The sequence below is a fragment of the Canis lupus genome, chromosome X (genome assembly GCF_003254725.2).
Source record: "Canis lupus dingo isolate Sandy chromosome X, ASM325472v2, whole genome shotgun sequence".
In the NCBI taxonomy this organism is placed as follows: Eukaryota; Metazoa; Chordata; class Mammalia; order Carnivora; family Canidae; genus Canis; species Canis lupus.
The window spans coordinates 116,186,946-116,475,303 of record NC_064281.1 but is presented as its reverse complement, the minus strand read 5'-3'; the positions used below and the strand labels follow the sequence as shown (position 1 = coordinate 116,475,303).

The 288,358-nt window shown below is 36.6% G+C and overlaps 1 long non-coding RNA gene and 1 pseudogene across 4 annotated transcripts; one reads left to right on the top strand and one right to left on the bottom strand.

Annotated features, from left to right (window-relative positions):
* Nucleotides 1-102,552: 102,552 nt before the first annotated feature.
* Nucleotides 102,553-238,673, top strand: LOC112668459 (uncharacterized). Of its 4 annotated transcripts, none has more exons than XR_007409354.1 (16): nucleotides 102,553-102,815; nucleotides 108,351-108,400; nucleotides 168,040-168,165; nucleotides 168,876-169,023; nucleotides 180,718-180,808; nucleotides 182,041-182,228; nucleotides 187,890-187,937; nucleotides 188,060-188,104; nucleotides 189,653-189,932; nucleotides 190,781-199,701; nucleotides 202,844-203,017; nucleotides 204,843-204,944; nucleotides 212,811-212,904; nucleotides 215,900-217,242; nucleotides 221,265-221,308; nucleotides 237,851-238,673. It is a non-coding gene; the product is annotated as an uncharacterized LOC112668459 (long non-coding RNA). The 4 variants fall into 4 exon arrangements; XR_007409355.1 differs by lacking the exons at nucleotides 102,553-102,815; nucleotides 108,351-108,400 and adding exons at nucleotides 144,158-144,340; nucleotides 147,838-147,920; XR_007409353.1 differs by lacking the exons at nucleotides 102,553-102,815; nucleotides 108,351-108,400 and adding an exon at nucleotides 147,705-147,920.
* On the bottom strand, nucleotides 118,853-120,142 carry LOC112668458 (SWI/SNF-related matrix-associated actin-dependent regulator of chromatin subfamily E member 1-like; annotated as a pseudogene).
* Nucleotides 238,674-288,358: the final 49,685 nt, after the last annotated feature.

Below are 288,358 nucleotides of genomic sequence, written 5' to 3'. Positions count from 1 at the left end.
ATAGAAGCCAGTTTACTTGGATAACCATTCATGCTACATCTTGTAGTAGACAGAATCTTTGAAGGTCCTGGCCTGGTTTCTGGCCCTTCTGTTTTCTAAGATGACAAGAGCGTGACCTAACCCTGAGTTTGTGACAGGTTAGACTACACCCACAAGAAACTTGGTGTTTATGGATGAAGTTAATCCCATTCTGTTACTATTTTCCTGGTCTGTGGATTGTTTGTGAGTATTATCACCCATTAAGTCTGATATGACTTTGACTAGATCCTATCAGGCATTTAAAAACTATTTTTCAATATTAAGTTCTGGGGGCAGCCCGGGTGGCTCAGCGGTTTAGCGCCACCTTCAGCCCAGGGCATGATCCTGGACACCCGGGATCGAGTCCCACATCAGGCTCCCTGCATGGAGCCTGCTTCTCCCTCTGCCTGTGTCTCTGCCTCTCTCTCTCTCTCTCTCTGGGTCTCTCATGAGTAAATAAATGAAATCTTTAAAAAGAAAAAAAAGCCTTCGTTACCTTTAAAAAAATATTAAGTTCTGGGGATCTAATGTAGAACACAGTGACTGTGGTTAATGATACTGTACTATATACTTGAAATTTGCTAAAAGGGTAGATCTTAAGCATTCTCACCACACACACATAAAAACAGGTAACCGTGAGGTCATGGATGTGTTAATGAACTTGACTGTGGGTATCATTTCACAGTGTATATGTATATCAAAGCATCACCTAGTATACTTTAAATATATATAGTTTTGTCAATTATACCTCAATAAAGCTAGACAAAATAACTTTTGTTTTTATTTCTAAACTGCCTGTAATAGCCCCCACTATCCTGTACCTAAGTGCTTTTTTTTAAATGATGATAATGGTGACCACTATTATTTTTGAGGACTTACTATGTGCTAGACACTATGTAAGAACTTTATGTATATGATATTATTTAATCCTTGAGATGCATGCATGCTAGCATGAGTCAAGAATACAAGTTCTAGAATCAAACGGCATAGGTCAGCATCCTAGATCCATCACTTACAAACTGTGTGAACTCTGGCCTGAACAGTGTCCAAGCACTATAGATGGCACTGGAGTTACAAAGATGTATAAGACCTGATCATTGACTTTATGGAACTCATGAACTAGTAGAAGTGTTCAGTCTATTCCAGGGGCAAACTATGGGCCCATTCACCAAATCTTGCCCATTGCCTGTTTTTATGAATGAGGTTTTATTGGCACACAGTCATGCCCATTCATTTACATATTGTCTATGCTTGCTTTCATGCTACAGTGGCAGTGTTGAGTAGTTGTCACAGACAAGTATATTGTTTGCAAAGCCTGAAATATTCTTTATCTGGCCCCTTACAGAAAAAGTTTGTCAAACCCTGGTCTTGTGCAGTGGTTTTAGGTCATCATTTTAAATCCAGCACATACTGGTAAAGAGCACAGGCTTTGATGTCAGACAGACCTGAGTTCAAACATTAGCTCTGCAAGTTACTCAAGTGTGTGACCTTGAACAAGTTGCTCTAGATACTTTAATTTCCTCATCTGCAAGATGAAGAGAATAATAATAACTACCTCATTTGGACAATGTAAGGATGTAATGATGAAATAAGGTAGTGTATGTGAGGAGTTTAATACAATGTCTGGCACATAGTTCATTTATTTTATCTGCTATCATTGTGAGCTCCTTATTGGAACCTCATTGGTTTTGCTAGAGTAGGACACTGTGGGTGGGGAGTGATAGAGGATAAAGATGGAAAAGACGTAGTGGTGCAATCCTCAGTGTGGAGCAGATAACAGAAACCACTGACAGGCTGCAGAGTCTCCATGTAAACAAATGGATAATAGGGAGGCATTGAAGGCTGATAAATGGGGGAGGGGTATCAATAGCATGATAAAAATTGCTGCTTGGAGAAGATCTTATATATCTTCTTCTTTCTGTTCTCTTTTTCTTTCCTGCAGCGCTTACCACTTATCAGCATAACACAGTATAATTTATCATTTGCTATGCATTTTTATTATCTACTGCTGCTAGAAAATGAGGTTTACAGGGTCAGGGATCTTTGTTTTGATTACTAATGGATCACAAGCACCCAGGACAGTGCCTGACATACACAAGGTAGTCAATAACTATTGAATGCATTTGGCCAGCAATGTGTAGGAGGGATAAGATGCAGGGATACCACTTAGGAGATCAATGTCTTTAAGTGTGAGAGCATGGGTGCCAGTCTAGGGTACTGGCAATGATCATGGAGAGATAAGTATAATAATGTTGTTTTGTTTCGTTTCAAAAGATTTTTCAGGACTTAGTAAGTAAGGAATGAAGAGTCAAGGAAAACTTTGTCAAAGTAAAATATTTTTCTTCCAAAAAAAATTACACACACATGAAGCATTATACCTGGTTGGATCCTCAGAGCAGTTAACAGGTATCATTTGGCAACAACTCCTACTACTGTTGACAAAATGAATTACTCAGTGCGCTGTCTTGCTAACATGTAGGGATGAACTAGTTCTAGCCTCTTATCTTTATCTGAATTGCTGTGATTTATGTTACAACCTGGACAGTTTTACTACTCAGTATAATTTTGTGTATGTGTTGCAGTCTTGATGCCTTGCTTAATTTTGATATGAATCTCATTCCCTTTTCTCTAAAGACTTCAACATTCATAAATATACATTAAATTGGTAATGTGTAAAGCTGCTAAAGATGGCACTTAATTGCTTAAAATTTGCTGATGAAAATGCACTTTCTGAAGGGCTTTCTCCTTTAGGATCTTAGGGTGAGTGAAAGTGCTGTCTAGAATGGTCTATTTCTGCATCAGTAATTGCCTTGTGCCTTCCATAGCTCCAGTTTTCAATGGTAGATCAACAAGCCTGGCTGCTTCTTGTTATAGATGTGACTCAGACTCCCATTTTAGCTCATTTTTAGTGACCCCCTTTTATCTTCTTATTCCCCGAAAGAGACCAGTTCCATTCAATTCAGCACGTCACAGGTTCCTGAATGGACACACTTTTGTCATTTTGAAAATGCCATTGTATTTTTGTTTTGTTTTTAAAGGTTTTATTTATTTATTCATGAGACACACACACACAGAGAGAGAGAGAAAGGTAGAGACACAGGCAGAGGGAGAAGCAGGCTCCCTGCGGGGACCCCAATGCAGGACTCGATCCCAGGACTCCAGATCATGCCCTGGGCCGAAGGCAGGCGCTAAACCGCTGAGCCACCCAGGTGTCCCAAAGCCATTGCATTTTGAAGCCTCTCTCTGTTTTCTTTACCTTGCAAGAGGAGAAGGGACAAAAATGATTATGGTGCAAAACATAATACATTGTTTCTAAAACTTAAACTGAGAACCAAGGGGAAATCTGGAAAGAACAAGACAAGGAAGTAGAATGGCCAGAAGTCCTACAGTAAGGGAATGGAAGATAATTGTTGTTGAGGATTTTCAGACCAATATTCGACCAGTACCATAACGGCACCTACTAACCTTGCATTTACATTGATTTGGTGGAGGAAGGATTGCTTCCCTGATCTGGTGACTTTCAGGCTCTCCAACATAGCGTTACTTTTGAGGAGTGATACGGCAGAGTGGCCGAGTGTTTAGGCTCTGGAATCAGATAGTCCTGGATCAGATCTCAGCCCTGCCACTTGTATTGTGACCCTGAAAAAGTCCTATAACTTTCCAGGCCTCAATTTTTATATCTGTATGTTAAAGACCATACAAACTTCTCAAAGTTGCGGTGAAGATTAGAATAGATAATCCATGTAGATGACTTTGCAATTCATAAATCTATACATTGTAGTTATCATTACTACCATACAGATTTTCTGCTTCTGCCAAAACTGGAAAGCTAATTTTTTCTCTCCTCATATCAGTGGGTTTTAAGGAAGGCCCCTATCTCTGGCCATCTAGTTTCCTATGCTTTAGGAAAACATCTTTACCACTGAAGACCTATTTTTTAGATCCAGTTATACCCCACAGTTCCCTTCATCTTTTTAGCATTTAAGAATTATACCTTCATCTGATGCTCCAAATTAATTTTCGCTAGTAGTATTTATTCAGTATGACAGTATTGGTGCTATAAGTGATAACATTGCTTTTCTAGAACCTAGAACTAGAGCTGAATTGTAAGGCCCTTGAGGGCAGGAATCACATAATATTTCATTCTCCAGCCTAGATTCCTAGCATGGTACAAATTTATCCAGATGCTGTATAATATTTTTAAGTGATAGAATGGTTATATTGGTGAAGTATAAATTTAGCCTTACAAGTTGGACATTAGCTTATATATTCACAACATTTCAGGGTAACAAGTATGCTGTCAACAGGCCTGCACTGAAATCCAGGATCCTCCACTTCCAAGCTGTATGACCTCAGATAAGACATTTCACCTTTGTAAGCTTCGGTAAGGATTAAAAGAATTAAAACACTTAAAGTACTTAGCAAAATACCCAGAACATAGGAAAGACAAAGCAAATGATTAACAAGTACCAATACTTTGCTATCAATTAGCTAAAAAAATATTATTTCTCCTCTTCCTCAGACTCCTCCTTCTTCTTTACTACTGTTAACTATCATTATTATACTTTTATTGGCCATATCAATAGCTCCTATTCTGATAGCTTCCTCAGTCCTTCATATCCTCTGAACTTGATGTTTGAGTTCACCAAGGAGTCCTGGCACTAAATCTTCATTTTCCTTAGAGTCTACCCCACATTGTCCATCACGTTTTCCTTCCTGCTGAGCCTGGATCCCCAGGTCAACCTACTTTCTCTTTAGGACTCTCAATACTTAACAACATTTACCCTGCTAACCTTCAACCCTGGGCCAAGCTCATAATATGACCTCATTTCTTTCCACAAGTTCTCAAATATGGCTGGAGATAATCGCTACCACAGCAATCATGATTAGCTCAAAGATAGTAATTTATCACTATTTGAGAGACTATTTGATATGCAGCCTCAGTTGAATTTTTAGTGCCACCGGAGAAGGTTTTTCTTGATCATTCCCCTATTTTAGGAGCATCTATTTATTCAAATCCTTGCCAGTTTCCTCAGAATTCTTCCTCAACTCCTGAGAGTCTGTAGTGGGGCTTGAGGATTGCATTTCTAACAAGTTCCCAGATGTTGCTGATGCTGATACATCCTTTCTCAATTAAATTTCTCTACACAATACTAGACATACATTGTCTCCATTTGCCTGCTACTGTCAACTCCTTACCCTACTTTCAATCTTGTTTCCAAATTCATTAGTTCACAGAAATAACTATCTACGATGGCACTGATGATTCCTATGTTACTACACCCAATAAATATATTTGGATATTCATCTTCTTTGATACAATTTGATACTTGACATTCCATTCTTAAAATTTTCATGGGTTTAGTGACATAGTATTTTTCAAATTGTCTTCTTTCCACTTTGGCAATTTAGGATCTTGCCCATTCCTTCTACTTGCTCATTTCCTTTATGTACCCCTTCAGTCTTGGTAATGAGGCAGGTGTCCATTCTTATCACTCTTCTCTAACTAAATATTTTTCTGTGGTGATCTCATCTAGTATTGCTATTACTTATACAATACTGGTTCTCAAATCTATATTATTGGCCAATTGTTGATTCAGTCTCTGTCTGCTAGGTGTCTCACAAATTGCAGAAGTTCAACATGAACAAAATCTCATTTAATACTTAAGTTTGTTCTTTCTTTTGGTTAATGGGGCATTGGGAATTTGAGGATATTATAACTAGAGGACCTAGGAACACTAATAATCATACTCCCTAAGAGTAAAGATCATGACCAGGAAATGAAAACAAAGTTTTTGCCTCAAACTCAATGTATTTAAGTGTAAGTATGGTTGTGCCACCTAGAGGATTAATTCATTTTTTTTTCATTTATCCATTCTGCAAATATTTATTGAGCACTTTCCCTATGCCGAATATTGGGTTAAGTTCTAGGGATATAGTGCTGACCAAAAGATAGAGTGATCTGCCTTTTCTTTTTTTAAGATTTTACTTATTCAGCCATGAGATACACACACACACACACACACACACACATACACACACAGAGAGAGAGAGAGAGAGAGAGAGAGATAGGCAGAGGGAGAAGCAGGCTCCCTGTGGGGATCCCAATGTGGGACTCAATCCCAAGAACCCCGGGATCATGACATGCTCAACCACCCAGGTGCCTCAGAGTGATCTGCTTCTATGGAACTTAAGGTTTAATGCATAAGACAGACATAAAAATCTCCCTAATATACACTTGTAATAGGTATTATAAAGGAAATGGAGAGGATTGGGTGTGATAGAACAATGGAGGATAATGTTAGATTAGGGGATTAGTTTTGGGAGAACTTCTTTGACAAAGTGGCATTTAAATTGAATCCTGAAGAATGAATAGGAATTGTCCATGTGAACAGTTAGATAAGAGTGTTTTAAGCAAAAAGAACACCACCATGGACAGATGCTTAGAAGGAAAGAATTTAGCATGTATGAAGAGAAGAAAGGCCTCTTACCGGGAGCTAAGGAAGTCAGGATCCATGTCACATAGGGCCTTATAGGCCATGTAAGGAGTTTATATTTTATTCTAAATTTAGTAGAAAGCCGTGCTAATGACATGATCCAATTTATGTTTTAGAAGATCGTTTTGGCTGCATTGTAGAGAATGGATTTCTCTAAGGGGAGAAAGAGCAGGGAAACCAGTTAACAGGTTATTGAAATAGTACGGATTAGGAATGATGTTTTCTTGCCGTAGGGTTGTGGCAGTGAAGATGGAAAATATGGGTGGATTTGGGATTTTTAGAGGCAGAACTGCCAAAATTTTCTTGTGAATTGGATGGGTAAATTCCTTGCTTGAAAACTTGGTTGGAGAGTGATGTTACTTATTGAGATAGAGAACTTGGAGTGGATGTACATTTCAGAGCAGAGATCAAGTGATTAATTTTGGACACTCCATTGTCTATAAGTTAAAAAGCAAATTCCTGGCATGACATTTAAAGATCAGTTTACCTCTTTTCCTCTATCTCACTTTCATCTTGTGTCTTGCTTCCTTATATCTTCCTCATATCCTTGTATCTTTACCCTTTCCCCATCACCAAGACCTCAGAGGTCTCCAAACATGTAATGCTATTGCACATTTTTTTGGCTGACTTCTAAGTTTGCTCTGTGAAGCCTTCCTTGACAGATTTAGGAATAATTGATGATTTTGTGTTTGTGCTTCCAATATATTATGAAATTCACGTCTGTCATAATAAAAACAACACAAGAACATGAGGGAAATACTGTTTGTATCATTTTATAGATGATGGAAGAGAAGCAAAGCAAGGTAAAGAAAATCACTCATTACCACACAACTAGGAAGCAACAAACACGGATCTATATGATTCCAAAGCATATGCTTTTAACCACTGTGTTCACAACCTACCACATTATTGTACTTGCCATTCCAATGGTGTCAATTGGTCTTCTGTAGTGACTGTGCATTCCTTAAAGCCAAAGCCTGCATCTTACTTATCTCTGACAGTAACAGACATAAAGCAGATGGTCAATAATTAATTACTGAATATAAAAATAAAATAATGCTATTAGACACCATTCAATCTGGAAATGATCTAAAGAGATCACGTACTAAGGCATTTGATTGAAGTAGGATTGCATGTGGAAATCCAAGATAGATATTAGTAGTTGAGAAAAAAATTCCATTGCGGCAGTCCCCCTGTGTTATAGCTACTTGAACCCATGAAGTACTCCAGTGTGAGAAATATCTAAACTTTTTGTGCCTTACCTTCTTCTTATAATCCTGGAGTCATAACTTCAAAGAAGCCAGTGATTATTTATCAGGCAGTATCTTGAAAGGTCTTTCCTCCTATGGGATATTCCTTTTGTCATTGGAGTGAGACAAAGCTCCAAACTAAAGCTGACTCAGTGATCAAATCTTTACAAAGACCTTATAATTCAGACTTCCTGAGTCTTCTCCCTATTACATTGGCAACTTACATGACACGAATGGAGCAAGAAGAAAGCACTTTTGCAATATTTCACAAGATTAAAAATATTCGTATTTTGTGACATTGCAATTCTATTTCTAGAACTCTGTTATAACTAAATACTTGCATTTGCACACAAACATTGATACAAAAAGATACCTATTATAGCAGGAAGTTGAGGAACAGGAAAGTTAAGCAATTTTTCTAAGATACACAGCTCGGAAGTGGTAGACTTAAATTCAAACCAAGGCAGTTTGGGTCTTGGGACACATTCTTAACTGCTACATATACTACCACTCATAGCTCCATGCCATCAATGGGGAAGCTTATTTTTAAAATAAAATTTTATCTAGACTATGGACTACTATGCATCTATTAAAAATAATGAGGTACTCTTTAGGTCTTAACATTAAAAAGCTGTCCACAACATATTGTTCAATTAGAAAAAGCAGCAGAATTTTATAGGAAAAATCCATTTACATAAAGATCCATTCATGTAAAAATGATATACATGAACTCACATATGTACACATGAACAGACCCACATGTGTATACATGTATATGTTTACATCATATATGTATATATGCACACACACAGATAATATGTATGTAATAAGAGACAAAAATACTCAATCCATAAAAAATTCTGACCATTATTATCTAGATATATTCTCCATCCAGAGAACAAACACCAGCATGCCTCTAAAGTTCCTTTTTCTTTTTTTAAAGATTTTATTTTATTTATTCATGAGAGACACAGACAGAGGCAGAGACACAGACAGAGGGAGAAGCAGGCTCCCTACGGGAGCCCAGTGCAGGACTCGATCCCAGGACCCCGGGACCATGACCTGAGCTGAAGGCAGATGCTCAACCACTGAGCTAACCAGGCATCTTTAAAGTTCCCTTTTCTTCTGAAGGCAGTGCTGAGATCACCCTAAACCTAATTTCCAAACTAAAAACATTTATAATTTGTTTACTTGTAGGCTCTACATTTTAAATCATTTTTTTTTTTTACCAAAATCCTCTTGATTTCTCCATAAAAAAACATGGTTACCCAATGTGGGAGGCAGAATTCTAAAGGTGATAATCCTCTAAGATACTTGACCCCTTGTTATATAATCAAACATTAATTTAGGTTCTGCTGTGAAGTGATTTTACAGATAAAATTAAAGTCCCCCTGTCAGCTTACCTTATGACATCCAGGTCATCTGGGGGGGCCTGACCCAATCATGTCAGCCCTTTATTATTTTTTTCAATTTTAATTCAATTAGCCAACGTGTAGTACATCATTAGTCACAGATGTAAAGTTCAGTTATTCATCAGCCCTTTAAAAGCAGATGTCGGGGCATCCCTGGGTGGCTCAGCGGTTTAGTGCCTGCCTTTGGCCCGCGTGATCCTGGAGTCCCGGGATTGGGTCCTGCGCCGGGCTCCCTGCGTGGAGCCTGCTTCTCCCTCTGCCTGTGTCTCTGCCTCTCTCTGTGTGTTATAAAAAATTAAACCTTAAAAAAAATGCCCGTATGCATATATACCCCTCATTTTATTTATTTTTAGGGGTATCTCATTAATATACTAGGACAGAGACATTTGGTGCTCACCAAATAACTCATGATCTTCTTTACATTTCCCAGCCTCCCTTACAGTTAGATCTGGGTCATACGAATAGTGATTGTGAAGAGAAGTGACTTGTGTCTTCCATCCATCCTTCCCTTGCTCAGAGACCATATGTTTCAGATGAAGTAAATACCAGATAGTGGAAGGCCATCCAACCCATGTCAGGTTTGAGTGAATGAGACAAAAACCTTTATGGTGTTAAGCCTGTAAAATGTCAGTGATTATCTGTTGCAACAACTAAAGTTGGTTTTCCTTTCCAATACAAAACTTCTATTTATTTTTTTTCCCTCACATAATTCAGATGACGTTAGTTAACCTCAAGGTTTACCAGGTTGTACTAGCTTAACTCTATTAGTATACTCATTTTGTTCTTTGATATTTTACAGTATGTATGGTAATTTCCAAAAATGGCTTTTATTGATTTCTTCCCTACCCATCTATGCATTCATACAACTTCTCAATTCCAAAGTGGGAGTCTGTTTTCCTTCGAATTGAATGTGGACTGGCCTTACAGCTTACTTTGACTAGTAGAGTATAGTGGAGATAATGATATGCTTGTTTTAGTCCTAGCACTGCAGTGAATAGGTGCCTAATGCGCTGGTAAAGTCAATCACCATGTAAGAAGGTCTATTATTTTGAGCTCAAATGCTGAGAGGAATTCCAAGATCACTGCATGGAGAGATGTTTGACCATTTCCTAGCTGTCCCAATCACCCTAGCTGAGGCATCAGCTGAGGCATGACTGAAAAAGCCATCTTTGACACCTCAAACACAGCAGACTGCATGTGGAGCAGAAAAATAGCCCAGCTAATTCTGTAATTCTGCCTAGATTGAAGAATTGTGGGAAATAATAAATTGTGGCTACTTAATGCCAGAAAGTTTGGAGTACTTTGTTATTCAGAAATAGATACCCAAAGCCATGGGTAAATTCCAACCGTCAGATCTGTAAGAGACAAAGCTATGGTAAATCAAGATGAAAAGATTTGAGTATATACTCTACCTGAAAATAATTTTTTGAATTCTTTGGAAAGTCCATGTCTGCAAATTGTCAAAATCATCAGTCATTTTTCAAATCAATCAAGCTGATTTTGATACTATGAACACAAAATAATTCATTATTAATGTGTCATGTAGAAAGATCATTTGTGGAAGAATTAAACTATTTTAAAGATAGATGTCAATTACGCAAAGAGACAAGAGAAGGGCATGCAGCAAAAGTCATTCCTCTTATCGTAATAAGGCTGGAAAAGAGAAAATGTCTATTCTAATGATAGAAAAGAAAGATCCAATCTTCTCCAAGGGAAAATCTAATTCTTGTTGAAAATAGAATCTTTAAGACTGAAGATTTTACCACAAAATGTTTGTTTTCTTTTTCTTTTTTTCTTTTTTTATTCTTCCTACTGACTGCTTTTTTGGAAGGGGAGGGATCAGCTTTTACATAAAATAAGTCCACCTATTTCAAATTTATAATACTATATTTTCATCACTCAAGACATTTCCTTGTGCCTCTTTGCAGTCAATTATATTTCCTGCCCCTGGCCCCTGGTAAACAATGGTCTACTGTTTTACTACTATATTTTTGGCTTTTATCGAATTTCAAATAAATGGAACCAGACAATAGTCTTTTGTATTTAGCATCATCATTTATGTGATATTTTCAGATTAATTCATGTTACTCTGCATATTGGTAGTGTGTAAATTTTTATTGCTGGGTGATATTCCTTTTGATTTTAGCTTGATTGAGATATAATCAACGTATAACGTTATGTAAGTTTAAAGTATAAAACATAATGATTTTTTAAAAAACATAATGATTTAATACACATATATGTTGTTAAATGTTTTTTCACCATAAGCTTGGTCAATATACCTTTCACCAAACATACTTAACATTTTGTTGTTACTACAGTGAGAATATTAAAGCTCTAAATTCATAACGTCAAGTATAAAATGCAGTTTTGTTAACTATAGTCACCATACTGCACCTTAGATCCTTAGAACTTATAAGTTAAAGTTTATACCCTTTGACCAATTTTGACCCATTTCCCCACCCATCAGCCCCTGACAACCACCATTCCACTCTGTTTCTATGAGTTTGGTGTTTTCTAGGTTCTACATGTGAGATCATACAGTAGTTGTCTTTCTCTTTCTTTATTTCACATAGCACAATGCTCAATACCCTCAAGGTCCAACCATGTTGTCCCAAACAGTAATAGCATTTCCTTTTCATGGCTGAATAATATTCCATTATATAAATAACACATTTTCTTTATCCATTCATCCATTGATGGACACTTAGATTATTTCCATGCCTTAGATATCACGAATAATGCACTAGTTAACATGAGAGTACAGATATTTCTTTAAGAAAGTGATTTCATTTTCCTTGTATGTGTAACAGAAGTGGGGGTGCTGAATCATATGGTGATTTTATTTTTAATTTTTTGAGGAAGCTTCATACTTTTTTCCATAGTTGCTGTACCAGTTTATATTTCTACCAGCAGCACACCAGGGTCCCCTTATTTCTACATCCTCACTAGCATTTGTTAATTCTTGTGTTTTTGATAATAGCTATTCTAATAAGTGTGATGCGACATCTCATTGTGGTTTTTATTTGCATTTCTCTGATAATAAGTAATGTTTAACACCTTTTCCTGTACTTGATGGCTGTTTGTGTGTCTCCTTTGGATGAATGTCTATTCAGGTCCTTTGCTCATTTTTAAAATCACACTGGTTATCATCAGGAAAATGCAAATCAAAAGTACAATGAGATGTCATCTCATACCTGTCAAAATGGCTAAAATCAACAACACAAGAAACAACATGTGTTGGTTAGGATGTGGAGAAAAGGGAACCTTCTCTCACTCTTGGTGGGAATGCAAACTGGTATAGTCACTCTGGAAAACAGTATGGGGTTTCCTCATGAAGTTAAAAATAGGATGATGGTATGATCTAGGAATTGCACTACTAGGTATTTACTCAACACAAAAATACTAAATCAAAGTGATACATGCACCCTGATGTTTACCTGCAATAGCCAAATTATGGAAATAATCCAAGTGGGCATCTACTGATGAATGGATAATGAAGCGGTATGTACATACAGTGGCATATTACTTGGCAATAAAAAAGAATTAAATCTTGCCATTTGTAACAATACAGATGGAGCTAGAGAGTATTATGCTAAGTGGAATAAGTCAGAGAAAGACAAATACCTTATGATTTCACTCATATGTGGAATTTAAGAAACAAAACAAATGAGCAAAGTGTACCAAAAAAGGGAGAGAAAGGCAAACCAAGAACAGATTCATAACTCTAGAAAACAAGCTGATGGTCAACAGAGGGGAGGTGAGTGTGGGGTGGGGGATGGGTAAAATGAGTGATGGGGATTAAGGAGTGCACTTGTCCTGATGAGCACTGGATGATATATGGAAGTGTTGAATTACTAAATCGTACATCTGAAACTGATAGTACACCGTATGTCAACTAACTAGAATTAAAATAAACACTTAAAAATAATAAATTCTTTTAAGTTACAAACTTGGAATATAGTATGATAGTTTATTAAAATTCAAACATATACCTACCATATGATCTAGTCAATCTACTCCTCAACATTTACCAACAGCAATGTGTACTTAAGAACTTATACACAAATGTTCATGGCAGCTTTATTTGTAATGGTCAAAAAAATAAAAACAACCCAAATGTCCATCAACAAGTGACTGATAATCATACTGTGATACATATATATATATGTATATATATATTTTATTGTATATATATGTATATATATACAATAAAATACTGCTCAGAATTTAGGAGGAATTAACTATTTCATATGAGGAATAACATATGAATCTTAAATTATTCTCTCTGAAAGAAGCCAAATATAGAAGGGTACATATATGATTTAAGTTACGTATAGTTCTAGAAAATCAGACTAATCTGTATTCATGGGACACAGATCAGACATTGTCTGGGGATGCTGCGGACTGGGCATAGCAGCAGGGAGCAGTAAACCAAGGAGCACAAGAAAACCCTTGAGGGGCATGGATATATTGTAGTGACAGTTTCACAGGCGAATAAGTATGTCAAACTTACCAAATTGTGCATTTAAATATCCACGCCTTCTAGTTTGCCAATAATACTTAAATGAAGCTATTAAAAATTAATAAGTATGGTCATTTGAAAAAAAGATGAGGATATTTATAAACAACTTCATGCCAATAATTCTACCAGCCTAGATGAAATGAACAAAGTTTCTGAAAGAAAACTATAATACTATTGGCGCTCACTCAAGAAAAAAAAATATTTTTTTTCAAATCATCGTACCAGCTTTCTTTTTTTAAGATTTTTATTTATTCGGGCACTGAGGGGGGCACTTGACAGGATGAGCACTGGGTGTTATTCTGTATGTTGGCAAATTGAACACCAATAAAAAATAAATTTATTATTAAAAAAAGATTTTTATTTATTTATTCACGAGAGACACAGAGAGAGAGAGAGAGAGGCAGAGACATAGGAAGAGGGAGAAGCAGGCTCCATGCAGGGAGCCCAATGTGGGACTCGATCCTGGGACTCCAGGGTCACACCCTGGGCCGAAGGTGGCGCTAAACCACTGGGCCACCGGGGCTGCCCAAAATATAATATTTTTTAAATAAACTGAGTTTATAACTCAAAATCAACCACAGGAAGTGAGACTTATGGCAGTAACAATACGAGGAGGTGGAATAATCCTTTCTGCAGAAAACAAGCATAAAACCTAAAAAAAATTCCAAACTATTTTGAGACGCAGGAATTTGAACAAAGACAAACACACATTGAGAAGCATTTATTCTCGAAAACTCTAACAACATTGGGTGAAAATGGCATCAAAGCGGTTGTGAAGCTATGGACTTCTCTTCTTGGGTCACTCCCATCTCGGCAGCCTCCTCTCAGCTGTCAAAGCTGTAATTTAGTGATTTGAGAGTGATGGCACAAACAGCACCTTTGCAGCCAGTGGTGATGAACTCAAATTGCTTTGAGGGGCAGGGGAGAGATGCAGAAAATTGAAGGCTTCGCTGGCTTAAAGTGACAGGCTCATGTCAGAGCACAGAGGAAATGCCCATGGCCTTAGTAGCTCAGCCATGTTAAAATGATTCTGGGTGAATAGCAGACAAGGAAAACATTAAGGGGGGGTGATCCTGGAAATTACAGAGCCATAAAAGGGCTGAAATCAGCTTTCACACGCCCCTGGCTGACTGCTAAACCACATATGCACTGGGGAGACCCAGAAAAATTTTTTTTAAAAATGTAAGCCAAGGGAAACATGAGAATTGGATGCAACTTTGAATGCATTTCTGAAATGACACAGCTCAGTCTGCAAGAGGGTGGAAGCCTAATGGGCTCATCATATCCGAGCGCAAACTTTCCAACTCGAAGACTGATGACTACCCTATGCAGGCACAGGTGCAGTCCCTATGAAGCCAGACTAAAAATTATAAATAAGAATTTTAAAAAAAAACCTTAGCTGAGACATCAGGGGCTGCACAGGTGCAGGAGACAGTAGCTCAGGCAAGTTTTTAAAACAAAAACACAATTGATTTTTTTAAATTAAGAACAAATACAATAGAAGCCAGAAGTGCTATAATATATGATATAAAATAATCTGTTTTCAACCAAAAATTATTCAACATGCTAACAAAGAGAAAAGTGTGACCCAAACTCAGGAGAAAAACAGTCAATATAAACAAACTGCACCTAGATGTTGAATTTAGCAATAGACTCAAACAGCGATTATAAATACACTCAAAGAATTAATGGAAACATATTTAAATATTAAGATAATTAAGTGCTAACAAGTAGTAAAAAAAAATGAGAATCACAACAGAGGAATGAAAACTGTAAAAAAAAAGAGGGGGGAATTCTAGATTATAAAAGTACAATGACTTTGGGGTGCCTGAATGGCTCTGTTAAGTGTCCAACTCTTGATCTCAGCTGAGGTCTTGATCTCAGGGTCATGAGTTCAAGCCCTGCGTTAAGCTCCACACTGGGTGTAGAGACTACTTAAAAAAAGTACAATGACATAAATGGAAGATTCACTACTTGGGTTCAGTAGAAGATTTGAGATGACAGAATAAAGATTGTAAACTTGGGGGGGAGGAGCAAGATGGCGGAAGAGCAGGGTCTCCAAATCACCTGTCTCCACCAAACTACCTAGAAAACCTTCAAATTATCCTGAAAATCTATGAATTCGGCCTGAGATTTAAAGAGAGACCAGCTGGAATGCTACAGTGAGAAGAGTTCGCGCTTCTATCAAGGTAGGAAGACGGGGAAAAAGAAATAAAGGAACAAAGGCCTCCAAGGGGGAGGGGCCCGCGAGGAGCCGGGCTGAGGCCGGGGCGAGTGTCCCCAGGACAGGAGAGCCCCGTCCCGGAGGAGCAGGAGCTGCACCGACCTTCCCGGGGGAAAGGGGCTCGCAGGGAGTTGGAGCAGGAACCAGGAGGGCGAGGATGCCCTCGGGCTCCCGGGGACACTAACAGACACCTGCGCCCCGGGAGAGTGCGCCGAGCTCCCTAAGGGCTGCAGCGCGCACGGCGGGACCCGGCGGGACCCGGAGCAGCTCGGGGGGCTCGGGGGCGGCTCCGCGGAGGGGGCTGCGCGGCCCGGGAGCAGCTCGGAGGGGCTCGGGCAGAAGAAGAGGCTCCGTGCGGAGGGGGCTGCGCGGTTCCAGGAGCAGCTCGGAGGGGCTTGGGCGGCGGCTCCGCGGAGGGGGCTGCGCGGCCCGGGAGCGCGAATCCACCAGCGCAGGCTCCGGAGCACAGGGCGCCGGGACACAGCCCAGGATCCCGCCTCCCCCGGGACAGGCAGAGGCCGGGAGGGCCCAGGACAGCGAGGACGCTCCTGCCCCGAGCTGAGCAGATCAGCGGCCCCGCCCCGGAGCCTCCAGGCCCTGCAGACGGAGAGCTCCGGAGTTCCTGCGGGGGCTGAATCCAGGTTTCCAGAGCTGCACCGCCACTGGGGCTGTTCCTCCTGCGGCCTCACGGGGTAAACAACCCCCACTGAGCCCTGCACCAGGCGGGGGCACAGCAGCTCCCCCAACTGCTAACACCTGAGAATCAGCACACCAGGCCCCTCCCCCAGAACACCAGCTAGACGGACAACTTCCAGGAGAAGCCAAGGGACTTAAAGTACACAGAATCAGAAGATACTCCCCGGTGGTTCTTTTTTTGTTTGTTTGTTTTTGTTTTTGTTTTTGTTTTATTTTGCTTTTTGATTTGTATCCTTCCCCCACCCCCTTTTTTTCTCCTTTCTTTTTCTTTCTCTTTTTCTTCCCTTTTTTTTTTTTTCGTTTTTTTTTTCTTTTTCTTCCCTTTTTTTTCTCTTTCTCTTTTCTTTCCTTCTTTCTCTCCTCTCTTTTTCTCTTTTTCCCAATACAACTTGCTTTTGGCCACTCTGCACTGAGCAAAATGACTAGAAGGAAAACCTCACCTCAAAAGAAAGAATCAGAAACAGTCCTCTCTCCCACAGAGTTACAAAATCTGGATTACAATTCAATGTCAGAAAGCCAATTCAGAAGCACTATTATACAGCTACTGGTGGCTCTAGAAAAAAGTATAAAGGACTCAAGAGACTTCATGACTGCAGAATTTAGAGCTAATCAGGCAGAAATTAAAAATCAATTGAATGAGATGCAATCCAAACTAGAAGTCCTAACGACGAGGGTTAACGAGGTGGAAGAACGAGTGAGTGACCTAGAAGACAAGTTGATAGCAAAGAGGGAAACTGAGGAAAAAAGAGACAAACAATTAAAAGACCATGAAGATAGATTAAGGGAAATAAACGACAGCCTGAGAAAGAAAAACCTACGTTTAATTGGGGTTCCTGAGGGCGCCGAAAGGGACAGAGGGCCAGAATATGTATTTGAACAAATTCTAGCTGAAAACTTTCCTAATCTGGGAAGGGAAACAGGCATTCAGATCCAGGAAATAGAGAGATCCCCCCCTAAAATCAATAAAAACCGTTCAACACCTCGACATTTAATTGTGAAGCTTGCAAATTCCAAAGATAAAGAGAAGATCCTTAAAGCAGCAAGAGACAAGAAATCCCTGACTTTTATGGGGAGGAGTATTAGGGTAACAGCAGACCTCTCCACAGAGACCTGGCAGGCCAGAAAGGGCTGGCAGGATATATTCAGGGTCCTAAATGAGAAGAACATGCAACCAAGAATACTTTATCCAGCAAGGCTCTCATTCAAAATGGAAGGAGAGATAAAGAGCTTCCAAGACAGGCAGCAACTAAAAGAATATGTGACCTCCAAACCAGCTCTGCAAGAAATTTTAAGGGGGCCTCTTAAAATTCCCCTTTAAGAAGAAGTTCAGTGGAACAGTCCACAAATACAAAGACTGAATAGATATCATGATGACACTAAACTCATATCTCTCAATAGTAACTCTGAATGTGAACGGGCTTAATGACCCCATCAAAAGGCGCAGGGTTTCAGACTGGATAAAAAAGCAGGACCCATCTATTTGCTGTCTACAAGAGACTCATTTTAGACAGAAGGACACCTACAGCCTGAAAATAAAAGGTTGGAGAACCATTTACCATTCGAATGGTCCTCAAAAGAAAGCAGGGGTAGCCATCCTTATATCAGATAAACTAAAATTTACCCCAAAGACTGTAGTGAGAGATGAAGAGGGACACTATATCATACTTAAAGGATCTATTCAACAAGAGGACTTAACAATCCTCAATATATATGCTCCGAATGTGGGAGCTGCCAAATATATAAATCAATTATTAACCAAAGTGAAGAAATACTTAGATAATAATACACTTATACTTGGTGACTTCAATCTAGCTCTTTCTATACTCGATAGGTCTTCTAAGCAAAACATCTCCAAAGAAACGAAAGCTTTAAATGATACACTGGACCAGATGGATTTCACAGATATCTACAGAACTTTACATCCAAATTCAACTGAATACACATTCTTCTCAAGCGCACATGGAACTTTCTCCAGAATAGACCACATATTGGGTCACAAATCGGGTCTGAACCGATACCAAAAGATTGGGATTGTCCCCTGCATATTCTCGGACCATAATGCCTTGAAATTAGAACTAAATCACAACAAGAAGTTTGGAAGGACCTCAAACACATGGAGGTTAAGGACCATCCTGCTAAAAGATAAAAGGGTCAACCAAGAAATTAAGGAAGAATTAAAAAGATTCATGGAAACTAATGAGAATGAAGATACAACCGTTCAAAATCTTTGGGATGCAGCAAAAGCAGTCCTAAGGGGGAAATACATCGCAATACAAGCATCCATTCAAAAACTGGAAAGAACTCAAATACAAAAGCTAACCTTACACATAAAGGAGCTAGAGAAAAAACAGCAAATAGATCCTACACCCAAGAGAAGAAGGGAGTTAATAAAGATTCGAGCAGAACTCAACGAAATCGAGACCAGAAGAACTGTGGAACAGATCAACAGAACCAGGAGTTGGTTCTTTGAAAGAATTAATAAGATAAATAAACCATTAGCCAGCCTTATTAAAAAGAAGAGAGAGAAAATTCAAATTAATAAAATCATGAATGAGAAAGGAGAGATCACTACCAACACCAAGGAAATACAAAAGATTTTAAAAACATATTATGAACAGCTATACGCCAATAAATTAGGCAATCTAGAAGAAATGGACGCATTCCTGGAAAGCCACAAACTACCAAAACTGGAACAGGAAGAAATAGAAAACCTGAACAGGCCAATAACCAGGGAGGAAATTGAAGCAGTCATCAAAAACCTCCCAAGACACAAGAGTCCAGGGCCAGATGGCTTCCCAGGAGAATTTTATCAAACTTTTAAAGAAGAAATCATACCTATTCTCCTAAAGCTGTTTGGAAAGATAGAAAGAGATGGAGTACTTCCAAATTCGTTCTATGAAGCCAGCATCACCTTAATTCCAAAGCCAGACAAAGACCCCGCCAAAAAGGAGAATTACAGACCAATATCCCTGATGAACATGGATGCAAAAATTCTCAACAAGATACTGGCCAATAGGATCCAACAGTACATTAAGAAAATTATTCACCATGACCAAGTAGGATTTATCCCTGGGACACAAGGCTGGTTCAACACCCGTAAAACAATCAATGTGATTCATCATATCAGCAAGAGAAAAACCAAGAACCATATGATCCTCTCATTAGATGCAGAGAAAGCATTTGACAAAATACAGCATCCATTCCTGATCAAAACTCTTCAGAGTGTAGGGATAGAGGGAACATTCCTCGACATCTTAAAAGCCATCTATGAAAAGCCCACAGCAAATATCATTCTCAATGGGGAAGCACTGGGAGCCTTTCCCCTAAGATCAGGAACAAGACAGGGATGTCCACTCTCACCACTGCTATTCAACATAGTGCTGGAAGTCCTAGCCTCAGCAATCAGACAACAAAAAGACATTAAAGGCATTCAAATTGGCAAAGAAGAAGTCAAACTCTCCCTCTTCGCCGATGACATGATACTCTACATAGAAAACCCAAAAGTCTCCACCCCAAGATTGCTAGAACTCATACAGCAATTCGGTAGCGTGGCAGGATACAAAATCAATGCCCAGAAGTCAGTGGCATTTCTATACACTAACAATGAGACTGAAGAAAGAGAAATTAAGGAGTCAATCCCATTTACAATTGCACCCAAAAGCATAAGATACCTAGGAATAAACCTCACCAAAGATGTAAAGGATCTATACCCTCAAAACTATAGAACACTTCTGAAAGAAATTGAGGAAGACACAAAGAGATGGAAAAATATTCCATGCTCATGGATTGGCAGAATTAATATTGTGAAAATGTCAATGTTACCCAGGGCAATATACACGTTTAATGCAATCCCTATCAAAATACCATGGACTTTCTTCAGAGAGTTAGAACAAATTATTTTAAGATTTGTGTGGAATCAGAAAAGACCCCGAATAGCCAGGGGAATTTTAAAAAAGAAAACCATATCTGGGGGCATCACAATGCCAGATTTCAGGTTGTATTACAAAGCTGTGGTCATCAAGACAGTGTGGTACTGGCACAAAAACAGACACATAGATCAGTGGAACAGAATAGAGAATCCAGAAGTGGACCCTGAACTTTATGGGCAACTAATATTCGATAAAGGAGGAAAGACTATCCATTGGAAGAAAGACAGTCTCTTCAATAAATGGTGCTGGGAAAATTGGACATCCACATGCAGAAGAATGAAACTAGACCACTCTCTTTCACCATACACAAAGATAAACTCAAAATGGATGAAAGATCTAAATGTGAGACAAGATTCCATCAAAATCCTAGAGAAGAACACAGGCAACACCCTTTTTGAACTCGGCCATAGTAACTTCTTGCAAGATACATCCACGAAGGCAAAAGAAACAAAAGCAAAAATGAACTATTGGGACTTCATCAAGATAAGAAGCTTTTGCACAGCAAAGGATACAGTCAACAAAACTCAAAGACAACCTACAGAATGGGAGAAGATATTTGCAAATGACGTATCAGATAAAGGGCTAGTTTCCAAGATCTATAAAGAACTTATTAAACTCAACACCAAAGAAACAAACAATCCAATCATGAAATGGGCAAAAGACATGAACAGAAATCTCACAGAGGAAGACATAGACATGGCCAACACGCATATGAGAAAATGCTCTGCATCACTTGCCATCAGGGAAATACAAATCAAAACTACAATGAGATACCACCTCACACCAGTGAGAATGGGGAAAATTAACAAGGCAGGAAACAACAAATGTTGGAGAGGATGCGGAGAAAAGGGAACCCTCTTACACTGTTGGTGGGAATGTGAACTGGTGCAGCCACTCTGGAAAACTGTGTGGAGGTTCCTCAAACAGTTAAAAATATACCTGCCCTACGACCCAGCAATTGCACTGTTGGGGATTTACCCCAAAGATACAAATGCAATGAAACGCCGGGACACCTGCACCCCGATGTTTCTAGCAGCAATGGCCACGATAGCCAAACTGTGGAAGGAGCCTCGGTGTCCAACGAAAGATGAATGGATAAAGAAGATGTGGTTTATGTATACAATGGAATATTACTCAGCTATTAGAAATGACAAATACCCACCATTTGCTTCAACGTGGATGGAACTGGAGGGTATTATGCTGAGTGAAGTAAGTCAGTCGGAGAAGGACAAACATTATATGTTCTCATTCATTTGGGGAATATAAATAATAGTGAAAGGGAAAAGAAGGGAAGGGGGAAGAAATGTGTGGGAAATATCAGAAAGGGAGACAGAACGTAAAGACTGCTAACTCTGGGAAACGAGCTAGGGGTGGTAGAAGGGGAGGAGGGTGGGGGGTGGGAGTGAATGGGTGACGGGCACTGGGTGTTATTCTGTATGTTAGTAAATTGAACACCAATAAAAAAAAAAAAAAAAAAAAAAAAAAAAAAAAAAAAAAAGATTGTAAACTTAAGGATAAATCAAGAAAATTACCCCATCTTTAAAAGCTAAAGGAATAATAAACAGAGCTGCAGAGTTCTATGAGACAATGCAAACATGCCACCTATGTGTATGGGAGTCCCCCCTCCCCAAAGAAAAACAAGGACATAAAGATACTTGAAAAAAATAATAGACAAAAGTTCCTAAATTTACTTTTTAAAATAAATCAACTTAAGGATCCAAAAAGCTCAAAGAATCTTGTCTCACATTTAGATCTTTCATCCATTTTGAGTTTATCTTTGTGTATGGTGTAAGAGAGTGGTCTAGTTTCATTCTTCTGCATGTGGATGTCCAATTTTCCCAGCACCATTTATTGAAGAGACTGTCTTTCTTCCAATGGATAGTCTTTCCTCCTTCATCAAAATCCTAGAGAAGAACACAGGCAACACCCTTTTTGAACTCGGCCATAGTAACTTCTTGCAAGATACATCCATGAAGGCAAAAGAAACAAAAGCAAAAATGAACTATTGGGACTTCATCAAGATAAGAAGCTTTTGCACAGCAAAGGATACAGTCAACAAAACTCAAAGACAACCTACAGAATGGGAGAAGATATTTGCAAATGACATATCAGATAAAGGGCTAGTTTCCAAGATCTATAAAGAACTTATTAAACTCAACACCAAAGAAACAAACAATCCAATCATGAAATGGGCAAAAGACATGAACAGAAATCTCACAGAGGAAGACATAGACATGGCCAACACGCACATGAGAAAATGCTCTGCATCACTTGCCATCAGGGAAATACAAATCAAAACTACAATGAGATACCACCTCACACCAGCGAGAATGGGGCAAATTAGCAAGTCAGGAAACCACAAATGTTGGAGAGGATGCGGAGAAAAGGGAACCCTCTTACACTGTTGGTGAGAATGTGAACTGGTGCAGCCACTCTGGAAAACTGTGTGGAGGTTCCTCAAAGAGTTAAAAATAGACCTGCCCTACGACCCAGCAATTGCACTGTTAGGGATTTACCCCAAAGATACAGATGCAGTGAAACGCCGGGACATCTGCACCCCGATGTTTATAGCAGCAATGGCCACGATAGCCAAACTGTGGAAGGAGCCTCGGTGTCCATCGAAAGATGAATGGATGAAGAAGATGTGGTTTATGTATACAATGGAATATTACTCAGCTATTAGAAATGACAAATACCCACCATTTGCTTCGACGTAGATGGAACTGGAGGGTATTATGCTGAGTGAAGTAAGTCAGTCGGAGAAGGACAAACATTATATGGTCTCATTCATTTGGGGAATATAAATAATAGTGAAAGGGAATAGAAGGGAAGGGAGAAGAAATGTGTGGGAAATATCAGAAAGGGAGACAGAACGTAAAGACTCCTAACTCTGGGAAACGAACTAGGGGTGGTAGAAGGGGAGAAGGGCGGGGGGTGGGAGTGAATGGGTGACGGGCACTGGGGGTTATTCTGTATGCTAGTAAATTGAACACCAATAAAAAATAAATTAAAAACAAACAAACAAACAAAAAAAACCAAAAAGCTCAAGGAATCTCATATAGGGTACTCACAGAGAATCACACATAGATACAGCATAGTCAAACTCCTGAAAGACAAAGACAAATAGAAAATCAATATAATCCCTGTTATTCCCTTATTCCATAACAAAAATTTATACAAAAGAAATAATAGACTTAGATTTAAGAGCTAAAACTATAAATTTCCGGGCAGCCCCGGTGGCTCAGCGGTTTAGCGCTGCCGTCAGCCCAGGGCCTGATCCTGGAGACTCGGGATGGAGTCCCACGTCGGGCTCCCTGCATGGAGCCTGCTTCTCCCTCTGCCTGTGTCTCTGTGTCTCTCATGAATAAATAAATAAAGCCTTTAAAAAAATAAAACTATAAATTTCCTAGAAGAAACATAAAAGTAAAATGTGATTTTGAGTCATACAACAATTCTTAACAAATACTCCAAAAGTATAGATAATAAAAGAAAAAAGTTGAGAAATTGGACCTTAACAAAAGTAAACGTTTGCTCTTTAAAACACAGTGTTTTGAAAATTGAAAGACAAACCAAAGTCCATGGTAAAATATTTGTGAAACATATAAATGCGTATAAATTCAGTTGATGGACACTTGGGCTGTTTCCATAGTTTGGCTTTGCAGATAATGCTGGTATAGATACAAGTATCAGGGTGCATGTATCCCTCTGAATTAGTATTTTTGTATTCTTTGGGCAAATACCTAATAGTGCAATTGGAGAGTAATTCTAATTTTGACATTTTGAAGAACTTCCATACTGTTTTCCAGACTGGCTGCCCCAGTGTACATTCCCAACAGTGCAATAAAGTTCCCCTTTCTCTACAACCTCACCAACACCTGCTGTTTCTTGTATTATTGGTTTTAGCCATTTTGACAGATGTGAGGTGATATCTCTCTGTAGTTTTGATTTGCATTTCTCTGATGATCAGTGATGTTGAGCGTCTTTTCATGTGTCTGTTGGCCATCTGGATGTCTTCTTTGGAGAAATGTCTATTCATGTCTTCTTCCCATTTTTTAATTTGGATTATTCCTTTTTTGGGGTGTTGAGTTGTATAAGTTCTTTGTAGATTTTGGATACTAATCCTTTATCAGATAAGTCATTTGAAAATATCTCCTCCCATTCTGTAGGTTGCCTTTTAGTTTTGTTGATTGTTTCCTTTGCTGTGCAGAAGCTTTTTATCTTGGTGTACTCCCGATAGTTTATTTTTGCTTTTGTTTCCCTTGCCTCAGGAGACATATCTAGAAAGAAGTTGCTACTGCCAATGTCAAAGAAGTTATTACCTGTGTTCTGTGTTCTCTTCTAGGATTTTTACGGTTTCAAGTCTCACATTTATATCTTTCATCCATTTTGATATTTGTATACGATGCAAGAAAGTGATCCAGTTTCATTCTTTTGCATGAAGCTATCTTACTTACCCAACACCACTTGTTGAATAGCCTTTTTCTCATTGCATGTTTTTGCATCCTTTGTTGAAGATTAATTGACCATATAAGTGTGGGTTTATTTCTGGGCTCTCTATTCTATTCTATTGATCTATGTGTCTGTTTTTGTGCTAGTGCCACAGTGTCTTGAACACTACAGCCTTGTAATATAACTTGAAGTCCAGAATTGTGATGCCTTCAGTGTTGCTTTTCTTTATATAGGTTGCTTTGGCTTTTCAGGGTCTTTTGCGGTTCCATACAGATTTTAGAATTGTTTGTTCTAGCTCTGTGAAAAATGCTGGTTGTTTTTTGATAGGGATTGTATTAAATGTGTAGATTGCTTTGGGTAGTATAGTCATTTTTTTTAATTTTTTTTATTTATTTATGATAGTCACAGAGAGAGAGAGAGAGAGAGAGAGAGAGAGAGAGAGGCAAAGACATAGGCAGAGGGAGAAGCAGGCTCCATGCACCGGGAGCCCGACGTGGGATTCGATCCTGGGTCTCCAGGATCGCGCCCTGGGCCAAAGGCAGGCACTAAACCGCTGCGCCACCCAGGGATCCCAGTATAGTCATTTTAATAGTATTTATCCTTCCAATCCATGAACATGGAATGTCTTTCCATTTCTTTGTGTCATCTTTCACTTCTTTCATCAGCCTTTTATAGTTTTCAGAGTATAGGTCTTTCACCTCTTTGGTTAGGTTTATTCCCTGGTATCTTATTGTTTTTGGTGCAATTGTAAATGAGATCGATTCTTTAGTTTCTCTTTCTGCTGCTTCATTATTGGTGTATAGAAATACAATAGATTTTTGTACATTGATTTTGTATACTACAACTTTACTGAATCCACTTATCATTGATATGTGAATATTGAACCACCTTGCAACCCAGGAATAAATCCCACTTGACCATGCTGAATGATTTTCTTTAATGTATTTGTTGAATTTGTTTTGCTAGTATTTTATTGAGAATTTTTGCAACTATGTTCTTCAGGGATATTGACCTGTAGTTCTCTTTTTTTAGTGGTGTCTTTATCTGGTTTTGGTATCAGGGTAATGCTGGTCTCATAGAATGAAATTGTAAGTTTTCCTTCCTCTTCTATTCTTTGGAATAGTTTGAGAAGAATAGGTATTAACTCTTCTTTAAATGTTTGGTAAAATTTACCTGAGAAGATATCTGGCCCTGGACTTTTGTTTGTTGGGATTTTCTTTTTTTTTTTTTTTTTTTTTTTTTTTTTTTTTTTTGGGATTTTCTTTATTATTGATTCAATTTCATTGGTGGTGATTGGTCTTTTCAAATTTTCTATTTCTTCCTGTTTCACTTTTAATAATTTATGTTTCTAGGAATTTATCCACTTCTTCTAACTTGTCTAACTTGTTAATATATAATTTTTCATAACATTCTCTTATAATCTTTTGTATTTATGTGGTGTTGGTTGTTAATATTCTCAGTTGTATTTTTATTTATTTGGGGCTACCTCTTTTCTGTTTGATAAGTCTAGCTAGAGGTTTATCCGTTTTATTAATTTTTGCTAAGAACCAGGTCTTGGTTTCATTGATATGTTTTGTTGTTGTTTTTTACTTTTTTGTATTATTTATCTGTGCTCTAATCTTTATTATTTCTTCTGGTGGATTTAGGTTTCTTCATTTGTTGTTCTTTTTCTGGCTCCTTTAGCTGTAAGGTTATGCTGTGTATTTGAGATTTCTCTTGCTTCTCGAGGTAGGGCTGTATTGCTACATACTTCTCTCTTATGACTGCTTTTGCTACATCACAAGTTTTGGATCATTGTGTTTTCATTTTCATTTGTTTCCATGTATTTTTTAATTTCTTTTTTGATTTCCTGGTTGACCCATTCATTATTAAATATATGCTTTAACTTCCATGTAATTGTGGTCTTTCCAGATTTTTGTTGTAGTTGATTTCTAGTTTCATAGCATTGTGGTCAGAAAAGGTGCATGGTATGACTCGAATCTTTTTGTGTTTATTGAGGCCTGTTTTGTGACTGAATTTATAATCTGTTCTGGAGAATGCCCCATGTGCGTGTAAAAAATAATGTGTGTTCTTCTTCTTTAAGATGAAATGTTCTGAATGTATCTATTAAATCCTTCGGGTTCAGTGTCATTCAAAGCCATTGTTTCCTTGTTGGTTTTCTGCTTAGATCACCTGTCCATTGATGTAAGTGGGGTGTTATTGTATTATTACCAATGATTTTATTATTATCAATTCCTTTATGTTTTTTCTTAATTGTTTCATGTATTTGAGTACTCCTGTGTTGGGTGCACAAATATTTATAATTATTATATCTTCTTATCAGATTGATCCTTTATGATTATATAGTGCCCTTGTCTCTTGTTACAATCTTTGTTTTAAAGTGTAGTTTGCCCAATATAAGTATTGCTACTCTAGCATTCTTTTGACATCTATTTGTGTGATAAACATTTCTCTACCTCTTCGCTTTCAACCTGCAGGTGTCTTTAGGTCTAAAATGAGTCACTTGTAGGCAACATATAATTGGTTATTGTTTTTTAACCATTCTGACACCCTGTGTCCTTTGGACACAAATCAGGAAATTTCCTTCTATTTTTAATTTGATGAAAATTTTTTTACTGGAAAGAATGTGAAATACTTTTTTCAAATGTATGGTATATGTCTAAGATGATAGTTTTTCTTCTTGGATTTGTTAGTAGGTGAATTACATTGATTGATTTTAAAATGTTAAATCAGTCTTGCATTTCTAAAATAAACTCCCTCTGGTCATGATACTTTTATATACAGCTAGGTTCTATTTCTTTACATTGTACTTAGTTTTTTTGGCATGTAAGTTTATGAGGTATATTTATCTGAAATTTTTTCTTAAAATATCTTTATCTGGTTTTGGTATCAAGGTAATGCAGGCCTTCTGTAATGATTTTGGAGCTGTTTGGTTTTTTAAAAGAGCTTCTGTGGAATTTTAGGTAGAATTGGTATTTTTTTTCCTTAAGTGTTTAAGTTCACCAGTATAGTCATCCCACCTGGAGTTTGCATTATGAAAAGATTTTTAATACTAATTGAATTTATTCAATAGATATAGAGCTATTCTGATTATCTATGTCTTCTTAGGTGATTTTTGTTAATTTGAATCTTTCAAGGAATTTGATAATTTCATTTAAAGTGTCTAATTTCTTGTCATAAAGTTGTTTATAATATTCCTTATGTTTTTAATATTTGTGGAATCTGTACTTACATTACCTTTCTGACTCCTGATGTATGGTAATTTGTATCTTTCCCTTTTTTTTTCTGATCAGTCTGGCTAGAAGTTTGTTGAGGATGTTAATTTTCTCAAAACACTAGCCTTTTGTTTCATCGTTTTGTTTTCCTGTAATTTTTTGTTTTATAGTTATATCCACAATTATAATTTCCTTTCTTCTGATTACTTTGTATTTAATTTATTCTTTTTTTCACTCGAGTTTTGCCTAACCCCCAGTTTTGTTGATAAAATTGACATATAACATTGTATTAGTTTAAGGCATTTTTAGTTTCCTAATGTGGAATTTGAGGTGCTTGGTTTAAAACCCTCCTTCATTTCTACTATATGCATTTAGAACTATGAATTTCCCCCAACATATTGCTTTAGCAAAATGCCATGAATTCTGATGGACATTGTTTTCATTTTCATTCACTTAAAAGTATTTTTAAAATTTTCCCGTGACTTCTTTCTTCCAGAGATTATTTAGAAGTTTTTCATTTGTCTTCCAAATATCTGGAAAATTTTCCAGGTATCTTTATGTTATTGATTTGTAATTTAATTCTACTGTGGTCAGAGAACATACTGTGTGACTTGAATTCATTTAAATCTATTGAACCTTGTTTTATGGCCCTGAATGTGGGCTAGGTTGATGAATGTCTCTTGCGCACTTGCGAAGAATGTGAATTTTGCTGTTGTTGTGTTGGCTGTTCTCTAAATATCAATTAAGCCAGTTAGATGAACCTGTCATCCAAAGTTTCCATACTCCTATTTTTCTTTGTTTATTTTCTGTTTAACGATCTTTTTCTAATTTCCCAATGTGGAAGATTAAATCATTGTTTTTAAAACTGTCTTCTTTTCTTTGTTTTTTTAAAGATTTTATTTATTTATTCATGAGAGACACAGAAAGAGAGAGGCAGAGACACAGGCAGAGGGAAAAGCAGGCTCCATGCAGGGAGCCCGATGTGGGACTTGATCCCAGGACTTCAGGATCACGCCCTGGGCTGAAGGCAGATGCTCAACCACTGAACCACCCAGGTGTCCCAAAACTGTCTTCTTTTCTAACAAAGGCTTTACTGCTCTACATTTTCATATAAGCACTATTTTAGCTGCTTACTACAAATTCTGGCTTATTTTATTTTCCTTTTCTTTTAGTTCAAAATAATTTCTGATTTACTTTGTGATTTCTTATTTGAGCCATGGCTTATTTAGTGGTGCATTGTTTAATTTATACGTATTTGCTGATTTACTTGATTTCTTTCTGTTATTGTGTTCTAATGTAATTTTATTTTGGTCAGAAAACAATATAATTTCTTCCCTTTTTAAAAAAATGGAGTATCATATAATTGTCACAAAAGTTAATTAGGTTGATAACTTAATTTTTAATAATTTTTTATAATTGCTCATTTACTATCTTGCCTTTTTCTCTCAATTGTTAATAGAGGGATCTTATAATCTTCAGCTGTAACTGTGGTCTATTTCTCCCTTTAGTACTCAAGGTTTTTGCTTCATTTACTTTAAAGATATTTTAATCAATGTATACACATTTTGGGCTATTATATCCTGTTTTTAAAATTGACCTCTTTTTAAAAAAATTTTATTTTATTTTATTCACATTCAGTTTAGCAACATATAATACCCAGTGCTCATCTCATCGTGTGCCCTCCTTAATGCCCATCCCTCAGTTACCCTATCCCCCCACCTCCCCTTCTGCAACTCTTAGTTTCCCAGAGTTAAGAGTCTCTCATAGTTTGTCTTCCTCTCTTATTTTTCCCCCACTCAATTTCTCCCCATTCCCTTAAGGTCTCTTTCACTATTATATTCCACATGTGAGTGAAACCATATGATAATTGTCTTTCTCTGATTGACTTATTTCACTCAGCATAATAAAATTTACCCCTCCAGACAGCATATCAGTGGTTGCCTGTGATGTGGGGAGAGATATAAGGAAGGAGCTACAAAAAGGTAACAGGAAAACTTTTGGGGAGATAGATAAATCCATTTTCTTGAATGTGGTGAGATTTTTGTGATGTATACATTTTTCAAAAAATTTCAGATCATACACTTTAAATATGCACAATTATAACTGAATAAAACTATTTAAGAAAAACTAAAAAAAAAGCTGACCCCTTTATATTATCAAATAACTTTTTATCCTTGGTAATATTCCTGGATCTGAAATATACTTTATCTTATATTATTATAGTTTTCCCCAACTTTCTTTTGACTAGTGTTAGCATGTTATATTTTTCCTTTCATCCTACTTCTAATCTATATCTTTTTTATTTAATCAAGGGTTTTGTTAACAGCATATAATCAGATTTTGCTTTTATATCAAATACTAGATTGCATTTTATTTAGTGTTATGCTATTTAAATTTAATGTAATGGTTAATATGCTTTCTATTTGTTTTCTATGTGTCTCATCAACTTTTTGGCTCCCCTTTTACTTCGTTTTCTGTTTTGTTTTAGATTTAGTATTGGTATTTTCCTTATTGGCTGGTTACCTATATGTATACTTTTAAAGTGTTTACTTGAGGATTTGTAGTGTACAGTTTTAATCGAATTCTACCTTCAAATAACATATCACTTCTTATGTAAAGTCTTATAATAGCAGATATTCATTTCCCCACTTTTAGCCTTTGTGTTACTGTTGTCATACATTTTATTTCCTCATGTGTTATAATCTCACAATATATTGTTACTAAATTAACCATCAAAATACCATGTTAATGACTGATATTAACTATGTGAACAAGAAATGATAGAACGACATTTTGCAAAGGTCACTCTTTCTTTTGTATTATGGTTGGAAGAGAGAAAATGTGTAATGTATTGACAGAAAAGATTGAGTTTTCCCCAAAGGATAATCTAATTCCTGTTAAAAATAGAATTCTCAATAGTGAAGATTTTATAACAAAACCTTTCTTAATTGGTACAGCACAAAGAACACTGAAATGTTAGGATCATATTACAATATATCAATGGATCAATAGCCCCACATTTAAAAAGAAAATAATGAACAAACTGAAGCTATTCAGCCTGGGAGGAAATGAAATGCACTTTGCTTCTTCTTACAATGGGAATAATTTTGAGGGATGGTAACAAAAGAAGACGGGTCTAATTATTAGATTATCCCCATTTGTCCACATATCTCTTTAGGTCATTGGTTCATTTTCTTTTTGAAAGATTAAACTAAAGTATTCTCCATGGTTAAAGAGAAATACAATGAAGGCTTTTATACTATTATTATGCCATAAACAGATAATACTAGGAAAATAATTTCAGTAATGTAAAACAAATTATATCACTGTGGAGAGTAAGTTAAAGCAGTCAGTATATATATTTATTTGAGTATCAGGGTATGATGTAATTGTTTTCAAGATAATGCTATAATTACAACTTTGAGTAAATTTGTTTGTAACAGGTTTTTTTGCCTCTACTTGCATCAATAATTCTAATTAAACTTGTTATTAAGGATAATTTAGGCTAATATATTTTTACTCCAACTTAAAAATACAAATGTAAAATAAAGGTAAGTGAGGGAAGACACAGAGAAACAAAATGTGTATTTTGAAATACCAGGGCCAATTTTGTATCTTGAGTTTCTCTTGCAGATAATAATACTCTAAACTGGCTTAGCCCCAAAGCCAAAAGTATATCATTAATTAGAAATTGTTGCATCATTTATGATTCTCAGGTGTGAGTTTTAAGTGCTATTGTTTGTCTGAAGCTGTAAAAAAAGAAAATAATACACAGTGAGCTATAACCTAAATTTAAGGTACAATCATTTTTTAAAAGATTTATTTATTTATTTTAGGGGAGGGAGGCAGAGGGAGACAGAGAGAGAGAATCTCCTGCAGACTCCTTACTGAGTGAGGAGCCCAATGCAGGGCCTGATGCCATAACCTTGAGATCACAACCTGAGCTGAAATCAAGAGTCAGAGGCTTCACTGGCTGAGCTACCCAGGCACCCAAGTGCTACTACCACTTTTATAATCAGTTCTTACTGCAGAAACTCTTTCATATAACTTCCTGGGCCTTTGTTTTTATTCAATGGATTACTGTAATTATGTATGAAATAGAGAATTTTAAAGATTTTATTACTTTAGAGAGAGAGAGAGAGAGAACAAAGGTAGAGGCAAAGGAGGAGGGAGAGGAAGAGAGAGAATCTCAAGCAGACTTCCCACTGAGCATGGAGCCCAACATGGGACTTGATCTCATGATCCTGAGATCATGACCTGAGCCAAAACCAAGAGCTGGACACCTAACAGACTGAGCCACCCAGGTGCCCTGAAAGAAAGAATTTTAGAACCACGTTCTGTGACCCACTAAAATGAGAAGAGTGATTGTGTTTGTGTGAATTCAGCAGTCTGAGCCATAGTTTTCAAATTGGCTGGGGAAGGGCAAGAGAAGTTTCTTTAGAGCTCCTCTGATTATTCAGAGATCTGGTGCAAAACTAACAGACCAAAAAGATGTCTGCATCTACAACCCATTCCTAGTTTTTCTCTGAAGGATCCTGAAATCCCCAATGGTATTGAAGTGTTAGCTTTCATGATGCTAAAAAAAGTTATATAGAGTTAAGTCATGGCAATGATAGGTGTTTTAGATGCTACAATAATCAATTCCAGGCACATGGAAAGATTCAATAGAGTACATTGTGTTAAGAGTTTAAGGACCAAAAATATTGACTTCTGGAAGGACAGAGTGTGGAACACAACACTTTTTCTCCTTAACTAACAATAATTAAACTGGGGAAAATGCATTGGCCATAGCAATTCTTAGTAGATATATTGCCTAAGGCAAGGGACACAAAAGCAAAAATGAACTATTGGCATTTCATCAAAATGAACAGCTTCTGCACAGCATAGGGAATAATCAACAAGACTAAAAGGCAGCCTACAGAATGGGAGAAGATATTTGCAAATAACATATCAGATAAAGAGTTAGTATCCAAAGTATGAAGAACTTACAGAACTCAACACCCAAAAACCAAATAACCCAGTTAAAAAATGGGCAGAAGACATCAATAGACACTTTTCCAAAGAAGATATCCAGATGGTCAACAGACACATGAAAAGATGCTCAACATCACTCATCATGAGGGAAATACAAATCAAAACGACAATATCCCCTCACACCTGTCAGAGTGGCTGAAATTAACAACACAAGAAACAACAGATGTTGGTGAGGATGTGGAGAAAGGGGAGCCCTCTTACACTGTTGGTGGGAATGCAAACTGTTGCAACCACTCTGGGAAACAGTATGGAGGCTCCTCAAAAAGTTAAAAATATAACTACCCTACGATTCAGCAAATGATACCATAAAAGGGAGTGAAAAGGCAACCCACGAAATGGGAAACTATATTTGAAAATCAGATATTTGTTAAGGGACTGATATTTAGAGTATATACAAAACACTTATGATACCATAAAAAGAAGATAACTCAATTAAAATACAGACAAAAGATTTGAATGTACATTTCTCCAAAGAAGTTATACAAATTGCCAATTAGTACATAAAATATTTCAAGAAAATAGAATCAATCTATAGAGAAATTAAAATCAAAACCATAGTGAGACCATACAATGTTTGTCCTTCTCCGATTGACTCACTTCACTCGGCATAATACCCTCCAGTTCCATCCACGTTGAAGCAAATGGTGGGTATTTGTCATTTCTAATAGCTGAGTAATATTCCATGGCAAATTGAACTCCAATAAAAAATACAAAAAAAAAACACATCACAGTGAGATACCATCTTACACACAGTAGGATCATTATAATAAAAAAGAGAGACAATAATAGGTGTTGGTGGGGACATAGAAAAATTGAAACTTTTTTGTATATGGTGTCTTGTAGTCACCCAAGGAGTGCAACTGTAAATAATGAATGTCATTATGGAGGCATAAATTTTTAAATTTTATTTTAATTCCAGTATAGTTAACATACATTATTACATTAGTTTCAGGTGTACAATATACTGATTGAACAATTCTATATATTACTCAGTGCTCATAAAGAAGAGTGTAATCCCCTTTACCTATGTCATCCATCCCCTTACCCATCTCCTTTCCGGTAACCCTCTGTTTTCTATAATTAAGAGTCTGTTTTTTCATTTGTCTCCTTTTTTTCCTTTATTCACTAGTTTTGTTTCTTGAATTCTACCTATGAGTGAAATCATATAGTATTTGTCTTTCTCTGACTGACTTTTCTCTAGATCCATCCATGTTGTTACAAATGGCAAGATTTCATCCTTTTTATGGCTGAATGATATCCCATCACATATGTACACACCATATCATCTTTATCCATTCATATATCGATGGACACTTGGGCAGCTTCCATAATTTGGCTATTGTAAGTAATGCTGTTGCAAACACAAGGGTGCATATATCTTTTCAAATTAGTGGTTTTGTATTCTTTGGGTAAATATCCAGTAGTGTGATTATTGGAACATATGGTAGTTTCATTTTTAACTTTTAGAAACCTCCATACTGTTTCACATAATGGCTGCCCCAATTTGCATTCCTACCAACAGTACATGAGGGTTCCTTTTTCTCCACATTCTCATCAACACTTATTGTTTCTTGTTTTGTTGATTTTAGCCATTGTGACAGGTGTGAGGTGATCTTATTGTGGTTTTGATTTACCTTTCCCTGATAATGAATAATGTTGAGCATCTTTTTGTGTGTCTGGTACTCATCTGTATGTCTTCTTTAGAGAAATGTCTGTTCACATCTTCTGCTCATTTTTAAATTGGATTGTTGTTTTTTGATATTGAGTTGTATAAGTTCTTTTTTTAAAGATTTTATTTATTTATGAGAGAGAGAGAGAGAGTCAGAGACACAGGCAGAAGGAGAAGCAGGCTCCATGCAGGGAGCCCGATGCGGGACTCGATCCTGGGACTCCAGGATCATGCCCTGAGCCCAAGGCAGGTGCTAAACTGCTGAGCCACCCAGGGATGCCCATATAAGTTCTTAATATATTTTGGATACTAACCCTTTACCCAATATGTCACTTGCAAATATCTTCTCCTTTTCTGTTGATTGTCTTTTAGTTTTGTTGATTGTTTCTTTTGCTGTGCAGAAGTTTTTTATTTTGATATAGTCCCAATAATTTATTTTTGCTTTTATTTCCCTTGCCTCAAGAGACATATCCCGAAAAACATTGTTACAGCTGATGTCAGAGTAATTACTGCCTATTCTCTCTTCTAGAATTTTTGTGGTTTCAGGCCTATGAAGATACAAATTTAAACTGACATAGTAAGTACCATCTACACACAAACTTGGTACTTGCAGACTTCTCTATAGTCATTTTATTTTCCTTCTATTTTCTCTTTCTACTTTGGGTCTAAAAATTAATGATATGTATAACTTTAAGGAAGTTTACAGAAATATCTAATATGGCCAAAATATCCAATATAGGCTCAGTGAAGTCATCCTTGCTGTAGTTGGCTTTGAAGAGTGTCTTTCATAAACGTGTCGTCTTTAAAATTTGATGTGTGGAAGATATAAATTTGGGGAGATTATTGTGGGCCTGGTCCCCCAAAGCAGGGTCTAAGATGAGGATTCATCTGAAAATGATTTATCAGGAAATATTTTCTTGATAAACCAGGAGGAGAGTGGGGGATTGGAATCAGGAATGGAAGGAGGTCAAGCAAGGTTTCTGTATCAAGAAAAGCTCCTCTAAGGTTGACACTGGGTCAATCCTATAGAACAGCCCTAGAGATATAATGGATCATATCTTGGGAACTGTTCCACTCACAGATAAGGGAGTAGGGCTGTTTATACCTCTAAATCCATCTGTCATAGGCTAAAGTCTGCCTGTGAGGAATGGAAATTCCTAAGTTCTTCTTGCTCTTCTTTGAGCATGGTCAGAGATTCCAGCAGCCTAGGGACAGTCTTCCAACAAAGGTCCTATACCAGTAAAGGTGCCGACTTTTGGAAGTTAAAACATACCAGGAACCTATGTGCATGAGAATAGTAAAGGGATCTAAAAGAATGTGAGAAGAACAGTGGCAGAGTCAGAAAATTCCTGAATTTATTTTCAGGTTCAAAAAGGATGATAATAGGTGAAGTCATTGTCTCTGATCAAAAATTGTTCTCTGATAAATATTTATCCAATAGATATCAGGCCAGGCACAGCTATTTGTGCTGGGGATACAACAGCTGATAAGACAAAAATCTCTGTTCTGATAAGACACAGACACATGATCACAACTCTAAATGAGAGAGGCACCAGGGATGAATGTTAGTAATTAACTTAAGTTCCCACCCACTGTTTTGGGTCTTCAAATCTCACCATTTGTTTGCTTTATTCGTTTGTGTGGGAAACTGAAACAAATTTTTGGTGAGAAGTTTAAAGATGTTTCTTGGCGAACTTTCTTTTCTCAAGTGTGATTTACCCTAGGTGATTAAAAAAAAAAAGTACAGCAATCTCCCCAGCATATGTGGCCAGCTCCTTGTTGTGGCTTTCAGCTGTGAGTAAGCCCTAGGTCATAATGACTGTTCTTGGTTGCAAAGCTCAGGAGCACCAAGCAATAACTCTCATATACTTAAGGATGTCATTCCTCCTGTTATATCCTTTTTCTTCTGATGCACCAATGTTACCATTTCTACTGGATAATTTCTTTCTTTTTTTTTTTTAAAGGGTCATCTTTTTTTTTTTTTTTAATTTTTATTTATGATAGTCACAGAGAGAGAGAGAGAGAGGCAGAGACACAGGCAGAGGGAGAAGCAGGCTCCATGCACCGGGAGCCTGATGTGGGATTCGATCCCGGGTCTCCAGGATCGCGCCCTGGGCCAAAGGCAGGCGCCAAACCGCTGCGCCACCCAGGGATCCCCATCTACTGGATAATTTCTATTATAGCTAACACTTCAGGGCCTTTGAATTTATTATTCCTTGTAATGTCATTCCACTAATCTTTGCACTGTAGCATCATGGTAGAGTACATAGGCTTTTGAGTCAAAATAGTTACATTTGAATATTGTATCTACCCCCTAACTTTGTTAAGTATTAGTTTCTTCATGTAAAATGTGGATGATGATAATACTTACTTGGTAGGAATGTTATAAAATTAAATAAACTTACATGTGAAGTGCTTAGAAATACTTTTGACCCAAGTAAAAAATGTTAGTGATGATTAGCTCAAATGTCATCTCCCTAACCCTCATACTCTGCTTAAACAGCCACTCAGTCATTTTATTTTATTTATTTAAAAAAAAATTTAACGAGCTTTATTTATTTATGACAGACAGAGAGAGAGAGAGAGGCAGAGACACCGGCAGAGGGAGAAGCAGGCTCCATGCAGGGAGCCCAATGTGGGACTCGATCCCGGGCCTCCAGGATCACACCCCAGGCTGCAGGCGGCGCTAAACTGCTGCGCCACCAGGGCTGCCCCACTCAGTCATTTTAAATCACTAAACTCTACCTCTGAAACTAATAATACACTATATGGTAATTAATGGAATTTTAATTAAAAAACGTAAAAGTAAATTGCATTATCCTGCATATTTTAATCAAATTGTATATCAACTTCTATAAGTGCCTTGTTTATTGTCTCCTTACCATGACACTTACCATGACACTTACCATGACCAGCATGAGCACAAGTGCTTTGTCTACTCTAATCATTGCTCCATCCCCAGTGTCTAGAAGTGTCTTGAATATAGTAGATATGAAGCAAATATTTACTTAACTAGTAAATGACGTTAAATGAATCAATGGCACTTTTGAAAGATAAATGAACCCAGCGATGGTAAAAATGTTGCATAACCCTTTTATTAGAAACTTCCTCAATCTCTGTAGGTTGTTTATATTTACCTACTTTCCAAAAGAATGCGGTCATATAAGGAAGGACTCAGTTGCAGTGAAAATAAGGGAAAAGCAAACAAAGCTAAGACAATTTAATTGAGGGCTGCATTTGATTTTTAATACAGAAAAATGGCAGGATGAGGGGAAAAAGAGCAGCATTTTTTTTAGCATTGTGCTAGGAGCTGTAGTAGGTGCTCTGTATAAAGTATGCTGGGAAATTTTTCACAAAAAACCCTCCTAAGTAGATGATTATCTGTACTTTATAGATGAAGATACTGACACTTAGGCAAAAGAAGTATATTTTATAGCCATAAGTGATGAAAAAAGCAACCATGCCAAACTATGATAGATGGTAAACTTTCTCTGAGAAATTTGTCACATGAATGTTTATATATAAAGACATTGAACACCACATTGAGTAGTATCTTCCATCATAGTCTTACAGGACATTCTGAGATGTTTTTCAAATGATATTTTCTTATATAATGGTCTTTGATTAAAAAAAATGAGGGCAAAGCGATTGTGAATAACATAATCAAAGCATTTTAAAAGGGAAGTAAAGTACCATAGTTGAGGTATAGAGCTTTGTGATTATATAAGAATAGAGCTTACTGAATCTCAAGTAACAGAGCATTAATGATTGCCTCAAATATCAATTATCTCAGCTTCTTTTCCTTTTATATAAAAGTAACAATTCACTGTAGAGCACTAGGGATTAGAGAAATTTTTGAAGAAAAAAACCCACAAATCACCCACATTCCTGCTTCCTATAAATTGTGACTCTTAATGTTTTATGTTTTTGTTTCCAGACATTTTTATTTTCTAATTGCATTTCTCTGTATTGCATGTTTGTATGTTTATACACACTAAAATTGGCTTTCAGGATTTCTATTTATAGCTGAGTGGGAAACATAATACCCTGAACTGTCCTCCTATGGCAAAACAACTACAAATACTAAATAAAATAGTTTTTAAAAAATTTTTAAGTAGGCTCCATGCCCATTGTAGAGCACAATGCAGGGCTTGAACTCACAACGCTGATCAAGAACTAAGTTGAGATCAAGATTCGGACACTTAACTGACTGAGCCACCGAGGCACCCACTAGATAATATATTTTTTAAAAACGTATTTTATGAGGGCACCTGGATGGCTCAGTCAGTTAGGCATCTGCCTTTGGCTCAAGTCATGATCCTGGAGTCCTGGGATTGAGCCCCACATCAGGTTCCCTGCTCAGTGGGGAATCTGCTTCTCCCTCTGCCTCTGCCCCTTCCCCCCACTCATGCATTCTCTCTCTCTCTCTCTCTTTCTCAAATAAATAAATAAAATCTTTTAAAAATATATATATTTTAATATACATAATAAAATATGTATAATAAAATATATTTTTTATGTTGCATCACTGAACTCACTAAAAAATTAAGTAAAATCCTTAGAGGAGAGAAAGGGAATTAAATTGAGAATCCAGAAAGATAAATGAGCACTGAAACTAATTTTGCCTAGGGGGCATCTGTCAAACCCTATGATTTTGAGCTTGCCTTTGATGACTACTTGAGGCATGAGTGGGGTGACCATACATGCCAGTGTGCCTGGGGTAGTCCTCATTTATTCATGTTGCTATTGAATAATTATTAATAGCACTCTTTTTCACTCTTAAAAGTATCCTGGTTTGAGCAATAATTTATGTTGTCACCTTAGGCACGAGCGTCCTGATAGGAGATGCCTTTACAGACATGAAATCCTAAGACTGCCTCAGTGTAAGAGTAGAAGTGGAGAGGGCACAAAGCTATCCCTAAAATATGATAACAAACATTGTGGAAAGAAACAGACCCTTCTAAACACGTATCATTCAGAGACCATTTGTGGTAAGAGTAAACAGCCACACACTGCTCACTAACCTCTGAGTGTATCAGTATGACAAAGCCAATGTTCATCACGTTGAAACTGATTATTTTTAAAAAGTTGAATTAGCTTTAGTATTAGCCTTTTAAGAATATAAGAATGTATCACAAAATAAGGCTTCCTGTAGCTATAAATTGGTAGTGGAAAAGTTAATGCTTAAATCTGGAAAATATAAATACATGTAATATTTAAATCTTTAATGATGTGAGCTAGATACATTAATCTTCCGTATAAAATACAAATAAGTGTACTATGTGGCTGGAGCTTCATCCATTCTGATGTTCAGAACCACCGCAAGAGGTTCCACTCTCTGCCCACTTTTGTTGCCTGCCTTCTCCCCAGGAATAGTTTGGGAAAGGCTTTGGAGGTTGATGGAAAAACCTGAAGTATAACTACATGGCAGTAACAAATGGAAAGTAGATTAGAGTTCCTGCTGATGCTATTATTTTTCTTGTTTTTCCTGCATTCTGCTCTGAAAGGGGCTAATAAAATCATAGAACTTTGGATTTAGAAGGAGCTTTCCTTTGTATAATTTTCTTGAAGATTTAGAAATTAAGTCATTAGGCATAATCTTTGATATAGCTTTGATGTAGGTTTCTTTAACTTCAGAAAAGGAAAGGGGGACTAGGAAGATTTCAGGCCAAATATACAACCAAAACAGTTTCTAAAGAAGCAAGAATTTCATTTCCATGACTAGTTACAACTGACACCAGTAAATTTAACTCTAAAAAACTAGATTCCTGTGATTAAAAGTCTGACATTTATATCTAGATCATAGTAATAAAAGATTTAATAAGTAAATATAATTGAAAAAATGATTATTAAAAATTACAGTATCTTTTTTTTAGGGCAATGCCAATTATTTTAGGACCACTTTGAAATATTACAAAAATATATTGTAATTTAACAATTATAACATAGATGTATGCTACTAGAGACTACAAGTTGCATGTAGATTTACTTTCATAATTTTAACCATAGAATAATAAAAATAGACATTTTACTTTACCTTGATTTACGCTCATCCTGAGTTTTTAAAAAAGATTTTATTTATTTATTCATGAGAGACACAGAAAGAGAGAGAGAGAGGCAGAGACACAGGCAGAGGGAGAAGCAGACTTCATGTAGGGAGCCTGACTTGGGACTCGATCCCAGGACTCCAGGATCACGCCCTGGGCTGAAGGCAGCACTAAACCACTGAGCCATCCAGGCTGCCCTCATCCTGAGTTTTATATTTTATATATTTTTTGAAGATTTGACAGTTTTATTAACTGCCCTTTAAAAGTATTATTTAGGGAACCCTGGGTGGCTCAGCGGTTAAGCGTCTGCCTTCAGCTCAGGGCATGATCCTGGAGTCCTGGGATCGAGTCCCATATCAGGCTCCCTGCGTGGAGCCTGCTTCTCCCTCTGCCTGTATCTCTGCCTCTCTCTGTCTCTCTCTGTCTGTCTCTCATGAATAAATAAAATCTTTAAAAAATATTATTTATAATGGTTCCACTATATCTCACTTATTTCAATTATCTACTATCTTCATAGCACTTAGTTATTCTAATTTTTTATTCTCATTACTAATACTGAAGTAAACATCCCTATACATAAATCTTTGAATACATATGATGTTTTTCTTTTTAAGGTATAGTAGAAGTGCAATGTAGAATTTGGGACTATATTCGATAGGATTCACATGGGACCCAAAATGCCCAAATCCTGCCTTGCCAGTCTTCCATCTTCCCCATGGAGTATCCAAGAGTGCCATACACTGAGGGAACAATGACAAATAGAAAATCAAGATACTGCTTCAGAGCCTTCCTGATAAAATGGAATTTGAGCCACAGGCTCAAGTTCAAGGCTTATGCAGACCTTCCCTCTCCTAAGTCCAAATCCAAATGTCCCCATCAGCTAGCCACTTGGTCTGAATTGGTGGGCACAACAATTTATAATGATTTATAGCTACACCTGTCCATCTACTCCCATTCCTAACAACTAGCAGCCACTAAGCTGTTCTCCATTTCTATACTTTTGTTAATTTTAGAATATTATATAAATGGAATCATATAGCTTATAGCCTTTTAAGGTTGGCATCTTTCAGTTAGCAGAACCCCTCAAAGATCCATAGGTTTTTGCATGAACCAATAGTTTGTTCCTGTTTATTGCTGAGTAGTGTTCCATGGAGTGGAAGGACCATAATTTGCTTAACCAGTCATCTATTGAAGAATATTTTGGTTGTTTCCATGTTTTGACTATTACAAATGATGCTGCTGTGAACAATTTTGTACACATTTTTATGTGAACATGAATATTTATTTCCCTGGAGTAAATGCCCAAGAGTGCAATTGCTGAGTCATAGGATTACCTCATGTTTAGTTTTGTGAAACCCCATCAAACAGTTTCTGGAGTGACTGTGACATTTTACATTCCTATCATCAATGTATGAATGACCCAGTATCTCCACATCCTCACCAGTATTTGATATTGTCACTTTTTTTTTTAATTTTAGCCATTCTGATAGCCATCCTTTGATGTCATTTATTTTTATTGTGTGAAGTCTCCTCCATTTTGTGCCTGTCTTTCTTTTAGAGCATAGATATCTGTTATTTTATTAAGAACACTTTGTCTATTAAATATATTAAGATATTTCCTTTTTTGAGAATTTTTTTTTCTGCCAACTTGTTATTTTCCTTAAAACTTCTTTTGGCATGTTAAAGTGTTAAATTTTTAGGTAATCAAATTGGTCCTTTTCTTTGCAAATTCTTCCATTTCTTTTATATTTAAAAAGTTGTCCTCTACTGAGAGATTATTCACCTATATATTCGTTTTTAAGTTTTGTTTTTTACACTTGTCCTTTTGGTTCATCTAGAATTTATTTTGGTATATAGTTTAAAGATCTGTCATTTGCCACGTAAGGAATTATCTCAAAATTAATTGACTAGCTCCCCCTCATTTTTTTCTCATTGGATTATGCTGCTTTATCACCCACTCCATTTTTATTTAAACTTGATTTTGAGTCTATGAAATCTATGAAATTCCATCAATCTGTCAATTCTTGTACCAGTATCATTTAGCTAAGATTTTGTCAAGAACAAGATAGCAGTCAAATCAAGACCAGGTTCCTAGAGTTTAGATATTCTGTGTAAAATTCTGGACATGGAACCATTTGCTTTAGTAACCAAAAGTTGCCGTGGGGAAAGTATTTTTTTTTTGTTTTGAAAATGCAGGAGCCTGATTTATTCTTGTTATATAGGAGACTCTGATTGTGTTTCTTGAGAGGTTCTGCTTATGGGATTGTGCACCTTACATCAGATATCCAGGGAACTTGGATTCCTGGATCCAAGAATCCCCGATTCTTCTTCAGACTAACTGAAAATAGCCCAAAGTCATATGTGCTTCTAGGAATAGCATTGGATATCCAGTAATCACTCTCCATAGATCTGTAACTTAAGAGTGACCCTAATTTATACTTTCACGGTATTACAACATGTATAGGGGAGTCTTAAGGAAGTTAGTGATGTGAAGGAAGTACATTCAGGTCAGTGCATTATAAGCAATGGAATCTGTCTTAGGCTCCCAGAATTGCATGCTGGAAAGGATTTAAGATCTATTCCTAAGCAATAGTTGAAGGAATAACTCATCAGAGGGTAGAAAAAGGACGTTACTTCCTCCTGGTGGTATAATCAGGTTTCAGAGACTACTCCATGGATTTACAAGTATTTAGGCAGAACTTTTGTCATTTTTTTTCAGTTGTGTCACTCAGAAAATAAATCTTAGCTTGAGTGCCAGTTTCGATTTCTTTTCACAACTGCTAGGGTGTAAATGGGGGTGTTGGGGCTGCAAATAACATATAACCTGACTCAAAATTGGTTAATGAAGGGAATTTGTACACTCAGGTAACTGAAAAATTCAGAGAAACTGTGACCTTTAGATAGTATGATTTAGTGACCAAACAAGATCACCAAGGACCTGGTTTATTTCCTAAGGCCAGTTATTTTTGAGGTCACAGATGATTATGAGCAACACAATACTTCCTTGTTCAGGAGACAGAATGGATGTGTCTTGCCATTCCCAGTGATAATATTGTACTCAAATGTTAGGAAAATGCTAATTGGCTTAAGCTATTCAGAATTTACCTGCAGAGGTTGAAAGTAAGGTTAATCCTGAACAAATCATCTAGTAGAGAAAGTTGAGGCTACTGTTACCATGAGGGTGAGGAAATGGATGCTGGGCAGCAAACCAAAGCTGTCTGCTACACCCATGATTCAGCTCTTTAGAGGCAGTTTCTAAAAGAACCTCTGCAGGATGGTTTGCATTAATACCACTGGCTGTTCTAGTTGAGCCCTATAGATACTATGACTACTCCTGGACGTCAGTCAACAACAAAGACATATTTATTGATCCCGTACTACATGCCAAGCAATTTATTGTCATTTCACACGTCCTGGACAGCATAAAAGGAGTGCTTCTCATCACAGATCATACTGGATTTATTGAGGCAAAATTTGCAAAACTTGTGTAAAATCCACTCTGTATATATGAATCCTTTTGGATAGCTTGGAATTTGATCAGCATAGAGGCCGCTGGGTTGCTCCAGCTACACCTTCTCCTTAAGCCACAGTTGTTTCCTGAGTGGTGCTGCTTCAGTGCTACTGTCTCTAATCCTTATCTCCACCATGTGCAGATGCAGACTGGTCATGCTTGACTGTGATCGGGGTATAGGCAATGTGTCTAGAGGTACTGCTACTTCATTTCAGAATTGTACAAGTGTCCTAGACTTCAGGTGTGTTGGAGCAGCTTCTGATGGCAGTGGCCATAATGCATGAGATGGCATGGGCTCATGACTTCATATGCTTCCCAGTTTGACACACTAACCTACAGACATATGGGGAGGAGAGCATTGCTTTTAAGAAAAGGAAATAGTTTCCTTGTAATGTTTTGTGAGTTATGGCAAGTCAAATGAATGCCACCATTCCAATCTTTACTGCTGGGTTTTCTGGTAATGAGGTAGCATGGAGAATTGAGCAGGAATTTGCTTTTAGATTTTGAGTCAAGTCATATGGTGATAATGGAGGAATCTAGAAGAATCTAGAAGCTCTTCGGATTTTTGTTGATTGTGTTTGTGATTTATGTCTATGGCAGAGAGCAAGAATTACTGTCCATTGTTTCATGTTCAGGACTGTGACCTGTGGTATATATGCTAGCAGCTAAAAAGTAAATAGCATGTTAGTTTTCAGAGTAATTTCATACATTTTTATTTCATTTGGTCCCCATAAGAAACTCTTGACTTAAGCAGGAATACTCAATAATTCCATTTTATATATTCAGTGCCTCAGAGAGCTAGTTAGTCAAAGTCCCAAAATAAGCAAATAGTGAATCAGACACTTGAACCTTTGTCACTGCATTCCAGATCTTATGCTGTTTTCACTGTAGAAACCACACCTGCATTTTTTTATAAATGTATTTCTTATTGGAGTTCAATTTGCCAACATATAGAATAACACCCAGTGCTTATCCCATCAAGTGCCCCCCTCAGTGCCCATCACCCAGTCACCCCCACCCCCTGCCCATCTCCCCTTCCACCACCCCTAGTTCGTTTCCCAGAGTTAGGAGTCTCTCATGTTCTGTCTCCCTTTCTGATATTTCCTACCCATTTCTTCTCCCTTCCCTTCTATTCCCTTTCACTATTATTTATATTCCCCAAATGAATGAGACCATATAATGTTTGTCCTTCTCCGACTGACTTACTTCACTCAGCATAATACCCTCCAGTTCCATCCACGTTGAAGCCAATGGTGGATATTTGTCGTTTCTAATGGCTGAGGAATATTCCATTGTATACAGAGACCACAGCTTCTTTATCCATTCATCTTTCGATGGACACCGAGGCTCCTTCCACAGTTAGGCTATTGTGGACATTGCTGCTAGAAACTTCGGGGTGCAGGTGTCCCGGTGTTTCATCGCATCTGTATCTTTGCACCCCTGCATTTTTATAAAGAGACATGGGGCAGGAGATCAAGATCAATAGTTGGCTATCATCCTGAGTATTTCCCCAGTCAACTTTTGGAAGATTCTCTAGTGGAAGTGGGGATAGGGAATGAGTAGTGGTCTCATGCTATTAGGTATATTTTCAGTAACGGACATCAAAGATGAGATTAAGAAATGTTTTTAAGAAGTTCTTTTCAAAGGATATATGAAAATATTCCACATAGTATTTTAGGTTTAAGCTGCCATTACTTTCAGAGTAAAGTCTCTTCATTGTATTGTTGCCTACTTTTAATAAGCACTTTCTTTATATTGTGTCAAACCACTATTGTATCTCGGTTGGATCTCCTCAACTGGTCTCTGCGTCTAGTTTTTTGTTTTTGTTTTTTAACCTGTGACTATGTCTCTAAACTACAGCTAAAGTGATCTTCTTAAAATGAAAATTGGGTCCTGCCCGCCTCTTAAAATCCTCCAGTGGTTCTACATTATCTATGGGATGGAATCCAAACTTCATAGTAGGACATGTAAAGCCCACTGTAATCTTCCCACCTACTTTTCTAGTTACTTCCTTGTGCACCTCTCCTCCAGGCATTCTGAAACGAGGTCTCTTCTGCCAGTTTCATACATTATGATCTCATATGTGTTGAGGTTTGCGTGATGTCACCTCTGTCAGGACTACGCTTTCCTTTCCCTCTTTCCTATTGTCCTTGTCCCTTGGCAAGCTTCTTTCTTACTCATTCTAAAGTATTCAGAATAAGCGTTAGTTCCTCAGTGAAACCTTCTATTCCTTTCCTTGGAAGACAGATTTAGTTCCCACTTCCTTGGACCATGACCCCCATTAAAGCTTACACATATTTTTATTGTAAATTCATCTCATTGATTTGCTATTTGGTATTTCTGATGGTAGCCCCAACTAATCTTAAACTCTTCAAGGTTAGATATACTGGTTGATTATTTTTTTTCCAAGTTCTATGTATAAAGTCTTGCATATAATTGATGTTCAGTGTATTTGCTGGATGAATGAATGCCTAAGTGAATAAATGTTCACAGGTTGCCTTACCAAGGTGCATGTGCACATGTGATGATGAGGTCTTTCCTGATATGACAAGGAATATTTCATTATGCACAGACATTGTATCATATGTGGAATGTTGTGTGCGTTATTGTTACCCACCATGGTAAAAAAAGAGTAATTAATACTCATAAATGAGGGTAGGCATAAGAGAGTGTGGTACGCAAAGACAGCTGGGTCTCGTCATAGGTTTGCCAACGCAGGTTTGCTGAAAATACACTGGTTGAGCTTGGGCAAATTCCTTTCTCTCTCTGGGTTTCAGTTTTTCATCCGTAAAATAAGAATAGAGGAGGGAGGTAGATTAGAGACAGTCTCTCAGGGACCTTCATGCTCTGAAGGTATGTGATTCTAGGAAGCAGTATGAGTGGTTTACTGAAAATGATAAAACCATAAATACTGGTGAAGGTGCCTGAGCTGTATGATCAGCTTAGACCAGAAGTGCTCCTTTAGGATGTGGACTTTGCTAATCACATTTTGAACATCAGGAGACTTTTATTTCTCAGATGCAACGTTTATCTTACTAAAAATGCTATTGAGTTAATTCCCATCAAATCCTTGCAGCTTCACAGTTTTGAGAACCTTTCTGTATTTTAATCAGACTGGACATTTTAAGTGATGTGGAAAAAGTAGTTTCAGTAAAAAAAAAAAAACGTAAACAGATTTTCTTCAGTGTTTTCTTCCCTTTCATAGAGTTAACAGGCTCGTTGAACATTATTTTTAAAAAGATAAAGACGGGACCCCTGGGTGGCTCAGAGGTTGGGCGTATGCCTTAGGCTCAGGGCATTATCCCGGGGTTCTGGGATTGAGTCCCACATCGGGCTCCCTGCATGGAGCCTGCTTCTCCCTCTGCCTGTGTCTCTGCCTCTCATGAATAAATAAATAAAATATTTTTAAAAAAATAAAAAAAGATGAAAAAGAAATGATATGGATATGGTCCACTCAAGCCTTGGGAAAAATTAAGAAACCAAGTACCAAAATCAATCTTGTAATTTTAGTATGGGAACATAGAGTTGATGTCTATCAATGTGTTTGTCTGTCAATGATTTTAATATGTGGCTACTCATAATACATTTGGACATTAAAAAGTAATCTTTAAGACATTTGGAGTGAGTGAATTAGTTTGAATTTTCAAAATAAGCCCTTATTTTGAAATAAGGCTTATTTCTTTCAGCTAACTTACAATCTGGAAGTAGCTTTGGATCACTGGATAAATGTACCCTCAATGCTGTTACAAACTCACGCATGCTCACACTTCAGTAAGCTTCTTCCATCAATTTTGCTTTTAGATAGAAAATTTATCCAGTATTGCCAATTTTGGAAACATTAAAAGCCTAAGGGACCTAGAATTCCTTTATTAGGTAATTAATCAACAAAAAGGTATACATACAATCACTAAATGACATGTGCCAGAATGTTCATAGCAGTTCTATTCATAATAGCCCCAAACTGGAAGTGATCCAAATGTCCCTCAACATTAGAATGGATAAATATGTAGTCACACAATGGAATAGCAGACAGCATCGAGAATGAATGAACTACAGTTTTTCACAGCAATGTGGTGAAATCTCAAAACATAATTCTGGGCAAAAGAAGTCACCAAGGAGAAAATGCATACTATCTGATCGCATTTATATAAAGTACAAAAACAGCAGAAAATTATGTTATTAGGAATTCAGGAAGGCAGTGATCTTTGGAAGAGTGGCAACCACGGCAGGGCATGAAGGGAACTATTAGAATCCTCCCTCAAGTACATACCTTTATTTGTGTGATGGATGTTGAGTGTATTTGGCTAGTGAAAATTCATTGCATGCTTAGTATATGTGTAATTTTGTGTGTGAATATCCTTCACTTAAAAAGATTAAAAAATAATAATGACGGAAAAAACCTCAAAGGAAAAATAATTTGAATTAATGATATTTAAAAAGATCATACCTTGGAATAGTGCCCATGTGCCTTCCTGAGATTACAACTAATCTACCATAACGTGATCCTTATAACATAAAGTCCCTTTGGGATTCCTGGGTGGCTCAGCGGTTGAGCGTCTGCCTTCAGCTCAGGGCATGATCCTGGAGTTCTGGGTTCGAGTCCCATATCAGGCTCCCTGCATGGAACCTGCTTCTCCCTCTACCTGTGTCTCTGCCTCTGTGTGTGTGTGTGTGTGTGTGTGTGTGTCTCATGAATAAATAAATAAAATCTTTAAAAAAAATAAAGTCCCTTTGATACACATATAGAGTCAGGCTTATCTCTTTTAGAATTAATTTGGCATGTCTGCCTAATGTGTACTGGCTTACGTTTGGGGACTTACAGGGAATTCACTGGTGTTCTTTTAGTAGATCATTGGAAACCTTTCTCAGTTGTGTTAAAGATATCAGTGACAATGGAAAAGTTTTTGGGCAGAAGTTTTCCATCTTGGGCATAGCTACAAGGGACTTAATTCTCAAGCACTTCCTGCAGAGAACTTCATTATAGAGAGGGCAATTATACAAGGGCCTTCTGGTGGCCTGCAGCTTCTCGCCCCTAGGTCTTCCTCCATGTGAATCCTTGGACTCTGCCATTGCTGTCATAATATGTTCCCCAGGTTGCAGTGTGCTGGGGGCACAAATATATCCATGGCAGACATAAAACAGTGTTATTTCTGGCTCTCTCCTTAACCAATCTGTAGGAACTCCTCAAATTTGTCCTGTAGTGTGTAATCATACTCATAGGGGAGCGTGTCTCATGTACATTGATTATTTCCTTCAAATTCTCTGTGGCATTTGTCACTTTCCTCCTTTCCTCTGATGCTGAAGATGCCTGTGTTGGGCATGAATTTCTTGCCTATCCTTATCTCCATTATATCACTGGCCAGTCTGATTGGTGGCTCAGGGCGCTGTGTGTTATCTTCTAAAGGGCTCTACCCCAACCTGCACTACTTCTGTTTCCTAAACTGATACTAGCAAGAGGAGCACCTGCCATTTATTGAGTCCATGCTAATGTGGCAGGCTCTTTGAATGGATGATCTCATTTGATTTTTACAACTACCTTATGGTGGACTATTCATATCCATGTTTTATAGAGGAGAAAATCAAGACATAGAGGGATTATATGACTTGTCCCAATTCACACAACTTGTAGGTGAGGGAGCCCAGATATGAACCCACGTCTATCTCTTGGCAGAGCCTAAACTCAACCCTTAATAGGAATTGCCCTAAAATAGGTATTCCCACTGTCATATGAGAGCCGAGGGGTATGGTGTGCGTTGTGCTCAGAATTATTCCTTCACTGACTGGACCATTACCTCTGGGCAAGATCTATGCCCCTTGCCTGTCTTCCCTTGTAGTGTGACCTTTTCTAAGATGTGCCTCAGTCCTCCATGTAAAAAAGGCTCTTTGTCCAGATAGATTTGGTCCTAAGCTGGTTTCGGTATATTTTTACATTGCATGGTATTGTCACAAATTCTTTATTGTAAACTATTTCATTTTCCTTGACACTATCTTTAGCGTATCCCTGTAGCTAATGATACATTTTGCTTATTCTTTGACTTTTTAAGTATTATTGATTTATTTCCATGTTGTACTGTTTATTTTATAGAACATTTTTATCATTCTTACTCTTCAAGTGTGTTCTGTTATTTAATTTAGTCTCTCGGTAGACCCTGTTTTAAAAAAAGGGGTCATCTTAAAACCATTGTTTTTACTTAGAATTTCGTGTTTATTAGTTTTAGATACTTCTATTACTTTTAGTTTTTGAATCTTTGTTGCTTTCTGTTATAAGAGCCTATTTTGTCTCACAAATAGCACAGATTCTCTATCTTTTATGCTTAAGAGGATAGTAAATGGCCATGGAGATTGGGGTAGGATGGGAGTATGATGGAGGCTCATGTGTGTTTGTGCCCAATCCAGCCTGTTCCCCAAGCACGAGAGATAGAAGGCCAAATATTAGAGATTCAGCTCTATTAGCTAGCTTTGTCATGGTTCTTTTTTTTTTTTTTTTTTTTTAAGAAAATAGCGTTTTTGTTTGTTTGACTACTGGTCCAACAATAGCACCAGCAACTACCATTTACTAAGCATTGATACGCCCAGGCTTGGAGCTAGGCACTTTACATCCCCATCTTATTTAATCTCCCTATAAACCTACAAGTAGGCACTAGTAGTTAGACTTTGTTCATAAAGAAATTGAGACAGTAAATCATTTGTAGAGTCTGGATTTGAATCCAGATCTGCCTAATTCCAAAACCCTTGCTTTTTCTGGGAAGGCCTCCTGAACCATACCTAGGAAAAAACAGGATTCTCTCTGAGCAGGGGAGAAGGAGGATATCAAGGGGAAGAATTCATCTTGTTCTTCTTAACTGCAAAGGGAACCCTACCCACCCCAACCAGACATCTGATTTCAATGAGTGCGTAGAACCAAAGATCTTTCCCAGCTGAGCTGACACAAGGGTCTGGTTTTCATGGGGACAGAGCAGCCTCAGTATGAAGTGTTGTCACCTTGGCTTGCTTCCCTTCTTCCAGTTTGGCTCAGATCAGCTGCTTCTGGGTTTTCAAAAACCCCTGCAGGCATGCTTTCATCCTGACTGTTTTATCAAGGCAGTGTATCCCTTTGCCTCTCTGCTAATGAGCACCAGAAGTAGCTTTCCTCAGCAAATTCTGTTTCTTTCTGCAGACAGACCTGCTGAAGCCTTGAATCTTATCCTCTTCCTGTTTTCTCCCTTGGTTATTGAAAACAGTTTAAAATCCCTATAGGAGGAACACAATGGCAAACATTCAACATCACCTGCCATTCACCAACTAGGATAAAGTTTACTTTTGCAGCCATAGTAACCTTTGCTAGCTGCTGTACAACTCACTCTTGAAGTTCCTTGTACATTGAAAATAATTTACAAGAAACCACTTAAGATCACTTCTTAACTAGGCTGGCAATTCTCATCTGCCTAGCTAAGTGTGTTTTTTATAAAAACTTTATTTTTCCCTTCCAAAGTTTAAAAACATGTTTGGATGTAGCACAATGACAGCTTTTTCTTGCAGCTATGGGAAATTTCCCAAAAGATTTACAAAGTGTGTTTTGTACCTCTTTGTTTGCAAAAGTTAGATTTACTGCCCTAAGTAGATGCCTGAAAGAACTACTGATATTGAAAAAGGGGTATAAACATATTAGGTGATATTTTAAAAATGTCAATTTACTAGGGCAGTAAGAGAAGATCATTGGGAAGACCACGGTGCTGGGGATCCGAAAATCCTCTGTTCTAATAAAAAATAGTGAACTATTGGACATGTCACTTTACCTAAATATCAGTTTTAGTCATGTTTAAATGGAGGTGGGAGGCAGCGAGTCTAGACGGTCCTTTCATCCCTAAGAATCTTTTATTTATTTATTTATTTATTTATTTATTTATTTATTTATTTATTTATTTATTTTTAAAGATTTTATTTATTTATTCATGAAAGACACAGAGGGGAGAGAGAGGCAGAGACAGAGGCAGAGGGAGAAGCAGGCTCCATGCAGGGAGCCCGACATGGGACTCGATCCCAGGACCCCAGGATCACGCCCTGGGCCAAAGGCAGGCACTAAACCACTAAGCCACCCAAGGATTCCCCCCCCCCACCTTTTTTTAAGATTTTATTTATTTAGTCATGATAGACACACACAGAGAGAGGCAGAGACACAGGCCGAGGGAGAAGCAGGCTCCATGCAGGGAGTCTGACGTGGGACTCGATCGTGGGACTCCAGGATCACACCCTGGGCCGAAGGCAGGCACTTAAACCGCTGAGCCACCCGGGCTGCAGAATCTTTTATTTACATGTCATCTGGCAGAGGAGAACCCCAGCCTCAGCCATCAAATGACAAGAGCATAGCAGAGTGGATTAGGAGCTACAAGACAACAGCTTAATGTGATGGTTATTAATTTACTGTCACTCATCTCTGAATCCACACAGAGATTTGTTTGTTGTCCTTTAGGATCCTGGAGATGGACTTTGCAGAGGTTTCTTCCCTGTCGGCGGGCCTGTTGCTAGGCCGCACCAATAGAGGGCGCTGGAGAGACACTGCAGAGCTAGTGAAGGAGGACAGATCCTTCTTTGTGCTGTTTTCCCCTGGGATTAGTGTCACGATGCTGATAGCATTAACCTTAGTAGCTTTCGCTGTTCTGCAGTGACCTACTTCTGGCATGGTTCTTTGCCACCACAGCGACAGTCCTCACATGGAGGCCCATGCTCTACAGCCAGTTTCTACTCCAGCCAGTGATGGGCTGCCTCTGAGGTTCATCTGTAGCTTTTGGCCTCTGGCAAGTTTGTCCCCACTGGCATTCCGTGTGTCCCTGTGTAGTCACATCATTCCCTTTGAAGGTCTGAATCTTGTCTTGGGGAGGGCCCTAAGTTTCTAAGTTCCTGCCTTCTTCTATCTCCCTCAACTCTAGAGTCTTCTTTTACCCCCCCATAGTAGTTAGCCATGCCTAACTACTTAACAGTTATTTATATTTCACTTTCCTTAATGAAGGTACCAGTGTGGTTTCTATATTTGACATGGATGGACCCTGACTGATACATTTTGCACGCTCACACACACACACACACACACACACGTGGCATATGATAGAGGTCAAAATAAACTGACCAACAAAGAAGACTTTTGGAGAATGAGATAGAAAAGAAAATTTAAATGTCAGAAAAGGACATGAGAAATGTTACCTTCATATGTAGAATCTGCCCTGTTTACAATTGGGCCAGCTCTGTTGGCAAAGCGGACCTGACTGAGTCTGGAGGAAAGCTTAGGAAAATGAAAGTAATAAAAACACTTTTATTGAGTTCCAAAACATTGACTTCAAAACAATTAAATTAATAAAATAGTTTCACTATTTTTTGAACTCAATGAAAGTCTTTAAAAATTAAATTGTTTTTAACTCATGATTTGTTAACTCAATAAATGTGGTTTTCAATTTAATTGCTTTTGAAATTACTGGTTTTGAATGTAATAAAAGTTTTTAAAGATTTTTTTCCTTTTATTACCTTAGTTGTTTTAAAGGTGCTCAATCAAGCTTTTCTCTCCACTTAGACAACCCCGAAGACCAATTTGTGGAGTTTCAGTGCCCTACAGGGAAGCAGGTAGGCACCACATGTAAGACTAAGCCCACAAGGGTGTGAAATAGAGACTGGGAAACCAGATACCATCTAGAGACAGGTATTTCATGCGTCCACATACCCTTCTTTCTCCTCAGTTCTCACCTACACCCTTCCCACCCTCACTCTTGGCTGATGACATTATATTAAACTTCATTGGGAAACTGAAATAATCTAAGGCATTGCCTACAAAAATACTTACAATCTGCAGCTATTTCCTTGTTTTCTTTCTTCCCTTGCAACAGATAAAGATGACTTTCTCTTATCAAACACCAACTCCTCCACTCGTACTGTGGATCCCATTCTCACTTGCTTTCTCAAGGCTTTATTGCGTCAATTGTCAATACCTCCATTTTTACTTTATCATTTTTATCATATAAAGATTCTGATTTTTACAATAAAAATTTTAGCTATCATAAAAAAGAGACACTTTCTTGTCTCTATTTCCATCTATTGCATATTGAACCCATTACAATCATCTCCCTGCCCTAGTCATCTCTATGCCCCTACTACTCTCTTAAAACTGGTTTGGTCAAAAGTCACAAAAATATTCCTTGTCATCAAATCCCAAGGACACATGTCAATCCCATTTTATTCAATCTTTGAGCATCATTTGTCAGTGTTGAATACTCCCTACTTGAAACATTATCCACTATTCAGTTCTATAAAACCATCCTGTCCTGATCGTCTCACTGGTTGTGTAATCTTAGTCACATTGATGACAATTTCTCTTCTAAATATTGGAGTTCTTAAGGGTTCAGTCTGGAATTTATTTATTTATTTATTTATTTATTTATTTATTTATTTATTTCCTAAAGTTATTGCATCAATCACAGTAACTGAATTGTGACTCCTCAATGTCATATATTGAAGTCCCAACCATCAGTATATTTGGAGGTAGGCCTTTTAAGAGGTGATTAAAATAAAACAAGGCCATTAGGGTGGGTCTTAATCCAATCTGACTCTTGTTCCTATAAGAAGAGGAAATTTGGACACCGGGAAGCATTCATAGAGGAAAGACCATATGAGTCTACAGAGAGAAGGTAGTCATCTGTATGATAAAGAGAGAGGACTCAGAAGAACCCAAATCTACCAATACCTGATCTCAGACTTCTAGCCTCCAAAACTGTGAGAAAATAAATTTCTGTTGTTTAAGCCACTCAGTCTGTAGCATTTTGTTATGGCAGCCCAGGCACACTAATACAGTTGTCTTCATCCTCTTCTTTATGATGAAGATACATTGTCTGACCACCAGACTTCCATATCCAGCTGTTCTTGACATCTCCACTTAGCTATGTCACAGATACCTCAAACTTACCAGACTGTGGGCTTGGTGTGTGCCTTTGCTAATCAGTTTATCTCTACTCCCACCAACTTGGGGTACCCTTCTCAATAGACGACACCATCAAACATACATTCCTAGATTCCACACCACTCAAACTAATCCAATAACCCAATAGCTATATAGTGTATGTGTGTGTGTATCTGCCTGTGTATATATAAATTTACTTACATTTATATAATTTTATACATGAATTTATTTTATACATATATGTGTGTATATGTATATATGTGTATATATAGTGTGTATTATATATAGTATGTGAATACCTATATTCACATACTATATATATTTATGTGTATAAATATATAAAATTGTATAAATTTACTTACATTTATATATGAATTTATTTTATACATATATATGTGTGTGTGTGTGTATCTCCAGTATTTTGAATATTTTGAGAGCTTGAATATACATCTTTTTCTCTACTTCCATTGGCAACATCCTTATTCAAAAGTTATATGTTATTTATAATATTATAATAGCCCTTTACTTGGTTTCTCCCCTTCTTTTCTTGCAATCCATTCTCCATGCAGTAGGCAGAGCACTACATATTAAAGTTTATATCTGCTCCAAATTAATGTGTTAAAGCCTTACCCCCAAGGTGATAGTATTAGGAGGTGGGGTCTTTGGGAGGTGATTAGGTTATGAAGGCAGAGTTTTTATGAATGGGATTAGTGCCCTTATAAAAGAGGCCCTAGTGAACTCCCTTGTCCCTTCTGCCATGTGAGGACATCGTGAGAAGATGGCAGTCTAGAATCCTAAAGAAGTTTCTCACCAGACACCACATTTGCCAGCACCCTGATCTTGGACTTCCCAGACCCTAGAACTGTGAAAAATAAATGTTTGTTTATAAGATGCCCAGTTTATGATATTTTTGTTGTAGTAGCCTGAATGGAATAAATATACAATGTAATCCTTAGAAATGCAAATATGATCATGTTACTAAACTTCTCAAAATTCTCTATAGTCATTTTCTTTTGCTCTTGAAATAAAATTCCAATTTATTATCAGGGCCTACAATCCCTGCAAGCATAGGCCTTCACCTACATAACTCTTGCTCCATCTTTTACCAGTCTCCTCTTATCCACAAAGCTCTAGCTAAACGGATCTATTCTCCCTTTCTTGAATATGCCAAACTCTTCTCTGCTTCAAAACTCATGATGTGTCTTCTTCCTGGAATGCTCCCTTTTTCATTTTTTTTTTTTTTTGCTTGGGCTTGTTTCTTTTGTTACTTTAGGTCAGCTTAATTGTAACTTCCTCAGGGAAGCTATCCATAATTGTAATATCTAAACAGATTCCTCTCTGTTATTATTCTTTAAAATAAAGATAAATAAAAATTCTTATTTGTTTCCTTCATAGCCTGTATTCAACCCTGTAGTTATTTTATTTAATTGTGTGCATATTTGGTTATTGTCTGACATCCCAATTAGAATGTACACTCTATGAAGTCGGAGTCCATGTTTATATAATATACTTCTATGTCTCCAAAACCAAGAAAAATTCTCTGAACATAGTGGACACATAAAAATTGAATACTTTTCTTTTGTGCCCTGTTGACCATCGTCAATATTGTGAGCCATGATCCTTGAAGTTTCCTCAATTACTCTTAATGCTACCCAATGTCTTGGCTGTACTTTTTTCTCTGCTATGTATACTTTTCCCAGAGTCTAATTTGTATTATTACCAATATTTGGCCTCAGCCTGTTAATTCTGACCTGGACCCTTGGTGGCCTTCTTGCTGGATGATTATCTGTTGTTATGTTTGACCCTGAGCAATAAAATGAGCTCAATTCTCAATGAAATGTGCTGGAAATACTGACCGACCCTAGATCAGAATTCTACTTTTCTGGAATTTTGGGAGAAAAGACTCATGCTTATTTGGGATGCTCTTATTTTGCAACATCTTGCTTCTTTTGAGACTGGTAGGAGTTAGCCAAGGGGTCATACTGAGAAAGGGGAGTATGTGGTATTGACACAATAACTTCTGGTTACTTCCAAATATGAATAAAGCTACATAGGAACTTTAGCAACATTTTTAAATTGTCCTATACAAAGAATGTGTGAGATAGTGAATATTAACAAGAAAACAAAATGGGGTTAAAAAAATTCCGGATTCAGTTCTTACTATGACAATTACATTATCTGTATTTCCTTTTATAATCATCTGTCATCTAATTTGTCTAAATTTTTTTGTTACATGATCTAATTTGAGGTTAGTAGAGGGGATCAAAAGAATACTTACTGTACCTACTGCCTTGCTACTTCAGAAATGTTTACTAGTCCAATAATGATAATCAAAGAAATGCAAATAGAAATAACTAAGGTTCAATAATTTATTCATTTCATAAATGTTTATTGAATACCAATTACATATCAGATAAAAGGGATGTAATAGTGAATTAAACACTATTACTACCCTCAGGGAATTTATTTATTTATTTAATACAGTCGACTCTTTTTTTTAAAGATGTTATTATTTATTTGAGAGAGTGAGTGTGAGAGAGAAGGAGCAGGGGGAGGGGCAGAGAGAGAGGGAGAAGCAGACTCCCCACTGAGCAGGGAGCCAGACATGGGGCTCAATGTGGAGCTTGATGTAGGGCTCGATCCAGGGACTCCAGGATCATGACCTGAACTGAAGGCAGACACTTAACTGACTGAGCCACCTGGTGCCCCTACTCTCAGGGAATTTAGATTCTACTGGGAGATACAGGTTGGTATCACCACATACTTACTAAATTAACAAAAAAGTAAAACTCATGAAACCCTACAAAGAGACTATAATTAATGGAATACACAGAGTTTTCTGGTAGTTTAAAAATTGTTGCAATCTTTTCAGTGTGTAGTGTTTGGTAATATGCAATTCAAAAAGCATGGATGGAATTTAAGAAACAAAACAGATGAACATAGAGAAGAGGGGAAAAAAAGAGAGGCAAAACATAAGAGACACTTAACTATAGAGAACAAACTGAGGGTTGCTGAAGGGAAGGTAGGTGGGGGGATGGCCAAAATGGGTGATGGGCATGAAGGAAAGCACCTACTCCTTAATGGTGAGCATTGCAAGTTAGACGTAAGTGATGAATCACTAAATTCTACTCCTGAAACCAATATTACACCTCATGCTGACTAGAATTTATTTATTTATTATTTTTTTCACAAGACGATTCTAACTTTATTTTAAAAAATTTTTTTATTGGAGTTCAATTTGCCAACATATAGCATAACACCCAGTGCTCATCCCATCAAGTGCCCCCCTCAGTGCCCATCACCCAGTCACTCCAACCCCCCACCCACCTCCCCTTCCACCACCCCTTGTTCATTTCCCAGAGTTAGGAGTCTCTCATGTTTTGTCACCCTCACTGATATTTTCACTCATTTTCTCTCCTTTCCCTTTATTCCCTTTCACTAATTTTTATATTCCCCAAATGAATGAGACCACATAATGCTTGTCCTTTTCCGATTGACTTATTTCATTCAGCATAATACCCTCCAGGTCCATCCATGTCGAAGCAAATGGTGGGTATTTGTCGTTTCTAATGGCTGAGGAATATTCCATTGTGTACATCGACTACAGATTCTTTATCCATTCATCTTTCGATGGACACCGAGGCTCCTTCTACAGTTTGGCTATTGTGGACATTGCTGCTATAAACATCAGGGGGCAGGTGTCCCGGCGTTTCATTGCATCTGTATCTTTGGGGTAAATCCCCAGCAGTGACTAGAATTTAAATAAAAACTTGAAAGAAACAAACAAAAACCACCTCATGGATAATTATAGACATACTTTGATCCAGGAATCTCATTTTTGAAAACATAGCTCAAGAAAGTGACTCAAAAGGGAAAAAGGCCTCTTTTTACTCAAGTATTTATAACTGCAAAATCAGTAACAGATTGGAAATAACAGAAAATGGATATGTTTGGGAAATTGTTAAAATAGTGATAGTATAATATAATGTCTTAGTATACATATTCTAGGATTATATTCTATAATCTGTATATATATATAATACATACAAAAACTAGTTATATCATAGAACACATACAATCTCCTAAAACAGTCTTGTGAAACAGAGGCTATTTCTTTTGTATTATGAAGATATCACATTAGTTGATGAAAAAGGCTTACCAATATTAACAGAAAGAATAACTCTTCAATTAGATGTCAAAAAATTGGTAATTTTTAAGTGGTAGCAGTAGTGATGGCAAGGTGCAGATACAACAGATGTAAGAGAGATGGAATCAATGGAACTTGGCGACACCTTGGATTTGGTAGGGGGAGGAGCAAAAGTCAACAAGGATGGTCCCAATATTTGTGACTAATCAAATGGAAGGACAGTGGCATCTTTAATAGTGCTAGGCAAGTCAAGAGAAGATCTTACGTTAAGGCAAAAGATTGTTGGATGGAGGTAAAAGACTATGATGTCCTTTTGGAGTGTTTCTGAGGATGACTTTAAGACTTGAGATATTCACTAAGGAGTCCAATCTCTGAAATGTAGAGAAATGAAGATTGGAAGAACATTCACAAAAACGGGAAAAGAATGTCACACATATGGGTCAACCCTCAGAAAAGTGCATGAGGAGGAAAAATGGTACCTTTCAAAGGGAGTGGTTTTCTCCTTAACCATGCTACCAATTTTTTTGTTAACTTTCCTCTGACCAATAGAGATTAGGAAGCCAATCTCTGCTAATTAATTTCCATAACGCAAGTTTTAATGAAAGGAAATAAAACACTAAAGGAGGTCATGTAATTAGTAGATACTGTTAGCTTATAAATTTTATACTTATCGGAACACGGACATTTGTTGCTGGGCTCCTTGGCTGGCATTAATCTCATTTTGTATCTCTGGACTGTTGCCATGGCTTGGTTTTAACAGAGCCAGAATATCTGCTCTTAGGTTTGTCTCTGATAAAAGGATGAAAGCAGTGATAATTATGCAAGGAACTACTTTGTCACTACTTCTATGGTTTGACTTAAGATGCTCTAGACATTGACATAAGTAGGCCACAGTGTTTTATTGACCTCAATTAACAAGAAAGCAACATTTCTTTTATTTGTGCCATTAATATGGGCAAGGGATAAGAAAAGTGCAATAAATTTCTAATTTAAATTTGGAATCCAGTAAAGGGAGAAAGTTTGACTTGTGTGTGTTTGCAGTTCTGTGAGTCATGGCCAATTTTTTAAACATAAGCCATCTGCCAGCATAATACTTTTAATGATACGTTTACTTGAAATTCTTTCCGCATGCTCCCCTGAGTTTCTGTGCTCAAACAAATCAGAAAGAATATTTGGCTCAGGCATCTGGGGCTTCTGTGATCTACTGTCTCCATTGATTTCAGGTGACAATAACTTTCATCACTCAATGTGTCTCCTCAGGGGCTAATATTCCATTTATCTTATCTTTTTTCTAAAGATCTTTGATATTATTTAACAGCGGTACGTAAGCTTTGTTGGCTGATGTATTTGGATTTTGCTGGAAAGTTGCATGTTGCACAGGAGCTAATAAGTGACCGTCTGATGTTTTGCATCTTATCACCTGTAATATTTTTTGGCCAATCTAAATAGGATCAAAACTGATTTTCACAGAAGGGTTTACAGAGCTTTACCTACTAGGCTATTTCTAAGAGTCACTTAGTGATTTCCCTTTGCTGTCATTTTTGTTTATTTTTCTGTCTGGATTTATTTTTCCTTTATTACTTTTGGAACCAAAACATCTACAATATGTTTCCAGTTCTTTGTTTTGTTCTTACCAGTTTTTTATTTATAAACCGCACTTTGCCTCCAGTACTGAGTGAATTATATACCTGTTGTATTTTCCTTTTTAAATTTTCAGTGTATTCAATCTGTAATATCATTCTCACTCATTGCTTCTTTCCAAACTCCTTTGAAGTTCCAGAACGTTATTTCAATAGAGGCTCATTTACTTATTCAATAAATATTCATCAAGGACCTACACTTTACTAGATTCAACATTAGGCACTGGAGACATAGGGATGACTGAGGCACACTCTGTCCTCAGGGGAGCAGCAAAATATAGTGATTAGGGGCAGAAACCTCCAGGTCATACTTGTGTTTCAGTCTGAACTGTGACAGTTCATTTTATGTGTCAATGTGGCTAAGTCAAGCACCAGTGATAAAACATGTCTATGTATTGCCATGAAGGGATTTCTTTAGATGTGAACGACATTTAAATCAGTTGACTTTGAGTAAAGTCAATTGTCTTCCATAACATGGGTGAGCTTGGTCCAATAAATTGGTAGCCTTAAGAGTAGAGTGTGGTCCCCTGAAGAAGGAGGAATTTTGCCTTTAAAATGTGACAGAAATTCTGCCTGAATTTCTAGCCTGTTGCCCTGTAGAATTTAGACTCGAGACTGCACCATCAACTCTTATGTGAGTTTTCAGTCTGTTGGCTTGCTGTATAGGTTTTGGACTTGCCGGCCTTCACCATCTTGTGAACCAATTTCTTAAATCTTTTTCTCTCTCTCTTCCTCTCTCTAGGCAGGCAGGTGGGTAGGTAAATAGATACAGATATACATTAATATGTATCAATATCTCTGAATATCATTATCTCTAGGTCTCTATATCTAGAGATACGCATATATAAATATCTCTATATCCATATCTATATCTATATTCTATTAGTTATGTTTCTATAGAGAATTTTTTTAAAGAAAACATTTATTTATGATAGACACAGAGAGAGAGAGAGAGAGGCAGAGACACAGGAGGAGGAAGAAGCAGGCTCCATGCCGTGAACCCGATGCAGGACTCGATCCCGGGACTCTAGGATCGCGCCCTGGGCCAAAGGCAGGCGCTAAACAGCTGAGCCACCCAGGGTTCCCCTCTATAGAGAATCTTGTCTAATATACCAGTTCTTCTACTTGCCAGTTAGACTGGTGACTTCACCTGTCTGCGCCTCAATTTCTTCTTTGGTACATGGACTTTCATGAGGATTAAATGAGTCAGTGTATGTGAAAGCACATACCACCATATGAGGACATACAGCAAGTGCTGAACTATAGTGACTCTAGCTCCATGATTTGCTTAACATCTGAAGGGTCAAATGTGATATAGAGGCAGTGATAGAGGTATATAGGAGGGAACAGAAGACAAACAGTTATCTAAGTCTTGGGGTAAGGGTGGTCAGAAAAGGCTTTCTGGAGGAATTGATACTTAGACTTCATCTTAAAGATTGAGTAGAAAGATCCAGTCATGTAATTAAATCATTTCACAAAAATATTGTGCACTTATTTTGTGCTGACTCAATGATATGCTTTGGGACAGTAATGGTAAATAAGATAGACAAGTTATTAAGCCTGGAATGACAAAACAAAAGAGGAAGCTTAGAACAAACAGATCCTGTCACCCTGGCAGAACCAAGACTTGTGGAGACAAATCCAGATATTGTAACTGACTCTGAAGACAGCACACAGCTTTTTAGCAGAGGTGTCTTATTAATACCAGTGTCCTCTTAGTTATGCCTGAGTCATAGGGTCTAAGTCTAAAGAGATGATTTAATTCCAATTCCAGAACCAGGACAGAGGTAAGGGTGGGGGAGGAGGATCTTGCTTCTGTCTACACTCTCTGCCACACTATTAAGCCAATTCTAACTGAAACAGAGTAGCTGAGAGAAATGAAAAATGGACTGAGGCTTTTATAAAGATTTAATAGGTCTACCAGAATAAAGCCAAAGAGGGAATACTGGTTAACAAATATTCAAAGAAAGAATAGCTGACAAATTCTAAAACTGAAGAAAGATTTGAGTCTACTGATAGAATCGGAAACAGTATTGTGTAGAATAAAAAATATATAATACTATTGCATTGAACAGGCTTAACTTATGTGATGTAATCACAAAGCAACTTGATTTTTTTTTTTTTGGCCTCCTACGGGTTGTTTAGACTTAATAGATGATCTCTTTCTCTAAATTTAAGTATATACATATATATACGCATGAGCATATGTCCATTTCAGAGGAAAGTACAAAGTATTTTTTATTTAAAAGTATTTTTTATTTATTCATGAGAGACACACAGAGAGAAGCAGAGACACAAAAAGAGGGAGAAGCAGGCTCCCCGCAGGGAGCCCGATGCAGGACTCGATCCCAGACCCGCGGATCACACCCTGAGTCAAAGACAGATGCTCAACCGCTGAGCCACCCAGGCTCCCCAGTAGAAAATATTTTTAAGGAAATATGAACAGATATGAATAAAATGGAAGGCGAGATGTTTTGCTTACAGGATTGAAGACTTAATGTAATAAAAGTATCACTTCTGTACAAATTGAATTTCAAATTCAATGAAATTCATTTCAAACAACCCTAGAAGATTTTTCACCAAACTTGAAAAACTTGAAAGATTCATAGGGTATAGTAAAGATAATTCTAGAAAAGTAGAACAAAAATGTGGAAATTTCTCTACACACTGAGATTTATGATAGAACCACAGTAATTTTTAAAAGATGATATTGGGCAGAGATAGAAAGATGGATCAATGCCAAGAAGGAGAAAGCACAAAAACAGAACAAAGCGTAAATGTGGGACCTTGGCTTATATCAGAGGTGACAGTATAAACACCTGGGAGTAAAGTGTTTTTTATTTAATATGTGGAGAAAAGACATTTGGCTTTTCATGTGAAAAAAATTAGATTCCTTCATCATACCAAAGTTTCACATGGATTAAAGAATTAATGTGAAAAAGAAACCAAAGAAAATATCTGAGAATATCTTAATTTTCATTTGTTTATTAGTTACCAATTACTGTATAACACGTTATCCCAAACTCAATGGATTAAAGCAACAATCTCCATTATCTCAATATTTTGGAAGGTCAGGACTTATGGGCATGTCTTCGCTGAATTCTCTGTGTTAGGGTCTCTTGTATGCTGTTTGCTGGGACTACAGTGAAGATACCCCCGGGGGAAGTTCTACTTCCTAGCTACTCCCATGATTATTAGCAGCATTCACTTCCTCACTGGTTGTTGGACTGCGGCCTCAGTTCCTCTCCAACCATTGGTTTGTTCTCCATTCCTTGCCGTGCAGGCTTCTCCAATACAGCATCTTGCTTCATCACAGTTTGAAAATGACAAGGAAAAATGAGTAATATATAGGACTACACCAAAATTATGAGTGCTCTGTGAAGAAAGTGAAATAGGAGCTATAAAATAGAGAAGATGTCTTCTACAAATTATCATAAAAAGATGAATAACCCAAGTAGAACAAATGGCCAAATAATGTGAATGAAAATTCACAGAACACAGACCAGCCAACTAACATAGTCTTATGCTCATCTTCACCAGTAACTGGGAAAATGCAAATTAAAACAGCAATGAGATGCCAATTACACCATGAGATTGGCAAAAAGAAAAATTTAAGATATATGATCCTCAGTGATAATGTAGAGAACCCACAACTCTCATACACCACTGGTGTAGAATTAAACTGGCAAGCCCACTTGGAAGAACAACTTGGAATACCTGTTAGAGTTGAAGGTGGCAGTCTATAACCCAGAAATTTCACGTCTATGTATATATTATGGAAAAACTCTCAATTGAAAGGAAAATTTTAGTAGTGAAATGCACCAATAGGCCCAATGTCATTACTGAGGGAATAGCATAATAAATTGTGGTAGATTCACAGTACACAGCAGTTAAAAGAATGAATTAGGGGCACATGGGTGCGTCAGTCAGTTAAGCGTCTGCCTTCAGCTCAGGTCATGATCCCAGGCTCCTGGGATAGAGTCCTACGTCAGGCTCCCTGCTCAGCTGGATGTCTGCTGCTCCCTCTCCCTCTGCTGCTCCCCTTGCTCTCTCACTCTCTCAAATAATAAATAAAATCTTTTAAAAAAAAGAATTAGACATATATGTAGCAACATATAGAGTATGATACCATTTACACAGATTAAAAATTAATAAAAATGTACATATTGGTTGTTGATGTATAAATGGTGCTGGGAAAATTGGACATCCACATGCAGAAGAATGAAACTAGACCACTCTCTTTCACCATACACAAAGATAAACTCAAAATGGGTGAAAGATCTAAATGTGAGACAAGATTCCATCAAAATCCTAGAGTAGAACACAGGCAACACCCTTTTTGAACTCGGCCACAGTAACTTCTTACTGGCAAGATACATCCACGAAGGCAAAAGAAACAAAAGCAAAAATGAACTATTGGGGCTTCATCAAGATAAGAAGCTTCTGCACAGCAAAGGATACAGTCAACAAAACTCAAAGACAACCTACAGAATGGGAGAAGATATTTGCAAATGACCTATCAGATCAAGGGCTAGTTTCCAAGATCTATAAAGAACTTAGTAAACTCAACACCAAAGAAACAAACAATCCAATCCTGAAATGGGCAAAAGACATGAAGAGAAATCTCACAGAGGAAGGCATAGACATGGCCAACACGCACATGAGAAAATGCTCTGCATCACTTGCCATCAGGGAAATACAAATCAAAACCACAATGAGATACCACCTCACACCAGTGAGAATGGGGAAAATTAACAAGGCAGGAAACCACAAATGTTGGAGAGGATGTGGAGAAAGGGGAACCCTCTTACACTGTTGGTGGGAATGTGAACTGGTGCAGCCACTCTGGAAAACTGTGTGGAGGTTCCTCAAAGAGTTCAAAATAGACCTGCCCTACGACCCAGCAATTGCACTGCTGGGGATTTACCCCAAAGATACAGATGCAATGAAACGCCAGGACACCTGCACCCCGATGTTTCTAGCAGCAATGTCCACAATAGCCAAACTGTGGAAGGAGCCTTGGTGTCCATCGAAAGATGAATGGATAAAGAAGCTGTGGTCTATGTATACAATGGAATATTCCTCAGCCATTAGAAACGACAAATACCCACCATTTGCTTCAACGTGGATGGAACTGGAGGGTATTATGCTGAGTGAAATGAGTCAATCGGAGAAGGACAAACATTATATGGTTTCATTCATTTGGGGAATATAAATAATAGTGAAAGGGAATAGAAGGGAAGGGAGAAGTGTGTGGGAATACAAATACTGGAGGGTATTATGCTGAGTGAAATGAGTCAATCGGAGAAGGACAAACATTATATGGTTTCATTCATTTGGGGAATATAAATAATAGTGAAAGGGAATAGAAGGGAAGGGAGAAATGTGTGGGAAATATCAGAAAGGGAGACAGAACATGAAGACTCCTAACTCTGGGAAACGAACTAGGGGTGGTGGAAGGGGAGGAGGGCAGGGGGTGGGGGGTGACGGGCACGGAGGGGGGCACTTGACGGGATGAGCACTGGGTGTTATTCTGTATGTTGGCAAATTGAACACCAATAAAAAATAAATTTATTATTTAAAAAAAAGAATTAATTAGACATATATGTAGCAACATATAGAGTCTGATACCATTTACACAGATTAAAAATTAATAAAAATGTACATATTGGTTGTTGATGTATATATGTCACAACAGTGTACCAAACACGGACTGTATACAGAAATCAAGATATGGATTGTACCTGAGGAAGAAGTAAAGGTTAAATCAGTAGTGGTTACGTAAAACGTTTCAACTTTACCTGGAATGGTAATTCCTTAGAAGACCCGTGACAGTTACTCCAGTGTATTGGTCCAAGTAGGCTAGTGTATGTTGCATGGATAAAGCATCCATAAATGTCACTGGTTTGACCCTTGAGATATTGTTCCCCTCCCTTCGCAGCTTTCTGAGGCTTGCTGCCCTTCATGGCTCAGGGACACGGGCTGCTTCCACCTGTTAAATACTCTACATTACACGTGGGATATGAAAGATCAGCACAGAGGGCAAGGATTAGATGGAAGCAATGCACCAGCTCTTTACTGCCTTCACCACAAATGGCTACCTGGCACTTCTACTCATGTTTTATTTACCGGGAGTAGTCACAAGGTCCCAGCAGAACTGTAAGGAAGCTGGCAAATATGTTTTAAAAAGCACAGAGTTGTTTAGTGAACATTAATAGTCCCTCTGCCATGAGTCTTTGTTCCTTTGGGATGATAGGAATGTGGAGTTTTGTTTTTATTAGGTTCTGCATTTTAATTTTGATTTATTTTCTTTTAGCTTTATTGTGGTATAATTGACACATAGAATTATAAGGTATTTAAAGCTTTGATATACACATATATCATAAAAGGATCCCGCCATCTAATTAATAGACCCATTACCTCATGTATTCATCCTTTTCGTGTGTGAGAGAACATGCACATTCGATTCTCCTAGCAAATTTCCATTATGCAGTGCAGAGTTATCAACTATACCCACTGTGTTTTACACTATAGCTTCAGACATTATTCAGCTTATAGCTTGCAGTTTTAAATATTTCAAGTTCTTAAAAAAATTATGACCTAGAAAAAAAAATATGAACATGTGAATGCTCTGTACCATTGTGTTTTTTTGTTTTTTTTTTAAATAAATTTATTTTTTATTGGTGTTCAGTTTACCAACATACAGAATAACACCCAGTGCTCATCCCGTCAAGTGTCCCCTTCAGTGCCCGTCACCCACTCACCCCCACCCCCCCGCCCTCCTCCCCTTCCACCACCCCTAGTTCGTTTCCCAGAGTTAGGAGTCTTTATGTTCTGTCTCCCTTTCTGATATTTCCCACACATTTCTTCTCCCTTCCCTTATATTCCCTTTCACTATTATTTATATTCCCCAAATGAATGAGAACATACACTGTTTGTCCTTCTCCGATTGACTTACTTCACTCAGCATAATACCCTCCAGTTCCATCCACGTTGAAGCAAATGGTGGGTATTTGTCCTTTCTAATGGCTGAGGAATATTCCATTGTATACAGAGACCACAGCTTCTTTATCCATTCATCTTTCGATGGACACCGAGGCTCCTTCCACAGTTTGCCTATTGTGGACATTGCTGCTAGAAACATCGGGGGGCAGGTGTCCCGGCGTTTCATTGCATCTGAATCTTTGGGGTAAATCCCCAGCAGTGCAATTGCTGGGTCGTAGGGCAGGTCTATTTTGAACTCTTTGAAGAACCTCCACACAGTTTTCCAGAGTGGCTGCACCAGTTCACATTCCCACCAACAGTGCAAGAGGGTTCCCTTTTCTCCGCATCCTCTCCAACATTTGTGGTTTTCTGCCTTGTTAATTTTCCCCATTCTCACTGGGGTGAGGTGGTATCTCATTGTGGTTTTGATTTGTATTTCCCTGATGGCAAGTGATGCGGAGCATTTTCTCATGTGCATGTTGGCCATGTCTATGTCTTCCTCTGTGAGATTTCTGTTCATGTCTTTTGCCCATTTCATGATTGGATTGTTTGTTTCTTTGGTGTTGAGTTTAATAAGTTCTTTATAGATCTTGGAAACTAGCCCTTTATCTGATGCGTCATTTGAAAATATCTTCTCCCATTCTGTAGGTTGTCTTTGAGTTTTGTTGACTGTATCCTTTGCTGTGCAAAAGCTTCTTATCTTGATGAAGTCCCAATAGTTCATTTTTGCTTTTGTTTCTTTTGCCTTCGTGGATGTATCTTGCCAGTAAGAAGTTACTGTGGCCGAGTTCAAAAAGGGTGTTGCCTGTGTTCTCCTCTAGGATTTTGGTGGAATCTTCTCTCACATTTAGATCTTTCATCCATTTTGAGTTTATCTTTGTGTATGGTGCAAGGGAGTGGTCTAGTTTAACAACGCTTCCCCATGTTCACATGTGGATTTGACGCGAATAAGTTTGTGAAATGCTGGGCAAAATAGAGCAGGCTTCTTTTCTGAAGAACTTTCTAGAGCTTTTAATGAATTCTACTGAGCATGAGGTATGTGACTTTAGGTAAATTACTTTATTTCATTGTGGTGATTTGTTATCTGTAAAAAAGGGACATGATCGTACTTGACTTACAGCATTGCTGCACAAATTAGATTAGATGATGCATATGAACTGCTTAGCATAATGCCTGGAAGTAGTAAACCCTTAATAAAATGGGTAGTATTGCTATTCATTATGACGATCATGATAATGATGGTGATGCCTCCTGCAGTTACAGCTAAAATATTCCAGAAACCCAGTCATAGAAACTTTTCCCTCTAGAATACGTCACTGGAGTAGCATTCTGTAGAACACACTTCAGGAAATATTGCTCTCTACTTTCTTTCTTTCGTCTTCTCTCTCTCTCTCTCTCTCTTTTTTGGCCACCTTGCCATCTGTGCTTTGCATGTTCAAAAGCCAAAATAACACACAGAAAACTTGTCCTTCTGTAACTTGAAAATTGTGTATTTTTAGTGATTTCCACTTGGGTTTTATTTGGTGGAACATCCTATTATTAAAAAGTGACCTCTATCTATCTATGATGTTATCCTGGGTTTTTGGTCAGTATCTTCACGCAGCAACTGGTGTTATACCCATTATGAGTTCGGCAGCAGTCCATGAAAAAAACTTACTTACTGCTGGCTACTTGGGATCTTCTAAGGTAGTTCCATATCACTTTATTTAGCAATTGGTTCACACAGCATGGCAGCTTGTGCCTATTTCACCTACCCTGGAAATGACACGAGATTCCTCATAACTTGTCCCATCATTGCATATAGGAATGTGTAAGCATTCACAGTCCTTTCCATGCAAAGGATGAGCCAGCTGTGCACCTCTCAACCTCCCCACCCCCTCATGCACACTTGCCTATCTCCTGGATTTCCTTTCCAGCTACACCAAATCTATGATTGGTGTAAGGTGAAAATTGCTTTCTCCAGGGCTGGAGGTTTTAATGCCTGCTTGAACAGAATCACCAGAGAATTAAGGAAGCTCAGGAGAGTTGAAAGAAAAGAGCACCACTAAAAGCTGTAGTACAACTGGAAGAAGCCTGCTCCAAGAGAGGATCTTGGTGCTTTCTCTCCCTACTCTGGAACTCCACAGGTGACACTGAGGAGGAAAAGAGGAGAAAAAGAAGCTGCATTGATTGTGCGTTTTTACTGATTAGGAACATGGGCTTTTGGGAAGCCAAAGTGGGATATACCAGGAGCCCAGGCATTGGGAGATCCAGGCTTGAGATCTTGCTCAGCTCTGTCATTGAAAATCTTGTGACTTATGCAACATTTATAAAAGAAAATTATTATGACTCTCATCCTATTATATTTCGACTACTGAGTCATTGGGTGTAAATCATGTTACAATGTGAGCAGTATTTTAAAAGTAGGGTTCTGTAAAACACACACACTAAAATTTCTGCAGGGGAGAAAAAAGGCAAGCTAAACTAAACAGTAAAAAAAAAAAAATTAGTGTCCTTGAAGTCATAAATTCAATAGTGACAAACTAGCTATAATTTGACCTGAAAATTCTGTAACCACTGGAGGAAACTGGCCCTTTGTATGTGGTGGTTATGTAGGCTTGTCCATTCTGTGCTGCGGTTTCCTTATCTTGAAAATAAGTCAAAGAGATTTATTAAGATATTTTCTTGCTCTAGTGTTTTTAAAACTTTGCTTCCCCCCCCCCCACCATTGTGTAAATATTATGTTCGGATTTCTTTTTCCATACCACAAAGAATTTTATAAACATACACACCATGTGATTATCTCTAACACATCCTCAATTAGTAGCAGCTCCTTCCCCTGACAATTCGCTCTAAATGTAGGTGGCCTTCAAGGTCAGTAAAATCCTCCTCAGAAATGTTTGCCTACACTCTCATCTCCCTAACTCTTTTCCACACTCCAGTGACTTTTCAAAAAATATCTATTGGATAATGCCTCTCCTTTGCTTAAAACTCTATTTACTAAGTCCTCCTTGCTGGTGGGGTACATCTCATGCTCTGTAGCATCTCCTATGAGGCTCTTCACAATCTGTCTCTCCAGGCCCATCTCTGTGACTTGCACCAGGTCCCTACGCCAGAACTTTGTGGCAGGCTGAATAATGGCCCCCAGAGACGTCCACCCCTAGTCTCCCAAGTTTGTGAACATGTTACATAACATAGCAAAAGGGATTTTGCAAATGTGATTAAGTTAAGGAATTTGAGACAACAGGGTTATCTGGAAACTTCTGGGTTGGTAATCCCAACAGTCTTTAGACTAAAGTAGGACGACCAGAGGAGTCAGAGACAGAGATATGTGATGGCAGAAGCAGGGACTGTAGTGATGCAGGGCAATGAGTTCAGGCATGCAGGCATCCTTTAGAATTTAGGAAGGGTAAAAAGGATGAATTCTTCCCTACAGCCTCCAAGAAATAATGTGGTTCTGTTGACACCTTGATTTTAGTTACATAAGACTAATTTTGGATTTCTGACCTTCAGAGCTCTAAGACAATAAATTCCTTTTGTTAAAAAGAAGTCACTATGTTCATCATAATTTGTTACAACAGTAATAAACTAATACAAGCTGCCTGAGGTAGCATCATATAGCAGTTTTCTTTAACTTAACCTATATCATTAAGAAGTTTCAATGCAAGATAATAATTACATGAACAATGTATCTTTGAAACTAAAGTTCAAGACTCTTAAATATGTATTGAACTATGGAGAAAAAGAATTTTGATAGTATGCCATAGCAGAAGGAGAATTAGATTTTAAAAACACAAAACGAAATGGGTTTTATCATGCTGCTGTCCCAGAAATCTTTTTTTTTAAAGATTTTATAAATTTATTCATGAGAGATACAGAGAGAAAGGCAGAGACACAGGCAGAAGGAAAAACAGGCTCCCCGCAGGGAGCCCGATGCAGAACTCGATTCCAGGACCCCAGGATCATGACCTGAGCCTAAGGCAGATGCTCAACCAGTGAGCCACCCAGGTGCCCCAGAAATCTTATAGAAACATATGCAAATCATTTCCTTTCACTTGAACTCTTTCCTTATCTGTAAAATTGTTTCAGGCTCGTGTGAATCCAATATACTCACAGTCCACACATGCACAGGATTTAGTTAAGTCATTAAAAAAAAAAAATCAAGGCGTGAGTATTAAGCACTATATCTAGCACCGACCTTGACATTTTTAATGGTGTGTGTGTGTGTGTGTGTGTGTGTGTGTGTGTGTGTGTTTAAAGCATATACATGAAACTGAAGTACAGAATCAAAGATTGGATAGAGGAAGGGCATCTGGGATAAGGAAAGAAAGCTAGTTCTCGTATTCTGGGTTTTTTGTTTTTGTTTTTGTTTTTGCAAAGGCAAAATAAATTTGCCAGGTCACTAGTTCCAGTAAGTACAGAAGCTGTCAAATTACTCTCAGCAGCAATACATTCCACAAACCTAGTTACCCAAAGTTTATGTACAATAATAAATTAGTGATGCGATCCCAAAGGAATACTATAGAATTGGTCATTTCACTGGCATAGTTTTATTCTTGAATCCTAGATCTAGCCTTGGAATTAAAAGTATTTACCTGAATATATTTTGAGCCACATAAGTACAATGGCTTTTTAAAATGAATCCATACATATGGGAAGTTGGGCAAAATTAAAAGAAAGTTTATCATCTTTTATCATCTTGATTTCATCCTAAAGTATGAAATCATCTGGCATTCATTCTTGGCTTTCAAAGGACTTGAGATATTGTGAAACAGCAGAATCTACTGCAATCTATATTTTAATTTTGGATATATGCTATTATATCTGAAAAAAATCAGAGTATTTACTTAATACTAAATGTGTAGCTACATGGTATGTACATATGATATATGCGTTTTAGGAAGTCCTCCTTCTAAAATAGCTAATTAACTTATCAAAATTGTGAGATCATGTAAGGTTTATCTCAGGACAATCTTTGCACCCTCAGCAAAGTGTGGAAATTCAGTAAATGTGTGCCATGTTGTAATGAGTATATTTCATTTTTTTTTAATATTTTATTTATTTATTCGAGAGAGGGAGAGAGAGAGAGAGACAGAGACACAGGCAGAGGGAGAAGCAGGCTCCATGCACCGGGAGCCCGACGTGGGATTCGATCCCGGGTCTCCAGGATCGCGCCCTGGGCCAAAGGCAGGCGCCAAACCGCTGCGCCACCCAGGGATCCCTGATGAGTATATTTCAAAGGCACAGTATTATGCTAGCTGTCCTATAATCTACTTAGCATATTCAAAGATACCTATTTTTAAGAAGTACACAATATGGTTGGGATAAAGTAGCTTTTAAGCTTTACTTTATTAAATGCTTACCGTATGTTAGTCAAACTCTCACGATGACATCACCTGTGAAAGTATAGGGTGGACAGTTGAGCATTGAAAGACTGGAACTTGGGATCCCTGGGTGGCGCAGTGGTTTGGCGCCTGCCTTTGGCCCAGGGCACGATCCTGGAGACCCAAGATCGAATCCCACGTCGGGCTCCCGGTGCATGGAGCCTGCTTCTCCCTCTGCCTGTGTCTCTGCCCCTCTCTCTCTCTCTCTCTCTCTCTCTCTGTGTGACTATCATAAATAAATAAAAATTTATAAAAAAAAAAAAAGAAAGACTGGAACTTATCACAAAATTGTGCCACATGAAATTATTCCATATCACAATATTTATATAGCACATCGGTCATTGGCTTCATTATCATTAAATATTTTTGATCAACCATTATATCCAAAATAATTTAATGCCAAATATATTTATGCCATTTCAAAATTGGAAAAAATCATTCATCTATATGTGATATTTAGAACTGTTTATTTAGAATTTTCAGTTGTCCAAAATGCTATTCCAAGTATTCAAATAATTTCATGTATACACATTCATAAGATTTTGTGAAATATATTTCATTTATTTTTTATTCATTTATTCAAGAAATACTTATTTACAGTTTTCCCATAAAAGTCATTGCTTTTGGCAGTATGTAGGTGCAAACAACAGCTAGTTAATAGCCACAACATTAAATCTGCTCGTGTTCTTAATGCAGAAAAGTTAGAGACATCAGGGTACATGATGTCAGTCAACTGATTTGATTTACTAGTAGAAGAAGAGACTGTGATGGCAGAAAGGAGACTTAGAAATGAACTAGTCTAAACGTCTTCCGTATTCCAATTTTACAGATGAGGAATCTCAGGCCCAGAGAGAGGTAACTTAGCCGAGAACATACAGTAAGATAGTATCAGAGTCAGAGTTAGATCTCTGATTTCCTGACTTCCAGGCCAGTATTTTTACTGAGCTGCCTCCATAGTTATATCTTTTTCTCTATTGCCTTAATTAGCCTTTCTTTGTTTTGACATCATATATACAAAACCCCAGAGAAGGAGCTAAAGTACAGGTATGCTATTTTGAGATTGAACATTTGAGTTCTCTTTGGATTAACATAGTGAATGGGTAGAAAGGAGTGTGGGGAAACAATTTTCCATGAATATTTCATGATTCTGCATGGTTCACGTCCTCCGATCATTTGTAGTCAAATTAAGAACGTTTGTATGAGGACAAATTGTAGGACAGTAAAGTTAAAAGACATCTCCCTCCCTGGAGAAAGTTGAGAGTAATAAAGATGTCTTCTTCCTTTCCCTGGGAGACATTTGCTTACCTAGAATTATGATAAGGTTTCTCTCTCTCCAGAAAGAGAGGATCACCAGCAGCTGTGTAGAAGACCAGAACTTCTTAAGTTTGGCCTTCCTTTCCTTTGATGCAAACCATTACATACGCAAGTGTCATCCAGCTCTTGCTGTGTCACCCCATGGAGATTTGGACTCAAGAAACTGGTGCTTTGACAACTGCTTCTGCTGTGAGTAATGAATGGTCTTTGTCTCCAATCTGGAGGTCTTGAATCATATATATATATATATAATATATAATATATAATATATAATATATATCATATATATGATATCTTATATCCATACATATATGAGTATATATATACTAATTAGTTTAAAAGTGAGATAATATACCACATCTTCTTTATCCATTCATCTTTCGATGGACACCGAGGCTCCTTCCACAGTTGGGCTATTGTGGACATTGCTGCTTTAAACATTGGGGTGCAGGTGTCCTGTCGTTTCACTGCATCTGTATCTTTGGGGTAAATCCCCAGCAGTGCAATTGCTGGGTCATAGGGTAGTTCTATTTTTAACTCTTTGAGGAACCTCCACACAGTTTTCCAGAGTGGCTGTACCAGTACCAGTGGAAAGGGAGGTGGGCGGGGGGGGATGGAGTGACTGGGTGATGGGCACTGAGGGGGACACTTGATGGGATAAGCACTGGGTGTTATGCTATATGTTGGCAAATCAAACTCCAATAAAAAAAATACAAAAAATACATTTTATTTATTAAAAAAATTAAATGAATATAATCTCAGATCTTTTTTAAAAAAAGATTTATTTATTTATTAGAGAGAGAGAGAGAGAGAGAGCAGCAGAGACACAGGCAGAGGGAGAAGCAGGCTCCATGCCGGGAGCCTGTCATGGGACCCGATCCCGGGACTCCAAACCGCTGAGTCACCCACGGATCCCCAATCTCAGATCTTTCAAGTTTCTAACTTAACAGGCAGATAGGGCTGGATTGTTGTCTTAATATTTCAATTAGTTTATGTAGTAATGAAATATACTATAAATACCAATGAGAACACAAGTGTTTTTGGGTTGCAGAACTGTTAGATACTTCCCCATAAATCACTTACAGAAATATTTTAATTCACAGTACATAGTTGTTTGTATCCAGTTGTGTAGTTCAGACACCAAAGTGTCCTTTGGGGACAAAGAAACAAAGTGGTGCTCTGAATTTATGCCCCTGGCATTCTAACTTAAGACTGGAATCATTTAATTTATGCTGAGGGCAAAATTACTTTCTGTAAAATGGACCTCAGACATCACTAGTCCAACCCACTCACGTTTAAATTTTCAAATTTGTAATTGATGTGATTCTAAATTTTTCAACTTTTATTGGGGCCAGATGGTTAGAATGAAACAAATTTAATGCAAGGCTAATATAAAGACAAATTAAAATCTTTGAAAGTATTTCTAGAGCCCCTATTGTCGTTTGAGTTTATATCAACCACATGATCAGCCAGGATGAGGCACTATTAATTCTCAAAAACACCCTGTGGTGTAAGTGGCATTATCCCCATTTAGCAAATGAGAAAAATCCAGCCTCTGAGTGGGTCACCAAGGACATAAAAAAGTTAGTAAATGGAAAAGTTGGATACTAGCCCAGATCTTTTGGTTCTAAGTCCTCTTAGGTTGCTTCCATTTTGTAATCTGAATACACCCCTTCCTTATCAATATATGAAGAAAAAACTTAGACTTTATAGGCATATGATATAGTGGAAATAGCTCATTATTTGCAGTATGGAGGCCTACTTTTGGGTACTGATTATTCCATATACTATTATTTCTTAATTTGTGGAAGTCATTTGAAGAATGTGGAGTGTCAGAAGTTTACTACACTAGTAGTAGAATCCAGATCCTGACTCCTAGTCCACTATACTTATCACTATATCATGCTACTCCTAGAGGATTATATTCAAATTATTTCAGTTATGGTGTGTTGGATTTTATGTTTTCAAATGCCATCTGCCTTCATTTCTACCAATGTTGAAAGTAGAAGGAAAATCCCAATCTAAGAATGGAATTCTCACTTTGGTCTGGTAAAGTATCTTAAATTTAGTCAAAGAATGCCTGATATTTATTACTTTCAGAGCACAGTGATTTTTTTTTTTTAATTTTTAAGGATGATTTCTGCATATGGGAACTTATCATTGGGTTCAGGGACTACTAGCTAGATTGCATTACATATTCATAATTGGCTAATTTTTCAAATTCATTCATAATTGTTTTTCATACCTTTTGGTAGATCATTTAACTTACACATAATTTCCTTTCTGTGAGATTTTTCAATAACTTAATTTAAAGATAATTATTTTTCATTTAGAAACAAATGTACTTTGATCTCAGGAGAATAGGTATTGCCTTCATAAAACTTGTTCCCATTTGAATTTGAAATGCAAGCATTTCTGAAATAATAAATATTCAGATATGAGTTAATAACATACCTTATTTAAAACTCAGCATGTAACAGAATATAGTCATGTATAGGGTGTGCAGTTCCGTTCCACGGAGATTTGTCCTGCAGACAATAACAATAGATTTTATATACAAACGATATAGTCCTATATATAGGTACAAGGGAGTAGTTTAGGAACAAAGACACTTTATCCAAAAATAGGAGTAAGATCCATTTGGTGCCACCTTCACAGAAATCACAAATAGGGAGTTGGGCCTGTAAATAATTCATATACAAAATTAAAGTGTAAAGATCTTTGGATGGCAGGCCAAAGAGAAATTAGGATCAATCCAAGATTTGCAAACAGAAAAGTAACATTATCTGGGTTATATTTTTGAGGAATTTCTTTGGTGGCTGATTGCAAGGTAGAAAGAGATGGAATTCAGGAAATTGAATTTGCATGACCACGCCAAAGGCCAGGTAAGAGATAACTTATTGGCATGTAGATGTACTAGAATATAGTGTCCACAATAAGGAAGGTAATCTGCTCACTCTTTTTCCTGTTGGACAAATTACATCTGGATCTTTGTGTTCAGTTCTGAGTATGACACCATAAAAGATACATATACAGACATATGCCTAAAGCATGGGTAGCAAATACACCTGCTTTCAGGAGCCAGACAAGTAATGTAGATGAGAGAAGTATTCCAGGTGTGAGGGCACATGCAAACACTCTGTGAGTGGGGGGCTGGGGGACTGGTGGGCATGTGTCCTATGGAAACAGCACAGGGATGTGGACCCAATTGTCCTTTTACAGAAAAGAGGACAAAAATAATGTGTGTGGGTGATCTACTGATTTTAAAAATGCTGGGTCACAACTTCTTAAAACACAGTGCATGTAAAACAGAATTCCGTTGGCCATCACTTTGTGATGTTTACTTTGAAGATTCTGTAAACCGTCGTGAAAAATATTTGGAAGAGATAGAACTTTTAGACTGTCTCAAGACTGAAGAGAAGGCCGATTTGGGGACAATGGGGACAGAGTGGTGGAATTTGAGAACTACCTTCAAACAGCAAAGGACTGTCATGGGTGAAGGAGTGACTTGTTCTCTGTGATTAGTTTAGGACATAAATAAAAAGAATAGGTGGAAGTTTCAGGAAGACAGATTTGAACTGCAAATAAAAAATGCTTTGGAAAGTCCAGAGTTCTATAAAATTGGTAATGGATTGCCTTGGGAAGTATTGAACTCGCTGTGGCTGGATATGCTTAAGTAGAGAAAAGGTGATCCTTTGATGAAGATGCTGTAGAGGAGATTCCTTCTAAAGCCCTGTTGAAGGAAAATATTTCTATGATAACTTTCCATTCTGAATCTCCAGGATTCTTTCGTAAATTTCTAGTCCAGCATGAAGAAGCAGTTTGAAAAAACTGTCAAAAATATTAGAGAAATTATAGACTCCACTAGGGAAGATCAACATCTACAATGGGATGGGAAAGACAGTGTGCTGTCATTGGGAATAGCCTTAAAGTGAATGCTGGGAGGCCCAAGTTTGAGCCCTAGTCTGCTACTTACTTGGTTATATGACCTTGAGTAACTAACCAAGATTTTCTGGGTCTCAAATGCCTTATTAGTAGAATGGCCAGTTTTGACTCGGTTAGCATTGTCACATTTTAGTAGACTTAAGAAGTGCCTGGGGAATGTGTTAAAAATGCAGATTCATTGACCCCATTATCGGAGATTCTAATTTAGTGAACCAGTAAGGAACCTTCAAAGCTCTATGGATTTGAGGACATCTGCAGGGATGGCTGGATTTAAACAATTAACTCTGATTCTTCAATTGATAATTCAATGTTTTCATTTCCAATGGTACTACACCTTGTCTTTTAGACAGTTTTGAACAATCTATTTCCAACTTTTCATTTTTGCTCTTGTTTACTGTATTCTTTTTTAAAATTTTGCTTAAATTCAATTTGCCAATATAACACCCGGTGCTCATCTCATCACGTGCCCTCCTTAATACCCATCATCCAGTCACCCCATTCCCCCAGCCACCTCTTCTTCTGCAGCCCTTTATTTATTTCCCAGAGTTAGGAGTCTCTCATGATTTGTCTTCCTCTCTAATTTTTTGCCACTCAGTTTTCCCCCTTCCCTTATTGCGTTCTTTTACTTCATCCTGGGAATGATGGAATAGGAAGACTTTAAGAGTGAAAATCAAGGGAACATGAACTTTCTTGTGACCATGGCTACATTGCTTCTCCCCCACCCTACCTCCCAATGCAGAGAATTTTAGAAAAAAAATTTTTTTAATAATAAATTTATTTTTTATTGGTGTTCAATTTACCAACATACAGAATAGCACCCAGTGCTCATCCCGTCAAGTGCCCCCCTCAGTGCCCGTCACCCATTCACCCCCACCCCCCGAGTTTTAAAAAATTAAACTAAGCAGTGGAGAGAACTCCTTTATCTGAGTTATGCACCTGACTTGGCCTCGTCTCCTTAAGCTTAATGTAGACATAGATGTTATCACTTGAGTGGAAAGAAAGGCCAGTCCAGCTCACTCACCAATACTAAGGGCAAGACAATGATCCCTGAAGTGACAGAGAAGTTGAGGGTCCTCCTAGAAACTACCTGCAGACTTCTCTTTCTTAGGGGCAAGAGATGATCTGTGTATTTAAGTATGAAGTGTTAGTGAGAACCCAAGTTAAGGGATAGGTTTAAACTGTTTGAAAAAACAAAACAATAACTGGAGGTAGGTAATTATGTCAATTAAGTCACACTTGTATTAATATTAGTATCAGCATTTTTATTTTCTACTCATCTTTACAATATAATAAAGCACATGAAAGCAAAATATTTAGATAATTACATCAAGAGGTGGGCATCATAGTCCTAGAGGACTTCACTTCTATCAACCCTTTGGCCTGTTTCTTCATCCTCAACAGTCTGTTGTTCTTCGCCTCCATTGCGGCCTCCCACTCTGATGGCCTCCTCTTGATCTTGTTATCACCCACAACTTCTTAAACTCTGATATAAATTTACTCATATCATTCTCTGATTAAAACATCTTTCCCTAAGTCAATTGGAGAAGGACAAACATCATATGGTCTCATTCATTTGGGGAATGTAAAAAAATAGTGAAAGGGAATAAAGGGGAAGGGAGAAAAAATGAGTGGGAAATACCAGAAAGGGAGACAGAACATGAGAGACTCCTAACTCTGGGAAACGAACTAGGGGTGGTGGAGGGGGAGGTGGGCGGGGGGTGGGGGTGACTGGGTGACTGGCACTCTCGGGGGCACTTGATGAGATGGGCACTGGGTGTTATTCCATATGTTGGCAAATTGAGCACCAATAAAAAATAAATTTATTTTAAAAAATTAAAAAAAATATTTCCCTTCCAGCTGTCTCATTCAACTGCTCTCACCATACCTGCTCTTTGCCTCCACTGGAACATCAAGTGAAATTTGAAATAAAATTCAAATTCAAATTTTATCTCAAATTTCACTCCCTTGGGTGATTTTTATCCAACTTAAATTCTGCAGGTCATCAATTCAACTACTTTCTCACCAGGATCCTCATATCCCTTGCACCGCTTCATTTTATTCAATATTCTTCCTCCCCTCCCAGCTTTTTTGAGGCATAATTGATGTTTTATATATATACATATATATAATAGGTGTATTATGTATATATAATATACACATACATGTAATAAAATATGTATAATATGTGTAATATATGTATAATATATGCATATACATATGTATATATAATACAAATTGAGGTTTTGATATATGTATACATTGTGAAATGATAACCACAATCAAGATAATTTATATATCCATCACCTCATGTAGTTACCATTTTCTTTTCTTTTTTTGGAGTTAAAATATCGAATATCCAACCTCTTAGCAATTTTCAAAGATGCAGTACAGTATTGTTAAATAGTCAACGTGCTGTATGTTAGATCTTCAGAACTCATTCATCTTGCATAACTAAAACTTTGTATTCTTCAACCAGTATCTCCTCGTTTCCTCAATCACCTTTTAACCATTGTTTCTATTAAACTTTGTTCAGTTTCTTAAAGGCACCAGGCTCTCTCTGGCCTCACAGCCTTCACCCATATAGTTTTCTCTACTTAGCACATTCCTTCCCTTCTTCTTTGCCTGGTCATGGTTAAACACCATGGTGAGAAACTTCTCTGCCTAATTCCTGGATTCTCTCCAAATTGGGCCAGTTTCTGCTATCCTCTGCCCCAAGCACTTTATACATCTCCTACCATAGTACTTCTCACGAGGTGTTTATTGTCACTGCTCTTTAAATTGATATATTCTCTACTAGACTGTTGTCTCTATGAATGCAAGGACTATGTGTATAATATTACCTACCATATCCGTGCAATATTTCTGCATAGCTCTTGCCACTATTATTGTAAATTTCTCAGAGGTTGTTGTTCATTAAGGGTCTGGTTCTTCTAGTGGATTTTTAAGTTCTCTATGGGCAGAAACCAGGTCATTTAGTCCACTCCTGAATTCCCAATGCGCAGGACACCATCTAGTATGTAACAGATGCCCCAGGCATGTCTTTTTTTTGTTTGTTTTTAAGATATTATTTACTTATTCATGAGAGACACAGAGAGAAGGCAGAGACACAGGCAGAGGGAGAAGCAGGCTCCTCGAAGGGAGTCCGATGTGGGACTTGATCCTGGAATTCCGGGATCACACCCTGAGCCTAAGGCAGACACTCAACTGCTGAGCCACGCAGGCATCCCCTGATTACATTTTGGAACCACTTGTATAATCCAGGGCAATTTCCCCATCTCAAGGTTCTTAATCACATCCGCTGAGCCACCCAGGCATCCCCCCATGCATGTCTTTTAAATGGAGAGAAGGATGGATGGATAGATGGACAAACAGATGGATAGACAGGCAGTATAGAAACCAAACTGCATTGATTGTCTTGCAAAGATACCAACATGTAATCAAGTGAAATTGAAACACAGTTGACTCTTTTTTTTTATTTTAAAGATTTTACCTATTTATTCATGAGAGACACAGAGAGAGAGGGAGACACAGGCAGAGGAAGAAGCAGGCTCCCTGCAGGGAGTCCGATGTGGGACTCGATCCCAGGACCCCGGGATCATGACCAGAGCAGAAGGCAGACGTGAAACCACTAAGCCACCCAGGTGCCCGAAATACAGTTGACTCTCGAACAATACAGGTTTGAACTGTGTTGGTCCAACTTCCAAACATTTTTTTTACACTATAGTACTATGAATGTATTTCCTCTCCTTTATGATTTTCTTAATACTGTTTTCTTTTCTCTAGCTTACTTTATTGTAAGAATCCAGTATATATTACATATAACATACAAAATATATGTTCATTGACCGTTTATGCTATTGTAAGTCCTCTGGTCAACAGTAGGCTGTTAGTTTACTTCGGGAGGAGTCAAACATTATGCATGGATTTTGACTTGTTTTATAGTTAATACAGGGAAGTTGGGATAAGGATCTGAGTGTGTCCTCCTTGCAAATTTAGTATATATGGAATTTAAATATCTGAAGGCTGAAGACTAACTGTAGCATTCATTTTGTGAATGCTCATATGTCTAACAGTACTACACACTTTTCATGCATTATTTTAATCCTTTCAACAACCTAAAAATAAATATCATTTACTGCTTTTTTGCAGCTAAGGACACTTAGTCTTTGAAAACTATAGATGTCCATATTTTTTCCATTTTGTAACTCAGAGAGGTTAAATATCTTAACAAGTTCACATAATTATTAAGGGCTAGAGCTGTGACAGGAAATTGGGTCAATCTGCTTCCAAAACATAGGTGTTCACAGTACAGCCCTCATATACCCTAAATGGTGCCTGCAGTGATCCTTAAAATTTTGAATTCTTTGATTACATATGACCTTTCTGGGGCAGTGAGGGGAAAATGTACTTTGTGGTAAAAGTGCCTCTCAGTGCTTCTCTCTGAACTAAATTTCTATCCCAGTGAGCTTCTCTCTCATGGAATATGAAGCCATGTGTTTCTGATACTGACCTATTAAATATTTCTTGATTCTTGCATTACTTGGAGAGTATTGTTTATTAGACCAAATGGACATGGGGGAATTTCTTATTCTCTCAGATACTAAGTTTTCTCTTATGTTAAATGGATAAAAAAATAATAACAATTATTCCAGAGATTTTGCTGAGTATTAAATGGAATAAGTATTTAATGTCCCAAAGTGCTTGACACTTAATAAATATTAGATATTAATGTTTTTTTATGATCCACTGAGCCTTGTTGACTTGGTTACATGCAACTAACTGGAAAACAGAGCCAGAGCTATTGCATACCAGTATCTTTTCTTGCTACATCATCCAAATTTATTTTGGGAGATACAATGGTCCTTCAGTGTTGTAGTTGATTAAGTATGAGCCATGGAACCAAAGGGAAGAAATTTTAGGATTCCTTTTTTTAAGAATTGAAATATAAAAAGGGTTGTAGAAGATAATCAGGTTTATAATCCTTATATTTTACTATATAATTAAAAATTATGACACTGATTTTCTTTTTGTTTTTTTGTTTGTTGTGGTTTTGTTTTTTAAGTGTTCAGTTATTATCAGTTGCATATAATACCTAGTGCTTATTTCATCACATGCCCTCCTTAATGCCCAACAACCAGTTACCCCATTCCTCACCCACCTCTCCTCCAGCCACCCTCAGTTTGTTCCTAGAGTTAAGAACCTCTAATAGTATGTCTCTCTCTCTGATGGCTTCCCATTCAGTTTTCTCTCCATTCCCTTATGATCCTCTGCGCTGTTTCTTATATTTCACATATGACAATTTGATAATTGTCTTTCTCTGATTGACTTATTTTGCTCAGCATAATGCCCTCCAGTTCCATCCACATCAATGTAAATGGTAACAGATGAATGGATAAGGAAGATGTGGTGTATATCTACAATGGAATATTGCTTAGCCATCAGAAAGGACAGCAATTTTCTTATAGATATGTTCTTTTGATTTTTTTTCTCATCATGGCATATAATACACTGACATTGCACATAAAATCTGAGGATTCAATGAGGAAAGAGAAGACTTGAGATGGAGAAAATTTATGATTCTATGGCTGCAAAGGACAACAATTTCCTCCATTTTAGGGTCCAGCCCCTGTTCTGGCCTTTCTGCAGATTACAAAGGAAAGCCTCAATGTAGAGCTTCTAGTAATAAGATCCGAGTCCAATTTGTATTCCAATCCTCATTTGATCTCACCTGTAATGATGCTAAGGTCTGTAGTACTCAAATACAAACATCATTTAAACTCAGAAAAGTGTTGTTAGAAAAGCGTTACTGTTCAAATCATTAGTATACTGTATTATAGGCTTCATTGCACTGTTAGAAACAAAACATTTATAATATGGAGGGAGTTGGTTCAAGTCATATATTTAGTCACTGATGAATTATTGATATTTTAAGTAGATTAAAAGAAAAAAACAACAGATTTTGAACTTGTAAAAACTCATTCAGAAAAAAATCTACACAATAATTTTGCTTAAGAGGAAGAGATGAAAGATGTATTTCATTTTTAAAAAAAATCAATAAAATGTATTCCCAAATTTTGAAATGAATAAAATATAAGAAAACACATTTCTTTAGCTATCATCAGTCATGGTGAACTTCTCTCTCTCCCAAATTGCCATTTGGTCTTTATATACTTGCTATCATAGCACTTATCATAGCCAGCCCTATATCAGAATTATTTAGGTTTGTGTCTGGCATGTCCTTGAATAGAGAATGTCATAAAAGCATTATCTCTTATATATTACTACCAGATACTGCAGCTGCACTTCATACAAGAACATAGACTACAAGGCAGTTAAAAAAAATAAGGAAAGAAGAAAAATATATATGCCTTAAAGATGGTTCATATATTGCTAAATTATAGCATTAACCAAGTAAAAGACATAAATACCATTATGACCATCTAACAATGGTAGGAAGTGAGGCCAAATCCTGTGACTCATCTCCTCAGCTTTGTGTTTATAAGCTTAGTGTTAAGCCTTTTCCCCAAAGCCTGACATCTACCAAGGAAGTATAACTCATTTATGAGTTGTTGTAAGCATATAAAATTCAGAGTACCCCAAATTCTAGAATAATTTCTACTTTGGTCAGTATGAAGGACTAGATATTCTTAAAGGTTCTCTCAATAAAATAAAAGTAGATTATGGATAAATTCTAACACTCTAAAAGTTAAAGAACCACCATGTTTCATGAATGCATTGAAAGCCTCTAAGGGTTCAAAGAGGAGATTAATGAAAAAAAATCAGTGAATTGAAACTTCTAAAGGTGAGTGGTAAGTAAATATGAAAGAGTTGCTTTGAGAGCAAAAGTCAGTTATATTTCTGGAACTGAGACAGTTTCCTCCCCCCACATCCCCTTGCCCCTGCAAGAGGTGGGAGATGAAAAATGAGACTTCTGCATTAATTCGCACCACCGAAGAAGGCTATGGTGCCAAGGGTTTCTGAGTATTCCTTGTCTTCTGGCAGAATGAGATGCCCATTATCTTTGGAGAAAGGCAATTCCAGTATAGATCCTCAGTATTCCAAACAATTAATTTCAGTCACAGTAAAGCATCATCAAACACTTGAGGAAGCAAGTGATGCAAGTGAGAATTTGTACGTACACACATGCCTCCAACACATTTAGACTTCACGCATATATAATATGAAGTCACTATTTAGAAAATGTTTAAAGAAATAAAAGATGGATGCCACAAAGTTAGCAGCCAATGAAAGAGTTTACAAAATGACCAGCAAATTTGAAAAAGAACCAAAGAGAATTCTTCACAATAAAACAGTCTTTGGAAAAATGTTTGGAGACTTGGCTTCTAACGGTTCACTCTGCTTGCTGACGGTGATGATATGTGAAGCTGAGGAGCAGTTATTAGATGCATTTGTTTCAAGGGATTTCTGGATCAGAGCTCTGTAAGCAATCCAGGGTTAAATTGCCAGTCCAATGAGTACAACCAGCTAGAGCTGGTTCACCCAACACCTTTCTGAGGAAGGGGGTTGGGTATTGCAGGCTTACCTAGTTTCTAAGTAATTCACTACTACTACTAAATCTCTTACGACTCACTGAACCTCTCTGTCCCTGTTTCTTCTTTTTAAAGATTGAGGGTAAGTCTGGAGAACATATATGACAATAAATAAAATACATTAAAACAAAGTGAAATGCATTTTTACATCCAGAGTAATTGTTTGGCAATTACAAATAATAATTATTTGGCAATAAAAATCTGGCAACAAAAAAAAAAAAAAAAAAAAATCTGGCAACATATATTAGAGAATGCATCTAGTTTTGTGATCAGCCAATAAAATACGTTCAGGATCCTAATTTACAATAGATTTTTATGAATTTGGCTTTATAATTTAACCTTGTAAAATTTCTTTATGTATTTCTCTTCTGAATTTGCAAATACTACCTGGCCTCATATATATTTTTCTTTAGCATAACAGCCACAGCACAACAAAAGATTTCCTTAACTGCTAAAGTTACTCCTTTGAGTCTCCTCCAAATTCTGATATTTCCAGTTGCTTTCTTTTCCCTAGGGAAAAAAAAAAAAAGGACTGATGGCTGGCAGTAGAACTTCACCATTAAATTACAGTTATTCATTTATGTGTGGTCAGATTTGCCAACGCCCAGTGAAAGAATGTGAGCCTAATATAGAGAAAGACTACCTGAGAGATGCATGGGCTATGGCATATAGCAACTTGGAATTAATGTGGCTCACACTTCTAAATCCGAATGTGATCGTAGTTTTCAGTAGCTCCTTGTCTTTCTGTAATCCTGTATACCTGAGCCAAGTAAGAATTGGGATCAGTGGATTTTCTAATCATGTGCCAAGTCAGCTAAGGTTATTATGTACAAGATATTTCAATGAAGGCTGTTAAGAGCCTGTCCTTCTGCCCTGATCATCCTCATGTTTAGCACAGCTCTAAGCTTCGCACGTCATCTTCTACAATGACTTCATTTGCATTTCTGCCGTAACCCCCTTTGCATAGATCCTTATCCCCTCACATCGTGGGACTTACAATAGTCTTCTGAAACACCTTCTTGCCTCCAGACTCTCCACCCTTAATATGGCCTTTACACTGTTGTCAGATTAATCTTCCTGGAAAACAGCTTTTTATCTATTATTCCTTTGCATCAAAGGCCAAAAGTACTGTTTCTGAGCCATTTCCTTGCTTTTTCCTGTGGAAAGTTTATGGTCGCATTGCACAGTGTACCATCATTTGTCTACTCTCTGATCTTCCCAATTCAGTCTAAGAATTTTCTGCCTCTCTCAGGTGTTTATTTAAAAGTCTCCTTCTGTCTATAAATAGACGCTTTTGCCAAAAGTCATGCAGCTTTATTCCTCTTGGGAATAGTAATGTGACACCACCCCCATTAAGGTTTTTTTTTTCATTTTTGATATTTTGTATGAGTTATGCTACCACTTCTCCAGAGAATCTGGACTCATGTTCCATAAGCAGAGCTTTATACCTGGTTTATAGTTCTCTTGGTACATAATTTTCTCTTCTTTTTTTTTTTCCTGACTGGCTTTCATCCATGGAATTACAAACCATATGACATTAGCCTTCATAACCATGTATCCTCTCTAGATATTTTTCTTCCTAGGCTTTACCCTAGATCCATTTTCTTTTATTTCTACAAATACTTATTTTTCTCTACTGTGTTTGAGAATAAGTATTCTCCTAGTATGTCTTATTCCTGCTGGAGTGTCCATAGACCCTTGATTTATTTGCTTTGTTGCATCCCTTGTCAATACCCATTTGGATAGAAATGTGTAGCGCATATAGTGTGTCCATCATTATAGTGTGTTGAGCCTCCATGCAACATGTATGTCTAGATCTCTGTCTCTTTCTGTACATACTGCTTCCCAGAAGCTCCACATTAGGATATATTTATCCTTTCCTGTAACTAAATTGCCAGCCTACTCATCAGCACTAACAGTTGACACAGTATTAGCCATTTTTCTAATATATGCTACATTTATTTTCAATGGGAAAGTATTATTATGAGAATATACTATGTTAAAAATGAGACTATTCAATTAATAACAAAACTATGTCTTCCAATGCTATATTGGCCTTGCACATACTAGGCCTGAGAATATTTTTGAATGAAAGCAATGTTTAATCATAAGTTTTGATATTTTGAGAAAAGAGTGGCAAAGTTGCTTTCATTGGTAATATTCAGTGTTGTCCTAATGTGTAAAGAAATTTCTTTGGAGATATCTCTCCACCCTTGAGATGTTCAAATGTAGCTTTGGTTGATCATCTGGAAAGGACTTGAGAACATCCAAGGGCGATTGCTCTAGACCAGGGGTCTATGACACACAGATCAAATCTGGCCTGCTACTTGCTGCTGTAAATAAAATTCTATTAGAATATAGCAACATTAAATTATTTAGGTATTGTCTATAGCTGCTTTCATGCTACAAGGGTACAAATTAGGTAGTTGTGACAGAGAAAGACTCACATATCTGCTATATGGCCCTTTACAGAAAAAGTTTACTGACCCTTTTCCTGGACTAGTATCAAAATGTTCTCCCTACTAGTGTTCATGTAAGATAGTGTCCTGAGAAGGTAAGTCCCCTTACCATACAATCTGCATTGGCCACAGAAAATGTATGTGTTCTAAAGTGCTTTGGTAAACGGTCTAAAGCAACAGTTCTTTTTTTTTTTTAAAGCAACAGTTCTTAAATGAAGGTATGCTAGCCTCTTGAAATTTAATATACAGTAATTTCGTATATATATATATACACATATATACAATATACATATACATACATATATACAATATATATGCAAAATTTATCCATAGACATAAATTTATGGGAAGGGAACATTTCTGGGGAAAGAACCCACAGTTATCATCAAATTCATCATACAATCTATGTGTGACCAAAACAAAATCACTGCTCTATATATTTCTTTTTATGATTACAAGAATTCATATTAAAATTCTGATGAAGCCGCTGATGAATTTTTCCCATATTTGGTACTATAACTTCTGCCTTGTTTAGCCTAAATTCTGTAATTCTACTAGACTTTCATACTGCATATGAAATCTCAACATAGCATGGCATTGTTAGATTTTAAAGGTGAAATTTATCCTATTGTTGACTTTTCTTCTTGAGCCAGGGTAAGTATATATAAATAGCAAAGAATGTTCAGTGAAAATTTCTTTTAAAAAAGAACTTTAATGAAGTATGATTTACATATAAAAAGCTGTACATATTTACTACACACAACTTGATGAGTTTGAGGTTAAATATACATCCCTGAAAACATCACCACCATCAAAGCCAAAGACATATTCATAATCTCCGAAAGTTTCCTCTTGCTCTCTTCTATTATTACCAATGTGTGTGTGTGTATGTGTGTGTGCATGTGTGTTAAGAACTCTTAACATAAGATCTATCCTCTTAATAGATTTTAAGGATACAATACAGTATTGTTAGCTATAGGCACTATATTGTTTAGTAGATTTCCAGAACTGACTGACTTAGTATCTAATAACCTGCCCCCAAAGCAAAGCAGTTACTAGAAAGGGACTTTACAAGGGAAAATACTATGTGTTCATCAAATTCTGTTTCTTTTTCTATATGGACCCATAGTTAGACTATATTTTCTGTTCTCCCCGTAATCAGTTGGAAACATTTGACTGAACTCTGGAAAATGGAATGTGGACTCAAGTGGTGGACCTCACATTTAGGGCTGACTCCAAAAAATTCCCATGTGATCTTTCGCATATTCCTTCATTCTGAAATTGGATAAAGTGGATTTCTCTTAGGCCTTAAGGAACAGTGGAATCACTCAATGGAAGAAGCCTTGAATCTTTGTTGACTGTGTGGAGCAGATCACAATAGTTTATTGTCTATTATTTTTTAACTGTGTATTACAACAATCAGTCTATACTGACTACTTCAGGACTGGACTAATACACCCGTTAGAGTGTGAAGAATTGTGTAAATGTTAATAAAAATGTAGCTCTGTAGTATTCTTGGGAGCCCCAGGAGGGCACTCAGCTATTAAAAGGGCTGAATCACTTTTTTTCTAATCACTTATTATGAAATTGACAGATTTTAAAATAACCTTTGCTAATATAGTCATTAGCATAACTTTTTTCTAAGCCAGAGACCATCTTTTCCTTAGGATATGTTGAGCTTGTTCTATTCACTCTGATTAACATCCAGGTCATGAAAAAATATTAAATTTTATTTGTAAACAGCTGAGAATAAATCTACACCAAGACTCACTTATGACCCTTTGTAGTCCAATTTAGATAACAAAATAAAGTTAAATTAGAAAAAGTTAAATGAAGAACAGAAAACTTAACTCACCTCATGACCCCACAGTCAGCCCTGAGTTCATTTTCACCAAGGAAGAATTCCTGCTGACCATACATAACTCTACGGGAATAGACTTTAAAAATGTTTTCCCCGTTATATAACCATGGCAACTCCTTCACCGAGCTGCAAAGGGAAGTACCCAAGGTCAAATAGAGATCTCTTATAAGTGGCAAACTTTTCACTTTTCTTTGGAGGAAAAAAATAAACTAGGAAGATTGAGGCCCTTCTCTTCTGAAGGAAATGTGTGTCTATGTGTCCACATGAGCCCATGAGAGCGCATGTCTGTGCACACATGTATGTTTTACATCTAGATATTCCCAAACAGGAAAAAAATATTCTGAATAGTTTGGAGCCAACAGTTCCAGAATTTTACTTGCTATCCTGAGTAGGTGGATTATTATATAAGCTATAAATAATGCAAGTGTCCTTTTAGCTTGCAAAATAATAACTTACTTCAACTGATAGAGCTTTTCCTTATCTCTCCCTTTAACTATTCTCTTCTGTGCAGTGCAAGCTGCTGATGACTTTCTGCTCATATAAGTGGTAAATGCTGAGGCCTTGCCTTGGAGCTGGCAGTGTGATCAATCATAGCCTCACCTTGTAGAGGGTCTTCCTCAACTTGGTGACAGGACCCATTTCTTAGAAAGCTTATTGTTTTGAAAACCTTACCAGCTGACCTCTAGAATACCATAAACATGCTAATGACAGTTCCTAACATTTCCCTCTGCTTTCTTTTACTTCTCCTTCCCCAAAGAAAACTCACACGAAGTTCATAAAACAATGGCAACCTAACACTCAATTTTGAAATGGGGAAAAACATGACGGATTCTGTAACCAAGTGGTAAACAGCACAGTTTATCTCAAGGGAACTTTTCATTATGCTTTGTACCCTTCCTAACCTGTGGACCATTCTAGACTTACCTCTGCCACTAAGCTTTCAGTGATCTATTCCACTAAATAGTTTTGGAGTAGTGGAACCGAAGAGATATTTTCACACTTGGCATATCCTCTGCCTAAAGTGCATCCTCCCTACCACCACTCCTCTGAACTCCTCTTATCCTCTATGTGTTGAACAACCACTGTTCTTTCGAGGCAGTGTTCAAATGTTACTCTCCACTACGAAGTCTTTCTCCAGCCATCAAGCAGTTGGTGTCCTATCAGTATTTCTACATACCTTTAGCTATTATGATCATCACACTTCATATTAATTAGTTAATATATTAGTTACCTGCAGAGACCCTGAGCTCCTCAAGGGCAGAGAATATATCCTATTCATTTCTGTAGCACCCAGTCCGATGTCTGGTATGTAGAGAAGAGTAGTCTACAAATAGATAATGAATCAATTTGGAAGTACGTTATTTCTACATTTAATCCGCATAGTATAGTAGTTTAGAATAGGGGTTTGGAGATTCAAATCCTAGCTTTTCCATATATCAGCCTTGTGACCTTGGGCAGGTTACCTTCTGTTCACTTGTCTATAAAACAAGGATGCCAAAAGTACTGGAACAGTTGGGTTACTGAGAGGATCCAATGAGAAAATGGATGTCAGGTGGACCATAGAGTGCCCAAAACACACTATATGTTCCACAAATGGCTCTTTTCTTGCTTTTATACCTCTTCTTCCATCTCTTATAACAAACCAAAACTGCTAGGTAAATGATATTCACAGGCAGTGACTCAGGAGAGACTTTTTCCTACAAGACCCAAGTCCCAATCTTAAACAGGTGAATTTATATTGAGTGAACATTCACAGTACATATGTCTTCCTTGAGAGATGAAAGTATGTAGTATTTGCATTTATATTTGACTACAAATACAACTGAAACTCATCGAATTTGTCCTTTCTCTGCAATTAGAGAGGAAAGGGAGTTGTGAGTTACATTTAAAAACCTCACATAAACCTTTAACCCCATTTCTGGGTCAATTTCAAGATAAATTGCTGCATATTATGCATGGGTGTATTTCATTTTCAATAGTTTTTTTGCAGTATTTTTCTTTAGATACGCATATGCCCGCAGACAATTGCAGGTTAACTGCTTGTATTGGAGGACACTATGAATCAAAAAGCCAAGCAGAATCCTGTGGTTACTTTCAAAATTATTTGAAGAATATCATGTCTTGGCTGATAAAACTATAATTACACTTTACACTCTTCATGATATTACTTAGCAAATTATATCTTTTTGTGCGAACTCTTTGTCCTTGAAAATAAATTATTACGACAAAGCAAACTCTAGCTTTCCAAGGCTGATAACTTTCCTGAGATATGGTTTTAGATCTTCACAGGCTGTCTTTGTTCTGTTCTTGTCTACACTTTTCAAAGAGAAATATCTGCAATGTATTTGAAACAGCTACAGCTGCCTTTAAAAAATATTGCCAGACTGGTTGATAGAAAACAATATTACCAAAAAATTGGGTTGGGGTGTGGGTAGGAAGCAGAGTGTATGATTAAGAATCCCCCAAGATATTGGTCTAATATAGTATATTATATATACTGCTTTCTGCCTATCAGAAGGTAAACCATATTTTTCATCAATAGGAATTCAACTCAAATAACCAAGGATGGAAGGCAACCTGAGTAAACTTGAATAGGGCTTCTGCCAAAAAAGTCTATGATTGGAAAGCCTGGGTGGTTCAATTGGTTAAGCATCTGACTCTTGATTTCAGTCATGATCTCAGGGTCATGAGATTGAGCCCTGTGTCAGGTTCTGCACTCAGTGTGGAGTCTGCTTATCCTTCTCCTCACACCCCTCTAAGATAAATAAATAAACATATATTTTTAAAAAGTCTATGGTTTTATTTTTATTTATGTATTTATTATTATAATTTTGTTTCAAAAAATTTTATGACCTTTTAGGAGAAATTTTAGTTTGCAGCTGCCTATTTTACCCAAAACTCCATGCTAAGAAGCATGCACACACATAAAACTCTTCCAATCAAGCCAGATGAAGTAATTTGAAGTCATTTGGTTTCTCTAGAAAATTGTGTGCCTCAACAATGAGGCATGAGGAAGGAATGTGGTAAATCAAGGACTCAAATATGAGCTACAGGATAGCAGGGACCTTGTCCATTTTTTTCCCATGTTATAGATTCAGAAACTAGGACAGGGCCTGACGCATAGGAGATACTCCATAAATATTTGTTGAGTGAATGAATGAACACTTATCCAATTATACATGCCATAGAAGATCACTGCATAAAGATTGGAAAATGTAGAAATTGTATTGCATAAGATAAAAATCGCCATGTTATCAATAATTCACCATTCAAGAGTGATAGCATATTTCTTATATTTGCTTTAGTTATATTCTTTTGGCTTCAAGAAAAATGAGCTCATTCAATCTAACACAAATAAAGTACAGATTTAAAAGTTTCTCCCATGGTGTCTCTGGGGTCTTGTGGTCTTTATTTCTTCTTTTTTTCTCTGCCATTCTCTTGCTTCTTCCTGTAGACTCCTTGTTTTTTTTTTTTCCCCCTGTGCTTTATCATCAGCATATGGATTGCCAAATGCCTCCCCACCACCTCCCCAGGCAAGCTATTTCAGATAGTTCAAATGAAGCCACCACCATCATTTGACTCTGTTCTTTGTGTCTCAAGACTCAGGAGAAAAACCTTACTAATTGGCCAATCAGTATATTACCTCCCTCTGAGTCAGCTAAACGTAGACTTCTGTCCTATACTGATCAACTGGAGGATTGGGGGTATCTTGTAGGATTGTGAGGTATCTATATTTAACTCTTCAGCATGGATTGATTGTAGTGGTGTATTTAAGGGACAGTTCTCAAAGAAGAAGGTAACTAATGGGCAATCAGGGACCATGTCTTTCACTTTTTCTGAGCATGGTAGATAATAAATGAATGATGACTGGACAAGTCAAATAAGTGGGAATCCCTGAAAGCCAACTTTTAAATTGAAACATAATCAACCTAAAATATCATGTAAGTTTAAGGTGTACACCCTGTTGGCCTGATGTATTTATATACTGTAGAATGATTGCAGTAGTACCATTATCATGTTACGTATTGATCATTTCATTTTTATGTTGAAAACAGGTAAGATTTAGTCTCTTAGTTTGTGTCCTTAAACAGTATCTTCCCGATTCCCCTACACTCTGCTTCTGGTAACCACCATTCTACTGTCTCTTTCTACAAGTTTAATTTGTTTAAATTCCACATAAGTGATATCATATAGTATTTGTCTTTCTCGGACTCGTCTCTTAGTATAATGCCCCTGAAAGCCATTTTTGTCATACAACAAGTGTGATGAATTTCTACACACCTATGTGGGGGTGGGATGGGTGGTGCAGAATTATGTGTGTAAGTATTTATGTATGCATGTGAAAATATTACTGCTTTTCCTGGGCTGCTCTTTCTGCATCAAGGATGATCGGTACCTAGGGCAGCCGGTCCTACATGCAGCCTGGCACTGATAACATGCTGGTGTAAATTGGCTGTTCTCCTTAAGGCTGCGAAATCCATAATTCATTCCAAGACATGCAGCATGGAATCTGCATAGACTGCTAGATTTTTAAAGTCGGAAAGGATGGATCAGGAGATTTGTTTTCTTTAGTGAAATAGTTTTGTTTCCAATTACATATGAAGGGCTCACAACTTCACTTACCTATGAAGGGCTTCTCAGTACAATCATTCTACTTTTATCACTAGTAAATATGGGGGTTTTGTGACAGATTTCATTCTGTTGCTTTACGAAATCCGAAAAGAAATGCACTTAATGATCTTGAGGGTCCTAATTCTGATATTTGGTGATTCCATGAAACCCATGATTATTAACAATGCTATAATTAGGAATCCCATCTCCGTACATATACACACAGAAAATAAGAATGTATTTGTGCTGTCCACCTAGCATGCCTACCTTACTCTGGAAATGTGGAAATAGTTGTTCTATTGCAAGTGGTTAAACAAGATTTTAGATGCGTTTCAAGAACATAGTTGACGGTAGAGAGTAAGGGTTAATGAGACATTCAAAATTATATTCACTATCTAGAGTACCTTGGGCCCAGATTTATTTGTACATGATATTTCGATTGTTACATCCCTGCATTTTTAAATCAATTTTATTTTTAATAGTCTAGACAGCATTTAAAAAATAAATCCTTCTCTCAGATTTTGTGGTAGATAATTCCATTTTATTTTTCCTAAAAAATGCATCAGTTCAAGCAAAGGCCCTTCATCGCTCAGGCGTTCTAATAGTTACCCATATTGACACGCGAGTTAACTATTCCTGGGTGTTGCAGAAGCTCACTAGCTGTATATGGTTTTGAAATTGTGTGTGAAAGATTATCAGTCTCCATTCAGTACCATTGTTTGACTTTTGTAGACCTTATTTTAAGTGACCATTATACAGATAGAAGTACCTTATTCCATAAGCAAAATTTATGATTCATAGATTTTTATTTGCATGCCATTTCCTCCATTTTAGATTCTGTACAACTATTTATCTGGCTTAGTTTAAAATCTATTACTTTATGAGTGATTTGTTATAGGAGCTCAATAGTCCACTCAGAGAGTTCTGGGGATGGATGGTGATGACGGCTACACAGCTTAATACCACTAAGCTATATATTTAATAATGGTTAAGATATTAGGTTTTATGTTATGTTCATTTTACCACAATAAAATAAATCTGCACATCTATTATGCAAAGGAAAATCTTTCTGACTTTGAAATAATCTACTCTGTGATGCTTCCTGTTTAGTGTAAAGCTTTAAAAACATTTTTTTTGCCTTTTTTTGGCAGTTTCAGACTAGTGGAACATTCAAATCACATAAAATATTTGAGCTGCGTCTATATTTAAATTGATTTTGCTGGGAGGTTTAAATCAAGTATATGTCACAGAAGCTGTGCAACTAGTCTGTCCATGTTGACAACAGTTATGTTTTATAGGAAAACGTGTGAGCAATTTTAAAATATGTTAAAGAACGTTGAGTTAACTATGTACAAACACTTTTATAATTCAAACACATGGTCACAAACAAAGAGTGCAAATATTTTCATTTTTGTGTATGTGGAAACATCCTTTCCATAAATGATCATGTAATGGTAAAAGTAGGATGTTAATATCTGGGAACTAATCAGCAAGGACAAATGTTATTTTTTTTCTTTATAGTATTAGACATGGTATTGAGTAGAGAAATATGTGGATGATAAGTGACGTGTTAAAAATTTGCAATTGGATGTGTTGATCATGTCAGCATTATTTCAGTAAATGCCCTTCTTTCAGTTTAGGCAGTGTGTCCACTTCAGAAACAGTAACAACCTTAATGTCCATTTATCTAGAAGGCTGGGGTATCAGTATATGAAGTCAACTATCTGTACTTTGAAAAAAGATGCTCAGTTCTTTGCAGGAGAGAATGATACAAAATTGAAACAAAAAAGAAAAGTGAAAAGATCCTCAAAAATGCCTGCACCTCTTATGGTTCACTGTCAACACAAGTTTTTGAACTTCCATTTGAGAAATGTGATTGGAATACACTGAATCACTATGGAAAATATGCGCTTTATATATTTCCTTGTGTTGATATTAGGCTTCTTCCTCGAAAGTGGGGATACATTAAAATGCCGAAACTCACTTCAACCATGTGTTTATTTCTTTTTTTTAATAATAAATTTATTTTTTATTGGTGTTCAATTTGCCAACATACAGAATAACACCCACTGCTCATCCCGTCAAGTGCCCCCCTCAGTGCCCGTCACCCATTCACCCCCACCCCCCGCCCTCCTCCTCTTCCACCACCCCTAGTTCGTTTCCCAGAGTTAGGAGTCTTTCATGTTCTGTCTCCCTTTCTGATATTTCCTACCCATTTCTTCTCCCTTCCCTTCTATTCCCTTCACTATTATTTATATTCCCCAAATGAATGAGACCATATAATGTTTGTCCTTCTCCAGTTGACTCATTTCACTCAGCATAATACCCTCCAGTTCCATCCACGTTGAAGTAAATGGTGGGTATTTGTGGTTTCTAACAGCTGAGGAATATTCCATCGTATACATAGACCACATCTTCTTTATCCACTCATCTTTCAATGGGCACCGAGGCTCCTTCCACAGTTTGGCTATTGTGGACATTGCTGCTAGAAACATCGGGGTGCAGGTGTCCCGGCGTTTCATTGCATCTGTATCTTTGGGGTAAATCCCCAGCAGTGCAATTGCTGGGTCGTAGGACAGGTCTATTTTTAACTCTTTGAGGAACCTCCACTCTTGGCTGACTTAATAACAATTACAAATGGGCCTGTTCATGTTCTTATAAAAATTGAGAATATCGATTTTTTTTTTTGCCATGAAATGTCGTTAAAGAAAAAAATATTCAATTACATTTGTTAAAGTTGGTAAAGCAGACTTGATTCAGGACCATCACTCTCAGTATAGGGGGGTTCTGGTTAAAACAGGATTCTTTGCTGAAGACAGGCCAGGGTGGTCAGACATCAGGTATCAAGGGTGATCAGATATCTAGGGTGGAGTGTGCTGGTTAAACTGACTTAACAGGGTTGCTGCTAAAACTGGGTTTTGCAAGAAAATGCTCAGATGGGCTTAGAGGAAGGTTCCAGAGCCTGAGGTTTGGTTAAGCAAAGAATTTTTGTCAATGTGTGGCATTGTACTAATGAATCAGTTCACTTTGTTGTTTTTTTTCTGTTGCACCCCTGTTTTTAAAATATAATTTTAATTGTTTTTAACTGATAAAATATATTTGAGTTGAATGTGCTGTTTTTCCCAGTTTCTGTACTTTTTTCTACAAGAAATTTTGATGTTTAGGGGAAAAAATACTTACTATAATCCTTAGTATTGATTTTAGTTTCTTTTTGCTGAAAAAGCACTTGATGTTTAATAAAAATGTTAAACTTTAGAAGCTCATATCTAATTCTTCTCTAATTAGGCTATAAATTTAAGGTCTATTTTTCTTTGAGTGCCTCTCAAAATTATCCCATATCCTCTAATTCAGTAACTCTCACTCACTCACTGCCTCTTTATGCAAAGAATGGCATCTCAAAAACATTGATTTCATTCTGTTTTTCCCTGACTGCAGTTTTCATGACCTTCCAATAGCTAAAACAATGGGGAAATGTCTTTCTTTTCTTCTTGCATTTTGTCTTTTTCTTATGGAGCTCAAAAGCACGGAATTGATTAAATCATACTCATTGGCTCATGAGATACCGTAATCTGTCCATAAATGATTCTATTCTCCTCTATTCTATAGCTCCTTACTTTGTTTACGTATTTAAAAATTCAGTTCCTGAGTGCCTCCTATGTGTCAGTCTGTTAAGGTCACCATTAACAAGGACAAATAGTACAGCAGTTTTCTCTAATGGATTCATCGATATTAAGAGTGCCGAAGCCCGAGATGTTGGACAGGTACTTATCGAGAAAATCCTGGCTGAAGAGGGAAAAGTATGCTGGGTAAAGGAAATAGTCAGGAAAGGAGGCATGGTTTATAGATGGAAAATGAGTAGTTTTGACTAAAGCATAAAGTGGGCTAAGGGCAGTAGGAAACAGCCAGTTGTTAGTGGCCTGGAATTCCAGCCTCAAGTGTTTGTATTTTATTATATAGGCAGAACATTACACAAATAAGTGACATGGTCACTTTTGAACTTTAGGACAATCCCATCCATCGAGCCACACTGTGGTGGATGGATATGGAAGACATGGATGTGGATATGGTAGAAGGAATAGGGAGGGAGAGCCTGGAAGTAGCCAGATCTTAGTTGTTCAGAATTTTCAATGCACCTTGTTTATATTAGCTTTTGGGTCAGGTTTATCCCATTGCCTACAGAGTCCTTTTTTATCACAGCTACCGCTGACATTTTCTCTTTTGATCTCTGTAAGTTCATAGGTATTTACAGAGGTGCGAATGAACTGATTCCCCAGTGTTTGCTAATTATAATCATGTTTCAGCGAGGGTCAGAATGCATTGCATCTATGGGGATCTGCTGCAGCACCAGCAAGCTATTGGTATTCAGAATACTCTGTTTGTGAGAACATTTAAAATTAAGTTTAAAATTATTTGTCTGTTGCTGCATTTAAATATTTTAATTGCCTTAAAATGCTTAAGAGTCTGAATACAAAAGTGCCTGGAGAACGTTGGCAAGGAATGGTAAATAAAACATATGTCCCTCTTGTGATTTATGGGAGCCAGGTCAAGTTGTTTTGTTTGTTTATGTACTACCAGGAAAATTGGATGTGATCCAACAATGGTGCTACCAAGTAGTGTCTGAAGACTAACATTTTGGTAAATCTAGCATGGGAAGGCAGTTATCAATTTTTTTCAGTAATTAAAAATTATTCTGTGAAATAGAAGCCGCTGTTTTCAATTCAACAATCAGCACCTGCAATTGTACGGATTTGTGCAAAGGGAAATGAGGTATAGAGCAGGGTTCTCAGTCTCCATACTACTGATATTTTTGGCTGAGTTGGTTTTTTTTTTCTTACTGGGGGATGATCCTGTGTACTATAGGATACTAGGCAGCATACATGGCCTTCCCAGTGGATACCAGTAATGGCCCTCACACACCCAGTTGTTGACAACCAAAAATGTCTCCCCTGAAGCACATGATTATCCCGTTTGAGGACCAGTGGCATAGAGTATGGAATAAAACACTTCCCTTGTCCTCAAGAAGCTTACTATTGAATGATTTCATGACCCAGACTTTAGAATTAAGATTTCTCAAGTTTGAATCTTTACTGTGCCATTTACTAGTCATACCGCTTTAGGTAAGTTACTTAACCTTTCTGAGACATGCCATCCTTAACTTTAAGGACATTTAGGAGGATACTACTGAATTTGCAGAGTTATTGTGAAGATTATAGATAAGTAGAGAATGTTATGAATAATATAAGCTAATATGATTGCTAATCTAAAGTTTTCAACATCAACTATACTTATTGCTGGGTTTGACTGCTTTCTTCCTGGTCTCCATGGGGTTCCTTCTCCAATTCAAGGCTGATGCCTCTGCCTACGCTGTGGTTGCTACTCCTTCCTGCTTTCTTAATAATCTGATTTCATTTATCTCTTCAACATTCCCTTCTTTACACATGTGTTCTGTGGTCAGAGAGACTTGACTACCTACCCATAAAGTTATAAATATTAAATGATATTATACGTGTCATTCATGTAGTCAAAAAGGAATCTGACAATAAAATGGAAAAACTGGGTCAGACCAAAATACTAATGAATCGCATCCTTTTACAGGACAGGTAAACATTTAATGTTGGATGTAGGCAACTTAAGAAGCTTGCATATTTCTCTTACTTTTAGATATTCCATTCTTTATTGTTTTCTCTTTATTACTGAGAGAATATAACTCAACTAAATTAAATAAGGGATAAACAAGGATTAGTCAAGATGGGCTAGGTCATGCTGCAGTCACAAACAACTTAAAGATCTCAGTGACTTCAACAAAAGTTTATTTCTTGGTCCTACTACACATCTGTCTCGTGTTTAGTGGGCTTTAAGCTCCACATCATCCTCACTGAGGAATCCAGGCTGCTGGACTCTTTGGAACATCACTTCTGATTTTGGACAGCAGGAAGGGACCATGTGATTTATTCATGATCTCTTTAAGCAGGGGTTGGCCCCTTTGGCCTGTGGGAAAAATCCAGCCCAGTGTCTGCTTTCTTAGAATGCAGCTATACTCATTTGTCTGTGTGTTGTCTATGGCTGTTTTCATACGACAAGGGCAGAATTGAATAGCTGTGACAGCTTATATGTGGCCTGGAAAACCCAAAATGCTGTCTGGCCCTTTACAGGAAAAGTTTGCCAACACTGTCTTAAAGGAGTCTGTTCAGAGGTAAACACACTATATCTAATCACGTTCCACCTGCGACAAGAAGCCATGTGGCCATGTCCACTGACATTTTATGCAAAAGAAAAGCCTGATCCTGATCACTTACTGAAAACACGAGAACTTTCCAATTGAGCCCAAGGGCATCTATTTTGCTGTCGGCAGACTTAGGCAGGGATAAACCTAAGAGATTTACTTACAAGCTGAGGTATGTTGATAATAAAATCTGTTTTATCCATTCATTGAGTGATAGAAGAAACCAGATTTTCCTCTTGCAAATAAGCATGTAGGAAGCAAGTGTTATATTTGGCAGTGGTAGACTTAAATTGCAAAAATATTAGTTCCTCCTCTAGTTTTATTCCAGTATAATTAGTTGTGTGTGGCAGACATTGCTCCTTCATTGCTAACCCGCTGACCATTTCCCCCTTCCTTGCTAGTAGAAGTCTGACTTCGTTTGGGCAGCACCTTCCCTCCTTCTGCTTTGATCACTATCCTGTGGTGATATGATATTTGGAGCTACAGCCATCTTCTAACTATGAAGTAACAAGCCTGAGGACAAAAAGCTCACACAGTAAAGGGGACAGAGTAGCATTAAGGTTAGAATACAGGTTCCTAATGACATTAATGAAGCTTCCAGACTGACTCTGGAATCACCAAGTCTCAGAAGTTAAATGGTTCCAGTGTTCAAGCCTCCCTAAATTGGGTATTCTTTTACGTATAGCTCCCCAAATCCAAAGTCGTAAACTGTGCCCTTGGACATATAAGTATTTAACCATTTTAGGTCTTGGAGCCTTTATTGGTAAAAGAGAGATAATTATATTATCTTTTTCTGAGGATTAAACTAGGTAATGCATGTGTAGAAGAATGGCTCAACCCTAGCATCCTGGTGACCTTGCATGTCTCCACGTAGGCCATATGGGCAAGGCTTGACTACAGTTTGCCCTGAATTTTGGCAGAACATTCTGTAACTCTCCCAGGAATATGGTGAGATGGGATCCTTGAGAACACTGTCACAAGTTCGTTTCTCATCCGCCTCCCTTACTTGTGGGAGACTCCCTATCTTGTGGGAGGTCCCCTATCTTGTGGGAGGCTCTGTATCTCTGGAAGGCTCCCCATCTTGGGGGAAGGCTTCTATAAGGCAGTTCATCATCTTTCTCTCTAGTTCTAAGGAGGCACAGGACTTTCCAGCTTTGCTCCACTCCAAGCTTCGGTGTAAGTCTAAAAAACTATTTGGCTCTTCCATAAAAGAGCGAACCATCACCCCAGTCGTTTGTCATCTGGCTCCTCTGATTCAGTATCATCTTGAGAATCCAGGGACATGTGAAGGTGACACCATGCTGATTTCGTTTTTGCTCTTTGTGTAAGTAATAAAGTAGATCTATTTCTACTTGATCTTTCCTTATTGGTCAAATCTATGGAACCGTGGCAAACCAAACTAGCACCTGCTATGTGCAGGTGTTTATGGATACTTACCAGGCACGGAGTAAGGACTCACTTAATAAATGTTAGGGGCACCTGGGTGGTTCAGTCAGTTAGGTGTCTGACTTTGGCTCAGGTCATGATCCCAGGCTCCTAGGATCGAGCCCTGCATGGGGCTTTCTGCTCAGTGGGGAGTCTGCTTCTCCCTCTCCCTTCATCCCTTCCCCTGCTCATGCTCTCTTTCTCGCTCTCTCTCTCAAATAAATGAATAAAAATTTTAAAAAAATAAATGTGGGATCCCTGGGTGGCGCAGCGGTTTAGCACCTGCCTTTGGCCCAGGGCGCGATCCTGGAGACCCGGGATCGAATCCCATGTCGGGCTCCTGGTGCATGGAGTCTGCTTCTCCCTCTGCCTATGTCTCTGCCTCTCTCTCTCTCTCTCTCTTTCTCTGTGACTATCATAAATAAATAAAAATTAAAAAAAAATAAATGTTAGTCATTATAGCAATACTAGTATTATGTTAATTATGTTACTGAACATCCATTTTCTCATATGTGAAATGGGGATTACTTGGGAAGGAAATATTTTTCAACTTTTAAATGCCATTTATACAAAAAATTGTAATATTTACTGACCTCTTTTCTCAGGTCATCGGAAGAGTTGTTTTTATTCATGGTTTTGATTTGTGGCACAAGGAAATTATAATTTAAATATTCAACTCTATTGTAGTTTATTGTGGAAGAGAATTCTGTTTCCCAGACAGCCCGAAATCATGTGCCCTTTACTATAGTCACATTGAAAGCTTTTATCACAACTATTGGCCTTGTCTTCTGATATCAGCAATACACACATGTTCTGGTTTGTTGAGTTTGGTTCAAGTTAAAGAAAATCAAATCCTGTATAAGAAAGTAATTGATCCTCCTAACGTGCTTCTTTAATTCTAATACTCATTACCAATCTCAGAAAAGGTATTACAATCTGCCTGTTCCCAGGCTGTGTACAGAGCTGAAATCTAAAAATTGCTTCAAGGTAAATGACCATTATGACAAAACCAGCATAGAACATCTTTTAGATGAAACTTCAACACCAGAGTGAAGCACAGTGTTGGTTATAAAGATGATATTATCTACTATAGAAGATTGGTTTAAAAATACATTTTTTCTTATTTGAGCAAAGAATCTGTAATTCCAGTTCAAAGGACAAAATCCATTTTTTTCTAAAATTCACAGATACCAAACAATTATGTTATTTGCATAACACTATGTAGTTAAATGTGATTTTATATAAAGTAGAAACTCAGACTTTTGAGGAGGAAGAGAGAGAACAGTTGATGAAAATAGAGTAACAGGTGGATGTTCTTGTAAACCGCTCTGTGTTTTCTGGGAAATAAGTGTTATCTTTAGCAAGTGTATTTTACTTGGGGACATAGGTTTATATTATATTTTTAAGGATGTTTCTTTTTTCTTTCTATTAAGTCCTTTTCAACCTAAGAATGAAAAAATATTACTAAGAATTTGATGTTCTGCAAAGAATATTATTTTATCAATAATAAAATGAAGGATTTTATATTAATATATGCTTTTGTAGCTCACAAGGCAAATATTGGTTTTTATCAGTGAGATCAAGGTATTCATAAAATTTCAATCCACCAATTTGTGAACTATTAGTTTTATACTACTAATTGACAGTAATAACTAAATAATGACAATAATGTTAAGTAACATCAGTAATTAGGACAGATTTAATATTAATGATGGAGCCAGATTATGGATTCAGATGGTAAAGCACCTGGTATGATGTAAGAATCTTAGCTTTTTTAAGTCTGTGCAATCATTTGGCTTTTCTCCATTTATCTTTCAACTGATATTCCAATGTTAAAACTATTCTTGCACTCCTAGGATCTCTTAGGGTACAAACTAATTTCATCTTATTTTTAGTTAAGAATTTTGTTTCTTTGTTTAAGAGATTGACCTGTGATTTTTCTTTCTGCGGATGTCTTTGTCAGGTTTTGGTATTAAGTTTATGCTATCTGGATTAAATTGTTCCCTCTTTTTTGATTCTCATACGTAACATACATGTTACATATATTTTTTGAATAGCTGTAGATTACACAGGTATAACTACTTGAGTCTGTGTGTGTGTATATAAGTGTGTTAATAAAATATTTTTCAAAGAACTTGCTCATTTGTTTAAGCTTTGACTATTATAGAGTTAAAAATAAAATCTGATCATCATTTTATCAATAACTGCTATATTTTGGTTATGCATATTTTAAATTTTATTTTATTTTATTTTCTTATTTTAAATTTTAAATATTGTTTTGTTCTCTCAGAGGTTTATCTATTTCACTATTCCTGCTAAATAAGTAGCTGTTGAACTAGCTGATCCTATTTTATCATTGGATAAAACCTATGTTATCCGATTTTATCATTATTTTTTATCATTATTTAAGATTTAAAGATTTCCCCATTTCCATTATGATTCCTTCTTTCACCCATGAGGTATTTAAAAGTCCCCAAATTTTTAGTCTCTTTTATTAATCCTTTTATCCCTTTACCTTTATCTCAACTGCATTATGATAAAAGAACCTGGTCTACATAATGATCCTCTGAAATTTATTGGGACTTACTTTATGGCCTTTTGCCTCATCAATTATTGTATAAGCTCTGCATGTTTTCTCTAATATAGTTGAGGCACAGTTTTATATATGTTCTTTAGATTAACCTTCTTAACTCTTGCTTCAAAACTTCATTCTTAATAAAGACCAGACATTATCTAGGATTAGTAAAAATATATAATGATGTATAATGACAAGGATTCTCATACATGGCATATGGAAGTATATAAACTGGTATACCACCTTGAAAAACAGTTTGTATTATCCAGTAAAATTGAAAATATGTGTTTTAAAAGCCTGGAAATTTCACACCTAGGTAAATGCCCTAGAGAAATGTGGACATATATGCATCAAATACATGCATAAGAGTGTATGTAGGTGCATCATTTATTATAGCTACAGCCTGGATGTAACATAAATGCTCATAAAGTATAGATGAATCAATAAACTTTACTATATTTATATAATGAAATAATGTTGAAAGATTTAGAATCTTTAGAATAATGTTGAAAGAGTAAAAGCCAGATACAAATGAATACATAGAGCATAGATTTATAAAAGATCAAACAAAGTTAAACTATTATTTATAGATACATATTCATCTGGAAAAGCTAAATAAAAGCCAAACATAGGTTTTTATAAAACATCAATGTACTTTTTACCTTAGGGAAGATGGATGGGCTTATGATTTCTAAGAGATAGTTGGAATCTTCTGGGATATTGGCAAAGTTCTATTTCTTGATTTGGATGGTGATTACATTAAATATCATACCACTTGCTTATAATTACCTTATATGAATTTTTACTATTTTATTATATTTACATGGAAAGGTAAAATTAAAAATATAATATGACAGAGGGTGAAAATCTTTATGAAAAACTTAAAGCAGTATGTAAGTAACATGAGGAACCATGATGTATATGTACTATGTTACATAGAGTAGTCAGAGAAGGCCCCCCCCTTTAAAAAGTAACTGCCAGAAGGGCACCTGGGTAGCTCAGTGGTTGAGCATCTGCCTTTGGCTCAGGTCATGATCCCAGGGTCCTGGGATTGAGTCCCACATTAAACTTTCCACAGGGAGCCTGCTTATCCCTCTGCCTATGTCTCTGCCTCTCTCTGTGCGTCTCTCATGAATAAATAAAATCATTTTTAAAAAGGTACTACCAGAGACCTGTAGAAAGTGAAGAGTGGAACCAAATGGATAGCCATGGGAAGAACATTTCAGGCAGAGGGAACAGTATGTAAAAATAGGGCAGTGAGATGAGAGTGTGTTTGACATTATCCAAGAATAGATGGCAAAGAGATCAGTGGAGCTGGAGAAGAGCAAACCAGAGGAAAATGGTATGAGATGAGGTCAGAGGAGTAGCAAAGAGCCAGGGCCCTGGTACAGGATGGCCTCTCTTCGAATAAAATGAGAAGGCATTGGAGGGTATTTAAGTAGGGGGTTGATATGACTGCACTTACTTTTTAGAAGGATTACCCTTGATGCCTTAGGGAAGAAACACTGTAGGCGAGCAAGGGCAAAAACAGTAAGACCAGTGGGAAATTGTTGTTATTTGTGTTTATTTTGTTTTTTCTTTTAATACAGAAGCTATTATAGCATGTTTTTATGGTGATAAGAATGAATGGACATTCTTTGTGATTTCTAATCTCTCTTCGTCTATCTTTGTTTCTTTAAGTAACCAGTCCATGAGGACTGGAGTTTTTATTTTCAAAGATATACATCTTTCCTTTCTGTGTTTTATTTCTTTTACCTTTTTTTTTCAAGCAATTTTATCATTCAAATTTGGCTGTTTATTTTCTGATTCCTGCTCATGGTAGCTTGATTTTACATGTATTTTCTAAGTATGAGTTGTGAGCTTATGTTTAGCAGGGAGTTACAGAAATCCCAACAGTGTTGGCTTGAGGAGGTTTCCATTTGTGCAGAATTTGCATTTGTTTCTACTAATTACTCTAGGGTCAAAACAAAAACTAATCTTCACTCCTTTAAGTTAATTGTTAGCTTCGAGTTTCCCAAGCCTTGGAAGAATTTCCTACTCAAAGGCCATAAAGAGACAGAAATATTTCTTTTTTGTTATTTTTGCTGCAGGGGGGCATCTATTACTTAGAGAGTGCGGGCTTTATAAGCATGGATCTCAGCTTTTATTTCTCACCTGTGTATGTAAAAGGTGTACATGTAGTCTGTTCCTATTTGGCTATTAATATTCACATGTCTTATAACTCTAGAGCAGTTACAGAATCAGTTTCAGCTTGGCACGTTATGTTTTCAGACCCCTATGCATGTTTGCCATATTTAAATTAAAAATAACATTTTATTGTACTATGAAATGAAATGCAAGCATTTCACTGAAATGGGATTTTTAGGCAAATACTTATTTGCCATTTATATGTCTTCTTTGGTGAAGCATTTTTTTTTAAAGATTTTATTTATTTATTCATGAAAGACACAGAGAGAGAGAGAGAAACAGGCAGAGACATAGGCAGAGGGAGAAGCAGGCTCCATGCAGGGAGTCCAATGTGGGACTCGATCCCAGGACTCCAGGATCAGACCCTGGGCCGAAGGTTGTACTAAACTGCTGAGCCACCCGGGCTGCCCAGCATTTTTATTTTTACCTCTTTTGTCCATACTTTATCAAGTTCTTTGTTTCATTATTAGTTAATTTTAATAGCTCTTTATAGATTCTAAATGCAAACTGTTGGATATCCGTTTTGCAAGTATTTTCTCTCACTATATGGCTTGCATTTACTATTTCAGTGTACTATGTAACTGACATACGGATCAGCTTTTTACATGCTTTAGATCATTTTTACAACTAACAATATCATGGAGATTCACTGTTATTTTCCCCATTTTAAAGGTCGGAAAAATGAAGTTCGGAAAAGATGACATGCCTGAAGTTAGTGGCCTGTAAGTATAATTTTGTTAATTTTCTCTCTTTTATTAGACTGTGTGTGATGAAGTCGATTGTTGATTACTTTTTACAATTTTATTAAATATAGCTGGCCTCTAATAAACTGTTCATATATAGGGTATATAATATGATACATTTTCACACATACACACATACATATACACATGCAACAATCGCCACAGTCCAGATAATGAGTATACACTTCACCACTAAAAGTTTTTTCATGCCAATTTATAATCCTTCCCTACTGTTCACTCCCACTCCTCTCCTCTCTCAGGTAACCCCTTATCTGCTATTTGACAATATAGATTAGTTTTTATTTCTTTTCTTGGAATTTATATAAATGTAATCAAGTATGTACTCCTTTTTGTCTGGATCTTTTTACTTAGCATGAAGATTTTGAGATTCATCCATATTTGCATTCATCTTTTTTCTACTGAGTAGTTTTCTATTGTATGGATATACCATAAGGTATTTATCTTTTCACCTATTGATAGACACTTGGGATATTTCCAATTTTTGGCTACTATGAATAAAGCAGATAATCAAAATTTTAGAACATACCTTTTTATAGACCCATGATTTCATTTTTTTGCGTAAATACCTAAGGGTGGAATGAATAGATCACCAAGTAGATATATATTGAACGTTTTAAGAGAAAAAAACAAATTGTTTTCAAGGTGATTGTGGCATTTTACATCCTCATAAGTAGTATACAACAGGTTCAGTTGCTACTCATCCTTGTAAGTTTCTCTATCTAATTTTAGGGATTTTTAGTCAAATACTTATTTGCCATTTATATGTCTTTTTTGGTGAAGTGTTTTTATTTTTACCTCTTTTGTCCATACTTTATCAAGTTCTTTGTTTCATTATTAGTTAACTTTAATAGCTCTTTATAGATTCTAAATGCAAACTGTTGGATATCCATTTTGCAAGTATTTTCTCTCACTATATAGCTTGCATTTTCATTTTTTAAATGGTGTGTTTTGAAGAGCCAAATTATTTAATTTTGATGAAGTCCAATTTCTTTAAAAAAATCTTTTTAAAATATTGTGTCATATTGTAGAACTCTTTGCCAAACTCACGTGTCTTAAGGTTTTTTTCCAGTGTTTCTTATAGAAGTTGTAGTTTTAGCTCTTACACTTAAATCGATGACCCATTTTGATATTTTTTTGTATGCAATATGAAGTAAGTGTAGAAATTAATTTATTTCAGTATATGGCTATGCACTTATTTCAGTATCATTTGTGGAAAAGATGATCTTTTCTCCATAGCATTGCCTAACTATCTTTATCAAAAGTCAACTGATAATTTATATATGAGTCTATTTCTGGACTTTTTTGTTGATTCCAACAGTATATCTAACTTTATTCCAACGTCATAGAGTCTTGATTGTAATAGATGTATAAGACTTTAGATCAAATAGTGTAAGTCCTCCAACTTTGTTCCTCGTTTCCAAAGTTTTGCTCTGCTAGACCTTTTGTATGTAAATTTTGGATTTACCTTGTTAATTTCTATAGAAACTGTTCTAGGATTTTGACTGCTAGGATTTTTACAATGAATTCTTAGATCACTTTGGGGAATAATTGGCACTTAGCAATTTTGAGTATTCCAATCCATGGTTATGTTGTATTGCTTAATTTATTGAGGTCTTTTTAAATTTCTCAATGTGTTATAGTTTTTAATGTGCAAATCTTCTATATCTTTAGTGATATTCATCTCCGTGTATTTCATATTTTTGATGGTGCATAGTAATTATAAAAATTCAACCTCTGAAATAAAATTGATTTTTGTATATTGATTTTATACAGATCAATATTGATTATATAATGAACAATTGTGGTTATATAAGGTTATATAAAATGTGGTATAGTGATCATATATTAATGTGTTTTATATTTTGATTATCTTGAAAAGTTGTTAAATTCGCTAACTGGTTCTAATAGCCCTTTTGAAGCATCTATAGGATTGTCTACATAGATACCATTATGTCATCTATAATTAAAGATAGTTTTGCTTCCTTTCCAAGCTAGATGTCCTTAATTTTGTATTTTCTTACTAAGCTGTATAGAACTACCAGAAAAATCTTGAGCAGAAGTGATAGGAGTAGACATCTTTATTAGTGAATGGCCTTTGGGAGAAAGCATTCAGTCTTTTACACAAAATTAAATATGTTAGTGGTAGATTTATTATAGATTTTCTGCACCAAGTTGAGTAGGTGCCCTTCCATTCGTGGTATGCTCACTTTTGCTCTCAGGTGATGTTGAATTCTGTCAAATGCTTGTTATACATCTATTGAGATGGTGTTATGGTTTTGTCTTTTTTTGTTGTTGTTGTTAATATGGTGAATTACATACTAGATATTTTAGTGTTAATTAAATTTGCACTCCTGGGATGAAGCCTATTAGTCATAATGTTACATACTTTTTATATATTGCTGAATTTATTTATTCAAAATTCATTAGGAATTTTTTCATCTATATTTATGAGGGATATTGGCATACAGATCATCCTCTATTTGCAATAGGAGTTACATCCTGATAAACCCATTGTAAGTTGAAAATATAAGTCAAAAATGCACTTAATATACCGAACCTACTGAACATCATAGCTTAGCTTAGCCTACCTTAAATGTGCTCAGAACACTTATATTAACCTACTCTTGGAGAAAGTCATCTAATACAAAGCCTATTTTTTTATTTTAATTTTTATTTATTTTTCTTGAGTAAGCTCTATATGGCCAACGTGGGGCTCGAACTCACAATCCTGAGATCAAGAGTCCCATGTTCTACTGAATGAGCCAGGCAGACACACCTAACACAAAGCTTATTTGGTAATAAAGTATTAACTATGTCATGTAATTTGTTGAATACTGTACTGAAAGTAAAAAGCAGAATGGTTGTGTAGGGACAAATGGTTTTAAGTGTATCAGTTGTTCATCCTTGTGATTGCAGAGCTGACTGGGAGCTGTGGCTCACTGCCCAGCATCACAAGAATATCATACTGCATATCACTAGCTCAGGAAAAGATCCAAATTAAAATTTCAAGTACAGTGTTTATTGAACAGATAATGCTTTCACACCATTGTACAAACCATTATAAATCAAACCCTTGTAAGTTGAGGAAAATCTATAAAGTTGTAAAAAATTTTTGGTATCACAGTATCACTAGTTTCATAGAATGACTTGGGAAGTATACTTTTTTTTTTTTCAATTTTCTGGAAGAATTTATATCAAATTGGTATTATTTCTTAAATGTTTGGTAGAATTCACCAATGAATTCATCTGGACTTGGAGAATTTTTCAGATTTAAAAAAAAACCTACAAATAAAATTTTAAAAATATATATTTGACTAGCATGTGATTATAGTTGGTGTTCCATTTTAAGTTCAACAATGTTTCATTTCATTCATATTTCCAGGACCCCAGGCTTGTATTTACATTGGAATGGTGACTAAATGATGCTATTGGTGATGACTAAATGGTGCTAAATGATTATATTACTTCATGGTTTAATAATAATATACAGGTTTAAAGATATGTACCTACTTTCAGACCACTTTTTTTCTCTTTAGTTAAGAGATTTTGTTGAGTGGGATTTCAACATTCATCATTTTTCAGTGTACCCTTTGAGGAAGTACCCTCATGTGATGTAATGTGATGTAATTCTGGAATCACCTAATTTAATGCTCAAGCATCTAATGTGAATTATGGAAGTTTGCTTTATGTTAATATAAGTAAGTTTCTAATTTTGATATATTACTTGGGTTGGAAAAGGAGATGAGGTAAGGAGTGGGAATATTCTTGCTATATTTCTAAAGGAGCTGTGGTGAATTAGTGATTATGCACATTGAGTGGTACCTCAGTTTTAAAAATATAGTATTAATAATAACCACAGTCGTAATAATCATTTCAATGTTTTCCCATAGGTTAAGAAATAACTCTTCTTCATCATATAGGTCAATATAAAAAGGGCATCCCCTTGCCCTACTCCTCTAAGAAGCAATTTTAATGTCAGGGGTAAAAGTTTACACCTTTGATAGAATCAACAATTGCAGAAATTACCTCAAATGAGCTTTCATCTAATGGTACCATGACAGATGGATTTCTTGTGTTGCTGAACAAGATATGTTGGTATTAAATAATATCCAAATGAAGCAAGTTCAGTCATGTAGGTATGTACATTCCTCTTTCCTTTCCCAAAAGCATCTGAATATCAACTTTCTACAGTGTTAAAAATTCAATGGAGTAAATTTGAATATCAAATAGCCTTATTCAATAATTGATGAATTGGGCAGCATCCCATCTAGCAATAGAAAGGAGCGCCAACAAGCTGTACAAAAGTTTTTAAAGGCATAAAGGGGGTAGAACAAGGAAAATATTAGCAAAAAATGCTTTGTTTGGGGCAAGGTCGCCTTCCCAAGGGGAACAGAAAAGCCTGTTAGATGGATTACCTCACTCATGCTAACCAGGTAAGTCCAGGGTGACTGGTTAAAGGTTACATTCCTGAGGGATTGAAATTATAATTTGATTAGGTATCAAGTCTGGGTTTGCTGGCATAGGGTTCAGTATAAGTGACTCCACTTGGGGTTTGCTGTCTCCTTTTTAACGATAATAAAATGCTCCATGGAAATTGAGAGTTAATAAAGGAGTTCATTTTTTCTAATCTAACAAATGCATATTGATCTAGTTAATTAAAATAAACAAAACTATATATTATATATCAAGCACTAAGTGCAAGGATTTGTGCCTAATATACTCAACAGTCTAAGAAAGGTTACTGGTTTGCTCTTCTGAAACTTCAAATGTTTTTAGTCAGCATGATAAAGGATATAAACAGTCCATAATATATAGAGGCAAATTTCTATCCAAGACTAGGCAATTTTCTCTAAATTTTTACCTTAAAATGATGTTCTGGAGGTTTTTTTTTATCATTCCCAAGAATTATGTAGCTATCAACGTGCTGAGTTTGTTAAAGTCTGTGACTACCCAACAGCAAAAAGAGTGGAAGATCAGATAAATGAATTGTGTGACAATGCGTTGTCAAAATAAGCTACCTAATTTAACACTGTATTTCTCAACTTAAATTAAGAGTAGGCTTTGTGAGATTTCATTTAGAAGATATTTCTACTAGTTACTATATTTTGAAGATAACTTGTGTAGGAAATGTCAATATAAAAAATCAGTAAACTATAATCTCTTCAGTATAGGGACCATGACTATTTCTTTATTTCTCTAACCTAGCATGGTACCCAGTATTCATTGTCTTCATTTATTCTTTTATTAATTTATTCATTTACGATTCATTCCTTTCTTAGGGAGATCCACCGCTGCTTAGATTAATTATGTCTCTTGTAAACTACCATAGCATCTTATTCTGTACTTCCCCTCTGACTCTCTCATACCTGCAATAGCTTGTTTACTTCCTGCCTTACCTATTCAGCTGTGAACTTCACAAGTGAAGAGGTTGATGAGTGCTGCCATTTATTTAACATATGCTACACATGGTGCTCTGCTATGTTTTCACATTTATTAGAGCCAGATCAATCATAAGAAAACCTTTATGAGGTGGGTATCACTATTTCTACTTTACTGGCAGGGAAACTGAATTCCACAGAGATTAATATCTATTTTATTCATTCATGTGTTCATTCATTTATTGAATATTTGTCATATGTCTACCAACTCTATGACATACTTGTGTCAGTCTCTGGGGATACAACAGTTCAGCTAAATCAGGCAGGGTTCCTACTTTCATAGAACTTACTACTTAGTGTTGGAAACAGACTTTAAACAAATGATAAAACAAATTTCTATGACATTGCAATGAGTTTTATGAGACCGAAGAATACATGATGAAGAATTGTTATTTACAGGGAGGTCATAGACATCTTTCCTAAGAGAGGGACATGTCACTTGAGATTTGAAGGACATGTAATAAATAGCCAGATTAAGACATGAGTAAAAAATTTTCTGAGCAGAGAGAACAATATGCGCAAATAGCAATGTGGCCACAGTTAACATTATTGAAATTAAATGGACAGTAGGATGATCAAAGAATTGAACATTTGGAGAATGTGTTTTACAAATACATTGTGAGGATAAATGTACTACCTATACCATAAGTAAAATTTATAGGCATTTTGAAGTTAATTAGCATGACATGTTTCTGTGGCTTTGTCGTAAAAAATGAGGATATACTATAAATTGAGTACAACATGCCTAGACTGCATGCAGTCTGAGTGCAGTTGTCAAAAGTCTGGACTAAGCTACTATGAACCAAAATAAGTAAATTCTAATGAAGTGTTAAATAATTGGAATTTTTAAATCAAAATTGAGTGTGAGTTGACATATCTTGACTTAAACAGTATTTGTTTTAGAAGTTTTCCACTTAGTGGAGAAAAAAATCCTTTATTTTCACTTTTCAATAGAACCTCAGTTGTTGCTTGCCACTCTTTAATTTTCCCTTCCCCCCATTTGGAAGACTATGTGGCAATAGTAAGTCATATTACATTAGAAATTCCAAGGAGTAGATGTCTAGGCAACAGAATGGAAAATAAATGAAGGACTATATCTAACTGTCTTTTTGCTGCTCTCAATCTATAATTTCCTTTAACATGGCTATTCATCATGAAGATATCTAGGCAATGGATGTAACAGGCAAGGATAACTGATAATGGCTCAGTGAATGCATTTCAGTTGTCTTTCTTACTTTCAGTTGCATATTCAGAGCTGTTTATTCAGCTCGAAACTATGCTGGTCCATACAGGGTGATTTTTGTGCATGCCTTTCTAAATGCGGATGTGTGTGCATATGTGTGCTTTTCTATGGCAATGATATTAAACTATATTAGCATTTTTAAAGCTATTATAAATACTGTTATTCATCCTTCCAGTGTGACTAATTACCGATTAGGAAACTGAGACCATTAGTAGTACATATCTACTATGTACCAGTCCCTTAGGCTAACAATTATTATCTCTATTTTGCTGATGAGGAAAATGTGACTGTTGGAGGTTAAGGACTTTTCCTGGTATCTCCTATGTTGTTAGTTGATAAGGTTGAAATAGAATATAGGTGTTCATGCCTTCACAGTTTATGTATATCATGCTATCTTCTCAGAAAATTCACATGACTCTCCATACATCATAGAATAGTAAAGTAGTGATACTGGGACTCTAACCACAAGTATGGATGACTCAGTTCTATTTGGTAAATATCGTGCCTATGATAAGATGCAATATTAGATCTCTTATTCAACTGCAATACCATTTTGAGAAGAAAATGATACATTTTAAATTGTCAGGTTTAAATTATTTGGAACATAACCATTAAAATGTTACAATTGGATTTCAAAGGAAATCTGTAGTTAACAATTATCACATGTACTCCTGAGTTTCCATTAATTTATTAGGTATCAAACAGATGTTGACTTTGGGTTTGGGATTATTTCAATGAAAATTAGATAAGTTTCCATTTTCACTTATTTCAATATTTCAATATGTATGTATGTATTTAAGAGAGAGAGAGTGCATAGGAGCAAGGGGGAGGAGGGCAGAGGGAGAGGGACCCTGGAGAATCTCTAGCAAACTCCCTCTGAGCACCAGGACAGAGGCAGGACTGATCTCAAGACCCTGAGATCCTAACCTGAGCGGAAACCAGGAGTCCAGAGCTCAACTGACTGAGCCATCCAGGCGCCCCATGTTTTAGCTTATTTAATTTACATGAAACACTTCCCTTGCAGCTCTGTAGTTAGATGCTCTCGTCTACCAAAGGACCTCTTCATGTTATAGCCCATGATACGATTTTAGATGTAAATCACAATTTGAATGAATAATAATGTAAATTACTCAAATTGATGAAACAAGGTTATATGACCATTGTCTTTGCCTGACATATATTACCCATTTATCACTGAAGGAAACTATATCATATTAACTCTATGGGCATTGATTCGTGCTGATGGAATTTTATTTCCCTCTAATCATTAGTCTTATGTATACATGTTCCCATTGTACTTTCAACAGAAGCTCCTCTACTGATGCAGAAAACAACTGCTGCCTTAAGGTAGGTGTTTAATTTAAGGGAAGCTAATGTTATCATTTTTCCTCTTAAATCAAAGCATTAGGGGAATAACTTAATTAAGTTTTGGTAAATACACACAATGGAAAAATCACGAGCCATTGTAAACAGTTTTTATGACAGCAAAATGAAGAAAGCTGAAAATCAGAATACAAAATTATATTTGCAGGTTAATCTCAACCTACTTGCAGATATATATACAAAGAAAGAGTGGACAGAAATTAGAACTATGATCATTTTTATTCTATATATTATACTTTTAATAATTTTCCAATGAAACAAACAATATTCAGTAAACTTATAAATATGGCAACTAGAGAAAACTGATAATCTGGGCATAATTTGAAAACCTGATAATGTAAGTTTTGCTTTAATAGAATATTAATACTAAGAGTCTCACTGAAGATCTAGTTTCTATATCTTCCTTTTGTCTTCTTTTGCTCCCTCCTTCCCTCTTTCTTTCTTTTCTCCCATGTTTATTGCATTGCTTAAAATACTTTCTTTTAGGGATCCCTGGGTGGTGCAACGGTTTGGTGCCTGCCTTTGGCCCAGGGCGCGGTCCTGGAGACCCGGGATCGAATCCCAAGTCAGGCTCCCGGTGCATGGAGCCTGCTTCTCCCTCTTCCTGTGTCTCTGCCTCTCTCTCTCTCTCTCTGTGTGTGTGACTATCACAAATAAATAAAAATTAAATAAATAAATAAAACATTAAAAAAATACTTTCTTTTAAAAAAATACTTTATTTTTACTTTTATTGTTATAAGAATAATCCAAATTCATTCCATAACTTATATGGTGGGCTTTTCTGCAGGAAAACAAATTATTCATATGTTGATGCTTCCTTCTCTATCTTCCACCCACTTTTGTAATCTTCCCTCTTGTCATATTCTTTTTTCTGTACGATTCCTCTGCATTTTTGCTTCTTAGGCTTATTTCCACATGACTGATTCAATTTTTTACAGTGATAATATTGGTTCATGCCAAAACTTAGGCAGTTTTAAATTCTTTTATGGCATTTATAATTAACCCACGTTTATCGCTTGTCTCATCCAGTGTCCTATGCATCTTAATCTATTGTCTCATCTCAATTTCTATCTCTTGCTTCTGAGAATATATGCTTTCTCTTATTTAACTGAGAACCAAGAACAGATTTTTTTTTCTTTTATGATATATCTTTTCAAATTTGATGCACTTCAGACTTTCAGTTCAAAATAACAAACTGAATAAATATGCTTAACTATTCTCTTCCAATCCCTGTTAAACTAAAAAAGGGAATATAAAAGTGAGAAGAAATATCAGGGATATAAAGTACATAAAGGTATGATCCACAAGAAAGAAACATTGAGTATTCTTTTCAGAGTACAGTACATAAAAGATTGAGAGAAGAACAATGCAGCCCCTAAGTCTCCGTGACACTAAGCAGAAGCCTAAGACAGCCTCAGCTTCAGAGCAGCAGGGCCTAGAGGAGAGAGCAGAATGTTGCATAGTTTGGGGGATCCAAATCCAACACATCAGTGTACTGGTACAAGCACTGGGAATGAGTATTGAACTCCACCTCTTAGCATTCTATTGACCTGGACAGTACCTGATGCTGTCCTTATGGGTTCCTAACACGAACAGTCATTTAGGTTAGAGAATAGAAGCATTATTCCAATTAACCAGAAGCTTCCAAAGCAACAAAGAATTACACATTCTGTTCATTTTGAGTGCTCAGCTTAAATATCACTTCCCTAGAGTGGACTTATTTGACCTCTTGACTGTCTGCCAAGGGGCAAATATCAGGAACCCTAGGTCACAGGAAGGGAGAGGAAAGCTGTGAGGCTTTCCCGTTGCCTAGGACTCTAGCCTCATCTAACACCACTCTTGATTTTGTACTTGTTCATTGTGATGAGTCTTTCTGACTCCTTTCAGTTCCTTGAGAATACCAAGTTGTTTCTCAGCGTGGGGCCTTTCCCATGCTATAACATCTGATTGGAGTACTCTTTCCTACACGTTTGTTTCCCAAACTCTCAATTGTAAATCTCAACTTCAATGTCACTTACTCACCTAAGAAAAGCCTGACTAACCAATCCTAAACTTACCTTGCAAATCCAGGATTCTCCTTAAGATAAGAATGTTCTTATCTTATATAAGATAAGAATGTTCCATTCACATTTCTACCAACTGGTAATATCTGTGTAGATATTTGTTAAATGGCTGTCTCCTCTACTAGACTCTAACCTTCATGAGGACAATGGTCATATCTAATCACTTTGTCTCTGCCATATAGCATAATGTCTAGTAAGAACTGCAAAAAATATTTGTTAAATGAATACATTTTTAATTATATATATTTGATTCTTTTTTTTCACCATTAAAACTCAAAAAATATATATATTTTTTTCATTTAAAAAAGTATTTAGAACACATAATACAAGGCAACATTTATTCTTTCTTCTCGTCTTCTGGTGTGGGGTCTGTGGGTGGCTCCTCCACGGTTGCACTGTTGCTCTCTGAGCCAGTGTTACTATCACTGGTCCCTTCCTCGGTCATACTGTCCACGCCGTCCTGCCCACTCTCCTTGTCCTCAGGAGTAGACGTGCCTTCTTCACCATTCTGTTGGCTTTCTGTTGCTTCTTCAAGGTGTGTCTCCTCTGTCTCCATAGGGATGCTTTCCTCGGCCTTCTCCTTCTCCCTAGCAGCTGGCTCTTCCTCGGGAACCGTGCTGCTCCGACTACATTCAGCTTGCTCTGCTGCTTCTCTCTCCCTCTCCTCTTGCCTTTTGCGAGCCTGTTCTGCCTGTGCAATTTCAGCGGCAATCTTTTCCATATCCACTTCTACTTTCAAACCGCACAACCTTTTAAGTTCATTGTTAAATGAATCTGTGCTTTCTAGAAACTTCCTCATCTTTTCCTGGTGTCGCTCCTCTATCTGAAGAAGTTCAGCTTCTAGTTTTCGCTGATGAACCATTAAGGACTGGGCCTGTCATTTGAGGACCTGCATTCTAGCTGTTGTGACAACTGACCGAACGTCTGGCACCACACTCAAAGGATTTCACTGATGAGGCGGTGGTTTCTCTGGAAACGGGTGGTGGCTGTAGGCTTCATTGAAAAGCCATCATCATAATCATCTGGATCTTCAGCAGGCTGAATGCTCAGGTAAGGTTCTCCTTTCTCCATGCGAGACTGTCTCTGTCGAACTGCACAACTTTTTGCATTTATGTAAGCAAGGTATGAGGGGGGGTTATGCTAGGCCTTCATAGATTCATTGTACTCTATCTTTTCTGCTTCATATTCGTTTAAATATTCTTGTTTTTCTTCATCAGTGAGATCTCGCCACATGCCACCAATAATCTTGCCAATCTCCCACAACTTTAGGTCAGGGTTGGAAGCTTGTACTTGGTCCCAGACCTTTCTGCTGTACCTCATGTAGGGCATCAGCGGCTTATCTGGTGGCTTTGGGGGTTTTGGAATCCCCCAAAGGATGCCGTGACCCGGCTGTTGGTGCCCGGGTTCCCTCCCAGCCTGTAGTTGTTGTAGGCGAGATGACTGTATGGATTGTATCCCACAAACCCTGGTGAGCTGGGCATTTGTGTTGCAGGAGCTGGGGTGGAAGGTGGGGCATAAGATGGTCTTTTTGACATTTTGGAAGATTAAGTTCTCAGTTCCTTAAGAATGAATCTGAGACTCCATGGGCAGAAAAAGGGCCCGCAGCTCCGGCCTCATTTCTCCATATATTTGATTCTGATTGTTACCTCCTACGTTCAGTGGAAAAGAAGTCCTCGGATCTGGCAAATAAATATTAAATTTGACAAATAATAATTTTGTAAAATAATAAATCACTAAGATGATAAAATTTTCTATTTTCTTCTTAGCTAGGCCCAAATATTGGTAAGGGTTTCATAAAATCGGAGACAGAATCTATCTCAATAACTATCTCCTTTCCCTTAAATTTATTCCCTGGTCAAGTTAATTTCATAGTGAATTATTTCAAATATGTAAAGACCTAATAGTTTTTTTTTAAGATTTTATTTATTTATTCATGAGAGACACATAGAAAGAGAGAGCGAGAGAGAGAGGGGGGCAGAAACACAGGCAGAGGGAGAAGCAGGCTCCATGCAGGGACCCCGACGTGGGACTTGATTCCGGGAATCTAGGATCACACCCCAGGCCGAAGGCAGGTCCTAAACCGCTGAGGCACTCAGGGATCCCCAAGGCCTGATAGTTTTGATACTACTTAAACTGTTCCAAAACATAGAAAGAGAATGAGAGCTGCTGATTTCATTTTAGGAAATTGGCAAGAGGCTGAGACTCAAAAATAGAAGACAAGAAAGAAAATCCCCGAAGATTTTAATATATAAATCCCAAATAAAATGTTAGTAAGAGAATCCAGTGGTGCATTAAAAGATTAATTTACCACAGCTAAACAAGATTTACTCAGAATGTGGGGATTATTTAACACGGGGAAAGTATTAATATATTTATGTAATTCACCATATTAATAGGTCAATTCAGGTATGTTTCATTGTTGGTGACATAGGAATAGATAGATGCTTCCTTAACACATTCATCTCTGAGATATTCAGAACATTCTCATTGAAATCAGAAATGAGGCAACAATGCTATGTAGTTTTCCTGAAAGTTCTAAAAGTATTAGTCAATGCAAATAGCAAATAGTCAAGAGGATAAAATGACAAGTAAACATTAGAAAAGAGAACAGAAAATAAGTATCATGTGCAGATAATGGGAATATATACTAGATAATCCAAAATATTAATCAACTGAAAACTACTAGACTAGTATGTTGGTTGATCACAAAGTTAATATATAAAAACCAAGAGCTTGTCTACATGCTGATGGTAACTATTCAGAAAATGCAGAAGGATAGATTCTCTTTCCCATAGCAGCAACACGACAAAACATAAAGGAATACTATTAACACAAATCATACAGAACCCATAGAGAAGATGCAACTAGCAACGGAGTTTCAAATAAAAACTCAGCAAATATAAAACAAAACCACTTGGAAATTTTGAAAATCTTTTTAAATAACTCTTGGGATAAAGGAGTAACCCAAACTTTAATGTTTGACTCTATAGGAAATCACAGGAATTAATTACACTGCAATTTAAACCATAGAGAATGTGACAAATTCTGTAGTTAGAGAAGAATCAATAGCTTTAAATGTTTTCACGCAAGAAAACTTGAAAATAAATTAAGCATTCAATTCAAAAAGCTAGGAAATAAAAGAAACTTAAAGGATAGCAGAAAGTAAGATTTGAAAAAGATATCAGAGCAATTCATTAATTACCAATAGAAGAAAATTGTGAGATCACTAAATAAAGGGATCTGGGTTTTGAAAATTGCGATGAAAGATAAAAGGATAGGTTTAAAGATGCAGTAAAAATGAAAGAGTAAAGATATATAAGGTTCATTATTTTTAAAGGTCAGTATTGTAGCCAAAAATTAAAAAAATGATAATAAGTATGTACTATTCTAGGCTAATAAATTTGAAAGGTCTGATAAAAAGGGTTATTTTCTCAACAAATATATAGTACCAAGAATGGTGTAGAAGACTTTCAGGCAAGGTCATTCTTTAAATCCATGTTTTCATTTTCTCCTCTCTATTCCTATAGATATGGGTTTTTTTAAATGGAATCATGCATAAAAAATTCATCACTTTTTAAAACGACATGATAAAAATTGGATACATGAACAGTTCAATAGAATATAAATGCTATTCTTATAGATGAAATATCTTATTTTAAGAATAAATAAAAACCAGAGAATTTCTCTTAAAGACATTAAAAGTCTAAATACACATGGACAGACTATTTTGTTGGGTCTAAACTCTGAACTCCAAAGTCAAAGTAAGTAACAAGGTGCTCCATAATATACATTTTTCAAAACTACCAACCATGCAAAATTTATTTCCTAATACTTCTGTAGAAATATTCTCCCTTCTTTGAATTCTGCAAAGTATCTTTTCTCTTGAGTTTTCTATCTCATAATACAGATTAGGCACATTCAATTGTCCTATTTTATCATTTACAGGATATATACTTTTATTTTTCTTTGCTGTTTCCCCATTACATGAGCCCTGCTGTGAATGTGCACACAATCTTGGAGTTTATAGTCTAGATCAGATGGATTAACCATATTAACTTGGGCTCCAAGCGAGCAATTTTATTGTTGCTAATAAATATTACAAGTTCTAGATATCAGGCCTGAGGAACTTCTCTTCAAAGGTGCATTCCTTGAGCTCTGTTCCTTTTATGTCATCAAAGTGCCTATCTCTTTATTTCCTATGTTTCCTTTAGCTTCTTTCACAAACTGTGACTTGTACACACAAAGTAATTCCTAAAAGTTATTCTTGAATCAAAAGAGCTGAGAAGTCCTCTGTTTCTTTTCTATTATATAAGAAAGTTTAAAACTAAATATCCTTTTGCCTTGCTTATTTGAATACAAACTTTAGGAACTTACAACTAATCACAAAATAATAAAAAATAGACTCATTCCATTTTCCAGGAGAACTGGCCAAGTCTTTAATGCTTTCTCTTTTCTGTCTCCATGCACACATACAGGCCATTGGCATGGACTTAATAAATCAAAGAGCTGAGTATTTGCTGTCAGCATCATCCATGCAATATCAACATATCTATTCAAATATATATGTACTCTTGCTTCCAATAATGTCCCATTTGGTAGGAAAAATTCATAAGCATATAATACAGAAACTGTGTGGCAGACAAAATAATTGCTCTCCAAATACTTCCACGCTGTAATCCCTGGAACCTGTAAATATGTTAATTTACATGACAAAAGGAATTCATATAGAGGAGTCCCATATATGTATGGTTTAATGAATAGATATAATTAAGGTTACAGACTTTAAGATAGGGAGATTATGTAGAAAATCCATGAGAGTTCACTTCACTTACATGAGCTCTTATAAGCAAAGAACTTTCTCTCACCAGAGACAGAAGAGCTGGGGCAGAAAGAAAAGTCAGAGAGATTTTAAATATGAGGACTTACTTTGTAGGTGATAGAAGAGGGTCACAAGCCAGGGAATGTGATTGCTCTTCAGAAGCTGAAAACAACCTCCAGCCAACAGCCCGCATTGAGCCAGGAACCAAAATTTTATAAGCACAATACAAGGAGCCGAATTCTCCCAATAGACCCAATACACGTAGAAGCAGAATCTTCTCAAGCCCCTAGTAGGAAACGCAGATCTGCTGACATCGCAATTTTAGCTCAGTGGGACCCATGTTGAACTTCCATCCTATAGAATTTGTCATTTAATAACTGGATGTTGTTTTAAGTTAATTTGTTATAGCAGCAATAGAAAACTATATAGCATCCTATCACAATTCTATGAAAAACAACCACAAAAGCATGCTTAACATGTTTCGGCACTACATAAGAAATGGTAAGCTTTGCTCTTTCTTCTGGAATCATGTATTTACTTTTTAAAAGATTTTTATTTATTTATTTGAGAGAGAGAGAGAGAGAGAGAGAGATCACAGGCAGGGGAAGGGCAGAGGGAGAAGCAGACTCCCCACTGAGCAGAGAACCTGATGTAGGGATGTGGGACTCGATCCCAGGACCCTGGGATCATGACCTGGGCCGAAGGCAGATGCTCAACTGACTGTGCCACCCAGATGTCCTTCTGGAATCATTTATGATGTGCATATACTGACCATCCTAGGAGAAAGGCCAGGAAGTGGGGACAGGCTCTCAGATACAGAGCAGAAGTGGGAGAGGCATTTCAGACTTTACTGACACCTTATATACAAAATGTACTGAGAATAAGCATAAATTTAGCAATGTTCTTGCCCCAGAGATAGATATTTGGAATAGTTAATGTTAGCTCTTATAATTATGATGTCCTCACTCTGAGTCACTGGATTAATTCACAATTTGCTACAATTTACAATTAGGATTACTTTTTTATTTGTTATCCTTTTTGGTTCTCAGAATAACTTTGGGAAATAGATCAGATGGATGGCAACCATCCATTTAAACATGAAGAAAGTAAGGTACAAATGGGTTAAATCTTTTTTTAAGATTTTATTTATTTATTTTAGAGAGAGAGCGAGCAGTCATGAGCAGGCAGGAGGGCAGGGCAGAGGGAGAGGGAGAGAGAATCTTCAAATAGACCCCCTGCTAAGCAGGGAGCCTGATGAAGAACTCAACCCCAGGATCCTGAGATCATGATCTGAACCCAAGGCAGACACGCTTAACTGACTGAGCCACCCAAGTGCCCCTGGGTTAGACGTTTGGGAGAGGGGCACAAAAATAGTGTCAAGCATGGATTTAAACAGCTTTCTGAGACTATACAATGGTCTTTATTCTCAGGGAAGAGTCAACAAGCAGTAGAGTAACCTGCTTAGATTTCCCAGGCGTTCCCCCTTCCTTTTCTTTTTCACATGTCATCTATTAATGTTTTATCCATTAGTTTCTTCTACTAAAACTTTAATCTCTTCCCAGTTGCATATCTCAACATTTTTAGAGGGAAATCTGAAGTTGCTAAGGAATTGAAGTGTTCTCTTCTGAATTTTCTGAAAATAGAATAAAAGTGTGATTTTTATCACTAAAATGGTTCTCTAAAAAATACCACTAAAACTATTTTTGGTATCTTACTGTTTGAACTATTTGCTATTACATATATGTGCATTCTAGGAGAAAGCATTGGGGGGTCTATCTATATCATAGTCCTGATTTGTATTGGGATGTCAGGAAAAGTTTCCTAAGGAAGTGAGCATTAGGGTGACAAAAGAAGGAAGAAGAGGAGTTAGTCAAGTGGGGAAGGGAAAAAAAGAAAGAAAGCCAGTGGCCTTGACAATCATGACTAGAAGGCAAATTGGGAGCTGAGAGGACAGCAGGCACTAGAACACTTATTGAAGGGTTTTAAGCCAAGAAATGATAGAATTCAAATTGTTTTAGAAAGGTCACTCTGACCATTATGTGAATAATGGCTTGGAAGAAGACTTGAAAAATCAAGGATATCACACACATTTTCAGATCGGACCACTAAGGAAATCAAGGATGCTATGACATTTTGGTTTGAGCACCTGGACAAATGGAGGTTTCAAGGGTTAAGATGAGGAAGATGGGAAGAGGAGCAGGATGGGCAGAGGAAATCAAGAGTTTAGTTTTGAATATGAAAAGTTGGACTATCTATGAGACTTCTGTGTAGAAATGCCAAGTAAACACTTATTTACTGAGTGAATTTCAGGCTAGAAGTAAAAATTTAGGATCCTATGTACATAGGTTGTACCAAAAATTTGGTCATGGCTGAGCCAGACTAGATAGAGAATATGAAGTGAGAGAAGGCCTATGGGGCAAGGAACTCGACATGAAAGAAAGATAGGTGGACAATCTTGTATTAGGTATTGTGAAATCGTCAAAACCATGAAGATATATTTGAGAAACTTGTCAGGAGAACTTGAACTGATCCTGACATATGTAACGGCTAAAGCCTATTGGCACACATGAGAAGCTTTTTATGGTCTATTTGTCTGATGGGTAAATATTTAAATATGGTTTATGATTTTAAACCTAAACATCAGTGTGTTTGATTAGAGATTGCTTCTCCAAACCCCAGTAGGGTATTAGATAATATGTAATATATGCTCTGTGTTACTTACAAAAATCTACTCTGTGACTTCTGCACAGTAACTGGTCCCAAGTGTTTTAGATAAGGCACAGAAGGACAAAAGAATATGGCATGTGTCTGGACTAAAATGTGGAATGGTGATAAATGAAGCTGAAAATACAGGAAGAGGAAAGGCCATGCAGGTCTTTGTAAGTCATATTAAGGAAAGTGGTTTTGGGCAGCTCTGGTGGCTCGGCGGTTTAGTGCTGCCTTCGGCCCAGGGTGTGATCCAGGGGTCCCTGGATCGAGTCCCACGTCGGGCTCCCTGCATGGAGCCTGCTTCTCCCTCTGCCTGTGTGTGTCTCTCTCTCTGTGTCTCTTATAGATAAATAGGATCTTTAAAAAAAAAAAAAAAAAAGGAAAGTGGTTTTTAGATTAAATCCAATTAAAACTTGTAGTTTACTTTTTGTGGGTAACATTTTTATTCCTATTCCATAAACAGTTAACCTGAGGCTCAGACAGGATAATTACCTTGCTCCCTGCCACATAGCTAATAAGTAGTTGGATTTCTCATTCAGGGCAAATAATTCTAGAGGCCCCACCCTTAACCATAGTGCATAATAATCAGTGTGAAATGCCAAGGGGACGCTGGATGGCTCAGTGGTTGAGCATCTGTCTTTGGCTCAGGTCCTGATCTCGGAATCCGGGATCGAGTCCCACATCTGGCTCCTTGTGGAGAGCCTGCTTCTCCCTCTGCCTATGTCTCTGCCTCTCTGTGTGTGTGTGTTTCTCATAAATAAATAAAATCTTAAAAAAAGAAAGAAATGTCAAATGTTTTATGTATTCTGAATAGTATATTTGTATGTGTATACATAAATGTGTGCATTTGCTGTTTTTTTTTTACAATTTTATTGAGGTATAAGTGACAACAAATTGTGCATATTTAATGTGTGCAATTTCATATGTGTTCAACCATGAAATACTCATAGCAATCTAGATAATAAATAGTTTCATCACCCGTCCCCCATACTCAACTCAGGGCAAACACAAGACCTGCTTTATATCACTATAGATTAATTTGTACTTTCTAGAATATTTTGTAAATGGCACAATCAAATATATATATTTTTTGATCTGATTTCTCTGGCTCAGTGTATTAATTTGAGATTCATTCAAATTGTTGTATGAATCCATAGATTACTCCTTTTTATGGCTGAGTGTATTCTACTGTCTGGACATACCATAGTTTATCTCTTCTTCATCTCTTGATGGATATTGGGGTTTTTTTTTCTAGTTTTAGGTCTAGAAAAAATAATGCTGGTATGAACATTCATGCATAGTCTTTGTATGGTCATGTGTTCTCAGTTTTCTTTGTTAAATACCTTGAAGTAGCATAGTAAGGCCACATGGTAGATGTATGTTCAACTGTATAGAAAAATAAACTGAAACTGGTTTTGCAGAGTGATTTTATCAGCAGTGTATGAGAGTTCCTGCTGTTTCACCATCACCAGCACTTAGTATTTTCTGTCGTTTTAACTCTATACATTATAGTTATGTAGTGGTATGTTGTTGTTTATTTTGTATTTCCATGATAATGATATTTAGCATTTTTTCATGTGTTCATTAAGCATTTGTATATCTTTTGTGAAGGGCCTGTTTAAATACTTTGCCATTTTTATTGAGATGTTCGTTTTCCTGTTATTCAGTTATAAAAATCCTTTCTGTTGATGATGTCTGCTTCAGGTTTTAGGCAGAGACTTTTATGACTAATTCAAATATAATTTCAGTTTTCTTAGCCTTTACTACACTGCTTTGGGTTTGTACTATGCACACAGTTTAGGATCGATGTGGAGACCTCTGTGGTTTCATGCCCACGAAGAGGAGTTTATTTTTTTCTGGTCCTCTTTTCTGTATTTCTCCCTTGCTCATTACCCTGCTGGCACTCCTTTCCTCAATTTCTCTAGAAAGTCAGTGTGGTTTCTGCTGCTGATCCAGTTGCCAGGCCTGCATTTGCACCATGACTAAGGCCTGTCCTCAGGGCGAAGTTTAGGGGATGAGGGGAGAGGGGTGCAGTAGGAAAGAGAGAGGGAGGGGGAGAAGAGCAACAGAGACAGGGGTGTTGATCTCCATACAGGTCACTTCTCCAAGTTTTGACTACTCTTCACAATCCTCCTAGTTGTCTTTTTTTGTTCCATAGTACATTTTTTAATGGTAGAGATGAGAGCTGTATCCTAAGAAATCCTAAGAAAAAAAGACAGGCAGTGCTCAGCCTGTGATTTCCAAATAAACTCTTGAAGTCTCTGGAAGATATAACTTTTATTTTTAAAAATATTTTTTAGATATATATTTTTTATTGAAGTTCGATTTGCCAACATATAGTATAACACCCAGTGCTCATCCCATCAAGTACCCAAAGAGGAATTTCTTAATATTTATTCATTAATTGGGGAGGTGAGTGGGGAGGATGGGGTGACTGGGTGACAAGCACTGCGGGGCACCCCATCCCCCCACACACCTCCCCTTCCACTATCCCTTGTTTGTTTCCCAGAGTTAGGAGTCTCTTGTGTCTTGTCACCCTCTCTAATTTTTCCCACTCATTTTGCCTCCTTTTGCCTATAATCTCTTTCATTATTTTTTATATTTCCTGTATAAGTGAAACCATATAATGATTGTCCTTCTCCAATTGACTTACTTCACTCAGCATAATACCTTCCAGTTCCATCCACGTTGAAGCAAATGGTGGTTATTCGTCCTTTCTAATGGTTGGGTAATATTCCACTATATAAGATGTAACTTTTATTTTTTTTTATTTATTTTTTATTGGTGTTCAATTTACTAACATACAGAATAACCCCCAGTGCCCGTCACCAATTCACTCCCACCCCCCACCCTCCTCCCCTTCTACCACCCCTAGTTCGTTTCCCAGAGTTAGCAATTTCCCACACATTTCTTCTCCCTTCCCTTATATTCCCTTTCACTATTATTTATATTCCCCAAATGAAAGGAAAGACTTTTCAGTTGCCATATCCTGGGACCTCTCAGCAGCAAGAATTGAGGTTCTGGCTTTAAAAGTTGATATAGAAGAATGTCTTTCAGGATATAACAATGCCACTGATTGATCAAAAATAATTATTCCCACCGGATTAGAACAGATAGGATCTTCCCAGCTGGGGAGAAGAGCAGTATTTTTGGGAAAGGAAGAGAGATGAGATCTCTCTGGGAAGAGACCCCAAGATATGCCTTAGTCCTTTGGGTTTAGTTCTAAGATAAGCACTAATAGAACTTCCCCAAAAGTTTGAGGACCTTAACGTTAAGGGGACTTCAGTTTTGATCTATATCCTGTTGCCTTGAAGAGGGACAAGTCTAATGGATTTCCAGGCAACACTGAATTATGGCCATTATGTATACTAAAATTACCGAGAAAACTCTGAAGTGATTGAATTTACCTGGAATCCTACATACAGTTTTCTGCTATCAAGGATAATGGGTCCTTGAGATAAAATCAATTTAGTTAGATAAATATAATCATATCTGATTATATCAGTAATTGCCTGTTATAGATGATGTCAAAATGGGCATATCAATTTATCAAACAGACTATATTATATATGTATTTATAAAATATGTCATATATATGCATATATAAAATATATGTGTATTTATATATATATATATACATGTATGTGTACATATATATGAAATACAGTCCCCTAGGGACTATTCAAGGATTGGAATAATAAAATGATAGCAGAGTTTACTGTGTTAATGTCAGTGGCCATTGGATTTTTGATAAATTAGGATAACCAAGGCTCTCTTCAAAGTTAGACAGCCTAGGAAAGAGGAATTAACTTAAATGAAGCGAGGAACATCTGATACCTAGCTTAATGCCTTTTTAATGATTTATTCATTACTTATTTCCTTACTTCCAAAAACAATATGAGTCATTTCACAATGAAAATACAGATTTAAAAAACTATCTGATTTTAATAAAATAAATTTAAAAATCAAGAAATTGTGTGAAAACAAAGGGAGAGATTTTTATACACTTTCCCTTTTCCCCGCTACACCCCAACACTTGTGTGCACACACATACATGCATACATGCAAAGCCAAATCCTGATGAAAGAAAATGAAAATATTCTACACACGCATTGCTTCTGAAGTTCCCCCAAAATGATGAACATCAGAACTTTCATTTCATTATGAGGGTTATTAAATTTGTTTCTGTGCCTTAAACCTAGAAGGAATCTGTCCTTTAGTCCTTTAAATATAATGGACATTGAGCAGTAGAATAATGTTTTTACTCTCCCAAAGGAAGAAATAGTCATAATATGATTGCTATTTTGTAGAGATCCTTAAGCTGATGGCATAATCATAAATTGTTCATCTTTAAGGAAATTTTGTGTGATCAGAGACAAAGTGATAAGATTACGGTTTGTAACCTCTAGGATTATTAAAGATAACACTTGGAGACTAGAGATGAATGATTGGCTACTTTATCTCTTACAGTCTTGCTTCTCGAAGTGTTGTCTGGAGACCAGGAAGACAGATGCTTAGGAACGTGTTAGAAACGCAGGATCTCAGCCTCATCCTACACGTCCTGAAACAATCTTTCCTTTATTCCATTAAGATATTGATTTATACACAACAAACTATGCATGTTTAAAATGTAAAATTTGTTGAATATTAACATACCTATACACCCATGAAACAATCACCATAATCAAGAGAGCACACATATCCGTCACCCTAAAAAGTTTCCTTGTGCCTTTTGCGCCATCCCCACCCCCTCTATGACAATAGCTTATTTTTTTTCTTTTGCTGAGTAGCATTTCTTTGTATTTATATACTTCATTTCATTTATACAGTTACTCACTGATAGACATTTGGATTGTTTTCAGGTTTTTGCTATTGCACACAAGAACTGGCATGAACATTTCTGAACAAGTCTTTGTGCAGATGTATGTTCTCATTTCTCTTAGATGTATACCTAGAATGGAATTACTGGATATATATGTTTTTAAGGTCAGATTCTCGAAGTGTAATTTACATGTAGAATAAATGACATGAATTTAAATTTACCCTTTTAATTTGTATAGCTTTGATAAATGTAAACAAAATATGTAATATTTTTATCAAACTGAAAAGGTTCTGATGTGTTTTTTTTCTAGTCAATCTTTTTTTTCCCTTACTCCAAATCCATAGAAACCACAGCTCTATCCTTTAGTTTCATCCTGTCCAGAATATCATATAAATGGAGCTACATAGTATATTTTGAATCCAGCTTTTTTCATTTAGCATAATCCATTTGAGATTCCTCTGTGTTGATGGGTGCATCAGTAATTCATGTCTTGTTATTGCTGAGATATATTCCATTGTATGAATATATCATAATTGATTCATCCATTCAATACTTGATGGATCTTTTAGATCATTCCAGTTTGGGGCAACCATGAATAAAGTGACTATAAATATTCACCTCAGACATTTGTGTGGACATACATTTTCATTTATCTTGGGTAAATACTTAGAGGTAGGGTTGTGGGAATCTTGTGCAAAGTACGTGTTTTGTAAAGTGGTTGTATTATTTCGCATTACCACCATTTGGGTATGAGAGTTGAAGTTGCTCTACATTTTCATCAAAACTCAATGTCTTCAGTTTTGTTTTGTTTTTGTTTTTTGATTTGGGTGTTCTAAGGTTCATATAGCAGTATCTCATTATGGTTTTGCTCTACAAGTCAGTGATGATTAATGTTGTTCAGCATCTTTTCCCCTTGTTTTTCATTTGTATATCTTTTTTTCATTAATAGATCTTCTTTTATGAAATATTTCTTTAAATCTTTTGCTTATTTTTTATTGCATAGTTTTTCTTCTAATTATTATAATATTTCTTGATATATTTTGTATAATAGTTCTTTGTTTGACATGTATGTCCTGAATCTTTTTTTTCAGTCTGTAACCTTTAGGGGTTTTGTTTGTTTGTTTAACAGTATATTCCAATGAGCAGAAAGTTCAGTTTGATCGAGTCCAATTTATCAAAGTTTTCTCTTTTTGGCTTATACTTTTAATGTCCTATATAAGAAATCTTAGCCTACTCAAATTCAAAAGATTTTTTCTCTATGCTTTCTTCTAGAAATTTCGTGGTTGGTTTTACATTTAGGTCTATGAACAACTTCGAGTTAACTTTTGTGTTTGGTGTGATGTTGGATTGAAATAGTTTTTTTCCTTAAATTCATCTGATTGTCTGAGCATCATTTGTTGTAAAGACTTTGCTATGAATAGTGAATTGCCTTCATATCTTTGTAAAAAATTAGTTGGCCATGTATGTATGAGTCTCTTTCTAGTTTGTCTCTTCTATTCCATTTGTGTACATCTTTTATTTCCCAAATACCAAACTGTTTTGATTACCATAGTTTTATAATAAGTCTTAAAATTAGTAGGGGGAATTTCCAACTTGGTTCCTCTTCTTAAAAAAAAAAAAAAAAAAAGTTTAGTTCTTCTAGGTCCTTCACATTTCTGTATAAATTTTAGCATCAACTTACCAATTTCTACAAAAAAGAATAAACAAAAAAGCTCCCGAAATTTTGATTGGGATTGTTTTGAATCTACAGGTAAACTTGGGAAGAATTGATATCTTTATAACATTGAGCCTTCCTATTTATGAAGAAGATAATCTCCCTATTTATTAAGGAGTTCTATAAATTCCTTCAGCAATGTTTTAATTTTCTTTGTAGAGTTTGTGGACACATTTTATTAGAGTAACTCCTAAGTATTTTATTTTTGGTGCTATTGTAAATTATTTTTTAGAAACTGTACTTTCTAAATATTCACTGCTGATATATAGATATATAAATATTTAGTTTGCCATCTTGACAAGTTCACTTATTATTTTTCACAGTTGAAACTGTAGCATCTTTGGAATTTTCTGTATTAACAGTTATATCATCTATAGTAAGATGTGACTTCCTTCTTCCTTTCTGATCTTCATGGCTTTTTTCTTGTCTATGAATACAAGTAGCAAAGTGGATATCTTTGCCTCAATTCCAATTTTATAGGGAAATCATTCAATTTTTCTTCATTAATTTTGATGTTAGATGTTAGCTATTGGCTTTTCATTAAAATTATTTATTGAATTAAGTCCCATCCTCATGTTACTGAGAGTTTTGTTTTAAATCATGAATGGGTGCATCTATTAAAAGATCATATTTTTCTCCTATATTATGTAATATAATTTACTTTGAGTAACTATTGAATGTTAAGCTCATCTTGCATTATTAGGATAAAATACTTTTAAAAAAAATTTATTTATTCATGAGAGAGAGAGAGAGACAGAGAGAGGCAGAGACACAGGCAGAGGGAGAAGCAGGATCCATGCAGGGAGCCGGACGTGGGACTCAATCCTGAGTCTTCAGGATCACACCCTGGGCTGAAGGCGGCGCTAAACTGCTGAGCCACCCGAGCTGCCAGGATAAAATACATTTAATCATACTGTATTATGTTTTTATATATTGGATTTTATTTGTGCCTATGTTCATGATGGTCATGGGTTTGTCAAAAACAGTGTCTTTGTCTGGTTTTGGTGACAGGTTTGTCCTGGTTTAAACCATTGTTTAGGTTTTTATCCTTTTCCATTTTGTGAAAATAGAAAGTTTTATGTAAGAATTCTTCCTTGAATTTGGTTGGGTAGAAATCACCAGTGAAATTATCTGGGTCTGGAAATTTGTGTTAAGCTTTTCATAACAAATTATATTTCTTTATTAAATACATTCAGATATTTTATTCTTAAAGTCATTTTCTGAATTTTTATTTTTCTTTTTTTTTTTTTTTTTTTTGAATTTTTATTTTTCAAATAATTGGTGCATTCATTGACATTTTTATTTTCTGGAATAACTTTTTTTTATAATATTACCTTGTCTTAGTTTTGATCTCTTAAGATCTTTTTTTTTTTTTTTTTTTTTTTTTTTTTTTTTGATCTCTTAAGATCTATAGTGATTATCTAAAGTGATAGTGACCTTCTTATTTCTGATATTCATTATTTGTGTTTTTTCTTTTTATTTCTTGATCAGTCTAGCTATGTGGTTTGTCAATTTTGTAGATCTTTTTAAACTACCAGATTTTGGTTTTATTAAATCTCCTCATTGTTTGTCTATTTTCTATTTTGCTAATTTATGCTCTTTATAATTTCTTCCTACTCGTTTTAGGTTTACTTTCTTTCTTTCTTTCTTTTTTTTTTTTACTAGTTTCTTAATATAGAACATTCTTTAATTGATTTTAGATATTTCTTCTTTGAAAGCATTTAGGTTTCTAAGTATCTGCTCTGAGCACAACTTTGACTGTATTCCAAAAAGTTCGGTGTGTTATTTTTGTTAAAATTTAACTCAAAATGTTTTCTATTTTTTGTGGGTGATTTCTTGGTTGACTCATAATTATTTAGATGTATGTTGTTTAATTTCAAAATTTTTGGGTTTCCTAAATATTATTTGGGATTGATAATTTAATTCTGTTGTAATCATAAAATATACTCTGCAATGTGTTGATCCTATTTATTGATATTTGCTTTAGAGCCAACTTATGGTCCCTCTTGATGAATGTACAATGTGAATACAAAAGAATGTATATTCTGTACTTGTTAGGTATAATGTTGTATACACAGCAGTTAGGTTAAGTGGTTGCTAATGTTGTTAAATCTTATATGCATTGATAATTTCTGTGTAATATTTTTATCAACTGTTGAAAGACAGATATTGAAATCTCTTATTACACTTCTGGTAATGTTTATTTCTTCTTGTAATTCTTCCAATTTTTGTTTTATCTATTTTGAGAATAATTGTGTTATTAGGTTCATAGCAAATAACTTTTAGGTCTTCCTGATGAATTTTTCTTTTACCATTATGAAAAGTTCTTTATTTCTAGTAACACTCTTTGTCATAAGGCCTGTTTAACTATTTTATTTGACAATAATATAGTCAATCTAGACTTCTTATCCTTATTGTTTCTATGGCGTATGTTTTTCTACTCATTTACTTTCAATTTATCTGTGGCTATTTAAAATGCATCTCTTATAGGTGAGATATAGTTGTTTTCTGCTTTTACATCAGTCTCTGCCTTTTAATTGGAACACTCAAAATTATTAAATTATTTTTGTATTTGTATTTATTATTTTTTTTTCATGTTTGCCATTATCTCTTTAGTTTTCCTCTTTTCATCCTTTTCTCTCAAATTTCAGGTGATCTAAGTAATTTAGCATTCAGTTTTATTTCATCTATTGTTTTTTAGTTATATTTCTTTATATATTTCTTTTTAACTAGTTGTTCTAGGAATTGCCATATATATATTTCTAACCTCTCATAGTTTATTTGAGTTTAACATTGTACTATTTCACATAAAATACAGAACTTCCTACAAATTTTACTCTTTACCCCTCCTTCTTGAAGTCTTTTTTTTTAAATAGGCCCCATGCTGGGCATGGAGCCCAATGTGGGACTTGAACTCATGACTTGAGACCAAGACCTGAGCTGAGATCAAGAGTCATATGCTTAACTGACTGAGCGACGGAGGTGCCCCATTCTTGATGTCTTATGTCATAGAAGTCATATATGGTACATATAAAAAAACATGGGAAAATATTGTTATTTTTAAAGAATCTGAATGAATTTAAGATAAACATTTTACCTTCACCTAGATATTTATCATTCCCAATAATCTTCATTTATTCTTGAAGTTCCATATTTTTTCAGGTGTCATTTTTCTTCAACCAGAATTTCCTTTAGCATTCATATAGTATAGGTCTGCTAACAACATCTTGTTTTAGTTTTCCTTTAGGTGATTTTTAAGCAATTTTATTCCTGTAGAATTCTGGACTGACAGTTTTTCTTTTTTTCTCCTTTGAGCACTTCAAAAATATTATTGTACTCTCTTCTGACTTCTGTTGTTTCTCATGAGAAGTTCTTAGTCATTTGAATCATTGATTTCTGTATTGTTTTCTTGTATCTTTTTTTCAAATTTTTCTCTTCTTATTTTAGCAGTCACTTAAGATGTGTCTAGGTATGGAATTTGAATTTATTGTGTTTGAGGTTTGCTGGTTATGATTCTGTAAATTTGTCTTTCACTAAATTTGGGAAATTTTCAGCCATTATTTCTATAAATATTTTTAAGGTCACATTCTCTCTTTCTAATAATTCTAGGAATACTGTCCTAGGCTATTCTCAGGGATAGCTGGGAATCTTCAGGTCCCTGAGACTCTGTTTTGTTTCCTTGTTTATCTCTTAACTCTATTCCTAAGATTGGATAATTTCTATTAATCTATCTTCAAATACTCTGGCCCATTCCTCCATCATCACTGTTATTCTGTTACCAAACTCCTCCAGTAAAATTTTTGTTCCAGATATCGCATTCTATTCTAAAATTTCCATTTACTTCCTTTAATATTTTTTTTCAGTGCTTTTGTTACCTATTTGTATTTATTTTGATTATTCTTTTCTTTATCTCATTGGACATAGATATCATAGCTACATTAAAAATTGTCTCTGATATTTCTAATATTTAACATTTTGGGGTACACCTCTGATGCTTATTTTATCCTCGTTAAAGAATTGCATTTTCCTAATTATTATTACAGTGTGTTACTGTCAGTTTTATCCTAGACAATATAAGTTTTGTGTTGTGTAGACTACCTGAGGATGGTTGATGATTTTGGTTTTGGTGTCAGTTAATCTGGTTAGATTCAAACTAAGCTCTACCTCATTTCCTATGGGCTGATCAGTTTAGTTCCACAAGTCTTTCTTGTGCTGCTTTGAATCAGTCTTGAATGTGCATTGTTCAGGGGTTAATCTGAGACATGTGCATTTTTATATATAGGATTTTTGGGTTCCCCTTTTGCTTTCCAGAGATTGGGCATGGTTTCCCAGACTCCTCATTTTAGTTTCTCCAGCCAGAAAAATGATAGGGTTTCTATCAGAGTTATAATTGCTTCTAATGTTATCTGGTACTGTGATGCATTCTTGGGACAAAATTGAAAAAAAAAAATTTAAAAAAGAAAACTCATGATCCTCTGTTGCTTCTTCAAGTTTTGATTCCCCTCCATAATCTGCTTTTTTCTCCTCATCATCCTCTGATAGTATATTATTATTGTCATTTTTTTGATGTTTTATAAAGTTTATAGTTATCACTGGGAAGATTAGTTTCTGGAAAGATTAAACTGTCATATCAAACCAAGAGTATTTTAATAGTGTGTCTAATGTTTTTATATATGCATTAAAGTTTGAGAAACACATTGATTATACCAAGAATTCTTAACCTCAGTTTCACATGCAAATCACCTGAGATTTTTAAAAAATCATAATTCTCAAAACATACCCCAGATCAATTACATCAGAATTTGGGGGCAAGGGGCCTAATTATTGATATACTTTGAATATTCTCATTTAGTTTCAATATATAATCAAGTTTGAGAGGCCCTGCCTTATAGTATATTTACATATCAGTTGCCTCAAGGGTTCTTCTATGTGAAGCAGAATAAAATTTGCGACCCCAAAAGTATTATTTTTAAGAAACAACCAATATAGAAGAAACTCTGAAGATTAAGCAGAAGATACCCTTTTGTAAGAGATATTTACATTTAAATCTGTTTGTAAGAGTGTCTCCCTTTCTGGAGACAGGAAATAGAGGAATAGAGGGGAGTCTCTAAATCTCCAGAAAAATCTTATCATGGAGAAGACCCCCAACTTAAATCTGCATAACAACCTTACCTTTGTTTACTTTGCTTTACCTGCTAGCCTCTCATAATTGTCACCACCAACCCCCCAGATCTTTCTTTTGTCTTTAGCTGGAAATGGTATTTAGGGTGGTGGCTTGGGTCATTTGGGAGAGGTATTCAGTTTTGCTAGGTCTCTCCCGTGCTTACAGAAGGTATACATGTTATTAAACTTCTGTCCTGTTAATGTGTCTCTTTATTACAGGGAGATCTCAACTAATATCCTAAAAAGGTAAAGGGAAAATTATTTTTCTTCTCTACATATAACAGAGTTCTATTTTAAGGTTAGAAGAAAATATATGAAAATCTGTCTAGATGTTTTGAAAATGAATCTTAATCTATAACAGTGTTTCTCAAATATTGTATGGTCAAATGACCACTTGTGAAAGGATTTCCATGTCAGTGAAATCCAGATATTATGGATTTATCCCAAACTAAAGCAATCAGAGCCCTTTGGGGTGGAGCCCAGGAAAGGACATTTAACCAATTTCTACTAGGTAAATCATATGTGCACTAAAGTCTGAATGGTTGAGATTATATCTTACTGTGAAAATAAATGAGCTTGGATTGTACTTTTATATTGCATGAGATCTTAAATTTTTATAATATTGGGCAAGATTTTTATTTCAACAGTTATCTTGTAGACTTGTTCAGCAAGTTGGGAATGGTGAGACTGTTCAGACTGTTGGATTTGTCTGCAAGCTATACTGCAGTAGTTTTTCCAATGACTTGCTCATCTCTTTGGTACTGGTATCTTCTTAAACGTAAAAAGATATCCAGCTGTATGCCAGCTGGTCCTGACTAGGAATTATTACATCAAATGCTGTGTGTATGAATTTACGTTAATGAAATTTAGTTGTGTTTATTAACACTTTGTATTTTGTAAGTGAACATATTCTGCAGAATCACTAGTATTTCAAATACTTCGTGTAGAAATTGAGTACTTATTAATTTCAAATAGTGATACTTCAAATGGAGAATTTGGTGGCTTTCATTTTGACTTCCAGCACTGAGGAAAATAGTGACTTTTACCTTTAACTATTTGTTCTTTCATTCCATGAAATTTTATTGAGCAAATAGTAAGAGTCAAGGGGCTACAAAGAAGAGAAGAGATACAGATTATTCCATCAAAGAACTTATTGTCCATCTCCCCAACAGCACATTGCACATTGCCTGATACTTTGAGAGTGATCAAGGAACAATTGCTACATAATTGGATGAACAGTAGTGAAAACAATATAGGTATGAATAATAGTGATCATTTCATGAATAATATGATCTGTACTTTATTTTTTAAATTTTTAAATTTTTTTTAATGGAATGTACTTTAAGAGAGGCACACATACTGACCGAGGAAGATTCAGAGAGGATAAAAATTATTTGAGTAGAAATGTCAGAAAGGATTTTGTGAAGAGATCATATAGAAACTGGAACCTGGAGGAAAAGAGTTTTTGGGATAAGGAACAGGACATGTATAGATTTTTTCCTTCTCTCCTTACCCTTGTTGGTAGTGTAGAGAAGGAAAAATAGTGTTCCCTATATCTTTCTAGGTTCTTGGCTGATACCCCCTGTAATAAAAGACAGATTAACAACAGAGAAATAAACAGAAGTTTAATAAGATGTAAACTCCTGTATGCATGAGAGAGATCCAGGAAAACTGAATAACTCTGAAATGGTCCAAGCTATCACCGTAAACACCTTCTTCAGCTAAAGGCATAAGATTTGGGGGTTTTGGGAGAAGCTTGTTAATGGGAGGTAACCAAGAAAAGCATAACAGACAATGGTGAAGTTGTTATATAAATTTGAGTTGGGGGCCTTCTCCATTAATAAGAGTTTCTGGGGATTAAGGTCATCCTATTCTCTTCAGGACAGAGAAGGAGACACTCTTACAAATGGAGATTTCCTTTATAAATATAAATTTCCTTTACAAAAAGGTAAGTAACTTAAGAGCTTTTCCTTTGTCTGTTTTTAAAATAACCAGTTCAAGATAATGCTTAGGTCAAAGATGCATGTTTTGAGGTGACATATAGTGTTTCCCTTTAGTAGTAAGGCTGATTATAAAGAGGGCAAATTATGTCTTGTTTTTCCATGCCATAAATTTTATATGATGCCATTGTAGGAATGAGCCTATGATTGTTCAATGCTGCCTAGGACTGGCCAGGGTAAGTCTGCCTAATTCTGGAGTAGAGTATTGGGAAGCCTATTGTTCACAAACATCTAAGCCACATCCTTCTGTATTAGTATTATTAGTATTAAGGGGCATCTTTGTTGTTCATCTATTGATTCCTTGGTCTCTTTCAGTTATTGGTTCAGTTACTACACATGGAAAGAAGGCATGCTATATATTAGCACCCTAAAACATCAACTAACTACTATTTAATGAGTGTCTACTATATCCCAGATATTTGTGCTAAGTGAGTAATAGATATTTTGCTCAGTCTTCATAACAATTCTACAGGGGATAGGGGAAGTTTACCAACTATCACTTTTACTTTACATGTGAAGAACTTGAATTTATAGGAGTTAGGCCATTTTTCCAAGGTCACGTATTTCAATTTTGTTAGCACGCAAGATCTGAAAAGGTAAGCAGTGGACATGCAGTTGAATTTTCAGCATAATGTACATATAGTTGAACATAAAAGGCTAAAAGTATAGAAACAAAAAATAAAAATGATCAGCTGAGTACATAGAAAGTTTGAGTCAGATTTACTGCTATTTGGTGTAGGATATGGGGTGGATGGATTACTGATATCATGACAGGAAGTGATCATAGTGTAAATTATTTCAGAATAGAGGCTTACTCTTCCATTTAGCTTTCAAATTGGAAGATGTTATCATCCCTGATAAAAGAAAGGAAGGTCTATGAAACTTCTTCACTGCAGCAGTAGAAGATGATTTATAGTAAGGCATATCTAGACAGAGGTACCTTCATGAAATATTTTGCAGAATTGGAAGAAAATTCATTTGTACATTGGGATGGCAGTGAGGAATTTCTCAGACCTTTAAAATAAATTTTCTGCTGGGAGTTAAATTAAGCAAGCTTCATACGATAGAAAGACAAAAAATGACTTTTTGGACTAATCAATGATACTGACATATCAAAAGACAGTGGTTTAAAACTATTATAAAATGTAGAGGAATTAATCCAGGACTAATATGGAAACATTTCTTTACCCTTTTAGGTTAGGATTTTGCCCATGCTTAGGAGTGGAGAGCTTGGTGTTGAAGAGCAGAAGTCCATACCTTACCTTGATCCTGATCGCTCTTATTCTCTTGATCAGGAGCAGATACACTTCTCAAAAAAGCAAATATGTCTTGTCTTTATTATCACCTCAAAGGATAACAACCAAACAACAATAAACTTCAAATACTACTTTAGGAGAGAAACCTGAATTGGGTGGGCATAGCAAATAATTATAAATACTATCTTATTATCAATCATGGACAGACCAAGTGAGCTGAACCACTCCAGACGGGGAATATGACAGGACTCCTTCATGGCAACTTGGTGCAAAATAACTTGTAAGGTCTTCATCTTTACAAAAGATAATCATCATCATAATTATAATTAAAATATTTTAAGGCAATATATCATTTTATAAAGAAGACAGCTTATTCTTAAAGGTTTTAATGTGGTAAATAACATGAATAATGATATAATTTAAACAAAACAGTTTCAATCGGAATACAGCATTCTCGATTTTAATATAGCTTCAGGTTATATACATTCTAAAAATGGGCCAAGAAGAGACATTGTGCCCTTTTTAGAGGCATGTAAACACATTTAATCTTTTTTTCTATTACTTCAGTCACTGAATATAATAAATTCAAAATACATCCAATTATAGCACAATGGGATTAAATCCAGAAATTTGCTATGATGCAGGATTTAATGTATCAACCCTATTAACTTTCAATTTTCAAAAACATAATCCATATTACCTGAAAGGCATGTTAGCAGTAGTAATTGGTGAAACATATTATGAGGACACTGCATTTTTATGAGTATATTATATTTTTAAGATTTTATATTTTAAGTCCAATACTAAAAAAAATCCTAATGATTTCACTTGTAAGAAAAAAGGTTGCTTACTAAAATAATAACTAGAACAGTTTGAATTAACATATGGAAATGCTGCTGAGAGGTTGAGACCTCACCATATTTCAAACCTTTCTACTGAATTTAACAATACACAGGGCATCAGTTAACTTAGCAAGAACATTGCAATACAGTGAGTGGGCACAAATCAAACTGAGTGGGATGAGGAATAAATGGAAAGTGAAGAAGAGAAAGCCACTGCAAACAGATCTTGAAAAGTTGTCAATAAGGAAGAGAGATAAGGTAGTATCTAGAGAATTTTAGTCAATGAGGAAAGGTTTTCTTCTTTTTATCCTTTATTTTGAATACACGAGAGACTAAAATATGTACCCATGTATATGTGAAAATGAAGCCTTATCATAATGTGTTTATCTATTTATTACATGATAAACATTTGTCCCCCTCAGCAGTTTTTGGTTATTATTAGTAACTTATAAATATTTGCATACATGACTCTATGAGAATAGAGCTAATAAAAACGCTCTTCTTACCAATATTTCACTGTTTTTTGGAAAAAAAAAAAAAGCTCCTTAGATTGCTGCAAGCCTTTGGTTAATTTCCAGAATTATTTAAAGTTGACTATGTCAGATTATTTTGCCAGTGTTCTTTATTGCTTTTGTAGAGGATTGGCCTTAAAGAGTTTTGGCCATTTTTCTTGACTAAGTGTTCCCTGGATTGCTGCAAGCATTTCATTAGTTTCCAGAGTTCTGAAATTGTTGATGCTGGTATTTTTTGCCAGTTTTCTCATTGGTTTTATGGAAGAGAGAATTTCTATAGGTTCTTATTCTACTATTGTTTTTGCTGACAACCTAGCCTTTGCTTCTTTCAATATTTTTTCTGCCCCTTATCTTTTTCCATCAACAATCACACATATGTTAGACTTTTATGTATTTCCCTATACATCGCTGAGACACTGTTCATATTTTTACAGCATTTTTTTCTATCTGTGGTTTAGATTCAATAGTTTCTCTTGTCATATCTTTCGGTTCAGTTACTTTTTCAAAAATATTTTATTTATTTGACAGAGAGAGTGAGTACACGGCGGGCAGACTGAGAGGGAGAAGAAGGCTCCCAGCTGAGCAGGGAGCCTGATCCCAAGACCCCAGGATCATGACCTGAGCCGAAGGCAGATACTTTATGAGCCATCCAGGTGCCCCTAGGTTCAGTTACTTTTTTTTTTTCCTGCAGTGTCTTATCTGTTGCTAAATCCATACAATGAATTTTTCAAGAATTGTATTTTGAGGCTCTAGAAATTCAATGTTATTTACTTTAACATCTTTTATTTATCATGTTTATGCCTTCCTTTAACTACTGGTGCATTGTTGTAATAGCCGTTTAAATCTATTTTTCTGCTGTTTTCATCATCTTGTTCATACCTGGCTCTGTTTCTGTTGAGTTTTTTCTCCCAATCATGAGTCTATCTGATTCTTCACATGTATAGGAACTTTTTATTGTACACTAGACATTGTCATTCTCCATTGCTGAGTGTCTGGATTTTTTATTCCTCCCTAAAAGAATGTCTTTGCCTTTTTTTTTTTTTTTTTGGCGATGATTTAGGTTACTTACAGGCCTGCTTCTCCTTCAGAGGCTGATATTTAGGCTTTCTCCATCATATTAATAGTAATCTTTACTCTAGGGTTATTCTATGCCTACTTCCAAAGCATGATCCTTCTGGGATCTCTACTCAATGCTCTGGGCATTTAACATAGTCTCTCCATCCTGGCTGATTAGACTTTAAAAACCTCCATCATCCTATGTAAACTCTAAGAATTGTTAAATTTTCTAATCTCCAAGATATGTTATTTGCCCTTTTGGAATTTTATACTATACATTCATAGCTTAATATATAGCCAAAATCTCAAGGGATCTCTATGCAGAAATTTGCAGTTCTTGTTCTGTATAACTTCTCTAGGTATCTACTCTATTATTTTTAGATGCTTCATCTTCTCCAGACTCACATCTTTGCCTCCTTAAATTAGCAAGACCACTATTTTAGTTTCATTTCTCCATCCTTGTTCTGTGGTCCAGAAAGGCATACAATTGTGGTGGTCTTGGGGCTCAGTTTATCTTTTTTTGAAAGGAAATACTCACAGCCCTAAACTGATTGTTGTCCACCGTCTGGAAACAATTGTGTCATATATTCTGTCCAGTTTTCTGGTTTCACAGCAGGAGAGGAGGTTTAGTATCAGTTAATCTGTCATTGCAAGTGGAAAATAGAACCCTCTTTGTAATTGACTTGTTACTTCTTCCTGAATGCCTACACGTATCTTCCTTTATCCTTGAAATTCAGCAACTTCGAGATCGGTTCTCATTGCGGACTGTTCTGTACGTTCTTTCCCCCTGTGATACAGTATATCCTTTTCATCTGCATAGTCAAGCCTTTCTTAGCCTTTGTGTGTCTTGCTTTATTCTTCAGAATTACCAGTTCTGGGTGAGTTGGAAATCTTTGGTCTGGTTCTTGGGGATTGTTTTTAGTATTTAAAAAGCTTGCTTTTGTTTAGCTTTTATTTAGTGTAATACATTCGTGCTTTTTCATTAAGTTCCACTATATTTTCAATAATGTTTATATATAATTGTGTTATTTTTAATATGATCTTATGTCTATAATGCTTAGATCTTTCTTTTCCACTTGTTTTCTGGGTTCTACTAGGTTTTTGTTTCCATCATCATATAAGTTTTGATCCTCTGCCTTCTTATTGTAGTTGTTTTTTGTTATCCAATTCATGCTATTTGTAATTATTTTTGAGACTATGAAGAAATAATTGTTGAACCCATCTTCCGATTCTTTGGATAATTTTCTCTTTTGGATAATTGTCTTTATGATACATGTTATTCTCTTCTGTTTTGCGTGTGTTTAATACCTTGTTTAACTAAAACATAATTTTTTTTCAATTTCTTTTAGATAATTTAATTCTTATTGCTTTGGATTATTTTTATCTTTTAATGATGTCAGCCATACTTTAGATGTGGGGACAAAAATACTGATGTGAAGATGCCAGTGTCTTTGACATAGGTTCACTTCCTGGGCCAGCTTCTCACCACAGATGTCTATCCTTTTTTTTTTTTTTTTTAAGATTTTATTTATTCATTCATGTGAGATAGAGAGATAGAGAGAGAGAGAGAGACAGGCAGAGTCAGGCCCCACGCAGGAGCCCGACATGGGACTCGATTCGGGTTCTCCAGGATCAGCCCTGGGCTGAAGGTGGCACTAAACCGCTAAGCCACATGAGCTGCCCGATGTCTATCCTTTTTAGCTAGTGCTGTATCTTCTCTCAATTACTAGCATACACGTGATTGGTCATTCACAGTAAATCCCTTAAGCTATAGGTTCTCCATTGTGTACTGTAGTGATTAGTGTTTCTCTTCTGTCATTCTGTCTTCTGCATTTTACCTCTGGCAGTCCCAGCTGGATAGCAGGTTAGAGCATGATAAACATGTTATATCAGTGTGATTGAAAGATTGTTGAATGTAACACTAGGGATAGCACTAATTATTTTTGAGGAACTCTGAATCCTCAAAGTGTAAAGAGGTATATACTTTATTATTTTTTTTTTTTTGTGAAGAGCTAAGAGGTATATACTTTATGTCTGAATCTTGTCCCTTGATTTTATTCATATTTCATAGTTTTTCTGTAGACAGGCTTCAAAACTTGTGGGTTGATGTAGTGGTTATTTCCTCACGAGTTTGAGCACAAATCCACCCCCCCCATACATATTAGCATGCACGCACCCACGCATGCACATGCGCACACAGTTTCTACCCTGTTCTTTCTATGCTTTTGGCAGATTTTGAGAGAATGGAATAGAATAGTAAAATAACATTACTCTTCAGGTTTTTTTTTTTTTTTTAAGATTTTATTCATTTATTCATGAGAGACCCAGAGAGGCAGAGACCCAGGCAGAGGGAGAAGCAGGCTCCATGCAGGGAGCCCAATGTGGGACTCAATCGGAGTCTCCAGGATCATGCCCTGGGCTGAAGGCAGCGCTAAACCGCTGAGCCATCAGGGCTGCCCTACTCTTCAATTTTTAACTAGAGATTATGTATTAGTTTTAATAGAATTTCAAGTAGAATATGTTGTGCCCAAGATTGCGAACCCAAGAAACCACCGAGGAGCCAACACCGATGCAAGTACACGAGGGTTTATTAACAAGCTCGAGCTTGGGTCCAAGCATACCCAACATAGCAGAGCAGGGACTTGGACCCCGAGGTTAAGAGGCGTAGCAGTTTTATAGGGGCCAGTGGCCAATGAGATTGTAACACACACAGAAAGTTGCACAGTCATGTCGGTCCATATGCAGGTGGCCAATTGAATTACAATTTACCCTATAGTGACCTTTTGAGCTAGCCTATCACTCTGGTGAGAATTGGTGCGCAGGTTTGGCAGGCAAAAGGCAGGGTTTACATTCTTTGGCAGCTAGGGGCTTCGCATTCCTATATGAGCCTGTTTCCCTAAGGGTGTGCTCAGCGGCTTGACTAGGGTGGGGGAGCGCCTTAAGCATATAAGCAGGTCATGTGGGGGTCATACAGGAGATGGCGAGTGTAGCACAAAATGGAGTTAGTCCTACTCTGCTTGTCCAGGGGTAGGGGATTTTTGTTAAATTTCTTGGGTCCCACATTAGGCTGTCCTACTCTTCAATTTTTAACTAGAGATTATGTATTAGTTTTAATAGAATTTCAAGTAGAATAAACAGCATATTATTTAGGGAAGAGGAATTTTTCCATATTTTGTAAAAGAAATAGAATATACTTTTGAGATATATATATATATTTGTATATTCTACCACTGAAACAATAACCAAAAATCATTTTTTTAAAGATTTTATTTATTTATTCATAGAGACAGAGAGAGGCAGAGACACAGGCAGAGGGAGAAGCAGGCATCATACATCATACAGAGAGCCTGACGTGTGCCACCAGGGCTGTCCCCAAAAATCATTTCTGTAGATGATCTTCAGGAGCTTGGTTTCCACAGTGATAACTAAAAATTTTTTATGGCAAAAGTCCATCCCCCTACTTCCCCAGGTCTTGTTTGTCTAAAGGAAATTAATTAGATATCCCATAACCCCTGCTGCTCATATGACCATTGGCCCAGCAGCATAGCCTTCACCAAGGAGAGTGTAAAAATATATATAATCACAAACATACTGAATTAGGATTTGCATTTTCACAAGATCCTTAAGTGATTTCTACTCATGTTAAAGTGTGAGAAGTGCTTACATTACTAAAAGTGTTCCCAGATCTTAGAAAAAGTTTTGCACACAATCTCAGGCCTAGAAAGGACTTGTGTTTCCACCTTTCTTCCTTCAATAGCCATCAAGTAACTGTGGCCAAGAACCAGTTATATGGTAGTAACTTTCTGGGGGGAAAAAAAGCCCTGATTCCCATAGTTTACCAGCTTTCTTGGCGTGAATATTCCCACCATGGCTGATTTCAAACTAGCTGTGTGATGTCACTGAATGTGGAATTGGGAAGAGACGTGAACAGTCTGTTCCTGCTTCCCTATGCAAGCTGGCTCCAGTACACCACTGCTAAGAATCTATTTATTGCTCTTGCTATTATATAAACACAAGCTCTCTTCCCAAGTTCCATGATATTTGAGTGCTTTTTGGATATCCTTCTTTTGCTAGTGAGTACTTTGGTAGAATGAAATATTAAGATAAAATTAAAACTAACAGCTCTTCTTTATCTATCTTTATCCTTTTAATATATATTAGTTACAATGTCTTAAAATTTTGTTTTTTTGTTTTTTTGTTTTATTTATTTATTTAAATTTTGTTTTATAAACCAAACTTTTCACATGCTTTGATTTTTGTATTAAGCATATCATACATAATATTCTTGTCTTCAAAATAAACAATGATTTTCTTTTTCCTCCAGTACATTTTAACGTTTTATTACTTTGTATAACCATTTCACTTTTGTGAAAAGAACAGTGTGGACATTTTACAAAGAAAATGGCTGGCCCGGACAAGGTCACAAAACGAATACAGAGACAAAAGAAATGAGAAACCGTAAGTCCAGTTTTTCTGCAACCCAGTCACGGTAGTCATTTTGTCACAGAAATTTTATGTAGTAACTAATAGAAAGGATTTCTCAGAAACTGTAATCGACCCTATTATGGGTCTAAAATTCTTGGGCATTGTTAAGGAGATTAAGTGGCAAGTAAAATTAGGCATTATTGGACTTGACTGAGAGATTTAGATGATCAAACTTATCACTGACTTCTCTGCCCTTCTCTTTAGCTAATTTTTAAAATATTCCATGATGATAGGTTTGGTATTTTTCCCTCTTAATCTCATCAGCAATTTTATCCATTATGCATGTGATGAAAGAGACACAGAAGTTAAATAGATTGCCCAAATATATACAGATATTTTGCTAATTGCGCAGTCAGGTTAAAGTCTAGTTCCATCTCAGTCCCAAACTCTTGTTTTCCTTTATTGTACTACACTATATATGTTTTATGTCCTTTATTCCTTATATCAAGTATGAATTTTTTACTCTAAGAATTTTATAGTTTAAGTATTCATCCTCAGTCTTGAGAAAGTTGGTCAAATAGCAACTGTGTGCAGTTAGTGTTCAGAGATATATCAATAAGACCGTTCCAATCTTTTTATACATAAAAAGCTCTCAGCTACCTACAATTATAAAAATATTTTACATTAGATATAGACATATTAATTGAAACAGAAAGTAGATCAGAGGTTCCCAGATGCTTGGTGGAGGGGGAAATTTGGAGTTATTGATTAATAATTACAAAAGTCACTTTGGGGCACTGAACAAGTTTTGGAAATAAATAGTAGTGATGATTGCATATCATCATGAGTGTGATTAATGCCATTGAATTGTTAAATGGCTAGAATGGAAATTTTAATGTTATGTATATTTTACATTGATTAAGAAAAACTCTGTAAAGGAAAGAGGAAGCCCAAAGAAGCTACACAAAAAAAAAAAAAAAAAAAAAGAAAGAAAGAAAAAGAAAAGAAACCCACAAACAGGGACTGAATAGGTATTATGAGGATTAAGAAAAACTATTAAAAACAGGTAAGTCCTCAGAAAAACAAAAATTCCCGTGGCCATCATGGTGCCTCCATTATAGAAATTAATTGTTTTTGGAAATTCTCTGAATTACTTTTTTATAGTCTAGAGATTCTAAGGAAAAGGTTCCTTTGCCAACATAGCTAATCCTGACAAGAATTTTTATATTTGAGTGAAATTTTTATAATTAAAGGGAAATTATATTAATTTACAGTGAGAATATTAACCATATAGGGGGACTTTCAACTGACATCAGTCGATGTGTTCATCTTCCACCAAGGCCAAATTATAACCAAAATTTGGAGGCTGGTAAAATTATCACAGTGAGAAGAATACTAATGATTACGCCAGCCTTTAACTTGCAGTTACTTTGTAGTTCTTTCCTGAAACCTTATACTATACTTATACAGACATTTTTATGGTCCTTCTTTTCTATTATATGTGTAATTTATTAGTTTGACCCCTAATTCTCATATTTAAACACCTTTATTTCTAAGAAGACTTTCATGATTTCTACAAGCCAGTTTTGACACTATTATTTGATGCCCCCAAAGTGCCCTGTAACTCTCCATTACATTACGTGGCTGACTTATTTACCTTTACTGGTAAATATCTGTTTAATATTTGTACTCCCTGCAGGACTATGTGTTTTGGAAGGATAAGGATGGAACTTTATTCACTATTCTATTCCTTTAGTTTTTATTTTTACTAGTCAATTTTCTCTTCATCCAGAAAGATACCTTGTTCTTTTCTCCCAGGGCTACTCTATACCTAACCTGTTTTCCCCTTGTCATTCATGTTTCACCTCAACAATATCCACAGAGAGTTCTTTCCTGACCATTCTAATTAGATCCCTATTCAATTCACTACTACTATACCCTCTATTTCCTTCAATTAACTTATTGTGACTTTATTTCTGTATTAATCTATTTGTGTATTTTTAATTTTTTTTCTCTCTCTCTCTGAAGTGATTATAAGCTTAGTGACAGGAAAGACCATATATGTTTTATTAGCATTGCATTTATAACACCAAGTATAGGACTAAGCACACAGTTAATACTCAATAAACATGTATTGTCTACCTAACTTACTATCTCCTAGGATTCTTTTAGAGGAAGATGTGAGCATAAATAATAAATAAAATTAATAGTATCATATAGAAAATCTACATGGATAATGCTTATATATATATATATATTTTTTTTTTATTTTTATTTTTTTTTTATTTTTTTATTTTTTTCTTTTTGTGACATGGCTGGTGTTCTGTAGACATATGCTAATTGTAGTTTATATTTCAGTTTTAAGTGAACTACAGTACATGGTTAAAAAAATGGTTCTCTAAGGAGAAAATTTACCATGTACAGCTTCTTAAAATGGTACTTTAAAAGTTGAAATATAGATCTCAACATCCTTCTGCATCTTCTAAGGGCTAAAAACTCCCTGAAGTTATTAGAACAATAAATGGATACTCCTCTACTAGTCAATGAATATTCTAGAGAGATGCCTATACATTAATTAATACTTTTGAATTTTTATTCCTCTGCACATTCAAAGTCAATATATTTTGCTTGAAATATTGATTTTTGATTATGTATCTCTTGAAAAAGTTCTACTTCTGACCTTGAAATTTTCTTGCTTAAAGTAGCCATCTAAAGTATATTTTACTTAGAGTTATTACTCTAAGTGACAAAACAACACACCTACTAAATAGACCCTTCTGTCTACATGAAGTAGAGATTAGGTTTCAGAAGCAGTGATACAGTTGTGGTGGACTGAACTGAGAACTCATTCTTCTTTTTTAAAAAGATTTTATTTACTTATTTATTAGAGAGAGAGAGAGAGAGAGTGAGAGAAAGCACGAGAGGGAAGGAGAGGGAGAAGCAGACTCTCTATAAGTAGGGAGCCCATCGTGGGGCTCAATCCCATGACCCAGGGATCATGACCGAAGCCAAAGGCAGGCACTTAACTGACTGAGCCACCCAGGCACCCCAAAGCTCATTTTTCTAAGTCTTTATGTTTTGAATTTGGTCAGATAAAATATTTGGTCTACATACACTGAAAAAATTTTAAAAGTAGATAAAATGTTTTTTTAGAGATTTGTTTCTTTTTCATAATTCCTGGACCCTAAGAAAGATACACCATTTTGGATTCCTTAAAAATCTAAAATAAGTTGAATGGGATCAGAGTAATTCTCACTAAGCTGCTGGTTGCCAATAGGAGAGGGTGGGATAAGAGAAATAAATAATCCAGTTAAGAAATGGGCAGAAGACATGAACAGACGTTTCTCCAAAGAAAACACAAATGGCCAATAGACACATGTAAAAATGCTCAACATCACTCATCATTAGGGAAACATAAATCAAAACCACAATGAGATACCAACTCACACCTGTCAGAATGGCTAAAATTAACTCAGAAAACAGCAGATGTTGGTGAGGATGCAGAGAAAGGGGAACCCTTTTGCACTGTTGGGAATGCAAACTATTGCAGATACTCTGCAAAATAGTGTGAAGGTTCTTCAAAAAGTTAAAAATAGAACTACCCTATGATCTAGCAATTACACTACTAGGTATTTAGCTAAAGGATTCAAAAATGCTGATTTGAAGGGGCATATGCTCCCCATGTTTATAGCAGCATTGTCAACAATAGCCAAATTATGGAAAGAGCCCAAATATCCACCAACTGATGAATGGACAAAGATGTGCTGTATATATATACAATGAAATATTACTCAGCCATCAACAAGAGTGAAATCTTGCCATTTGCAGCAATGCAGATGGAACTAGAGTATATTATGTTAAGCAAAAAAAGCCAGTCAGAAAAACCCAAACATATGATTTCACTCGTATGTGGAATTTAAGAAACAAAACAGATGAAAAGGAAGGAAAAATAAAAATAAGAAAAAGAGTAGGAGGCAAACCATAAGAGACGCAAGTCTAGGAAACAAACTGAGGGCTGCTGGAGGGCGGTGGGTAGGGGGATGGACTAAATGGATGCTGGGTAGTAAAGAAGACACTTATTGGGATGAGGACTGGGTGTTACATGTAAGTGATGAATCACTAAAGTCTATTCCAGAAACCAATACTATACTATATGTTAACTAACTTGAATTTAAATAAAATAAAATAAAATAATAAAAAAAGATGGGAAGTATTAAGATGTTAATACATACCTAGCATAGTGTTTAGAGCTTAAAGAGGCCCCAGAGCTCATCTTGTTAAACTGATCAGTATGTATAGAGGGGCAGGCACTTGCCTAAATCACTTGCCTAAAATCACACAGTGAATGAACAGCAAAGCCAGTTCTTGAGCCCAATAAACCTAGTCCCCATTATAAGTTCTCCCCCTATGTCCTCACATATATGGAAAATCATCATTAGACTTGTTCCACTTAGAAATGATAATAAGGGATATAGGTCTGGGTAAAACATTTAACATTAAATAGGATGCTTTGAGCAGACAGAATTGATAGCTTAAGTCCCAAGATCATTTTAATCTTGATTTTTTTCCTTATTGTGTCTGTTATTTGGTAATAAAAATGACCAAAAGTAATAAGAACAAACGTACATACTTGATCATATATTGAACAAGTATCATTATGAGTTTCAAAGGCTTTGTTTTTTTAAATTTCCACATGATAGATCATAGATTACTCATGTTTCTACAGTCTTTTATTTATTTTTTTTGTAAATTTATTTTTTATTGGTGTTCAATTTGCCAACATATAGCATAACACCCAGTGCTCATCCCATCAAGTGCCCCCCTCAGTGCCCGTCACCCAGTCACCCCCACCCCCCCCCCGCCCACCTCCCCTTCCACCACCCCTAGTTCGTTTCCCAGAGTTAGGAGTCTCTCATGTTCAGTCTCCCTTTCTCTACAGTCTTTTAGATTCACAAAGTGTTTTCATGTTTGTTATCTCTATGAATTCTCAGGACAAGTCTGCCTTCAATGTAGATTTTAATTTCTTTAAGAGTGATGGGCTTGAAATTCTATCCATTTGGGATTTGTATGTTACTCAGCTTGGTGATGACAGAGGCAGGATTCAAATCTTTATCTTCAAACTTTAGTATGCAACAGCAACCCCCTGCAGGTCTTCTCAAACCAGTTTTCTGGATTAAAGTTTCTGATTCAGTAGATTGAGGTGGAAGCCTAATAATTTATCTTTCTAACAGGTTCTCAAGTGAAATTCATATTGCTAGTCCCCAACCACTGGGGTAGTCAGTCCTAGACTCAGTCTATCTGTATTCTCATGTGACTTTTCTTATTAGAATGGGTATGTTTCAAAGGCAAGTAGCCTAAGCCCTTTTCTCAAATTTATTAGTAAGTCCTCTTTGTGTTTAAGTTGTTGAAGTAGTGTTTTGTATTTTGTATTTGCCCACATCAATGATGTTTTAAAATAGAAAATAGATAATCAGGGCTCCTGGGTGGCTCACTCAATTAAACGTCCAACTTGTTTTTTGTTTTTTTTTTTTTGTTTTTTTTTTAATTTTTTTTTTTTTTATTTATTTATGATAGTCACACAGAGAGAGAGATAGAGAGAGAGAGGTAGAGACACAGGCAGAGGGAGAAGCAGGCTCCATGCACCGGGAGCCCGACGTGGGATTCGATCCTGGGTCTCCAGGATCGCGCCCTGGGCCAAAGGCAGGCGCCAAACCGCTGCGCCACCCAGGGATCCCTAAACGTCCAACTTGTGATTTTGACTCAGGTCATGATCTCATGGCTTGTGGGATCCAGCCCCACATTGGGCTCCGTACTTGCAGGGAATCTGATGAGATTCTCTCCCTCTGCCCCTACTCTCTCTCCTCCCTCCCTCTCTCTCTCTATCTCTCAAGAAGAAATAAATAAATCTTTTAAAAAAGAAATTATAATCAACATATATGAACCCATTGAAAGAGTTATGTATCATTTTGTTATGTTAAAGTAAGTTTCATCAATGGTTTTTAAATACATTTTATTTTATGGTTAGCTCTCTCTTGTCTGCTGATATTCCATTTATAATTCTGTTGATGATTAAGTAAGGTTGATACTTATTTCCTGAATCTACTCCCAAATATACTGAACATTAAGTAGCGTGAAAACCTAAAGTACATTGCTTTTGAAAACGACAGTGCTTCAGTAGGTGATTAATTACCACCAGGAAACTTTAACTATGTCCTAAATTAGAAGCCTTATGCTTGATAGGTTTATAAAATCATTAGACATTTATAATTTAAAATAGAAGTTTATAACTAAAATCTCTTTTTTTATAAGGTGACTGCAAGGTGGCTTTTAAAAGATAGTACCTAGGCAGTTTTGTAACCATCAGTTACATTTTTATTAGTATTTTTACTTTTCTTGCTTTTTATTTTAAAGATATTTGTATGCTTAACACTCTGGTCTCAGGTTCCCAGATAAAATGTAGGATACTCAGTTAAATTTGAGTTTCATAGAAACAAAAGGCAGGCATTTTCTAGTATGTCCCAAATATTGCATACTTATACTAAAAATAATTGATTATTGTTCTTTTGAAATTCAAATTTAATTTAGATTCTGTTTCTCTTTGTTTTCCTGCCAAATATGACAATCCTAGATTGGTCACAAAGATAGAGTATCACCTACATGTAGTTTTGTTTTGACTATTGGATGAAACTATACGGAGCATGTACAAACACTTCCATTTAATCTTAGCAGTTATATGAAAAGTAAAATTCAGAGATGCAGAATGTGTGCATTAACATCATATACTCATAGCTAATGTCATTCATGTCTAGTATATATGATACTGTAGATGATAGATAGATAGATAGATAGATAGATAGATAGATAGATAGATAGAATGAGATATGATATTTTATTATCCAAGATGTCAGGACAGTATATTTAACTATGTGTTAGAATTCCTGTGTCTTCAATGTGTTAAAATCTTTAAATATCAGCATGCATTAAACAAATACTTTCCAAGCACTCAGGATGAGTCAGAACTCACTGTGTTCAAATGTAAGCTTAAAGAGATGAACAAATCATTGCCCTCTGTCCTCTTCCAATGAATGAAGTGCCAAGGGAAGGGCATGAAAAGCCACTACAGCTTAAAACAGTGGTTCTCAGCCTTGGATTCACATTGGAATCATCCTGACAACTTTAAATTACATGCCTGGGTCCCAGTCTCAGATATTATTTAATTGCTCTGAGGTCTATCCTGAGAATTGGGGATTTTTAAGAACTCCCCCAAACCACCCAAGTGGTTCTAATTGTATCCAAGCTTTCCTAAATTAGTGCGTCTCAACTTGTTTGCACATTTAAAGACCTAGGGAGCCATTAAGTAAATACCTGCATGACCAGGTACCTGGATACCCTAGAGCAATTACGTTTTAAAAGGGAAGGAGGTTGGGACTCAGGCATCATTGTTTTAAAATCTCCCCAAATTTATTCTATTATTCAGTGAATTTGGAGAACTACTACTATACAGGACTTATATGTTCTTTGCACATCTTTCTACTAATGTATGAACTAGACTTTGAGTATTTGCCTTATCAGAATTTAAGAGAAATTAAAGAAAAGACAGGAGGTAATGGCAATATTGGTTTTTCGAAGGAGTGAACTCTCTGCTATGTGATCATCATATGAAAAAGAGAAGATAATAGGAAAGACAATGACAAACCATCAAGGATGTAGTTGAGACTTGCTTGTGAAATGCTCTGCCAAGGCTTGAAATCCATCTGGATTTTGGTTCCATTTTGGCATATACATATTTTCTGTACCAGGATAATTAAAAATTCTATACTGAACAAACAAAACCGGAGTTTTGGAAGCACAAATGTAAAAAACCTACTGCTATGCTGACTACTGAAAACCCTGCTGTTTTTTCTACAGTATTCATGATGAACTGGCCATATGAGCAAGTTAGGTGTGCCATGGAAAATTGTGGAAGCCCTCAAGTGCGTCTTCTGAATCTTGAAGATACATTAGTTGAAATGGATGGATTTGTTTTACCTTGAGGCATTATGTCAAATACCATCAATTCCTTGATTTTATTAGTTCTCATTTATGCATATTAATGCCTATTGATTTCTTAATTCACTTCTACCTATATGACCAGATAATACCTTCCTTTTTTTCCTCTTCTTTCTGGTGGTAGCAGTGGGTAGGGTGTCATGGGTTGGGGTAGGAATGTGAGTAGAACGGAAAGAGCCCAGGTAAACATTCAAGAAAAGACATTTAGTTCTTGCTCGGCCCAATATTGTGTATTTCATTTAATTTTCAGAGACTTAGCTTCTTTTAAGGAAGCAGTAGGAACAAATGGAGAATTCCTGGAATCAGACATGTCCATTGAAGTGGTGTAAATGCAATGGGAATAACCCTTGCCCTGAAAGAGGTCATTGACTTGCAGGAATTAGGGGTTAGGGTTGCAGAAGGGCCTGGATGTTTAAAGAGAATGGAAACATTGGATCATTTCCCCCTGATCTTTAGGAATGAAATATTTTTGAGTAGAGTTACTAGATAAAATAGTGGATACTATTGGTTCATGACCTTGGGAGTTCCCCAGGTGAAATTCAAAACTGAAACCTGTACCTAGAGGGCAAGGAGAGACCATAAGAAAGGCAGGCCATTCCAGATTGGTGGGTGGCAGTTTTAACAAGGGAACTTACATTCAAAGCTTATCTTGGATGGCTGCAAGATCAGTAGATCTTGGGCAGCCCCAGTGGCCCAGTGGTTTAGTGCTGCCTGCAGCCTGGGGTGTGATCCTGGAGACCTGGGATCGAGTCCCATGTCAGGCTTCCTGCGTGGAGCCTGCTTCTCCCTCTGTCTGTGTCTCTGCCTCTCTCTCTCTCTTCCTGTGTCTCTATGAGTAAATAAACAAAATCTTAAAAAAAAAAAATCAGTAGATCTCTACCCAATTGCGAGACTCCTAAGAGTTTATATTAGAGGCCTTACAAGGTTCAGTCACATCTATTCTCCAGATGGTCTCAACACCACATTACTATCTCAAGGCTATGTCTGTGTCCTTGGGGCAGCTTCTGGGCAGGGAAGGCAAGGGGGGATACATGTTCCAAGGACAAGGGAAGGGGTAATGAACCTCAGATTGCCTGAGTCTAGTTTATGGGTCCACCAGCAGCCTCATTTTCTCAATGACCTCCTACAACAGATACACAGTTAATTTGAATTGATACTAATAAAATAAAAATTTTAATATATATAAATTCCAAATATTGTATGGGAAATATTTGTATTAAAAAATCACTTGGTTAACTGAAATTTAAATTTGACTATGTATCCTGTATTTTTATTTGCTAAATCTAGCAACCCTAATATTGGGCGACTTAATGTTGTCAGCTTTACTTGCTCCTTCTCTCACTTATTATTATGGAAGAGAATGTTTTGAGTATCACTTCCTTGCTACCTGCCTCGCATGTCTCTGATTGACAGATGATACTCTAATATTGATAGCACGTTAGAGTTTAGAAAGTAGATTTATATATCTTGCATGATCTTTATAAGGAGCTCCTAAAGTGGGAGTTTTCATCCCCACTTTACAGGTTAGGAAGCTGAAAACAGTGATTAGGATGCCTTTCCAAGTTTATATGGCTAGTTACTGGAATATTGGGTAATTAGACAGTCTTTGATTCCATGTGCGAAGTTTTTTCAACTATGCCCAAGCTGTCTCTTAAACTGATTAGATCTCAGCGTTTTATGCTTTACCAGAAACAGATTTTCTTTTGTTTTCCATTATCTAAAACTAGTCCCAGCAGGCATTTCTCCTAATCCAGTTGTTTTGCTTGTGTGATTCCATTGGAGATTTAATATTAATATGATTGCTATGATAAAAATATATAGCACATTGAATGTGTCATTGTGGTTTCTTTGACCACATGAGTTGCACAAATGTAGTGTTAAAAGAATTTACATTTTCTACCCAGTTGGAAACTCAACAATTTATTTGTGTCTCAGTTTTATAGTTATTTTCTACAAACAGTGTCACAAATTGACTTGAAATAACATAATTATCGTACAATATGTTCTTCTAAAATCTTCTTTTGATTGATATGGCTATTGCATAGCAAGTTGTAAGTAAATTTCTCCAGTGCAGCATATTTCAAAGAAAACAACATCAGGAAGTATTTAATGGCAAAAACACACATGTAGTGACACTATAGAACAGTGGTTCTCAGAGTGTGGCCCCTGGACTAGGAACTCCAGCATTCCCTGGACCACATTATTGAGATGCAAATTCCAAGATCTCCACCTGGGTCTACAGAACCAGAACTTTGGGATCATGGCCCAGAGTATTTAAGTCCTTCAGGGGACACTGATGAATGATAAAATTTGAGAATCACTGCTAGTTTAGCCTTCTGCTCTATACCTTCTGAGAGTGAAGAGTAGATGCTGACTGTGTTTACAGACATTTCTACATTTCTCTTCCAACAGTGCAGCTGTAGACAGCATCCCATGATAAGTCTACTCCTTTGTTAGTTTCTATAATTCTTACATTTTAGAACTTGCTCAGCAAGCAGGAAGAGGATACTGCCAAAATAATGGAGATAAAGTTATGAAATTGAGTGAACAAAATTGTTAGTCCGATTGTAAGTGTTCATCCTTTTTGAGTAGGAAACATACGTTTATGAAAGTCTTGTGATATACCAGGCACCATGCTCACCATTTTGCATAATGTCTCATTTCTCATATCTGTTCTGCCTTCGAAGTATTGTTATGACCATTTAATAGATGACAAAATGGCTCTGAAATATTAGCTCCCTTGCTCAGAGTTACACTGCTGGTCAATGACCATTGTTTGGTTTATAATCTAGGGGTAGCTTATATCCTTTACGAGTGACCCTGGGTTCCCAACAGTATAATGAGCATTTCCTATCGCTTCCTACCCTGAATTAGTTCTCATCATTCTACAGTAAAGTTTTCTATCAACTTGATAGTTGTCTTGAAACCAGAGGGTGAATACAGAAAAAAATAATCCAAAGACTTACTCAAGCATTGCAGTTTCTCCCTCCTAGCCCACAGAGACAGACTTTCTAGGAATTCCCTATAATAAAGCAGATAAATATATTAATATTGCAATTTTATAGTTTACAAAAGTGGATGTACCAATAACTCATATAAGTAAACTTGTTATATATCAGAGGTGGTATTAGAGTTTATCAGGGTAAAAGGACAGTTAAACATGTGATGCTTAGGCAGTTAGTTACCAGTTAAGTGAAAAACACAAAGCCTAAAATTAGATCCTTACTTTGCCCCATACATGAAAATAAATTCCAACTGGGTAAGACTTAAATGTGAACAAAAAAAACTTTAAACATATTTAAATATATATGAGAAAATATTTTCATGATTTTGTGAATAAAGAGAATTTCTCTTAAAAGATTTATTTCTTTTAAGATTTTATTTATTTATTCATGAGAGAGAGACATAGAGGAGCAGGGACATAGGCAGAGGGAGAAGCAGTCTCCCTGCAGGGATCCCAATGTGGGACTCAATACCCAGACCCCAGGATCATGCCCAGAGCCAAAGGCAGACACCCAACTGCTGAGCCACCCAGGCATCTCTTCTAAAAGATTTATTTAAAATTAAAATGATAACATCAAAATTTAAAACATTCATGTGACGAAAAAAAAAATACCATGAAAAAGTTAAAAGACACCAGATTAGGAGAAGATATTTCTAACATATCCAATGGAGAAAGAATTAGAATCCAAAATATATGAAGACATTATACCAGAGAATAAAGATAGTATGAACAAACTAGGAGAAAAATAGGCAATACATACAAATAGGTAATTCACAGTAGAAAAAATTGAATGACAAATAAATATATAAAAAACTGCTATACCTCCATAATAATCAGGGGAATATAAATAAAAATCAGTGAAATACCATTTCATACTCTTCAGATTGGCAAAAACTATAAACTCTGGCACTAACAAGTATATACTCCTGGTGAGTATACAAATTAAGCCAACCATTTTTGCAGAAGGCAATTAAGAAACAGCTAGAAAATCTGAATTTGTACTTATACTAATTCTACTTCTAGATATAATTCCTGGGAAGCTCTTCTATTTGAGTGCAAAGAGGCATGTATCATTGCATCAGTGCAGCGCAATTTGTGATAAAGATTGGAAATAAATGTGCATCAATAGAAAAATGGACAAAGGGCAGCCCCGGTGGCGCAGCGGTTTAGCGCTGCCTGCAGCCTGGGGTGTGATCCTGGAGACCCGGGATCGAGTCCCACATCGGGCTCCCTGCATGGAGCCTGCTTCTCCCTCTGCCTGTGTCTCTGCCTCTCTCTTCACTCTCTCTGAATGAATAAATAAATAAATCTTTAAAAAAAAAAAAAAAAAAAAAAGAAAAATGGACAAAGTTTGGTATATTCATGAAGTCTGATATTTTATGTACCAGTTAAAAATAATGAACTAGATTTCTATGCATCAAATGATAGATTTTCTAAATCTAATGCTGTGGGAAACAAATGATTTGCAGGAAGATACACATAGTATGGATATCATTTATGTAATTTAAAAATAAACAATATATAGCATTTATGGAGATAAATACGTTGTCTATAAAATATGGATTGGTAGAATAAATACAAAATACATGACTTCTTTTGTGGAGGGGCTAAGGTAGGAGAATAGGATTGAGGAGGAATTTCTAGGTGCAACAGTTATCAGAAAAGTTGCTTATATTTTAAAAACATAATATGAGTATAGCAAAATACTATCTGTCACATTCTAGGCAAGGGGTAAATGTTTGCTGTAACAATCTCTGTATTTTTACATTGTTAACCTTTTTATTTCCAAATTGAAAAAAAAATATCTTGAATTTCAGAGTGGTATGTGAATTGCATAAGACAGCAAAGGTAAAGAAATATGTGCCTGTGTAAATGTGAATTCACATGCAATTGGAAGGTTAACTACATTGACAGAAGAGTGAAGTATTTCAAATGGACCCAAAGAGATTTTCAAGTCTTTCTCTTTAAGAAAAATTATTGATTAATCCTTGCAGTGTCAGGAAGGGTTTTATTAGAGGCAATTGTTTTTACTATTTGTTTTTCCATCTCTGAATTCCAAAATCCATGTTGGAGCACCATCGCCTTTGTATCTGTAGGTTGATAACTATCTTACAGCTGACACTAAGACATGCTTTCACCGTCTTTACAATATTACCAGATAATGACCTGTGCTCAAAAAAGATGTGACTGGCTAATTAGTACTTTTTCTCCTTATTTTTAGAATTGATTATTGTAATTCACTGCACCCTGGTCTTCTGGGTATCTGGTGGTACGAGATTCCAGATGATCTAGGATCCTTTTGTTCGAGTTCTTAAGGAGGGCTTTCATGAGAGCCCCTCTCCACCTGCCCTAGATTTAAATAAACTGTGTTAAACACAATGCATAATAATATGCACTAAAGATTTTATAGTTTTGAAAATACCAATTTATTAATATAATGCAAGACATCTCAGGAAGGAAACCTGTATGATTTAATGCTGAGTGTTCACTAGGTTGGGTGTAAGGTAACTTTAGTGTTAATTAACACTAGGCCTGCCTCTAACTAGCTCTAAAACTTTGCAACAGATACTTCTCTAGTCAGGCCTTCAGTTTCTCTATCTGTATATTGACAATATCTCATTGATGTATGAGAGGTCACAATTTGAGATAAAGTGAGCATAATTGAGCTTGTAGATACACTTTATTTGATGTGTAGGTATCAGCAGCATTTGTCACGGGTGATCACTTGTCCTAGAGAAACTTTTTTTACCTTTAACTTCTAAGGTGCCACATTTGTAGTTTTCCCTTGTTTCACTGATTTCTTCTTATTTTTCTTTGGAGTGACCCAAGGCTAGTCCTGGGATCTCTTATCTAATTACATAATATAAATTCCATTCACCCCCTTGTGTCATCCAGTCCCATGGTTTTAAAACTGTATATTTATTCTCAGTGCCCAAATATGTATCTTCAGGCTTGACAGCTTCCAAAAATTCCAGATCCCACTACCTAGTTGATATTTCCACTTTTATGTCTAATGTTTTGCTTAAAATCAACATCCCTAAACCTGAACTCTCAATCCCCATCCCTCATGCACTTCAATCTGCTCTTCAATCCCTCTCCATACCCATTAAAGCAAACTCCATACTTCTACTTCTCAAGCCAAATAAATACCTTGGAGTCAATACCATTGACCCACTTTCTCTCACACTCCACTTAATGATTAGCAAATATTGTTGGTTCTAACTTAAAAACACATCCATAATGTATTAGTCAGTACAAAGCCCTAAATTGAAGGGCAATCCCTGGGAATAGAATCCCAATTCAGAAAAATAAGAGTAGGGATGCCTGGATGGCACAGTTGGTTAAGAGTCTGACTCTTGGTTATGTCTCTGGTTAGGATCCCAGGATCATGGGATCGAGCTCTATATCAGGCTCCATGCTCAGTGTGGAGTCTAAGATTCTCTCTCCCTCTTCCTCGCCCCCCTCCCCCATGCTCACTCTCTCACTCTAAAATAAATAAATAAATCTTTAAAAAAAAAGAAAAACAGGGACATTAGGGACAAAGGAAAAAGATAGTTTATATAGCGGTGGGGAAAGAGAGCCAGGAGGTTACTGAAAATGCATACTCATTCAGTTTGAACACTGTAAAAATCAAAGAAAGAGAACTTCATAGCCACAAAGTAAGAAAATCTATTTTAACCCATCACCGCCCCCCAGAAGAGTGGGACTTTTCTTTAGAAAAATGAATTTAACGCAAAAAGAATTAGAACATTATCATGAAAGAATACTATACTAATGTATAATTTTAAAAGTAGAATAAGGAGCAGAATAATATCACCACAGACAATAAAAGCATTTGTAGAAAGACATATCCCCAAAACAAATACAATATGTTATTTAATATTTCAAAACAAGTTAAAAGGAATTAACAAAATAATAGAAGATATGAAAGAACAATACAAATTTGAATTAGATAAACTCAGGATGATGTGATTGTACTTAGAAAGTAGTTACAGATAAAAGATATTTCAGATATAAAGATTAGATGGATTATAAGCACAAATAAACATTACAGATGATACTTCTTAAGGGAGATAAAATGTGAAAGGGATAAACTTAAATAAATGAAGAAAAGATAAAAGGAATTCAAGAGAAAGTTCATCTGGTTTGTTTTGAGAGTTCATAGGACCCAGACTATTCTGTTCTTTTCAGACCTTACAACAGGCTTCTTGCATTCCCCCACAAAACAGATTGTGCAAAAATCCTGTAGGAGAAAATTTTTTTTTACCCTTCTAGATTCTTCTGGTTGGTTTAATTTTATAATTGACATAAAACAGATGAAAGAAGATGAAATTTAATTATGTAATAATACAGGGCCCCATAAAAATATGAGAACCACCCATAAGCAATTGAAGCTTATATGCCATCCTGAACCAGGGAGAAAGCTGTAAGGGAGTGAGACTTCAAAGTTGAGGAAAATGAATCACAAGGAGGTGAAAAAAATAAATGTTTGGTAAGCAAATGTTTGCGTGTCATGCAAAATCTTGCTCATGTTTTTAAAAAAGTTAACTTTGGTAATGACTCACTGCCTGGTGCAGGCTCTGTATCTATCTAAATTCTTTTAGGCAGTTATCAGGAGAGATGAAAAGCTCTTGAGTCTGTGGGAACTTTATTGTCATCAGCTCAAAATGATTCTCATGCCAAAGTGACAAATTCTGGGTCAAATTGCCCTGCACATCATCAATTCCTTCTGGTTTCAGCTGCCATTCTCAAATAGGCCCTGCATATTTTGCAAGAAATTTTAGATTTGCCTGTTCCCGCAAATACTTAGCTGTTCTTAACAAAGGAACCCCTCAATTTCTTCTGTCTTCTCTTGGCTTGATATAAAATATTTCCTCATATTTCTTTTCTTGAGTTTTTAAAAATTAGTTTTGCCATTGTCTTGTGGCATAAAACACTGCTATTGATGATATTCATAAATTAGGATTTACAGAGAGAAAAGCAATTAAGAAGAATAAATTCTAAACAAAAATGTAATTCAATAAAACTTTTATGAAATTAAAAGACCTGAATACTGTATTAGGAAGGGCACAATATAGACCTGGGAAAAGTAACCCATAACAATAAACACAATGGTAATATCTAGTAAATCTCTTGAATTTTAAAGGGAAAAAATAAAAATAATCTTTTAGGTATTTAGGCAAAAATACCAAGTTTCTTAAGAAAGAGGGAAAGTCGGATTCTTTTTTTTTTAAAAGATTTATTTATTCATGAGACATATAGGGAAAGAGGCAGAGACATAGGGAGAGGGAAAAGCAGGCTCCTGCGGGCAGCCTAATGTGGGACTCAATCCCAGGACCGCGGGATCACACCCTGAGCTGAAGGTAGGCTGGGTACCACCCAGGCATCCTGGAAAGTCAGCTTCTCATTAGACTTTTTAAGCCAAACTTACCTTGAAAAATTTGAGAACCAAAGAAAACATTGTCAAAAATCAAGAGAAAACAAAAGACATTAGATCATCAGGGCATCCAGAGGAAAATATAAAGCTGTTCCTCAGAATTATCTGCCCCATGATTGACAGGAAGAAGCACTTAAACACGTTCCTATCATGCATTGTTTGAGAGTGGCCTTCAGGAAGGAAGAATTATTCTGCATTTCTGGGGTACACATTCACACATGACTAGTAGGCTCTAACTGTTGTTTCAACTCATGACGTCAGAGAAGGCCCAGGGCAGAAAACAAAAGATTAATTGTGGCTTGGTGAATTGAGTAAAGGAAACCAGGACTGAATCTTCCACCTTAAAGATGTCTTGTCTCAAGGAGCTGTTCTCATCTGCAGCCTAGATAAAACACCCCAACACTAAAAAGAATCTGGATTCCCCTTCTTCTTTACACCCATTCATACTACTCCTCTATCTTCTCCTCCTCCGTGACCATTGCCTTCATCATGGTCTGTTTTCCTTCCATGGGAAGAAGTATTACTTTTAAGTTTATCAGTGCTGAATTAAGACAGATCTGCATTCCAAACTGGTTGGACATATTTTTGTGGGTCTATTTTTAGGTTTCCTGTTGTATTCCATTGATATATATGTCTATCTCTCTGCCAATTCCATACTGTTTTGACTCCTGGAGCTACACAAAGTTTTAGTATATGGTAGATTGATTCTTCCTACTTTTTTCTTCTTTATCAAAATTGTTTTAGCTATTGGAGGGCTTGTGCCTTTCTGCATAAATTTTAAAATAAGCTTATGCATATCTGTCTACCAAGAATCTTTCTTTGATAGGAATTGCATTAGCCTATAAATCAACTTGGGGAAATGTGGTACATTTAACTATGTTGTCTTTCAATCCATGAACATATTCCATGTTTATTTATTCAGTTTTTCTTCTTGTTATTTCATTAACATTTATGATTTTCAGCATCCAGATGTTGTGCATGTTTTGTTAAGTATCATTGTAAATGATATTTTGTTGTTTATTTCAGTTTCCATATGTTCATTGTTAGTGTATAGAAATATGATTGATTTTCATGCGTTGATCTTGTATCCCAAAACTCTACTGAACTCCGCTTTTTTAGCTCTAGGAGTTTTTTCTTTTTTATAGATTACTTGGGAGTTTCTATGTTGACAGTCATGTCATCTGCAAACAGATTATTTTCATTTCTTCTTTTCCAGTCTCTATGCCTTTTATGTATTTTTTGCATAATTTTTGTGGCTAGAACTTTCAGTATTATATTGAGTAAAAGTAGTGATAGCTGACATCTTTGCTTTTCTCCTAATTTGGTGGTGTCTTACCATTAAGTATTATATTACTGCAAGTTTTTTTTGTAGATGCTCTTTATCAAGTTTAGGTAATTTCTCTGTATTCCTAACTTGATAAAAGTATTGTGAATATGTTTTGGATTTTTTTTTTGTTTTGTTTTGGATTTTTAAAATGTTTTTTTCTTCTTCAAATGATATGATGTTTTGATTTTTCTTCTATTTCTTGTTGATATAGTAGATTATATTAAGTTTTTTTAAGATTTATTTACTTATTTGAGAGAGAGAGTGCACAAGTGGCGGAAGGAGCAGAAGGAGAGGTAAAGAATCTCAAGCAGACTGCCCAAAGAGTGAGGAGCCCGATGTGGGTCTTGATCTCACAACCCTGAGACCATGACCTGAGCCAGAATCAAGAGTTAGCTGCTTAACCAACTGAGCCACCCAGGTGCCCCTATATTAATTAATTTTTAAATTTTGAACTAGACTTGTAAACCTAGAATAAATCCATTTGGTCACAGTCATGTTGTATAATTATTATTATACATTGTTAGATTTTATTTGCTAATATTTTATTGAGGGTTTTAGAAACTTTAAGTTCATGAGGTGTATTGGTATGTTGTATTTATTTATTTATTTTTGTGCTATCTTTAGCTGACTTTTGTATCAGGGTAATACTAGTTTCATCAAATGAGTTGGGAAGGAAAGTACCTTTTTAAATATAGGAAATGGCATAATCTGATCTTTGAAATAGCAGTTCTGAAAACGAGGTGGCAGTTAGACGAAAATGGAGAGATGTTATGGAATTTAATTGGAATTTATTAGGTAAAAGCAAGAGATGATAGCTTTATAAAAATAGTGCCCATAGAAATTAGGAAGAGGAAACTAGGATATCTGAGGTATATTACTTTGGAACATGTGTTTTTAAAGAGAGGATGGAGAAAAGTAGAACCACTGGAGAACACTACAATGGAACCATTGGTGTTAGTTTTCTATTGTTACATAAGAGCATCACCAAAAACTTAGTGGCTTAAAAAAGCATACATTTATTGTCTCACTATTTCTGTGGGTCAGAAGTCTTGGCACAGCTAGCAGGGTCCACTGCTTTAGAGTTTCACAAGGCTGACATCAAGGTGTCAGCTGGAACTGTGGTCTTATCTCAACAACCCAACAACTGGGGAAGTTCAACAACTGGGGAAGGATTTGTCTCTAAACTCGTATGGTTGTTGGTGGAATTTAGTTTCCTGTAAATATTATTGGACTGAAGGCCTCATTTTCTTGATGGCAGTTACCTCGAAGTCACCCGCAGTTCCTTGACACATGGCACTCCCAACATAGCCACTTGCTCCATCAAAGCTAGTAAGTGAGAGAATATTTTAGACAGAAGACAAATTCCTATGTAGTGTAATCCCAGAAATACAGCACCATCACTTTTGCTATGGTCAGAATCCAGTTACAAGTCCCACCCACACTCAGAAGTGTGAAATCACAAAAGGGTATGGCTACCAAAGGGTGAGTCAACTGGGGGTTATCCTTGATTCTGTCTACCACAGTTGCAAAGAAAATCAAGAGGGTTTTATCTGGTAGACAGTGTTGGTTCCATGATTCAGACAGTGGGGTAGAAAAATTAAATAGTGATAAACTATAAGGAGATGTCTAAAAATGTCACAATAATATGACCCCTTTGTATGTCACTGGGAAATCAAACTTAACAAAGTATTTAGTGAAATGGCATGGTACATGGAAGATTTATGTGTATAAGTGTTTAGTGCAGGGCTCTGAACATATTAGGTTCTCAGTAAATATTTGACTCAGAAATGGATGAAAACAAATCAATGAATAAGCAAATGACTGAAATTATAGAAGTCTCGCATTCAGGCATGAAGCAGAGCTGGTATTAATCAGTAAAAATACCTGTGAATCAAGTAAATGACATATGGCATTAAAAGAGACTAAAATGTCATTCAAAACAAAGATTTTTTTTATCTTCATAAGAAAACTATTTTTTTTCAGACAGCCAAATAATCAAAGGATAAAATCTACTAATGTAAAAGAAGGTTCGCAAGTACACATTCAACTGAAATCTCTGAATATAGAAATTCCATATTTGTGGGGTTAAGAGTTTCTCATTAATCAGAGGTAATTCGTTGAAATTTCCTACATAATGCAAGGAATGAGATGAACATTCCTTATTTCCAAATAGAGATTTATTCTCAACCATAATCCCGTCTCTTCTAGAGTGCTAAGATTTGATTGGTGTTGATCCAAACCCTTTATTAAATTTTGTGTAAATTTTTTAGTACATTTAGACTTTCTGTCAAAAATAACCCAAACCTTGACTTTGTAACTGTCTCTTTAATTGTAGGAAAGAATCAACTCCTAAGATTCTTGTGGATTCTCTCCCTGGCTTAAATATATACTATGAAATAGACACATGAGGCATATCTTTGGTCACATTGAGTTGCTTCTCATTTCATCAAATCAACAAATGGTAAGAGTCTATCATGTGCAATGTACTGTAATGGCTTTGAGTAAATTTTCCCTCAATTTTGTAATACTCTCCTGTCTTCTGAAGAGTGTTTGATTTGGGAAAACTTAGCAAGACAAATAAGGCTTTATATAAAGCTTTGAGCTAATTTGCATGTATCTGCAACACTGTTCCCATGGTGTTCAAAAAGGATTTACAAATTCTTTTAAAAAATTAGAGAAAAAAAAATTAGAGAAAATAAGGTTTACTACATGATATATGCTATAAACCAGGTATCTAGAAATAACTCATATGGCTGCTATGTATCTGCATAATGTATATAGCCAAACAAGAGCAACTGCAGATGAAAACCACCTAAATTTAAATGATAATATTTAGAGTGGTAATATTTAGAGAATCATCTCTCCATTCACATTGTCAGTATGTATTTTTATCTGCATACATGCACTGACATTGGCTATGCATTTATTTGTGTCAATGAATTATAACAGAAATGAGTTTCAGATAATAAAATCATAAACATTTGGGCATTGCAGCACATGGGTCTGCTGAGTTTTGAATACGAAATGGTTTTGATTTCATTTCTAATAATAAAAGGAAGCAGGATATCATGAGGTAATTTAGTATTGTGCTGCCGAGAAGGAAATGGTCTCATTTACACTATTGTTTACAATCTCCTTTATATCCATATACCATTTCATGTCTAAGAATAGGTGATATGATGAACTTGAAATTGGAGTTCTATCGATTTTGAGGACAGTGCTTGGGATATGATAGGCACTCAAGAATATTGGATGAATGGATGAATAAATTGCAATGAGTGAAGTTTTACGATGAAATTTGAGAACCCACTTCAGGCAGGTAATGAACTTTTATCAACATTATTTAAACATAATATTATGAGACACAGACTTGTAAAATCTTTAAACTGACAAAACTGTCAACAGAATTGGCCCTTGCCCACAAACAGTTACAGAGAAGCTAAAGTAAAAAACAGACTGCAATTCTAGTGCTAAGGCCAGTGAATGAGAAGGCCCAGACCATGATATAATCTAGATCATGTATAATGATCTAGTATAATCTAGATCTACTGACAGCTATGACAGTCCTAGGACAGAAGATGACAAAACACATAAAAAGCAATCCCCCTCCCCCCCCAAAAAGAAAGCAATCCCAATAGATAACAATTTCAAGAACGCCCTGTGCCATGTGTAATTTGTGTCACCAGTGCCTTGCCTTATTGTAGGCACTCAATAAATATTGCTTAAAAAATAAATCAATCAGGAGCCACCTGGGTGGCTTAGTTAAGTGTTCAACTCTTGGTCTCAGCTCAGGTCATGATCTCAGGATCCTAGGATCAAGCCCTGTGTCAGGCTCCACACTCAGTGAGGAGTCACCTTGAGATTCTCTCTTTCTCTCCCTCTGCCCCTCCCCCTGCTCTCTGTCTCTGTCTCTGTCTTTCTCTCTCTCTCTTTCTCTCAAATAAATAAATCTTTTAAAATAAATAAATAAATAAATCAGAGAAGTTTGAGAGAAGTGGATGATCTTATGTAGGTCAGGGATAGCAATGATGGGAATCCTAGATCTCAAGGATGATTAAAAAACATTGTGTTACACAACGGGAGTGCAAAAATGATTTTACAGAAAGTATATTGAAAGCCTAAAGGGTGGATCTCTGGCAGCCTGGAGGGGAAGTTTCATGGAGAGGACCAAAGCCAGCACATTGGGGTACCAGTGAAGTGAGGAGACAATTAGGAGGTTTGAATAGCAAAAGAGCATACAGTTCCATACTTGGCTAGTGGATGTTGTGGAAATAGTTTGCATTCAGGGATCTGTCAGGAATTCTCTGTGTCTATCTACAGTCTCAGTACTTCAAGCTCAATTGATGTTATATAATATACTTTATCAATTATAGTTCTAAATATAGCATTGTGATAAGGGGACTTTTCCTATATATTTACATAGTGCTAAAAGTTCAAGAAAATGGATGTATGACTCCCTGATGCAAATTACCCAGGGAAATTTACAGAAAAAGTACAAAGGGAGCTATATATAGCATATGCATATTCCTACTGTTCATTCAATCTTACTCTAAATAGTTATCCTGTTTATTCAAGAAATGTTTCGAGATTCCTCACTTTAGTAGTCACACTAATAAGCACATTTTAGAAACTACACAATACTATAAAATCAATGGGATTTTGAACAGACAGACTAGGTTTTAAGTCTTTTCTCTGCCACTTTCCTGATATATGACGGTGAATAAGTAATGCAACTTCCATGAGCTTCAGTTTCCTCAACGCCAAGTGGCATCAATAGTAGTATCCATAATATGAGAGTACTTGCTCTTTCATTCACTATGTTTTATAGTGGCCCCTCAGGAATATGCTGAGGCATTTTGCAATAGATACTTGCCTAATCAGAGTCTGTAGTTATGAAGGGACAGGAGTTATAAAGATCTTTCTTGAAGGTTCTGATAAGATCATTCCTACTCCACTTCTGATTAGGCAGTACCTTTAGCAGCTGATGACTCTCATAGGGACTTTAAAACATAGAAATTGTTTTATTGTGACTGGAAAGAGGCCAGTAGATCCTCTGAGTTCTCTCTCCTATGTAGTAAAATGAATTAGCTCACTTACATTAAATAAACTTGGACCTATGTATGTTGGTGCCATTCCATCAGACACTGTCACCCATGCAACAACCAAGTCCTGGGCAGCTCTTTTTTTTAAGATTTTATTTATTTATTCATGAGACACACACACACACACACAGAAAGAGAAGCAGAGACACAGGCAGAGGGAGAAGCAGGCTCCATGTAGGGAGCCCGATGCGGGACTCGAACCCAGGTCTCCAGGATCATGCCCTGGGCCGAAGGTGATGCTAAACCACTGAGCCACCTGGGCTGCCTGGGCAGCTTTTTAATTTTTGTTTAAGTAGGCCCCACACCCAGTGTGGAGCCCAACATGGGGCTCAAACTCATGAACTCACCACCCTGAGATCATGACCTGAGCTGAGATCAAGAGTCGGACACATAACCGACTGAGCCACCCAGGTGGCCCCTGTGCAACCTTTTAAAGGGCACATTGCAATGGACTAACCACTATGTGGAAAGCATTCTTTCTAAAGTCATATGTCAATCTACAAAGAAGAAAACATACTTTCTGTAAACACAAAAATCATTTATGATTATGCAGGCTTGAACCAAGGGCTATCTTTGAACTTTCTAAAAATGTTGTGATAAATTATTCAAACAAGTGTACATGAGTTGTTCACTTCTCTGGTGTCAGCTCTGTGAAGGAAATGTTGGAACAATCTCATTAACTTAATAGAGAAAGGACTTCAGAATACTTAAATCACCTTATTCTAGCTAAAACCCCTCTCAAACTTAAGTCACTGTTTTGAAGGTCACAAATCAAAGACTATACATGGCATGTTCACACACTCTGAGGCTGAAGTGAAATCTTATATGTAAAAAAAAAGTCACTTTTTTTGCTAAAATACGTAAGAGAGCTCTCCTTTTACTGGGTTTTGATAATTCAAAATAGCATATTTATGCAATATTCTAATATATATTCAAATTTTATATGTATATAAACGTACAAGGGGAGAGAAAACCCTGCATGTTGGAACATGTGACTTTGAGACATGATCTGATAAGCTATACCTACAGCAACAGACTTTCAAGGTAATATTAGTGGTAGGTTGTTGAGGACTTATTTCTTGAATTAAAATGTCAACTATAGGACTGGCAGGTAGGACAGAGAAGAAGGTCTCAGGGTATTGTGAGTAATGCCCAGAGACTCTCCTGGAGGAGAGCTGGTGAAGAATTTCCTCACCCTGCATTTCTTTGGACTCTGCATCTCTGGTTTTCTTATTGTACCTGTTCTCTATAGTGACTATAATTTATTGAGCCTATACTATGCATCAAAGACTGTAATAGGTACTTTACATGTACTAGCATTTAATCCTACACAGAAAAAGGAAAAATAATACGTCCCTTTATCCTTGTTACAATAAAAATGCAATATATCCCATTACCTTTACCTTACTATTTTATTATTTTATTTATTATTGTTATCAATGTAATATAAGTGGCCATAGGTTAGAAAACTGTCATTCTCTCTTCCTTGAAAACTACTTTAGTTTTTTACTTTTAATCAGAGATCTCTAACTTTATTGAAGTCTTCAACAGGTAAATGCAAAAAAAAACTGTTATTAATTTACTTCATTAATGAATTTTTATTGACTGCTACTCTCCGGCAGGCATTATAGTGGTGGGCTCTACAAGTACAGCAGTGAACTAAATCAAGTCTCTTCCCTCATTGTACACTGTACAGCTATTAAATATTTCAATAGAAAGTAGCCCTTCCCCTGAAATGTTAGTGGCAAAGAATTTAGTGAAATTATACAAAAATACCTTGATTATTTTATAATGTAACTATTTTGAGAAATCTCTGTTGCTACTTTGCTTTAATTACTTCTCTCATAGAATATTAATATTTAACAGATTGAAGTTCTTTAAATCCATTTAATTTAAAGGGTGAGGCAATCATATAAATATAACTCTTTTTTTATAATAAATTTATTTTTTATTGATGTTCAATTTGCCAACATACAGAATAACACCCAGTGCTCATCCTGTCAAGTGCCCCCTCAGTGCCTGTCACCCATCATATAAATATAACTCTATAATGATTTTTATAAGCCTCCCTTCAAATTATAGAATTATATTAATTTTACATAAAAGGAGCACTTAGATTAATATTTTTCTTGAATGCATGAGCTCAGAGTCAGATAAACACTAGGCTAAGCTTTATGTCGCCCTATACATATTAATAAATGCCAATAATTTTAATTTAATAGAATCCTACTGAAAGAAGTTTATCACTTTTGACTAAAGGCTGTTACAAGGCTTACAAAGTAAACAGTGAGTGCAAGGCAATGTTTATAAGATATAAAGTAAATAGGAGAAGTTTAGCTTTTTTCCCAAATGTAAGAATAGAAAATTTGTAGATTAACTTCACGAAAGAAGGTATAATAAAAGTATAACCTCATTCAGAATAAGGCATAGTGGCTAAAATATCCTAAATATTTCCCACCTTTGTATATTATTGTAAGTGGCCTTTTCCCCCCATTTCCAATTGTTCATTGTTAGTACAGAGGAGTGCAAGTAATTTTCTTTTACATCCTGCAAACTTGCTAAACTCCCTTGTTGGTTCTAGTAACTTTTTGCTCAATCCCTTAGGGTTTCCTACATAGACGATCATGCCATCTGTATATAAAGACAATTTTGCCTCCTCCTTCACCATCAGTGAGCCTTTATTAATAAATTTATTTATTTTGCTTTATTACTTTTGCCAGGGCCTCCAGTATAACATTGAATGTAATTAATGAGAGCAAATATCCTTACTTTCTCCCCAACATTAGGGGAGAGAACATTCATGTTTTTCTACCACAAAGCATAATGATATCTGTGTTTTTTTTTTTTTTTAATTGTTGTTGATTTTGTTTATTTGGAGTTTTTTTGTGGTTATCCTTTATCAAGATAAAGTTCCCTGATATAGTTTGCTGAGGAATTTATCATGAAAAGGCTACATTACTGGGACAAACTTTACTGGGCTATAATGTATTATCCTTTTATATATTGCTGGGTTGGTTTGCTTAAAAAATTGTTTTTGAAGATATTTGTTTTGATGCTTATGAGAAATATTAGTTCATAGCTTTCTTTTCTTCTGAGGCACATGTTTGGATTTAGAACCAGAAAAATGGTGCCTTCAAAAATAAGTTGAGGATGTTATTTCCTCCTACATTCTCTAAGAGATTGGGTGCAATTGGTATGACCTCTTTCTTTAATGGGTAACTGTGCCAATGGAGCCATCTGGGCCCTGTATCATTAAGAGATATGTATTAAAAGCTTTGTTTTAGGGAGTATTAGTGGATATAAATATATATATATGTATATATATATATATATATATAAAATCACAATATATATAATATCATATACTAAAATAAAATACAATATGTAATAAATACAAATCAGTATATTATATTAATATAATTATATAATTTTATATACCACATTAACAAGTACAAATAATGTTATTTATATATAGCAAAATCAAATCAAATAATGAATGAATTGAAAATAAAATTGAATACACAAATAAACATACATGAGAAAGGAAGGGGAGGAAGGGAGATTTAGTAAGTTTAAAATAAACCTGGGGGCAGCCCAGGGCTCAGCGGTTTAGCGCCGCCTTCAGCCCAGGGCCTGATCCTGGAGACCTGGGATCGAGTCCCACGTCAGGCTTCCTGCATGGAGCCTGCTTCTCCCTCTGCCTGTGTCTCTCCCTCTCTCTCTCTCTCTCTGTGCCTCTCATGAATAAATAAATAAATAAATAAATAAATAAATAAATAAATAAATAAATAATAAATAAAATAAACCTAGGGGCTTATTGTCGTTCACCTGAACAGCAAACTATCTCTGACTTCAGGCTGCTGCTTCTCTCAGCTGGAGAGATTGCATTCATATTCAGTGCTTAATGGAGAAGGGAAACTGTATCATCCCAAGGAGCCCAAGTTCTCCTGACTCTGGATTTCTGGAGTTCCCACCTAACCCCGATATAAGGCTGGCAATTGAAAGCAAAGGGCCTTGTGCCTAGGAGTCCTTATTTTGTCTGGCAAAGTCACATTCTCATGTGCCTATAAGAAGGGGTAACAATGAGAGTTCTCTCTATTTTAACTTAGCTCATGCTGTGTGGCAAACAGATTCAGACACTGACTCATCTTTCTGGAGAATAACAGAATAATGAAGGACTTGTGTCTTCTCATCTCTTGTTGATTCGGTTCTGGCAATTTTCCCTTCTCCTCAATAAAGTCTATTCCTTAACTCATGCTGTTTGGTATTGTGAAGTTTTCCCTGAGCTTTCTTAAATGATAAGTGGTGACCACAAATGAATCAAACATTCCATTCTCTGTGTACAGGCTTTAAGAGCCAGGGCATCCTGATGGTACTAGTCTTTTATAGATATAAAAGTTTATGGCCAACACACGTAGTGGGCGTGGTTAAGGAACAGATTGCTGTAAAGACTTGTATAGCTCATGAAATCAAATTTAGATGATGCTGTGACAATTTTCAAATGAAGTTACCAAAATCCTCTGTCTACATTACGTATTAGCTGTAGATAATATAACTGGATACTGCCAAGTATGCGAGGCCGTGTTTTGTCTGATTTCTCATTCTGAATGTGTCAGTACATTTCATCCTCACCGATTCCCAACATAATTTCTGGCTCATTATGCAACAATTAAAAAAATCCAGCTTAATGATCCAAATTCAGTGAGTTCTGTAAAACCTCCTGACCTCAGATTGGCTATAGAAATACATAATCAGAGAAAGTAACATGTGAGTTAATGTAATAAAGTTTGGTGTGTGCATCTTCATTCCCAATGAGTTATCAAATGATCCATTTCAATCCTCATGTTTGAGTGGTTGTATTCCAATACTATGATTTAAGAAGCTGCAACATCACAGCTGTTTCTTTCTCCAGCTTATGTGAAGTGACTGTTTTTCATAGTATTTTACTGTATACCTGACTAAGCTTATTCATATGATTTTTTATTCTCATGCTTATAATATGGCATTTGAAATCACTTGTTAACAATAGCATTGGTGTAAGCATAATGCCAATTACATTGTAAAACATTATTTTGTCATAATTCATTCACTATTACCTCAAGGGAGAGAACTTGATCTTGTGGATAAATGCAAATATAAATATAAAGCTACTTTTTTTGTGTTCCATTCATATTGTTTTGCAGTGTGATTTAAATCACTGTATCCTAAACTTCAGGGACTGTGTACCATAGCCACAATTTTGCCTATTCATCTTTTATCTCTACTATTATTTGCTTCTTATATGCTTTACATTAAATCATTTTTTTGTATTTGGCTTCTGAGAAATAATATCCCTAAAGCCAAATATTTTATTTTTTAGTTCCTTCTAATATACATTCAAATAAAACAAATAGGTTACAGTGTTTGTCAATATGGCAATTGAAATAATCTCACACATCCCAGTGATAAATTAAGTATAACTTTGAAAAAACAGATTATGAGACCATTGTCAAGGCTAACTATATCTCCTTCACACATACACACACACACTCAACTACATGCATTTGCAGCATACCTTTACTTCATAATTTTATTTTCATTTTTGTATTTCAGTTTGGCTTTTATGTAGGAATTCAGAATCAAGGTAGCCACCTTCAATTTTAAAGTGATGAAAATATGATGGTATTGATATTAAAAGGCTTGATTTATAAAAATATTTTTAACAGAATTAAGCAAATGAAAATTTGTACCCCTATTGCAATTGCAATCACTAATTTGCAATTTGCTAATGAATTAGTCCTTTTTGTTAGCAGGTGTTCATTTGTAACTAAAATGAAAATTCATGAGATCCTTGAGTTAGCTATAGTCAGTATCTGTCATTTCTATCCCAGAAATCTTTCTATGGAATGACTTTTTATAAAAGGTTATTGATAGGTTTGGAGAGAAAATTCCTGTTTCTATAATTTCTGAATTGCAGCTTGTAATTTCTTACTTTACTGTGGAATCATTATGATATCTGCATGAGAAACATTAATTTAATCTTCAGGGACAAATCAAAGCTTGATTTCTAACAATGAATAATTTCAGTGGCTGTCCTGGTCTACTACTACACTTCTGCAATTACCACCGACATACCATAGACTTAAAAAGGTAAGCTGCTGTTTATCATCATATAATTTCACACTAAATGAAACTAGAGTCAATTGGAGGGTAAACAAAAAGAGGCTCAAAATCATTTGAATCAGAATAAGAACCAGATGTCTTATAGAGGCTAGGGAATAAGAATCGCATGAATCAGGTGGTGGTGGTAGGCTGGTCAGGGACTGTGAATGTGTCTTAGCTTTTACAGTAGCCATAACATTCTTTAGACACTCAGTGGCTCACTTAATGGTTGTTGAATGGAAGAATTAGAGAAAAAGTTATTTGGCCCCTGATATAGTGGAATGTGCATAACTAGCTGATATAATGGCTCTCCATGGTCATAATCACACGAAAAAGTAAAAGATAAAATAAAATTATCTTGAATTAGGCTTAAACAGTTGACACATCTTTTTAGAACATTAAAAATTAAAAATGGAAAAATGCATGCAATGATTTGGCATTCTTATGTGAAATTTGGTTTCTAACCAAAGCGTTCATGTTCATTTTTCTTATCTTATCCTTTCTTTCCCTTTACATTATTTATGCCTTTCAAATCTTTTTCAAATAAAGTGGTTACAGTGAATTCACCAGTGATAAACTTGTACAGTAGATAAAAGAACCTTATGGGTGTAACTTAATGGGTTAAGCCCTGCAATTTCCCAGAGACCTTAGCTGGGGAACTCAAAAGATTTCATTTATAAGAAAGTTCCACTCATTTTTTTTTTATTCTATATGTTGGCAAATTGAACACCAATAAAAAATAACTAAAAAAAGAGAAAGTTCCATTTCTAAACCTTGGGGAATACTATCATACACTGTTCACTTTGTTCAAATATTTGTGACATGATCCTGCAATTAAATTATACTTTTTCCCAAAAGCCAGACTATAAGAACATATATATAAGGAGGCAAATTGGGAACTCAAGCTCAGGAAATGGAGGCAACTTTTTAGATAATCTTCACCAACATTCTCTGTGCCTCATCCTCTTTCCCACTTACCCTTTCAGAAAGTGTTATCTTTTACATAATATGTACAGATTGACTCTTTCCCTTCATCATAGTTACTAAGTAATTGTACAGCATTATATTTCATTTTGTCTACCTTTGAATGAAAAGCCTTTCAAAATATTGCCAAATAAAGAAAAATACAACCCAAAATTCTTTAAACTGCTCCAAAATGTATTTATGTATTGTGGGTAACCACTACTTGTAATTTGAATTCTATCTTCTATTTTCATTTCTGATTGGTATTCATTTCTCTTGGATAAATAATCCACAAAGACCAGATACTTGGGTCACAGATGGCTCAGATATTTTTATTGAAAATGAAAGTTCTAACAATTTTGTGAAATAGGAACTTGATTTACTTTTTAGTTTATTGAAAGGAAAAAGACTAGGAAAGTCCAGTTTAAATATCACTTCTTGGGACGCCTGGGTGGTTCAGTGGTTGAGCGTCTGCCTTTGGCTCAGGGTGTGAGCCTGGGATCCTGGAATCCAATCCTGCATCTGGTTCCTCGCAGGGAGCCTCCTTCTCCCTCTGCCTGTGTCTCTTCCTCTCTCTCTCTCTCATGAATTAGTAAGTAAAATCTTTAAAAATACCTCTTCTTAGTCTTTTTTTCTCTTTCCATGGCAAATAAATTAGCCAGAGATATACTTCCAAATTCCCTTTCCTGTCTTCATGATTTCCTTAACATGGTTCCCATTCTCTTAGACTGTGCATGGTGTCTTACCACCTTTTTATGCTCTCTTTCATCTTGTTAGGTTCAGTTGGTCTTCATAGAGTCAGAGTGTTCGGAGCACAGAATTGAAAAGTGGGGGTAAAACAGTCAACAACCAAACCTCTACTCAAGGCCCAAGTTAATCTAGAGTTGAGAGGAAGGAAAGAGGACATTTCTGGGATTTAAGTTCATCTCTCTCTTTTAAATGAACAAAGAAAAGTTAAATTGTTAGTTTCCTCTCAAGAGATACAGGAAATGAACTTTCTGCCATCCCAATATTTGCATTCCTTGATTGATCTCCCCTTTCCTTCCTAAGAGTTTTCATGTGTTTTTGCTAATATTATGTGGATTTGAAATGAAGAAATTTTGAGATACCAAAGAATGTAGGAGTTTTGTAAGTATTTTGTTATTTTGTTTGGGTTTGGTTTGGTTTACTTTGAGGGAAAGCAAGTGTTTTCAATACTTAGTTCCTAAGCACTTGAAAACCAATAGGTTAGAGAGAATAAAAATATTTCTTCAATAAGAAGGGAAGATCAGGAAGAGGCTTATTCTCTTTGGGGCATGAAAACCATCCAAAAATACATAGAGGAGATAAGAGGAAACTTACTCAGGGAGAAATGGAAGGAAGTTGGAAGGCAGTTGGGCAGATATGCAAAGTTCTTATGGAAAAATTATGAATGTCATGTTGTGATGGTGGGGATTGGGGATATGAAAAGAGCTACATTAGTATAGGATGGATAGGGAAGGGAAGCCACCTTCAGCCATGCTGTGCCCTATTAGGAAGACGCTATTCACATATTTTATGTTATGAAGTGCGCCTTTCTGAATGGAGTAATGTGCAACAAATACAACTTCTGTGGTGCCTGAAATCCCTGAGAAATATTCGTCCCAAATAACTCATTCAGTTGTCTATAACCCTTTATAGTATAAGAAGAAGACAACTTGCACTGATGATATAGCCCTTCCTAAATTTTGCTTGGCAAAACTCCCTGATGTAAACAATACCAAGACTTAGTCAACATGGCACTCGCTATACTCAGCAATATAATTCCACTCCATCTTCATAGGAGCAACAGGGTTCTCATGTTGTGAAATTCCCAGAATTTCAACGCGATTCTAGACAGGTCCCATATACACACAGGTTATCTGGAAATCCCAGAATGGAGACAGATCCGCATATTGAGACTAGATGGAATATCCAGTGATTTATTCAACTGGAAAATCACCAAGCACATACTGTATGGCAGTCCACCTATGAAGTGCTGCAAATATAGTAGGACAACAAGGAAAGCAGAACTTACTATCTCCAAGAAGCTGATATGTTATTAGTACGCATCAATAATAGTAAATAGGTAGAATGTGAGTTCTGCATAACAACCCAGAGGACCTTGGGAAAAGCAGCAAAGTGTATTGAGAGTCCAGAAAGGGTGAGATGTGACAATATCAAATAGAGTGATAAGAGAAGGCACTATTTGAACAAAGTTCTGTATTAGGTAAGGGATAGAATCAATCTCTAGTCTCAACAATCCAGGACTTCCTGTCTGACTTAGCAATGAAAGGGAATCTCAGTTTTTCCTGTTGATCCTTTCTTACTGTCCATACCCACCTCCAGTCCACATAATTCCATCCAGTTCCAAGGGATTTTGTGATGCAAATTCATGAGAATATTGAGTCACTCTGCTTTGAGAAGTGAAAAGGAAAAGGGAGCACACAAAGAGGCTGTCAAGCTGTGTAATATATCCCCAAGACAGGAGAATAGGAATTGAGGGAAATAAGAAAACAGCAACTGTTGCCATGATACTTTATGTAGAGGGGCTTTCTCTTCCCTGGGAGGTTTCCAAAAATCACCAGTAAGAAATTGAATGTATTTTTTTAAAAAAAAAAAGAAAAAAAGAAAAGAAATTGAAGACATTTAAAATTATGCTTTTGCTGGTACTGATTATCTTTGACCATCAAAAATCCAGATCAGAGAGACAGAGATACCAGTTTCTTGTCTTAGAGGAGCTGCCTGTTGAACTGATAGATGTGCACAGGTATGTCTGGGAATTAATCAAACTTTCTATCCTCTACCAGCGTAAAACCAGTACATGGCTATGATGGCTGATGTTCGTACTTCTGCACCGCTACTAGACTGAATCGAGAATGACCACAAGACAACATCGTGGTAAGAGGGAAAGTCGAATTGGACAGACAGATTGCAGTCAAAGTCTCTGATAACATCTGCAGTGTGAATGGGAGATTGAAATCTTTCTACTATGATTTACCTTATGACTTATGAGAACAGAGACATAAAGTGGCCAGTAGGCCCTAAGACATTTGGTTGGGAACAGGAGTATGGGAGCTAATTATGTTAAGAAGAGTTTAAGTCTTCTTGGAGCTCCTGGTACTTTTTTTTTTTTTTTTTTTTTTTTTTTGTAAAATGTAGGGGTTCTTGCAGCTCTGAATATGGGTCACAGATTTTTACTGTTAAAGAAGGGAGACTTTAAAACTTCGGGACATCAAGATGATTTCCTTTATCTCAGTCTTCATTATTGTTTCAGTAAAAATTTATAAACTAGACCTGCCCCGATTTGAAAGACCTTTCAGCCCCTAGTTGTCAAGTTGTAGAACAAACTCCAATTTATGACTGGGAATCTTCTCATCTGAACTGTCTTCCAACATTCTTGAGCCCATTTTTAATATATATAATTTAATATTTAATTTTGTGTACAGTAGTGCAGCTTTTTTTCACAGAACACTTCTGTGAGTTAAAGAAAATGAAAATTGTATAAAAGTTTGGACAAAATCCAAGATATAGAATAGTAGCACCAGGGGCAGCTCGGGTGGCTCAGTGGTTTAGCGCCGCCTTTGGCCCAGGGTGTGATCCTGGGGACCTGGGATCGAGTCCCATGTCGGGCTCCCTGTATGGAGCCTGCTTCTCCCTCTGTCTGTGTTTCTGCCTTGCTCTCTCTCTATGTGTCTCTCATGAATAAATAAATAAAATCTTAAAAAAAAAAGAATAGTAGCACCATATTAAAAAAAAAAATCCTACCAGTTTAGAGTCAGAAATTCCCTCAGTTCTCAAACTCTGGAATACATTTCCCCCATATTTGTTTGCCCGTATTTTGGTGCCCCAGACTCTGTAGCATGGGAGAAACACAGGAACCTAGTGTTACGTCTTAGATTTTTTTTTTAATGCAAAAACAAGCTCAAAGTGGCATTACTCCAGTTTAAGGTAGAAAACCTGGGTGCTGAGAGGAATATAAGGGCATCCTGAGGCCCTAAAATCCTATCTGTCTTATAGCTTACTCTTCATAAGTAAAAACAATATTTTTACTCCAGAGTCTGAGAAAGGAAAGAGATTTCTACTCTCTCCATCCCACCAATAACTGATCATTTCCCCTTCTTTGCTTTCAGGATCTTGTGTGTTTTCACAGCTTATTCTGTGCTTTTAGAGTTGACATAGGTAACTCAGGTAGAGGGCCTCAAATCTTTGATGACAAGGCTGGAGTTGGTGTGATGGAGTGTATTTTCTGCTTGTCTGGATCTGAGGACTACAAATCACTTGTTGAATGCTTTATTATAAGAATGGAAAAAGGAGCAAGGTAAGGCATGCAAAGATCTATCTTTCATGAGCTAGAGAACCTGGGGAAAAGGCTTATAGTTTCTGAGTTCTGAAAACTGCCATGGAAAATCTGCAGCTGGTGAGAGGATAGCACTTATGAGGGATAAATGAGGAAGGGGGTGGGCGTTGCACAGATCCTTTGGACAAATATCAGCAGCCACTCATAGCCTGAAAACATCATGTGATTTATTTTCAGAAATGCGTGGGTGGATATTTAGGCAGGACAGTCAACCTGGACATTCTTTATGTAGTACCCTACTCCAGAGAGTGGCAATCATTTGTAATTATATGTGATTGACACCTCTGTGAGTGGAGTAATGCATGACATGTACGACACAGATGATGGCATTGGGGGTACACTGGGAGTGTTTAGTTATGTGCAGAGAGAGGTGCTTTCCTTTGAGTGCAGGCCTGCTGCCCACCCAACCTACCCACTAGTGCTGGCCTCCACCAAGGGAACTCTTAGGTACCTCTTCAAAAGTAAGACCCGGAAATGAGGATCCCATGAAAACTCTGCCCATTGTTTCTTCTGGGATTCATAGCTATCTCACCAAAGTTGCCTGACAAAATTAGGAGCAAAACTTTCACTGTGGTCATGTTGTTCCTTACTGCCCGTGGAGTATTTTTCCTTTTTGTAGAAACTTTTTCCTGTACCATCTCAAATCCTTTAACCTCTTCTTTCCTATCAGCTCCCCTCACTATTTTTAAGGCTCTCCTTTAGGCCTTCCTAAATTCCCCCAATTATTCTCATTCTCTACCCTTCTGAAGCTCATTTTTTTTTATTTACTTCAAGTGGCAGCATGAGGTAATTTGGGGGACAATGGACATTCTCTGCAATTCAGGGAGGACCTTGGAGTATGGGACTGTTTTATATATCAGTTATTTACAGACCAGACAAATCAATAACAAATGTCTCAAAATTAAGCAAGAAAACATGTAGAAAAATTCACATCCAAATCCCATATATGAAACATCAAAAATAATTGTCTCCAAAAACACAATCTTAAGTATTGAAGCTCTCTTTCTTCATGAGCCCAGAAGTCCTTCATTCTTTCAAAAATACCTTTGAATCCTCTAGAAGTTATCTATTTTTGAGGTTTTGTGCATAATACCCAGAAAAGTATACTCATTGATACAATTTTTTTTTTTATTTTTTAAGAAGTTATTATCTTTTCTTATTGTGCAGAGGAGGGGATTGGATGCTATCATGTGCTTGGGTGCTATCCTCTGCACTGTAGAGGTGTCTGTGAAGCAAGACAGATATTTTACTTCCTTGTGTTGGACAAAGAAAGATAAGCTGGCACCTCCCTCCTTTCATCCTGATCAGAAAATTGAGGTAGAAATGGGCCTTTGTGGTATTTTGTCTGTATTAATAAGCCATATAGAGTGCCATCCTTCAATTCTTTGTAAAAGTTTAGTTTTGGAAATGTTGTTCTCTTTTCTCTTACTGTCATGGCCACTTTAGAAATGCTTACTGATACCGATGATAATACTCTGTGGTTTTCATTTTATTTTCTGTCTTTTGATTTAGTTCCTGATATGTTTTTTAATTTAAAATTAATTAACAGGGATCCCTGGGTGGCGCAGCGGTTTAGCGCCTGCCTTTGGCCCAGGGCGCGATCCTGGAGACCCGGGATCGAATCCCACATCGGGCTCTCGGTGCATGGAGCCTGCTTCTCCCTCTGCCTATGTCTCTGCCTCTCTCTCTCTCTCTGTGTGACCATCATAAATAAATAAAAATTAAAAAAATAAAATAAAATAAAATAAAATAAAATTAATTAACATATAGTGTATTATTAGTATCAGAGGTAGAATTTAGTGATTCATCAGTTGCATGTAACACCCAGTGCTGTTTACATCAAATGCCCTCCTTAACGCCCTTCCCTCAGTTATCCCATCCTCCCCCACACCTCCCCTCCAGCAACCCTATTTGTTTTCTAGAGTTAAGAGTGTCTTATGGTTGGTCTTCCTCTCTTATTTTGTCTTATTTTATTTGTCCTTCCCTTCCCCTATGTTCATCTGTTTTGTTTCTTAAATTCCACATATGAGTGAAATCATATGATAATTATCTTTCTCTGACTGATCTATTTCACTTAGCATAATGCCCTCTAGTTCCATCCACATCATTGCAAATGGCAAGATTGTGTTTTTGGAGACAGTTATTTTTGATGTTTCATATATGGGATTTGGATGTGAATATTTCTACATGTTTTCTTGCTTAATTTTGAGGCATTTGTTATTGATTTGTCTGGTCTGTAAATAACTGATATATAAAACAGTCCCATACTCCAAGGTCCTCCCTGAATTCCAGACAATGTCCATTGTCCCCCAAATTACCTCATGCTGTCATTTGAAGTAAAACTCCACCCCAACTTAACCCCTGGTAACCACTGCTCTGCTTTCCATCCTTAGTATTTGTCTTTTCCAAAATGTCATATAAATACAATTTTACAATATGTTGCTTTTTGATCTGACTCCTTTAACAAAGACATTCAAAATCCATCCATGTTTTTTTTTTTTAAGATTTTGTTTTTTTATTCATGAGAGACACACAGAGAGAGAGGCAGAGACATAGGCAGAGGGAGAAGCAGGCTCCTTGCTGGGGAGCCTGATGTGGGACTTGATCCTGGGTCTCTGGGATCAGGCCCTGGGCTGAAGACGGCACTAAACCACCGAGCCACCCGGGCTACCCTCATCCATGTTTTTATGTGAATCAATGTTCTCTTTATTTTTATTGCTACATAGTATTACAGTGAAATGTGAAGTAAATCTGTTATTTCCAGTTGCTGGTGATTATGAATCAAGCTACTGGAAACTTTTGCATACAGATATATGTGTGAAGACAAGTTTCATTTCACTATAAATAGTATAAATAGCTAGAGTGGGATTGCTATGTCTATGCAAAGTTTATGTTTAAACTGGTAAGAAACTGAAAAAAAGTACTGTTTTCCAGAAAGAATTTACTCTTTTGTGATTCTGTGAGAGAAACAGTTGCCCAAATCATCACCAACACTTGGAATTAACTAGTTTTAAATGTTCTGAAGTATTTGTAGATTGATCATATTTTGGCTTAAACTTTTATTTCTTTCTTGACTGATTACGTTGAGCATTTGTATGTACTTACTTACCATCCATAATCTTCTAAGGTAAAGAATCTGTTGAGATTTTTTTCCCATTTTATTGGTTTTATTTTTTATTGTGGAATTTTCAGAGTTTTTTTAATATATTCTAATTCTTTTGACAGAAAAGTGATTTGCATATATTTTCTCTGTGGTTTATTGATTTAATTCTATTAACCTTAAATTTTTATATTGCACCTTCATGCAATATCTAAGCACTTTAGTCTTAGATATGTGAATCTTGGTCGGCAGATTTTCTTTCAGCATTCTGAATATGTCACCGCACTGTCTTCTGACCCCTATGGTTTCTGGCGAAGAGTCATCTGTTTATCTTGTTGAGACTTCCTGGTATGCAGTGAGTTCCTTTTCCTTTATAGCTTTCAAAATTCCCTAAAAATAATTTCATTTTTCTCAGTCTCTTATTCTCTCCCTTCATTCCTTCCATCTCTCTCCCTCGCTCCTTCTTTTTTTTTTTTTTTTTACCCTAGCACCAAGATTGAATATAATGTCTTTCAGACTAGATTTCTTTGAGTCTATCTTACTTTGGATTTGTCACACATTTCTGTTGTGCAAGGATTCATGATTTTTTAGATTTGTTTCCTTTCTCCTCTCCTTCAGGTATTTCCATTATGTATATTTTATTGTGCCTTCTGATGTTCTATGTTTCCCTGAGGCTGTACTCATTTTTCTGCATTCATTTTATTCTTTGTAAGGTTTTATCACTATCAACCTGTTTTCAAGTTACTGATTCTTTTGCTAATGCAAATCTACTGTTGAGCCCATCTATTGATTTTTTCATTTCAGATATTATGCTTTAAAACTCTAGAGTATTCTTTCCTTAAAATTTTTTCTACCTATTTTGATATACATGTTTGATGAGATGTACATATTGATAAATACATCATAATAACTTCCTTTATTTTTCAAATAATGGTTACTTTTTGAAAGTATTTATAATGTTTACTTTAAAGTCTTTATTGAAATGATACTTGGGGGGATCCCTGGGTGGCTCAGCAGTTTAGCGCCTGCCTTTGGCCCAGGGCGTGATCCTGGAGACCCGGGATTGAGTCCCACATCGGGCTCCCTGCATGGAGCCTGCTTCTCCCTCTGCCTGTGTCTCTGCCTCTCTCTCTCTATGTCTATCATAAATAAATAAATAAATCTTTAAAACATTTCAAAAAAATTATACTTGGAACCTCTACACAGGAAGTTTCTCTTATCTGCTTTTTTCCTATGTACAGAACACATTTTCCTTTCCTTGCATGTCTCATAATTTCTAATAAAAGCTGGACATTTTAGGTAATTAACTAACAACTCTGGATAATGATTCCCCTTCTCTTGCATTGTTTCGTTGTCAGTGTTGTTTTCTGCTCTTTTATTTGTTTATTGACTTGGCAACACTGTATTAGTGACGTATTGTCTGCATCATGAAGCAGTTTGTGTTTTCCCTATTAGGGCACAGCTTTTGGCATGCGCACAGTCATTCTTAGAAGACAGGGTTTTCAGTAGACTCTTTTTTCTGATTTGTCAAGCTCTCCCTCCATTGTATCACACTCAGCCTTTAGACTTCCTAATTATAGGTATTGTTATGTAGTTTTCAAAATGCTATAGGTAATAATTGCCTCAGAGTTTGATCTAAATAATTCAGATTCTTTTGCACAGGTAGTTTTGAGGAAAGTCTTTGAAGTTTGTTTAGATAGCATGAGGGCTCTTTTTGTTTTCCCCGTTTCTTTCTGGTAAACAAGCTGGACTAAATTTTAGCTTATTGCTCCCAGAGTTCCACAGTCCCATTTTATTTACTGACCACCAAAATCTACATTGTTTTTGAGAGTGTGGTTAGCTTTGAACTTTCACATATTCTTCTACAAATAAAGCCATGTTCTTTACAGAGAGCTGTAATATTCTCTGTCATTCAGGCCAGCCATTCACAATAGCTAAAATATTCAAATCACTAATCTTGGAGCTGGCACTAATGGCAGTGGCCTGCATCCCTCAGGGTGATATTTCTGCTTTGCAATAAATAGGGTACTTGTCCATGACAATAGATCTTGATCTTCTCAGCTTGCCCCACCTGATATGGAGCATTCACCCAGTGATTGAGCCAGGGTGGAGTAAATTAGAAGTTCAGTATTCTCAGATGTTGCACCTGCAATAGAGCCTCCACTCTATGATAGTTGGCTAAGTGGTGGAACAGTGCCCCTGAGCTCTCACCATATGCACCTGGTATTTAGCCTCTGAAGTACAAAGCTGAGTTTGTAGAGTGGATGAGAAATGCTGGAGGATTGCAACTTCCATGAATACACTGTAGCTCTTTATTGGGAGCTAGAGGGAGATTCTATGGCCTTTTTCTGGGCATAGTCACCTTAAATACTCAAACCCCAGCCTCTGGCATCCATGCCCCTTATCTCTGTTACCTATATTGTGGTGTCTAGACTTAGTTTTTTCCAGGGAAATGCAGGCACCATATAGCATGGAAATGCTATAGAAAATGAAATAACATGTTCTAAATAATCTTGTTCCAGGGAAGGATCCAGAAAACCCAAGAGCTGAAGGAATATAACAGCATCCAGGTTAGGGATATTTTACATCTTGTATATCACTCCTAGTAAGTAAAATGGATCTGAGGAGGAAAAGCATTTCTACTCTATCCACCTCAACACTTACTGTTTATTCTCTTATCCTTTACTTCTAGGATCCTGCGTGCTTTCTCTGATAATTCTGTTTTGCAGGAGTTGAGGTAGGTAACTCAGATAGAAGGACTCCTATCAGGTGAGTCAAGCATTGGTTGAAGATACGAAGTATACTTACTGCTTAATTAATGGATCTGGGGACTACAAACTGCTTGCTTATGCTTTGTAAATAACAATGGGAAAAGTAACATGGTAAGGCATGCAAGGATATTTCTTCCATGAGCAACAGAACCTAATAGTAAGATTTGATATTTATCAGTTCTGAAAACCACCGTATGAAAGCTCCAACACATGGATAGATAGCACCTAGGTAGGAAGTAGGGGAAAGACAGTGGAGTGGGTGCTGTAGAGGTCCTTTGTATGAATTCCACCAATCACTCACATCTTACCACTGGGGGGTTGTTTCAAAAATTCATGAGCATGTGGGCAACCCTGTCTGAACCCCTCTCACTGCTGAGAGCTTTCTCTGTATGTCTGCCTAATAAACTTCTATCACTTTGCTCACTATTATCCACAAGATTCATTCTTTGACTCTGTGAGACAAGAACCAAGCTCTCCTGTATCAAAATGACCAGGACAAGAGAGAGCAAGCACACATGTGAGCGTGGGGAGGAGGAAAGGAGCATGAGAGACAACGTGAGCTGGAGGCAGAGCTCTATCCCAGAACTCAAAGATCACAACAGAAGCTAATACCAAGAGTCAGAGGCTCAACTTAATGAGCCACCTAGGTGCCCCAAATTAAGTCTCTCTTTTTAAATAAAAACAAAAGAAATTAACGACAAAAAAATTCATGAGCATGTGTTTAAGGATGACTGCCATCCCTAAACACACTGTGTGTGGTACCCTACTACAAAGAGTGGCTATCACATATAATTTAAGATGATTTGCACCTCTGTGAGTGGAGTAACACCTAATACATGTATCATATATGATGACACTGCAGGTGCCTTGAAAGTGTTTATTTACGGAGGCATGTTTTCCCTAGAGAGCAAGTATGCCCCTCTTACACACCCTTTATCCCTGTGCTATATACTACCTCAGAGAACTCTCGTAGGTGCCTTTTCAGAGGCAATGCCTAAGAACATAAGGTCCCAGAAAAATATCCCGTTGAGTTCTTGAGTCTCATACCTATTTTTCTAAAGTTGCCTGATAGAAATAAGAACCAGGCTTTCTGTGCTATTGTGTTGTTTTATTCTGCATAAACAGTATTCTTTTTTTGCAGAGCTTATTCCCTGTCCCAATGAACAAATCTGTTAAACTGTTCTCATCTATTAGCTCTTTTCCCCATTTATGTACGTCACCAATTTATTAGGGTTTGTGCAACATTCTGAGAAACTTATATTCTCTGATATATTTTTGCTGTCACTGTTTTAAAAAAATATATATCCTTAATTTTTCTCTTACTTTCCTTTTGTTGTCCTTTCCTAATGTGGTGAGGAAAGAGTAGAGGGAAAAGGGAGAGAGGAAACAGAATGAATAGATCAGTATAGTTCCTTTTTTTACTGAACAGGGTACCAGCCAGAGGTGATAGAAATCCGAGTTTTTTCTAGTTGTTAGCAATTATGTATAAAGCTACTCTATATACTTGCATACAGATGTGAATGTGAACACAAGATTCATTTTACTTGTGTAAGTATCTGGAAATGTCAACCGCAGTTTCTGATTCTGCAAGTAAGGAGCTCAGAATTTGCCACTACATCTTTACAACAAAGGGACTGAAAAATCAACAACTCTTCTTGAATTTGTAAGAGAGGGGAAGACACAGAGCAAACAACTACTCCCAAGATTGGACAGATAAACAAGCAAATATCGGGAATCTCAGCTTACTGAATTGGAGACTCAGAAGTGGAAACCACTATGGGAGCCAGCGCCAAGGTAGGCAAACCTGAACTTGATGAGTTTCTGCAGACTTAGTGTGAACAACTCTGAGAATTAAAAACTTTAGGGGGGTCATGAGGGGGCATAATTTATTTATTAATTTCTCAGGCAGAATTTAATGCCTGTTGGTATCTAATTTTGTAAGATTTACCTTTAGGAGACTGACAGGATTCCTGCAGGAAATATCAGAAAAACATCGTCTTGGCCTTCTGGCAGGAGGTGGGAAAAGAAACCACTTTAAAATAAACCAGAGAAAAAAAAAAATAAAATAAACCAGAGTACTCTACTCTTCTTAACAAGGCCTCCCCTCAAAAGAGTCTAGTTAACCAGAGCCTAATCTGCTAGGATATTGTCAGAGCATAATGGATCTGGGGAAGGGAAAACCCAGTTTCAGCCCACTCTAGCCATCTAGTCATACCTAAGAGAGGAGGAAAACACTGAGAAAAAAACTTATGAAGTTCACAGTCCAGAGGCATATGCTTACTAAAAGCAGAAACCCATGATAGGACTATAGAACACTTCCTCTCCCCCCACAACCTCACCACTACATTACTGAAGGCCTATTTATAGCAGTTCCTCTTACCCTGTACATCATTTTCAGCTCCCTGTGTATAAACACAAGTTTCATTTTACTTATGCAAAAAGCTGAGGGTGGAGTTTGTAGGATTTATGGCAAATAAAGTTTAATTTAAAATAAATAAGAAAAAAAGCTCTTTTTCCCAGAACTGCTTTAACATTTTGTGCTGCCATAAAAAAATGTATCAAATTTTTACAGTTACCCATATTGTCACCAGTACCTGGGATATTGACAGCTTTTGTCTTGTTTTTTTTTTTTTTTTTTTAAGATTTTATTTATTTATTCATGAAAGAGAGAGAAGGCAGAGACATAGGCAGAGAGAGAAGCAGGCTCCTTGCGGGGAGCCCAACGTGGGACTCGATCCCAAAATTCCGGGGTCACACCCTGAGCCGAAAGTAGCCACTCAACCATTGAGCCACCCAGGTGTCTCTTGTTTTGTTTTTATATAGCCATTCTAATATTTGTGTAGTTTTGTTTTTTTTATTTGTATAGATATTTGTTATGGTTTCAATATGCCCCTTTATGTTGACTGCAAATGTTGACCATCTCTTATTATTTGCCATTTATGTTCCAATTGTTTGATTTATTATTAATGACATTTAAGAATTTTTATAGAGTCTGAATACATCTTAGATGGAAACATGATTTGCTCATACATCTCAGTCTATGTTATGTTTTTTCATTCTCTTAATAGTATGTTGTGAAGGGCAAACAATTCCAGTTTTGATTAAGTACAATTTATCATTTTTTGTTCTATGAGTTCTTTTAAGGCATTATCAAGGTTTTAGTCTTAGAAATATGATTCTTGGGACACCTGGATGGCACAGTGGTTGAGCATCTGCCTTTGGCTCAGGTTGTGATCCTGGGATCCTGGAATCGAGCCCTGCATCGGGCTCCCCACGGGAAGCCTGCTTCTCCTTTTACCTATGTCTCTGCCTCTCTCTGTGTGTCTCTCATGAATAAATAAATAAAATCTTAAGAAAAAATAAAAAAAGAAATATGACTCTTGTTGGACTGTCATTTTGTTTTGTTTTTTTTAATTAATTAATTAATTTATTTATTTATTAATTTATGATAGTCACAGAAAGAAAGAGAGAGAGAGGCAGAGACACAGGCAGAGGGAGAAGCAGGCTCCATGCTCCGGGAGCCCGATGTGGGATTCAATCCCGGGTCTCCAGGATCGCGCCCTGGGCCAAAGGCAGGTGCCAAACCGCTGCGCCACCCAGGGATCCCTGGACTGTCATTTTGTTTCAGCATTTTGAATATATCCTCCCACTGCCTTCTGGCCTCCGTGGTTTCTAATGAATAGTTATCTCTTAAATCTTGTAAGGATCCCTTGTATGCAATAAGTTGTTTTTCTTTTCCAGGTATCAAGGGTCTTTCTTTTTCTCAGGCAGAATTTAATGCCTGTTGGTATGAACTTCTTTGTGTTTATCCTATTTGGAGTTTGTTGCACTTATTGTATGTATAAGATTTTTCAACAAATTTAGAACATATTCATTTTCCAAAACACTTATTACATTTTTTGTCCTTTCTCTCCTTTCCTGCTGGTTATCTCATAAATCTTATTTTGTGCACTTACTTTCTGGTGTTCCACTTTTCTTAAGGCTCTGATAATTTTTATTAATTCCATTGACTCTTTTTTTCTTATATGCACTACCATTATCAATCTATGTGGAATCTTTTTTTTTCTTGCTAGCTATAATCTATTGCTGAGAACCTCTGTTGAATTTATTCACTTCAGTTATTGTGTATTTACTAATTTTTTGTATTTACTATTTTTTAAATGTAAGCTCTATGCCCAGCGTGGAGCTTGAACCCAAGACCCTGAGATCAAGAGTTGCATGCTCTACTACCTGAGCCAGCCAGGCACCCCCCATTATACACTTAAAATCCAGATTTTCCTACTTTGAAAAAATATTTCCTACCTTTTTATTGCCTTATTTTACTGTTTGAAATTTATTTTTATTCAAGTAGAGTTAACATAGAGTGTCATATTAGTTTCAGGTGTACAATATAATGATTTAACGATTCTATACATTTTTCAACACTCATCAAGATAAGTGTACTCTTAATCCCTTTTATGGATTTCATCCCTCCTTTAACCTACCTCCCCTTTGGCAACCATCAATTTGTTCTAAGAATTTGATTTTTTTTGTTTGTCTCTCTTTTTTGCTTTGTTTGTTAATTTGCTGTTTCTTAAATTCCACATATGAATGAAGCTAAATGGTATTTGTCTTTCACTATGGACTTATTTCACTTAGTTCTTAAATGTAAGGATCACTTGTATGCAATGAGTTTTCTTTTCCAGATATCAACAAAACCAAAAGGCAGCTTACTAAATGGGAGAAAATATTTGCAAATGATACATTTAATATAGGGTTAATATCCAAAATATATAAGGAATTTATACAATTCAGTACCAAAAAAAACCCCATAAATAATCCAATTATAAATGGGTAGAAGAACTGAATAAACACTTTTCTAAAGAAGACATACAGATGGCCAACAAACACATGAAAAGATGCTCAACATCACTCATCACCAAGGAAATGCAAATCAAACCACAATATGATACCCCTCACACCAGTCAGAATGGCTAAAATAAAAAAAATACAAGAAAAGTGTTGTGTTTGGCAAATTGGCAATGTTGTGGAGAAAAAAGAAACCTTGTATACGGTTGGTGGGAATGTATATTGATACAGCCCTCATGGAAAACGGTATGGAGGTTCCTCAAAAATTAAAGATAGAATTATCATATGATCCAGTATTTCCACTACTATTTACCCAAAGAAAACAAAAATGCTAATTTGAAAAGATAAGATATGTGTGCCCCTGTTTATTACAGTGTTATTTATAATAGCCAAGATATGGAAGCAACCCAAGGACTCATTGATAGATGAATGAGTAAAAAAGACGTGGTATATGTAACATATACTATAGAATATTATTCAGCCATAATAAAGAATGAACTCTTGCCATTTATACACTTTAGATGACTTTACCATCATAATCTCTTTTACTTCTCAAACATGGCTTTTATTTCTTTGAAAAAGTTTATAATAGTTGCTTTAAAATCTTTGAATGTTAATGTAAACATTCTGGGCACTCTCATGGGCAGTTTTTTTGTCATTTTTTTTGTCCTGTGTAAGAGTTACATTATATTTTCTTTGCATATCTCATAATTTCCTATAAAACAGCACATCCTATACTCAGGATACTGATACCCTCCTGGGAATTGTATTGTTGTCTACTTTTTAATTTGTTTATTGAATTGGCTGGGATATGTTAGTGAAGTCTACTTCATCTGGAATGAGTTTTCTTATGTTGTTCCCCAGAGGGCACAGCTTTCTGTAGACACATAGTTACTCTGAGATGACACTAGTTTTAGTAGATTTCTCTTTGTTTCTTTTCCTGATATCTCTGTCTAGCTGTCTACCCCTGTGTGCATTATATCCAGCTCTTAGGTTTCCTAATCAAAGGCTGACTTCTCTATGGTTTTCAGAAATGTCATAGGGAAAATGAATTCCCTCAGAGTTAAATAAAAATAACATGAATCGCATTGAACAAGTAGTTTTTTAAATCAAGTCTTTCAGATTTATTTTGATATTAGGATGGCTCTTATTAGCTGTCTCTTTACCTGGTACTTTCTGGTAGACAAAGCTAGGTCATGGGTTAGCTTGTTACTTACATACAGCTACCATCCTCATCTTATTTACTTACCCCCAAATCTGCATTGTTTTCTGGGGTGCCATTAGGCTTGACTTCTCTTACAGTATGTTACAAATGAAGTCATATTTTTAAAGATAATTTTAATGCTCTCTGTTATTAAGACCATCTTCTCACATGAGGCAGAAATCTCCAATTCACTGCTCTGGAGCTTGGGGTATGGGCAGTGGCTTGCCTTGCTTCTCTCACGATGACACTCCTGCCATATGTACAGGGTGCTGATTAGTGGTGTAGATTCTGGTCTTTTCAACCTGTCTATCTTAGTATTGAAACTGCCTGACAGTCATTCTCAAACAAGAATGATCAGTGAGAGAGTATTCTTAGTCTGTCACAACCACAGCAGAGTTTCCACCCTGTGATAGTGGGCTTAATGTAGAAATAGTACCCCTGACATCTCACCACATGTACCTGGTATTTACCCTCAACAATGCAAAGCTGGGAGTGGGGCATATAAGAAATGCTGGTGACTTTCTCCTTCCGTGAAGATATTATAATCCTTGACTGGGAGCTCAGGGGAGGTAATGCCATAGAATAGGCTACACTCACCTCATTTTTCCAATTCCCAGCCTCTGGCATCCAGTTATCATATTTGTGTCTATATATTTTGGTGTCCCAGACTAATCTGTCCAGGTAGACAAGAGTATCTAGTTGCAGGTCTCCAAAAGGAAAAATGCAAAAATATGCTCTAAAATATCTTGCTTGAGGAAAAGGCTCAAATTTTACAAACTGAAAGCAATATAAGAACATCATAGGTGCTTAACATATTTTCTGGCTTGCAGATCCTTCCTGGTAAGTAAAGTGGGCTTTTTTTCACTCTTATATTTGAGGAGGAAAGGGATTTCTACTCTTCCCATCACACCAACTGCTGATTATTTTCCCATTCTTTGCTTCTGGGACATTGTGTATTTTCTCTGCTTATTCTGTGGTTCAGGAGTTGAGATGTGTACTCAGGTATAAAGACTCAGATCTTTAGGTGACAAGCATAGGTTGGGAATATCAAGCATATTTTCTGATTAATTAATGGATTTGGAGAATGCAAACTTCTTGTTAGTGTTATATATATATATATTCTCAGACAAGAATGATCAGTGATATAGTATTCTTAGTCTGTCACAACCACAGCAGAGTTTCCACCCTGTGATAGTGGGCTTAGTGTAGAAATAGTACCCCTGACATCTATCTATCTATCTATCTATCTATCTATCTATCTATCTATCTATCATCTATCTAGCAATAATAAAAGAAACAAGATAAAGCATACAAAGACGTTTCTTCAATGACCAGGAAAACTTAACAGGAGGGCTTAATGGTTCTTAGTTCTAGAAACTGCCTTGAAAAAGACTCTAAAATGTGAATGGACAACACTCGGGAAAGGATGGATATAGAAAGACAGTTGAGTGGGTGTATAGAAGTCCTTTGTACAAATGCCAGTGGCAGCTCACAGCCTGAAAACATTGAGGGGTTTTCAAAAGGAACATGAATGGTGATTAGGCTGGACTGCCATCGTTAGGCATTCTTTGTGTGGTACTCTATGCCAGAGAGTGGCAATCATTTGTAATTAGATGTGATTGACACCTCTATGTGTGGAATAATACGTGCCACATGCAACGTGCAACATGTGATGCCACTGTGGGTGCATTGAGGGTGTCCAGTTGTTTATGGAGTGATGCTTTCCCTAGAGTACAGCATTTCCTCTAACACCCTCCCCTGTGTGGGACTAGCTCAGGAAACTCTCTAGATGAATTCTCAGAGGCAAGTCCTAGGAACTGAACGCCCTAGAAAAAAAGCTTCCCATTGAGTTTCTTATGGGACTCGTTCATTTTACCAAAGTTACTTGGTAACTGAGAATAAGATTTACAGTGTTTTCATGGTTTTCTATTCTATCTGTATTTTTTATTTTTGTCAGAACCTTTATCCTATCCGAAACCCCAAATATGATAAAAATGTTCTCACCTATCCGCTTCTCTTCCCATTTTCAAGTCTTTTTCTCTTGGTGTTAAAAATTCAGGCCACTGATTACACTTCAAAAAAATTCAAGGTAATTAAGATACAGTGTTCTATTAATTTCAGGTGTAAAATACAATATACTGATGGAACAGTTCCATATATTATTTGGTGTTCATCAAGGTAAGTGTATTATTCTTAATCCCCTTCAACTCTTTCAGCCATCCCCTTACCTGCCTCCCCTGTGGTAATCACCTGTTTGTTCTTTACAGTTAAGAGTCTATTTCTTGATTTATCTCTTTTTTTTCCTTTGTTCATTTATTTCTTAAGTTCCACATATGAGTGAAATCATATGGTATTTGTCTTTCTCTGACTGGCTTATTTTGCTTAGCATTATACTGTCTAGATCCATCCATATGCTGTCGCAAATGGCAAGATTTCATTCTTTTTATGGCTCAATAATATTCCATTACACACATACACACACACGTCTTCTTTATCTATTTATCAGTCATTGGACACTTAGGCTGCTTCCATATCTTGGCAATTGTAAATAATGCTGCTATAAACATAAAGGTGCATGTATCCTTTGAATTAGTGTTTTTGTATGCTTTGGATAAGTAGTGCAATTCCTGGATCATAAGATAGTTCTATGTTTAAATTTGAGGGATGTCCATAGTGTCTTCCACAGTGGCTGCCGCAGTTTGCATTTCACCAACAAAGCACAGGAGTTCCCTTTGCTCCATATCCTCGCCAATACCTGTTGTTCCTTCTGTTTTTTATTTTAGCCATTCTGACAGGCATGAGGTGATATCTCACTGTAGTTTTGGTTTGCATTTTCCTGATGATGTCCTTCCAGCTGGTCTTCTGGGGGAGGGGCCTGCTGTGCTGATTCTCAGGTGTGTGCACCTGGGGGAGCTGCCCAGTCCCCTGCCAGGTGCACAGCTCAGTGGGAGGTGTTTATCCTTTTAGGCCCCTGCTCCCTAGTCGCCCTGCTCAGTCCCAGGCACAAGGCAACACCAGGAGGAACAACGACAGTGGTGGTGGCCAGCTCTCCATCTCTAGAGTCAGCTCCTGCAGTAACTAGTAACTGCAGTCTCCCAGTCTGTAGGGGCCTGGATGCCTCGGGGGTGGTGGCGTGGACCTGCAGAGCTCAGGGCTGCCCGTCGGCAGGAGCGTCCTTGCTGTCCTGGGCTCCTTGCTGTCCTGGGCCCTCCTGGCCTCCGCCTGTCCCTGGGGGGGCACCGGATCCTGGGCTGTGTCCCCCAGTGCCCTGGGCTCTGGGACCTGTGCCACCTGAGCCGCTCCTGGGGTCCCGCCAGCCACACGGTCCAGCCTTATAGGCAACTCGGCCCAAGGTGTGTGGGTGCTCTCCCCCGGGGCACAGTTCCTCTGTTAGTGCACCGGGAGCCTGAGGGCATCCTAGGTTTTCAGGATGATTTGAAAGTTATGTAGGTAAGTTGATGGCAACAGGTGACTTGGGGATCCGACTCTTCTGCCATCTTGCCCCGCCTCCCTGTTTTATGGTTTTTTTTTACAATAGTTGTATAAATTATCTAGTTGTATTTGTTACACTAGTTGTATAAATTTATCTAGTGGTTTTCATGGGATGAAATGAGCTTGGGATTCTCTTATTTTGCCATCTTCCCAGCCTCTCAAGTCTTGTCCTTTAAACAGTAAGGATACCTACACTGCTGAAGCTTAAAGTCCTTTTTATCTCAGGTATTGAAACTTCAGTTTCTTCACAGGCTTAGAAGACACTCAGTCTTATGAAAATATGTTTAAATCTTCAATACATCACTAATTTATTAAGGATTATGCATAGGTACCCAGACAATTTTACTCTTCAGTATTATTTTATTTAGTTTATTTTAAAACTTACGAATCATTTAGTGTTCTTAAGAGAAGGGGTTTGAAGATGATAAGCACCATATGCCTGGGTAGCATCATGTGGACTGGAGAAATGTCTGGGGAATAAGACACTGATTTTACATTCTTATATTGAACAAAGGGAGATGACCAGATGCCTCCCTCCTCTAATTCTGATGAAGGAGTTGAATCAGAAACAACACTTTGTGATATTTTGTGTGTATTAATAAGTTATATGTATACCCTAATTCAATACTTTGGAAAATTATAGTTACCAAGAGACAGGATATTGCCTTCTCTTGTCTTTTGCCTTTATGCCTCCTCTACCTATGTCTACTGGGCACAGTGCTTTGTTGTATGATTTTTTTTCCATTTTTGGCCATTTGATTTATTTTTCATGCATGTTTTTGAGGAAAGCTATATTGCTTTGGATGTTTTATGTATGGGGTTTGGGTATGAAATGTGCTTTTTTAGGTGGTTTCTTATTTTAATTTTGAATTACTGACTAGTTGATTGTTATTGTTTGTTTTTCAAAGCAATTGGTATATGAAACAGATGCATGCCCCAGGGCTTTCCCTGTCTTCCACAATGTCACAGAGACAGAATTTTACTCTTGGGACACTGATCCTTAGAAATATGAATTTTAAATATAACATACATTAAAACACTCCTTTAATAGTGTAGAGTTCAATGTGTTTTTAAAAATTCCTTTAGTTTTGTATCTACTACCAGGGTCATAATGCAGAATGGTGCCATCACTTCTAAAATTTCTCATGTTCCTTGTAGCCAACCCCCATCCAACCTAAACCTTGGAAACTACTGCTCTGTTTTCCATCCTAATATTTTGTCATTTCCAAAATGTCATATAGATGCAACTATATAATATGTAGCTCATGGGTCTGGCTTCTGTATCCTAAAAAAATACATTTGAGTTTTGTCAATATTTTTTTTTGTCGAGATTTATGTATATATATATATATATATTTTTTTTTTTCTGACTAACATTCCAGTGACAGGCAAAAGAAATCTGGGTTGTTACCAGTTGTTGATTATGACTATAGCTGCTTTATACCTTAGATATAGATGCATGTGTGAATATGTCTTATTTCACTTATGTAAATAGCTAAGAGTGGAATTGCTGAGTCATGTGGAAAGTATATGTTCAAATTTATAAGAAACTGAATAAAAACTGTTTTCCGGAATGACTTTACCATTTTGGGTTTCCAGGAAAAATGTACCAAAGATCAAGTTGCTCAAATCCTCATAAGCACTAGGTGTTTATAAGCCTTTTTGTTTATTTTGTTTTATGGTTATTTTTAGACGACTTTATTGAGGTATGATTGATGCACAAAAAGCTGTACATATTTAATGTGTAAACTTGAGTTTGGAGATAATTATATACCTATGAAATTATCATCATAATCAATGCCATAAACACATATTATTTTTTTATTCAGTCTATTATCTGCATAGTTTTATCTCACTGTGATTTTTTAACAAATATTTTATTCATTTATCGAGAGAGAAAGAATGAGCAAGGAGAAGCAGACTCCTGCTGAGCAGAGAGCCTGAGGTGGGGCTCTATGCCAGAACCCTGGAATCTTGACCTGAGCTGAAGGCAGATGCTTAACTGACTAAGCTGCCCAGGTGCTCCCTCATTGTGGTTTTAATTTGCATTATTTTATTTACTGAAGATGTTAAATATCTTTTCCTGTACTTTTTATTATTCACCTATCTATTTGGATGAAGTGTTTATTGAGATCTTTTCCTTTTTTTTTTTAGTTCTTATTGATGAGTTTTCAGTGGATTTTCTATATTCTGATTACAAGTCCTTTGCAGAAATGTGATTTGCAAAAATTTTCTCTGTCTGTGGTTGTTATTTTCAGTCATAACAGTATGTTTTGCAATGGAAAAGTATTCAGTTGTGAGCAAGTATAATTTATCATTTTTAAATTTTATGATGTGCTTTTCATGAGATATCTGAAAATTCTTTGCCTTACTCAGAGTCACAAAGATCTTCTCTTTTTTTCTTTTATGATTTTTACATTTTACTTTTCACATGGAAGTCTTTAATCCATTTTTATTTATGTTCTATATACAGTGTGATGTATTTCTCAAGATTGATTTTTTTACATATGGATATCCAGTTGTTCCAGCCTATTTGTTGAAAGGCCAGTCTTTTTTACAATGAGTTGTCCTTCCATCTTTATTGAAAATGAATTGACTATATTTCTGTGAGTTTATTATGGGACTATTTTTTTCCCTATGTCTATGTTTATCCCTTTGTCAGTAAAAAACTATCCTGAACATTGGTATAGGTCTTGAAATTGAGTAGTGTGAGTCCTTGAAATTCTATTTTTTGGAATTGTTTTGGCTATTCCAATTCCCGTATATCATTAAATAAGTTTTAAAATTAGTATGTGGATATCTACAATATAATCCAACTGGGATTGAAATGAATTAGTAGATGAATTAAAGGAGAATTAATACCTGTCATAGAAGAACCCCAAACTCGTAGAGAAGAACAAGAAATAACCACACTATAACTCCCTAAGTGGTAATAATACACAGTGGACAGAACAAGTTCATTTCTCATAACATAGCAAATAGCAGGAGTGTCAGCATGATTGCCCCATTTCCTTTTGCCCCTGAATACTATTAGGTGATATAGTAGACCAGATGGTTGTGTATCATTTGGATATTGCTGCAACTGAGGAACACAAGTACAGCAGTTTAGCATGTTTTGTAGCAAGCAGCAGCCAAGTCCCCTTCTCCCATGGGTAAATATTTGCAAGTTAGTCATGCTATAGTCATTTTGACCTACTTAGTTGCCTATGTGATCAGCTGGAGAAACTTCTCAGTTTCGGAAGGCATTGATACTTGCAGTTTGTCATACTCAGTAAAGGCATGCAGGGACATTTAGGGCATATGATAGACTATTGCTCTGAATAATACTTTCATAATATTTATTATAATACATGAACATGACATATCTACATTTGTTTATATCTTCTTCCATTACTTTCATACTTTCATCAGTGTTTTGCTGCTTTCAGTATAGAGGTCCTGCATACGTTCTGTTACATTTATATCCCCATGGGGATTTTGTCCATAACAATCTTCATAGCACATGTCATATAACTGAATCAAAGACAGCTGAAGGATTTGCCTAAGGAAACATGCTAACCTGGAATAGAATGATAACAACAATAATCATGGTAAAAACAGACATTTGCACAATGCTTCATGTCCTTCACTTCATATTTCCTATGTGCCAGGAATATTTCTAAGCTGTTAATGTACATGTATTCAGCTCGTCTTTACCAGAACCCCCTAAAGTGGGAACTGGTGTAATCACCCTTATTCTACTAGTGAGAAAAAAAAAGGAAAAAGAAGTTTAATAATTGCCTTAAGATTACACATCTGGCAAGAGGCAAAAGTATTATTTGAAGCCAATCAGACACTCTCCAGTATCCAAGCTTTAAGTCAATATATGGCCCTACTTCAAGTCCCTTGATTCTAAATCTAGCAGTAGTATGTATTGAACATCTGAGGCAGGTAGTCTCCTATGTAGAGTTTGGATAATGGCCTTGATCACAAGGTGAAGGAGGTCTGAGAAAACTCGCAAATACTCATGCCTGAATATGAAATGACCTAGATTGGAATGGGGTACATTTGCATCCAGGATCTTTAACTCTTATCTGAGGATACTAGGATGTCTTATTATGTTTTGCCTACCAGCTTCTCCTTGGGATTACATCATTGGATGTAATGGAATGAGATAGAGAAGAAAGTTGAAAGTTTTGAACATTGCACAGAGAACTACAAGTAAAATCTTTCCATCAGGGTTTTCAACAAAGTAACAGCAAAAAAAGTTTTTGAGATACTTAAATAATGTTGGTTTACTAGACAGTATCTTGGACCAGATCTAGATTGAAGTCGAGGTATGTTCCCATCTTTGCGTAGTGAATTTTTATGTAGGTTAAACCTAGAATACCAAAAAAATTAAATAAATAAATAAATAAATAAATAAACCTAGAATACCATTCTTGTTGTTGGCTGACATTCAGGCATTGGCAGTCTAGGTCTCAACAAATAGAAAACACTCACCTTTCCCTGGCTTGCTAGAGAGGGAGGCTTCATCCTTGCCTCTTTTCCTTTTACAATAGGTAATGGTAGATATGAATTGGTATAAATTACTGAAACCACCATAATCTCCTTATTTATAGGTAGATAGGTAGATAGGTAGGTAGGTAGATAGATAGATAGATAGATAGATAGATAGATAGATAGATAGAGACAAATCCACAGCTTTTGTTTTTTTTTCTTGTTAAGTGTTCAGTTCTCTTCCTGATGAATTAAATGACTAAGCTAATACCATATGTGAATGTAAAGGGCTGAGCGGGGGTGGTTGGGAGGGATTGATGTTAAATTCTCTGCCTGGCAGCTCTCTAAGACCTTCAGAGTCATAGATATTGAGCAAGTTTCTTGTCTACTCTGTTCCATCTGATAATATCCCTAGTGGGAATAAAGGAGAAGGGGCTCTGACCACAAATAGGAATCAACTTGGGGTGCCAAAGATGACTTGGGGAAACCCAGTTTAAGTTTAAAATTTAGTTTTAACTTACTTTCTCTCCATGTAGTGAATAACATAGACAGGTTTATATTTTTCCAAATTTTCACCTTCCTAATCCACAATCTTTTTGGTAACCTGGTTTTCACACTGTTAAACCAAGAATGTTTTTTGGTCTGGAAATCTATTTACCTACTTCCTTCTATGTTATCTTAGGATGTTTGTCTAGGCCAAAAAAATACATACACATGGAGGCCTGTGGCTCACAATGAAAAATTTGGAAAGATCCTCTCTACAACAAGACCTCTGATAAAAAGCGGAGAATTTCAGAGAGATGGAACAGTGCATTTCTAGGGTTTAAGCTATTTTCTTTCTTGGAAATTAATCCAGGTAAGTTAAACATTTTGTTTCCTCTCTGGGGTAAGAGGAGAAAAGACATTTCTACTTTCTACCAGTGTCTCTCTCCTTCTCTCCCTTGACATTATTTATGCATGTATTCTCTTCTTCTTTTGTGGTTTTGTCATTAAGATTTGGAACTCCCAATAAGGGTGTATTAATTTTCAACTGCTATATAACAAATTACTCCAAATTAACAGCTTAAAACAATACATATTTATTATCCTGTAACTTCTATAGGTCAGCAGTCCATCTATCCACAGTTTAACTGTTTACTTGGCTCAAAATCTAACAAGGCTGACATAAAGGTCTTGACTAGAGTTGTGATCTCATCTGAACTCAAAGTTCTCTTTCAAAATTGGCAAAATTCACTTCCTTTCAGCTATAGAATTGAGACTCTAACTTTTTAGAGAAGCTCTGTTGTTCCTTGCCATTGACTCTATCCAAAACATGGCAATTTGCTTTATTTTTTTTCTAAAGATTTTATTTATGTATTCATGAGAGACATACAGAGAGAGGCAGAGACATAGGCAGAGGGAGAAGCAGTCTTCCCACGGGGAGCCTGATGTGGGAGTCGATCCCAGGGCCCCAGGATCATGCTCTGAGCTGAAGCAGACACTCAACCACTGAGCCACCCAGGCGTCCCGGCAATTTGCTTTCTTTCTTTCTTTCTTTTTTTTTTTTTTTTAAGATTTATTTATCTACTTATGATAGACAGAGAGAGAGAGAGAGAGGCAGAGACACAGGCAGAGGGAGAAGCAGGCTACATGCCGGGAGCCCAACGCAGAACTCGATCTTGGGACTCCAGGATGGTGCCCTGGGCCAAAGGCAGGCGCCAAACCGCTGAGCCACCCAGGGATCCCCAGCAATTTGCTTTCTTAAGGCCACTCTCTCTAGTCTCTAGCCCCCCTTTTTCGAAGTGGGTGCTATTTTTTTAAAGATTTTATTTATTTTTTCATGAGAGACACAGGGAGAGAGGCAGAGACACAGGCAGAGGGAGAAGCAGGCTCCATGAGCAGGGAGCCTGATGTGGGACTTGATCCCGGGACTCTAGGATCATGCCCTGGGCTGAAGGCAGACGCTAAACCACTGAGCCACCTGGGATCCCCACGAGGTGGGTGTTACTGCCTTTTCAGAGGTAATGGTGATGGGCCAATGGATCAGTCATTTCCAACAGGGCTAGGAAAAACATTCAGACAACCCATTAGATTATTTCATCTCACATTTTAATGATTTCATCAAAAAGGAGATGGAAAGGGGGTAATTATATGCAAATTTTCATTCTGGTGATAATCCAAAGACACATTTTTTAAGCTCAAGATATTGATAACATATTGGCAGCTTCTTATCCCCACTTACTTGAACCATACCAGCTGTCCAAAATATCCTAATGGTAATGAACATGTTCAGAGAAAGAGGTCGGTGAAGAGATACTGTACCCTCTTTTAAAGAGCTTACCTAATTAGGTCAGATCTATTCAGGATAATCTACCTTTTGATTAAATCAAATTCAAAAGATTGGTGACCCTAATTACATCTGTAACATCCATTTGGCTATAAAACATAATATAATCATATTAATGATATCCTATAAAATTCAAAAGTTCTGCTTGCACAAAAGAGGAGAAGAGTATGCAGGGCACGTGCATAGGGACTCATCGTGATGCTATCTTAGAATTCTGCTTTCCACAAAGGTACTTGCAAGTTTGAGGTTGAAGTTTGGGCTGGGGAAGGATGTGGTGGGTGTGTTGATGGAAACTTCAGCTTTGGAGGAAAACAAATAATATATAAAGCATCACTTCTAATGACTTAAAATTTAGCAGATTGACACAAATGAGGATATATCTTGTCTGAGTGAGTGAAGAAAGAAGAAAGGATCATTCTCTCTCAGCCTGAAAACCTGCAAGTCAAGCATGCAGCAGGTGAGGTGATACTAATCCAGGGAGAGATGGAAGAGGGAGGGCATTGGGGTAAGTGTTTCATAGATTTTTTGGATAAATCCTGGGTGCCCTGTGAGGGCTGGAAGCATCAGGTATTATGAAGGTTAACCTGGCTGGGGAACGTTGGGGCAGGGCTGCCACATTTAACCAAACTTTGTGCAGTGCCCCATTCAAAAAGGTGCCATTCAGGTATACTAAAATATGATTGGCACTTTTTTGAGTGTGGTAATTCACAACATGTACAACCACAAGTGGTGGCCCTAGGAAGAGGTGTCATGATTGTGCAGAGTTGCGTTCACTTTGGCCAAATCACCATCCTCTCAGAAGACTCTTAAATGCCTCTGGAAGAACAGACCTAGGATCTGAGGGCCCTAGGGAAAAGTTCCCATTCAGTTTCTCCAAAGACATACATATCTTTGTTGAAAAAGGGCCTGAGACCTTGGAACGAGATTTGGATTGGGTCCATCACCATCCTTCTCTTTTGCCATTTCCTCTTGTACATTAAAGCCACTTTTCTTAGGACCTTAGAAGCTCTTCCTACTTTAATATCTTTTCTGATATCACTGTATCAGTAGCAGTTCTGATGGTGACTGGAACTTTTCATACAGTTAGTCTCTTTTTTTTTTTAAGATTTATTTATTTACTTATTTATGATAGACATAGAGAAAGAGAGAGAGAAGCAGAGACACAGGAGGAAGGAGAAGCAGGCCCCATGCCGGGAGCTCAACGTGGGACTCGATCCCGGGACTCCAGGATCGTGCCCTGGGCCAAAGGCAGGCACTAAACCACTGAGCCACCCAGGGATCCCCTAGTTAGTCTCTTAACACGTTTTATTTTAATTACTTTTTGTGTCTTCTGTGAAATATAAACACTTATTGAAACGATAAGAGGTTTTGCCTCTCAGACCTTTGGAACTAAAGACATATTGCGTAGACTTTTCTCTCTGTTCTTATGGGATCCCATCCTAATCAAGCTTCTTCAAAGAGAGACTAGAAGACTAGAGAAACAAACAGGTAAAAGACGGCAAGCAACACAGTCCTGGAGACCATTCCAGAACTGTGGCAATTCATGGGAAGCACTATGCATATTGTATATTCCTGCGTTGGGAAATTAGTATAACCTGATGTCCTCAGGCTTTGAATTACAACTGAGCATTGAGTTGGCAATTGGTGTTCGTCAATATTGCTGTCCATTTCCCCACAGCTGCTTGTCTTTACCTCAAGCCTTGGTGGAAATTTAGGTTGTAATGAAGAGAATAGAAATTGCTCTAAATATGTTTACGAATGCACAATATGTGTCTGCTGTTGAGTGTTTGCTCCGTTCTTTCCTACACTGAGTCTCAGATACTCTTGATTTGAACTAGGCTGTGAAAGTGACTACTTGATATCTGTTCTCAAACTGGGTATATTTGGGAGGGTGTGTGTATGTGTACGTATGCACCTATGTTTTTGGAACTCTTGTGTTTGTGAGGGTACACCGTATTGTTCATTTTTTGTGTTTTTGATATATGGATTTGATTCTTGTTTGGTCTTGATTTGTTTGTTGTCCATTTATATTTTGGTTTGTGTGTTTGTTTTTTGTTGTTTTAGGACTTTGTGTGTGTGAATTTATATTTGGATGTTTTTAAATTTCATTTATTTATTCATGAGAGACACAGATAGAGAAAGAGGTAGGACACAGGCAGAGGGAGAAGCAGGCTCCATGCAGGGTGCCTGATATGGGACTCGATCTCGGGTCTCCAGGACCACGATCCAGGCCGAAGGTGGTGCTAAACTGCTGAGCCACCCGGGCTGCCCTATATTTGGATTTTTTATGTTCTTTGCTACTGATTATTTGATTTGTGTGGTGTGCATGTGTGTGCTTAGGAATTTGCAATTTTTTTCTTGTTATTATTATCATTTTAATTGGGTTTATTCCGTGAGTGTATATGATTATCTGAGTCATGATTTGTTTTTGTATTTCTGTTTGCTAGAATGGTCTTTATATGTGTTGAGGATTCGTTTGCTTTTATTTGAGTTTGGGTTCATTCCTTTGTTTTTTGTCATTGTCATTTGCTTGTTTCCGAGTTTTTGTTTATGGTTTCTCTTGGCAGTTAGTTTCAGATGTCCCTGAAATGTATAAAGCTGTTGAAATGAATAATTTGAGGTTACTGAGAGAGAGAAAGATGGGGCAAGGCAGAAGAAATGGTATTGGGCTTTGGATCGATGAAGAACAATATTCTTATTTTGGGGAAAACTCTGTGAAGTTTTGTAAATAATCTTCCTAGAAGTAAAATTTACATATGATAAAATTTACTATATTTAGTTGTGTAATTTAATGAACTTTTATAAACATATTCAATAATGTAGCTAACAGCCCAAAATTTCTGTCAGCCGCTCAAATTCCTTCATGTCCATTTGTGATCAATCCCCTTCCCTTCCCTTTGGACCCTGAAAACCACTGATCTACATTTTGTCACTATAGGTTTGTTTTTTCATAATTTCAGGTAAATGAAATCATACAGAATGTAGTCTTTATATGTTTGGTTATTTTTACTTAGCATAATACAATTACTATTCATGAAGTTGTGTGTGCTCCTTTTTATTGCTAAGTAGCGTTCCATGGTATGGATATACCAGTGGTTTTAATCCATTCACCTTTGAAAGATACTTAGTTTGTATCCAACTTGGGGCAATTAAGAATATAACTGCTATAAACAGTTGAATATAGCTTTTTGTATTCATTTCTCTGGAGTAAATGCCTAGCAGTGGGATTGCTGAGCCACATACAAATGTATGTTTAAGTTTGTAAAAAGCTGCCAAACATTCAAAGTGCTGTACCATTTTGCACTACCACCAGAAATGTCTGATATCTCCAGTTGATGCACATTTTAACTTTTGATTTTTAGTTATATGGGTCTATTTCTGAACTCTCTGTTCTATTCCATTGATCTATTTATCTGTTCTTTCACCAATACCATACTTTCTTTATTTCTGAAGCTTTAGATACTAAGTGTTGAAATCAGACAGTGTTAGTTCTCTAACTTTGTGCCTATTTTAAAAAATTGATTTGGTGGGCACCTGGGTGGCTCAATTGGCTAAGCACCTGCCTTTGGCTCAGATCATGATCCCAGGGTCCTGGGATCCAGTCCCATGTCGGACTCCCTGCTCAGTGGGGAATCTGCTTCTCTCTCTCTCTCTCTCTCTCAAATAAATAAAATATTTTTAAAAAATAGAAATAAAAATTGATTTGGCTATTCTGGTTCTTTTGTTTTCCCTATACATTTTAGAAGCACATCATTGATATTAACAAAAACTTCCAAGGAGATTTTGATTTGGATTGTGTTGAATTTATGGATCCATGTGGGAGAGATCTGACATCTTACCTTAGTGACTTCCAATACATGAGAACAGTATATGTCTTTATTTATAGCTAAGTGTATAATTTTGTTCTACATTATGGTACCATTTAAAGTATTTAAATTATAATTGTTCATTGCTAGTATATAGAGATACTACTTATGGTTTGCTGCCATCTCTCAGGATCACTGTCTTTCAATGCCTGATTTCTGGTAACTTGTAAACTATTGTTTCCTATATTTTGGCAGGTATTTTTCATTATTTCAGGTGAGAGGATAACTTAGTTTCCTGTAACATCAGCTTGGCTAACATGCACACTTAGGTGCTGGCTCTAAAATTGGCAAATGTTTATCAGCATTCAGAGAGCTGCTTTCTTTTGAGTCTAGGTACCCTTCCCACACTTCGATACTGGGCTGCCTCAGAGAGCTTTCTTAAATGCCTCCTAAATTGCAAAATGTAGAGATTTAGATTCTAGGGGAGAATCATCTATAGATTATTATAGTGATTTAAATTCCTGTGTCTGAAAGTGACCTGACCAGATGGAAATAAGACTTGCTAGAAGAACATAGCCCTCACTTCTGTTTTATGAGTCCTTTTCTGCTCTGTAGTTCTGAATTTTCTCCCTTCACCCCCCCCCAAACTCTTAATCTTTTTTCACCTATCAGTTCCCTTCACTATTTTCAAAACTTTCCTTTCTTGCTCCCCAAATTCTCTTCTGCTTCTCAGTTTCCCTCACAGCTGAACCAAAACTTTATTGTAACTCAGGGATGGAAGCTACTTCTTTCTTTATGAACCTAAAAGTCTTTCCATTCTTCTGGATATACTTTTGGATATTATATGACATTACCAAATGATCCAGAACTTTTACTCTCTTAAGACTCTCTTATTCTTGTCACCCCCACCCCATATATATATGTGAAAGGAGGAAGGGCAAGGAGAAACCAGTATTCAGAGAGCCTTATACGATGAAATATTAAGTTGGTTTTTATATCCCACTTTTATGTCCCTTCTTAACCTCGTGTGTGGGACAGTGGGAACGGGTGATGGAAGAGAGAGGGAAGAGGGGAAGAGAGAGATTGAGAGGTCTATAAGCCTGAAAGCCTCAGGATTGGAGCAGTGTGTGAGAATCAGGTTGCACATTTTACATTTCTTCTTGGGGTAACGGGGGCTTCCTGATGTTCCTCTCCTTTAATCTACACTGAAGGCTGAATCGACTTCTTTTTAGGGAAATTTGCTGCCTACCTTAAACGAGGAAATTTGGGTTGGGGAGGAAGGAGGAAGAAAAACACTATTTTATGTACTAGCATTGCTAACATTGAACAGCATGTATGTAATTAGAGTACTTTTGTTTTGGGTTTTATAATTTTTAAATTATTTCTCATTTTAGTTTTGCTGGTGTTTTTTGCCAAGGTGTTTATGTTTTTGTGCATGTTATGTATTTGGGATTTTTTGGAAGGGGAATTTTACAATTGTGGTTAAATATATAGAACATAAATTTTAACCCTTTTTGAGTGTACAATCCGGTGGCATTAAGTACATTCTCATTGTTGTACATCCGTTATAACTATCTGTCTCCAGAACTTTTTAGTCATTCCAGAGTGGAATTCTATTTGCATTAAACAGTAACTCTTCATTTATCTCCTCATCCCCCGCCCTTGGTAACCTCTATTCTACTTTCTCTCTCTGTGAATATGCCTATATTGGGTACCTCATAGAAGTGAAATTGTACATTATTTGTCCTTTTCTGTCTTGTTTATTTCACTTAATGCCTTCCCGTTTCATCCTGTTATAGCATGTGTCAGAATTTCCTTCATTTTTAAGGCAGAATGTTCCTTTGTATTATATACCACATTTTATATTATCTATTTATCCACCATGGACACTTGAATTGTTTCCACCTTTTGGCTATTGTGAGTAATACTGTGTGAATATGAGTGTACAAATATCTGTTCTAGTCTCTGCTTTCAGTTATTTTGGTTATAAACTCAGGGTTGGAACTTCTGGACCATATGGTAATTCTTTTTTTTTTTTTTTTTTTTTAAGAACTACCATACTGTTTGTTGTAGCAGCTCCACCATTGTACAATCCCACTAGTAGTGCATGAAGTTTCCAATTTCTCTACATCCTGTCAACACTTGTTATTTTCTGTTTTGTTTTTGTTTTTTATGATAGACATCCTAATGGATTTGAAGTGGTATCTTATTGTGATTTCAATTGCATTTTCCTAATGATTAGTGATCTTGATAATCTTTCTTTGTGCTTATTGACTGGAAATTTTTTAAAAATACTTTTAAATTCAGTTTTGATCTCTTTATATATTACTATATATTAAGAGATCAAAACTGAATTATATATTATATATTATATTAATATTATATATTATGTTAATATATGTTAATAAATCAAAACTGAATTTGAGACTGGATTTGAGACTTAGACTTGAGTCATTGTAGTATATGGACTAAATAAAATTTTAGTCTCAATGTTCGGGGACTTAGGCCCATCCAGATTAAATGTCCCTCAGCTTATTCTCCCTCCCCATGGCAAGTAATTTAGCCAATTGTGTATTTTATTCAATACACCCATCTCTGTCTCTACAGACTCTTGTAAAACTCATCTCCCTAGCACTTAAAGTATAACTGACTTGGGGTGTGTGTGGATTTCTTTCACCTACTTACTTCCACCATCTTTCAGCCTCATTTTTTAAAGAGAAAGAGGGACACCTGGAAGCCTGTGCCTCCAAATGGAAAGATTGGAAAAGATCTCTCAACAGCAGGAACTCTAAGAAAAGTGGAGAAAATCCAGAGCTGGGAAGGAAAAATTGTACACTCCTGGGCCCTAAGATAGGCCCTAAGCCTATCTTCTCTCTTGATTCCCAGAAAGGTCAATGGGCTATAACTTATCCAGGAATGGTGAAGAAAATGGGATTTCTGTCCTATGAATTCTAGCACCACCTTTAAATTGTCTTTTCTTCTCTTTTGAGTTTCCTGCATGTTTACCTTGCTTCTTCTCAGGTATTGGAGTTAAGTTGTAATAGAATTCTGACCAAAGGACTGGGAAGGTTGGGGCACAGAGGGATGTGGTGGGTGTGTTGGGAGAAGCTTTAGCTTTAGTGGAAAGAAAACCATATTTAATATGCCACTTCTGACAACTTGAAATTCAACAGGAAAATGTTGATAAGGTTCTTTCTCACCTGAGGAAGAGAAAAAGGGAGGAAGGCTTGTTTTCTCTCAGCTTCTAAACCAGCACATTAAATATGCAGCAAAATCAGGGGATGCTCACTCAAAGGAAGGTAAGAGAAGGACAGTGGTGTCATCATTCACATGCTAGAAGTTCTGCATCAGATGAAAACTGCGTGTATGTATATGGGCAGGGCCACCACCTTCAGCTGAGTGTAGTGCTCTACTTGAGAGGGTGACATTCACAGATACTGGACATGACTGTCACCTTTTTTGAGTACAGTAATGCACATTTTATACAATCTATATGGTGGCTATAGTGATGAGTGTTTGAACTGCATACACAGAGCTGCCCTCCTTTGAGTCCAAGTATCAGATGAAAACTGCGTGTATGTGATTGGCAGAGCCACCACCTTCAGCTGAGTGTAGTGCTCTACTTGAGAGGGTGACATTCATAGATACTAGAACATGACTGTCACCTTTTTTGAGTACAGTAATGCACATTATATACAATCTATATGGTGGCTATAGTAGTGAGTGTTTGAACTGCATACACAGAGCTGCCCTACTTTGAGTCCAAGCACCATCCTCCCACTGCTGGGACTCTCATAAGCATGTCTTGAGGAGCAAAACTTAGAGACTGGGGACTCCTGGGAAATCACCCATTGAGGTTTTCCAGGGATTGGTATACCCTTATGAGAGGTATGCCCATGCAGGTATAAAAATTTGTAGTGAGGATATGGCTTTCCTTTTTTGTGCATGCAGAGCTTCTACTGTAGGCAGAGCCCATGAACTCTTTATGACCCCCTGATTTTTCCTAGTAACATTCCATATAGTACCCCAGCCTTTCCCTTTTCCTTTGGGGCTTTTCAAATTCCCTCCTGCCTCAGAAGCTTCCCTTTATACTCAAAACTTCTCTCCTGTCTAGCACTGAAGACAAGTCTTTTCTCAGGGGTTTAGATACACTTCCCTACTTAGAAAAGTATACACACACACACACACACACACACACACACACAGAAAAGTATACACATTTTCTTCCAAAGTATATGTATATAAATATGAACTTATATCTAAATATTACTTAAAATACATGTTTATGTATAGCCATACAATTCTTTCTGAATTCACCATAACCATAGGGGTGAAGAATGTCCTTAGAACATTTAATGTGGTTAGTTCCTTTTTCTGTATTTAATGTTTTATATTTTTTAATTTTGCAAAAAGATGAAGGGAGGAGAAAGTACTTATCTCAGAACTCTTGAGAATGAAGACATGTAACTTTGTCTTTTCCCTTCTACATTCCCTGAGTTGTTCCTTCTTAATTCAAGGTCTTCACAAAGAAAAAGCAAGAGTCATAGAAAAATGGATGGCACTAGACTGCTGGAGATGATCTGCAGGACTGGAGAAGTAACTGGGAAGCAGGTTGTATCCACTATAGTGCTGGGAAATGGAGCTGGGGAGCTGCCATAATGATGCCCCCTTCCAAATGAGTTCCCACAAACCACACTGCATCAGCACATTGAATGGGCAAGTGGAAGTTTGTGGAATTTTGCTGTCATCTCAAACCAGTTATATGTCTTACTCCAAATCTTGAGGAAAATTTAGATTATGACCAAGAGGAAGCGAATTCCTCTAATTTATCTACCAATATTATTACATTATTACCTGTATACAACCAGTGTCAAATGCTCAAGAGGTGTGCTCCCTTCTCTTGAGCTTTAAGGGTTTCTCTGGGCAGAAAGTCTCACACCCTCAGATTTGTACCAGGCAGTGACAGTGATGCCATTGTAAATTGTTCTCAATTTGATTCTGTGCTTATTTTTGAAAAGGCGTGAGAGTTATGTGTGTTGGTGTTCATAAACTAGTTGATTGGTTCATGCATATATTGCATTGCTTGAATTTGGTTTGAGTTTTCAGATGTTTTTGTTTAGTAATAATTGTTTATTTGGACTTCGGTACCTGGTTTCCAGTGCAGAAGCCTGAAGGACTGAGGTGTTTGACTTTTTTACTTAAATAATTACTTTGGGCGTGGGATGTAATGAGCACTGGTGTTCTATAAAACTGATGAGGGGCTCCTGGGTGGCTCAGTTGGTTAAGCATCTGCCTTGGGCTCAGGTCATGATTCTGGGGCCCTGGGATCAAGTCCTGCATCAGTCTCCCTGCTTGGCTGGAGCCTGCTTCCCCCTTTCCCTCTGCTGTTCCCCCTCCTTGTGCTTTCCCTGTCATATAAATAAATAAAACCTTTAAAAAGAAAGACTGATGAATCAATGAACTCTACCTCTGAAACGAATAATACACTATATGTTAATTAATTGAATTTAAATAAAATAAAACAATAACTTTAAAAAAGGATTACTTTGGGAGTAGCAAAATAGTTTTTAATGAACCATCCTTAATATCAGTAATAATTAGAAAATCAACAGGACAATGCCAACATAGATTATTCTTCCTAAGGAAGAGGAGGTGGAGGGAGTTTATTCTACTTTGCTCCTGAAACCTGGCTCATTAAGGATGCAGTACCAGAGGGATACCCAGAGGATACAAGAAGAAGAGCAGTGGCATGGGGGTAATAGAGGCACTTTGGTCAAATGTCGGTGTCTATTCAAAGGCTTAAAGGTGTGAGAGTGGAGTTAAAGCTTCATGAGGGATCCCTGGGTGGCGCAGCGGTTTGGCGCCTGCCTTTGGCCCAGGGCGCGATCCTGGAGACCCGGGATCGAATCCCACATCAGGCTCCCGGTGCATGGAGCCTGCTTCTCCCTCTGCCTATGTCTCTGTGCCTCTCTCTCTCTCTCTCTGTGACTATCATAAATAAATAAAAATTAAAAAAAAAAAAAAAAAAAAAGCTTCATGAGACAGGTCTTTGAACAGGGCTGCCACATCCGGCCACTTTGTATACAGTGCCCTCCTCATGTTGATGTGATTCACATGACAAAGCTGTGAATTTTGCCTTTTTGAAGAGGAGTCTTGTACAACATGTTCATCAACATGTGGTAGTCCTGGGGGTGGGGTGGAGCTTCAAGGACAGCTATCCTCCTCTGAGTAAGGGGCCACCTCCTCAGGGCTGAGCTATTTCAGAAGCACATCTAGAGAGGCCTGATCAAGCAAAAGAGGGTTCTTGGAAAATCTTCTCATATACCTTCTCTAGGGATTTGCACCACCCCATTGTTCTAGAAAGGCCTGACCAAATTTGAGGGAATTTTGGAGATGGGTCCCTCTCTATAGTCTCAGAATTCCTTCTTTCTTTTTTTTTTTTTTTTTTTTTAAGATTTTATTTATTTATTCATGAGAGAGAGAGAGGCAGAGACACAGGCAGAGAAGTAGGCTCCATCAGGGAGCCCGACATGGGATTCGATCCCGGGTCTCCAGGATCAGGCCCTGGGCTGAAGGCGGTGCTAAACCGCTGAGCCACTGGGGCTACCCAGAATTCCTTCTTTCTGAAGAAATTCCTGTGCTCAAAGCTACTGCTCTGCTCTCAACCTTCAAATTTCCTCATAGAAGCCTTCTCCTTCATTTTCTACCGTACCTAGAATCCCCCTCTGCTGAACTCCGAAGCTCTTTACTCTTTCATGGATTGAACCTAGCTGTTTCTTCAGGGTCTAGAAGCTCTCTTTTCTTCTTCTTCTTTTTTTTTTTTAAGATGTTATTTATTTATTCACGAGAGACACAGAGAGAGAGGCAGAAACACAGGCAGAGGGAGAAGCAGGCTCCTTGTGGGGACCCCGATGCGGGACTCATCCCAGCACCCCAGTATCAGTATCACGACCTGAGCCCAAGGCAGACGCTCAACCACTGAGCCACCCAGGTGCCCCCCTCTATCTTCCTTTAAATATCATTTTACATTTTTCTCTGGTCACCATATCAGTAGGAGACTAAGATGGCATGCAGAAATTTTCATGCAATAAATAGATTTACTTTTTTGTAAAGTTTTGTGTAAAGGCATGACAAGATGTGATCATTGACCTCTCAGAACCTTCAAGAATGAGGAAATATTGTATTGGCTTTTTGCTCTTATTTCTTTTAATCTAAAAAATTCTTTTCGATTCCACATATAAGTGATACCGTACAGAATTTGTCTTTCTCTCTTAGGCTTATTTCACTTAGCATAATGCACTTTGTGTCACAAATGGCAATTTTCTTCTTTATATGGCTTAATATATATACTTATATATATGAATAACATATATTCATATATATGAATATAAATATAAGTATAATAATATATATACTTTTATATATATATGAATATCTAATTTTCACAGCACCATTTATTGAACTTTTAGTGTCTTCTCCCCATTGTCTGTTTTTGACACCCTTGCCAAAGATTATTTGATCATATGTGTATGAGTTTATTTCTGGGCTAGTCTGTTTCTTTGGTCAGTGGGTCTGTTTTTATGCCAGTTCTCTTGTTCATTTTAAGTGTCACTCATATCTCTGGGCTCTCAGAGGAGAGAGCAAGAGAGTGAGCAAGCACCAACCCCTGAAGATCATTGCTGGACTGAAGAACAACCTGGGAGCCAAGGTATAAATGTTACATTTCTATGTGGGGGAATGGGATAGAACCTGGTAACCTGTGCCGTATCACCTCTCAGGTAATCTCTCTTAAATCATCAGGGTATTGAGTTGACAACTGACATTTGTGGATTTTGTTGTCAATCTCTGTAACGTCATATAACCCAAAAGCCTCACCCAAAGCCATGAAGAAAGTTCAGCTGTAGCGAAGAAGAGAGAAATTTTTCTTCTTTGTGTTCTAACATTGCTACCAGGGCACCACATCTGTTTACTTCGTATGGTGTTGTCCACTTCTCTCTTTCCTGAATTCTCAGAATTTCCCTGTGCAGTAAGGGTCATTTATCCCTAATAGGTGCTGGATTGTAAGAGGGACTCGTGTTTGCTCACAGCTTTTGATTTTATTGAGGAGTGAAGTCATTTTTTGGTGTGAAGTCATTTTTTGGTGTGTATGTTTTGGAGTTTTGTATTTTTGTAAGGATATACTCGATGGTTTTTTGTTCTTTGTTTTTTTTTTTTTTTTTTGGTGTGGGGTATTTTTTATTTATGGAATTCTTTTTTTGTTTTTATGATCTTTTTGTTCATTGAAATTTAGTTGGTGCATTCTTTTTTGTTGTTTGCTTGTTTGCTTTTTGGGTTTGTTTCCTGTGGGTTTTGTGTATCTGAATTCTTTGTATCTTATACATTCTTTTTAGTTTCCTGCTGGTGGTGTTTTTTTTTTTTTTTTTTTTAATGTGTTATTGGGATGCCTGGATGGCTCAGAGGTTGAGCGTCTGCCTTTGGCTCAGGGCATGATCCCCAAGTCCCGGGATCGAGTCCCACATTGGGCTCCCTGCATGGAGCCTGCTTCTCCCTCCGCCTGTGTCTCTGCCTCTCTCTCTCTCTCTCTGTGTCTCCCATGAATAAATAAATAAAATCTTTAAAAAATAATGTGTTATTTAGAATATTGCACTGTACTGTTTTGTGTGGATTGGGGCTGTTTTTTTTTGTTTTTCTTTTTTGGTTTCATTATCTGCATGTTTATTTGCATGTATTTGTATGTGTTTGTATGTGTTACTTTTTTCTGTGTGTTGATTTTTAAGTACATAATGCTGTTCCTTTCTGCTGCTTCAGACCTCCATCTCTTCTCATAGGATGCCAAGCTAAAGCTCACATGGTTGTATAAAGAAGAATCAATGTGTAAAGAAAAAAAAAATTCTGTCCAGCACTGTTCTAATTGAGCTCTACTAGATCTGCAATATCTGCGTATAATGAGTGAGTTAAATTATCCTTTCTACTTAAAAACTGACTTTGGGGAAATAAAGTGGTTTTTCTATGTGCCAACTATATTAAATTGAGAAGTAGAATAATGCAGCAAGTATCCTAAATCTAAGAGGAAGAGGGAAAAGGCAAGGAAGAAGCCTTATTCTCAGTCCTAAAATCTATCCCGTGAAATGCATAGCAAGTGCACAGGTAGGTACTCAGGGGAAGGCAAATGAGAGGGGAGCATAGTGGCTGCTTTCCAGGCCTTTTGGTTGTATTCTGCTGATTCCTCATTGAGAGTATTAAAGCGTTGATTGTCCTAGCATAGTGATGAGGGTGTTGGGGTTTGTGCGGGATCACCACCTTTACCTATGGTGTGTGCAGTGCTCCACTTCAGGAAGTGCCATCCATGTAGCTAAAACCTATGATTGGCACCTCTTTGAGTGTAGCAATGTGCAACAGGTACAACATCAGTGCTGGCCCTGAAAGAGGCAATAGCTGCACACTAGTATCATTTTTTGAGTCTTAGAGCCACCTGGTTCTAAGAACCTGCTGGTTCAACTCATGGGGCCCTTTAAAGAGCCCTCTAAAATCTAAGGAGGGAGTGTCCCAGGAAAAACCTCATTTGTAGGTTTCTTTTTAAAAAGTCAGGCCTGCTGCCTTCGGCTTATCTGTGTTCAGTGCCCTACTCAGGGAGGCGTCATTCACATAAGTTGATATATGAATGGCACCTTTTTGAGTAGGGTAATGTACAATGAGGACAACATTTGTGGTGGCATTGGCAATGGTGGGTGGAACTTTAGTGACAGAGCCACACTTCCTTGAGCCCTGGTACCTTCAGTGACAGGCCACCACCGAGTATTCTCTGAAGCACCTCTTGTGAAACTCAATCTAGAATTAAAGGACCCCCTAGGAAAATTCTCTTGTGTAGATTCTTCAAGTAATTATAGCTCTTTGTCCACAAAAGGACCAACCACACTTAGAACGATATGCCCCTTCTCTGGTTATAGGTTAGTTTTTCCTCAATGCACAACAAATACACACCCTGCCTTCAAAACTCCCAAAAACTTGATACCTCTTTGCTTTCCTCCCAATAGTCAAGCTTTCTGTTTTAGGAAGCCCAAATACCTTTCTGTCCTCCCTTGCTGAATTACATGCGTCATGGAGTGATGCTCTCCAATTCCTTTGAATATGCTTGTGTAACTTCATGGTAATGCTATCATATCATAAGATATTCATATATTGGGGGAGAGAGAGAGAGAGAGAGAGACAGAGACAGAGAGAGGAATCGATGGTAAAGAATTGGCTCATATTATTAGAGAGGTTGTTAAATCACAGGGTGAGCTGGCAAGCTAGAGACCAAGGAAAAACCAATAGTGTAGTTTTGGTCTGAAAGCATGTGGGCTCAAGACCCAGGAAGAGTTGATATTTAAGCCCAAAGGCAGGAAAAACTGGGATCTTGGCTCAAGGTAGTCAAGTAGGAAGAATTCTCTGTTATTCAGTGAAAAGTGAGGCTTTTTGTTCTATTCAGGCCTTCGACTGATTTCAGGAGGCTCACCAACATTAGGGAGGGCAACCTGCTTTACTCAGTCTGCAATTTCACTATTAGTCTCTTCCAAAAACACCTTTATAGAAATACCCAGAATATGTTTGACCAAACATCTGGATACAATGTGGCCCAGTCAAGTCAACACATAAAATTAACTGTCACAAGTCCATTCCTTGTCAACTTGGAACCCATATGTATCTCCTTAAAGCCTCCTTAATCTCCAAATGAAGACATAGCCCTGCCCAACATGATACATTTATCCTGAGTGCAACTGAAAATCCACTAACTTCTTCCCAAGATGAGGAGGTAAAGTCCTTCAGTGACGTTTGCTCTTCCCCTTGATATCCTTTAACTGAAATATGATATAACACTTAAAATATTAAACTACTCTGATATGAAGTCAATACATCTTATGTTACATGATAAGGTGACAAGAGAGGGTAGAAAATAAACAAATTTGCTATATAGTATACATACATATATTCATAAGTTAAGGAAGACATGACATTAGTGTGCATGACATCATGACAGTTGCACATTTTTGTAATTGGTTATATGTTTGTAGCTATTATTTATAACTGCCTTCTTCCACTATCCATGCTATATTCCCTCTGCCTTCAGCAACCACTTCAGCTGGTTCTGGTTCTTTATTTGATGGGGTTACCTAAACCTTAATTCCTGAAGGGTCTGGGCTATAAGTAATCCTACCTGGATTGGGTTGTTGTGGTTTTCCATTGACCTTAATTCCAGGGCTGCTAAAACTAAGAGATGCCCTAAGGGACCTCTGTATTCCAGACACATTCTTCCTTGCCTCCACTAGGGAGTAGTAGTCCAATTTCTCCTTGGTACTCAGGATCAGTCACACTGGCAAGCACAGAAACGTCCCACTCAGACCTCTTGAAAATTAGGAAATATTGTATTGGGCTTTTTTCCTTTAGGTTTTGGGAGTTATCTCCTTTTAAACCACAGCTTTTGAGAGGGACACAGACAGAAATAGAATGGCACCTCTTTTACATTGGCACACGGTGGTTGTGTGCTTGTGATTTCATGGGGTAATGGATCTTAGAGTCTCCTGTTATGTGTTAGGTTGCTGCAAAGACTTTTTTGAAGCTACTGAGGGGTATGTGAAGCAAAGAAGAAAAAATTATACTGATGCTGGTGGTTGAAGGAAACAGTTCTGAGGTGCTATTGTTTTCCGTTGAGAAGTTTGGAGAGCTACGTCAAGGGCCCAAATACTTCAAGGAAGAGAGAAGCAGACAAAAGAGAAATTGATATATGTCAATGTTTCTGTAGAATCAGGCTTCAGTTACTATTCATGAAATTCAACAAATTTAAAGGAAAGGATCAAGTTATTTGGAATTATTTTGTCCCCTGAAATACGTTTCCTTGACTATGACTAATCTCTGAGACTGAGCTGTGTGCTTCTCAGTCTATTGAGGGTTGTAGACATTTAATAGACTGATGGAAATGGTGCACAGGTATATCTGATACTGAAAATCATCATTATTTTTCCATATCAATGTAAAAAAGTACATGGCTACTGTGCAAGATGCTTCTAATCATTTAGCCTTACTAAACTAAATGCAAAATGATCAAGCCCAGTAGTATATGCTTGGAAGGAGGGAATATTACCCGGCTTTTTGCCAATGCAGTTTCATCATGTCTATAGTTTCTACATTAGCTAGGGTATCTCTCTACTGTATTCTATTATTTCTACTAGGGCTGCTTTGGGAAATTAGGAAGAAAGTCATGTATCTAGAGTTAGGACCAGGAAGAAAGAAAACAGAGTCTAGGAGGCCTGTTTGTCTTGGGAATTTCCCTTAAGAGCATAAATTTATGGTCCTAGTTTATGATGTCTTCCTGTAATACACTGAAATTTTAGGAAATGTGTGGCATTTCTTGCATTTAAGGGAGGGAATTTATTTTATGGACAGTTGAAGGCAAGGAAACACATATAGACTGGAGGACCAGGGGACATCCAGATTACATTTTCCTCACCCTTACTTTATATTTCAAAAGTAATAAATGTAACTAATATTAAATTACTATATCTGTATTAGATAAATTCACTTACACAAATCCTCTTATTTCTCTCTTTACAAGAACTTCTAGAACCCAGTTTTTTAAATCAAACTTGCTTTCAGTCTAGTATTCTCCCTTATGTTTCCTTCTAATATTTTCAGGTTCAATCTGTCGAGGGAAACACAGGCACCTAATAGTAGCATGTGTCACAGAGTGCGAAAATGCAGAAATATGCTGCTCATAGCAAATATGCATCCAATAAAAGGTTCACAAAAACCAGGAGCTGAGAGGAGAATAAGGGCATCCCTAGGCACCTAGAACATTTTCTGTATTGTTGCACACTGCTGATAAAGAAAAAAGTTTTGTTTCGTATTTTTTTCACTCCAGGGTCTGAGGAGGAAAAATGATCTCTACTGTCTTCATCTCACCAACTACTGATTATTCTCTCATCCTTTGCTTCCAGGATTCTGTGTTTTACCTGCTTATTTTTGGGTCTCAGGAGTTGAGGTAAGTAACTCAGGGAGAGGGACTCAGATCTATGGTGACAGGTAGGAGTAAGATGGAATGTATTTCCTGCTTAGCTATTGGATTGGGGGTGGGGGGGTGGGATGCAAACCACTTGTTAATGCACATATATAACAGTGGGGAGAGAATCAACATAATATATATAAAGATATCTCTTCCATGAGCAAGAAAAGTTAAGAGGAAGGCCGTACTTCTCCCCAACTGGCCTCATGGTGTCCTTGGGGTCACAATGTCTACCCTGTTACCTGGCCAGAGCTCTGTGTGTCTCTTGGCCTTGGGAGCAGCATGTCTTCTGGTGACTTCTGACACTGCCTATCAGCCATTACCTAGATTCAAGAGAAATGGTGATCGAGTTATAATGGTTGGTTAGGTGTGAGTCACATCTTTCAGGATACTTGAAGGCAAGAGATGGAGATGCTTATTACCCAGTTGTGTTTAATGCTATGACCCCCTTAGAGACCAACATGGAAATTGGGGAATATTTCAATGTGTTCCCCAATAAAGTATTATTTTGATCATATACTCCAAATGTCAGCTGTAACAATTCTCTAGTCCCTTTCTTGGCCTGAGGCTGTCTCCGTGAAGCAGAATCTTCATGCCAGGATATCAGGTGAATCACTTAAGGGTTTTACTGCCATGTTATTCTCTACAAAGATTTTGAGAAATTATGACACATATTGAAATGTGAACAATAAGAAATAATTGGTATTTATACCTACAAATATAGCTATTGTGTAGTTGATGGTCACTTTAGGAGCAGAATAATGATTTTATACTGTTTTCTCTGAACATTTGGAAGCCTGTCGTACTAGCCATGCCAACTGAAAGGAGGGAGAAAATGTAGAGACAACAGTATACCTGCATGCCTGTATAATTTTGTATGTAAAATTGTAACTGAAAGCAGCTTTATGAGCTTTTGTGACTACTACCAATAAAAGAGTTGATAATACAAAGAAATATAAAAGTGATAAATGCTACCCAGTGATCCTCAAGACTATTTTAGGAGATTCATTATTTTTATCTATCAAGATTAGCATTGTGTTGGCCACCTACTGGGCATTCAATAACTTTTTGTTGAACAAATGACAGATTAAGCATCTTGATTTTTAAGAAACTGCAGTGGAGCAATCAGCCACTTGTGGCAAATCTGTGTTTTATTTTTAATGATATATTTCATGAATTTAGTCTAGATGATTATGATATAAATAAAATAAAATACGTATTGGTTACTTACCATATGTCAGATGCTCTTTTCAGTGTATCAACTCATTTGATTACTCAACTACTGTTATTTATTACACAGCTGAGGAAACTGAGGAACAGAGAAGTTACACAGTTTACTCAAGGTTGTACACTTTTTATTTTTTATTATTATTATTTTTTTGGTTGTACACTTTTTAAATGACAGAGCTGTTTTTCTAAATAGCCAGAAAACATACAGATTCTGCAGTCTAAACCACAACACTATGCTGCTTCTTGATGTGAGGGTTTGGCAGGTTAAGAGGGAGATGCAGGGACACCTGGATGGCTCAGTGGTTGAGCGTCTGCCTTCGGCTCAGGGCATGATCCCGGGATCCTGGGATCAAGTCCTGCATCGAGCTCCCTGCATGGAGCCTGCTTCTCCCTCTGCCTGTGTCTCTGCCTCTCTCTGTGTGTCTCTTATGAATAAATAAATAAGATCTTTAAAAAAAATAAGAGGGAGATGCAAAGCTTGAAGCCTCCCAGAGTATGTCAGAGGAAAACTTCAGTTTGTGACTTGAATCAGGTGAAATACACACACACACACACACACACACACACACACACACATAAGTAAATGAATACATATATCTGTACACGTACACAGATATGTGTATAATGTGAATATATTCCATCTAATACATATGTACATATAATTGCATAATGTCATGGTGTGCATAAATGTGTACATGTATAATTTACAAAATGAAATGGGTGAGAAAGTCCACAGTTTGGGGAAAGATGGTATAGCTGGGCTGCCTGAAGGGGCAATTCTAAGGGACTTTGAGGACTTTAGTATTTAACAGTTCTTTTGAAAATATCTGTTGATCAGCTGGAAAAGTTTTAAAGGATTAATTTGATTATTAGTTATCTACCTGTGATCATATGGTAAAATAGAGAATAATTGCCTCTCCCTTGGTAGAGATGGAAGTAAGTGCTTCAGAACTGTTCACGTGGACCAGACCCCAGCATTTGAGATCATTCAGTTCCCCATCTCATGCAAAGCTCACCACTTCACTAGCATTTGGCCTCTCAGATATTGCAGAATTAGACTGTTTCAGAATTTGGGGGAGGTCCTTTCTCCCCTGATAAACCTGGGTAAAAGACTTGTGCTCAGTGCTGAAAAGCTATAGTAAATTCTGAGTTGAGAACTTCATACCCTATTTTTTAGATTCTAATTATGCACACTCTCAGGGTAGCTCTTTCCCCCAGAAAGCAGATTAGTCACCACTGGTAGTGAACATAAAGAAATGGTCAGTACGGGATGCCTGGGTGGCTCAGCGGTTTAGCACCTGCCTTCGGTCCAGGGTGTGATCTGGGAGTCCTGGGATCAAGTCCCACATTGGGCTCCCTGCAGAGAGCCTGCTTCTCCCTCTGCCTATGTGTCTCTGCCTCTCTGTGTGTGTGTGTGTGTGTGTCTCTCATGAATAAATAAAATCTTAAAAAAAAAAAAAAAAGAAATGGTCAGTGCTTTCTCCAAACTCACCTGTAGTTATGGTTCTGGAAGCTACATATAGTTCACAAACATTTCTAATATCAAGTTTTTAAAATATTATCTATAAAGGGAGAAAGTAACAAAAGGACCATTTGAATATGAATAAATATTGTAGCTCTCTTGAGTATGAATAAATCATCCATTGGCTTTCTTCCCCTAATTTTTCTTGGGTTGTTCCTTCATAACACAGGACTAAAAGAGAATGAGGATAGAGACAGAATATTGCTCACAAGCTACCCTTTTGGACATGATCACGGGATTGGAACAATGTCTGAAGGGTAAATTGTACATATTACATTGTTCTGTTGGGAAATGGGGCAAAACTCCGATTGACTTATTTCACTCAGCATAATACCCTCCAGTTCCATCAAGCAAATGGTGGGTATTTGTCGTTTCTAATGGCTGAGGAATATTCCATTGTATACATAGACCACAGCTTCTTTATCCATTCATCTTTCGATGGACACCGAGGCTCCTTCCACAGTTTGGCTATTGTGGACATTGCTGCTAGAAACATCGGGGTGCGGGTGTTCCAAACTGGTATAAGCTCATTTAAACAATTTTATTTTATTTTATTTTATTTTATTTTATTTTATTTTATTTATTTTATTTTATATTTTATTTTATTTTATTTTATTTTATTTTATTATTTTATTTTCATTTAAACGACTTTAGCTTTGACACATATGTTTGTGAATTTTTGTGCCCAAATCTAATAATCACATCATTTACCTCACTTCAAGCTGTGTGGAGAATTTAGATTGTTATATGGAGAAATATTTCTTTGTCACCTAACGTTGTAGGAAAGTGACCATATCTTCCATGCCCCTTTCTGAACTCTCACCATGGCTCATGTGCCTGTCTGTGACAGTGACTACTCTGAAGTTTTTCTCAGTTTGGTATGTTTATATGGTAGTGGTAAGAGTAATATATATATATATATATATATATATATGTATATATATATATATATATCTTGGTTTAGGGTTTCAATTTTAAGTGAGTGTGCTTATGTTGTGTGGATATTTTTATGGCATCGATTTTGATATTTAGTTTATGGCTTTTAGTCTTTATATTTTCTTGTATTATTGTTATATGTTTTAGTTTGGTTTTAATATGTTATTGGATTTGGTTTGCTACCATTTCATTGAGTATTAGATTAGAACTCTTACGAATGAGGAGATTTTGTATTGGTTTCATTTGCTTCTTTATTTTTCTTTGGTTGTCCCTACTAATATTAGGGTCCCAGAAGGCAGAAACTGAGGTTTTATACTTTATATACCTATGTTAGGAAAAGCAGTGTATCCTATTACCCCTTTGCCCCCAAGTGATCCCCCTCAAGCAAATATGTTGCTTTGGCAACTACTCTTTGTTACGCTTTGGTTTTCAGAAAAAAAATTATATAACTTGCAGATTGATCCAAGTTGTTGTGTGTATCAATGATTCAAATATTTTTTATGGCTGAATGGTATTCCAATATATGTATAGATCAGATTTAGTTCATCTATACACCTGCTGATGGACATTTTGATTGTTTCAAGCTTTTGGCTATTTTGAATAATGCTGCAGTGAACATTGGTGTACAATTCTGTGTGTGTACATTTGTTTTGGAATGGCAAGATTATACTATAGGTTTATGTTTAACTTTTTAAGAAACTGATTATCTGCTTTCAAAAGTGGTTTTACTATTTTATATTATCAAATTTTAGTTCCTTCAAACCCTAAGCAACACTTAGTCTATTTTTTTTTTAAGATTTTATTTATTTATTCATGAGAGACACACAGAGAGAGGCAGAGACACAGGCAGAGGGAGAAGCAGGCTCCATGCAGGGAGCCTGACGTGGGACTCAATCCAGGATCATGCCCTGGGCCGAAGACAGGTGCCAAACTGCTGAGCCACCCAGGGGTCCCACTTAGTCTATTTAATCTTTCTGATTTTAACCATCTTAGTGGGAATAAAGTGCTATCTCATCATGATTTTATTTTATTTTATAGTTATTTCCTTAATAATTATAATGATGCCTAGCATTTTTAAATGTGCTTTCTTGTCATTTGCATGTTTTTTAGAGAACTTTATTTGTAATGATAAAGAAACTAGAAACCCAAATTTCCTTTAATAGGTGTGGTAAATCCATTCATTGGAATACTATTCAGCAATATTAAGGAATGTACCACTGATATACACAGTAATTTGGTTGAATCTCCATACCATTTTTCTGATTAAAAGAAGCCACTCCCAAAAGGTTATATACTGTATGGTTCCATTTATATGATATTCTTGAAAAGATAAACTTATATTAATGTAAAGCAGACTAATCATTGCCAAGGCTTAGGATTGTGGGTGCGTGTAACTAGAAAATGATAACACAAGGAGAATATGTAATGTGATTCCACTGCTCTTTATCTTGATAGGGATAATATTTACTCGAATCTACACATGTGTTTAAATCATAGGACTACATACATACACAAAATTTCAATTTTACTGCATGTTATTTTTTTCATCTATATGCAATTTTAAAACTATTTTCTTTGATTTTTAAAGACTTTTTAAAAAGTTTTGGGTTCGAAGCAAAATTGAGAGGAAGGAACAGAAATTTCCCATATATCTCCTGCCCCTACACATGCATAGCCTTCCTCATTATTGACATTAGTCACCGGGATGGTACGTTTCTTATAACTGATGAACCTACACTGATCCATAATTAGCACCCAAAATTCATAGTACATTATTTTGTTATTGGCCCCAGGTTTGAGTATATGTGTGTGTTTGTGTGTGTGTGTGTGTGTGTGCACACATGCTTTCTCAGTTCTCCTACAAATACAATGCATAGTAACTAATTTACTAGGAACCCTTTATTGATTGGTGGTATTCCTAAAAAATTGAAATGTGTTACCCTTAGAACATAAATGCAAGCAATAAAGCAAACTCCATCAAATAGCTACTTAATCCACTATCCATAGAGCTTCTCCACCTGTTAGGTTCTTTAGCTCTACTATGGAACTTCATGGTCTTTTCAATTATATGACATCTTTCATCTTAGCAGCCTGATACTAGCCCAACCCATATCTTTTTGGGAAGGATATTATTCTTATTACTTAATAGTTTGTGCCAAACCACTTGCTAAGGCCATTGGAAAATTGATGGATTTTGAGCCTTTCTTGAACAAAAAGGCATTGATGGTATGAGAGATGGGGGTATAGTACATTATTTTTAAAACTATCTTGATGTCTATAACTCTTCTCAGTTGTATATCCTTACACCATATCCCAATCTTAGTTGGTCAAGGTAAATAGCCCCTGGAACATATTTTTCATAGTATAACGATGGGAAAATATTATCTCAAAATTTATACTCCAGATCTCGGTTTTCGTATCTCATTTTCTAATAAAAGGAACTTAAAGTCCTTAGAGAAATGGTTGATTCTAGGTTAAATACAAAATGAGCTTTGAGTAATTTGGAATACCAGAAATTAAGGAAGTATTAAAAAAGATTGGGCATGACAGATGACCGAACTTGAAAGAACTTCCAGTTGCCAAAGCTTATCAGCAAAATCAATAAAAATAGCATTTGGTTAAAACCCAAATAATAAATTTAATGCCCAGGAGTCCCTACTGATATACATTATTGAATAGGTAAATATATGTGGGAAAAGATATAAAACTTTATTACAAGAAAGAATTCTAAATAATATATGTAGATACCCTTCTCCAAGAGGTGCTTAATACCTCTCCAGTTGAGTGGGCTGGTTTTAGTGACTCATTCCCAAAGAATAGTGTATGGATAGTGATAAGTAGTGACTTTACAGTATAGAAATCTGACAGACACCATCTTAACCAAGAATTTAAAGGTTAATATGAGCAGTGATAGCTTATGTGGATATACCTCCTGATATAATGCAATGAGAAGGGAACTTCATCTCTGTGGTATTCTTATCCAGACTCAGAACCCCAGTGGAATCCAAAGAAAACATCAGAAAAACCCATTTGAGGAACATTCTAGAAAATGTTTGGCCAGTACTCTTCAAAACTATAAAGGATATGAAACAAAAAAAAGGCTGGGAAATTTTACTGATCAGAGGAACAGAAAAAGGACATTTTAGTGGAAAAAGTGGTGAAATCCATAACGTCTGTAGTTTTGATAATGTTATTGTGCCACTGTTCATTTCTGGGTTTTTACTAATGCACCATGGTTATATAAGATGGTAATCTTGCAGTAAGCTGAGTGATAGGTGTATGAGAGCTCTTTGTACTACATTTACAACTTTTCCGTAAATCTAAAATTATCCCAAAAGAAATGTAAGAAAAACAAAGAGGCAACAACTAAAAAAGCATACATTGAATTTTGCTTCTGCCTGGTATGAAGAGCAATGGAAGGTGTGGATTTCAACATAACAACATGAAAAGGTCAGATAAACTCCATACTCATAATTTTTCTTGAATACCTTAGAGATCCAATGTTATAGATCTATTAATTAACTTGATTTTAAGGGAAGATAGCCCCTCCAAGGAGAAATGAGATGCAGAGAATGGCTTACCAAGGACAGAGAAAGTGAAGTAATTGTACTATCCTGGCCAGCACCCAAGGAACAAGCAAGAGCAGTCTCCCACTATGAAAGGGTCAGGGACCTAGAGAGAGAGCCCTATGTGGTTTAGGTGTGTTGAATGTCAGAGGTCAATGAGTAAAGCAGGAGCACTGAGAAAAATCCTCTGGAACATGGCTATCACCCTAAGAACAAAACAATGCTAGAGGAATTCGAAGTCTGTAATGCACTTAAGCTAAATACCACAACAATAAAACCCAATCTCGGGCTAATAATTGACCAGACTGACTCAACTGCCCTATCACATAAGAAAAACCCGACAGTGAAGCAGCATGTTCATTTTCAGGTGCAAATATTATGTACCTTATTCTCTACTGCTGTGCATGTGATGTTCAGCATCAAATAAAAAACTTACAAAGGACAACCAAACCTAGTATCAAGAAACAAATCAATAAAACCAGATTCAGAGATAATCCAGATACTACAACTATCAGAGACTTTCCCATAATTATGATTAACATATTTCAGCATCCAGTGGAAAAAGGAGACATCTTGCATGAGCAGATGGAGAATTTTAGCACAGAGATAGAAACTATACGAAATAGTTCAGAGGAAATGTTATAAATAAGAAACAACAAACCACTTTCAGAGATAAAGATGTCCTTTGATGGGCCCACAACTCTCTCAATGCCATACAAAGTGAGAAACTTCTAAAGGCTTGAATGAAAGCTGCATGGATGGGACTATTTGGTTTAGGCTGCCACTCTGAGCCATTCAGTGTACAGAACCTTTCACACGGAGGTGTCACTCATGTGGACGAAACATGAATGGACGAACAGGAATGGAGAAGAGTAATGTACAACATCCAGGGCCTAAGTGGTAGCCCTGGGGATGGTGTTGTAGCTGCAACACAGAGATGCCATTTCTAGAGCCTGGGCATTCACTCTTCAGTGCTGGACTATCTCAAGGGACATTTTGAGCCTTATAAGAGGATATACATACATAGGAACTGTGCACTCTTGGGAAAACACCTCCATTTAGATTCCTCAAAGATTGATATATTTTTGCCAAATGAGGCTTCACTACAGTGGGAAATACATTGTATTGAGAATACAGCCCTCCTTTGTTAGCTGAGATTTCTTTTTCCTCTGTATTGCCAAATCCCCTAACACTTTTTCACAACTAACTTATCATTTGCAAGACCTTTAGAGCTTCAAAAATACACTCCTGCCTCTCAGCTTCCTCTACTGTGTAACCTTGAAGTCCATTTTTCTCTCCAAAACTGAAACATTTTATTATTTTTGTCCAGCTTTATTGAGGTAAGATTGACAAATGAAGATTGTACATATGTAGGTTGGATGTGATATTTTTAAGATGTACAACATAAATATGTATACATTGTGCAATAATTACCGCAGTCACGTTAATTAACACATCTATCACCTCGCAATTATCTTCTGTGTGTATAATGAGAACACTTAAGATCTACAATCTTAGAAACTTTCCAGCACCTATGTAATAGCGTTACTAACTATAGTTACTGTGCTGTACATTGCACCCCCAGAACCTACTCACCTTCTAACAAATTTTGTACCCTGTAACATCTCCCCATCCCTGGCACCCCTCGGCCTCTGACACCCAGTTTCTATGAGTTTGACTTTTTAGATACCACATATGAGTTAAATCATAGAGTATTTTTCTTACTAATTCAAGTATCATCTTTGCCACTTCGATATGTGTTCCCATTTGTTATTTGGCTTGATTTCATTTCTGTGTTTATGCATGTTTTAGCTCAGGTTGACATAACAACATACTATAGACTGGGTGGATTAAACAACAGATATTTATTTTCTCATAATCTGGAGGCTAGAAGGTCAATGTCAAGCTATGAGTGTGATTGGTTTCTTGAGAGAGTGCTCCTGCTGGCTTACAGATGCTCACTGTGTGTTCATCTGGCCTATCCTCAGTGTGTGCACCTGGACAGTGAGCAAGCTCTCTGGTGTCTCTTCTTAGAAGTAGAATTAACAATAATCCCATAGCGAAGGCCCCCCACCTCATGAGCTCATCCAAACCTACTCCCAAAGGCCCCATTTCTAAACACCATCACTCTGGGTATAAGAGTTTCAACAGAAGAATTTTGGAGGGACACACTTCAGTCCTTACCAATGCATTTCTGTGTTTTATTTTGTACACTGTGTTTCATAAAATTTTATATTGTAGCTATTTATTTTTGTAGCATTTATATATGACATTTTATGGGACTAGACTGCTTTTTGTCTTCATCTTTTGTGTATGTGTTTAATTTGATTGTTTTATTTGCTTGTGGAATAAATCTTTCTTCCTTTTGGATGTTTTTATTTATTTCTCAGTAATTGGTATGCCTTTGTGCTTATACTCAACATGAAGCTTGGTTTTTGCATGTGAGAGACTTCATTGGGGGCTATTTGTGGCAGTTGCCTATATTTCTGAGTGCATGTACGTTTGTGTAAGGTCCTCTGTGTATGTATTCAAGTGTGCTTGTGTGAATTGGGTTCATCGTTATGTATTTGGTTTTGTTGTTGCTCTCATATTTTTAGGTCACATTTTCTTCTAAAAAGCTTCTGCACAGCAAAGAAAAGGCAACATGTGGGATGAAAGAAAATATTTGCAAACATATCTGATAAGAGGTTAATATCTCTAACATATAAGTAATTCATACAACTCAACAGCAGGAAAAAAAACAGTCTGATTAAAAAATGAACAAAGGATTTGACAGATATTTTTCTAAAGAAGACATACAAATAGCCAAGAGATACATGAAAAGCTGCTCAACATCATTAATTAGGGAAATACAAATCAAAACCACAATGAGATATCACGTCACACGTGTTAGAATGGCTATTACCAAGAAGACGAGATAATAGGTGTTGACAAAAGTGAGTTGTTGGTTCATGTGTTGCCATTTTGGCCAAGGGAGGAAGTTAGTTGTTCTGTGAATCATCTAGTCCTACCCTCCCTGTCTTCAGTGGCCATCATTGGTGGTGAGGACCAAAGCAGCTAGGGCTCACACAAGTGACCTCCCATGGCAGGTTTCCTTGTGGTGACAAGGCTTGGAGTTGGGATGGTTTTGAGGACAAGAGCTTGAGCTGGCTGACTGGAACCCTGCAGCAACTATTTGACAGCTTTGAGATGTCCTCTCTTGGCATCCTGCATGGGTATGTTTGAGAGCAGAGACTTCAGGGAACGGCAAGGGAGGAAATGAAGACAGGACTGAGAAATTAAAGAAAGCTGCTACCAGGCTAGGCATGGGAGTCAGGAGAACACAGAACACCAGGGCTACCGTACCTGCCCTTCCTCCCCCACCCCACCCCACGCAAAGCCAGTCCTGCCCCTGGCCTGCCCCTCTCTGCCCCTCTGGGGAAGGGCACAAGAACTCAGAGAGTGGCAAGGTGCCTGTGCCTCATTCTCCTCCCACCCTCACCACTCTCACCAGCTGCCTCAGCAAATCGACTGGAGGGGGAGAAGATCAAGAATTATCACCATCACCATGGAAATGCCCATCATTCCCCATGGAAGCTTGCAAGATTGCTTTGGGCAGAGGATGAAATAAGCATCAGAGGAAAACTGGCCAATCAGAGCCCATCACCAACCATCCCCTTCCTCTGGGCTGGTCCTTTTTTTAGTCTCTCAAGCTGTTCTTCCTTCTTGTCCACACTGAGGCCCCCATTTCTCTTGCTACGTGTTGTCATTCTTCCAGCGGTGCCCTTGTCATGTCTGGGGAGGATTGGGGGGGAGGATGGGGTGGGCCCCTCCCACAGCTGGCCTAGGAAATCCATTTGTCACTACAACCCAAACACCCTGTTCTATAAGACACAGCATCTTTACCACTGAGAAGGAGGGAACATTCTCCTCTGGAGCCAGGCCCCGTGTCCACTGTGTCCTGGGAGGGAGAAGACAAACAAGGCCCGATTATGTTTCCCAAGTGGAACTGGGCAACTGAGGACAGACGGTGGTTTCACTTTACCTTGCTGAGAAATTGGAATGTGAAGCCCAGGGGTCCTCATTCCCAGGTGCCCTCATGAGTGGGGCGGGAGGGGCTCTTACCTCCATCTCTGTCATGCCCTCCTTTCACTTCACCTGTCTGTGTACAAGCCTCCTCTTCCCCTATGTGTGCAGGTGCTTGGATGCAGGTCCTATTTCACATCAGCTGTCCATCTGCATCATGGCCCCAATCCCTGCAAATTAGAGGCAAGCATCCAATTGCCATGAAGGAGTAAAACAGCCACAAGGGACACGGATGTCCCTCTCATCTCAGCCACAGCTGGACACTGGACCCTGATGCTCCTTATGAATGGGAAACAGCCTGTGCGGGGCCTTTGGAATGTGTAAACACACTGGCACAGGATCCACGCTTCTCCCTAAGTAAGATTTTCCATATACACAACAAAAGCGTAAATAAAGCCCATAGGGATTATCTGGGCCTCCTAATACTAGTATAGCCTCTGGGGGAACTGGTCTTGAATGCACAAAGTGAAGGACCTCAAAAGTGCCCCGAGGGTATCTCCCCCCACACCCACCCGATCCTATGAGTCATTAGGGTGGAGAGGGTAGGAATCTTGCTCCTACTAAGCCCCTGGAGGAAAAAGGCCCTGCCCTGCCCAGCCCTGCCCTGCTCTGCCCTGCACAGCCCTGCCTTGCCCTGCCTGCCAAGCCCAGCCCAGCTCTGTCCAGCCCAGCCCATCCGGCCCAAGGCAACTCTCATCTCACCCCCTGGAGTGATTAGTGTGGGAATGGACACAAGCATCTGGCCTTCACCCTCCCCACCCACCCTCCTCCTTTCCTCTTCCTGAGTATCCTTTTCACCTGCTGACCCTTAACACACTGGCTTTCAGGCCTGAGAGGGAATGTGGACCCTCAGACTCCCCCACCACAGCCCTCAGTGCCCCACACCTCCCAGCCCCTAAGAGATAGTCCTCTCACCCCTGGATCTAGATAATAATCTGTGAATATGTGCAGGGACCAGGAGACAGAGGGGAAGATGATCAGGGGGTGTTCCATCCTCTCATTAGAGTCTCACAGACAAAACAGCCCAACTAATTAACCATAAATGGTGAATGAGAAACAGGAGTCTACATGGCATAGTCTTCTGAGGCCATTCACACCAACCCTCTTAACGTCCATGAGGAATTTAAGTGTTGCCTTAGGTAGCGCAGCTCTGAGGCTGTTGAAGCCAAGGAGCTCCTTCCTTCCCGCTGATGCTGAGTTTTCCAGATGTCTGTTCTTTAGAAGTCCCTGTAGGAAGAGACTGTTACATCATATTTTTTCATTCCAGTGTACCTGTCCCCCTTCTGGGCTATAGAACAAGTTATCTCGCTAACATGTAAGAGGGCAGAAGTACTAAGGAGATGCCTCCCAAGACCTACAAGGAGGCTTGTTGTAGGAACCTCTTCATTGCAGCTACCTCCCCAGAGGCTGTTCCCAGTGGGGCAGCACAGTCCACAAGCAGCAGGTGCCACCACCACATCAACCCCTCAGAAGGACTCCTACCTTCCCTACCCTCTTTGTCCTGCATGTGGGGATTGACTGCTCCCCTGGGACCGTGTCCTCTCTATTTGCTCTCCCTCTTCCACCTCAGTCTTCTAATCTTCTGTGGAGATTGCATCACAAACCTGGGGAGCTGATGAAACTATGGGGGTGGGCATGGGAAGTTAAAGCCAAACTGGAGTGCCCAGGGCATTTAACAGATATTGACGGTGCACCCACTTCTCTAGGATGAGGGGTGTACTAGGTGCTGGGCATATACAAGAATTCACTCTCAGGGATCTGCATGCCCTTAAGGATAGAACAAAAGTATTTGTTAGGGTCATAAATATTATAGAAAAATATAACTATTCAATATGAAATGAGGTACTAGAAGGGAAAGAATACATCCTTCTTTGTCTTTATTTTTTTAAGATGGAAAAGGAAGATATGTAGGTAAATATAAATGAAATCTGTACAAAACAATTATACAAAAATATCTGAAAAGATTTATGTTATATATGGAAGTGAATTATAGGACAGAAATGAAACCAAGAACAGGAAGGAATAAATGAAGTAAATTTTTTAAAATTTCTTAATTTAAATTCAATTTAGATAATATGTATTATAAGGCTCTTTCCAGAAGTGGTAAAAATATTTGCTTACGTTAGACTATAATAAGTTATTGTTACATATTTTAACCACTAGGGAAACTATAGAAAAATAACATAAGATCATGATAATTTAAAGCAAATAGAGAAAAAATGGAATAATGAAAAAATATTTGATTAGTCCATAATTAGGCAAGATATGAAGACTCAATTAAGAAATATCAGGTGGGAGAAATAAAAAACATAACTAGTTAATAGGCTTAAATCTAATCCTAGAATTGCATTAAAAGAAAGTAGAATAAACACTCCAATTAAAGAAAAAGATTTTTAGACTGCATAAAATTAGTCAACTATATGCTGAACACCAGGGACTTCATGATGATAAGATGTAGATGAAAAGAAATGTTGTGCCCAAGATTGCGAATCCCAGAAACCACCAAGGAGCGGACACCAATGCAAGCGCACGAGGGTTTATTAGCAAGCTCGAGCTTCGGTCCAAGTATACCCGACACAACGGAGCGGGGACTTGGACCCCCGAAGTGGGTTACAGCTGGGTTTTTATGGGCTGGTCTAGGGGATTTTCAGAAGGGATGGAAGAATTTCTCAAGTTCTGTTTGCATTTTGATATGGGGCTTTCAAGGGCATTGAGCTCTGTTCTCTTTCTAAGATGGGACTTTCTACCATGGGCGTGGGCTCTGTTGTCTTTCTGTTATGAGATTACCTGCCGAGGACATTGAGGACATTCTGCAGTTTTTCCCGTAAAATTCAGCTCTTATTCACAGGGGCCTAAGATGGCTGTACTTGTGCTAATGCTAGACTTTAGGTGGGATGGCCTTAATTTTTCTCGGCCTCCACAGAAGTATGATGAAAACAGGTTTATTTTATTGTCCATGTTTTTTACTGAAATACATACAAGTGTTAAGTATACAGTTTCATGAGTTTTGCAAACTAAAACCTCAAATCACCATCCAAATTCATATTAAAAAACATTTCCATCATCCCAGAAATTTGTTTTGTCAATGCCCCACAAATAGGAAGACAATGCTGTGATTTGTATAATCACAGATTACTTTTGCTTTTTCTTGATCCTACTAAAACCTCAATCCCTCATTACACATTCAGAGGTATATACAGTCAATCCTTATTACTTAGACTCCATCTTTATGATTTCTCCTACTTAGTAAAAATTTTTTTGTAATTCTTTTTTTTTTTTTTTTATTTTTTATTTTTTTATTTTTTTTATTTTTTTGTAATTCATAAAAAAGTAGTTACTACAGTTTTGTGATCATGCATAGAGTGCCAAAAAAAAATTGAGTCACCTGACATCCACATTTTTAACCTAGAGCAAATAAGGGGATACTCTACTTTCTTGCTTCACCTCTCATACTGCAAGCAAGTATCTTTTTTGCAGTACATTCAGTGCTACATTTTTCAATTCTTTTGCTTTTTATGGGTGATTTTGCTGTTTATAATGGCCCACAAGTATAGTGCTAAGTATTGTCTTACGTTCTTAAATGAAAAAAGTCTGTGATGTATCTTATGTATGAAAAATATGTGTGTGAAATTATGCCCATTCAGGAATGAGTTATACTGCTGTTGACTGAGTTCAAAATTAATTAACCAACATCCTATATTAAATAAAATGTAAACAGAAACACCTATAAAACAATATTGTATATTGATAAGTCGATAAAAATGTTTTGGCCCGATGTTTACGGGAAACTAAACTTGCACTTTCCCTAGGAGCAATAGCTTAGTATTTGCTAATTCTCTGTTCATAGCAACTTTATAGAACATAAATACTATACATAATAAAAAAACCGTATGATAAATATTTTCTCTAAATTACTTTAAAAATATAATGTAATCATAGTGAAAATACTAACAAACTTCTTTTGGGAACTAGAGAAGTTAATATTGAATTGTATAAGTGTATACACATAGCTATAAAACACTAAAATAAAGGGATATAATGGGTTATAGCCCTATGGGATATTAAAATATAAAATGAAGTCTGTATAGTTAAAACAGTGTGGTACCAGCATACAAGTGGACAAAAAGATTAAAGGAAAGGAATGGAAAATCCAGAAATTGATCCAACTACATACAGAAATTTAGTCTACAATATAGTAGATCACTACTATAAATCACTTTATCAAAAATGGATTTTAAATTATGATGTTGAGAAAATGAATAGCCATTTGGAAAAAAAATAAATTTACTTCTATTCCTCCCAATAGATACAATTCCAATAATAAATAAAGAAAAATCAATATTCAATGAATACAATAAAATATGACAGACAAAAGCAAATAATCAAAATTAAAGTAAAAACAACTAAGTTATGTAACAGATTCTTCTAACTAGGAAAGAGAGTTTCTACTTGATAGGAAACACATTTTAAATTAAAAAAGAAAGTTTATAAAGTGTAGAAATGTTGATTCTTTTCATTTTCCATATTGAAATTTTACTTATTTTAGATACTCAACTCAAATATCCTTTCCTCCCTAGAGCCTTCCTTGAGTTGCCTCAGCTGAACTGATTGTTGTCCTGTGCTCCCCAATCTTTTATACATTCCTCTACTGTATAGTTTTTCTTTTTTTTCTGTCCCCCATACCAGATAATGAGTGAAAGCCAGATGTTTGCCTGATTTGTATTTGTACTTTCATCATCATCATCATCATCATCATCATCATCTCTCTCTCTCTCTCTCTCTCTCTGGCTTGGTGCATAGTACGTACTTAATAGGTACTTAATAGATATTTGTTGAAATATCTGTTGATACTCTCAGGAGCAGGAAGTGAAGCCTAATTCTTTCTTCTTGGCACTTTTCAGTACATTTCTTCATGTTCTGTATATGGGAGAAACATTTCGCTGGCTGGCTGGAAGAAGATAATTGTGTTTGCTCTATTTCAATTACATCTCGTTGTTACAAAATAGATGTAACATAAATGGAGTTGTCTCTCTTCTGCAAATGGGTGACATAACAGTGTTTACATCCCATTAAGCTTTATAAAGTCTTGTCACATCATATAATGTGACGAGAAAGAACAGCTCAAAGCTTAACCATTGAAATTGTTTGAATTGCTTTTTTTGTGGGATTACAGCATTTTTTTTTTTTTTTTTTTTTTTACAGGATCGCAAGAGACAAGATACTTTTACTTTGGGGTCTCTGCCCTGAAATGTGGTCCCCACTGTGCAAATGGGATTGAAAAATCGACATCTTTCCATTTGTGTATTATTGTGAATTAAAAATCTTTTATGTACTTCATTTTCAAATACAGTTTTTTGTAAAATGTAAAATGCTCCTTTTCAAGAGATATTTGTGTCAATTTTTTGCTAGCATGCAGAATTTCTAGTTCTAGGCTCAGAATGGTTTGCATAACTATCTGTACACTACTTTCCAAGCTGCTAATGTGGAAAAATGGACCATGTTCTCAACTTACTCTAACTCATCTAGAGATTCAAAGAATTACTATATTTTTACTGCATTAAGGAGTTGAAGAAATAATTCAATAACTAACTGATTAGTTAAAATATGAACACCCCAGCACAACACTATAACAGTCCACATAAGACACTAGATGGTTAATCTCTTCAAATAAAAAGAACAATATTAATTTGAATAGCATAGAATTTCCTCAATCATGATTGATATATTCTAAGGTCTTCATTTTTAATAAACAACTCAACCTCAAAAAAATACACTAACATTCCAAAAACTATTCTCAATTACAATTCTCATTGTCCAGGTATTTCAATGTGTTATTGCATCCAGAAACCTTACCAAAAGAAGAATCCTATCTTCACTGGAAAGATTGTCTGGTCACTAGGCAGGTACTTCTTTGTCTGGCTAATTCTTCACAAATTTGTTCTTTCTTTGAAAGGTATGAAAGCTGCCTGCTTTGGTCACTTCTTTGAGCCTCATATCTTTGGAGCTCCCATACATGAGATTAAATCTTTTTCCTGTTAATCTGTCTGACGTCAATTTAATTACTAGACCAGCCAAAGAACCTAGAAGTGTTGTGCCCAAGATTGCAAATCCGAGAAACCACCAAGGAGCTGACACCGATGCAAGCACAGGAGGGTTTATTTACAAGCTCGAGCTTGGGTCCAAGGATACCCGACACAGTGGAGCTGGGATTTGGACCCTGAAATAGGTTACAGCTGTTTTTTTTTTTAAGATTTTTTTTAAAGTTCCTTTTTTTTTTTAAGATTGTATTTATTTATGAGAGAGAGAGAGAGAGAGAGAGAGAGAGCGAGGAGAGACAGAGACACAGGCAGAGGGAGAAGCAGGCTCCATGCAGGGAGCCCGATGTGGGACCCGATCCAGGCTCTTCCAGATCAGGCCCCGGGCTGAAGGCGGCGCTAAACCGCTGAGCCACCAGGGCTGCCCCCACAGCTGGGTTTTTTAATAGGGTGATCCAGGGGATTTTCAGAAGGGGTGGAGGAATTTCTCAAGTTCTGTTTACATTTTGATATGGGGCTTTCAAGGGCATTGAGCTCTGTTCTTATTCTAATAGGGGCTTCCTGCCCTTGGCTTGGGCTGTGTTCTTATTCTAATATGGGGCTTTCTAGGATGTTAAGCTGTAAGCTGTTTTCTTCCTGTAACTGAAGTAATGTAAATTTCAGCTCTTATTCACGGGGGCCTGAGATGGCTGTACTTGTGCTAACACTAAACTTGAGGTGGAATGGCCTTGATTTTTCTCGGCCTCCACAGAAGGAAGGAAGGGGAACATTTTTCTCCTCTACATAAAATGCCACACAACCTCTGGAAAGGTCATGTAAGTACTTCCTAACCAGTTCTTCTGAACATGTAAGTAGGACATTTGTCCTCCAGGGCCTTTTGGAAATGTGTGGAAAATTTGTTTGGTTTTCAAAATGTGTGTGGATTATGAACTGGCATTTTAGCACTAGAGTCAGAGGAGCTATAGACACAAATATGTAGGTCAGTGAGGCAAACCAAAGATTTGTCCCTCCCAAAATGCCAGTGGTGATGCATTTGAGAAATACTGGACTAGAAGATCTCTACAGACCTTTTCAATCTGTGATTTTAATTACATAATCGTGAGGTTTCAATATTTGGGAGGAGGTGATCTGAAAATTAGTCTTAAGGAATGTTACCTAATTTCATAAAATGTTTCAGTATTTTGTCTAAAAATATGAACAGTTTATATATCCAGTGATTAGAAATATCAAGCAAAAATGGAAACTTTTTTTGTCCCATATTTGAAGGTTTGAATGAGTTCACATTCTAGGTATAGTGACAGACTTAAGGAACTCAAAAAACTTGTTAAAACATAGCTTTTTGTTGTTATAAGATCATGATTTTCATGCAAGTATAAATAGAACACATTTTAGTGATTTTATTTAAGTAATTAATTAATGAAGGAACCAACAAGATGTAATGACCAATTCAAAGGAGAATTCAAAGTGCCACATCTATGTAGGTCAATCAGGAACACTGAATTTAATTTACAAAAAAAATCCATTTTTGTCCCCACAAAGGGAAATAAATTGTTCCTCCACTGCACAGAACTCATTTGCATGTCTATGGACAAGATACATTTGCATGACTATCAGTTATCTACAAGGTAAAGAACTCTTCAAAGCTTAAAAGCAAAACTCATCAAATCAGAACACCCAGGTTTAGGCAACATCTAAGACTTACATTGTAGACACAATTCTTTTTGGTCTATTTCAAAATTTTTGTAACATTGCTGCCTATTTGATTTTAATAATCTTAAAGAAAGATTATGCTTACTCACAAAATAAAGCTAATTTCAGTACATTAGTCCTGATTTATATACATACAGCAATAGCGTTAATTTACCACATAGTCTTCCTTGAGTTTGCTTTGCAAATCTAGAGCCATACTGTATTGAAAAATAACTAAGGTTAAAAAAAATGAAAAAAAAATAACTAAGGTCACAAAATTAATTTCTATGTCTGATATTTTCATAATTAATCTCAGACTGAGTTTTAAAAAGCTCTGGAGTTTCTAAAACTCTATATCTTGCTATCCCAAGTCTAGGGAATAAGTCCCAAGAAACCTTCTAACAGTTTATACTTCTATTTCCTATGGATTTGAGTGTATTATTGAGTGAATTACTCTTTCATCGATGTTCTCAACATGTCTTAAGGGTTCTAGCCTAATGGGAAGATTCTTTCCTTAAAGCCTATAAATCTAGCACCCTTTTTTTTTTTAATATATGTGCTGCCGAAGCGAGCACTAAATCTAGTACCCTGAAAGGCAGATAGTAGGCCAGTTTTCCTAGAATTTTATAAGCAATGGTTTCAAAGGTAGAACAAACCTATGTTCATTAACACTGGTTTGTCCTACCTGATTTAAAAAGCTTTTTTCTCCTATATGACACTTCAGGTAATGCCTTGGTCATATAATTAATTTGTTAACAATGTCCTGGTAAAAAGGAAGGAATATTCTTACTGCATTTTCTTACTTACAAATACCAGTATTGCAATGAAAAGTGAGGAGACACTTGATAAGTTTTGAATTCTGGAAATGAATGAAAATCAGATATTTTAAAATATTTAATTTCACATTACAAAAGCAGAATTTATGAAATTTTTGTGGATTAGAGATAGCCTATGAAGACTGTATTACATATTCAAAACATTAAACAATATCAATATTTCAAGCAAATAACTGCAATAAGACTCTTGTCATAAGTTTATCAGTCATACATAATTAATTCTCATTTTTCTGGATCTTGACCATGAAGCCATCTACTCTTCTACTAAAAAGAGTCCTAGATATCCTAACCCAGTCTACTGGTATGATTTAAAAGTTGTCTGATGTCAGTTTGAAAGTTGACAAGAGTTAAATTTCATTTTCAAGTGTTAATAGTTTGAAGTATCTCTGGTAATTTTTTATAGATTTTGAGACTGCCCTTTGTTGAAAACACAAACTATGGGCTATAGCTTATAGCAGAGCCTTCATACACATGTCAAAAGAAAGCAAAAATTATGTGTAGAAAGCAGACACTTAAAATTGCTGTGGTTAATTTATTACTGACAATTTTTCAAGAGCGAAAGTTCTCATGAAATTCTTAAAGAGAATGATACAACTGACAAGGAAATTTGGTTGTTTCAATGACATATAAAACAAAGGTAATAAAGTTATTTTAAAAATTGAACAAAATGTATCCAAGTAAAATGATTAAGTCCAATTTCAAAGAAGATAGCGAATCTTAGAACTACTTTATAAAAATGGATGGACATAGTACTTAGAGGGAAAAAAATCTTAAGATGTAACATCAAATAATTTTTTACTAATAATAGGAGTATGAGAAGATTCATTAATTCTGGAGTAAGGCCTATATATCTGCATTTTTATAACAATCCCCATTTAAGTCTGAGGTACATCTACAGTTGGAAACTACTGCCTTTGAAAATGCTAGATTCAAATTAAAGAGGTAAAATTGTAATTAATCATCATTTTAGATAATAATTAAAAGTATGAGTAGTGACATTAACATTGTTGTGTATTATCATCAGACAAAATACTAACAGGGCTCTGATATATACAGGAAAAGTTGGCAGAACTATTTCTTAAGAATGATGATTAATGTTTCTCCTGAAGTCACAACATATTATGGAAGGCAAATCTCCAAGGGCTTCCTATAAAGTATACAATTTCTAAAATATTTGGTTATTTTTTTTTATTTTTTATTCTAAAATATTTATATTGATACTATTTTACCTATACAAATTTAACCTAGGGAAGGTTGATCTTATCTTCTGATTTTGACAGCTCTTCTCATGTAACACTTCAAAGAGTGACATATTGAGCAAATTATTTTTAAGCATCTCTTATATTAAGACAAAAACACACAAATCTCTCCATTTATGAAATCACAGGTATAGTTTTAGGTTGTTGGGGAGAGAAAATTTCCTCTGCCCTCAAGATCCTTCTAGCCAGACTAAGAATCCAATTGACATGAGACAGATTAACAAGAGAAAATCAAATTTAATAGTGTACTTATGGGAAATCCACACAGACGTGGAATTTCAAGGAGAGGCAACATGATGCTTATATGATCTAAGCAGAAGGGTAGGGATCTGAGGATACAAAAGCAAGAGAGACCATTAACAGGAAGTAAAGAGGAGGTGTTTAGAAAACAAAAGGTTGCCCTATTGTGTAAAGAAACTTCTTAGGTAAAGAGGAAGCTCTGTTAATAGCTCTTTTATTGATATAAGCAGGCAGTTGAGGGGGGAAGTAAATAGCTTTTCTTGAATGTATTGCTTTTAGCTCAAAACAGTATTTCCTGCAAAAGTAGCTCACATTAGGGCAGCCTGTCCTTGGCTCCAACAGTGTAGAGATATCCTGAAAGTTTACTTTATTTGTTTTTCTATTTAGGATTTAAGATATGGAAAGAAAAAAATTGTTGAAGTTGTTAAGAGGAGATTTGGACACTAGATTAGGATAGGACCATAGGTGCCTAAGAAATTACCTAGTTGCCTATTTAACCAAAGTGACAAAAACATTTAAAAATAAATATAGAAACAGTAGGCTGAGACATTAATTAGTAAGCCAAAGAAGCAAACCCATCAAAACTGAGTGAACTTTACTAAGATTTTAATAGCTTCCTTTCAGTGACAGTTATTATAAACCATGGTAAAAATTCTTTCCAAGGTTTCACATTCATTATGCTCTTTTATATTCTGGAACAAAGTGATACTTTACTTTAGGATGTATTTCTGGGGTCCATGATGTCAAAACTAATTTCAAAATAATTCTAAAAGGTTATTTATGCTAAACATTAATTATTGCAATTTTTACATGAAATCAATAAATAAGCATTTTTTTAAATTCTCAATTTTAAACTTCTAATGCAGTATTTACTTTTATAATCTAGATGAATAGAAGCTCTTTGGAATGTACAATTAGGCCCAAGAATATAATAGATCCACAAACAAACAAAAAAGGCTGAGAATTTCTGGTTTAGACAAAATGACATTTTTTTTTTTATTTTTGTGAAATGCAATGAAGTCTAGGATCAACTATTAAATGAGAGAAAACAGCCCCCAAGACCACTCTCACGTTTGACAACATCTGCAAATTCAGGAATTTTCCAAAATCAGCTTGAGGTTTGATAATTCACTAGAAAGACTCACAGAACTCACCAAAGACTGTTATGGTGATGGTTTATTTCAGGGAAAGGATACAGACTCAAATTAGGCAAGAGAAAAAATGCATATAGCGGAGTCCAGGAGAAGTACCAAGTGAAGAACTTCCATTTTTTTCTCCCCATGAAATCAGGACATATTACTCTCTTGGACTTGATTTGAATTATAATATACATGGAATTTACCAACCAGGGGAATTCATATGAACTTTAGTGTCCAGAGATTTTTGAGGGGAATCATCGTGTAGGCATGAATGAATGACTGCCCAAGTGGTTAATCTCAATTTCCAGGTGGACTGATGCCATATGACCTAGAGCCCTCACTCTAAATGACACTGTTGGTCTTTTTGGTGTGGCTAGCCTCTACCTTATGGCTATATGGATGTGGCTAGCTTCCAGACAAAATTACATCATTAGGCTACCTGGTATGACCCAAGCCACCTAGGCAAACAAAAACAGATATTCCTAAAATGTTCCAAGGGCCTGGAGATTAGCTCCCAGATACCAAGTGTAAAGGCCAGAACTTCTCTTTGGGCAAGTCCAAATTCATGCCTCCAAAAGGATAAACGCAATTCTATTTTTCTATCACCTTTGCTCCAAAATACAGTGTCAACTATGCATATTAATTGTAGTCTTTCACTATTGTACCAAAATACTATTTCACAGAGTAAACTGGGGAGTAATAATAGAGAACTGTATTATAGAACAATTTTTGTCAACTACCAAAGCTCAGGAGCACACTCAGCAGTATTTTTTATAGCCACACATATCTTTTACACAGATTCTTAAGTTACAAAAATCAGCACATTAACATGATCCATATTTTAAACTCTCAATAGCATATAAAAATAAGAGGCAAACCATATAAACTTAAATTATGTTTAGTAATCAATGTTTCCATATTCTACTTAGTAATTATGTAGATATTCAACAATATTCATATTTTTGCTCAATTTAGTAAGAGTTCCAGGTTTTAAGTTATTAAACTACCTTGGCAATTATCCTCAAGCTGACATACTACAAAACATAATTACTGTTGAAATAAAGTCTGTCAGAATAATGATTCAGTATTGTTGAGCACAAGTTGCAGTTTTCATAATCTTAATTGCCGAAGAGTGATGTTACTTTACTTGATCAAAAAACAAATCCAAATGGAGTGGAATAAAATAATGCTTGTAATATACTTAATGCTGATAAGTCATGGAGGATATGGATGTTTTAACTAAATCTATTAAACTACTCTTGTTTGCCAAGGATTTACTTTTGTTATATAAAATTGGATTTGTAAAAGTTTTCAGAGTTAGTTTCTCTAAGCATAATTATTTTTAAAGTATAGCTTATTTATTGCATTAGAAGTTTGCTTTGTCTATTTTCTGGGAATTTTAGGTATATTTGATTTTATGTGTACTTATTTATCTGTATAAACCAATGAGAACAGATCTTTTTTCATTTAAGAGACCTTATAATCTAATTTGTTAGTTCTCTTTGGAGATAAGAAAACATTGCTTGCTCAACATAATGAGAATTAATAGATTTTCATTACAGGCATGTTACCATACAGGTAGAGAAAGAACTTGCTGCTAAAATTCTTCAATTTTAGTTCAACATCAGAAACACAAGAGACTTAGAAACACAATAAACTCACCAGTTCAGATACCAAAGAGCCCATTTCCTTCTTAGTGGGTGCAAAACTCTTAATTTATTTGATCTCAAAATAAACAATAGACAAACAAAAGCTAACAGGCCAGATTCTTTGTTGTCTTTTACCCACCAGAGACAAGAACTTTATAATCTGTTAATCCATTTATGGAGACCGCCAAATGATCAGACCATAAAACCAAATTCTTAGACATTGCTGCCATCAGTGGGGAATAGCTAATCATTTATAAAAGAAATAGAACATTGGGATCCCTGGGTGGCGCAGTGGTTTGGCGCCTGCCTTTGGCCCAGGGCGCGATCCTGGAGACCCGGGATCGAGTCCCACGTCGGGCTCCTGGTGCATGGGGCCTGCTTCTCCCTCTGCCTGTGTCTCTGCCTCTCTCTCTCTCTCTCTCTCTCTCTCTGTGTGACTATCATAAATAAATTTAAAAAAAAATAAAAAAAAAAAAGAAATAGAACATTAAATCATCAGAGAAGTGGAAAAAAAAAGACTAAAGAAACCGAAGGTCAGTAAAGATTTATAAATCTTATTCATGTATAATTAACATGTTATATTAGTTTCAAGCATACCATATAATGATTCAACAATTCTATGTATTACTCAGTGGTTAAAGTTATATTGACACTTGGGATTCACTTCTGGGAGCTCTTGTGGAGGGGTGTAGGAATTTGTTCTACCCTTCAAGGTCCTTCTAGCTGGATTAAGAATCAAATTGAGGGAATCCCTGGGTGGCTCAGCGGTTTCGCGCCTGCCTTTGGCCCAGGGCACGATCCTGGAGTCCCGGGATCGAGTTCCACGTTGGGCTCCCTGCATGGAGCCTGCTTCTCCCTCTGCCTGTGTCTCTGCCTCTCTCTCTCTCTATGTCTATCATAAATAAATAAAAATAAATCTTAAAAAAAAAAGAATCAAATTGACATGAGACAGATGAACAGGAGAAAACCAAATTTAATAGCATACATATGGAGAATTTCCACACAGACATGGAAATCCCAAAGACAGTGAGGCAGCATGATGCTCAAATGAGCTCAGGAGATGGGGAGGGGTCTGAGGACACAAAGAGGAGAAAGACCACTAGCAGGAAGGTGAGAGAGGGCATTTGGAAAGCAAAAGTTGCCCTAGGATGTAGATAAGTTATCTTCCAGGTATAAGCAGGCAATTGAGGGAGGTGAAGAGCTTTTTCTGAATCTGCTGGGTTTGAGTCACTTTTAACTCAAAATAATGTTCATGTTAATGTGGCCCATCTTGAGGTGGCCTGCTCTTGGCCTCTACACATCTAATTGATGGTTTTTCATTTCTTCTTTTCCTCATTCCATTATGAATTAGGATATTTTTGAGGAATTTCATTAAGCCCTATCTTTATGGTAGAAAAGTAGAACTATATTGGTTTAAAACAAAATGCTGCCTGGAAATCAAGAGGTATGATTTCCTTGGAGATAATTATGCCTTTTCTAGTTCTAAGCTGCTATATAATTCAAGCTATTTGAACAAAATCAATTAAAGATTATCCCCCATTCAACTGAATATACTGAAATAATAGAAGGGGTTATGTGGACACATATATTTAGGGGTTAAAGTTTAAATAAATCTAAACATGCTTTTTTACATGCAAATGCTAGTGTACATTATCAGTCTGTAAGAGAACAAACTTTGACACTTCCCCAAATTATTTAACCAGAGAAATTTTTCCTGAGGAATTGATACTTGCAGGAACATAATTTGGCAGATTTTAAACTGAGTAAAATCTTCTGTTCCTTCTCATAGTCAGTATTTTGGTATTTCTATGGGATCTATGTAAACAATGCCATTTATACTTGCCCTTTCTTTGCACTCTAGCTACCAGTACTCTTGTTAAGGTCTGGGTTACATTTTTCCGAGACAACTGCTGTAGTTTTCTAATTCAGAGATTTATCAAATCTCCTCAGGGAGCAATGGTTGTGTGGAACACTACCGAGTGGTAGAGTCCACATGTTTTTTCTGTGAGACTATACATTCATTTCCCTGTATACCCAGTTCTCCTCTCCAGAAAAGCCGCCTCTTTTTATACCACTGTATTTCTAGCACCTAGTAGAGTGCCCAGTACCCATTATATGCTTAAGAAATTTCAGTTGACTGCTTCTTTGAGAATTATGGATGAACATAATTAGATTTGTCTTCATCGTAGGGTTTCGCAGAACTTCTATGCCAACATGCAGAGTAAATATCTAAAAAGGACATATAATGTGTATTTTTGCCAAAATGTGGGAGTATGGAAAAGATTTATTTTTACAGAAAATTTATTAGCATCTTACAGAGCATACTTTAGGTGACACTCCCCAGTATTGTTTCTCTCTAGCTGTTGTCCAAAAATAAATTCTGTATTTTAAAATTCTGATAGTCTTAGTTCCAAAGCAAGATTTTAGGATTTTCATTTGTTTTAAGTACAGGAACAAAAAAGAGGAGAAAGAGCCCATCATTCTCATGTATTAATACTCTTCAAAATCAGAGCTGCTTGTCTTTAGTTATATTTTATAAAATGTGCTATATACTCTGATGGATTTAACAAATGATAAAATTAATTCTAAATGGTATCTAAACCCAAGAAAAATACACCAGATAGATTTACAGATACAACTCCTCATAATAAAGACTATTAAGAGATGGATAGAGAACAACATTTTGGGGCTCTTCTAAAATTGAGATCAAATTTGTCTTACATAGTACTATACAGAAATAAAGATATTTCTATTTGATAGGATTTATAAAGTTCTAATTACTTTTCTTATGGAATGTGCAATAACTTCTGGAGAGGATTTTTGTCAACATCAATAACTTATTACCACATACTTAGAGAATTGAAGAAATAAACTCTATATTTAACTAAGAGTGTTAATTCTGATTAGAAGTTGATAAAGATTGCTACAAGATTTGAATTAGCTTGTACTCCCCCCACACCCTACATTTTCTTAAACTCATCATTTATCATTCCAGAGATGAGAAAAATATTTATCACTCATCTCAAAAAGTCCATATTAATTAACATTAGTTAAACTAATATCAATAACCACTTCCACATGAGACCAGCACAATAAACAACCCTCACATCCTTCTTTTGTGTTTTTAGCACAATATTTGACTCTCAGATAGAATGCATGTTGATTAAAATAGAGTCTCTGGGGCCAGACTGATTGAGTTTGAACCCTGCTTATTAGCTCTGTGATTTTGGGTACAATGCTTAACTTCTTTGTGCCTCAGTTTCCTTGTTGTATGATAACAGTACTACCTCAGAATCATTATTCAGTTTAAACAAGTTAATGCTTATAAAGCACATGATAGTGCCTGGCCTATGAGAGATGTTATATAAATGTCTAACGGATGAAACAAATAAAGAAAAACTTTAAAACAAGGACATAAAGGGATAAGCAAGAGTCAAGTATGTTTGTGAAAGCATGTTGCTCACTTTAGGAATAATAATATGCTAACATGTACTCCTTCTAGAGAGGAAACACTGCTCTATTTTCATACCACATTGAAAATTCAAAAATAGAAGCACAAATTAGTGCACAGACAGTGAAGTAGAGACAAGACAGTGACTCTGGGTGCCCCTGGGACTTGGGGTCAAACCAAGGAGAAAAGTCATCTGGTTTGATGGGAGCAATAGAGGATTGTGCAGCCCTAACATGGTCTGTGCTTCTGTCATACTGACAGCACTCCTTAAAAAGAGCTTCAGGCCCTATTTGCAGACTGTGTGCAAGCATAGTTTTGAAATAGATACATTTCCTGACATCTTCTTTGAGGCTTTCGATTCAAGGCAAGATTTATGAGTTGGGACTAGGATGGATGTGTAGGGGCCAAGGGCAAGCCAGCTCAATACCGACAACTTTGCCACGAACATTATTTTGAGTTAAAACCAATCCAAACCCAGAACATTCAGGGAAAGCTTTTTACCTCCTTCTCAACTGCTTGCCTTACCAGGAAGAGACCTATTAACAGAGATTCCTCTTTACCTAAGAAACTTACCTGTATCATAGGGCAACCTTTGTCTTCAGATCATCTCCTCATCTTCCTGCTAATGGCCCTCCTTCCCTTTGTATCCTCAGACCCTTAGCTCAGGATGTCATATGAGCTTCATGTTGCCTGACTGCCTTTAGAATTTCGTACCTCTGTGGATTCACTGTACGTACAAAATTAAACTTGATTTTCTCCTGTTATGTCTCATGTCCATTTGATTCTTAGTCCAACTAAGGTCCTTCCGGGTCTTGAAGGGCAGAGGAAATTCTTGTTCCCTGACAGTTGGTGTAGTAAACAGGACGTGTTAATTCACTGGACAGCACTTGCCTAGGACACCGGTGCAACTGAGAAACCTTGGGAAATCTGACATTCAGCTGGCAGAAGGTAAGGTTTCGTCCCATGTCAGCCTCCCAGAATCTTTATCTGCAGAGTCTGATGGAATGAGAGTGGTTAAGAGTCCTTTTTCTCTCTAAATTTAGAGTACCAAGATAAAATATCTGTGGAACTAGTTCCTTGGGCTTAGTGATGCTTTCGTTAAATTTAGTACGGTACTCTTTGGTTATTGCTCCATTTCTTCACAGAGATGGACTTTGTTTTTCTTTTTTGTAATGTCCTCTTTGTTATTTGTCATAAAAGGGAATTGCCAGGGGCGCCTAGGTTGCTCAGTCAGTTAAGTATCTGCCTTCGGCTCCAAGCAGACTCCCTGCTAAGTGGAGAGGCTCTGTTGAAATTTCAAAGAAACTATAATTAATCAAGTTATAAGCTTATCTAAATAAAAATCTAAATTAAATATTTTTTAAAAAAAGCAAAGTAGTAGTGAAAATGGTGTCTCCATAGCATAAGTTGGTGACAGAATGAGTTAGATTGACACTAGGTCACCCACCCACCTCAAGAAAACTGTACAATATGATACACTATAAAACAACATACAGTCCCCATCCCCACTGTTCATACCTCCTAGGTATTTGTGTGACTATAAGAGACCAAGGCTTAGCCAAAAGAAAAACTAGATGGGCTTTTTTTTTTTCTTTTGTCTTGTTCTATATCCTAACAAGAACTTTGTGACCGTTAAAAATATTCTCTTTGGTCTCCAGCATCTGTAGGGTGCATTGATTGGAGCAAACCTTGGCAGCCAGTCAAATAGACTAGGGAGCTCAGTTTCTCTCTATCTGGCTGTGCCAGCCCTTTGGGTATTTGTCATGATATAACTGTGTTCCAAGAAGCCTAAAGACTATATATCTGCAAATCACTGATCTGTGCCCTCCCTCTAGCTTATAACTGCACTAATTATAGCTTTTTTGAAATTTCAGTAGAGCGCTGACCCTGGGAAAACAAGGAACCCAATGTTCCTAGAAGGTCAAACTGGACCACAGTAGAAACTAGCCTTCCCCGATGTCAGCAGGTCTGCTTAAGATCAAATTAAGAATGATTAACCAAGTACAACTATTTTCCTTGCACATCAACCCCCACGACTTCCCGGGGGCTTCCCTCTTAAAAAGTTGCCTATTTGATGCAGAACTTTGGAGATGGTCTTTGGACTTTAGTCCACCAGCTTCCTGAATAAAGCAATCTTTCCTTTCCAACCAGTATTTGTCTCACAAGTGTTGATTTCTAAGTGACAAGCAGCCAAACTTGGGTTTCAATAACAATGTGGTTCCAGCCCACAGGAACTTTATAGTCTCAACCTTTGCTGCTTGTTAGTGTTGGAAAGTCGCATTCCAATAGTGTCCACCCAGTGTCACAGAATAGTGAGTCTGTGACTGGATACATCTCACGTTTTTGTGGGAGACTGAAGACACCATTTTTACTACACCATCCCTACCACCTGTGCAATGAAGGCCTTTGCCTTTTTAAAGATTTAATATAGATTTTAATTTAGATAAGATATTGATAATTTACTTAGGTTCTGGGTTATATGACCATCATTTTGGGAGGAAATGAATCCTTCATTAATTTCCAAGGAGATAAACAAACATCACAGATATTCAAAGTGCTTTCAAAAAATTATATGCTATTCTTTTTTAATAATACCACAGCTGAAATATTTATTGACTGTGAGCACATAAATACAAGACCATAACAAATGAAAATGTTTTTGCAAATTTGGAAGTTGAATTTGCAAATACTTGAGTAGACAATATAGATAAAATATATAATTTTAATTGTACAAGAGGTAGTTCTAAACAGGGATGAATAGGAAAAGAAAAAAATACTCTTTTAAAATCTTCAGCCAAGAAATCAGATGAAGAAATGTATTTTTTTCCTTTTTCTTCTTTCTTTCCTTTTTTCTTTCCTTCTTTTCTCTCTTATTTCTCTCTTGCCCACTTTATTTCTTTTTTAATATATATTTTTTTAAATTTGAAAATAGTTGAAACACAGTGTTGCATCACTTTCAGGTGTCCAACTTAGTGATTTGACAAGTTTATACATTATGCTATGTTCACCACAAGTATAGCTACCTCAGTATTACAATATCATTGACCGTCTTCCTTACGCTCTGCTTTTTATTCCTGTGACTTACTCATTCCATAACTGGAGGCCTCTACCTCCCTCTGCCCTTCTCCCATTTTGCCCAGTACCATCCCCCAAACCTTTGACAACCATCAGTTCTCTATATTTGAGTTCTGATTTTGCTTTTTGTTTATTCATTTTTTAGATTCCATTTACAAGTGGAATCATATCATGTTTGTCTTTTTCAGTCTGACTTATTTCACTTAGGATATGATCCTCTAGGACTATCCATGTTGTATCAAATGGCATGATCCCACCCTTTTTTATGGTTGTGTAATATTCCATTGTGTATCTATACTACATTTTCCTTATCCATTTGTCTATTGATGGACACATAGATTGCTTCCATGTCTTGGTTATTGTAAATAATAATAAACATAGAGGTGCATATGTCTTTTTGAGTTAGTGGTCCCGTTTTCCCTGAATAAATACCCAATAGTGGAATGATTGTATAATATGATATTTCTATTATTATTTTTTTCAGGAAATTCCATATTGTTTTTTACCATTGAGGATGATATCAGCTGGGACTTTTCATATTTAGACTTTATTGTGTTGAGATAAGTGCCCTGTAACCTCATTCCATTGAGTTTTTATTATGAATAGATTTTGAATCTTGCCAATTGCTTTTTCTACATCTACTGAGATGATGATATGATTTTTATTCTTCATTTTGTTGATGTGATATATGATGTTGATTGATTTGCAAATATGGAACCATCCTTGCATTCTGGGAATAAATCCCACCTGATCTTGGTAAATGATCTTTTTATGCATTGTTGTATGTGGTTTGCTGATATTTTGTTGAGGATTTTTACATCTATGCTCATCAGGGACATTGTTCTATACTTTTCTTTTTAGTGTGGTATTTTATCTGATTTTGGTATCCAGATTCTCTCTTTCTGTTTAATCTTTGATATTTTACTTATTATATGCCACAGTGTCTATTCCCTTCCCTTGGTTAGGGAAGTTTTGGTTATTATTACTTGAAATAAGCTTTCTACACCTTTTTCTTCTTCTTGGACCCCTATAATATGAATATTTGTTTGTTTGATGTTGTCCAAGATGTTATCCCCATTTTTAAGACTTCTTTTCTCTTTTTGCTATTCAGCTTGTGTGCTTGCCATTACCCTGTCTTCCAGAATGCTCATAGGTTTTTCTACAACCTCTAATTTATTGTGGATTCTCTCTATTGCCTGTTTTTTATTTCACTTACTGTATTCTTCCACTGTGGACTGGTCTTTTTCCTATTTTCTGTCTCTTTATTGAACGTCTCATTGAATTCTTCTGTTCTTTTCTCCAACCCAGTGAATATCTTTATATTCATTACTTTAAATTCTTTATCACACATATTGCTTATCTCTGTTTTATTTATATCTTTTTCTAAGTTTTTTTTTTTTCTTATTCTTTCTTTTGGAGCATATTCCTCTGTCTCCCCATTTTGCTTTCTGTTCTGTGTTTCTTTCTATGGGTCAGGCAAAATGGCTAATTCTCCTTAAGCTGAAGGAGTGGTCTTGCATATGGTGTCCCCTATATAGACTGTGTGCACTTGGTGACTTGGTTGGCCTCGCTGAGGTCACAGGTCCACTGTGAGATGGACTCTGCTCTGGTCTGGGCTTTTGAGGTGGAGAGAATGTACCTGCAGCAGTTCCTCCCCCAACTTAGACCATATTTTTGCATGTGTGTCTCAGCACTACTAGGGCTGGTGTGGGATGTGGGCCCTGGGCATTCTGAGATCACAAGGTCCCTGTGATGACTGGATCCACCAGTTATGGTGTCCAGACCCTGCTCTGGTCTTGGCTTTTAAGGTACTGTGGTGTGTAAGCCATGTCGTTCTCTAGTCCCTCTGACCTAGTGAACTTTCCTGTGGCTCCTCTGAGGGTTGGCAGAATTCTAGTGTTTTCTCTTTTATATGCTCTTTTAAGTGTGGCTTTTTTGGTGCCCATGGACAAAGGGATCTGTTTCCAGTTCTTCAGTACTATCCCCATTGCCATTCATAGCATTGGGGTGAGGATTCCCTTTGTTACCATGTCCCCATCTTTCTTGCTATTCTTTTGCCATTCCCTCCATCTTCAGTTGTTCAGTATCTGTTCAGTCAGCCCTCAGTTATTTTTTTAAAAGATTTATTTATTCATGAGAGACACAGAGAGAGGCAGAGACACAGGCAGAGGGAGAAGCAGGCTCCATGCAGGGAGCCTGGGACTTGATCTCGGGACCCCAGGATCACGACCTGGGCTGAAGGCAGATGCTTAACCACAGAGCCACCCAGGCATCCTGTGTTTTCTCTTTTCTCTTTCATATATCTTTTATTTTTTATTTTTTTAAGATTTTCTTTATTTATTCACGAGAGACACAGAGAGAGACGGAGAGAGGCAGAGACACAGGCAGAGGGAAAAGCAGGCTCCATGCAGGGAGCCTGATGTGGAACTCGATCCCAGGACCCCGGGATCATGACCTGAGCTGAAGACAGATGCTCAACCACTGAGCCACCCAGGTGCCCAATCAGCCCTCAGTTCTGTTTCAGTAGGAATTGTTCTATTAATAGCTTTAATTTGGTGTGTTCCACAGAGAAGGTGAGTTCAGTCTTTCTACATGACCATCTTGAACCCACAACCAAAGCCTTTGCTTTCTTAGAAAAATTTTGGGAATAAACTTTTGGATTGTGGGGGCTGTATCACCTGTGCCCTCTTTGGATGCCTCCTGTGTCTTTGATTAAGCAATTAAAATGCATATTAGTTTGAATCATTAGAAGATCTTACTCATCAATGGCCAGACAATTGATCCTTTTAAATTGGCTATATTTCAGACAAAAAAATATTCTTTATAGAGAGCTCTCAATTGTCTTATTAGTATAATGTCTAGCCTTAGGGACTCTCTTGACAAGATGAAATCCTAGAAATTAAACTTAAGACTTAAAAAATAAATGTGCACATTCAACATAAAGTCCCCTTAAAATCAGGTCTCATTTGCATGTTTTAACTTCTTTTTCCCTGCAAGATTTATAAGGAGTACTCTAGCCTAATCTCTAGGTTCAAAGTATATAGGTTGTTCATGTAAATGCTAAAAGCCAGAAAATGAATTTAACAAGGGAATTGAAGATGCAGTAAGGCTCACTTTGCTCCCACCTTCTAGGGATTGACAGTTAGGCTCTGCCAACATCAACATTGCTATACAATGTTCCTTATAGGTGTATATTAGACCCTACCACTGAAAAGCACTTTGTGTCCCTGGACAGCAGCAGAATCTTTTAAATTACAGTCTTTTTATCTGTACTTTGAGAAGATCCTACCAAATTTAGAGAAAAACTAAAGAAATTCATGACTATTCATAGTCCCCCTTCACAGACAAAACAGGACGAAAGTTTCTCCTAGGCCCTCCTACAAATGACCTCCCAAAGGCCAAAATTCGGGGGCTAAGAGAAACCAAGTTTAAATTAGATGCACAGAAAGAAGACTTTAGTTAAAATACTTTATTCACATTTTACAAAGATGTAAATTTTCTGATTCCCATTTTAGTTAAAAATCTCCCTGATAGAGGGCACCTGGGTAGCTCAGTTGGTTGAGCGTCTGACTCTTAGTTTCAGCTCAAGTCATGATCTCATAGGTCCAGAGATCAAGTCCCACTTGAGACTCTCTCCTTCTGCTTTTCCTCCAACTTGTGCAGGAACATGTGCTCTCTCTTTCTCTCAAATAAATAAGTAAATCTTTAAAATAAAATCTCCCTGATATAAAGAAGTAAATTTAGTTAAAAAGGCAGGTCAATCCCTTGATATTCAGGCTGTAATCCAGATCTTTTGGGGAATTTGAAACAGCTGTCTTTGTTTTATAGATATCTACAAAACCAGAGATGCAACTCTAGAAACAAGTCAAAGCCCATTTATCTTTACCAATCATCAAACATGCTCCTCTTAACATGTTTGTAGATATTATAAAAGATCAGACTATTGGAACAAAATTATCCTGTACTTTTTTTTGTCTTATACTTTTAAAAAGGTAAGTTTTAAATAACAATTACCCTAAACTTCTGGGGGGAAACTTTGCATTCTTTCTCTACCCCTTGAAATTATAAATCTTATCATGTCTTTGAAATATAAACCCAGCTCATCATGAATTGAGACCGAAATAAAAAAAGGGAAAGGCCTTTTTAAAATACAAACTGCTAAAAGGACTCTTGTACCCAGACTCTAATACCTCTGACAACTGGCAATTGTGCTTCAAATCACCTTGGAGAATTTCTTGAAAAATTGAAAACTTGAATAATTTCTCTATGTCTCTGTGGTGTAAATTTTCTGCCCCCTCATCTTCTCTAGGACCTAAGAACCATTCTTTGAGATACAAACTTTAAGAATAAGTTTTTCATAAAAAAAAAAGAAAAAGAGGGAGGCATTTAGAAATTAGTCCCTTAATGATCTCTCCACAAATATTAGCAAAACCAAAAGCTGTAAGATTTTTGTTTGTATCTTTTCTTTGGTGTGTCCATATATGTTATGTGAGATATTTTCTCTACCTCTGGGTTGTATTGATAATTTGTAAAAGAGCCCTATTTAGTTGATTTGAAGGCAAGCACTTATAATGATTGGGCATTGCAAGACTCAATGATAGAAACTAACCCAAATGCTTTTCTAGTTCATGTCATCTGGGAAGATGTTTGTTATTAAAACTAATTTAAGATTGTTGTTTTAATTAAAATAGACATGTCTTTAGAGTTCTCAGAATTAAATATAAGACTTATTCAACCTGTATTTGCCAAAAGTCAAATGAGTTCATGTTATTTCTGTTGCAAAAATTTGTCAAAAAAACCCACTTAGAATAATGGTTGACTATGTCTAATGCTTCATAAAGTTTTGCCAGTAATTCAAACATAATTGTTAAGAACAAGTAAATTTAATAGATATAAATAAAACTAGAACATTTGTAATTAAAACTTTTTAAAAAAGATTGTATTTATTTATTCATGAAAGACACACACACACACACAGAGAGAGAGAGAGAGAAAGAGAGGCAGAGACACAGGCAGAGGGAGAAGCAGGCTCCATGCAGGGAGCCTGATGTGGGACTCGATCCCGAGTCTCCAGGATCACACCCTGGGCTGAAAGCGGCGCTAAACCGCTGAGCCACCTGGGCTGCCCTGTAATTAAAACTTTTAAATAGCTTCAAAATCTTTGGTAATCTGGCACTTTAAAATTTTCCTAAGTTAAATAATGAGTTAGGTTAAATTTTTTAAAATTATTTTTTATATTTTTATTTTTTTAAATTTTTTATTTATTTATGATAGTCACACAGAGAGAGAGAGAGGCGCAGAGACACAGGCAGAGGGAGAAGCAGGCTCCATGCACTGGGAGCCTGATGTGGGATTCGATCCCGGGTCTCCAGGATCACACCCTGGGCCAAAGGCAGGCGCCAAACTGCTGCGCCACCCAGGGATCCCAAATTTATTGAATATTTAGATCACTTCTAAATAAGATAAAATAATGAAACATTAAATATTAAACATAAGTTTATCTACTTTTTTTAGAGAGGGAACAAGGGACAGAGGGAGAAGGAGAGAGAGAATCTTAAGCAGACTCTGCCCAGCACAACCCTCAGATCATGACCTGAGTTGAAATCAAGAGTCAGATGCTTGGGGGGAGGAGCAAGACGGCGGAAGAGCAGGGTCTCCAAATCACCTGTCTCCACCAAACTACCTAGAAAACCTTCAAATTATCCTGAAAATCTATGAATTCGGCCTGAGATTTAAAGAGAGACCAGCTGGAATGCTACAGTGAGAAGAGTTCGCGCATCTATCAAGGTAGGAAGACGGGGAAAAAGAAATAAAGGAACAAAAGGCCTCCAAGGGGGAGGGGCCCCGCGAGGAGCGGGGCTGAGGCCGGGGCGAGTGTCCCCAGGACAGGAGAGCCCCGTCCCGGAGGAGCAGGAGCTGCACCGACCTTCCCGGGGGAAAGGGGCTCCAGGGAGGTGGAGCAGGACCCAGGAGGGCGGGGATGCCCTCGGGCTCCCGGGGACAGTAACAGACACCTGCGCCCCGGGAGAGTGCGCCGAGCTCCCTAAGGGCTGCAGCGCGCACGGCGGGACCCGGCGGGACCCGGCGGGACCCGGAGCAGCTCGGGGGGCTCGGGCGGCGGCTCCGCGGAGGGGGCTGCGCGGCCCCGGGAGCAGCTCGGAGGGGCTCGGGCAGAGGAAGAGGCTCCGTGCGGAGGGGGCTGCGCGGTTCCAGGAGCAGCTCGGAGGGGCTCGGGCAGAGGAAGAGGCTCCGTGCGGAGGGGGCTGCGCGGTTCCAGGAGCAGCTCGGAGGGGCTCGGGCAGAGGAAGAGGCTCCGTGCGGAGGGGCCTGCGCGGTTCCAGGAGCAGCTCGGAGGGGCTCGGGCGGCGGCTCCGCGGAGGGGGCTGCGCGGCCCGGGAGCGCGAATCCAACAGCGCAGGCTCTGGAGCACAGGGCGCCGGGACACAGCCCAGGATCCCGCCTCCCCCGGGACAGGCAGAGGCCGGGAGGGCCCAGGACAGCGAGGACGCTCCTGCCCCAGCTGAGCAGATCAGCGGCCCCGCCCCGGAGCCTCCAGGCCCTGCAGACGGAGTTCCTGCCGGAGCTGAATCCAGGTTTCCAGAGCTGCCCCGCCACTGGGGCTGTTCCTCCTGCGGCCTCACGGGGTGAACAACCCCCACCGAGCCCTGCACCAGGCAGGGGCACAGCAGCTCCCCCAACTGCTAACACCTGAAAATCAGCACAACAGGCCCCTCCCCCAGAACACCAGCTAGACGGACAACTTCCAGAAGTCAAGGGACTTAAAGAACACAGAATCAGAAGATACTGTGGTTCTTTTTTTGTTTGTTTTTGTTTTTGTTTTTGTTTTTGTTTTGTTTTGCTTTTTGATTTGTTTCCTTCCCCCACCCCCTTTTTTTCTCCTTTCTTTTTCTTTCTCTTTTTCTTCTTTTTTTTTTTGTTTTTTTTTCTTTTTCTTCCCTTTTTTTTTCTCTTTCTCTTTTCTTTCCTTCTTTCTCTCCTCTCTTTTTCTCTTTTTCCCAATACAACTTGCTTTTGGCCACTCTGCACTGAGCAAAATGACTAGAAGAGTCAGATGCTTAACTGATTGAGTCACCCAGGTGCCTTGTTTTATCTTTTTTTCTTATTGCAGAGAAATGGAAGATAAATATTGATCTGTTAGTAAACATGTTTTGTGCTTTATTGAAAGATTGTATTATGAAGAAGCACATTTTTACAAATTATGAAATGCATTCATAAATTTGCTAAAGAATACTGTTATAGCAAACAACTCACAATTGCCAACTACTCAGTTACTACTAGAAACTAAAGTTTCTAAGAGTTAAGAATTCTAATAAACATCGGGGTGCAGGTGTCCCGGCATTTCATTGCATCTGTATCTTTGGGGTAAATCCCCAGCAGTGCAATTGCTGGGTCGTAGGGCAGGTCTATTTTTAACTCTTTGAGGAACCTGCACACAGTTTTCCAGAGTGGCTGCACCAGTTCACATTCCCACCAACAGTGCAAGAGGGTTCCCCTTTCTCCACATCCTCTACAACATTTGTTGTTTCCTGACTTGTTAATTTCCCCCATTCTCACTGGTGTGAGGTGGTATCTCATTGTGGTTTTGATTTGTTTTTCTCTGATGGCCAGTGATGCAGAGCATTTTCTCATGTGCATGTTGGCCATGTCTATGTCTTCCTCTGTGAGATTTCTCTTCATGTCTTTTGCCCATTTCATGATTGGATTGTTTGTTTCTTTGCTGTTGAGTTTAATAAGTTCTATATAGATCTTGGATACTAGCCCTTGATCTGATAGGTCATTTGCAAATATCTTCTCTCATTCTGTAGGTTGTCTTCTAGTTTTGTAGACTGTTTCTTTTGCTGTGCAGAAGCTTTTTATCTTAATGAAGTCCCAATAGTTCATTTTTGCTTTTGCTTCCCTTGCCTTCATAGGTATATCTTGCAGAAGTTGCTGTTGCCAAGTTCAAAAAAGGTATTGCCTGTGTTCTTCTCTAGGATTTTGATGGATTCTTGTCTCATATTTAGATCTTTCATCCATTTTGAGTTTATCTTTGTGCGTGGTGCAAAAGAATGGTCTAGTTTCATTCTTCTGCATGTGGCTGTCCAATTTTCCCAGCACAATTTGTTGAAGAGACTGTCCTTTTTCCAGTGGATAGTCTTTTCTGCTTTGTCAAATATTAGTTGACCATAGAGTTGAGGGCCCACTTCTGGGTTCTCTACTCTGTTCCATTGATCTATGTGTCTGTTTTTGTGCCAGTACCACACTGTCTTGATGATCACAGCTTTGTAGTACAGCTTGAAATCCGGCATTGTGATGGCCCCGGCTCTGATTTTCTTTTTCAATATTCCCCTGGCTATTTGGGATCTTTTCGGATTCCACACAAATCTTAAGATGATTTGTTCCAACTCTCTGAAGAAAGTCCATGGTATTTTGATAGGGATTGCACTGAACGTGTAAATTGCCCTGGGTAACATTGACATTTTCACAATATTAATTATTCCAATCCATGAGCTTGATTTATTGCAGCAATGTCCATAATATCCAAACTGTGGAAAGAGCCGTGGTGTCCATCGAAAGATGAATGGATAGAGAAGATGTGGTCTCTATATACAATGGAATATTCCTTAGCCATTAGAAACGACAAATACCCACCATTTGCTTCAAGGTGGATGGAACTGGAGGGTATTATGCTGAGTGAAGTAAGTCAGTTGGAGAAGGACAACCATTATATGGTCTCATTCATTTGGGGAATATAAAAAATAGTGAAAGGGATTATAGGGGAAAGGAGAGAAAATGAGTGGGAAATATCAGTGAGGGAGACAGAACATGAGAGATTCCAAACTCTGGGAAATGAACAAGGGGTAATGGAAGGGGAGGCGGGTCGGGGGATGGGGTGACTGGGTGACGGGCCCTGAGTGGGGGCAGTTGACGGGATGAGCACTGGGTGTTATACTATATGTTGGCAAATCGAACTTCAATAAAAATCTATAAAAAAGATTTCTAGTAAATAAGATTACTAGAAATAATAAAGGAAACGATGCTGTATGCAAGGAAAGTAAGATATGTGTTTTTGGTTTAAAAAATACAGGAGGAATAGGAATGGGTTTTTGTTGAGGGGAAAAAAAAAATTTGTCCTTTAGGGGCTAAAGGCAGGCCACCCCAATATGGGCCCCTTTGGCATGAACATTATTTGAGTTAAAAGCAGTTCAAACCTAGCAGATCCAGAAAAAGCTCTTCACCTCCCCCTCAAATACTTTCTGATACCAGGAAAAGACCTAGTAACAGAGATTCCTCTTTACCTAAGAAACTTATCTGTGTAATAGGGCAATCTATGCTTTCCAAACCCCACCCTTCAGCTTCCTGCTAATGGTCTTTCTTGTCTGCTTTGTGGCCACAGAACCTTACTCCTCTCTTGAGCTCATATAAGCATCATGTTACCTCAGTGTCTTTGGGATTTCCATGTCTGTGTGGATTCCCTGTGTGTATGCTATTAAATTTGATTTTCTCCTGTTACTCTGTTTCATGTCCATTTGATTCTTAGTCCAGATAGGAGGACCTTGAAGGGTAGAGGAAATTCTTCCTTCACAACAGATAGGAGAATCTTTGCTCCATACTGATGAGCAGAAATGGTTAGAGATGAAAAACCTGAAGCATATGATATTCAAAGATGTAGTCTTTTTCTTGCATTTTATCAATTCCCGTATTATATAGGCATTAACCTTTAAAGTAGCAGATGAATTTCTGTTCTCTCCATGTTTATAATAATGCTATGAGAATCAGAGGAAATTATATAACCCAGCTTGCCATTCATAGGTTTAAGAACCATACTTTTTTTTCATTTTGAGTGTATTCAAATTCTGTTCTTGGATTTTAATTACCTGGAAAAAACCATCTGGGATTTAAAAGAAAGCAAGCGTCTCTTTTCTTGAAATTAACTATAATTTCTAAAGACTATAAGTAACTTTGCACAAAATTATTTCTTTCTCATTACGAAGAAATGTAAGTGTTAAAACAGGAAATTATCAATGGGTAGGTAAAGTAGTATATTGTATTGATTAATAACCTAAATGGACTAAAATTAATGAGTCCAAAGAAAAAGAAATAATTATAAGATAAATTTTATTTGAGGTTTATGTTGAAAAGGACTTCACATTTAATTGAAAGAGCCATGCTGAACTGGCTAATGAATCTGTGGCATGATATGCTTTGGTTAATTATTTTTCCTTTTGTTCTGCAATATTATTAATTTTTACAACTTTACCAGATCCTGTCTGTATTTTTTCATTTAACCCAGGACACGTGATAATAACCAGTAGATAGTTGTCTTTTAGAATGCGTTGCCTTTACCTTTACCTGGTATGTGGGAATTTTCATAATTTTTAAGTCACTTCATGTATAGTTGATTAGTATACACTTTATCCCTAGTGATATGCTTAACATCAAAGTGTTAAGTGAAACTGGATTCAATGTTTGATGTCAGTGAATGTGTTCCATAATGTTACCGTTATCTATTGCTGCATAACAAACCATCTGTTTTCTTGTTACTCTTTCTTCCTGGAGTGTCAGCTCCCTGTGGGAAAGAGGTTATTCCTGATATACTTTTATATCAACAGTGGCTATTGGAATGTCAAGTACCATGTGACTCAATGAATAATGGTTAATGAAATTTATTCATTCATTCATTTATGCATTCATTTGTCTACACATTTATCAAGAGAACATGTCCAATAAATGGAGTGTTAGGACCTGAAAACATCTCTTCTCATTCTATGTTTAGTGTTATTTCTTTCTTTCTTTTTTTTTTTTTTTTTTGTTTAGTGTTATTTCTATCATACCTTTATAAGATATCTTACATTTCTATGGATATAACATTTCATAAAGCACTTAAATATATAGTTTTATCTCAGTTATCACAAATGCTCTGGTAAATTGTCAAGATTCTTCTCATTGTACAGATGTGGCTCAGAGGGGCTAAATATTTTGCCCCAAATAACAAAGGTAATGTGTTCAATCAGATGGAGTTCAATCAGAATTGAACTCTTTTTATTGGTTTAAAAATGAAATAAAAAACTTTACACTGGCACTGTTCATTTACAAAGAACTTCTGAGATGTTAATTTAAACTACTTTAGGGTTGTGGGCTTTTTTCTTTCTCATTATATGAGTAGTGAATTGAGGCATCTCCTTTGAAATATGAATGCTGTTGAAATCCATTCATTTTTAAATGACTTTTTGGCATTGAATTTCAAGTTGGTGTGAGATGTCATGCAAAAGTTTCAGACCTAAATGATGAAGTATGTAATTAACATAGACTTCTTTTAGGAATATTAGGCAGTTATTTTGGCCATCATTTTAAAGTTCTGTAAGTATTTGTGTGTGTCCTGTAATTTATGCTAGGTATAGTTTATCAAATATATAAAGTCAAAGGTTTGAGTCCCACATCCCTCTTTATTTTGTTTGCTCCTCAGACATCTGCTAAAAAAGCTATTTTATTTTGACATGAGAATGTTTAATCCCAGTTGGTTGATTGGAATAGTGAAGTAATGAAAGGTAGCCCAGTGAGTAGGTTGGTTATATTTTATGAATACGTGGTCTTTTACTCTACATAATCATCTGGATACATCTTCAGATCATGTGAATGAGAGATGGTAGTAGAAATGCTGAGAGATGACCTATGGCTGTTGCTTTTCAGACAAACTTTAGGTCAACACAAATGCAGATATGTAAACCAACTTGAAACACCAATGTCTTTAAAAAGACCCTGGCACTTGAGTAATCTTCATCACTCTGTAATTGTTTCTGAACTGATTATTTTTCTTGCTTAAAATAAGAGGCCTGTTGGATAAAGTATATTGGACACCACTTAGGCTCAACTTTCCCAGGGCAGTTTTCCATTCTTAAGGTATAATTATCTATAGGCGATTAGCTGCAGGTGGTGAAATAATAGACACAGTTCATTACACATGAAATTAGCCAACTGTTGGCTTTTTGGGCTAGTTTCTGGAGCAAATGACCACTTAAATCTTATTTAGTTCAAGCAGCCGATTACACATAATTATTTGAGGATCTAATTTTTCCACATGCAGTTAATTTGGAACTGACAATTGTTATGTGATTAATAGAATGGCTGTGTAAGCTCATTTATTACAAAGGTGTGTTGTAAGCCTGCCTAGAACACTGAGGGGAGAATGAGAGAGGCTTGGAATAGATTTCAACCTATACAGGAAGTCTCATGCAGATGTCACAAATCTGTGCAGCCAGAAGGTTTAGGAAGTTAAAGAGTGAGCATGTACCAAATACCTACTCGGACAGGCACCATTCTTGGCACTGGGAATACAAAGAGACAAGATGCGATTTTTGCTTTCAAGTAACTTGCAATCCTGATTTGTATACAATATGTCAAGCATTATGTGGTAATTGTCATAAAACTAAAGTGCTATTAGAAGTGCTGATGAAAATGATAAGTTATTTAAAATCTATCAACCTACTTCGTTTCTACCCCTTGTCTGAATTACTGTAATATGTCTGAATTTCTACATAGCCAGCCACTTGGTTCTTTGGCTTTCTGCTTATCACACCCATCTAAGTGAGCTTACCACTGTAACCCTCAGTTACTTGTTTATCTTTCTTCACAGGTCTTATCACTACCCAACATTATATTATGGATTTATTTTTTGCTTAACTATCTCTGCAGTAGACAAAGTTTCCTGAGGGCAGGATTATTATATGTGTTGTTCATTGCTCTATGAATCGCTAGAACAGTGTGTTTTATAGATGAACCATTCAGTATTTTTTAAGGTGACTTACAGACTGGGTAATCATGGAGGGTTTCAGGAATAAAATAATATTTTAACTTAGGAATTTCAAGATCATTACCATTGATTAAGCACTGCTGTTTTTCAGGCAATGCAAATATTTGACCTTGAAGAATGAGCTTTAATTTCATGAGGCAGAGAAGACGAGTGAGGGAGTTTCTATCAAGCTGCAGTAAAGAGAACTTTATGAACAAGGAAGGGATGTTTTCAAAGCTGCATTTAGAACAATACTGGCAATATGGTTCTGTGGCATGACCTCACAATGGCAGATATGAGAGACTAGAAAGTGGGCAATAGGATTACAATGATCTGAAGTAATAAAGGTTTACTAAAGAAAATACAATATCCTAGCACTTAAATGCTATAACATATGTCCCCAATTGAACTTTTTTTTTTTTAATATTTTTTTCTTTATTTATTTATGATAGTCACACAGAGAGAGAGAGAGAGGCAGAGACATAGGCAGAGGGAGAAGCAGGCTCCATGCACCGGGAGCCCGACGTGGGATTTGATCCCGGGTCTCCAGGATCGCGCTCTGGGCCAAAGACAGGCGCCAAACCGCTGCGCCACCCAGGGATCCCCCCAATTGAACTTTTTAAAGGCCTGATGAGGGAAGCACATGGCATTTTAATAAAAGACTGAACATATTGAGTGTGGGTTGAAACATAGGATATACACTATCATTAACACCTCCCCCCACAAAATAAAAATTCAAAAGCTTCCGGAGAGTCTCAAGCTCTCCTGTAAGTAACATTTATAAGGAAGGTACCAATAGCAGAACATTTATAAGGAAGGAACCCAATAGCAGAAAACAGGAAGTTGAACAGTTCATTCATGTCTACCTCTCGACAGGTTTCAGCTGCTGCTGTTTTTCCAAATTCAAGTTTCTAGCATTGGTCAGAACCTGGAGATTAAATGGAGCTAAATAGAGCTCTATTACGTGGCTCATTCAGTTTTCACTGGTCTCCACCTGGGCATTTTGAGGCTTCTGACATCATCAAAGGCTCTCACCAGAAGGGAGGAACTTCCCTCCATCAACTTGTCTCTTAGGGTGGGGACTGAAAGCCAGGTCTTTTGCTTCAACTGCTTCTGCCACACACCGCAGCATCACAGTTGTCCCTTCACAGAAAGGACTTGTGTGACTAAGTTGAGAGCCAAACTAGCTGCCTTCTTTTATTGAAAGAACAACTGACAGACAAGCTATGGTTATCAGACTCTGGTATTTGTCAGATATTTTATTGAAAATTATATGTGAGTTTATAGCTTCAAGGAAAATAACAGCATTTATTCCCAATGGTAAAATGTGAGCTTTCAAATGAAAAAAAATATAATTTTGGAAAATATGTATCTATCAATATCGGTTTGACAGCTTCTCAATACATGAAATATTTTCTGATGAGACTAATGATTGTATTAACGAATGTGATTATTGATGTTGTATCTCGGAATATTTCAATATTTGGAAGATCTGCATAACTCTGAACATTTTTCAAATGACCCACACATGATGTTAAGAAATCACCTATGTTCAAAAGATGCACTGAAAGTGCGAGAGGCCAATGAACTTTAATGTAATTGAGGATGAAAATTTCAACCATATGGCTTCAGAGTCCACAATGTGACTAACCTTTAAAAAAAGCATTGTTTGCATACTTCATATTTACTTCTCTAATTTTGTATATGCCAGCAAATGATTTCAGTATCCACAAATAAAGTTCTTTCTGTTCAACAATTAACAACACCCCATTGCTTGTTAAGTTTCTATGTAATATCAAATGGAAATATCTAATTATCTGAGACGACTATTAAAAATTCCTTCATTTTTTAACTAGATATCTGCATGAGGTTAGTTTTATATTTTTCAACTAAGGCATTTTATTACAGCAGAACAAATGAAAAAAACAGTCTTCTATTAAGGCAAACTTTAAAGATATTTTTAAAAATGAATACTACTGTTCTCACTACTTTCATCATTATTTTGGAAAGTATAATCACTTCAGGAAATATTTGTGTTAAGATGTAATCACTTTATTATTGTTTTAAATTTAATAAGTTAGTATTAATTTTCCCAGTTTTAATTTCAAATATGGAAGATATTGATGACGCACTTAAATAAAACCTCTTTGGAGTCTTCTATAATTTTTAGGGAGGTAAAGTGTTAATGAATGAATGAAATAAACTCCACTAATACTTCAGATTATCATGGGTATATGGAAAAGGAAGGGAATAGACAAAAATAGAAAAAGGTCTTGGCTTAACTTTGGTGCCAACATTTAATCGATGAGCAATAGGAATGGAGCCAGTGATGGACACTTGGTGGCTCAGTGGTTGAACATCTGCCTTTGGCTCAGGGCATGATCCCGGGGTCCTGGGATGGAGTCCCACCTCGGATTCCCCTCAGGGAGCCTGCTTCTCCTTCTACATTTCTCTCTGTCTCTCATGAATAAATAAATAAAATCTTTAAAAAAAAAAAAAAAAAGAAAGAAAAAGAAATGGAGCTAGTGAACTGCTGTGTAAAAAAACAGTCAGAAAAAACAGATTGCAATATCCAGGGCCCAGCCCCAAAGCCACCTGTTTTAGGAAGCCACCTCTGTGTTCCCTAATCAAAACAAATCTCTTTTTTTTTCTGTGCTATAATACTTCGTGTATATCTATATTTTTTTATTACTTTTCACCTTTTAAAAAATATATTTACTAAATTCATGACCTTGGAGAAGTCTCTTAACTTCTCTTTACCTTATTTTGATCTGCTATAAACTAGGGATAACAATAATACTTCATGAAGTTGTTTTAATACAACACAGATAAATGGCACTTTAGAGGGTCATATAAGAGAACACCTGTAAATTATAAGAGCTCTTAGAAGATAATAAGCACGGGGAAAATTACTTGCTATTGTAGTCTTTACTTGTTTCTGAGCATGTCTATTTCTTCAATTAAATGTAAATTCCTTGTAGGGGAACCAATACCATAGTCTACACAGGATTCCATATAAGCAAGACTAACAGTGAAATCACATATTAGGCACTAAATATATTTTTAATGAAATTAGTTGAAACAGATTGAGGACAGTCACAGGTTAGAACTAAGAGGACTTACTAGTCTGTTGAAGTCAAAGTGGATGAGTTTCAGGAAGAGGGTGATGGTCAACATTTAGAGAAAGACTGGCCTGTGTGGTCAGAGGAGTTGATAAGCCAAGATTCGTCAAATATTAATGAAGGATTTGCCTTCAGTTTTCTTTGTTTCATTTTCCCTAGACTATCTTTTATTATTATTATCATTATTATTATTTTATTTCTGGCTTGAATTCATGTGGAATACCTTCTTATGAAAGAGACACTTTAGGAGTGCCTGGGTGGCACAATCAGTTAAGTGTCCAAGTCTTAGTTTTGACTTAGGTCATGATCTCAGTGTTGGGAGATCAAGTTTCACATCAGGTTCCACACTTGGTGCCAAATCTTGGGATTTTCTCTCCCTCTCTCTCTGTCCCTCCCATTCATGTTTATGCGTTCTCTCTCTCTCTCTCTCTCTCTCCCTAAAATAAATAAATAGATCTTAAAAAAAGAGAAAGCAACACTTTGGTATTCTGGGATTGACTTTCAGTGTTTTTAACATTGCTTGAGTAACCTTTGGAGCCTGATGGAACTTCCTCAAAAAAATTACCCACTATTTGAGTTTGACAGGATTACTTCACTTTTTAATAAATCACGAAAACATAAAATTCATAAGGTTACCCTGTTGCTGTAATTTTCTCTATTAATGATATCACTAGGAAATTTTGCCATAAAAATTTCCTCTCCTATTTATGTAAATTCTTAAGAGATACAGGACCTAATGTGCCTGACTATTATGAATACATATGAGGAAATATGTAAAATTGCAAAATATGTAGATGCATCAGTTAAAGGTCAAAGATTTTTAAGGAGAATTCCATGATCTGAATCCATCCTTCAAGATGATATGCTGGTATTATCCACCTATAATCTTCTTAAGAGCAAAATGTATCTCTTTTCTCTGATACATTTTTCCTACTATAAGCCAATTTTCTACTGAATTTTAGCCAATAGAATATGGACAGAAGTGATATACAGCACTTCTACTCTTGGTCCATAAAATTGCATGAGTAATCATATTCTTTCCCTTTCTTTATTGACTCTCTGTATTACGTTGACATCAATGACCTAGAGGGGAGAAAACTGGTAAGATAGGTAAAGCTTCATTCTCTGAAAGATCAAACGGAAATTGCCAGCCTGGAACACACCTTATTGGATTGCGACATGAGTAAGAATATATTTTTATTGTGCTAAGCCACTGAGCTTGTAGCTTTTACTTTTTGTTATAGCAGCTAGCATTTCTTTTCTGCCTAACAAACCTAGTGACACAAAAATGGAGAGCTTCTATAACAAACAACTAAAATCTGTGGCATAGATTATAGATTTATATCTAGCAGTAGGTGGTGAGAAAACATATGATAAACTAGAATGTATACAATGTAGTATGCCATAGGAAATAGCTGATAAAATCCTGACCTGTTAGATCTTAGAAAGCAGAACATAGGCCTACTGTTTCTATAGCTCCAAGGAGATGAGGTGAGGAGAATTAAACATGCGTTTGTTATATTTGTATTGTTTTAGACCTCTAATATTTTAATGAAATATTTTCAGAAAGAAATAAGCTCATGCAAAAATTGGCTATTTTCAAAGATGAAAATAGTTGTCATCATATTCCTACAGTGAATGAACTGAATAAAGAGAAAAATTGTATAGCTTCATTGCAAAGAGAAGACAATACATTGTTCTTTTTTTCTCAGTCTTTATTTTTTATTTTTTTAATAATAAATTTCTTTTTTATTGGTGTTCAATTTGCCAACATACAGAATAACACCCAGTGCTCATCCCGTCAAGTGCCCCCCTCAGTGCCCATCACCCATTCACCCCCACCCCCTCCCCTCCTCCCCTTCCACCACCCCTAGTTCCTTTCCCAGAGTTAGGAGTCTTCATGTTCTGTCTCCCTTCCTGATGTTTCCTACCCATTTCTTCTCCCTTCCCTTCTATTCCCTTTCACTATTATTTATATTCCCCAAATGAATGAGACCATATAATGTTTGTCCTTCTCCGATTGATTTATTTCACTCAGCATAATACCCTCCAGTTCCATCCATGTTGAAACAAATGGTGGGTATTTGTCATTTCTAATGGCTGAGGAATATTCCATTGACAATACATTGTTCTTAAAGGACATACTGGATTGTCACCTGTGCTCTTTCCGTACCACCAATGTGTTGGGAACAACCACTCTGTGGTGTTGTGACATTATATGACAATACTTCTCTACAAAAGGTAGGTATGCTTTTGACAGATTTCTTTTAACCACTAGGCCGTTGGTTTATCAACTTCTTTGAGACCCATGACCTTCAGCAGCAGCAGTATTAAAGCTTATATCTTACCAAAAGTTAGAAGAGATTTAAAACTGTTATCAGCTTGCATTTTGCCTATATTTATTGTGGGTTAAAAAGTAATATGATCTTTCAACTGACAGCTCTCCTTTCTTTTTCCAATATGACAAGTATTCTAAATTTAATTTATTGTACTTTAAAAAATTTTGTGGTGGCAAAACCACAATTTAAAAATCCGATCAGGGATCCCTGGGTGGCGCAGCGGTTTGGCGCCTGCCTTTGGCTCAGGGCGCGATCCTGGAGACCCGGGATCGAATCCCACGTCAGGCTCCCGGTGCATGGAGCCTGCTTCTCTCTCTGCCTGTGTCTCTGCCTCTCTCTCTCTCTCTCTGTGACTATCGTAAATAAATAAATTAAAAAAAAATGTTTAAAAAAAAAATAAAAAAATAAAAATCCGATCAACAGCTAAGCAAAATGGCTTCAAACAGTGTTGAGAAATGTAGCTTGTGAGTTTTTTAAAAAATGAAGTGTAATTATCACGTTCTGAGTTTTGATGATGATTAATTCATGTGCACTCTTTTCCATGGGTAGCATCTTGTTGCTGAGTATAAACCTTCACAAGACTCTCATTTCAGAGCTTAATCTTGAGAATGTGACTGGAGATCTCAGAGATTGCTAATGTGATACATGATTCCCTGAAAAGCAGGACATGTCTTAGCCAAGCAGCCAATGGTTAAGAGGACAAAGCTCTTGATTCAGTCAGTATGTCTTTAAGATGTCTTCAGACTTTCTAGGATCACTCCAAGGAATCAATCTCTTTTATTCTGAGCAAACAAAATGAAGGCACCATTTAATCAAGATATAATCATATTAAACAGATAACTGATAAATTGTTGACTCCCTAAGGAAAGAGGCCTGGTCTTTTGCTGTTTTCTTGTAACATGATCTCTTCCTTCTGTAGATGTAGGAAGTTTCCAGAGCACTTCGCCTTGCTTTTTTTGGGCTTTACTAAAACTGTGTAAGGTTTGCAGGATGAGGATTATCATGCAAGTTTTAGATGACTTATTCCCAATTTCTGTCAAAGACAGAAGACAAAAATGTCTGTAAAGTTCAGCAGTGGGATTTAAAATTTCACATAATATAAAACTCACTGAACCTGAGAATCCATGGGATAGTTTAGCACAGGTGCTGACCGCATAAATCTTCCCAAAGCCCTTCAGTTATTTTTTCTCCCTGTCTCAGTTCATATATCATGGCTAAAGGCAGAGATTTTGAAGGCTCAACCCTGTGAGAATATTATAATTGCTAATACTAAAGAATTCTCCTACATCAACTGTCATTGGGTTTTTGAATTCATTGTATTTACAAAAAAAAAAGTTTAGAGTTTAGCTTTTCCTTCTTATACTTTTTTTTAATGTAAAAATCTATGCTGGGAGTTGGGGGTTTGGAGTTCAAGGTCCAGTTTTGATGCCGGTAATTAACGATGTAATCTTAGACAAATTGACATAGATTTTGCATATTTAAACATTCCCTGTTCTAAAACGGTGATGGTGATTTACTATATTCAACCACCAACTACTTTGTTGTTACAATAAAATAAGATAATAGGGGATCCCTGGGTGGCTCAGCGGTTTAGCGCCTGCCTTTGGCCCAGGGCGTGATCTTGGAGACCCGGGATCGAGTCCCACGTTGGGCTCCCTGCATAGAGCCTGCTTCTCCCTCTGCCTGTGTCTCTGTCTCTCTGTCTCTCATGAATAAATGAATAAAATCTTACAAATAAGATAATAAAAGTGAGTTATTTCAGTCAATCTAAACTTGGAGGCAGTCTGCAAGTGTTTCAAGTCCTAGCTCGCCTACTTGCTTCCTGTGATAGTATAGATAGGTTTGTTAAAATACCTCAGTTTGCTAATATTAAAAATAATGATGTTAATAAGGTTTATCACATAGGTCTAAAGGAAAAAAATAGATAGCACTGTCAGTCAGTGATCGGCACCTATAATAAATGTTCAATACAAGTTAGTAGTAGCATCATAGGATTCATAGAATTATGGGATTTTACTTCAAAAACAGGCATTAAAGAGACCTAATTTTATTCTTAAAAGTGAATACAACCTATACCATCCTTGAAAAGGTTATTTGAATTTTTCTAGTTTTAGGGAATTGAATATCTCTAGTTATATGCCCGAATTGTTAGGAATATTCCTTTTAATTTACAATTCCTGTAATTTTTGTCTAAGTCCTATTGAAGTATACAAATGACCATCTTTCACATTTTAAAATGACAGCTGTAAAACAACCATGAATTTTCTATTTTTCAGGGTAATAATTATTAAGCTTCAACTTTTTAAAAAACAACTTTTAAAATTCATTCATGAGAGACACAGAGAGAGGCAGAGACATTAAGTAGAGGGAGAAGTAGGCTCCCTGAGGGGAGCCTGATGTGGGACTCGATCCCAGGTCACCGGTATCACGACCTGAGCTGAAGGCAGATGCTCAACCACTGAGCCACCCAGGGGCCCCATAAGTTTCAACTTTTATTCATTTTGCATGATTTTAAGATCTTTACTGTTCTGGGTGGGATTATTTAGAAAATCCAGTGTACCAATACCTATTCATATCTGGGCACAAAACTTTAATTTCAAAATAAACAAAGCATATAACTTGTATTACTTATGAAATTCTACAGATCCTACCCCGAGTATCAGAAAAGATGATTTTAGATTTGTTGTTGTTTTTTTAAAAAGATTTTATTTATTTTATTTATTGATTCATGAGTGACACAAAGAGGGAGGCAGAGACATAAGCAGGCTCCCTTGGAGGAGACCAATGTGGTAATCAATCCTGGATCCTGGGATCACGCCCTGAACTGAAGGCAGATGCTCAACCATTGAGCCACCCAGGCATCCCTGTTGGTTTTTAAACAACAAAATTTAAGTGTAATATAATTTTTTAAAAAATATTTATTTATATGAGATAGAGACAGAGACAGAGACAGAGATAGAGTGTGGAGGAAGGGGGCAGATGGAGGAGTCTCAAGCAGACTCCGAATTGCATAGGAAGCGTGATATGGGGCTCCATCCCATGATCTTGAGCCACGACCTGAGCCAAAACCAAGTCGGATGCTCAACTGACTGTACCACCCAGGTGCCCCAAACAATATAATTCTTGTTTGACTATTGAATAATCCACTTGAAGAAAACACAAATAAGAGTAGTAAACTTGGGTTTGTTTCTGTTAGGCCACTTTTTTTAAGTTTTTTTTTTTTTTTTTAATTGCAGTTAGTTAACATACAGTGTAATATTAGTTTCAGGTGTACAATCAATTGTGTTTTAATTGTGAAAGGATTCCCACCACTTAGTTAATCAACACATCCATCACCTGATATATTTATCTCTTTTTTTTTTTTGGTAAGAATATTTAAGTTCTACTCTCTTAGAAAATTTCAGTTATACAATAGAGTGTTATATCAACTGCACTCACCATGTTTTACATTAGATCCTCAGACCTTATTCATCTTTTAACTGAAAGTTTGTACCCTTTTATCAACTTCCCTATTTCCCACATCCCTTAACTTCTGGCAACCACTTTCCTACTCGGTTTCTAAGAGTTGGAATCTGTCTTTTAGATTAATACCATGTAGGTTCTTTTTTCTTTCTCTCTCTGGCTTATTTCATTTAGCATAATGCCCTCAAAGCCCATTCAGGCTGTCACCAGTGGCAGGGTTTCTTTTCTTCTCATGGCTAAACAATATTCCATTTTACACACACGCACACACACATATGCCGTATCTTCTTTATTCTTCTGTTGATGGACACTTAGGTTGTTTCTATATCTTGGGTTTTGTAAATAATACTTCAGTGAACATGGGAGTGAGATATCTCTTTGAGATCCTGCTTTCATTTCCTTTGGATATATACCTAGAAGTGGAATTGCTGGGTCATATAGTAGTTCTATATGTAGTTTAATTTTTTAAGGACTTCCATATTGTCTTTCATAGGGGCTGAGCCAATTAACATTCATTCCCATCCACGGTACACAAGGGTTCTCTTGTTTTTTGGTGATAGACATTTTAACAGATGTGAGGCAATATCTCATTGTTGTTTTGATTTGCATTTCCCCGATGAATGATGTTAAACACCTTTTCATGTACATGATGGCCGTCTGTATATCTTCTTTGGAAAAATGTGTAGTCACTTCCTCTGCCCATTTTTCAATTGGATTGTTTGTTTTGCTATTGAGTTGTATGAGTTTTTTATATATTGAAGATATAGACCCTTATTAGACATATGATTTGCAAATATTTTCTCCCATTCTGCAGGCTTTGAATTTTGTTGATGATGTCCTTTGCCATGCAGAAGCTTTTTAGTTTGAAGCAGTCCCACTTATTTATTTTTACTTTTGTTGCCTATGCTTTTAGTGTCAAATCCAAATATCATCGTCAAGACCAATGTCAAGGAGTTTACCTCCTATGTTTCTTCTAGCTTTATGATTTCAGGTCTTATGTCCAAATCTTTAATTCATTTGGAGTTGATTTTTGTGTATGGTGTATGATGGTCCAGTTTCATTCTTTTGCATGTGGCTATCCAGTTTTCCCATCATTATTTATTGAAGAGACTATTCTTTCCCCACCAAGTGTTCTTGGCTCCTTTGTCATAAATTGACTGTACATGTATGAATTTATTCGAAGGCTCTCTTCTTTTCCATTGATCTATGTGTCTGTTTTTATGCCAGTACCATATTGCCATGATTACTATAGCTTTATAATATAGTTTGAAATTAGGAAGCATGATGCTTCAAGCTTTGTTCTTTAAGATTGCTTTGGCTATTTGGGATCTTCTGTGGTCCTTACAAATTTTAGGATGGTTTCTTTTATTTTTGTGAAAAATTCCATGTGAATTTAATAGGGATTGCACTGAATCTGTAGATTACTTTGGGTAGTATGGACATTTTAACAGTATTAATTATTCCAATCCATGAACATGAAATATTTTTCCATTTGTGTGTGTCTTCTTTAATTTCTTTCATCAATATCTTATAGTTTTCAGTGTATAGTTCTTTCACCCCCTTAGTTAAACTTATTCCTAAGAATCTGATTTTTTTGATGCAATTATTATTGGGATAATTGGTCCACTAAGAAACACATTATGATCACCATCAAGAGCAGTCATTAATTTTCCCTTTGTCTTCATTTTTAAAATAAATATGGGAGACATAAAAGTCTTTGCAAACCTTGGATTTCTAAGATTACTGAATAAAGGCATATCACCAATCTTTCTTTCCTTAAACCTAAAAAAATGAGCAAATTTAGAGTAAAATTCAGGAGAAAAAGACTGAACTAAAGAGCACTAAATTAAATTGAAAAGTTCAATTGTGTCAACTTTGCGTAGTGGCAAATTGTGAAAGAGTAAAAGAAGATTCCAAAATTTGATGTAGTGCTTCTTCTCCAACATGCTGGGGACCAGGGGAATACAAAAAACTTTATTCATTCCTCAGCAAATATTTATTGAGCACTTACTATGTGTCAGACACTGCTATAGGCTAAAATTATAGAACAGTGAACCAAATAAAATAGAAACTCCTCCTTCATGGGTTATACGTGCCTGTAACTATTATGAAAATTGTAAATGCATCCTAGTTAAATGTATTCTTCCTCTGCTTTTATATACTTAGAAAGCTTCGAGGAATTAAAATATTGTTAATTTCAACTGCTTTTGAAAAGAAAATGTTTTTTATATAAAGTGATTTATCTCATCACAAGCTTTGAATACATTGCTTTTCAAAATTGTGGGGCTCCAGATTTAGCTTATTCAAAATTTTGAAATTGACTTGTCAAATAAACTAATTACCAAAGGCAGTCTTCATTGTCAAACCAATCAGACTGTCAAAAAAAGTCCGACTTCATTTTTTCCCATTTCATAGAAGTGTATTAATACTGCCTCCATGACTGCATCTAACTTTTGAATTTTAAATCACAAAGCATTACCTTGAGTTTGCCGCATATCTGAAATAAAGCATTCTCACCACCCATATTTCTTAACAATGCTCTCTTTGTTTTGCTCTCACAAAACTCTACTGATCAATGAATTCTTTAAAAAATACTTGGGATATGGAGGAAGAGAGTTTATTAAACAAAAATTTGTTTCATCGTTACCTTATTCTACAATATATCTGGATTTGGAACTTCCCAATATAAGTCCAAATACCACATTTTAAACCATTCTTTGTTTAAGTTTCACTAATATTCCAAATTTTTTCTTTGCTTGGCACCTGAGAAGCTGCCGGTATAACCTAAGGCACTAAAGTAACATTCCAGATGGATGAGTTGGATGCCTTTCTTTTGTAAAGTGGGAGAAGGACAATTTTGAGGTGGACATGTGAAAGCAGAATCAGTATGAGGCCTAGACCAGAGGTATATTCAGAGACATTAGTTTTAGAATAAACTAAAACTATTAGTTTTAGTTTATTTAGTTTTTACCATAAAGAGGTAGAGGGTAGCCATGTCTGTTGACCACTTAGAAATTCTCTATGTACTTCAAGGGTATGTTCATCACATTAAACCCCCACTAATTTAGCAGGCATTCACTGACTGTGACTGTGTATAAATTTGTAGGTTAAACAGTGAGTGGTGGGAAGTTAGAGAGGCTTCTAAACTGTAGTCTCTGTCCTCACCAAGCTCAGACTGTACTCTGAGGGAGTGAAATCAAGGCAAAGTTAATGGTCAGCTTGGGCTAATGATAAAAACAGCTTGCTGTCATGTTCTAAAAACAATTCCAATATTATGTTGTGCAGGGGTTTTGTTTGTTTATGCATTTACATTTATTTTGGCAATGTGGATGCTAGTATGCCTCTATTTAGGTCTGGCATAGGCTGTGAATAAGGCAGCATTTCATATATTCAAAATTATCAAATACGATAGAATATTCTCTTTCACTATGATATTCCAACCTAATTTTTTATCCAACCAATAAAAGGAATGCTTCACTCTGGAACAGTGAGAGGCTATCTGAGTATAGCAGCATAGGTGTGCTAGGTACTTCCTATTTGTAAGGTCCTGTGTTAGGTTCTGGGTCCACCAAAGGATAGGAGGCTTGGCACCAGCACATGATAAATACCACTTGAGTGGCACATACAAAAATTGCTGTAGACTTTCTGAGTTTTGAAGCCTAGGCCATCAAAGAAGCCTCTCCAGGGAGGAGGAAATTAAACTGAGGAAATATAATTTAGGTAAGCAGAGAGATGTTAGGAGAGCACTCCAGGAAGAAGACAAGACTCTATATGCCTGTGGCTTCAATACTTAGCAAGTATAGAAACTCAGAAAGACAATAGATAGCCTATAGATAGATACCCACGTACAGGTTCAGATGTTGATTCTACTAAATGGCCCATGATGTAACAACTTGTGAACATTTATTTTATCTTTAATGAATTTAAGGGACCCACAAAATGTGCCAGATTCTCTCTTTATTCTCTAATGATGCCAAGGCCATATGTGGCCTTTTTTCTCCCTTTGTCTCATTTGAAGGCATTGATCAGCATCCCTGTCAAGTATTTGGTGAGTCATTGAAAGTATGAACCTATACACAAAAATAATACTAATGCATGCTATTAAAGGCAATGCAGAGAATCCCCAAATTTCTTACATTCATCTTTGACATTTACTAAGTTGTGGACATTTCTGGAGGGGATTGACTTTTCTAGTGATAAAATATTGGTAACATGGAAACAAATATTCCGTTTCAGCGTCAAGGAGATACTTCTTATTCTAAAATGTGTGCGGCCCATAGCAAAGTAGGATTTACTAATAATATTTTCTGGTTTTTTTTTTTTTTAGATGTCTCTTAGTTTCCAGGCAGTATACTATATCCTTCTATATATACATACTTGTCCTCACAGGTAACAGTTTGGCAGAATAGCTAAGAGTTGAAGATTACTGCATAGGCAAGAAAAGACACAGGTAACATCTGATATTTTCACTGGTTTTCCAGCAAAGTGTATTTTTTTGTTGTTGTTAAAGACAATAGCCTGGTCCCAAAATGCTCAAGGATGGGAGAGGAAGCAAGATAATTTGATTGATGACCCTGTCCCTGGAGACCAATTGTGTTCACTGTCATGAGTAGCCTGTTTTGCTATGTTGAACTTAGGTACTATGAATTGACGGAATGTTGTGTGAGGCATAATCTTTGTGTGAGAATGTAGGAAGCTGAAGATATGCAGCATGAGCAAATATGCATTTAAATGTATTTACAATTGTTATGAACATAGGAAAAAGAATTAGATACGAATTATTTTCAAAATGATAAGAAACAATACTCTGTCTAGATCCTATCATTATGGATGATGTTTAGAATTAAGTACTCAGTGACAACTACAAGCAAAAGGAGGCTTTGAGAAGATATTTTTTTCTGATGCACCAGATCCACAGTCTCTAGCTAGTACTGAAAGTAGACAAGGGTGAAAAACCCATTTTTGTTATATTGCTGGTTTTATGCCTGCTGCTGAAAAATCTGTATCAATCAAAAAGAACAAGAGGGGTCTCTACCAAGTAAAAACTCTGGCTGGAATTGAACACTTCACAATCCTTCCATGTAGTACATTCCATTTTTCAGTTAGCTGTAATCATTAGAGAGCTCTTGGATTAAATTTGTGGTCAGTTTAGGATACAATGCATCCGGACCATGGACTCTTCTGTTGTTTACACTATGCTTCTGGTTATAGAGCCTACACAGTACTCCAAAATATCTACTGAAACAAGTTTCAACTCATAGGTCACCAATCCATGTATTATAAGAAACAAGGCCCCATTAACACTTTAAATATATTTTGTGGCAAAGTGCATGAAAATTTGTGACGAAATGTAAATTCTCAGCCCCCAAAATCAAACTCGTGGGACAGTTTTAAGTATTTTACATCTGTCAAAGAAGAATTTTGACTAGGTAAGAAAAAGAGTTTGTATCACAAAAGGTGGTTTCCAGCTATTTAGGCAAGATGTCTGGATTTACTGAATGGTGTTTCCTTTGATACTTTATTTCCTGCATGATACATATTAATAATATTATAAATCAATTTTCTGAAGCAGACTCTATATCAAGAGTACAGTGGTGAAATTGCTTAGTATATACCTGCAATATTTTAAATCATCACCAATTTATGGAACTGATAAAAATAATGGAAGACAGCAAATTTCATGATCTTATGGTCTGTGCCAATGCTCATTGGTTGAGCTGTGGAGATTTATAAAGATTTACTGTACCACTAATTCCAGTTCAAATTTTTTTTAAAAGAATACTTGCCAAATATTCAATAATCAAAGACAAAATTGATGCTATGATTTATATTTTCTCACCAATGCTACGTTGCTTCTCAATGAGAAGGAACAGAAGCTCCAAACAAAGGAAAATCTTGTGACTTAGGTAGAGAAGTATAAAAATTTATACAAAATAGGGGATCCCTGGGTGGCTGAGCGGTTTGGCGCCTGCCTTTGGCCAGGGCCGTGATGCTGGAGTCCCGGGATCGAATTCCGCGTTGGGCTCCCGGCATGGATCCTGCTTCTCCCTCCTCCTGTGTCTCTGCCTCGCTCTCTCTCTCTCTGTCTACCGTGAATAAATAAATAAATCTTTAAAAAAATTTATACAAAATAGAAACTTTTCATAATACATATCAATAATGACATTACACCTTTTCCTATTATGAATTCACATATGGGAAGTGTTCATTATAATTGACAGCACTATATACATTGATGTACAAACTACAAGACAAACACAAAGAGCATTTTCTATATATTGTTACATTTATTTCTTTATTTATTTTTAAAAAGATTTTATTTATTTATTCATGAGAGACACAGAGGCAGAGACACAGGCAGAGGGAGAAGCAGGCTCCACGCAGGGAGCGCGACGCGGGACTCGATCCTGGGTCTACGGGATCATGCCCTGGACCCAAGGCGGCGCTAAACCGCTGAGCCACCTGGGCTGCCCTATATTGTTGCATTTAGAGTTACATTCAACTTATACTCCTTTGAATTCAATGTTAATAATGCTGAGCTGACACAGTTAGTGAATTTAATTCACTTGGACAAATGTAGTTCGAAACTAATGTGTTTTTGCTTCAAAGTCAAATCAATTTTTCTAAAAAAGATGAGCTGATTTTAGCCATGTGTATAGAGATATTAAAGGAAAATGCTTTTTTGGTAGCTGTGTCAATTATTGGAAATATTTAAGTGTGTTTGGGATTACTTGAACATATGAATCTAATTTTTCAACATTAAATCTCATTAAAGGTAAATGTAGATTAAGCATTCCTGAGGAAAATAAGCATCTGATTTAGGATATGCTGTTGGTGTAAAATATATACCAGACTTTGAAAGCTTAGTACAAAAAAATGTAGAACATCTTATTAAGATTTTATATTGATTACATGTTGAACTGATATTTTAGATATATGAGGCTATATAAAATGTATTACTGCAATTGATTTCACTTGGCCTATTTTTTATTTAAGCTTTTTATTTGGACATAATTGTATATTCCCATGCAGCAGCAAGAAGTAATACAAAGAAATCCCACGTACTCTATATGCAATTTTCCACAGTGGTCACATCTCCTGGGCTTCACATACTTAACTTATCCACCCTCCTTTGAACCTGTACCAATAACTTACCTTTTTACTGTCTCTATATTTTTGCCTTTCCTGAAATGTCATATGATTATAATAATAAAGTTTGAAACCTTTTCAGACTGGCTTCTTTCACTCATCAGTATACCTTTCAGCTCTACCCATGTCTTCCTTGCTTGACAGCTCATTGCTTTTTATTATTGAATAACATTCCATCAAATGGATGTTCCACAATTCACTTATCCATTCACTTATAAAAAGACGTCTTGGTCACTTCCAATATTTGTAATTATGAATAAAGGTGCTATAAATATTCACATGCAGGTGTTAGTGTAAATACAAGTTTTCAAATCAGTTTGGTAAATGCCTGGGAGCGCAACTGCCAGCTTCCATGGTAAACTGTGGTAAGTTTTGTAACAGCCTGCAAAATTGTTTTCTAGAATGGTTGTACTATTTTGGATTCCCACCGGCAATGAATGAGAGTTTGTGTTGTTCCACATCCTCACCAGAAAATATTATTGCCATTTTTTTTTTTTACATTTTAGCCATCCTAATAAATGTCTAGTAGTATACCATTGTTGATTACTTTGCAATTTTATGACATGATCTTGGTTATTCGCTATCTATATATTTTCTTTGGTAAGGTTCTGTTCAGGTCTTTCTCCCTTTTAAATTTTTTATTGAAGACTAATTGACATACAATATTATATTCGTTTCATATATACAACACAGTGATTCAATATTTACATACATTACAAACTGATCACCACAGTGAGTCTAGTCACCATCTATCACCGTATGAAGCTGTTACAATATCATGGACTATCTTCCCTATGTTATCCATTACCTCCCTGTGTCATATTGATTTTATGACTGGAAGATTGTACCTGTTAATCCCATTTACTTATTTCATCCATCCCTTCACCCACTCCTCTCTGGCGACCATCTGTTTGTTTTCTATGAGTCTGTTTCTGTTTTGTTTTGTTTGTTCATTTGTAATCATGTGGTATTTGTCTTTCTCTGACATATTTCACTTAGCAAAATACCCTCTAGGTCTATCCATGTTATCACAAATGGCAAGATCTCTTTTTATATGGCTGAGTAATATTCCTTGTTTATATGTAACACATATTTATCCATTCACCTATTTTTTTCTATTGGAGTTCAATTTGCCAACGTATAGCATAACACCCAGTGCTCATCCCATCAAGTGCCCCCCTCAGTGCCCGTCACCCAGTCACCCCCACCCTCTGCTCACCTCCCTTTCCACTGCCCTTTGTTCGTTTCCCAGAGTTAAGCATCTCTCATGTTCTGTCTCCCTCTCTGATATTTCCACTCATTTTTCTCCTTTCCCCTTTATTCCCTTCCACTATTTTTTATATTCCCCAAATGAATGAGACCATATAATGTTTGTCCTTCTCCGATCGACTTACTTCACTCAGCATAATACCTTCCAGTTCCATCCACGTCGAAGCAAATGGTGGGTATTCGTCATTTCTGATGGCTGAGGAATATTCTATTGTATACATAGACCACATCTTCTTTATCCATTCATCTTTCGATGGACACCAAGGCTCCTTCCACAGTTTGGCTATTGTGGACATTGCTGCTATAACCATCGGGGTGCAGGTGTCCCAGCGTTTCACTGCATCTGAATCTTTGGGGTAAATCCCCAACAGTGCAATTGCTGGGTTGTAGGGCAGGTCTACTCTTAACTCTTTGAGGAACCTCCACACAGTTTTCCAGAGTGGCTGCACCAGTTCACATTCCCACCAACAGTGCAAGAGGGTTCCCCTTTCTCCACATCCTCTCCAACATTTTCCATTCACCTGTTGATGGATATTTAACTAGCTTTCATATCTTGGCTATTACAAATAATGTAGCTATTATAAATAAATATAATAAACCCCCTATGGGATTTATCAGGGGTTCCTATGTCTTTTCAAACTAGTGTTTTTGTTTTTTTTTTTCAGATAAATACCAAGAAGTGAAATTGCTGGATCAAATGACTAGCTCTGTTTTTAATTTTTTTAGGGACTTTCTTACTGCTTTCCATAATGGTCGTACCAGTTTACATTCTCATCAACAGTGCATGAAGGTTCTCTTTTCTCCACATCCTGACCAACACTTGTTATTTCCTGTCTTTTCAATAATAGACATTCTGACAGGTGTGAGGTAATATTGTGGTTTTGATTTGCATTTCCCTGAAAAGATGTTGTGCATCTTTTCATGTGCCTGTTGGCCATATGAATGTGTTCTTTGGAAAAATGTATTCAGGTCCTCTGCCTATTTTTAAATCAGATTGTTTGTTCTTTTGATATTGAGGTGTATGAGTTCTTTATATATTTTGGATGTTAATCTTTTATCAGATAAATGATTTGCAAATATCTTCTTCCATAAATAGACTCCCTTTTAATTTTGTTGATGGATTCCTTCTCTGTGCAAAATCTTTTTAGTTTGATGTAGTCTCATTTATTTATTTTTTGCTTTTGTTGTCCTTGGCTAAGAAGATGGATCCAAAACATATTGCTAAGACTGATGTCAAAGGGACTATTGCCTATGTTTTCTTCTAGGAGTTTTATGGTTTCAGGTCTTAGATTTAAGTCTTTAATCCATTTTGAGTTTATTGTTGTATATGGTTTTTAGAAAGTGGTCCTGTTTCATTCTTTTGCATGTAGCTGCCCAGTTTTCCCAGCACCACTTATTGAAGAGACTGTATTTTCCCCATTGTATATTTCTGCCTCTTTAGTCATAAATTAATTGACCATATAACCATGAGTTTATTTCTGGGGTCTCTAGTCTGTTCCATTGATTTATAGGTCTATTTTTGTGCCAGTACCATACTGTTTTGATCATCATAGCTTTGTAATATATTTTGAAATACACAAGCATGATGCATCTAGCTTTGTTATTCTTTCTTAAGATTGCTTGGACTATTTGGGGTCTTTGGTGATTCCAATAGAAATTTTAGGATAATTTGTTCTAGTTCTGTGAAAAATGCCATTGGTATTTATTTTAAAGATTTTATTTATTTATTCATGAGAGACAGAGAGAGAGAGAGAGAGAGAGAGAGAGAGAGAGAGGCAGAGACATCAGGCAGAGGGAGAAGCAGGCTCCATGCAGGGAGCCCAATGCGGGACTCAATCCCGGGACTCCAGGATCATGCCCTGGGCCAAAAGCAGGTGCTAAACTGCTGAGCCACCCAGGGATCTCCCCCTTGGTATTTTGATAGGGATCACATTGAATCTATAGATTGCTTTGAGTCTTATGGACATTTGAACAATATTAATTCTCCTTTATCTTAATTTGTCTTCTTATTTTTTATTTTTAATATCTTTATTTTAGATACAAGCCCTTTAACAACTCTGTTTGCAAATATTTTCTTCCAGTCTGTGACATAAGGAGAAGTTTCTTTTTTATTTTAGAAAAGCCCAACTATCAATTTTTCTTTTATTGGTTGTGCTTTCGGTGTTGTATATAAAAACTACACTCTTGGTGCACCTGAGTAGCTCAATCAGGAAAATCTCTGATTCTTGATTTCAGTTAAGGTCGTGATCTCAGGGTCGTGAGATCATGTCCCAAGTAAGGCTCTGTGCTAAGCAAGATTTTCTCTCTCCCTCTCCCTCTGCCCTCTCCACCTGCTTGCATTCATGCACTCTCTTTCTCTCTCTCTAAAAAAACAAACAAACAAGCAAACAAACAAACAAACAAACAAAACTCCACTACTTTCCACTAAAAGTATTATAATTTTGCATTTTACATTTAGGTCTATTATCTACGTGAAATTGTAGAATGTATATAATGATTCTTTTTAAAATTTGCATATCCAATTGTTTCAGAATCATTTATTTAAAAGGCTATCATTTCTCCGTTGAGTTACCTTTGATACTTTGTTGAATAGGATATTTGTGATTTCAAAGAAGCTTTTGGCAATGACCTGCATGACTTCTCTGGTTCTTAACATCATCCTCCTAAAGCTCATTCCTATGGAGGTCAAACCCAGAGAACGTACTTGGAATGTTCAGGCCTGGTTCATGGCTATGATCCATGTTTTGCTGGGACATTCCTAATGAAAGCAAATGAGACAAGTGAATTATAATTAACATTGAACAGATTATTTTCCTTGTTTTATTTTTTTAAAATATTGCCAACAAGGGGTTTTCTAGCCATGGGAATTGTTGGGAAATTTAAATCAATCAACAGATTTAAGCATTAAATATTATTTGACTTGGGATATCCTGGAAAGCTAAACTAAATTTTAGCTGGAAAAATGAAAAGGATACATCATCCTATTTCTACTCTCTTCTAGGTTCATGTTCTTTTCTGTTTCTACTTAGTACAAAAGTTAGAGCTGAATTCTTCAACAATTTTAAAACATGACACCAATGAAATTAATATTGCTATTACTAACTCTGTTTGGATTCATCCCTATTTACACGTTTTTTTCTTTATCAAGAGCTCTTTTATTAGTATAATTTACAAATAAATTCAGTAGTAGGTAATTAGCATTTCAGTAAAAATGCTCTTATGTGGTAATTGGTTAGTGCAGCATTTTAGTATAAATAGATTCAATCAAAACAGACTACTTATCATAAACATCTTTAAAATGTATTCTGAGTCTCATGGTTAATTTAGGTTCAATGATGTTGACTACTTACACACCTGCATTCAGTCGTCAGAAACAATGGCATTTTCCCCTGACACCATTTTCATATCTTAAAAATGAATATGATAGATTTTCAATCAATTGGCTAAGCATCTGAATTTGGCCATTTCGCTGATAAAGGAATATTTTCTGTTACTTTTCTCTCTGTATTCCATGCCCCTTTTGATGGTATGAGAAGGTGGATCTTCCAGTACTGACTCATTTTTTTCCTCTGATTTTGTATTTGGAGTGAAACAGTGAGTAGAATCACTATGTTTATGAGCGTGGAGGGTTCATCTGAATAAAATAACAGGTTCCCTGAGATCTTTGGACAGAGATAATCCAAATTATTTCAGTTCCTTGAGGCCAGATGAGGGCTGAGGGAGTAGTAGCAGAAGGGAGATTTTTGTCTTTCTTCAAAGCCTGGAGGTAAAGACCAGTGTTTCAGGTTTTCCTAAGGAATCTCTTCAAAGAAGGACTAAATTTGTACGTTGACTAATTTTCTGCATATAATGCTGGATTGTCTTTCCAGATCCCTGGTGAACCCAGTAAAACTGGGGTGGCTCCCAGTACAAGGTTGACAGAGACCTAAGCTACACCAAGAGGCACCCAGGATTCAATATCAGAGAGAGTAAATCTAAGGATCCTGAATGGAAGTTCAAGGATATTGCCTATGCTTGTGGCTGATTAGTGTAGGAGAAAGCTAAAAAGCCTCGTTAACTATGTTCTTTTTGAATTCTACTGACCTGCCTTCAGTGTTTTACGTAACATTCTTTCCTGAGAGTTGTGATAAACATTGTATCAACTTATTGTCCATTATACATATTGAAAAGGCAGTTATTTTAAAGAATGTGCTTATTTGGGGGAACTGCTCTTTGTTTTCAACTCCTATATCTTGGTTGTCAAGTGGTTTTCTGTTCATTCAATGGTGACTCACAAAACTAGTGCCTTCTAATATTGCATGGTTTGCCACTTCTCAAAAAGAGCCTTTAAGTGACGTATGGATGCAGGGGAATAGAAACTGTGATTAAGTCACGAGAAATATAACTCATAGGGTCTCAGTAACATGGAGGAAAAAATTCAATGTAACTTTGAAATCAGATGATCTTCATTTAAATAGAATTAATGAAAAAGGTAGAAGTGAGGTCTTAAAGAAATGCATGTAGAATATATCAAAATTTTCTTTGGAAGATGATTTTGAATCTAAAATTGCAATAGATAAAATGAAAGAGAAGATGAACAATGATGAAAACTGAACTGAATTAGTAGACTAAAAAAATCAAGTTGAAGAAAATCTAAAATAGTGCAAAAACATACAAAAATAAAAATCATGAAAAGAAAAATAAACTTTAAAGATATATACAGGAAAAGAAAAATTCCTGGGGAATAGAAAGGATTATATGGAAGAAATATATAAATGAAACAAATGATAGAAAAATTTAGCTTTAGCCAAAAACTGGGTTTAGCAAACTAAAGGGACTCATGAATAAAAAGGTTCAATCAAATCAGCAAATTGAAAGGGCTTCTAGGAAGAATTGAAGAAAAGATAGAGATACCCTAGGGAAATTTATGAATTCCAATAGTGAAATAGTATTTTAAAAACTTCCAAGATGATTTACAAAGGAGTCAGAGTAGTATTGGTTTTCTCAACTGTAATGCCAAAAACAGGAAATGAGTAAGACACCCTTTACAAGCCATTAGAAGATAAAGACTGTGATCCTAAAGTCCTATACCCATCCCAAACTGCAGTAATCTGGAGGGTAAAATTTGAAAATACATTTTTAGACATGTGTGTATTCATGTGTATACCACCCATACATCTTTACCTGAGGAAAAATGTTAAAGCTATCCTCTAATGAAATAACTGAATCAAAACAGAAATAAACATAAGGTGGTAAAGAGGATGTTCAGTTAGAGTTATACTCTATCTCCCAGAACATTATCGAGTAATGAGAACAATTCAGCAAGTCTGCTGATCAACCAAAAACAAAAATAAACAAAACAAAAATAGTTGCTTAAAAATTATGTACAAACATCCAGAATTTTAGTCATAATAATTTAATGGATCTTAGTGAAAATTAAATATTCATTGATTATATGCAAGTGCAAGAAAATGGGATGGAAAACTTCAGGTAAATTTTTAGGGAATTTGATTTACAAAAATCAAGTCTTGAGATTAAATAGGAATTACACTATTTAGATTCATTCAACATATATAATATGTCATGTACCATCATATATATTTTATAAATTCTATCTGTGACATAGAATTTTTTCCCCGTTTCATTGGTGGTAGCCCTAGGGTTCAGACATTTTAAGTCATTTCCACAAGGTCATAAAAATTTTAAGGATAGAGCTGCAAATCATTCATCTGTCTTGATACAAGTCCAGTTTTTTTTCCACTATAAAATATGTAGGATATAAACAGCATATGATTGTATTAGTCAGAGTTTTCCAGAGAAACAACAAATAAGATATATATATATATATATATATATATATATATATATAGTTATATCAAAAGATTTATTATGAGGGATTGAGTCATGTGATTATGAAAGCTGAGAAGGCCTATAATCTGCCATCTGCAAACTGGAAGCCCAGAAAAGCTGTCCATGTAGTTCAAGCTCAAACCTGAAGGCCTGGGAACCAGAAGAATCAGTGATGTAAGTCCTAGCTTGAGCCTAAAAGCTAGAGAACCAGGAGCCACTGATGTTCAAGGGCAGGAGATGATGGCTGTTGCAGGTTAAGCAGACATCAATGGAATAGATGATGCCCACCCACATTGGTGACTGTGGTCTTTACTCAATCTACTCATTCATATGGTAGTCTTTTTGGAAATACCCTCACAGAAAGGAGAGAAAATGAG